General features: G+C 45.6%; 8 protein-coding genes, 2 long non-coding RNA genes and 1 pseudogene across 22 annotated transcripts in view; 3 read left to right on the forward strand and 8 right to left on the reverse strand.

The window, feature by feature from the left end:
• Window positions 1-10,458: 10,458 nt before the first annotated feature.
• On the reverse strand, window positions 10,459-14,207 carry LOC105182035 (uncharacterized). 2 transcript variants are annotated; one of them, XM_011139169.3, is made up of 5 exons: window positions 13,824-14,207; window positions 12,661-12,842; window positions 12,051-12,214; window positions 11,450-11,655; window positions 10,459-11,121 (listed from the first exon to the last, which is right to left on the reverse strand). In XM_011139169.3, exons 1-4 carry the CDS (start codon window positions 14,047-14,049, stop codon window positions 11,451-11,453), a joined length of 777 nt encoding a protein of 258 aa, XP_011137471.2. In that variant the 5' UTR covers window positions 14,050-14,207; the 3' UTR covers window positions 10,459-11,121; window position 11,450. The 2 variants fall into 2 exon arrangements, with proteins under 2 accessions (XP_011137471.2, XP_011137470.2); XM_011139168.3 differs by having other exon boundaries at window positions 10,459-11,655.
• Window positions 14,208-17,666: 3,459 nt separating this feature from the next.
• Ns1 (Nucleostemin 1) lies at window positions 17,667-20,494 on the reverse strand. 2 transcript variants are annotated; one of them, XM_025303373.1, is made up of 8 exons: window positions 20,305-20,494; window positions 20,066-20,170; window positions 19,615-19,982; window positions 19,152-19,539; window positions 18,573-18,924; window positions 18,232-18,457; window positions 17,979-18,144; window positions 17,667-17,900 (listed from the first exon to the last, which is right to left on the reverse strand). In XM_025303373.1, exons 1-8 carry the CDS (start codon window positions 20,321-20,323, stop codon window positions 17,833-17,835), a joined length of 1,692 nt encoding a protein of 563 aa, XP_025159158.1. In that variant the 5' UTR covers window positions 20,324-20,494; the 3' UTR covers window positions 17,667-17,832. The 2 variants fall into 2 exon arrangements, with proteins under 2 accessions (XP_025159158.1, XP_011137474.2); XM_011139172.3 differs by having other exon boundaries at window positions 17,669-17,882; window positions 20,305-20,323.
• Window positions 20,495-20,763: 269 nt separating this feature from the next.
• Window positions 20,764-21,398, forward strand: LOC112589551 (uncharacterized). The gene is made up of 2 exons (XR_003113626.1): window positions 20,764-20,842; window positions 21,256-21,398. It is a non-coding gene; the product is annotated as an uncharacterized LOC112589551 (long non-coding RNA).
• A 2,534-nt stretch (window positions 21,399-23,932) lies between these two features.
• On the reverse strand, window positions 23,933-28,336 carry LOC105182050 (RNA-binding protein 28-like; annotated as a pseudogene).
• A 5,920-nt stretch (window positions 28,337-34,256) lies between these two features.
• Window positions 34,257-37,449, forward strand: LOC112589568 (uncharacterized). 2 transcript variants are annotated; one of them, XR_003113643.1, is made up of 6 exons: window positions 34,257-34,326; window positions 36,192-36,404; window positions 36,521-36,663; window positions 36,738-36,871; window positions 36,985-37,222; window positions 37,321-37,449. It is a non-coding gene; the product is annotated as an uncharacterized LOC112589568 (long non-coding RNA). The 2 variants fall into 2 exon arrangements; XR_003113644.1 differs by lacking the exon at window positions 34,257-34,326 and adding an exon at window positions 34,940-35,013.
• Window positions 37,372-40,059, reverse strand: LOC105182051 (guanine nucleotide-binding protein-like 3 homolog). 3 transcript variants are annotated; one of them, XR_003113642.1, is made up of 7 exons: window positions 39,716-40,059; window positions 39,479-39,580; window positions 39,175-39,382; window positions 38,703-39,081; window positions 38,086-38,487; window positions 37,819-37,967; window positions 37,372-37,659 (listed from the first exon to the last, which is right to left on the reverse strand). XR_003113642.1 is itself a non-coding variant. In XM_025303408.1 (3 exons), the coding sequence occupies exons 1-3, from the start codon at window positions 39,732-39,734 to the stop codon at window positions 39,023-39,025; spliced, it is 180 nt and encodes a 59-aa protein (XP_025159193.1). In that variant the 5' UTR covers window positions 39,735-40,051; the 3' UTR covers window positions 38,702-39,022. The 3 variants fall into 3 exon arrangements, 1 of the variants encoding a protein (XP_025159193.1); XR_003113641.1 differs by lacking the exon at window positions 39,175-39,382 and having other exon boundaries at window positions 39,716-40,056; XM_025303408.1 differs by lacking the exons at window positions 37,372-37,659; window positions 37,819-37,967; window positions 38,086-38,487; window positions 39,175-39,382 and having other exon boundaries at window positions 38,702-39,081; window positions 39,716-40,051.
• A 2,602-nt stretch (window positions 40,060-42,661) lies between these two features.
• Window positions 42,662-90,998, forward strand: cdi (serine/threonine kinase). 2 transcript variants are annotated; one of them, XM_025303407.1, is made up of 7 exons: window positions 42,662-42,858; window positions 49,142-51,168; window positions 76,184-76,305; window positions 86,674-87,220; window positions 87,759-88,295; window positions 88,595-89,684; window positions 90,729-90,998. In XM_025303407.1, the coding sequence occupies exons 2-6, from the start codon at window positions 49,966-49,968 to the stop codon at window positions 89,099-89,101; spliced, it is 2,916 nt and encodes a 971-aa protein (XP_025159192.1). In that variant the 5' UTR covers window positions 42,662-42,858; window positions 49,142-49,965; the 3' UTR covers window positions 89,102-89,684; window positions 90,729-90,998. The 2 variants fall into 2 exon arrangements, with proteins under 2 accessions (XP_025159192.1, XP_011137477.2); XM_011139175.3 differs by lacking the exon at window positions 90,729-90,998 and adding an exon at window positions 88,401-88,506 and having other exon boundaries at window positions 88,595-89,033.
• Window positions 90,999-93,116: 2,118 nt separating this feature from the next.
• LOC105182041 (uncharacterized) lies at window positions 93,117-130,842 on the reverse strand. Of its 2 annotated transcripts, XM_025303344.1 has the most exons (9): window positions 130,389-130,842; window positions 129,746-130,264; window positions 104,769-105,009; window positions 101,317-101,516; window positions 100,845-101,048; window positions 97,625-97,852; window positions 96,628-96,944; window positions 96,414-96,548; window positions 93,117-95,851 (listed from the first exon to the last, which is right to left on the reverse strand). In XM_025303344.1, the coding sequence occupies exons 2-9, from the start codon at window positions 129,798-129,800 to the stop codon at window positions 93,941-93,943; spliced, it is 3,291 nt and encodes a 1,096-aa protein (XP_025159129.1). In that variant the 5' UTR covers window positions 129,801-130,264; window positions 130,389-130,842; the 3' UTR covers window positions 93,117-93,940. The 2 variants fall into 2 exon arrangements, with proteins under 2 accessions (XP_025159129.1, XP_025159128.1); XM_025303343.1 differs by having other exon boundaries at window positions 129,746-130,842.
• A 10,091-nt stretch (window positions 130,843-140,933) lies between these two features.
• Window positions 140,934-142,296, reverse strand: mRpL55 (mitochondrial ribosomal protein L55). The gene is made up of 2 exons (XM_025303349.1): window positions 142,137-142,296; window positions 140,934-141,680 (listed from the first exon to the last, which is right to left on the reverse strand). Exon 2 carries the CDS (start codon window positions 141,677-141,679, stop codon window positions 141,350-141,352), a length of 330 nt encoding a protein of 109 aa, XP_025159134.1. The 5' UTR covers window position 141,680; window positions 142,137-142,296; the 3' UTR covers window positions 140,934-141,349.
• A 316-nt stretch (window positions 142,297-142,612) lies between these two features.
• Window positions 142,613-161,587, reverse strand: Ctns (lysosomal cystine transporter cystinosin). Of its 4 annotated transcripts, none has more exons than XM_019840849.2 (11): window positions 161,422-161,587; window positions 160,319-160,657; window positions 159,475-159,570; window positions 148,610-148,662; window positions 148,424-148,514; window positions 147,686-147,871; window positions 146,710-146,950; window positions 146,374-146,493; window positions 145,980-146,268; window positions 145,769-145,871; window positions 142,613-142,794 (listed from the first exon to the last, which is right to left on the reverse strand). In XM_019840849.2, exons 4-11 carry the CDS (start codon window positions 148,647-148,649, stop codon window positions 142,755-142,757), a joined length of 1,110 nt encoding a protein of 369 aa, XP_019696408.1. In that variant the 5' UTR covers window positions 148,650-148,662; window positions 159,475-159,570; window positions 160,319-160,657; window positions 161,422-161,587; the 3' UTR covers window positions 142,613-142,754. The 4 variants fall into 4 exon arrangements, with proteins under 4 accessions (XP_019696408.1, XP_025159133.1, XP_019696407.1 ...); XM_019840848.2 differs by lacking the exon at window positions 142,613-142,794 and adding an exon at window positions 144,582-144,989; XM_019840850.2 differs by lacking the exon at window positions 142,613-142,794 and adding an exon at window positions 145,502-145,682.
• Window positions 161,588-187,841: 26,254 nt separating this feature from the next.
• The window catches only part of LOC105182044 (uncharacterized), a 361,561-nt gene continuing 261,044 nt past the window's right edge, over window positions 187,842-288,358 (reverse strand). For all 3 annotated transcript variants that reach the window (XM_025303340.1, XM_011139187.3, XM_025303341.1), the window contains 9 exons: window positions 281,013-281,151; window positions 278,877-278,941; window positions 272,535-272,786; window positions 265,241-265,558; window positions 254,067-254,364; window positions 253,534-253,679; window positions 193,302-194,360; window positions 191,689-191,937; window positions 187,842-190,469 (listed from right to left, as the gene is read on the reverse strand). In XM_025303340.1, the coding sequence (XP_025159125.1) occupies window positions 190,375-190,469; window positions 191,689-191,937; window positions 193,302-194,360; window positions 253,534-253,679; window positions 254,067-254,364; window positions 265,241-265,558; window positions 272,535-272,786; window positions 278,877-278,941; window positions 281,013-281,151 (2,621 nt within the window). In that variant the 3' untranslated portion in view covers window positions 187,842-190,374. The remainder of the gene's footprint in view (window positions 190,470-191,688; window positions 191,938-193,301; window positions 194,361-253,533; window positions 253,680-254,066; window positions 254,365-265,240; window positions 265,559-272,534; window positions 272,787-278,876; window positions 278,942-281,012; window positions 281,152-288,358) is intronic.

The raw sequence follows: 288,358 nt of genomic DNA on the forward strand, positions 1-288,358 counted from the left end.
TATTTACTGATAGCACTGAAAATCTGTAGTATATGTGACACAAGCTATGTATTTTCGGTAGTGGTAGTGAGTATTTTTTCAGTTCTTTTATATTTTGGATTCAGACCATAAATTAAATATTAAAATAGATAAAACTTTACAATAGGGCCTTTTCCGAATTTTGATATTTATTTGCTACTCTCATGGTAAAAATCTTTGTTGTGACTTCGACAGTGATAATCAATCGAGGGAGCCCGAAAAAAATGTTACCCACTTACCTTTTGGACAATTTTTTTTGGTAAATATTCAGATGTACTATTATACCAAAAACTACGTTTTCTTGTTCAGTAATTTACGAAAATAGCTGTAAAAAAACATGTATACAAAGTTTTATATATATATATATATATATATTAAGGGAGGAGGGAGGGGGACTAAGATCTTTATAGAAAAAAACACGAAAATTTTATTCCATATGTTTAAAATTTTAAATATCGATTTTATACTGATTAAATACCGTTCACAGTTGTTACTCGAATCTTTCGCCTTACTAAACAGTCTACGATATACTAAAACTGAATACTGATGAAAATGGATAAAAGATTAGCAAAACCCCTATGCAAGGTAGGATATATCATAAATTACAAGCAAAATAAAGCAGAGCATTATTCACAATCATGCTCTGCTTTAATCAAAAGCACACATTTATATTATAGAGTCTAAATTATAGCGGAGAATAGTTTATGCTTTATTAAAGTTTATTGAGTTTTTTATACTTTTACTCAATAGTTTAAATTTGGTGCATTTTTCCTTCAGAGTTTTGTAAGATCCGAAAAAACTTGAAAAAATTAGGTCGGTAACATTTTTTTCTCCCCCCATTGATTATTATTGTCGTAGTCACAACCAAGATTTTTATCCAGCAAGTAGCAAAAATATATCAAAATTCGGTAAAGGCCCTATTCTAAAGTTACCTTAAAATACCTTAAAATTTAAAAATACTTAAATTTAAAATATCTTACAATTTACCTTAAAATATTTTAAGATTTATATATACATGTTTATACTGTATATGGTTTTATTAATATAATAATATTTTCATTGACATCCTTTCTAGATCGTTAGCCGTGGATGACAAAAACATGTTGCTATTTCTCAGTACAAATGCAAATAGCTAGCCTAACATTGTATACCGCATGGAAAGCAGAAAAATCCGTCGTTCACACACTCTTCCTCTTCTCTGTCCTCCCAAGGCACCGAATTGCAATGATCAAACATTGTATGATATTAATTTTTAATTCTTCTTCTTTTATAAAATTTGACTTGCACATACATGTACAAAAACACGCACCATACGAGACTGGCCGACCCATCGACGCGATCGAATCCGCTTTCGCGACGAGCGACATCGACCGACGCGCGATTATCCACCCCGTCAACCTCGGCGATGAGGCCGGATCGCGGGGCCACTGTCCCGATGGTTCCTCCTGAAAATCCGCCAATTCCTCCCTTCTCTGTGATGTTTCGACGAGAGACCGGCCGCGTGTCTCATATTTTTATATCTCGCGTCTCGCTCGTCCCTTCGCCCTCGAATCATCTCATTTACGCCGCCGACGGACGCTACATGACACCGGAGCTGTAGAGATTACGGAATAATGCTCAGGTAACCGGTGAAAAGGGGAGGAAGAGAGCGGAAGAGAGTGCACAGCGCAGCAGAAGTATTCTACAGGTAGTGGATGCGAGTGAACATAGACACTCGTTTGTACGACGCTCGACTGAAAGCGCGTCCGATCCGCCTCGCGAAACAATCGCCCGGCACGATGCGAAGCGACATGACGCACAGTGGGGCCAGATGACATTCTTGGTTGAACATTCTCTAGAGGCCTGAATTTCCAACCGATCATCGACACCAATGGATGAGGTTGATCCTGAATAAATTCCGAAAAGATCGGTCTTGCCAAAATTAAAAAAAAAACATTTCTTTTCTCGAATTACTAGCTCGAAAGAAGGAAAAATTATCGTTAAACGCGAGAAACTTGTGAAATACTCATTATTCGACATTTATTTCTATCTAGTAGCGTATTCAGCGGATTGAAACTATGAAACCAATCAACAGACACCTCGAGATTTATCGATCTTGAACCAGAAATCCACTAACCCAAAACTCATATGCCCAAAATACAAAAACATCAAATATAGACCCGTTAAGCATGTTACGTCCTGGAGGAGGAACGCAACTTGACGCTTGCTTTCACAAGCTCCGACGTACTCGCAAGCCTGCAGTGCAGATCAAGGATCGGAACGACCCCTTTGTCTGGCGCGGACGTACATCGGTGGTCCTTTATTTAGGTCAAGGAACTGAATCCTTTTACCTGGGATAGGACCGTGAGCGACAGTTGAAGGAAGGGAGAATCTTTTGTTGAGAATAATTAGTTGGAAAACGTGATTGGCTTATAATTACAAATAATTTGTTTTATTGATGATTAAGCGGAAGTTCACAATGCAATAAAATTTGTAGGATTTTATAATGTGTACGTATATATATGTATAAACAATCGCGGTCTGAGCAAAATTCCGTGTTCATTATGTCCGACTGTGATCGGAAAGATTGGGCCACTGACACCGGATTTTACAATTAAGGAGGAATGCCAAGGGGGATAGGAAAAAGGAAGAAAAAGGAAAGGAAAAGAAAAGAGAGAGAAGAAAGGATGAAAAGTAAAAAGAAAGGGGTCACTCAGGTAAAAGGAAGTATAAATAACTTACTGCTGGTTCTATGATATTAGTCGACAATGAAAAGTGTAATTGCTGCGTGTCTGTGAGGATGGACCCAAGTTTTGCGCCAAGAATAGGAAGCTGGTTACGGCAGGATCGCTCGCAATGGCCCAAGAATGCACGAGATCGTTGCACAGAGTAATTAACGATTGAAGAAATACTGATCTGTCTAACCCACTAATAGGCTAGATGTTAGGAGATCCTGAAGGGGTGCTGGAGAGAAGCTTCTGTCCTAGCTGCGGGTCGGGTGAGTTGGCCTTTTGGCTTTTCTCGAAACGTTAGCTCAGTTGAGAGGATGGGGTTACAGAAATTGCGTCAGGGGTCTAAGGTCCATGTCCATCTGTTAGAACTTTGTTAACATTTTCGGAGATGGGGTTTTAGAGTTGCGTCAGGGGACTAAGGTTTATTGGAACTTTTGTTGATAACATTTCCAGAGGTGGGATTTTGGAGTTGTGTTGCAATATCTCTAAGATAATTGTCACCACGGGACGTCGTTGTGAAAGTTGTGAGTTCGTGAGGATTAACAAAATTAGATATCGACTGGTCAGTCTGGAAAATGACTCAGTGGGTTTTCCTGACAAACAACTAGAGGACTTTGGTCTAAGGGGAGATAAAAAAAAAGAGAGATCGGTATGTGGCGTCATCGTGCTCGAAGGGTCGCGGAACATGTTCGTTGAATATAACATTTGAACTATAGCGAGCAACATAAAATCAATTCGCTCTATTTATAAAAGAGTCTAGAAAACGTGGAGTCCGCAGGACGTAACAAGCACAAAACCGAAGGATTTTGAGTCTTAAGTAGAGCTGATGATACCCTCTCACTATTCGAAATTCACGGGAAATACTCGGGTACCCGGATACCCGGGTATTACCCGTTTTATCCATATTACTCGTATTATCCGTATTACTCGTATCATCTACGTATATTATTTGAATATCCATATTATCCGTATTACTCGAGTGTCTATGTAATTTATATATATATAATAATTTTTTTATTCACCTGTCATCGGTAGAAGTTGGTAAAGTTAATTTGTGTTTCAATTTTAAATGTTTATTAAGTGTTGATGTAGATCCTCCGTAATTTAGTGTGAGGCCACACACTTTACATTTCGCCTGCATTCTATCTTCTGACGGAACAGCACATTTTCATACCCAACTTTTTGGACGCGACATAATTAGTAGCAAACGCAGCAATTAAATGCAGGTTATATCTGATGACGATATTAAATTAACGTACATCATCGAGACCGTCGGAAGTTTGACATGAAGTAGGCAGATAATTTAAACAAACACGAGTAATAAAAGTACGGGTAATACGAGCGAGTACCCGGGTACCCGAATATTTTCAACATATTTCAGATAGTGAGCGGGTACTCGGGTACCCGGGTAATTCATTACCCGATCCAAATCATCAGCTCTAGTCTTAAGTTTATCCACCTAGGAATCTACCAATCCGAGAACTTTTTAAGCTGAGCTGGTGAGCTTTGAAGTTCTGAGTTTTCTAAAAGGTGATTATAAGTTCTGAGGTCTCGCATTTAGTATCCATAGGCTCGAACCCAAGACGCTGTACTTTAAACGATAAACTTTTAAGACAAACCCTAAACCCATGAAACCTGTGAACCGATAATTTTTTCAAAATTTCGGCTAGACAGATCTATTGGGAATTTATTCAGGATCGACCTCATTCATTGGTGTCGATGATCGGTTGGAAATTCAGGTCCCTAGAAAATTTTCAACCCAAAAATGTCATCTGGGCCGCACTCGCACGCGCCTACGTTCGCGTGCACGTGTCGAAAGACTCGCGAATTTTACCCTCGCCCTTCTCGCGCAGCGTAAAGCAGCTCGCGTTTGACGTACTACTGTGATCAAAGAATAAGGTGAATTTGTTAATAAAATGAAAAATCTTTATTTATTCTTCCAAATCAATTTCATCGCCTTCAAAGTACTCCCCGTTCGACACAATGCACTTATGCCAACGTTTTTTCCAATCCTCGAAACAGTCAGAGAGGTCCTTTTCCGGGATGGCCTTCAATACTTTCTTCGATTCGGCTTTTATCTCCTCAATCGAGCCGAAACGGTGTCCCCGGAGCGGTCTTTTGAGTTTGTTGAACAGTCAGAAGTCGCACGGTGCTAAATCAGGCGAATACGGTGGTTGTGGAACGATATGAGTCGAATTTTTGGCGAAATGTTCTCGAAGAACCAATGCAGTGTGGGACGGTGTCGAGATTTGACGCGTTTGAGGCACAAAACATCTTTTAAAATGATTTGGGTTGATCCAAATAAAATGCCCGTAGCATCAGCAAGGTCTCCAATTGTCAATCGACGATTTTCGAACAGCAAATCTTTGATTTCCTTGACGGGGCTTTCATCGGTAGATGTTGATGGTCGTCCGAGGCGCTGTTCGTCTTGAACTCTTTCTCGGCCTTTTTTGAAGTCTTTGTTTATGAACCACTTGTAAATATAAACTTGTAAACATTTTTCTGCGACATAGCCTTATCACCAAAGGCCTTCTGCAACATCCTCAACGTTTCCGCGGCAGAATATTCATTCCCCAAGCAAAATTTAATGCAAATTCTTTGCTCAACAAAATCAGACATAGTAAAAATCGAAAAACTCACTTTTGTACGTTTACAAAAACACGTATAGCTCTGCAGCAATTGAATATATTGACATGAAACTCTGCATAGATGTCAAAGATAGTGCTACCAACCCACCGAAAAATAATTTCATGATTTTATAGTACCCGCGGAGTTTAAATGAAAAATTCACTTTATTTTTTTATCACAGTAGTATGTACACTGATAGAAAAATATAATTGAATTAACTATAATCTCACTATATTTTATAGTTCATTTTGGCGTCAACCATATTTTTATAGTTCATGGAACCTGCAAAATATAGTAGAATAAACACAAATATATAGTCAATGATTGTCTTAAATGTTCAGTTACTTTTACCATATATATAGTAATTTCTCATTCACAAATATAGTGAGATTTAATATTCATATAGTTACATCTATCATCATTTAGCAAATATTTTGGTAATATTGACTATATAAAAGAGTTACTTTACCTACCATTTTATATTTGTATCCATATAATAATTTTAGTTTAACTAACTATAATTCTTAATAAAAATATTATATAGTTGGTTATACTATGCCTATATCGTAATTATTACCGATATTATGGTAATACTTACTATAAATATGATATTTCGGACTATAATTTAGTTACTATATCATTATAGTTCCAAATATCATATACTTTTCTCTCAGTGTACACATCGGTGCGTAGGCACGCGACCTGCGTTGCGTTACTTCTCTCGGCAAGGCGCGCTCGTTAGGCGCGCGACGACGACGAACGTCGGGTCGCTCGTTTTGCCGCAACGCATTCGCGAAGGAGTACGGACTCTAATGCCGGTGTAACAATGCCGCACAGCTGCTCCGGTATTTCGAAGGCAATTCTGCCGCTGGAGTTCGCATTGGCTTGATATTGAGTCGAGCAGGTTCAGCTCGGGCTGTAAGCGCAGTAACGAGCTCTCACATGTTTTCCTTCATACCGTTGTTGCGGAATCGCTGATAAATTGCTAATAAATTGACGTTTGCGGCACAAGCTGAGTGCACGAGCTTGTGCGCAACGTTGCATATCTTCTCGCATATACGGTATATGTATCGAGTGCTTCCTCTCTCTCTCTTCCGGCAAATACAAGGTAATGAACATTGTACACTTCCGAAATTCGGCTGGTGAATTGCCGGAGGAATTGATTCCCAGAACGGTTGGGACGCTTTTCTTCGGGGTGTAATTCGGGGCGCGGCAGATGTGCAACGAGCGAACTTGACTTCCGGGGACTTTTTAGGTAATAAGTTCGCTCATTGCGCCATCGACTGCGTTTCGTGCTGCATCCGGCAGAAAAGTGTTCAAGCCGTTTCGAAACCCGGTATACGAATGTCTCGTACTTTCTTCTTTTTAATATCGCGCACACACAACGTGTGTGTGTGTGTGTCGCGTTGAAAAATAATAAAGCACGTATCGCGCTGTTAACGTGTAATGTGCAGCCTTTTATTTGAGCCTTTAACGCCTACTGGTAACTATAGTTACCAGAAACGCATTTAAGAATCCATAACTTAGTGAAAAAAGGAGATATCTTCGTTTTCTTTGCATCATTAAAAAGATAAAGGTGAATTCTTCTTCTAAAAAATGGTATATAGATTGTATGTAGATTCGGTTTAGTCTGTTTTTAGCTCAGTTTTAATGATAACATGTTTTGTCAAATTCCAAGTAGGCATAGTTAGCATTGTTACTGACATCTAGAAGTGCACTATAAATTAATAGATTTGATAGCTGTTATATTAGGTGTACAAATGAATAATCCAAATTATTTTAAGCAGTTATGAAATCAATTTGAAATTGAATAGATTTTCCAGCTCTTTTGTGATTATGCAATGTTGACATATAGCTGTTAAAAAGAACATATAGTTTGGCGAAAGGCGCAACATAACCTTCAAAAGTATTCAGTTCAGTACAGTCGAAAATAGCAACAGATAAGGTGCATATCCGACACTGCATTCTTTACGAATTCCAACAAGGAAAAAATGCTGCAAAAGCGTGCGAATCGATTTGTTCCTTTCTCGGCGAAGGTATTGTATCGTACGATGTGTGCGCATTTTGGTTTAAGCGGTTTAAAAGCGGTAATTTCAGTCTAATCGACAAACAACGCCCTGGAGGCCCTCCGAAGTGCGATAATGATGATTTGGAACAACTGCTCGCTGAGAATTCGGCACAAACACAAAAAGAGCTTGCAGAACAGTTGGGAGTAACGCAGCAAACGATTTCCAAACGTCTACATGAGATGGGAAAGATCCAGAAAGAAGGAAAATGGGTTCCGCATGAACTCACTGAAACCAACAAAAATCAACGAGTGGCAGCGTGTCTTTCTCTTCTGAATAAGCAGCGTCGAAAGTCTTTCTTGTGGAAAATCGTTACGGGCGATGAGAAATGGATGCTCTATGACAATCCGAAACGCAGAAAGTCATGGGTAAATCCCGGCGAATCATCAAAATCGCTTCGGAAAGAAGGTTCTTCTCTGCATTTGGTGGGATATCAAGGGCGTGCTTTATTATTATGAGTTGTTGGAACCGGGTGAAACAGTTACTGCGGACTGCTACCAACGTCAATTAATCTGCTTGAGTCAAGAATTGGAACGAAAACGCCTGTATACTGGCAAACTGGGAGAACGTCCAGTGAAATTGTTGCATGACAACGCCAGGCCACACATTGCTTCCAATACAAAAGACACCATAATGAGTCTTGGCTGGGACGTCTTGCAGCACGGCCGGCGTATTCACCAGACATTGCTCCATCCGATTATCACTTGTTCCGGTCGATGCACACGCCTTGTCCGATATGCACTTCCAATCAGTGAATGAGATCCGAAAATGGCTTGACGACTTTATCGTGTCCAAAGACGTAACATTTTTCCGAGGTGGAATTCATCAGCTGTCTGAAAGATGGCTTAAAGTTATAGAAAGCAACGGCGAATACTTTGATCGAACAATTTAATTTACTTTCTTTTAAAATAAACCTTGAATGTAGCTGAAAAAATTGGATTATTCATTTGTACACCTAATAATTTTATACATTTGGAAGCTTTCTCAGATGCAAAATGTGAAATTAAAAGAATACAGAAATTCAAAATGGCGAATCCAATATGGTGGGCACGAAAATCAAGAAATCGACCTATTTTCGTGAAACCTGGTGACCTACAGCGCTTTTTATGCGGCGAAAAATGAAGGGACGATTGACCATCTAAATGGTGATCTAGAAAATACTCTTCTGAAATAGTAAGCTTGACGCTCTGAATGATAAACTCCACTCACAAATGTAGTCCCAGCTCAAAAATGTCAAACTGACTATCAGAGTTATGTCGTATAGATTACCTTTCATTTTTCTCTGTATAGGTTGCTCATTTCGTAAATGCTTTTTTTAGGATCCAAGTCATATTTACCAATAAACAAAAAACGAATGATAAAAAAGACCAATATAAAATTCTGATATTCTTTTTGGTTATCACTACTTATAGTCTCAGTTCAAAAAGCTCAAATTTTATTCTTAAAGCACTTATAAAAAAAGTCGGGCGTTAAAGGATTAAAACTCGATTTCGAATTTCGATCGATTGTCCAATGGCGGTGTCGAATTGGACGAGAACGAAATGAAGCTGAGATGAGAGAAAAATTGGAGAGGGACTGAAAAGGGCCTTGGAGAATAAAAATGCCGGGTATACATTTGTACATCTGTATATTATAAATTGTGTAAGCAATCGCGTAAAATTTTACATGAAACCAAAATTGCACTTGTCAAAATTGCACGGAATAAAAGTAACATTCGGCAAACATTCGCTCTCGGTGCAGACAGAAGTTCCGCGTCGGAAATCTTTAACAAACATCGCGAACGCGCTGTAATTGTATCGGCGTATTTGCCGATCCTGTATAAATATACTTGTTGCGCCAACAAGTGGTCAGGCTTTTATTGAGCTCGTTGTTACCTCGTTCAATTCCAATCGCTTCGTTTTAATCCCACTCAATTCCGATCAATTGCAATCCGTTTTAATCATTTAATTTCATTTGATATCCCGTTTGCTGTTAATTAACTCTCGCGAATCGTCGGAGAGATTATTCTTGCAATCTATTCGCGACGGCTTGCGACATCCTAGAAACCACTGTAATTGTTCACATACACGTGTAAAGTACACACATTTAAAGTATCATTTTCGCGATTAGATTTCGTCGACGCATGTCGGAAGACATTTCATGTCAGCGCGATGCGTTTAATAAATTACCTCCTTTGTGCAACAACTTCGCCTTCGCGATTAATTATCGCCGAGCAAACGATAAAATAATGTTAATATAAATGATATAAATAATAATAAAATAAAATAATAGCTTTGCATCGAAATATACGAACAAAGTATCGCGTTTTTATTTCAGGTTGAGACGCGAAGCGAAGCAGTTTTCGCCGAGTTCTCACGCAACGATAGTATTACTAAATTTTGCACAAAGCTCTCTCTCTCTCTCTCTCTCTCTCTCTCTCTCTCTCTCTCTCTCTCTCTCTCTCTCTCTCTTTCTCTCTCTCTCTTTCTCGATATAACTCCCATCGATTAACCATCGATCGGTTCAGTGTTCCGCTTTAGAAGCATTCCCATCTTCGGCGAAATACTCGTTCCAACTTTCGCGGAACTATATAGCGGTCCATGTAACGATTTTTGTTAAATGGATAAACGCAATGCAGTTAAGACGGTATTTTGCCATCGCTCGTGGTGCAAAGTGATTTATTTCTGCGCGCACGTACAGGCTGCTTGGAGACAATCTATACAAAATGGTAATACTTGAGCAGCCACATTTTTCCACCTGTTTTCCTTGCTGGCGCGTATCCGCAGGAGAACGAACGACTTGTTAATATTGATTATTTCGCCGACAGGGAGAGAGAGAGAGAGAGAGAGAGACCTGCGTACAAGTTTTTAAATTATATGTTACTTCAATATGAGAAATAATTATACTTCGACGCAGGAAATAAGTAGAATTCTAGCCATGTAAACGACGTAACGACATATCACGCAATGACGTAGCATTTTGTTAAATGCGCACGGAAATTTGTTATTAAAATATAGTCATATGTTGAATGCGTCTAAATGCCGTCGCATATGCTGATTATTTATAATGACGGAAGTGCACACGTCTAACCGCATTTCAATGCGCATCGCCGATGAACTTGTGCTTGACGCGCTCTCAAAACTCCGAAAAGCATCCTTTCCGTCGCGATCGCTAATGGCCGACAGTACGAGAGTACTTCAGTTCAATTTGACGGCTCTATTCTCTGCTTCGTGTAATCCAATCGCGTGGAGCACCTTCACGCTTAGCTAAGAGCACGAGCTAAATATCGGAAAATCACGCGGAGAGACTTCATCCGCGGATTCTTTGCCCGTGAGTTTCTTCCTTCTCGTAATCTTGTCGACCTCTTCAATTCGACTGTCTTGAAACTGCTTTCTTAATCTCTCTCTCTCTCTCTCTCTCTCTCTCTCTCTCTCTCTCTCTCTTCTCTTCCCCATGTTTTACATCTATATTGTACATATTTCTGGCTGAAAGCTTGAGATGGGCTTTCACTTCAGGAAGTTGATAAATATCACTATCCGTATTTGCGTAGGAAATAATACCTTTGCTTTTATGCTTTATTTAGAGGATTTCTTCTAGAACGTTCCGTATATTTTTTTGACGTAATTGCGTAAAACTCAGTTTGATAATACAGGTATAAGAGATATAATTCCCGCTATTGTACACGCGCTGGTTTCTCGTGAGAGCGGACGTGTGAATTTCTGCGAAAAGTCGATGTATAACATAAAAGGGTGACTTTCTCGGACCGCTTTTTACATATTAATTTTTCGATACTAAAAACGATACGATAAAATAAATCTGTATTACATAGCTGTGTAGTTTTTTTTATATAGTTTCTCATACAAAATTATCCAAGCACGAAATTCAATTTGAACAATACTGACTGAACAATTTGAAAGGTTTGGTAGCAAAATTTTATTAGGACCATATTTGCAATAAAAATTATACCGGATCAGGAAAACTCGGATAATTCATTTTTTTTTTCATCCTCTCTGCTATTGTCTCACGCGCGAGGAGTCGGGATCTCACCTTAGAGTCTTTTTGCCATGACCGCTACACTTTTGGAGAACTGTTGCACACCAGGGAAATACTCTTTTCCATTTTCGTCCACTACATCGATGAAATCTTTCTTCAATAGCATCTCGAATCCCGCGTGCTCCGCTGATTTAACCGAGAACGGCGAGGTGAATATGGTGGATGTCATCCCGATATCGTATTCACGGCCGACTTTATTCCTAGACATTTAAATCGCACGTATGACACGATTAGCCGCATGTAAAACTTCCTCCTGAGAAGGAAACTCTTCTCGCTCTGAGCAGCAGGCTAGTTTCATCTCGCTCAGTTTCCATACGGATCGACACGGAGGAAAAAAGATTGCTTGTATTAATGTGACAATGGATGAACCGAACGCGTTTTCGTCGAAGAAGAGAGAATTCCCGGTTCTTATGCATCAAGTTTCGGTGAGAGAAACTTCATCGGAATGAAAGAAATTCAACCAATCTTTTTGACTCTTTGCAGTTTTCTCTAGACCGAATTCTTATCGTACGGAAACTCTCCGCAGTATCGAGCTCTACCGCAGGAAAGCTCTTATGCATGAAATAAATTCTTAGCTGAAGTACACGTATCTTACCTGATTTTCAGAATATCCGTGCCCAATCCGTATCCTCGGAAAGGGGGCGCTACGCTGAGTCCAACGGCGGCCAAGTACTTGTCCACTCCGTAACGATCGTACAATTGAACTTCCTTATTTAGTTTCTTCATGACTTTGTACGTGATGCTGAACTTTGACATAAACTGGAAATCGCACCGTGAGGTGCATATCGATGCAATAGGTCCCGTTTACATTATATGAGTTATCGTTGACAAGTCAGATTGTGAATCATCGCGAAATTTTCAGCGATTATTTCTTGCAACAATTTGCGCAGATGCGCGCTATGCTGACGTATCGAGAAATCGAAATAATTTGGAGAAAAATTTACGTATGTGAAACTTTGATAATAGTAAATTTGAAATAAAGAAGCAAAAGCGGCTATAGCACAAAATATACGACTGCCAAAAACCTTTCTTTTCTTAACTCTGAATTCACATGTAAATTTGAATGTTTTTTCGAATGACGTTTTCACCTCGGAGACTCATACAACTATATCACAAGATCGAGTCTGTTTGGATAGGATAGGTGATATGATATATGACAATATATGACAATACTACCGATACACGTGCGTTAGATAATAACTCACCTGGATATCCTCGATATTCTTCTCGTATTCTTTAAACTCTACGTATAACATGTTTACACCGGCTATTATAGGTTTCCCTCCGTTGGGATTGTCAACGAAAGCGACTACGGCTATATTTTGTTCCAGCACGTAGTGCCATAATGCTCGGCACTCTTCAACGTATATAGGTGTATTTAAGGCATCTGTAAGACAAGACAAAAGTGTTTACGTCACGTCGCTCTTATGCAACAAATTTCCGATGCTTTGAAGCGTAGAGCTTAGTCGACGCGCTCGAAGCTAGAGAATACCTCGCCTTTCGGCGCGAAACTTTGATATAATAAATTTAAGATAAAGAAGCAAAAGCGGCTATAGCACAAAATATACGACTGCCGAAAAGCTTTCTTTTCTTAACTCTGAATTCACATGTAAATTTGAATGTATTTTCGAATGACGTCTTCACCTCGGGGACTCATACAACTACATCACAAGATCGAGTCTGTTTGGATAGGTAGTATGATATATAACAATACTACCGACACACGTGCGTTAGATAATAAATATCAAACATTAAGCGTACATAATATAATTCAACATAGGTGAAAACATGAAAATAGAACTTTCTTAAAGTGAGTAGTCGGTCTAAGCACAATATTTGAAGAAATAAATGACAGGAAATTAACACACTGCATATTAACGAAGCGGTCAAAAGTCAAACACTTTGTTTCTCTGACGATGTCAAGGTCTACGTTGTGTTGCATCTAATTACATTCCTCGTGAGTTGTAGATTAATCTAACGCTGCAAGTTTTAAGAACATGATATTGTATATTAGATCACATTTTTCTGTCTTTGAGGTAAGCGTCTATAAAACTTTCGACACTTCAGAGTTATTTATTCTCCCATCTTCCACGATTCGTAGCGTTAAATTATGAAATCCAATCATCAAAAGTAACGAATATTTTGTATTTATATTAATTTCAATTCAGTTGGGTCATCTCATTTAAATGTCGGTAAATAAATAGAAACGAGAGTGTGCAAGTGTCATTCACAGAAATATAATTAGCCCGATGAATTATCTGTCATTGCACTCGTCATCTTCCTCGCGCAAAGCGTGAAGCTTCATGCAAATGCGTTAATCAATTAAGTTAATTGCGTTATCGGTTCACAAGTAAAAAGAAAGACTTACTGAAACATGCGCAGGTCGGTTCGCCTTCCAAAAAGTATTTGCACATGTGTTCGACCACATCTTCCTTTCTGTCCTTCGGGATCTCCTGAATCGTGAATTTGAGCGGTCGTCCGTCTTTACTCTTTTTTTCGATCACTTCCCAAATCTTCGGCGGGCCCAGCGGCCTGATGACCCTCGTCATCTTCTTCATCGCCTCTATTAATTTCGCAATATTTTGTCCGCTCATTGTTTGGCTGCAACACCGTATCTAATGACAATCGAAGGATGATTTCACAATGTGCCAAACGCAGCGACTAATGGCTCTCGGCAAACTGTACGGTGAGACTACGTTCGTTCTTGCCTACTCCGCGACTGTCGAGCAAGTGAGACTGAACTTCTCGACAACTATTATCAACGCTTCGTAACATGCGAGTATAGACGGATTTAACCAACGCAACGTTGTCACAACAAAATGTGTTATCATCCTTTCTGGTTATCTTATTTGTCCATACACATCATTTTTCCTTTATACATGCTATTTGTAAATTTCTTATCTATTGAACAAGATATTTGACATTATCCAGAATGTCTATATATCATCAGAATAATCATTAGATTAGATAATTATATAACATATTGCGAATATGGTAAAAGAAAAAAAGGAAAACGAATGATTAAGATGCATTAAAAAGAAAAATTTTTTTTTAAATAACAATAATAATCACAAAATGTTTTTGGATTTGGTTGTATTGATTTCCAGATTTGATCAAATTAAAAAATTACAAATTAATCTGTTTGTAAATTATATAATACTGAATGCATTTATTAACTTTTTAAAGTCAAGAAATGTGATGAAATAATTTTAAAATAACATCTGTCAGTTATATGATGAGATTTTTTCTTTTCTTATATTGGAAAATGTAGCGAATAATTAACATTATTTTCAATAATGTTTATCTTTTCATCAACATTTCATCACAAATTCAATATTTGAGTATGTGAATGAAGAAGAGATTAAATATGCTTACATGTATACGTAAACGCTACTGAAACTATTCATGGAGCCAATAGCACAATACATATATATACCATATATACGTATATCTTTCTCATATAATGTTACGTTACTGTTCGTAGAACTTTATTATTTTCGCAGTACTTTGTTCGCTCATTATTTATACGCAACATCACGCTGTTATTTACTATATATATATATATATTGTAGAAGTTGATTATCGTAATCAATGTAGGTTAACTTTTTAAAAGATAATGGATGCATTTAGACAGACAGTTGCATTCGGAGAAACGCTATTTAGCTGTACGCTAAATTTAGCGCTTAACTATCAGTTTTAATATTTTAAAGATTTATTTAAAAGCAATTGTCCGTTACGTACGTTACATATAAATATATGCAAATGTGTGTATATATTTGACAATTATACGTAGCGACAGAAGTGCGGTCCACAGTGTTTTGAATATTTACCGAGTTTACAAACACTAATATTACTAGTATGCCAGCTTGGAAGGAATAGGATTGATAGCGCGCAATTATAGCATACTACCATTAGTGACGTCATAATGTTTGTTAATACTATCATTTAGCTTCAGGAACAGCTTCCAGCTAAATAGCGTTGCTCCGAATGCAACTATCTGTCTAAATGCATCCATTATCTTTTAAAAAGTTGACCTACATTGATAAACGAAGTCTACAATGATAAACTTTATTTCTTATCGTAATGTACCTATATGCTAATTAATGGGATTTCTCGGTACACGAATACTTTCTAACAGATTTGAAGCATACATAACCAATTACCGCATATCTAATATGTAAGCGCGCCCACATGAGCGTCTCTTAATATTTCTTTTGTATTTGCATTTTCCTAAAAAGTTTTATGATTTTTGGTATGCTATTAAAATATATCGGCGAATCTTTCATTTTTGAAATTTACCTGCATTATTATTATCTGCCGATATACAATCAATACATTACATAAGTGTAATTGTTGTAATTAATTGTAAATCGCAATGCTTCCACGAATGATTCTTATTTCTTTTCCTAATTTTACACTATATGATATATCATATTTATATAATATGAATAATTGCAATGCGACACGTACGAATGGAATAATAGAATAAGTTGCCATAATATACAGGGTGTCCCATTTTAATGCCCCACCCCAAATAACTTCAGTATTGAAGTTTCAAGAAAAATGATTTGAATAAAAGTTGTAGGGATTTGAGTGAGCTTATGATGACCTTGACCTCTATTTTCAAGGTCATTTGAAGGTTAACTTGCGTTTTTTAAACGGGAACCTTTATTGTTTATTATACTGTTTTTTTCTATTACTTAATTTGAACAACTTTTGTCTAAAACATTTTTTTATTTGTCTAACATTTTTTGAGATATTTGAGGAAAACTTGATAACTTTTTCAATATTTAACTTACGATAACTCGCTAACTATCTGTCGGAAGAAAAAGTGGTACTAGACTTTCTTGCTTTATTTAGTCTCAAGAATATATTGTTACAACAGCCTTGACTTTTGTTAACTTACTGATTTTTGGAAATTTCAAAATCATCAAATTAACAAAAATCAGGGCACTATTGTAACAATATATTCTTGAAACTAAATAAAGCAAGAAAGTCTGGTACCATCTTTTCTTCCAACAAATAGTTGGCGAGATATCGTAAGTTAAATATTGAGAAAGTTATCAAGTTTTCCTCAAATATCTCAAAAAATGTTAGACAAATAAAAAAATGTTTTAGACAAAAGTTGTTCAAATTAACTATAATAGGAAAAAACAGTATAATAAAAAATGAGGGTTCCCATTTAAAAAACGCAAGTTGACCTTTAAATGACCTTGAAAATGAAGGTCAAAATCAAAGACAAGGTCATCATAAGGTAGCTCACTTAAATCCCTACAACTTTTATTCAGATCATTTTCCTTCAAACTTCAATACTGAAGAGTTATTTGGGGTGGGACATTAAAATGGGACATTCTGCATATTTCAGGGTTTACTAGCATTTTCTAATCATATATAAATTTCCTTCTATACATTAACATAAAGCTACCGCTAAAAAATCGATCTCTGTGACTTTGAATAATTAATAAATAATGATATAGTATAACGACAGACTGACAACGGCAGAAATATAGCAGAGTCTGCCGTTCCAATCTATTTAAATGGGACATACTGCAAATCTTGCTTGCTTTCTGTCGCCAAACTACTATCGGATTCTGTCAAACACGAATTACATGCAAACACAGATGTCTATGAAACTTATTAGCAAATCTTAATCGAATCTATTGCTAATTGGTCGAAAGAATTGCTAACGTATCGATTATTGGGAACTTAATTATATAAAATGTCAAAGTTATCATTTTGTGTGATATTTCATCATTTTGTGTGATATTTCATCATTTGTTGCGGAATTTGTACACATACACACCTTTTTTATAACTTTTATCTGTTGTTAATTTAAGCTGATGAGTTTAACAAGCCAAAGAAGAAACAAAGATAATTTTGAGAAGACCTTTGCCGTTTTAATAGGGACTTTTAGTTAATCATTCTTAAAGGATTAAGCTAAGAGTAAGCTTTATCCAAACGTCTAAAGATAACTTATATCAACATAAGATATACCGGAACATTAATTATAGAAAGGTAAAAGTTACATGGAAGAATCAGTTGTATATTTTTCTCATTGTAAACAATGCATAATTATTGTAAACAATGCATAATTATTGTAAACAATGCATAATAATTAATAGATATCGTGTAGGTTGTGTAACGGAAAGTATAAAACAAAATAATATGCTAGATACTAATATTCTCTCTCTCTCTCTCTCTCTCTCTCTCTCTCTCTCTCTCTCCCGCTCATCAAAGCAACTTTTATTTATGTAGTTTTTTTTAATACTTCACATTTATATATACAATTTTCATATAAAGTTCATGTTAAATTCATACACATTTATGTTATATACATAATGTCTATGTAAAATCCGCAGTATAAAGTCATCTTCCTTCTATAAGCTAAATCCTTCAAGTTGTCCCGCTAATTTAGCAGCTGCTTTTTCTGAAAAGGCCATTTTCTCTGAGTAACGTAAGTATACATATATTATGTTAATCAATGGAATTGGAAAGTTAATTTCCTTCTTCGTTCTCTCCGTACCTGCCTTCGCTTTTTTCTTCTTCTCCTTCTTGAATTGAAGTTTACTTAGCTTATTCAGTTTTTGATTGCCTTCAATTTCAGAAAGGGGATCAACTTTTTTCTTCTTCTTCTCGGTATTCTTCCTTTCTGCCAACTTCTTCTTCAATTTTTTTTGGATCTTATATTCCTACGCCAAAACATCGAGAATCGTGTAAAATATACAAACATATAACACATTCATCATTATAAAGTCACCGATATATTCGCGTCTTACCGCATTTTTCTGCATCTCGACTTCCATCGCCGCTGTAACAGGACCTGAACTATCGACCAACAAAGGCTTCACAATAGTAGGGTTACAAGTAGATTCTGTTGTGAGGTTATCGAGCATCATTTTTTCTTCCGCGGCAAAACTCTCGATGTCGAATTCTTTAGCCATTTGACTAACTATCTCCGCGGATATATGACACACCGGTTGTTCAGGTGGTACTGTGTAATATCTAAAAAATTCCACGCAAAATATAAAATATAATATATAGAATCATGCATCGCTGAGAATTATAAAAAACGAATTTCCTCTTTGAGTATATAAGTATCCGAAATTCCATTACAAACCTAATTTTTCCGGAATTCCAATCGTCCAGAACACTGCGCGCTGCAGCTAATGCATCGGGTATTCCACCTTTCTTAAATTTACCCATTCTTGCGGCCTTCATTGGGAAAAAATCATCTGGCGTCGAAAAATTCTGTATATCGTATAATTCTGTTATTTGTTCTCGTGAAATTCTTTTTAGAATAGCTGTTGCTGGTGTAAATGGATCTTTCAATGCTTGGATTTTCACAGCATTTTTAAGAGCCACAGATGTTTCGTCGAAATTTCCGTCCGAATTAGCAAATACTATACCAGGAGAATCCAGCAGTTTTATCTTTGAATCTAACTGAACTGCTTGCATTGTTTTTGTTATTCCTGTAAGTAGAAACAAATTAAACGTAAACGTAAACGTAAAATAAACGGAGACAGTCAAGTAGAAGCTGCTTCAGTAAAAATGAAAATTAATAATGATTACAATGGTAAGGAGACATATAAACATAAAATAAACATAAAATATAAAGCTGTTGGATTCTCAATAAAATTGAAAAATTGTTGCAGAAAGGGATGAGGTCCTAAGAAATAATGAACTATCTAATAATCACCTGGCGTGTTTCCGACATTGCAAGCCTTACTGCGTTTTAAGGAATTAATAACACTAGATTTGCCTACATTTGGAAGCCCAACAACTCCTACTCTGATACTTGTCTTTACATTGCCACTGTTTCTGCAATAATTTCCAAGTAAAGACAACAATAATTCCGCGCCAAAACAGGTATTGCTTTGTATCATGGATTCTGTTTTTCGGCCTAGCATTCTTCGACCTAACCGTTTCGCTTGACTTTGTGTGGATGATTTAAATGCTACAGTTGGCAAACTGGCTCTCAAATATTTCAACCATTGATCTAGATTTTCTCTAGGAACCAGATCTGCTTTATTCAAAACTAATACTAATCTTTTGTTTCCTTTTGCAGATCTAACTGCTTCTTCCACCTATATAAACGTAAATATTTATTAATAAATTTATAAGTCCATATGTATTCATATTTCTGGTTGATTCAAGTATACCTGTTTACAGCGTGTTCCTAATGGATCACGAGCATCCACAACCTCAATAATAACATCTGCTGCATCCAAAACTTTCTTGAATTCCTTATAATAGGCTTTCAATGAATTTTCTTCCTTGGTTACAGCTTCTTTAATTTTATCTTCTACAGAATCGACTTCCATAGGTTTATATGCCAGTTGCTTATTCTCAGCCTGATGGACTAATCCTTGAAGACCACTTGTGGCAAGTTCTTCGCGTTTTTTCTCACGAGCAGCTTCCTTCCTCTTCCTCTTTTCTTCGTCATTTGCCTTTTTCATTGCTTCTATTTCTTTTAATATGTCTTCTTTAAAGGGACATTGATTTGGTATCTCCATTACTTTGGCTTTTTCTAAATCAAAATACAATGCCATATATCAACTACTTGTTAATATAATATATGTATATGCATAAAAATTCTAAGAGCCGATTTACTTTTAGGATGTTTCTTGGCTTCTTTCTTCATCTTACGATTGTGCTTACGGACTTTCTTCTCGATCTTGTATCTCTTTCGCGCCGATGTACGTTTACTTGGCTTGTCTACAAATATATATACACAGTAATATTTAAATAGAAAACAATTTTAATTAAATATACATAACCTTAATGGTATGATTCTTCTATAAAATGTAAGATTCATACACAGAATTGTTTTAATAATTCAATTAACTTACTCAGACAAAACTTTGCCATCCTTATTGGTTGCTAATTACACAACTTATATAATTAATTCTGTAATAATAATATGGTTTTGGAATAATCAGACACCAGTATCCGTACATATAGCACGTGCACGTAACATCAGAAAAATGGCCAAGTTCAGCCAGCAGAAAGCAGCTTACTAGCGTTTAATGATTGGCTGCGTTCAGCCCAACAAAATGATCAGTGAGCGCCACAGATGTCTATACTATACTAGATTGCTAACTTCGATCTTTGACCTATACAAGAGCTGTGTCCCGCCTATTTTCCGGTTCGGCCATGAAAACCGCCAAAACATGGCAGCGGTGTGTATGTAGTGCGTACGTGAGTATCCGATGCGTGTGTAGTAGTGTTATACTGTAAGTATGTGATACCTGATGTGTCTACACTGATGTGTCGTATCTACTGCTATTTATATTAGTAAAACTGCAAATATATAAACGAGATAATGCCAAGTACATGTTGCATTGTTAATTGCAATAATACGAATAAAAAAGGATATCACTTATTTAAGTAAGTAGAATACATTTATATATAATAAATGTTCGAGGTTTGTAATATGTGAGGGTTATCTTGCAATTAAACATTGTTAATATTATTAACATTATGTTAATATTATTAATATTAGAATGTATTCACTTACAAAAATAACAAAAGATAGAAATCCTGCAAGTAACAGACACAAATTTACAAAATTAATATTATTTAATAACACATAAGTTGCATTTTATTCTTTATATGTATGTAAAAAATATTAATACAAATACTTTGACATATTTTGAACTGTATATATTCAATTTAATTTTAACCTTTACCAAACACTTAGATTAGCAACATCTTATTAATACACACATCTTTAAATTATATTCTTTCTTGTTCGTATTTTTGAAATTTACAATACTTATTCGGCATTATCTCGTTTGTAGATTTGCAGTTTTACTAACATAAATAGTAGTAGACACATCAGGTGTCACATACGCACTACCACGCACTACCAATACGCATCGGGTATTCACATACACACTACAAACACACACCGCCGCCATGCTTGGCGGTCTTCATGGCCGAACCGGAAAATAGGCGGGACACAGCTCTTTTGAGAAGTTAGCAATCTAGTATAGTATAGACATCTGTGGTGAGCGCTTAGTGATTATTGGTTGCGTTGAGAAAACAAAGGGCTCACTGAGCGCTTAGTAACTATTGGTCCTTAAGGCCATCACACGTAGAAAAATTTTAACCGTAACCGTAAGGTTGTAAGAAAACTGACCAATCACAGTCGATTATTATAATGTCACAAGAGAAAGGATCGACTGTGATTGGTCAGTTTATTTACAACCTTACGGTTACGGTTAAAATTTTTCTACGTGTGATGGCCTTTAAAGGCTCGTCTACATTAGCTGTAAGAGTAAGGCTGTAAGGTTGCAAGGCACGAAATGAAATATTTTCATTCGCTGATAGCTTACGTTACAGCCTTACAGCCTTACTCTTACAGCTATTGTAGACGAGCCTTAAGGCCATTGCACGTACAAAAGTTTTAGTCGTAACCGTAAGTCCGTAAACAAATTGACCAATCACAATTCGTATATTTCGAGATGCTGGATTGTGATTGGTCAATTTGCTTACGGTCTTACGGTTACGACTAAAATTTTTTTACGTGCAATAGTCTTTACTGTTAGATCCTTACATTCAGACCAATAACGTTGACGAATTACTCAACCGTTGTGTAACCGTTGTGTTTTCTGAACGCAGCCACTGGGTGCATTCAGTACTACAACCGCTCACTGAGCGCTAAGTGAGCTCTTGCATCTGGTTGGTGTATATTTTTAAATCTAAAGGAATATACCAATCAAATGTAAAAGCTCATTGAGCGCTCAGTGAGTGGTATAGTACTGAACGCACCCATTGGCAAACTGATCACGTGACCAGGTCTCTGCTGATTCGATGGAGGCATAAATTCTTCTTGACAAATCAAAATATCGATATAGCAAGACGACAGGTTGGTTTTACAGTGAGTTTTAAAAGCAGTTTGACGTACATCTGTCAATCATTAGAGGAGGTTACGACGAGTCGCACAAGATATTCGCCTACGAATTAATAACAGCAATAAGAATCAGATATCTATAAGTAATAGTATCCCAGACAGCACACTGATGTCCGTTGGATGTCCGTTATATGTCCATTTTTTTTTACAAAAGACGTACGTTTGTCACAACTTCGGACATAGGACGTCCGATGGACGTACGGTCGCGGACATAAAGGTTGTCACTTGTTTTTTAATGACTTTCGGGACACATCCCGACTCGAGAAAGATGAGAGCTGCTGCTCCGCCTGCGAAGCAAGCCTGCGCAGTAACTCACAATGAAAGGCGAGAAATAAAATATACGTGGTGGTATGATATAAGTATGTCAACAATCATTGCGTTTAACGGAGAAAATCGCTCAATGAGCGATTAGTGACTATTGGTCCTTACTGTTAGATCCTTACATTCAGACCAATAACGTTGACAAATTATTCAACAGTTGCTCAATCGTTGAATGTCGTGAACGCACCCAATTCTTACATTTTGAAAAATCAGCAGTGGAGGGATAGATACATAGTGCAAGTCATTCAAATGGGAATGCGTTTTTTGCAAGGTATTGAACAGGTATGTATATTAAATTTTAAGTGAAATCGTATTTATTTAGTCACTAATCGCTCACTGAGCGGTTTTCTCCGCTGAACGCAATGATTGTTGGCACCACGTATATTTTATTTCTCGCCTTTCGTTGTGAGTTACTGCGCAGGCGTGCTTCGCAGGCGGAGCAGCAGCTCTAATCTTTCTCGAGTCGGGATGCGTCCCGAAAGTCATTAAAAAACAAGTGACAACCTTTATGTCCGTGACCGTACGTACATCGGACGTCCTACAGGTCCGATGTCCAATAAGGACATCCTTATTACGTCCAATTTATGTCCACGGACGTAAATCGGACATACGGACATAAATTGGACGTGAAACGTACATCTATTGGATGTCCGGTGCTGTCTGGGATGTAGAGAAAAATGTTGATTTTTTGTCAACTCAGAGAATTTACTTATTTTTTGTCTTTTGGTAAGGTAAAAATATTTAATCATCAAACAGCATTGTGTTTTTGTTTTTGAACATCTCTTGGTTTGCTTAAATTTCGAAAAAGAAAGTAGAGTCACTGATGCGCCCTGTGCGCCAGTTGCCAGTACGTTTACTTAGGCCTAGTTCCACAAAATCAAGTTTGAACCGTGATTATCTGAACTGACGTTACATTTAACGGCATGGTTAAACTTATATCGCGTTCCACATCATGTTTTTAACTGTAGTTTACTTAAACCTATAGTCTGTATGAAGAAACTGTCAAAGACTTCTCTTTCTTTTTCAAACGTAGAGTATGATTGGTTGTTGCTAATAGTGAAGAGGGAAAATTGAAATAAGTTGGATGCTATGACATCTAGTAGAGAACAATATATCTGTTTGCTTATGAAGTAAACACTAACCAACATTAACATTTGCTGTATTTGTATATAAGTATTAATTTATTAAAAGGTGGAAGTCCAGTGTTAATAATAATCAATTAGTTTATATTATTGATTTGATTGCATTTATCATATAATAATTGACTTTTGTATATAGTTTTATACTCTGTTTTAGAATATAATCTATCGAAGCAAAAAACCCAATATTTTAAATTAAATTTATATACTTACTGTTCTGTTTAATGAGAAATTTCATGCTCGATTTCTGCTAGAACTGCAATAACAGATTCTTTTGATAATCTAAATCGTGCATGAAAATCGACATTATCAAATTCTTCCAAATATGATGGTCGTCTTATTCTTATATTCTTGTCCGTCGATAAATTAGGTTTTCAAAATCTTCATCTTTAGATGAAGATAATATGTATTTTAAAGCCATATCTCTTTGGTGTTGAAACGTTCAAAATATTTGTCAACTGAACTCCAAAACCAGGATAGTCATAAATTTTTTTCTCAAATTAATGGTACTGCAGTGTTAAACTTCGTTTAAATCCATTAAACGCCCAAAGTTTTGGGTTTAACTTTAACTGTGAGAAATCAACGTTAACCATGGTTTAAGGCAGTTGTGGAACGCAATTTTTCGTCTAAACTAGGATTAACGAGTTAAACTTCGTTTACAGTAAGTTGTGGAACCGGGCCTTAGACCCAGTCCCACAACGTGCTTTAAACGGAGTTTAAAGCAAGTTATGGAACTGGGCCTTAAGGGTTAACAGTGACCGATGTCCTCTCCGATTTCGACCGAATGATTTCCCATTTTCGACGATGAAGATGCGCGCTCATGTGAATTCAACGACTTGGACGCAGGAAGACTCGCGATGCCGACGACGCACATTATCGCCGTGTGTTACCATTGTCCTTGTAATAAACGACGCATCCGTAGCTTGCTCGCACATCTCCCGTTATTCGTGTGACCATGAGTGCGAATCTGAGACATCCGAGGAAAGCCGGAGAAAACCTTGATGCTAATGGTCAACGACCGCGCGCGATGTTGCCCGCGTGTGAAAACGATTATCCGCCACACGAACGGAAAATCGTTTTCAGTTACTCGTGATTTATGATATTTCGAGGTAGCGCCAAATCATCTCAGTTTCTCGAGATACATCTCGAAACCGGTTGCTTGCCGCGCTCCAAAAAACAAAACGCCGCACAGTTTGTCTTTCGCGACGTAATATTTTTGCTTCTCTTTGTTTATTATTTTTCCACGTCGAACAAAATTACGATCGAATCGTGGAATATCAAGCCGGATCCGCATTGTTTGTACAGACGGCAATAAGCAGGCCTTTTTTTTAATAGGGTTGGTTAAGATGTGGCTGTGACGGATACTGCGAATATTCCAATGTAAAAGCATCTAAAGACATTTTGACGAAGAATTGACGTTCTGCTTGCCGCTGTCTAAACGGATGTTGTGAGCTCGGCTTTCCACGAACGTATCGCTTAAAGAGGAACTGGTACCAATGCAAAAGTACCAATGTCCGGAGACTATCTGAACTTTCTGTAATATCAAAAGCTTAAAATTCGAATTTATAAGCCAAAAAACAATGAGAATATTTAGAGAGGGGGCAGAGAAGTTCGCTACTTGTATTCCTTGGCATTGGTACCAGTCACGAGAGCAAAAATGACCCATGCTCTGCGTGGAACGTGCTTCTCTATCGGTATTTCGGCGCGCGAAACTCCCGACGAATCATCCATTATCTCTCGGATGTGACTTTATTTCAGGAATTAGCCGGCGAGTCGTCCCCTAGTGACAAGGAATGGATCATGCCAAGTTCCGATGCCGCGCTACGAACGTGATGATCCTGAAGCGCATTCCCAAGATAACGTTCGCTCGACTATAATTCCGACGCGCAACATCACTGCCAAAAAAAGAAGAGGAAACGAAGAAATACATCTATCTTTTTCTCCTCTTAACTTGATTTTTGAGTAGCTCTTTCTCCTTTATGTCTACAGCTACCCTCTTTCCTTTATATTTAGAGCATAGTGGATTATGCTCACGACTCTTTTCAATTCTTCTTCTCTTTGCGTTCACCATAATTCCACTTTCTATCGAGAATCCGACGATTGGTCTCTATATATAGAGTTTATGAAAGAGAAATTTGTTAATAAAGATCTCATAATGGATAAAGGATAAGAATATTGTCAATGACAGTAAAAACACGTGCGCACACACACACACACACACACACATATATATATATATAATTACCCTGTTTTTAGAAAATATATTTGGATTGTTTATACTTCTTAAAGCTTTGAGCGCATCTTCATGAGTAGTGAACGTAACAAAACCATACTCTTTAGATTTTCCTCTTCCGGCTGTGTCAACTTTTTTTGAATCATGCATAACACGCGCCTTGAAAAATATTTCGAGTAAATTATTGTTTAAATGGCTTCTAATTAGATATAACATGTTATTTTATAAAATGCAATCACCTCCTTAATTATAGCCTTAAAACCACTGAGATCCTTAAACAATTGTATTAGTTGTGCATCATCGAGATCGAGTGGTAGGTTGTGAACAACAAACCGTACTCTCGATACAAACATATTCAGGTTGCGCAATATTTGCGATTTCCATTGTTCTAATTTCATATGCATGTTTTGCCATATCGGAATTGATACATCTGTTGCAGCTGGGCTTCCGGCAATCGCACCTAAGAATATACACAACTTATATTTTTTCGTATAATATAACGATTTAATATAATGATAAAATCTTTCATAATAATTACCTTCATCTTTAATGAGGTATAAGTTTCTAGAGTCCTTAACTTTCTATTCTTTCAGGATCTTTTTATTTTCAATTTCATCTTTGCATAATGTTTTGTGTGTCTCGATTATTTGATCGTGCATATATAATTCGGTGGTGTTCGATAAACATTTATCTGCACTTGTAATATCCTATACAATGAATATAAGCGATTGACTTATAATATTGATAATCAATATAAATAAGGGAGAAATGTAGAATTTATGACTGAATTAATTTAATTAAGATAATAGCTTAAGATTAATAATTAGCTTATTTGTAAAAAGAAAATTTACCTTAAATTTAACAAATGCAGTGTCTTTTGAATGTTCAGTTAAACGATCAATGCATACAACAGCGTAATAAACTGGTCCAAATTGTTTCATGTTGTTTTCATGTATCCTTTAAGTTCATTATTCTTAACGGAGAATGGTACATTTTTCAGGAACACTGTTCTGCCTTCATTAACGTCGTTAAATACACGTTGCAGATGTTTTGAAGTAGAATGTTTTATTGCGTTGCTTTTTTGCTCCTGTTTAACAGAATCATTAATTGTATTACGAACATCATTTTCATCATCATCGCTTTCAACAGCACTTTCATCCTGACTATCAGTATCTTCGGATCTTCAAGTTTATTCTCATATAGAATCATTTTTTCATTATCAGGTTCATCTTCCATTATTATGCTGTTTATTGTGACTTTCTAACTATAATGTAAAAATAAAAAACTATATATTGCAAACATAGATACATATAAACTGAGGAAAATTTTGGAAATATACAAGTTGAATTTGTTCATAATTTATATATGCATTTAATTACCTGTCTATCTTGGCATTCCAATCATCAGCATCATCTTTATCAACAGATTCAATCTTTATTTGAGGTTTTACATTATTTTCTGTGATATTCTTCAAAAACTTGTTCTTAAGTACAGCCCAATCAACTACAATAGTCCTGTTCAAGAACAGTTGCATATTTGCATAATGTATAGCTTTTACTGCACTTTGTACATGATCAAATTGCACGAATGCACATCCGTTTACCATCTTGTTTTGTCAAAATCTCTACTTCCTTTACTCTATCATATTGAGAAAAATATTTCTTCAAGTCATCGTATGTAGCCGGAGAAAATACTATTATTTAGTAAAATTATCAGGTATTTGCAACATATAGACTTTTAATATAGACTCAATATTTTTAACACATTTGCATGTGTGACCAAAATTATTTTGTTTGGCACCGGTAGGTCTCATGTAGATCCTACTATCAGTCGCCGGTGCTTTTCGAGAGATCGTAAAATACGTCTTTTTTACTAATTTCAATAGTTTTTAATCCTGTCCCCCCATTTTCGCGAAATTTCAAGGATATATGTATATAAATGTAAGATTATGTGGCACCAACATGGTGTCACCAGATGGCATAGTGTTAACAATATATGTAAGGAATACCTCCAATGATAAATGTTTTATCATAATTGTGGCTTTTTTGTTTAGCTTCTTCATGTTCCGGGCAGTTACATCATCCATAGGTTTGTATGCCAATTGTTTACACTCGACTTACTTGTCCTTCAAGACCAATCTTGGCAAGTTCTACAAATCAAAATACAATGCCACATATCAATTACTTATTATTATAAATTATTATTATAAATATATGCATAAAAATTTTAAGGGTCAACTTACTTTTAAGAAGTTTCTTGGCTTCTTTCTTCATCTTATGATTGTGCTCATGAACTTTCTTCTCGGTCTTGTATTCTTTCCGCACTGGTGTACGTTTACCTAACTTATCTATATATATTGGGTTAGCAAATAAGTTCGTTCGATTTTTAGAGTAGAATAAAACACAATTTTTTTATATATAAAATAAATTTAATCAATTATATGTTGGCCATCTTTATTGATGACCTCTAGCCATCTTTCCACCAACTTCATTATGCCGCGTTCGTAAAATGTCTGGGGCTTATCGGCGAAAAACCAATCCAGATGGTTTTTAACGGCCTTTTCATTCTCGAAGGTTTTCCCATTCATAGAGTTCTGCAGCGACGGGAATAAATGATAATCAGAAGGGGTAAGATCCGGTGAATACAGAGGATGAGGCAAAACATCCCAGCCAAGCTGAAGCAATTTGTTCCGAGTGGTCAATGACGTATGAGGTTTGGCGTTGTTGTGATGGAAGACGAGACCCTTGCGATTTGCCAATTCTGGACGTTTTGTGCGGATTGCTTCGTTCAATTTCGTCAATTGCGAACAGTATACAGTTGAATCAATCGTTTTGCCTGACGGTAACAGTTCGTAATAGATGACACCCCTGAAATCCCACCATACGGAGAGCATTATTTTTTTCAGTTGCAATCCCGGCTTCGAGGTTGTTTGCGGTGGCTTGCTGCTGTACCCCCATGATCTTTTACGCGTTACGCTATCGTAGACGATCCATTTTTCGTCACCCGTCACCATTCGTTCCAAAAATGAGTCGTTTTCTTGGCGTTTCCGTAGCGAATCGCAGATAGATATGCGTCTGGTCAAGTTAGCCTCGGTTAATTGTTCCGGTACCCAAACATTAAGCCGAGAAACGTACCCCAACTGGCGCAAATGGTTTCCTACGCTTGTGTGGGATATATTCAATGTCCTAGCAATCTCTCGTACCGATTGGGATGGATTTACTTCGATTATAGCGTTAATGTCACTTGAATTAATCTCGGTCGGGCGACCGGAGCGGGGTGTATCATTGACGTTGAAATTTCCAGAACGGAAATTGGCATACCACTTTTGGCATACGCGTTCTGTTAAGGCATCATCTCCATACACACGGCATATCTTTTTATGAGCAGCCGTAGCTCGTTTGCCTTTTTTAAAATAATAAAGCAAAATGTGACGATAATGTACGTTATTTATTTCCATGCTCACAGCTACGCAGTACACACAATACTGATGTTAGTCAAACCAAACACAGCACAACATAAACAGTGAAACATAACCTTTCAAATGTGTATTCGATTTTAGTTCTTCTTCTTCTTCTTCTTCTTCAATAGATAGCTCTGTGCATACAATAGATGCTCCAACGCCACTCACACGTTCGATTTCAGTTCAGTTCAATATTTGGTCTGTTCTTTTTAGCTGCACTGCGGAACTAATGCAATAAGTTAAGCCAGCGGCACACGGTGCTTGTTTTCGTGCTGGATTGCTTGCTGGATGAAAATACTGCGTCCTGATTGGTGCATTTCCATCTATCTTCGGAAATGTACCAATCACAACGCAATATTTTCATCCAGCAAGCAATCCAGCACGAAAACAAGCACCGTGTACCGCTGGCTTTAGAATGAGACAACTATATTTTTTCTCACTTTAACTTATTGCACCAGTTCACCAGTGCAGCTAAAAAGAACAGACCAATTGGCTCCGGGGGAATAAAGTTTCCCCATACGCCATTTCTTATCCGTGTATTCGATTTGCATGATAGCACTGGAAAAAGGAAAGTGAATCCGCATGAAACTTACACTGAAACAAAAACCGAACGAACTTATTTGCCAACCCAATATATAAGTAGTAATATTTAGATAGAAAACAATTTTTGGTAATTGTGAAGAATACGGCCCTCCTCACCAAATTTGCTATAACTTCGCACAATTGTGTATTTTGGTGCGTAGAATGTGATTTTGCAAGAAAAAAATGTCGCTCTCAAATGGATCAAAAGTTATAAAAATTTGAAAAATACACGCATGGGATTAGGAAATCTGTCATGCCGATAATACAGACTAATGGAGGATTCACACTTCCAATGGAGAATTGAATTCTCCATTGAAAAGCTACTCTCCTATTGGATGTCAGACGTCGTACGTCGAACATCGGACGCAGTGTGAATCCTCCATAACTGAGAAGCATGCGTAATGCCTTAAGGCCTATCCAGACAATCTTGCATAAGCGCGTAACGCATATGCATAAGGAAATTGACCAATTATGATCCGTGTAGTAAAAAAATATTTTTTGTATTAAACATACGATTAGTCAATTTCCTTATGCATATGCGTTACGCGCTTATGCAAGTTTGTCTGGATAAGCCTTTAAAGTGTAAGGGCCAAACATAGACTTCTGCATAACGCATAATAATCAACCAATCAGGGTTCTTCATTTCTATCCTGAGGAGGGAAATGAAGAAAACTAATTGGTTTATTCTCTTATGCGTTATGTATTATGCGTTATGTATTATGCGTTATGCAGAAGTCTGTGCTCTGGCCCTAAAGGCCTATCCAGACAAACTTGCATAAGCGCGTAACGCATATGGATAAGGAAATTGACTAATCGTATGTTTAATACAAAAAATATTTTTTTACTACACGGATCATAATTGGTCAATTTCCTTATGCATATGCGTTACGCGCTTATGCAAGTTTGTCTGGATAGGCCTTAAGAGAATACATATAAGCGAGGCAGGGGCTCCACCTTTCCCCCCATACTTTCTCCACAAAGAAATCCTAATCTAACCAAACTTATCGCATCGTTATTAGATGTTGGGCGTGGGTTTTAAAAATTATAATCTTTTCAACAATGTCCGATAATATACAGGGTGTTTGATAGCTGATCATGCAGACGAAAGTTGGAGATAGATTGGGTGTAGCCGAGAAGAAAAGTCATATACCATAATGTCAAATTGGCAATAGTTACCGAGTTATTAATTAAAACATGTGAGCCAACGAGCGCGTAGAGAGCGGAGGGCGGCCGCAGTAAGCACGTAAACATTTAATACAGGCGGAGTCAGTGAGTAGCGGTAGACAGGCGCGCGCGGCGAGGGGCAACGTAAGCGACAAGAGGCGATCGCGCGCGACGAGGAGCGAGCGAGCTTTTTCTTTACAGCTTTTTCTTTATAGCTCGCTCGCCTCTTGTCGCTTGCGCTCGCTCGCTCCTCGTCGCCTCTTGTCGCTTATGTTGCCTCTCGCCGCGCGCGCTCGCCTACCACCACTCGCTGACTCCGCCTGTATCAAATGTCTACGTGCTTACTGCGGCCGCCCTCCGCTCTCTACGCGCTCGTTGGCTCACATGTTTTAATTAATAACTCGGTAACTATTGCCAATTTGACATTATGGTACATGACTTTTCTTCTCGGCTACACCCAATCTATCTCCAACTTTCGTCTGCATGATCAGCTATCAAACACCCTGTATAAAGATGCAATAAGTTGGGTTAGATTAGGTTTTCTTTGGGGAGAAAGTGTGGGGGAGGAGCCCATCCCCCGCTTAAAAGAACAAAAAGAACAATTTCCTAATTTCGCGTGTATCATTTTTTATCATTTCATAACTTTCGATCTATTTGTGAGCGACATTTTTCTTTCAAAATTATCACAATTATCCAATTCTTTTTAAATGTACGTAATCTTAATCCCGGTATGATTCTTCCATAAAATATAAGATTCACACACAGAGATATTTTAATAAATCAGTTAACTTGCTTATACAAATCTTTGCCATCCTCGTTGCTTGCTAATTATACAACTTATATAATTAAATTTGTAATAATATGTTTCTGGAACAATCAGACACCAGTACGCGTGCAACACGTCCAAGTAACATCAAAGAAGTGGCCGCGTTCAGCAGAGAAAGCAGTTTACCAAGCCACAGTATAAGAAAGAAAAGTAGATTCACTCAGCACAAAATAATGCGGACGATCGTTTGTCGCGCATGACCGAACTGCACAACCAACAATATGGCAGCCAATAGCTGTCAAAATGTATAAAACGGGAAACACACACTCTTACATACAGGCATAATGCACAACGCATAAGGAAATAAACCAATCAGAATCCTCATTTCTATTGCCACGCTTGAAATGAAAGACTCTGATTGGTTCATTTCCTTATGCGTTGTGCATTATGCCTTTATGTAAAAGTGTGTGTTTTCTACTTAAATGTAAGCAACGATTAACCATATGATCGAATTTTTAATATAATATTGTTGTTTTATTAAAATCAGTAAAATGAATGAAAGAGGTGGGTATAAATGTTGTATAATAAACTGCAAAAGTGCAAATTTAAATTTGCAAAGTGTTAAATTTTATTTTAATCAAAATGTGTCCCCTTCGAAATAATATAATGTAAAAAAAGCGAACCTCTATATCATTTATATCATTTTCGAGATTTTTATCTGTTACGATTGAAATTTAACATTCTATATATCTTTCTATATTATAACTAGTAATATGCTATATGTTATTAATTATAATATTATTAACATATATTAATAATAGTTCATATTTTTATATTATTTTATGTATATTATAGATTTGACAGTAAATATTGAAAAACAGCAATAAATCTGTTTTACGAGGGTAGTCCCAGAAGTACCCGACCTAACAAAGAAAATACAAAAAAATTTGGGAAAAAATATCTTTATTTCTCTACATAGTCTCCTTTTAGCTCAATACACTTTTCCCAGCGATGTTCAATAGCTTCGATACCCTGTTTATAGTGGGAATCGACGAGTTCCTCAAAATAGCCATCAACCGCAGACTTCACCTCTTTATTGTTGGCAAATCTTTTACCACCGAGCCATTTTTTCAAGTTTGGAAACAGAAAATAATTCGAGGGGGCTAAATCTGGCGAATAGGGTGCGTGAGGAAGCAATTCGAACTTTAACTCATTGATTTTGGCCATCGCGATAACGGATGTGTGAACTAGTGCATCGTCTTGATAAAACAAAACTTTCTTTTTCGCCAGATGCGGCCGTTTTTTTTTTATTTCATTACTCAAACGTTGCAATAAGTTCGCATAATACTCGCCGTTGATTGTTTTTCCTTTCTGAAGATAGTCAATGAAAATTATCCCACGCGCATCCCAAAAAACTGACGCCATGACCTTGCCTGCAGATGGAACTGTCTTCGCCTTCTTTGGAGGCGATTCTCCTCTTTCAGTCCATTGTTTTGACTGTTCCTTCGTCTCAGGTGTAAAGTGATGGACCCATGTTTCATCCATGGTTATGAATCGACGCAAAAACTCAGCTTTATTGCTGTGAAACTTCGCCAAACACTCCATTGAAACATCCTCACGACGCTGTTTTTGTTCCATTGTGAGTAATCGCGGCACCCATCTTACGCACAGCTTTCTCATGTCCAAATTTTCAGTCAATATGCAATGTACAGCACTTTTTGAAACGCCTACCATGTCTGCTAATTCGCGCACTTTCAGTCGACGGTCATCCAATAACATTTTGTGGATTTTCTTCACCACTTCTGGCGTGGCCACCTCATTTGGTCGACCACTGCGATGTTCGTCTTGGCAGCTCGTACGGCCTCGTTTAAACTCTGCCACCCAATATTTTACTGTTGTAAACGAAGGAGCAGACTCCCCCAGAGTAGAATCTAGCTCCGCTTTGATATTGGTTGGACTGAGGCCTTTCAAATGAAAGTATTGTATTACATAACGATGACTAATTTTGTCCATGTTTACAAATTCACTGAAAGCGTTCACTATTGATGGCTGCCAAACAAATACTAAACAACGTAGCGTTATCAAACTTCAAACTTAAGCTTTATAAGGTTGGTACTTTCTACCATAGTCAATCTTTTCAAACAACAGCCGCCATCTATACGTCAGCTCGGGTACTTCTGGGACTATCCTCGTAGCTACTATTCATTGTCATTCAAATTATAACTCGCGCACAACCAATAACACGGCGGTCTTGTAGCACCTGAGATCAAAAGCACCGCCACCGAGTGAGGGTAAGAGCACAGGCATTTGCATACACATATAAGAAATAGACCAACCACAATCGATTATTATAAGAATAATCGATTATGGTTGGTCCATTTCTTACTGCTTACGCTTAGAACCTTATTCTTGCAGCCATTGTAGATAGACCTTTAAAGCGTGGTCTACAATGGCCGTAAGCAGTAAGAAGAAAGCGTGAACAGTAAGAAATGAACTAACCACAGTTGATTATTTTTGTCATAATCAGCTGTGATTGATCTATTTCTTACCGCTTACGCTTACTTTTTACTGCTTACTGCCATTGTAGACCACGCTTAAAGTCATTCTACAATACGTGTCATAAGTTCTAAGCCGTAAAAATTGGCGAATCACAGTCGATTATTACAAAAATCTATAATTGGTCAGTTCTTACGGCTTACAACTTACGACACGTATTGTAGAATGACCTTTACGCGACCAGCGTGCACCGAACGGCAATTATCTTATAATTGTTCCCATAAATTATTTTGTGCGCGCCGCGACTCTCGGCTTGCGGCTTCATAAGCCGAGAGTAATACCGTTTCTCTAATCCCGTTCCCATATCGTATCCTTCGTAACATTGTCACTGTCGCGGATGAAACGCGAACGAGCGAGCGACCAGATTGGCAAAGTCTCGATCCACATCGCGAATAGTAGACTGTATACTCGCGGACATAATAGTAAGTGCCCGTTTTTTTGCATCTTTCGGAACGCATCCCGACCATAGATATAGGAATATAGAGATGGAGCGTGAACTCAGTACTTAGACAAGGAGGGTGAAGCCACTGAGGGAGGAGCGACGAGGTAAAGTGTGTGCATTTTTCATTGGATGAAATGATGCACAGACGCAATGACGCTGAATACAACACATTCTAATGTATATTCTTACAAGGCCCGATTAACATACATTATTTACATACCTTTAAATAATACAATTTTATTGAATATATGACTATAAACACATACATACATGCATTCAGTGTTAAAAAATTGCTTTTTAAAAATAATTCATTGCACCCAGATACCACAAATTATCCCTATATTGTTTTAGACACACTTAAGATATCTTAGGATACTCCTAGGATATTTTAGGATATTCTTTACTCTTTACTTATGTTCGTCATTGGATATATTATGGTAGACGATTTTTTAATATCTTATATTATCTAAGCTATTACCTATTAGGAAAGCTTACAATTATTTCTTGTAATAACAAATCTAATTTTATTTCTTATCTACACTGCTGTGTTTCACTTCCTATAACCTCTTCACAATGTTTCTCTGTTTATATATGCTACACGCATGCATACAATAACAACCAATGAAAAGTGCTCACACTTTACCTCGTCACCCTCCCCGCAATGGCTTCAATCCCCGAGCTTACGCTCCATCTCTATATTCCTATATCTATGATCCCGACTCGTAAAGAATGGGTGCGTTCAGCGGAGAAAACCGCTCAATGAGCGATTAGTGACTATTGGTCCTTACTGTTAGATCCTTACATTCAGACCAATAACGTTGACGAATTACTCAACAGTTGTGCAACTGTTGAGTGTCGTGAACGCACCCAATGGGTGCATTCAGTACTACAACCACTCACTGAGCGTTAAGTGAGCTCTTGCATCTGATTGGTGTATATTTTTAAGTCTAAAGGAATATACCAATCAAATATAAAAACTCATTGAGCGCTCAGTGAGTGGTTATAGTACTGAATGCACTCAATGGTTGCGTTCAGAAAATAAAACGCTCACTGAGCGCTCAGTAACTATTGGTCCTTACTGTTAGATTCTTACATTCAGACCAACAACGTTGGCGAATTACTCAACCGTTGTGTAACCGTTGTATTTTCTGAACGTAGCCAATGAGTCACTGCTCCGCCTGCGGAGCACGCTTACGCAGTGACTGATAACGAAAGGCGAGAAATGAAATATACGCGGTGAAACATATTATAATAATACAGACTCGGATGAAATGAATACTTCAGCATTAAATAGAAATGAAGGAACACAGAACAATCACAGACAAGAATCATCCGATGTAAGTCTTATACTCCGGGGGATATCCGAAAAAGGTAGAGATAAATAGACATGTTTGTTTTTAAAATAATACGAACTTAATTAAGAGAATTAAGCTGCATTACGATAGTTACGATTCTGTTATACATTTATATGTGATTTATTGTTTCAGCAACAGCCATCTTCTATAGCAGAAGCAATGATATTAGATACAGAAGCAGCTGTTATAGCGAATTTTGAATTTTTGGGACATGGACGAGGAAGGAGATGGAGAGGATAAAATTTGATGCAAATACAGATACCAAATCAAATAAAGTAACGTTTACTATCATCTTGCATTTTAATAATATTGTTCACGCTATTTGTTAACATAATTTCTTATTTTTTAGGCATCTATCCCCCTTCTAGCAGAAGATGTTGATATAGATGCAGAGGCAGAAGAAGTATTAAATGAATTAAATCTCACAGAAATTGAAGAATCGCCACCTGGTTCTATCCATCTGGAAATGAATTCTTCAAAGTGGTTAGTAAATCCCTTTTTACTCGTGTACTGTAAGATAAAATATAAACCTATTACAATAATAGATATTTTGTAATATTGTCACATATAATCACATAATCTAATGATGCCTGTAGATTTTTTACATAGAGCAAAGCTCGGTAAACTTTACAACTTTCGGCCGATTTTCGGAAGCTACGCCTTCTATCTCCCCTTACCGCGCGGCGGATCCAGCAACTGACGGTCGCGGCTCGCGACCTCAGGACCGTTGAAATCATAAGGCGCATCGATGTGGTTAAAAAAAAAAAATGCGTCGGCAATAGTACCTCATGGGTGACGAGAAAACCTATTATGTTACCTTCTAATTATAAAAATGTAAGAAAAAAAAATATATATACTTATACAAGTATATATTTGTACATATTTGTACGAAATATTACACATATAGTTGTATCGATACATTTATTTTTCAGCCTTTGAGGTGCGTTAATGGAGCGCGTTATCAACGTTAACACGTTATTTTATCTTTATCGCTCATTACATGTACAAGGATTGAATGACGCGTTAGCGCTGATCGATGTGCTCCCCGAACGCATCTTTCGTCAGCATCACATAGATGCGCTTTATGATCTCAACGGTCTTGAGGTCGCGAGCCGCGACCGTCAGTTGCTGGATCCGCCGCGCGGTAAGGGGAGATAGAAGGCGTATCTTCCGAAAATCGGCCGAAAGTTGTAAACTTTACCGAGGTCTGACATAGAGAATTACAACAAGATCCAAGACACCCAAATAATAAAGAAGGCGATGACTTCACGCTGGAATTAGGAGAATTAGAACAATTATGTATTAACAATGATGCAGAAAAAAAAATCTTCCGCTAAAAGGGGGTAGATGCTTGAAAAATAAGAAATTATGTTAACAAATAGCGTGAACAATATCATAAAAACGCAAGATGATAGTAAACGTTACTTTACTTGATTTGGTATCTGTATTTGTATCATAAATTTCATCCTCTCCATCTCCTTCTTTCTCTTCCATGTCCATGTCCCAAAAATTCAAAATTCGCTATAACAGCTGCTTCTGTATCTAATATCATTGCTTCTGCTATAGAAGATGGCTGTTGCTGAAACAATAAATCACATATAAATGTATAACAGAATCGTAACTATCGTAACGCAGCTTAATTCTCTTAATTAAGTTCGTATTGTTTTAAAAACATAAACATGTTTATTTATCTCTACCTTTTTCGGATGTCCCCCGGAGTATAAAACTTACATTGGATGATTCTTGTTTGTGATTGTTCTGTGTTCCCTCCATTTTCATTTCCATTTAATGCTGGAGTATTCATTTCATCTGAGTCTGTATTCATTTCCCCATTTTTGCAGCCTTTACTGAGAAAAAGTCATCAGATGTCCAGAAATCTTAAATATTATACAATTCTATTATTTGTTCTCGCAAAATTCTTTTTAGAATAGTGGTTGCTGGAGTAAAAGGATCTTTCAATGCTTAGATTTTCACAGTATTTTTTAAAGCCACAAATGTGTTGTCGCAATTTTCGTCCGAATTAGTAAATACTATACCAGGAGAGTCCAGCAGTTTTATTTTTGAATCTAATTGAACTGCTTGCATTGTTTTTGTTATTCCTGTAAGTAGAAACAAATTAAACGATTATTTAATTAAAAGATGGAGACAGTTAAGTCAAAGCTGCTTCAAGAAAAATGTAAGGTAATAATAATTACAACAGAAAAAGAGACATGTACACTTCAAATATAAAGCTGTTGAATTTTTGACAAAATTTAAAAATTATTTGCACAAAGGGAAAAAGGTGCTAAGAAATAATTAACTATCTAATAATTACCTAGCATGTTTCCGACATTGCAAGCTTTACTGCGTTTTAAGGAATTAATAACACTAGATTTGCCTATGTTCGGAAGTCCAACAATTCCTACTCTGATACTTGTCTTTACATTGCCACTGTTTCTGCAGTAATTTCCAAGTAAAAACAATGCGTCAAAACAGATATTGCTTTATATCATGGATTCTGTTCTTCAACCTAGCATTCTCCGACCCAACCATTTCGCTTGACTTTGTGTGGATGATTTAAACACTACGGTTGGCAAACTCACTCTCAAATACTTTAGGCATTGATCTAGATTTTCTCTAAGTACTAGATCTGCTTTATTCAAAACTAATATCAATCTTTTGTTTCCTTTTGCAGATCTGACTGCTTCTTCCACCTACATAAAAGTATATATAAAAGTAAACATTTATTAATAAATTTATCAGTCCGTATGTATTCATATTTCTGGTTGATTTAAGTATCTGTTTACAGCGTGTTCCTAATAGATCACGTGCATCCATAACCTCAATAACATCAGCAGCATCCAAAACTTTTCTGAATTCCTTGTAATAGGCTTTCAGTAAATTTTCTTCCTTGGATACAGTTTCTTTAATTTTATCTTGGATAGAATTTACAACTATGTGGTTGTATGGCAGTTGTTTACTCTCAGCCTGACTAACTAGTCTTTCAAGACCAATCTTGGCAAGTTTTTCAAATCAAAATACAATGCCACATATCAACTTGCTTGTTAATATAAATGTATATGCACAAAAATCTTAAAGGTGTTAACTTACTTTTATGTCTCTTGGCTTCTTTTTTCATGTTACAATTGTGCTCATGAACTTTCTTCTCGATCTTATATTCCTTCCGCGCTGATGTACGTTTACCTTGCTTGTCTAAATATATATAAGTAGTAATATTTAGATAGAAAACAATTTTTTTTAAATGTATGTAACCTTAATCCCGGTATGAATCTTTCACAAAATGTAAGATTCATACACAGAGATGTTTTAATAAATCAATTAACTTACTCAGACAAAACTTTGCCATCCTCGTTGCTTGTTAATTATACAACTTGTATAATTAATTTTGTAACAATAATGTGTTTCTAGAACAATCAGACACCAATACGCGTACAACGCGTGCAAGTAACATTAGAGAAATGGCCATCAGCAGAAATGGCATTCAGCAGCAAAAGCAGTTTCATCAAGCGTTGCTTCGATTGCATTCAGAGAACAAAGCGCTCATTGAACGACTAGTGACTATCGGTCTTTACTGTTAGATCCTTATATTCTGTCCAATAATGGTTGCGTTCAGAAAATAAAGCGTTCACTGAGCGGTTAGTAACTAATGGTCCTTACTGTTAGATCCTTACATTCAGACCAATAACGTTGACGAATTACTCAACCGTTGTGTGTAACCGGCGTGTTTTCTGAACGCAGCCAATGTTAACGAACTACTCAACCGTTGTGTTTTCTGAACGCAGCCAGTGATTATTATCTATGATTGAGTATTCCTTTAATGGGGCCAGGAGAACGAACCAATCAAAAACGATAGACATTAAGCTCTTAGGCCCAGTTCCACAACTTGCTTTAAACGGAGTTTAAAGCAAGTTGTGGAACTGGGCCTTAGCAAGCAGCTTTTTCTGCTGAATGCTGCCAACGTAAGTTCCATACATTAGCGACGACAGTTTTTCACGCTTATATTATATCAAAAGTGCTGAAAAAAGTATTTGCATCAAATAAAAATAGAATAGCATTTATTATTCTATTATGGCATTTATTGTTGTTCCTAAAAATATTTTTTACAAGTTAAAATTAAAATTTAACAAAAATTCTAATTTACGAACTCAGATATAAATTCAAACTTTATTGTAAAGTTGATAAGACGTACGAGATAAGAGGTGTATATAATAAACATAATTAAGTGATTTATATATACATAATAAACATAATTAAATGATTTATAAATTTGCATACACACACAAATATTATTATAAAAATGACTTAATCTGCTGCTGATTAATCTGCTTATGACTTTTGAAATTCTATAACTTGTTATTCATGTGCATATTTTTAACAACAGGTAACATATATAGATTTGAAAAAACATCGGACCTGAGAAGCTTACATTTTGCAGTCGGTTGTCGTGAGATTCGCGGAATTTTTATTTGTCGTACGTCGCGATTGAGAAAATTTAATTTCCTTCTAGGTAGGAGGCAACTGTCGCGCGAGTAGCTTGGACCGAACGGCAATTATCAGTTCGGACGGTGAAAGGCGACGTGCCTGTATGCACATAAGGATTCTCACACTTTCATCTCGTCTTGTAAGGGACGCGCGTTTGGCGGAATGAAGACAAGGCCCGTACGGGCGGCCGGGGCGGATTAGAAATTCCCATAAATTATTTTGCGCATGCCGTGAAACGACTCTCGTTCGCGGCTTCAGAAGCCGAGAGTAATACAGTTTCTCACCGTCCTCACATCGTATCCTTCGTAACATTGTCACCGTCGTGGATGAAATGCGAGCGAGCGAGCGACCAGGTCGGCAAAGTCTCTGTCGATCCACATCGCGAAGAATAGACTGCACATTCAAAGACGCCGTTCGAACAAGTCCTGGAAATCTTTACGAAGCGAGAGGAAAAGAGAAAGAGCCACTACAGTGTCCATCGAAGATCAACCTCGCAAATTACAGATCTCTCTTGACTCCTCTTCGCCCATTAACATTCGCCTTCGTGTTTCGTGCGAGAGAAACCTTGGCGCCGATAATTTAGTCCCCTTGTTCATTCCAGAGAGATTCGTCAAGATGATCAAATACATTCTCGCATTGTCCGATTACTCGAGGACCACAGCTGCGATTCGCAGGCATTCGCTAGCAGCTACGCGAGTGGGATTCGCGTAAGTACTTTCACGTTTCTAACGTTGATCGCGCGTATTCGAAATTGCCGCGTCCCCACCGCCGCGCCGCGCTGCGGTCGCGCCGCCGGCCGGCGGTGGGGCGGCGTGTTTCGGGCTATCGGCGTGCGGTGGCGCTGGCGCGTTCGCCGCGGCGACTCATTCCCGTAATGGCTGCCGTGTGGCGTTGTCAGTGAGTGCGGGTGCCCGTCGTGAGAAGTTGCTACGTCGGGAAGCTCCGAGAGTTGCGGTCGCGGGACCTCGAATGCGAGGACGGCTAATGCGTTAGCGAACGGTGGAGCCGCGGTTTAGTGCGGGGTTGCGTGCCCGATGTGTCACGTTGTCGTGAGTGATTGACTCGCGCCAGCGGCGATTTAAAAGCAGCGACTGCAGCTCTGCAGTTAGTGGTGTGCTACCCCTCTGCGTCTCTCTCCACTCTCTCTCTCTCTCTCTCTCTGTCTTTTATCATTCTCTCTCTCGCTCTATCTGTGTGTGTCACTTCCCTGTTAGCTTCCTCCGTCGCTCCGACGTCTATCTGTTTACTGGACGCATCGACCGTGAAGAAGAGTCGTCCGAAAATCGTGAAGCGCGTCCTCTCGCCGCCTCTCGCGGATGCATGCATCGCGTGGACGCGCCGCTACCGACGAGGCATCGGCGGGTTCTCGCGCGTCCCGCGATGATAAACACACCGAGTGACAGCGTGCGCGAGTGAGAGCAGCCGCACGTACGTTCGTTCGCTCGCTCTCTCGGTAGATCTTTTCGACTCGTCCGTTATCAGCCTGCGAGAGCGAGCGTTGCCGTTTGGCCGCCGGCCGCGGACTCGAATTCTCCCTCACGTGGTTCAAGGTCGTCTAAAAGCATCCGGACGTCACGATCTCCGCGGCGCCGACTGCGGCCGGTGCGAGAATTCTCGATTATTCGGGATATCGGAGCACGTCCGACAGCTTCCTCGGTCGACGACGAGGTCGACGCCGACGACGACGACGACGACGACGACGACGACGACGACGACGCCGACGACGACGACGACGACGACGACGACGACGACGACGACGACGACGACGACGACGACGACGACGACGGCGACGACGACGACGACGACGACGACGACGACGACGACGACGACGACGGCGACGACGACGACGACGACGACGACGACGACGACGAGGTGGACAACGCAGCGGCGAGACGCGGTCGCGCGACTCCGAGCGTGACAACGACGGCGACGACGGCGACGGCGACGACGACGTCAAGGACGAGGTTCGCCAGAATCCGATGCACCGTGTGAGTATCAAGTGTCAAGTTTTACTCGCTTTTAGAATCTCCGCGAATGTCATTCCCAGGGATGTAATTAAGACACGATCATAAAGGAGCGCCGTGTGTTTGTTTACACATATATTTCGCGATGTCACGCGCGTCGGTTCTTTATCAGTCTCGTTGCGATTGTGAATAAGACTTTACATCCGACGTCCTTGCGTATTTTACAATGCGCGCGTTTTCGTCTTTGCGTGCTCTTCGGCGTCACATGTGCGGTGAGACGTCGCGTTAGTTTCTCTATTCGTTTTTACCCTCTCCCCCCTCCTTCCCTCCCTTCCTCTTCAAGGACGTGGGTTCTTCAAAGCCGAAGGAAGCTGCCTTCTAATCTCGGGCAATTTTACGACGAATTTATTTATTCGCAGTAATGCTCGCGTCATATTTTGCCGAGATGTTCGAACGAAGGGAGAAAAAGTGGAAAAATTAAACACAGAAAAAGTTGAACTTTGGGAAGTATATTAAAATGTGTCGTTACCTTCGGAACAATTAAACACGATGACGAAATAAGGCGCAGCGCAGGTCGGACCACGCAAGGACGATACGTCTGACGCGACACACATACACACACACACACCAGGCAGGCGCAAATTTGCAACGACCGAATTTATAGAGCGTGAAAAATATTGGAAAACTTTTAATCGCGATGCACGTCGCAGCGCGCGGATATTTAAATTCTCAGCTACGACGGACGCATCGCTGTCGCGTGCGGCGATAACTGATAGCCGCGCGAAAATGCTCTCTCGGATGTCTCTCGAGCGAGCGAGCGAGTGAGCGAGCAAACGCCGAGGTGGTTAACGGTAATTAGCAAATAATTAGCGCCACAATTAACTTTCATCCGGGGCCCGCGGCTGTTCGTTTCCCGAGCGAGAGCTCTCGCACTCTTTTGTTCCGCGACGCTAATTAAAACCGACCGACCGACGCGGCCCGCGCCACGCACCGGCTTCGTCGCTCATCGAGACTTTGTTGTTTACTCGTGGCGAATAAGTCGACGAGAGATGCTTCCACCGGCTTCCATCGCTCGCGAATCGCTTCCTCTTGGCTGCGTCCTAAAGACTATGACGACGACGACGACGGATTGCTCATTTGCTCGACGAGCATCGACTAACGAGCCGCGGCACGTGAAAATGGCTCTTATCCGCGTGTATCTGGGTGTATCCGCGTGTGCGGATGCGATGAAAGCTCCGACGTCTGTTAAATGAGCTGCCGCTATCTGCGATTGTATTATCTGCGATCCGTGGCACGGGCAAGCTCTGGATGCATTCTTATCTGCGACATGTACCTAGGGGTTGCCAAATCCGAAAGTTAAAATTACCGGACATTTCTTCTTTAAGATAACAAACCTCCCAAACTGGACTAAACCGGACAGAAATAATAATCATAACGTTACATTAAATACAAAATATGACGCAATTTATTTGCAATATTAATTGCCAAACAATTTTATAAACAAGATTTGATTGAATAAAATAATAAATCATTACTTTTTTAATATATATAGAATGATGGATCGGCAGGTCATCTAGTAGATGGCTTTTCGTGTGCCGCCCGATCGTTTGTAGGCGCTTGAGACGGAGAAACGTTGCTAAAATCTGAACTCTCACTCCGTTGATTGGATATAACTTAAAAACCGGACACATGACGTCCGGTTTGACTTGTTAACCGGAACACTGGGCAAGACTTTCTGCAAACCTGACAGTCCGGGTCAAAACCGGACAGTTGGCAACCCTAGACATACCCCGCGCGAATTGAAGGCCAAGAGGTGTTCCGCGCGCGCGCGCACGCGCGCGAATTACTCGACTCGCCGAGTAATCTCCATTCGGCGTTTTCCCCTTTTTTTCCGACCTTCGCGGCGCGAGATACGACACGTGCCGACTATCGCGCGTTTTACGAGGCGTTCTTTCCGCGAAGAAGTGCCTCCAGCGGAGACATGCCTGGCGAATGTTGAACACATTCACGAGAGACTTTCAGCTCACGTGATCCGCGCTCCGACACACACGTGCACGCTGCGCCGTAATTGTGCATGTGACAATGCGGTAAAACGCGTCACGTGAATGCGGCACACTCGGCTTTATCGAACACTTGACGAGGCGAGCGCACCGCGAGCGGGCTTGACTTCGCTTGGCTCTCGGTTGACCTCGTTGGACGAGGAATCTTGTAATTCGGTGCTTATTGCTAACGATGAGTGCGATAATGCGCGGTGATACGAGGCCCGTCATCACGGGAGGGAGGGGGGGGAGGAGGCACTCGATGTGTGCTGAGAGATGATTGGACGTGGATCTTAAATTGCATACAAGCAACGCGGCGTTCGAGCAAGGTGCTCTGCACAGGCAGAACAGGAAATTATGATAATATCGAAATGACGCGAAAATGATTGAATCATGATGGAAGAAAAGAATTTTCCTCGTCTTTTTGACGTCATCATGATTTTCTGTCCCGCCTGGGAGCTTCTGCTCACGGCGGTGCAGTGCGCTTAATTTGACGCAGTGCTGTCGTACGCGTTGAGGATCCTCAACCCCCGCATGCGAGCGTCGTTGACGCAAAAGCGCGCAAAAACGAAAGCAATCGTCGTCGGTGTCGCCGACGACGCTGATGGGCTGAGAAAAAGACGCTTTCCCAGCTCTTCGGTCTAAATTTGAAACTTGATACTTTGCACGTTTTCAAGGCCGCCCGGCGCGAATGCGAGCGCGGATGCTTCGGGATCTCGTTCTGTCGGAGAGATCTCTGCGTTATGTTTCATAATAACAACAGCTCGAGTCTCGGGGAAACTTCCGGTCGCTCGACGAGCGATATCTCGATGGTAATTATTCTCGGTGATTAACGTTGAAGTTAAGGCGCGGGAGGTTCTTCAGCAGATTCTTCTCTTTTTAACTCAGAGAATTTACTTCTTTTTTGTCTCTTGTTGAAGTAAACAAAGAAACTTTAACCGTCAAGCTGCATTGTGTTTTTGTTTTTAAGCATCTGTTGGTTAGTTTAAATTTCAAAAAAGAAATCTTTGCACCCTCCCCCCTCCCCCCGTACGCTCACTTGTGCGATTTTGCCAGTGCGCTTACTTAAGGGAGGAATTACATGCGGAAGGATAGGTTATTTTCAAGGCTATTTTTACGAATTTTTTTTAACGAAAACGGAAAAATCAATGGATATGAAATTTTCACAGTGCATTCATTAATGTTCAAAGTGTAAGATAAATTTTATTGAATCACAAGAACCGATCTAATTTGTAATTACAGATAAAAATGCAGTCATTCGTTTGCGAGCTCTATGTTTGTTGTCGACATAATTCCGGGCCTCTCACTACTCTGAAACCAAAAAATGAGAAAGATTTTTAAAATATACGTTACGTTATAGCTATACTAAAATGAAGGGTGAAGCAAGTTGGAAAAATGACTGTAATGACTGACAAAAAAAAATACAAAATGAAACAAGTAATCATATAAAAAATAATAAAAAAAATATAATTGTGTTCGAGTAGGATGAAAACATGTTACTGATTTTTAATAATTTCAAGTTATTCGTTCAGTAATTTTGATAATGTTCGACAGTTTGCGAATGATGTTTAGATAAGCGTTTAATTTTATCTTACTTTCATATAGTATAACAATTTATTTTATACTTTGAACATTAATGAATAATGAACTGCGAAAATTTCAAGTCCATTGACTCTACCGTTTCCGTTAAAAAAAAAATTCGTAAAAATAGCCTTGAAAACGGCCTGCTCCGCATGTAATTCCCCCGTTAAGGATTGAGAGTAGAGTTTCCAATCCCGGATACAATTTAGGATCCCGGGATTTCGGGATTTTTTGGATTCCATCCCGGGATCTCGGGACTAGTCCCGGGATTATATATATGTAAGGAAAGAAACAAGGAATATTTACAAATAATAGAATTATTTTATTTATAGAACATTCACAGACTTTTATGAACATTATGACAAACAAAAAGTAAAATTTCAGTAAAAATAAAAGCAACTTACATTAATGATTGCACAAAAACCGTTACAATTAAAAATCAAAGTTTTTGTAATAAAAATAAAAATAATTATTTCTTCTTTTTCACATTGAAAAAGCGACTTTAAACATAATAAAACAAATTTTGTTAAAAAATATCTGATCGAGGATCCCGGATTCAAGTCTGTATTGCGCCAGTTTATCCGCGAAATTTACAATAGAAAACTCCCTTAATATTTAAAACAACTAAAAATAATACATGGAATTAAATTTAAAATATAAATACACACTTCTCTAGCGAATGCTCTAAAACATCAGTAATAAGTAATAATTATTAAAGTAAAATTTTTGTAAAACGTAAATATTATATAGACACTAAGCATCAAATTTTGAAATCCCGAAATCCCGGGATTTGTGATGTTGAATCCCGAGTATTTTCGGGAACAAAAATTTGGCCGGGATCCCGGGATCCAGGATCCCGGGATTGGGAACTCTAGTTGAGAGTGACGACGTGTTCTGTTTGACTTCGACCGGACGATTTCTCATTCCCGACGATGAGGATGCGCGGTCGTGCGAGTTCAACAACGACTTAGACTCGCGCGATGCCGACGGCGCGCGTTATCGCCCGCGAAATGCGCGTGTTGCCACTGTTCTTGTAATAAACGACGCATCCGTAGCTTACAGCTCGCTCACGCGTCTCCCGTTACTCGTGTGACCGCGAGCGCGAATCTGAGACATCCGAGGAAAGCCGGAGAAAACCTTGGCGCTAATGGTCAACGACTGCGCGCGATCAATCTGCGCGATGTTCCCCGCGCGTGTGAAAACGATTATCCGCCGCACCAACGGAAAATCGTCTCCAATTACTCGTGATTTATGACATTTCGGCAGCGCCGCATCATGTTTGTCAGTTTCTCGACGCACACCTCGGAACCGGTTGCTTGCCGCGCTCCAAAGGTCATAACGCCGCACACTTTGTCTACGCCGCGACGTAATATTTTTGCTCCTTTATTTGTTTATTTTTTTTCTCCTCACGTCGAGCGAAGTTACGATCGGCTGAAGCGTCAGGCCGGATTCGCGCTGTTTGTGTAGACGCCGGCAAACTTTTCTTTTTTAATAGGGATGGTTAAGATATGGCTGTGAGACGGATACCGCGAGTATTCCAATGCAAAAGCATCGAAGGACGAAGAACTGACGTTCTGTTTGCCGCTGTCTAAACGGATGTTGTGAGCTCAGCTTTCCACGAACGTGTCGCTTAACCCTTTAACGCCCGACTTTTTTATAAGTGTTTTAAAAATAAAATTTGAGTTTTTTTTTAACTGAGACCATAAGTAGTGATAACCAAAAAAAAATCAGAATTTTATATTGGTTTTTTTTTATCGTTCGTTTTTTGTTTATTGGTAAATATGACTTGGATTCTAAAAGCATATACGAAATGAGCAATACAGAGAAAAATGAAGGGTAATCTATACGACATAACTCTGATAGTCAGCTTGACATTTTTCAGCTGAAACGTTACTATATTTGTGAGTTTGAAGTGTGAGTGTGAAGTTTATCATTCAGAGCGTCAAGCTTACTATTTCAGAAGAGTATCTTCTAGATCACCATTCAGATAGTCAATCGTCCCTTCATTTTTCGCCGCATAAAAAGCGCTGTAGGTCACCAGGTTTCACGAAAATAGGTTGATTTCTTGAATTTCGTGTCTACCATATTGGATTCGCCATTTGGAATTTCTATATTCTTTTAATTTCACATTTTGCATCTGAGCAAACTTCCAAATGTATAAAATTATAACAGATATCAATCTATTCATTTATAGTGCACTTCTAGATGTCAGTAACAATGCTAACTACGCCTACTTGGAATTTGACAAAACATGTTATCATTAAAATTGAGCTAAAAACAGACTAACCCGAATTTACATACAATCTATATACCAGTCTTTAGTAACTACTATATAGTTACCAGTTAAAGGGTTAAAGGATTAAAGGCGTTAAAGGGTTAAAGAGAAACTGGTGAGGCAAAAGTACCGATATCAGGAGACCACCTAAATTTTCTGTAATGTCGAAAGTTAAAAATTGCAATTTATAGGCCAAAACAATGAGAATGTTTAGAGAGAAAGAAAGAGAGAGAGAGAGAGAGAGAGAGAGAGAGAGAGAGAAAGAGTTCGCTACTTGTACTCCTTGACATTGGTACTCCTACCAGTCGCGAGAGCAAAGATGGCCCGCGCGGAAGTTGCTTTCCGTCAGCATTTCGGCGCTCGAAACTCCCGACGAATCGTCCATCACCTCTCGGATGTGACTTTATTTCAGGAACGCCCGAATCAGCCGGTGAGTCGTCCACTGGCGACGAGGAGAGGATCGTGCCAAGTTCCGGTGCCGCGCCACGAACGTGACGGTCCTGGAGCGCATTGCGGTTCCCAGGATAACGTTCGCTTGACCGACTGTGATTCCGACGCGCGACGTCACTGCCAAAAATAGGGAAGAGAAGAAGAAGAGGTACGTGATACAAACGCGCCGATCGCGCTCCTGTGTCTTCGTTCTCTCTGCGGCTTCCGGTCTCTACTTCCTTCTTCGCCTTCCTTCGTCGACCTGCTCCTGCGAAAGTGGACAAGTGTCTTCCACACGTTGCGCCAGAAACATACGATTCGTTGTCTCACCCTGAGACCCCCACGTCTTCCGTGAGCTCAGCAAGCTTGGTCCTTTGAATCAAGAGGACGGGAATCCACTTCCTCCTTGGACTCGATCGGCGACACGAAGAAACCAAGACAGATTGATCCTTTATTGCCTTCCCGCCGGCCGAGACACTTCGCTCCGAGAGAATACTGCTTGACCAGGTCGCCAACTTGACCACGTGGCATCCTAGTCTACGGCTTCCTTCGTCCGGATCAACATCCGCAGAGTTCCCGAGCCTTCTTACTCGTCGCTGGACTATCCCGTGCTGTCGTTTCCGGGTTCGCTCGCGGTCCGAGCATCCCTTAGCGACTCTTCGCCTCAGGACACCGCGGGACGACGCCGTGACGACGACGACGACGACCGTCGAGAGGTGCGTGGAGCCGGCCGCGTGTGATGCGGCGCAGGCAGGGCCGCCGTTGCCTCGCGTCAGCTTGCGCGACCTCGCCGCAATAACGGCGAAGATGTTCGGGAAGGTGCCGCCGTCGAACACACCGGGCCCGCCTAATGGGATGACGCCCAAGTCGTGCGCGAGACCGGCTGGCACGGCCTCGTGCCTGCCGTGCTTCTCGGCGGAGGAGACCCCGAGCGTGGGCGTCGACGACAAGGCCAGACCTTGGCGGCCCAAAGACAACGTCGTCGGCGACTCGGTGGTCTCCGAGGTACCTTGCAACAACCTGCAACCACCAGCCGCCGCTCCGGCGGAATCGTCATCCGCGGTGGAGCTTCCTAGACCTTGTCGGACCGAGGCGACCGCCTGCCCGAAGACGACAAAGTGTACGACCAAAGAAGCGTCACAGATCGCCAAGAGCCACAATGCCAGCGCGAAGACGACCTCCGGGTCGTCGTCTCCGGCCGCTACCGCCACGCAGAAGTGCTCCTCTGGCCAGAGTAGCGCGAGTTTCCCCAAGACCACGACGTCCGGCGCCAGCAGGTCACGGAGGCTGCAATCTACCTCGATCACCGGTGTTGAATCATGCCCGAAGAAGACCGTCGGCCGAGAATCCGCGAGCGGCAAGGAGCATCAGACGGGAAACAGAACGGCGTGTAATGAACAGCAACTCAAGTTTACTCAGGGATACGCCGCTTCGACGATCATGAAGCTACCTTCCACGAGGTCTTCCGAGCTCATCCATCCGACGCTGAGCGGGAAAAGGCCTGACAATGAGGAGCCTCTCGCGGACGCGTCCGCGATTGACGCGTCCAACGTTCCGATCGTGAACGAGCTGTGCGCGTATCAGAAGTCGTCGGCGAAAACGACCGTCGATGTGAAGAACGACGCTTCCGGCGATTCCGTGGAGTTGGCCAACACCTGCGAGGACGACTCTTGCGCCGCTGACCTCGTTGCCTCGACACTATCCAAGGACTGGACGAGGCCCGACAACGACGCGCCACCGCAGGACCTGCCGACCGAGCTGCGGTCGTCCTCGCCGCGCAGCTACAAGGAACGAGAGAAATGTCGCGATCCTTGGCGACCCACGGAGATGGACGGCGGCGGCGTGCATGGCTTGAGTGTGTGCACCGGCGAGGCGCTTCAGGACTCAAGCTCCAAGAGGCGCACCGGCGCGTCCTGCCAGGCGCTCAGGCACGCCGTCGCGTCGCTCAATCGCCTGGACGACTTTTACATGGAGAAGATCGGCGCGGGATTCTTCTCGGAGGTGTACAAGGTAAGCCGAGTCCATTCAGAGAAAGTAGAGAAAGGTCGCGAGGAGAAGAGTATATCGTAATGGGTATGAACCGAGGAGAGCATCGTAATGAGAAGTTAGGAAATTCGAGGCCGAACGGAGCTGAAAAGAGAAAATCGCGAGCGCCTTAGCGCCTTACGCCTCTCGGTGCAAGGTGGGAAAGAATGTCTGATGGGGGGAATTTACATGGTGCGTCGGTTTCCCGTACATAATTGCATACTCGCAATTCGAGATCTCTGCGGAGACGAGAGACGCGTTCAAGTTCCGCTCAAAATATATTCATCATCTGAACGCACAGTGTTTCGCTGCCGGACAAAATGAGTTTTACGTGAAAACTGATGTCGTCTGTGTTGCTGTTGGATTTTGTTTCTCTTTTCTGATTCTTGAGACACTTTGAAGCCGACACTTTTCCAGCGCCGTTCTTTTAAAATTCGGCATTTCGAAATTTTGGCGAGTAGCCTAATGTTGTTTTTGGGATGACCGATATTGTAGCAAGAATTGTACTGTGCAGATATCGTGTTGGGAAAAATACTCTGATACGTTGAATTTCGTGCTGGACTGTAGAAATATTTTATCGGTTTGTCAAAAAGTGAAGCCACAGTTGCCTCTATTAAAGGTCACGCGCGCGACAATTGGTCCACGTGATATCCAAAACAGATAAATTCCAGAACAAGCGGAATCATCTGAATTTTAGAGAATTTTATTCTTATATGTGGCCTCAAGAGGATTAAGATTAAGATCTCTCTAAGATTAAGAAGAAAATATTATAAACACATTATTCTTAAAATTAATGGAATTATATGTTATATGTATAATGCAAATCTTATTGATTTTAATATAAATTTCCTCTTATACACAGGTTATTTAATCTTTTTTTTTAAAAGGATTATTATTTATTCTTACTGATTATATGTTCCTTTATAGGGGAAGGAGAAAAAATTATTATGTGACTCCGGAAAAAATTCTAGTTAAATTTTTTTTTACTTTCTGCTGAAAAAGTAGGAAAAACGTAAATTTGTCATTTTAAGTACTCTAAATAGCATTTAATGTGCAACGCGACACGATAAATGGATATACTACATGGGCTGAAAAGTCTTTGGCTTAACAATGAAAAAACGATTTTTTTAATGAAAAAAGTGTTTTATTCCTCGACATAATCTCCATTTAGAGTAATGCACTTAGTGTAACGGTCCGCTAATATTTCGATGCCGGTCTTATAGTGCTCGGTGTCAAGTCCCTCAAAATAGGCATTTGTTTCCAACTTGACCTCCTCATTCGAGTAAAATCTTTTACCAGCGAGCCACTGCTTCAGTCGAGGAAAAAAGAAATAGTCGCTGGGGGCCAGGTCTGGAGAATACGGGGGATGCGGGACCAATTCATAGCGCAATTTCTTTAATTTATCGGTCGTATCGCGAGCCGAGTGAGCTGGAGCATTGTCTTGGTGAAACAAAATTTTTTTCTTTGCCAAATGTGGCCGTTTGATCTTGACCTCGTCGTCCAATCGATCCAGTAATGTACAGTAATATTCTTTATTGATAGTTTTACCAAGTTCAAGATAATCAATGAATATTATGTTATGCGCATCCCAAAAAATACTGGCCAAAACCTTGCCGGCTGATTGTTGTGTCTTCGGGCGCTTCGGACGGCTTTCACCAGGCAATAACCACTCCGCTGACTGCCGATTGGACTCCGGTGTATAGTGATGGATCCATGTTTCATCCATTGTGACAAATCGACGCAAAAATTCCTTCTTATTGCGGTTAAACAGGGCCAGATTTTGCTTTGAAAGTCGAACACGTTCCGCTTTTTGCTCAATTGTCAAAAAACGCGGCACCCAACGCGCGCAAAGCTTTTTCATGTGTAAATATTCATGAATGATATGACCAACGCGTTCCTTTGAGATGCCTATGATGTTAGCTAGCTCACTCAATTTCATTTTGCGGTCATTCAACACGATTTCACTGATTTTCTGGATGTTTTCTGGAGTAACTGCCTCATTTGGCCTTCCTGAACGTGGTGCATCATTTGTGCTCGTACGGTTACGACGAAACTCAGCAAACCAATATTCGATGGTTGAATTCGGTGGGGCAGATGTGCCGTAACATTTATCAAGCCATGCCTTTGCTTCAACAGTGTTTTTTCCCATCAGGAAGCAATGTTTAATCAAAACACGAAATTCACTTTTTTCCATAGTAAAGATAAATTCAGAGGTAACGTCACTTCGAAAGCTATAACTTGTACACGAGTCAACGAAATATCATGAAATTTTTACAGCATCTAAGTTAAGGTTGGTACTCTATAGGAAATATAAGGATTTTTAGTTTGTGGCGCCATCTATATGTCAGGCCAAAGACTTTTCAGCCCATGTAGTATGTATGTACTTACGCTGAAATATGGGCCTGTATGTCTTTAAGTTGATTTTCTCCAGAAATTCTTGAACTTCGTTTATGACAAAACAATCGGGAAGAACAACACAAACTGAATAACTAAATAACGATCTCTCTTCTTTTTTTTTTGCTCCAGACGTTGTCCATAAAATAAATGTGGCGACGATCGTCATATGCACAGAGAGAGTGTCTCTGCGTGAGTAGATGGAAGAGGAGAAACGCCGACAAGCGTTCCTCTTGATATAAGAGGAATATTAATTGATATAAAAGAAAATCCTCTTGAAATAAGAGGAAAATAGAATAACATCTGATAAATTTTAGATGAATGGTTCACTTTAATCGCTTTATCGAAAGAGGAATCCTTTTCCTATCAAAGGCTCCGCTTAGAATATGAGACTAAAAGGAAAAATCACTTTACACATAGAATACTTTTTTTTGGGTGGATCAATGTCGCTGAGCCGTCGAAGATGCTGTCGGACGTGGAGGTGCTTAATTTCCGTGGAAACGCTAGAAAGTGTTCGCTCGTGGACGGCGCGTTTCCTACTCATTCTCGTTCGCGAACAGTATCGCACGATTCGGAAAGGTCATTCCCGATAGCGGCGGCCTGCGGAATGCGTTATCGCTGCAGATTAATATCTCGGAGATTAGATACGCCTGCTCGTAGCGGCAGCGAGCGCGCCGAGTCACGTGAAATGAATTCCGCTCGTAATCACACGGTTGCTCGTCGCTAACGAGCCATCGGAGATCTTTTTCGTCCCTCCCGAATGAATCCCTCGCTCCGGGACCTGCCCTTTCCTCGCTCTTTCACCCATTAAGTTCTATCGATTGCGGAACGGGGAAACCGCGCGCGGAGGATGTTTTTCCGCTCGCGATTCCGCATTGCACGAGCCGCCAGCTCTGAGCTGTGAAGAGAGCTGCCAATATTTCGCCGCGAGTAGAGTTAGAAGCAGATTAGAAAATTAGTATTAGATTTAAAATTAGTAGTCGAGTACTTCGTAAAATCGTAAGTGAGTGAGTGAGAGAGAGAGAGAGAGAGAGAGAGAGAGAGAGAGAGAGAGAGAGAGAGAGAGAGAGAGAGAGAGAGAGAGGCGGAGAGGAAGAGAAAATTGAGGATACCAGGCGGTCTCCGCCTTCTCTTCGTTCTTTGAGTCATTAAGTCCCATCGATTAATGCCGCGATAAGAGGTAGGAAGCTGCGGTGAATGTCTTTCTCCAGCGGGAAATCGCTGTTTCCAATTATACACCGCCGAGCTAACGCTGACGCTTTACGCTAACAAGATAAGGCGATAACGCTACGCGGCGGAGAGAACGTGTTTAAACGGCCGAAAATATTTCGATAAGGCGTAGATTATCGCCCGATGACGCCTCTCTCTCTCTCTCTCTCTCTCTCTCTCTCTCTTTCTCGCGCGTATTCTCTGCGTGTACGCGTGTTGTGTTGCGAATGTGCGAGACATCGCGACGAGACGACTTGGAGAACAGTGTCACGGCGGTTTACGTAAATCATAATGTTGATTCGCGACGAGCAGGAGCGCATAATTATCAAAGAGTTCCATCCTTGACCTCATTTTCCCCGACTGATCTCGGAACACCTTGGAATTTTATATAACGCGGTGCTCGGAGGAAGATCGATGCGTCGCGTTTTCTCCCGGTCCGGCGAGTGCCGGATCTCCGCGAGGAAGAGATATTGCGCTCGTCCGAATCGCTCAAGGAGCGCGCGGGAAGTGTGCTATCGCATGCGAGTACTTCGAGGATCCACTCGAGGCATCATAGAAATCCTGCGCGCTCGCGCGCGCGCGCGCGAGAGCATGGACTTTCACCGAGTCCGCAAAAATCCGCCGCGCGGGATCATTTTGCCGGGAAGCGGAGTAGCGACGTTGACGCAAGTCCCTCGGTTTTTCATCTTCATCTTCTGGACCGGGCGAACTTGGCAGTGACGAACGGACGACCGCTCGTGGAGATCCTATCGAGTAGACGAAAATTGCGCGGGCCTTCACGCGCGATCCTCGGTTCAGATTGCGACGCGGCTCCTCCCGCGATTTTTCACGGCGCTTTCCTCGACTTTGATCGGTCGCGAGGACAGGCGTCGCCAGGATCTTATCGAGCACGTGAAAACCACCCGCTCTCCCCTCTCCTCTCCGAGCGCTTCTCGAGCAGATAACAACGAGGCGATTGCAGACGCGTAGGCAGATTACGCCAATTAGACTCGCGGAGTCAACACGCGGACGTAAACAAATGGCACCGCTTAATCGGCGAGTCGATGGCTGCGTTCAGCAGAACTCAGCGCTATGTAAACGGTTTAGTGATACATTGCAACAGTTTGGATGTTCTGCTGAATGCTCTTTGTACTCGTCAGAGTGATACACATATATATATATTATATAGCTATATATATATATTATATATATATTATATATATAATATAGCTGAATATATAATATAGCTGAACAAGAAAAATGCATGTAGAAATATTTTACAGCAAGTAATGAAAGGTTAGTTCGATGTTTACGAATATATATATATATATATATTTGTAAACGTCGAACTAACCTTTCATTATTTGCTGTAAAATAGTTCTACATGCATTTTTCTTATTCAGCTATTGTATTTGATACATTTATTACATTGCATGGAGAAGAATATCAGAAATATCTGATTGTTAATTTTGCTATCCGATCAAATATCCGATTAAATACACCGGATATTTGATCAGATAACGAAATTTTTCTCATTGTGAAAAAGATCTATATAAAATTTGAAACGTTTCTTATTTTCGCTGTGTGGCTTTATTCTAACCTATGCATTATCTATAATACGCATTAATATCTAAATATACTTTGATGTAAGCATATAATTATATATTTCATTATTAAATTATTTATATATACCTTTTTCTAATTGCTCGTGCACTTCTGTAGAATCTACATTATATATTATAACGTCTTTATATGTGCATTGCACTTCACATAAATTGGAGGCATCCATCTTGCTCAACATGTGCTTAGATTCAGCTTACTTTTAGTTCGCTGAAAAACATGGCGACCGCTGAGTAAATATGTTGAACCGCTCCGAGTCCGTTTAGTACCGTTCAGAAGGAAATCATAAAACGGTTTTGCAACTGCTTTGTCCTGCTGAACGCAGCCAGCATTATCGCGGCAAGACCAGTCGAACAGTCATCGATCGTTGATAGAGCGCGCGGCAATCTCGCGAAATTGATCGTCCGCCGTTCGTCGAAGGGGCGCGTTTCGCGGAGATTCACGCACACGTCGACCATCGATCTGCCGGCGGCCAGCGCGTCGGCTGCAAAAGCAGCCGGAAAGCTGTCCTAGTTTGCGCGATGTATTCTTTCGCGCGGGCTGCAATTTTGCGATTGCAGCTCGGCCGAGAGAGACGCGCCGCTACGGACGACGACGACGACAGCGACGGCGGCGGCGGCGGCGGCGGCGACGGCTGGCTCGCTGCACGACGCCGAGTCAGCCGAGCAATCCGGGACCTTGAGAAGTATGCCGGCTTCTCCGCGGATAGCAGGCGCGTTATAAATAGGTCAACAGGAAATTGAGCACGCTCCGTAGTGACTGCGGTGATTCCACCGGCGCAGCGGTGCGCAAACCTCGGCCCGCGTCGCGACCCTCCGGTGAGTCGCGCCTTTCGGAGATGATTTTATTCGCTTCCGCATCGCGCGCGCGCGCGCGCGTGGAATGTCTCTGAAAGGAGCCGGGGCTCCTCTCCACGCGATCCTGTGGATTCATTTCCCAGTCGCTTTTCCCTCATCTCGGTGAAAAGGCGCCGAGAATGCTCGCGCGCGCGCTCGCGCATCGGAATTTCTCCTGGCTCCGAGATTTCCCTGAGAGAGGACGTCTTGCTATGCGGACGGAAGGATCGAGAGTGAGGAGATTCCTCATGAGAGACTGGCCATATGGGAATTTCGTCGTGGGGGTCTCGGCGGTGATCCGCCGAGATATGGATTCGCAAGGTTCGCTCGATCGCCGCGCCGGCCGCGGCGTGTCGCCGGGAAAAATTCGGAAGTTAATCGCAGCCGCGGTAGGGTCACTCACGAGCTCAGAGGTCATGCATTCTTGGCACGACGGGCCGATCGCCGTGCCAAGATTTTCGCGCAGGTACTTCCACCGCTTTTCTCAGCGGACATGCGGCCGCATACTTCGGTCGTCACAGCTACGAGCGGTCTCGCTTACAAAGTCCGTCTCGGCGAGCACGTTGAGTTACCTGCGAGTCTCGAGTCAGGTCGATTTGTCGATGCCCAAATTGGTGGCAAATTTTCGTCCCTCGTTCCGCTGACTTCCTTCCAAGCGAAGTCAGCGGAGATGCGCGTCGGTGCTTATGTAAGCGTGTTTTTTTTTTTTTTTTCTTCAAAAGCGTGCGAGGCATTCGCGAGGCTGTCGGTCTTCCGCTCTCGCGGGGATTCGTTCCATCTTATCTTTCTTCTCACGCGACTCTGCTATTACGAGGTCCTAACAATGCGAGAAGGACGAGCGGCGGCGAGTTGCTATGCACGCGTCGCGCGCATTTTAACGACCATTGCGATAGCTGAGGTTGCTGATAACTTGACGATGAGTCGCGGTAAAAGATATTGAACGTCGTCGGGCGAATTTCCGACACACATATTTCGCACACGTTCGTTCCATTCTCTGCGAGAGGTGTTGTCTGGCCTCTCCTCAGCGAAGAGAGAAAAGATGAAACGTCGATGAGCACTTATTGAAATTGCGTCGCTTGTAACGCGGTCTTGCGAAAAGAGGGAAATCACGAGGGGCGGCGAACGGAGACGGAGACGAAGACGGAGACGGCGGGAAAAGATCGAGCGAAAGATGCAGCGTGTCTATTTTTAAAGCGCGACTAGCTTCCATACGCGTGGTCGTGTCACTGTTTGCGTCGCGACGAATCGGAATGTGCGTATCGCGACGAATCGGAGATCCGAGCGCACCAAGAGATATCCTTCGCGCCGGCCTGTGGCAGCCAAGTTTACGCGGGCGCGTGTTATGGCAGACTTAAACAACAGTTACATGAACAATTGTGCGGATTAATTCGCGGATACGTTACGTTATTTCGAGCGCTGCCAAGTGTAATTTTGGCTCACGAGGAATTTTACGCGCATATGCACGGCAGGATCGTGCTATTTCTCTCACTCGCTCACTCTCTCTTTTTCTCCCTCCCTCCCTCCCTCTCTCTCTCTCTCTCTCTCTCTCTCTCTATCTCTCTCTCTCTCTCGTCGAGCATCGCGTATCGAGTGTCTCGAAACGCCCGTGCCTTCGCGGGATTTCCACCGATTGCGTAGTCGCTTTCCCGCCACGAATTTGTCGAGATTGCCGCAATCAACGATTCAGCAGCTCGATTGAAGTATATTATGCGATGAAAATGCACAAAGCGTGAAGCGCCGCGCTAACGCGATTTGATATGAATTTCTTAGCCCCAAATTCAGGACATTCGTCAGTGCTGAGGGATTTTGTCATGTCGATGTGCAGTGATTAATTCATTAAGAGTTGCTCTGAAATTCTTATACGACATTTTATTCGGCGTACTCTTTTTTGAGCAAGTCTCGCTGCTTTCACCCAAAAAAAAGTATTCTATGTGTAAAGTTGTGATTTTTCCCATAGTCTTATATTCTAAGTGAAACCTTTTACAGGGAAAGGATTCCTGTTTTAGTAAAGCGATTAAAGTGTGAACCATTCATCTAAGATTTATTAGATGTTATTCTAACTGTTTTCCTCTTATTTCAAAAGGATTTTCTTTTATATCAATTAATTTTCCTCTTATATTAAGAGGAATGCTTGTCGGCGTTTTCCTTCTTCCATCTATTCACACAGAGACATTCTCTCCGTGCATATAACGATCGTCGCCATGTTTATTTTATGGACAATGTCTATAGCAAAGGAACAAAGAAGAGAGATCGTCATACAGTTTGTGTTGCTTTTCCCGGTTGTTTCATCATGAACGAAGTTCAAGATTTTTGGAGAAAATCAACTTAAAGACATATTGACCGATGTTTCAGCGTAAATATATATATAGTTATCGTATCGTGTTATACGCTATATTAAATGTCATTTAGGATACTTAAAATTATAAATTTGTTATATCCTACTTTTTCAGCAGAAAGTACAAAAAAATTTAATTAGAATATTTTCCGGACAGTTCATAGTACTTTTCTTTCCTTTCCCTATAAGGGAACGTGTAATCAGTAAGAATAAAGTACAGTAAGAATAAATAATAATCCTCGTAAAAAAAAGGTTAAATAATCTGTGTATAAAAGGAAACTTATATTAAAATCAATAAGATTTGTATTATACATATAACATATAATTCCTCTAAGTTTAAGAATAATGTGTTTATAATATTTCTTGTAATTTTAAAGGAATCCTCTTGAGGCCATATGTAAGAGTAAATTTCTCTAATATTGAGACAATTCTGCTTATTTTACTTTTTTTTTTAATGTTTTCTTATTTCTTTCGTCTTCTATTTTCTATCTTCTGCGATAAATAATGACTGCCCCATTTCCCTTCCGTGTCTCTGCGGCGAACGAATTCAATCTATTATTATTATTATTATTATTATTATTATTATCATAAGAAATACGGAAATGGGGACAGTTATATGTGGCGGACAATGTTCGATCAGATAAACAGCGGCGACAAACATCTCGAGCGAGAAAAAGTGCCCGTCCTCTGCGACAGCCGATTGCCGGATTGAAGGCGAACTCGCGTACGCCTCGTCAGCGTGACGTATCTAATCAGCGTCCGTGATTTCCCGTGATTTATTCGGTCAGCGACGACGATACCGTCGCTGCGGTGACGAGCAGACAAGTTCGCGCACAATCGCGCTCGCGGCTCTGCGGCGCCAGCGTCGTGCGGAAAAGCGTCGTGCGGAAAAGCGCGCGGGAAATCGCGCCGGGAAGATGCGCCTTTGCGGTGCGGAAGTCGCGTCGTTGCAGATTACGGCCGAGGCAGCAGCCTCGATCGCAGTTTCACGTCGCGTCCGACACGGCCCAGGTGATCCTCGCCGAGGCTGGAGGACGCTTGCTTGTTGTAGCTAGCTTCTTATCTTTCCGCGTTAAACCGCGTCGCTCGCATGAATACTGCATAAGATGCGCCGCGCGCAAAACAGCGCGCGCGTGTTCCCTCCTCGTCGTCGTCGTCGTAGTAGTCTGTTATCGCGCTGGTGCGGGCGTCTCGACGTGGCCAGGATCGTCCCGTGAGCGATCGCGTTATGCAACTGCCCGTTGCGAAACTGTCGTGTCGCGAGGAAACGAGCTGCCTCGCTCGAGAGAGGCGAGAGAGAAGCGAGCGAAACGAGACGTTCTCAGAGCCGAGCGACTTCCTCCCGTTTATTCTCCGCCTTCCATTCCACCTACGCGCGTGGGCGTTCTCTCTCTCTCTCTCTCTCTCTCTCTCCCTCTCATCCTCGGGCCGATCCGGCTTTTAATCCTTTGATTGCTGGTCCCGCGAAGGTTCGATAGCGGAAACTCGCACCGGCCGATCTCCCCTCGAAGAATCGCCGCTTGTTTCGCTGCATGTTCGATTACGCCCCCCGTCTTCCGTCCGAGCTATTCAATGTAAAATGAAAAAAATGCGGCGGCGGTCCGCCGGCGCTCTTGTGAAATTCGAAGCCGCCGCTTGTTTCCGCGGATTAAAAAGTGCGTCGCCTCGCGCGCGAGTGTCGAAACGAGCGAGGCTCCTCCGTTGCAGCCCGGCTGATCGCGTGAATTTTCATGAGACGACGAGGTCTTGTCCTCGATGCTTCTACAAAACTGATATTTACTAAACATCGGTTTCTCCTCGCTTGTCGGTTCATCGGATGTCAGTTTTTCTCCTCTCTCGAGGGCATCCGCGGCGCGTCTTGCCGTGCACGCGCACCTGATTCCGATGAATATTTTCGAAGAGAAGCGCTTCGCCTCTGGACAAGGAGACTCGTTTACTGAATTGCCGAGCGGAGAAATTGACTCCGAACGTGTCCACGAATCGATGGCTGCGAGGAGAAACACGCGATACTTCCTTCTCCCGCGTGGCCCGCGTATAATACGACGTTTGTCAGCGCGATTTCCCGACCGACTGGCGGCATTAATCCGATCGAGCGAGCGAGCGAAAGTCGAGACGTGCGACGCGACGAGGAGATGGATGGAGAATCCCCGTTCGAATTCTCTTTAATCGCTTACCGGGACAAATCGCCGCACGCCGCGGAATGCAATTATTATCGGCGTCGATAATCCCGAGAGCTTTTACGAGCGGTATGCGCGAGCGACGACGACGACGACGACGACGACGACGACGACGACGACGACGACCGCGGCCGGTTCGTCCGCTCGCTCGCTCGCTCGCATGACGAGTCGTGCTCGCGGTGAAAACGCAGTAAATTATCGGTAATGACATGCATAATGGCTACAGCGCGCGATTATTGGCGATACTTATGAGAATCGCCGGTAGGACATGGACGGAGCCGGCACGTGACGATCGGATGCGATCGGCGATGAGAATGTCCGTCGTCGTCGAAAGTTTTGCAACTCGATCGTGCGAAGATCCGAACCGCGGAGATTCGAGTATCGCTCGAGAACGAGAGCTCTTGAATTCCCAGCCGAACCCTCGAAAAGTCTTGGATTATTGTCTCTATTGTTACTTTTTTACACCCCGTATGGTGGGAAGAAAGAAGAGCTTGAGAGTACCCGGGAAAGTATTCTGCTGCGGACAAAAGCGATTAGTCGGCTTACTTTCCTTCTTGTAGGTAGTGGTGATCTCCGATAAGGAATATTTTCTTGATAATAGTCTGACGGCATACGCTCGTAATAAATTTTAGAGAAGCTCGTTATCGTGCAGCCCAAGGAAGAATTTATTTTCTTCTCGGGAACATTAGAAAACTCTCTATGTAGAAAGTAAACTGAATTCTCGTCTTAATTTAATATTGTTGTAATTTAATATTCCCGATATTAGAGAGAATTAAATTTTCTAAAGGATCTGGAATATATCTCGAGTAAATTATGATAAAATTATGAAATACATTATGAAATAAATTTAGTAGTAAATTATGTAATTTACATTAATAATTTATAGTAAATTATGAAAGAAATTTGTGGCTTATGATAAACTTACGGTACATTTGCGGATATATAAACTCATGAAATACTCGAAACGAGTAACACTCACTGGAACGCTCAGTATATATATCTTTCTGCTCTATCAGTTACGTATTTTATCACATCCAAAGAAAAGTATTCTATTTATAAAGTGATTTTTCCTACAGTCTCATATTTTAAGCGAAGTCTTTTACAGAAGAAGGATTCCTTTTTTGATGAAGCGATTAAAAGTGAACTAGAACTATTCATCTAAAATTTATTAGATATTATTCTGACTGTTTTCCTCTTATTTCAAGAGGATTTTCTCTTATATCAATTAATTATATCTCTTATATGAAAAGGAATATGTTGATTTGAATGTCGGCTTGTTTTGTTGAATCATGCTTTACCTCCAGATATGAACGAAAAGAGATAACCATATGCTCATGGGTCAGAATATTTGGAACGCTTTTTAAAAAAGGTGTGTGTGTGTGTGTTGCTGTAACATATAACGAAGATAATTTACCTATATTTGGTCAAATACAGTTTATAATCTATTATAAGAAGTTGAATAATATATTCTTTCTTTTAAGTAGGTTTCATACAATTGGTAATATATATATATATATATATATTATTTTTCGTTATACATTATAATAACTTTTTCAAATTAACTAATATAACCAGTAAGAATAAAGTGCAGTAAGAATAAATAATAATCCTCTTAAAAAAAGATTAAATAATTTGTGTACAAGAGGAAATTTATATTAAAATCAGTAAAATTTGCATTATATATGTAACATATAATTCCTCTAACTTTAAGAATAATATGTTTATAATATTTTCCTCGTAATTTTAAACGAATTCTCTTGAGACTATATATAAGAATAAAACCTAAAATTGAGATGATTCCGTTTGTGTCCCGAAATTACTTTCTTTTGGGTGCAGCCACATTGAGAGGAAAAGAGAGGAGAAGATACAAAACGAGAAAGAATAACTCTTCTCGGACGTTTCCATCTGTCGATGGCATGCAGGTGTAAATGCATATTGCACGAATGTTGCGTCAATATTGCGCCAACGTGTTGACCTGAAGGCTCCCAAAAGGTTGAGGCGTCTCGTTGTATGCGAGAGCCTCGTGGTATTTGGGACTTTCGAGAATTCAGGTCTCGCGAGAGCGGTTTCGAAGCTTCGGCTGGGATCAGTCTCGCACTCGCGCTCGTTCGCCGGCATCGTCGTTGTCGTCGTCGGAAACGACGACCTTGCCATGTGACTCAAGAGTTCGCAGGCACCGGCATTTCCTTCCCCATGCGAATGGGAATGCTGGAAGTAGACGAGAAAGCCGGTCACGGCGCGCTGGCCATGGAGTACGAACACTCTCTAATGAGCCCCGCTCGGTCGTTCGCTCGTTTGCCTTCCCCGCGATTCGATTCGTTACCGCTCGCCAATCTGCGACACGTGCGTGCCGACTTCTTAGACTTCCGCGACAGGTAAAACTGTTAATTATATCGACGAGAGAGAGAGAGAGAGAGAGAGAGAGAGAGAGAGAGAGAGAGAGAGAGAGAGAGAGAGAGAGAGAGAGAGAGAGAGAGAGAGAGAGAGACGCGCGTCCGTCTGTGAAAACGTTCCCTTATGTTTTCCCGCGACGGAGGAAAAGGAAAGCCTCGCGCGAGAACCTACGCGATTGTGATCGCAGACAATTTACAAATTCGACGGAGTTTGACCTTTACGACATTTGCCTGAGAAAGAAGCGGTATCTAAAAAGCGAGATCTAAAGAATAATAAGAATAGGTCGCGCCAAGGCCGCTCCAAAAGCGACGGCACGCGGATTTGAACGATCGATTCTCCGGCACGTTTTTACGTAAGAGCGACTCGTAGCCGCTCGCCGCGAACGGAGAATTTCTCGCCGCGAACGTTGCCGCGGCGAAAACGTTATTAATAGCTCTCGAGCTGTTTTACTATTGCTCTTGAAATCAATGAAAGTCGTCGATTACCATCGCGAGCGTGATCCGTGTTTGCCTAAACACCACGTGTTCTTTTTTCCTTCCTTCTTCATCCCGAGCAATCGGCCGAACGAATGCGCAACGGGAGAACTCGGACGAAGCGCGCGGGATTCGTGTCAGCCGACTAATCCGACCGACCGATCGCGCGATCGAGCGCCCGGCGGGAAAAAAGGCCTCGAGAAATCGTCATTTATTATTATTTAGCGCTCGAGATATGCAAATGATGCTGGTGGCGGTAAGCGCGCGCGCGCAGCAAGTAAGTTTCTCCACGGCGCGAGTGCGCGTGCACGCGTGACAAGTTCTCGCCGAGCACCGCTTGGCCGGCATTACGTTTCCACGGGATCTTTTTCCTTCCTGGCTATCGCGATCGTAAGTTGATATACGCGATCGCCTGCTGAAATTATCGCTCCATTGCGAGCGATATTAATTACCTCATCGTTACGCGCACGCTGCGTCGTCTCTTTCAACCCTTCGCGCTCAGTCTACCTCGCTCACAGCTACCGTGTTCTCTTTTTTCCTTCTCTTTCTCCTCGTCGCACACGATCACGCACACGAGGAAGAAAGAGACCTCTCGGCTCGTGTGACTGAATGGGGGGAGGGGGGGGCGGGCCCGACGAAAATTCGATGACGAGAAGCGATTTCTCCGTTACACCGAAAAACATTCGGCCGAACATTCGAATGCTAAAACTCGATCGAGACAGCCGAGATGAGCGAGCGTTTGATCGAGTGGAAATCAATCTTTCTGGTTCCACACACGAGGGAAGAAAGTTTTTCTTTTTTCTTTCTTTTTCGGGAAAAATTACGTTTGCACATTAACCGGCATAGTATACCGAATGCGCATTGCTCGAAGAGAGAGAACGGAATTTCTAATTATTAGTACCAAATTCTTGCCTCTCGCAAGAGCCGAAGGAAATTTCCGTCTCGTTCAGTCAAAACGCGTTTGGTCCGTTCGTTCCTAAATTTACTCATCATTAATTCCTTCCTCCAATTAGTCGCTTGTCTCTTGCTCTTTACTTAGCAAGGTTTCCGTCTGCTTCTCAGACAACAGAAAATTCAGTTACATTAACGGATTTGTCGCCTCCCTGCGACTTGGGTTAAGATTTTTCAGGGATGAATTCCAATGTCGTCCCGGCTCGCAGAGCCGTGTTTTCGAGAATTTATAGGGAAGGTTGAAAGGGCCCCAACTTTAGGCGAAATCTCCCAAGAAGAAGAAAAAAAAAGAAAGAATTTGGAAACCATACCGGCAGCACGTGTGAGCTCCTCCGGTCTTCGAAGATGCGCTCGTCCGATGCTCGTTCCGCGCAGTGTGTAAAAAAGGAAAAACGCGCGTTTCCTGCTCTTACATTCGTACATTATAATTACACGAACACATCCGCGTGCCTCGCGGAATTACGTGCGCGATTTATCTGGATATCTTATCTATTCATTCTTATCCATTTATCGGACAGGAAACAGATTAGCGAAGTGATACGCATGTTTCTTGCGCGAGGCACACTTCCAGGCGGATTTCGTGCGCTGGAATAGAAAAGAAGTACTCTAATGTACAGCGCCGTGTCCTATCTTTCGTTTGCGATCTTTAGAAATAAGGAGAAAGTCCGTGAGAAAGAAATCGATCGATATATATTGTGCGTTCATTCGCTCGCTCGCTCGGTCGTTCGTCTGAGAAATTCCCATTCATTGTACCTCGCAGCGACCTTGACTATCACTTCCTCCCGACATTTGTTCCCCACGTTGCAGCAGGACAGGCCTGAGAGTACGAGAGGGATCATGTGTGTTCTCGTCCCGCGGAGAAACCGGAAATTCAGCGGCCGAGCGACGGTTTGATTCCTGCGGCTTTTATCCTTGCGGCTTTTTGCATTGTTTCTCCTTGTTTTGCGTAAAAAAAAAAAGAAAATATTTGCTCTCCTACGGAGGCGCACTTTAGCGCACTTTAGCGCATGTCTCCGGTCGGTAAAGGATCAGCTAACAGGACATTTCTGGCGAGTCCGAGGTCGCGGTGGCTACGCGGGTGAGAAAAATCGCAGTCGTCCTGTCGCTACAGCGTCTCATGTGCCAATCCTGTGCGGATTGCATTTGCATGCGAGTGCAGTTGACCTTTCGCGGGCGTTGGCAGGCGCGCGTGTAGGTTTTCACCTGGAAAAGTTTAAATTTAGAAAGTTCCCTCTCGTACCTCCGGCCTTTTTCTCCCCGCGACCGTGCCGCTTTTTAATCGGTCTTCGCCGGCTCGCGCAGAGCCATAAATATTTATGTTTTCGTGAATTCCACGAATCTCTTTATCTCCGTGCCGCGCGAACGTTTCGTATATTAATGTTCGCGCGCGGGTTACGCAAGATACTCGTTTCGACAGTTTAATCAGTTGGTGGGATCATGAGCGAAAAATCGGCCGAGAGGCGACGTGTGTATCTTGTTTTTTCGTGTATCTCCTGCCGACGGTGTACGAGATCTCCTCCTGCATCAGAGAAGATGCAGTGAAAAATATCGCAGCATCGCAGGACGTTTAAACATTCGAACCGTCGACCGCATCTCTCGTCGCATCATCCCTCTCTCTCTCTCTCTCTCTCTCTCTCGCTCTCGCTCTCGAGCGCATTTATAATTAGACGGTTGACTTTTACACGTGGCTGCGGGGACGCAGGAGGCAGACCTTTGCAGGCGGCTCTTGAGCTTACAAAGTCCAGTGCGCTTGCTAATTGCTTCGCCGCTCTTAATTGCGCCGTAGCTTTCCGGAACGATACTTGATAGATGGCGAGAGGGTGCAGCGCGTTCTCTCCTCCGTGTGAGGCGAACCCCTAGCTCGGCTGAATCACCCGAGTCGTCGGGAAATCGATAACGTACAACTCCATTTGTTTGCCTTTTCTTTTTTTCGTAAAATAAAAACCTCTCTCTCTCTCTCTCTCTCTCTCTCTCTCTGTCTCTGTCTCTCTCTCATGTCATTACGGTATCCGGCGAAGAGAAGCGTCGGTCACAATTTAATCGGTGGGTAATTTTAACTGCGCGGCCGACCACCGCCACGGAAGCGCCCCCCCCCCCTCCGTCTTCGCGCGTTTGCCGGTGTGTAATGGTCATCGATTATTCTTTCCATTTGTTCGGCTGGTCCGCTCGTCAGGCGCAGATCGTCCTTAACGCGGCACTTCCACGCGCGGGTGAAAAGACGACGCGAGATGTGTTTCGCATTATGCATGCGGCGCGGTGCGCGGCGGAGGAGGAGGCATTAATCACTCGCTGCTACAATGTAATTGCCGCGTGTGCTTTCTCCACGGTCGTAAACACAATGGCGCGTAGTGCGTAGAAAACACGCAAGGCCGGAGCTTTCCAGACAATGGGAATTATTCAAATGAATCGCCGCCGGTGACCGACACCGTCCGGCCGGTCCTCTTGTCAGTCCGTCTTTATTTACGAGCTGCTTGTATTACACCCGCGCGTTAGCGCTTTGCGGATTCCCGTCGCAAGGAGGCCGGCGACGATGCCGGATCGAAGGAATGGAGGAGGCTTGAAAACAGAGTCCAGAGGTATTTTTAACCCTCGAACACTGGAATGCTTTTATTACCTCCTATCACTAGGACAAGCGAATTTTCACCCATAATTCTTTTATTATTTTTTTTTTTTGAGCGTACACCCAAAAAGAGTATTCTATTTATAAAGTGATTTTTTTCCTGTAGTCTCATATTCTCTAAGCGAAGCTTTTTATAGGAAAAGGATTCCTCTTTCGATAAAGCGATTAAAGTGAAGCATTCGTCTAAAATTTACTAGATATTATTCCAATCGTTTTCCTCTTAAATCAATTAATTTTTCTTTTATATCAAGACGACCGCTTGTCAGCGTTTTTTCTCTTCCATCTACTCACACAGGTACACAGAGGCAAACTCTCTGTGGACACGACGATCGTCGCCGCATTTATTTTATACGACAACGCCTAGAGCAAAGGAAAAAAGAAGAGAAATCGTTATTCAGTTTGTGTTGTTTTTCCCGGTTATTTCGTCATGAACGAAGTTTAAGAATTTTTGGAGAAAATCAACTTAAAGACATATCGACCCATATTTCAGCGTAAATACCCATCCATTTATTGTATCGCGTTGCACACTACATTAAATACCATTTAGAGTACTTAAAATTACAAATTTATGTTTTTTCCTACTTTATCACCAGAAAGTCGATAAAAATTTAACTAGAACTTTTTCCGGGCGGTTTCATAGTAATTTTCTCTTCTTTCCTCATAAAGGAACGTATAAACAGTAAGAATAAATAATAATCTGTGTATAAGAGGAAATTTATATTAAAACTAATAAGATTTGCATTATACATACAACATATAATTCCTCTAACTTTAAGAATATGTTTATAATATTTTCCTCTTAATTTTAGAGGACTCTTCTCGAGGCCATGTATAAGGATAAAATTCTCTAAAATTTAGATGATTCCGCTTGTTACTTCTTCTAGGTGTACATAAACTATTGATATTGATGAACATTGTAATTCCTAGCAGGCTATTGTACCGCTATGTAATGCGCTGTGTTACCTAATGGCAACAGTTGAAAAATATCATCGGATGAATTTTCATCCATCCAACTTTTCACCTCGTCATTAGCATCGTTTAACTTTCTATCGAGTCTTGTGAAGCTCTTGTAGGAATTGAGATAAGCCGTGCGGATGTTCAGCGCCCTTTTCCTATTTGGCGGCTCTCTTCGTTTCAGTGCACATCTTCGAGACGGACATTTTCGAGCATGGGTGTGTGATTCACGTCGCGGCATTCAACTTTGCGAAGTTGGGCTGCGTGCAAAATGCTTACCTGCTGACGCGAAGTTAAGCGCGATATTTCATCGACGATCGATGTACAGGACCACCAAGCCGCGGCGGCGTTGGTGTTGGTTGACACGGGCGAGAAATTCACGTCCGGGCACTTCCCGCACGACAACACAACGCGTCGCTTCGTCGCGGAACGAGCGGCAGTCCATTACGCGTGCGAGTCCGTTACTCGGACGGGATCAATTGCGCGCTCGTAACTTTGACGCACTTTGCACCCGACAGGACCGACTGAAAGTCAGACATTCGCGTCGCGCATTAACGGCAATTTATATTCGACGATAAAATAGAGAACCTTTAGCCTCGCGGAGAAAACTGGCGGAGCGCGTTGCGAGCGAGAGATCGACCGACCGACCGACCGACCGACCGACCGACCGACCGACCGACTTGCTTGAACGTTTTTAACGGCGGAAGAACGTGCATTTCAGGGCACTTCCGCCTTAATTTCATCTCAACGCATTCGACGTTACCGGATCGCCTGTGGTGAGTAGCTGTTGAACATTGAATTTGAATGCAACGATTAACCTTTAGAGGACCGACACTTTTCCTTTAAAATTTACAACTTTTTTCACGGAAAATTTATATATATATATATATATATATATATATATGTAACCATCATGTCGCGTAGAGTTTTCGAGTTTGTTAGTAGCTCCTGTAGGAGCCACCCCGGTCTGGAATGGAACGGCCAAAATAAAAAATGTTCAAAATTTGGATCTTGGCATTTTTAGGGATTTTTTTATATCGCTGATCATCATTTTGATATCAGATTATCGAAATTTTACAAAGAAAGGCAATTATTTATCTAAAATAAGTCTATATTACTATAAGTAATCTCATACGGTAATAAAACTTTCCTTCAGCATAACCCAGAGCTAACGACGTGGACGTAGAAAGTTATGTAGCTTCTTTATTTTGTTTTATTTTTTGTTATTTAAAAATTAAAAAGATTTTTTTATTTTTCTATAATTTTTTAAATTTTGGTTTTAAAAAGTAATGAAAATTATTTTATTTCAAAAACTGTTTTTCTGTGTTTTTTATACTTATTTGTTACTTTTAGAGTGATTGTTATCACGCACTGTGCGCAATCGAAACTCTAATAGTGTTGTGTGCTGATTTTATATAATTCTGACAAGTAACACTACTCAACTAGATACTCACCGATTTGAATGAAACTTAACATACTTATTAAACACCGAAAAATATTAAATACGTGTTTGTTTGTTTCGGCTAAATACGCTTTTTAGGGGTAGGAAGTACCCTTCAACCCTTGGAGGTGGAAACAGTTATGGCTAATTATTTCTGAAACGATACATTTTCTGAAAAAAGTGCTTAGGACGAAAGTTGTAGAGTTCAAAGTGATGCATCGACCTTGAGATCGATTTTCAAGGTCAATTAAATTTAGAAATAATTAGCCGTTGCCGGACTTTGACCACAACCTGTATCTATAATCAGTAATTTTATGCGTTGACTAAATCTGTCTTCAGAATTGATTTGTTACGTTATTTTCCTAAAAAAAGAAAAAAACCTGACGTAATGGGAAAATAGGCCCAAATTTATAGAAAAAATAAGAAGGAGAAAAATGTTTTGTAAGTAACTTCAGAATAGAAGTAAATATAAGAAAACATAAAATGTCACTCTAATTGTAAATTAAACATTACTTTCATGCTATATTAGAAATTTTCAAATTTTTTAAAATTTTTATTGCTACTCTGGAGTTATCCACAATATCTTTTACTCTTTATTTTGTATTAGGATTTCATTCGGACATGATCAATTATTATTTTCCCGATTGTCGTTGAGCAAGCATTTTCCAAAATTACTTCTTGATTACTTATTTGCTATGAGCTATCTTGCTCGTGAATTTCGTTCGAATATACCATCAACCATCATTTTCACATCTGTACTTGAGCGAGTGTTCATTGTTTATAGTTTTACGTCAATTGTTCTTACGACTGCTGTTTCTTGTGAATGTTTTCAAAATTCTTTCGGAAAGTATTGGGTGAGTGCAAAAGTTCGTGCGGAGTTTCAATAGATGGAGTTATAAGCGTCGTAAAGTGTTGTCATTAATACTTCCATCTACTATATTATATAACGTTGGAAAGGTGACGTCTTCAGCTGTTATTAAAAAAAAATCATTTGTTTTCATACAAACTGCTTCGAGAAATATCACTTTAAAAATGAGTATCGATAAGGTGCATTTACGACATGTTATGCTTTACGAGTTTCGGAAGGGAATAAACGTTGCCGCAGCCGTAAAAAACATTCAGGATGTTTATCAGGATGAAGCACCAGCTAAACGAACTGTGGAAAAATGGTTTGCTAAATTTCGGCGCGGAGAATTTAACCTTGAAGACGAGCATATTTACTGCAAGTACTTTTCCATCATTTGTTCCTACGACTATTTTTTGTGTTAATTTCATTTAGGCTTGTACAATCATAAACTCTGCTTTCTATGAATTTACTTTGAATCTCTGTTATAATATTATGGAAGCATTGTTAATCTGTAAAATTTCATAATGTCATTAAACCCAAAAAATATTTTAAAGTTATTATGCCTCACTTTCGAGGACCCAGTGTACAATATAGAATCTAGAATAACAGATGAAGAAAGATCAATCGCTCCTCAACTTGCCGATTGCATAAAAGACGCTATCAATTTTGACATATTATATTTAAAGAGACTTATGATACTTTGAACTGTACTGATGCTAGTGTGATTCCTGATGCTATTTTAGTTGAAGACAATTCAGAAGATGTTTCGGAAGTTGTGCAAGACGATACAAAGGTCGATTTCAAGGTCGCCATCAAGTGCATCACTTTGAACTCTACAACTTTCGTCCTAAGTACTTTTTTCAGAAAATGTATCGTTTCAGAAATAATTAGCCATAACTGTTTCCACCTCCAGAAGTTGAGGGGTGCTTTCTACCCCTAAAAAGCGTATTTAGCCGAAACAAACAAACACGTATTTAATATTTTTCGGTGTTTAATAAGTATGTTAAGTTTCATTCAAATCGGTGAGTATCAGTTGGGTAGTGTTACTTGTGAGAGAAAGTGAGTCTGTTATAAATAAAAACGTACTGAGATGCAAATTGCTATGTAGCTAAAATGTGTACTTGTTAATAAATGTTTATTTACAAGTAAGGTAAAACTCACACGAACACATATGCAAATATATTTTTAGAGCACATAAACATCGACATAAATGCATAAATAACTGTAATATAACTATAAGAAAACGCTTTAACCCATTAATGCCCTCTGGGACAGAAATTTCGCTGCGAGAATCATAAAAAATGAGTATTGATTTATAACGGTTTTTTCCAAAAAATGCGATTTTTTCTCGTCAATTTTTTTTTAAATCATGGATTTCATCTTGATAAAAATGTTGAATATTACTGAAAAGTACTCCAATCGTGTCCTCAAGATTTGTACTTAAAATATATGTGGTTCTGAAATTTTTTGCAATTTAGTAATTTCAATATGGCGACCATATGTATGCATTACCATAGATATCGCTGGATTCTTGGAAACTCGGTCGAGTAACTCGTTATGAGTGCATTTTTATGAAAAATTATCTAAAATAAAAGTTGTCCTACCACGTGAAAGAACTCGATCAACAGAACAACTTCTGATTTCAGATCAACTGATTTCAGATCAACTGAAATCAACGCGAAATTTCTGTCCCAGCGGGCATTAATGGGTTAAGAAAACACTGAATGCCGATTTATATGTGGCTCTTATAAGAGCCTGCTCGGTTCTCTAAAGGTTAAGAGAGTTGTAACGTTTTCGCCGCGACTCGAGAGATCCAAGGATCGCGCGAGGAAGCAACACAGCTCTCCTCTCACAGAGATTGACGTTTCATTAGACTTTGTTTTTCATCGATACGGAGCTTGAGAATTATATATTCGTAGGGACAAACCCGACACACGAGAAATCGGAAACTCTCGCGCGGTTGACTTCTCTCGGCAATCTTGCCGCGGGCGGGCCGACCTCTCGAGTTTGCCCATTGGACCCCAAAATGAAAGATGATTCGCTGGAGTACACGCTGGAGTGCACGGAGAAAAGCCGTGAAACACGTTTTGCAGAACGACGTGAAAGGTTTTTCGGGAAGCAGCGTTTAGGGGAAGAACCTGCCGGCAAACGGACGGCACGACGGATTCGGGAATTTTTGGCCGAGTGCTTTTGAGCGAAAGCAAAGCCCGCCGACTCGAGGCGCCTCGTGTGAATCGATATTCCTCTCTTTCTCGCGTTCTCCGCCTTTTGCCGGCTGCCGCCGATTTGCTATAGCAGCCGTTCTGTTTACGGCGGACTCGGCTGCTGCTCGTATTCGTCATCGTTTGGCCGCGACCCAACTAAGCCAGCCACTGCCAAGGAATCCTGGGCCAGATTCTCCTTGGATATATTTTCGACTTTTTAACCCGCGAAATTTTCATCTCGCCGGCTGAGCGAGCGGAGATTCTCTCCCTCTTCCTGCACCCTCTCGCCGTCGCTCTTTCTCGAGCGCCGCGCGATTCGACGTCGCCGGAGATATCTCCTTCGGGTGTATTTTAGCTGCGAACGGCACGGCTCTATGGGCAAACGCTAATTAATTAAGTAGTTCGGCTAATGACTGTAACAAAGTGCTAATTCATTCGATACGTCGGTAATTCCAAGTGCGCTCCGTGCGCACCGCGTGCGCCGATGCACAAACACACTCTCTCACGCGTCTGATTCCCGTCACGATATATTTGCTTTGCGAAGTTGAACAGCGTGCAAAATGGCACTTACTAACGCGAACTTCATTACGGAGCGCGATATTTCATCGGCTCGATCGATGCGGGATTATCGACTAGTCAGTCGCCGCTGCGTCGGTTAACACAGGCGAGAAATTTACGTGCGGGAACTTTGCGCTCGAATTGCACAGGAAGCCTACCATTTCCTAACGGACAAAAGAAAAAAAGAAGTGAGAGAGGGAGGGGGAGGGGAGAGAGAGAGAAAAAAGAAAAGAAAAGGTCATTGCGAACGCGTCATTTTTCATCGCTTTTCCCGCGTCGGCTCGGGGGGAGGCTCGGGCAGCCCCTCCTCCTCCATAACCGAGGAGATGAGAAATTCGAGAAGAGCGGGGAAAACTTCCGCGAGCCGGAGTGGAATGTAAAAGAGCGCATTCACAGCAGTCTCGGCGAGGATCGGCCGAGTGAGCGAGTGAGTTGATGTTAATCCAATGGTCCTTACCCCTCCTCCCCCCGTCGGCGGCGCGCGTTCCTCGGATTCTCGGGACGTGTTCCCCCGCGCCGCCGACGGTGGAGAGCACCGTCGTTCCGTTGAGAAGGCGACGGAAAAACCGCGCACGGGGACCGTCGTCGTGCCTCTCCGCCTCCTCGGCCCGAAAGTTCATCAAGTAACGAGTCTCCCGCGGCGGCGAATGAAAGCTTCCCCCTCGCTCGTCGCGCGGCGGCTCAGCCGGCGCCGATTAAAGCGCGTTTGTTTCACAGCTTCGCGCTCACAGCCCCTCGGCTGTATTTCCAAGGGGAAGAAGACGCACACACACTGCGTGCGTCGAGAGAGAGAGAGAGAGAGAGAGGAGAGAGAGAGAGAGAGAGAGAGACGCGCATTGGAGATCGCGCGATTCGAGATCGCGAGCTCGCCGCGCGACGACGGCTCGTGTCTGTCGCGCGATAATCGAGCGGCGGAGGAAGCTGCGCGCCGATCGCGCTCATTAAGCGCCGCGGGTTTTCGAGGCTAATAAAGAAGTTACGCGGCGGCCGCGTGTCCGTTTTCGACTGATTGAACGATGCCGCCGCGGCGACGGCTTTTACGAGCGTGCTCCACGCCAACCAGCTGCCGCGGTTTCATTAATAAGTTTCTCTTTCGCGAGAATATCGCTTTAGCGTTCTCTGCTTCTCCTTGTCTCTCTCTCTCTCTCTCTCTCTCGCGCGCGCGTCCGCGCGCGAAAATGGGACGACAGCGCGAGCCTTCGCGTTTCGTGGCCGCGACAAACGACGTGGATACGCATCTGGCATCGTCACCATCGAGAGCGGTCGAAGCGGTGATTCGCTGCTGCTGGTGTGTCATACAGGGTGTTCCAAAATCATCGGTCGAGCTGATACCTCGGGACGAGACTCGGCCAGGGCGCCCTGAGGAGGATCGACCGTGCGCTTTTGCGTCACGCTACCCTGGACACCGGACTACCGAGATCTCGAAATTTTCCGATACTTAAACGCGGTTTTCAACGCGGGATATGTTCCAGGTTGAAAGTTTAAGGCGTCCTGGCATCACCTGGGGGATGCTCTTACCTCGATTGCCGGCGAGAGTCTATATAGAAATGGAGCCAAAGCGTGGTTTGCATACGTTGACACTCGGGCAATTGAGAGAGCAGATCCTCTCTCAAGTGCGCGACGTTGTGTGATAATCTCCCATTAGCTGAGCGATTATTTTTGTAGCGATTTATTTTGATCAGGCGTATCTTGTTTATATTACAGCGTGCGTGTAAACTTCTCCGGATGAAATATTTCGATCTCACGAGGTGGAAGAATGCTGTTCCAAGTTGTAGAGAGAAACGAGAATGGTGTCCCGCAGCCCGGGACCTCATCTCTCGGAAATACCCCCGAAGCACGCTGTTGCGTCCGCGACCTCGGGGAAGTTTACACCGCGCGCGCAGCGGTTACGTATATATGCACCTGTCGTATGATCTAACTCGTCGATAACTGGCCGACGTGACTGCGCATCGGCAAATGTCACCCAAGTGCCACCCTACAAGTGTATGTGTGCTCGTTCGTTTTCCAGGTTACGCACAAAGTGACGAGTCAGGTGATGGTGCTAAAGATGAATCAGCTGCCGGCGAACAGGCCGAACATGCTGAAGGAAGTTCAGCTGATGAACAAGCTCAGCCATCCGAACATACTCAGGTGAGTCCGGCGTGCCGGCGTATCGAGTCCGGTTCACTTTTGCCCGGAGAGAAACTACGCCGATCGAGGAAGAAAATCGCTCGGCCGTACGTGCCGAATTCGATGACGGCACGATGAAATTTCTACCCGCGCGCGCTCTCCTCTCCTCTCCTCTCAATCTCGCTCCGCCGTATCACGGGCAGCGGAGAGACATTAACCCTCTTTCGCGTGATTTATTTCGATACGATCGAATCTGATCGTTTCCTGTCGAAGATAAATGATACGTGGCATTATGCGCGTCGTGACCGCCACGGCAGAACTCCGGTTTATTAAAGCGCTGAGCTATGAGACGGCATGAGAAGGAGAGAGAGAGAGAGAGAGAGAGAGAGAGAGAGAGAGAGAGAGAGAGAGAGAGGGAGAGACGAATCGATACATTCTCGATGACAAGGTTTACCTCGTTGCGTTTTGAAAGACCGCGTCTCCCGGACGAGCCAGCGCGACGGGGAGGGTCGGGCTTCCCAAAACACTGTTTAGTTTGTCTGAGCAAAAAATTGCTAGGGCCATTTTCCTGAAGCGCAAGGCCCCGACAAGGCTGAAAGTAGAATGCCCTTAAAAGGGATGTCTCATTATTACCACCCTGAGATGGATCTTGTAGCGATACCTTGGATTTTAGAAGATAAGTCTTTGATAAGAAAAGCTGAGAAGGGTTTTAGAAGAATTTATTAGGGATTTTACGAAATAATGCTTTAACATGAAACACTGATGTGGGCCTTAGAAGGATCTTTTAAGAGGATGCTTTAGATATACAAAATCAAGTTTGTTATAGAAAATTGTTATAGATCTGTAATAAAATTGTCATAATTTAGTATTGTTTTAGTAGGTCCGCTCTACCTGGTTCTCTTAAAGATTTTTTAATTATACCGCAATTAGAAGCAAATTTTAGTTTTTTATTAGTTGTCATATTTATTAATCTCTTCCAAAGGATCTTTCTAGTATTGCCATTGTTTTGAAATGCAGTAAACTTTAATAAAAACAGTAGCAGGATTTTTATGTATAAAAGATACTATATTTTATTGTAAAATATGCAATACTTTTAAAATAAAAGATTCTTGTTGCATACTAACAAGATTATAAAGAAATAAAGAAATTACAGTCTAAATTATCGGAATGAAAAGAACGAATATTTTTACTCAAGCAATAATAAAAATATTGTCTTATAAAGCCCTCATTATATAATGTTGCCTTATAAGGATCCGTTAAACCATTTGTTACACATCTTGTAGGGTCCTTGTCTTTCTATCTTTATTAGGACCTGATTAATATTAGGGAAAAATAATCAGGCCCTTACTAGAGCCCTATTAATATTTCTCTCTTGGGTGGTTATCGACTTTTTTTAGCTACACCTGTGCGTTTCGTATCGTGCAATAATCGAGACTGTGAAATAGTCACACGCGTGAGATGCTGATGTGTCGGAGCAACCGCTCGATTTCTCAAGAGTTCTGAGATTTATCGCGACGCTTTGTTACGGAATTCGGCAGTTTGTGTAAATATGTGTGTGCGCTGCGCACACTTTATCCTGTGCCTTGTCGCAAATCAATTTAAAGACTTCTTTTCCTCGCGTGCCTCGGCATAATTCTGGCGCAAGGTCTTCGTATTAAGCGATCTCGCCGCGTGTTGACTGAACACGTGGCCAGCCGCGATGACGACGACGACAATCGGTAAATTATGTTATTCGGCTCGCGAACGTGAATGTGTGTGTGTGTGTGTGTGTGTGTGGGCACGTGTCGTGTACAACTTCATTGAAAAATCTTCGACTCGCGTTGGAGAATGTGTTCTGCTTTATATATATATATTCGACTCATCATCTCGCGCGAGATTATATCGTTGAAATTTCTCTCGCTTGGAGGATCGCTAAAATGACGGAAAGATTAGAAAAAAAAAAACGGTATTACACTTTAACCACGCTCGTTACGAATTACGACATAATACATCGCCTAGCGGTAACGGCGGTTAACTCGGCGCATTGCACCCGTTGCGAAAATTCCTGTTTGCTGCACAGTAGAGAGTAAAATCCGAGGCGCAGGATGCATAACGCGCGATGAGGCATCTTTCGGTCCACGGCTTCGGCCGCACGGAAATCCAATTTGCGGCTGAAGCTCGGCTCCCGTGCACGTGCATACAAATTCGTGCGCGTTATCCGATTTTTCTCTTATGCGTCAGGAATTGCGTTTTTTATATACTTTCTTTTCAAATTTCTTTTTCATCCATTTTATTTATTTATTTCATTTTTCAACTTTTTTTTCCACTTTTAGCTTCAGCCAAAAATTCCGCTAAATTCACCGAAGTTGAGATTGATACGACGAGTCAAGTTCGATTTTAATCAAATAACAAATGATATACCTCTGTCCCTCCTCTCTCTCTTTCTCTCTCTCTCTCTCTCTCTCTTTGTCTCTCTCTCTCTCTCTCTCTCTCTCTCTCTCGCTCCGCCTTTTTAGGGGAGAATTACATGCGAAAGGCCGTTTTCGAAGCTATTTTTACGAATTCTTTTAACAGAAACAGTAAGATCAATGAACTTGAAATTTTCACAGTATGTTCATTAATGTCCAAAGTATAAAATAAATTTTATTGAATTACAAGAACCGATTCAATTTGTAATTATAGATAAAAATGCAATTATCCGTTTGCGAATTCTATGTTTGCTATGTCGATATAATTCCGGGCTTCTCACTACTCTGAAACCGAAAAGTGAGAAAGATTTTTAAAATATACGTCATTATTAAAATATTGTCATTATAGCCCGTATTAAAATAAAGGCAGTGAAGCCAAGTTTGGAAAAATAATGACTGTACAAAAAAAAGTATCGGAAATGAAACTTTTTTCAACTTGTAATCATGTTAAAAAAAATGAATAAAATAAAATATAAATATGTTCGAGGTGGGGCCGCGAAAGCTACATGTCTACTGTATATTGTGTAAAAATTTCATGTTATTCGGTTCAGTAGTTTTTGCATAATCGTGTTAACCGTTTAAGAAAATGGTGTTTCCAGGTAAATGCGTTTAAAGTTTTACGTGTACTTTCCATATAGATAGTAACAAATTTATTTTACACTTTGAACATCAATGAATACATTATGAAAATTTCAAGTCCATTGATCCTACTGTTTCTGTTAAAAAAATTCGTGATAATAGCCTTGAGAACGGCTTGCTCCGCATGTAATTCTCCCCTTTAGAGAGCTTCGTCTCGCAGAAGCAGAAGAGTGCTCATTGGCCGGCTGTCGGGAAATTTTTAACATGCGTTTCCCTGGAGCGAGTTGAAACGAAATCTGGCAACGCGTCCGAGTCTCGCGTCTGCTTTCCGCCAAATCTGGAACACGCTTTATCTCCACGAATAGCTCGCGCGAGATCCGCGGCTCTCGCGATGCTCGCGAGCGGACTCGCGCGCTTTCGGCGCGGCGCACAGAATCGTTGCAGAAATCGCTAAACGTGATCAAAATAGGAAAAAATAAAAAGCCAAATTTTCGGCTGCCGTTTTCAGTATATTTTCTAAAAGGTCCAAATTAATAAGTTGTAGTAACATTTTGATGAAATCCAATTGTATCACGAAGATAAGTGAATTCAAATGTACACGTGATGCGAAGTACAGAATAGCTGGGTTATAACCCTCCAAATGATATAATTGATTTTGCGTTGAAACAATTTTTTATCATGAAAATGATGTTCCCTGTCTAATATCTCATCTGTGTAGTTTTATTTCCAATAAAGAGTATATTAGAAAGTTATAAGTATATACAATAAAAATTAGATTTACAGGACTCACTTTTAATATACAGTTAATCACTTATATCGTGATATATAAAAAATGCATCATTTCGCACCATGTTGTAACTTTGTGAAAATAAAGATAAAATATCTATTAATCCTTATGCAAAGGTAGAAAGAGCGATATCCAGCGCTTATAAAAATATGAGAAATTTTATGAGCAGAGTTTGTGACAGTCTACCGCGGGTAATATTGTTCAACACAAAAATCATATCCTCTATCAAAATTCTTTATTCTAGTTAATTTTGCTACTGTTAACTACAAATATAATAATTAACGATAATGTTTAAGCTCTAATTAAATAATGTAGTAAACAATAGTAAAAATAAAGACTGTAGAGATATGGGAGAGTATCATACAAGAAAAACTCAAGAATTGCGACGAACGAAGATTTATTTAAAAGACTTCTTCTTTCCTCAGATCCCATCAGTTTGTCTTTAGAAAAAGTTTCAGACAAAAAAACCGATCTCCTCCCTAAAGCAGTTATTGAATTGCTTGCAAATCCAGTTGTAGCAAATTAATAGTTTCGAACGATGAATAGTTACATTAAATATTTTGTCTAGTCAATAGTTGTATGAAGTAGAAAGCGAAAGATAAAGACTAAAGAAGAAAATAAAAAATAAAAAATAAAAAAAGGTAAAAAAAAGACAGAAAAGTAAAAAATAAAATTAGAAAACATGTTATTTTAGTGATAAAGTACTAGTATTTGCAATATAGTATGCCTTTCATTCAACTATAGTACGTTATAGCGACAATTGATTTATGGCCACTACTTGGAGGTTTCGCAACACTGTGCGTGCGCCCGGCGGAAAATTCACGCGCGACTTCCTACCCCCTCGGTTTTTCCCCAGGGTTGTCTTACTCTTTTCTTCGCTCATATACAACGCCTCTCTCTCTCTCACACAGTTATGACATAACGCGACGCGTTCGACGGGACGTTCGCCGTGGCGCGTCCCGTCGCGTCCGCTACGACAACGCATTCCGACGATATAAACGGCTTGGCCCAGATTCGGATACGGTGTTTACCCGTACCGTCGTGGACCTAGCGGATCTTATTTCTGGCATTTCCTTGCGCGAAAGCCTCCGCGAAAATCGCGGGTTCCCCCCCCTCTCTCTCTCTCTCTGTCTGCCTCTCTTTCTCGTCAGGATCCTCGCGCATCTGCTGACTCAGCCGTAAAAATAGTAGTTATCTCGGCTTTACTCGCCGCGCTCTCTCGCGTGTATCATTACATCCGTGCCGGCGGCTGCTGTGTCGTAACCGAGATCGCTGTAGCGAGACAATGTCTGTGTCGATACCTCGCGTCTCAGCGTATCAGCAGGAAGTCCGGATCGATACCGCGCGTCAATCTTTTCGGAGCGCGCTCGCGCCACATCAACATTCCATCCTCGGTTATGATTTTTCTCGTCTCGGCCCGACGAGGTGTCCGAATTTCGACGGGATGCCGGGCAATTAAGAGACCATTCGCCGCGACGATTCGTGGTACCGATATGTGGTTCGACGCCTGATGAAAGGAGAATTAATGATCGCGACGCGCGTCGCAATTGTCGACTTGCAATTGTTACTTGATCCGCCGATGAGATCCGCGGCTGACGAATGACAAAAATACGGCGCGTCCAAAGAATGTCACGTCGTCGATCCCGCGCTCGAGAGCCCGTCGAAATCGATACGCGCGATATTCGCGCGACAATATACGACGTCGTCGGCCACTACAATGCCCCCGAGGAGACTCGAGCGTCGAGACGACGCCGTCAATGGCGTCGTGATAGTGTCGCGTATCCGACGATGCTCCAGCGTCGTCCCCCCCGGCTCCGCCCGGGTGGCCGCGATCCTCGGGACGTCTCTCCTAGGCGGGACGATCAGTCGCGCGAGCTATCTCGCCTCTCTCGCGACGGCGACTGATGAACGAACGCAGCCGGGAGAGCCCGGCCGAAAATATCCGGCGTCTCCGGACGCGCAGTAAGCCCGAAAGCGCGCGTCCGATCGATCCGCGTTCGCCCCGCGGCGCGGATTCATCACGCGTCTCTTTTACGTAAGCGCTTCGCGCGAAACGCGCGAGCCGGAGATTACAGGGCGCGAAAGGGGAAGGAAGAAGAAGAAGACCGCGGCGGTCCGGTCGAGTGCGACGCGGCCGGACGTCGCCGTCGAACTGTATCGGCTTCTGTGCACTTGGCATCGCGACCCCGGCGAGCTGCGACGACGCCGTTCGAATCCCGATCGAGACGACCGCGCGACGGTGCATCGACATCGAGTCGCTGAGGATTCTCCCGCAGACGCAGACGAGATTCTGCTCGTGAAATTATCCGGCAGGATCGCCGAATCACTCCGTTCCACCCGCCCGAGTAGAAAAATTAATAGGGCTCTGGTAAGGGCCGGATTATTTTTCCCTAACATTAATCGGGCCCTCCTACGTAAGATGTATAACAAATGGTTTTAACGCGTATCCTTATAAGGCAATATTATAAGAATCCTCTAAGGCAATATCAACAGGATCTTATAAGGCAATATTATATAATGAGGACCTTACAAGACAATATTTTTGTTATCGCTTGAGTAAAAATATTCGTTCTTTTCATTACAAGAAATTTAGACTGTCATTTCTCTATTTCTTTATAACCTTGTTAGTATACAACAAGAATTTTTTTATTTTTTATTTTAAAAATATAGCATATTTTATATAGTAAAATATAGTATATAGTTCTTTACACGTAAAAATCCTGCTACTATTTTTATTAGTTTGCTGCATCTCAAAATGAAGGCAATACTAGAAAAATCCTTGGAGAAGACTGAATGAATACAGCAACTAATAAAGCTAATAAAATTTGTTTTTAATTGCAATATGATTAAAAAATCTTTAAAAGAACCAGATAGAGCGTACCTATTGACAACAATGTTAAACTATGACATTTTATTACACGCTTCAGATCTTATTAATTTTCTATAACAAAGCTTGATTTTGTATATCTAGAGCATTCTCTTAAAAGATCCTTCCAAGGCCCTTATCAATTTTACCTCTATTAAAGCCTTATTTATTAGATCTAAGGCATCCTTAAAAAATCCTTCTAAAGCCCTTCTCAGCTTTTCCTATCAAAGCTTTATTTCATAAAATCTAAGGCATTCCTAAAAGATCCATCTCGGGACCTGATGTGGTAACAATGAAGTATCCTTTTTTAGGGCATCCTACTTTCAGCCTTATCCGGGCCCTATGCTTTATAAAGATGCCCTAACAATTTTTTGCTCAGGTAGTAGAAGACACGATGGAAATTTAGGCAGCACAATTGAACGACTGCGGTCGTAAACATCGCGCAAACTCGCGCGGACAGCTTCGCGATATCAGCCCGGATATCTAATTCTAATTTCCTGAAGATTAGTTAGCCGAGCACGATACCGATATCAGTATCGGCAGTATCGACCGTCATCTCGTCCGAAAGGTGACTTCTCCACGTAGAATCGAGTCGGCGATGTCAACAAGTTCACAAATCGGTCACAATGCGTCGTGAATCTCGCGAACGGAGCGGACGGTGACGAGAACCGAAAGAAAGCGGACGCCTACGGATTCGTCGAGTGCATAATTATCTTCGAACGCAATTATCCGCGATGAATCGCCTCCGTTTTATTCGCCTCGCTCTCTTCTATCGATACACACTTTCGTTCGCATCGCCACGCATTTCGGCTTTCACTCCTCGCACAACCGTGCAAAGTCCCTTTCTCAGCCGCAGATGGAGAAAGAAACATCTTCTCTCACAGCGGCTGCGGCGGCGGCGGAGGGGGAGAAGGGGGAGGGTCTCGTTGCAGCGCGTTGCAACGAAGCGTCCAACCCGCGTGTGGAATTCCTCCTCGGCGACGTGTGCGACGCGCGCGCCGTGTAATTAGCGTGTCTGCCGCGTATCAATCGCACGAGCGACAGGAGCCCCGGGAAACGCGTGGAGAGCGACAATTTCTCCTCTTATCTGATCGGCAGAGGGAAGAGAGAAAGAGGGACAGAGAGAGGGGGCGAGAGAGAGAAAGAGAGAGAGAGAGAGAGAGAGAGAGAGACGAATCTGGAGCGCGTACGCATCGCGTCTGCGGTGTTTTTAGCCGGGAAAAATTCTCCTCCGGAAATTTCTCTTTCGCTCGCGCCGCCGTCCGTGCGTCGCCTTCCTTTTCTTCCTCCTCCGTCGCTCGCTCGCCCGCGAGAGAAACGCGCGTCGACGCGACGTCGTTGCACGGCGCGCGAAACGCCTCGAAATCGGGACGACGCGCGACCGCCTGGGCGATTTTCTTCTTTCTCTCCAGTCCCTTTCTCGGGACCGCATTTGCGCGGGATCCGTCCGTCCGTCTTAACCGGCGATAACGCAAAGTGCACTCGCCGATTAAGCCGTCCTCCCTTCCTCCTCCTCCCCCCCTCCTCCCTCCGCCGTTGCCGACGGAGAAAATGCGCGTAATTTTCGCGCGGTGTAATCGAGCCGTTTCGAAAGAGAGGAAAAAAGAATCGCGACCGACTTGCGATACCGCGTCGCGTCGCGTCGCGTCGCGTCGCGTCGCGTTAATTAATTACAATTCGCCGGAGGATTATTCATACTTTAGCGTGTGGATAACGGACTTTCGCGGTGTGCTTTCTAATTTCCCATTCGTCTGCGTATCGCGCGACCAGACGCCGACCGTGAAATTAACATGAGCGTTTTACCGTTATCACCCGCGCCTATAAGAACCGCGTCTGAGAGCCGGAGGACTCGCTCGCTATTGCTTATCGCGATATTTATCGCGTTGGACAATATCACTCGTCGGGTTATCCGAGCGAGATTAATTGTCTCTCGCGCGCGCGAACGAACCGATAGCGGGGCCGCTCGATGTTTTCCCGCGGCGAAATGGCCTTTAATTCTTCGGGGCTTAATCAGGCACTACAGCGGCGGTGGTCGTAAAGATAACGTTGATGATACCGTAATGACGAAAGTGTAATGTGCATACCGATCTTGCATCCTTTAGTCATCGTTAATGCCGACGTTATCGCGCGCGCGCGCGTTTTGATCGGCTCTTAATTCGATGACGAACGACGAAAACAACGCCCGACACGCCGTATTATTCTATTTACAAACGTCCGATCTTTCGGTCTATTAACAAAATTTGCCCTCGCTCTTCGATCCCCTTCCTCCGATCTCCCCCCAGCTTCGCATTGTCCCTTGCACGCTAATATACGTGCGTTGTTTTCTTAAGTGGGGAATTACACGCGGATAGCGTCCTCAAGGCTATTTTTACGAATTTTTTAACAGAAACGGTAAGGTCAATGGACTTGAAATTTTCACAATGTGTTCATTAATGTTCAAAGTATAAAATAAATTTTATTGAATCGCACACAAGAACCGATCCAATTTGTAATTATAGATAAAAATGCAGTCATCCGTTTGCGAGTTCTATGTTTGCTGTTGACATAATTCCGGGCTTCTCACTACTCTGAAACCGAGAAAATGAGAAAGATTTTGAAAATATACAGTTAAAATATACATTGTAGCTCAAAATGAAGGCAGTGGAGCCAAATTTGGAAAGATAATGAGTGTACAAAGGAAAGTATCGAAAAGTATCGAAACTCTTTTCAATTTGTAATCATGTTTAAAAAAATGAATAAAATAAAATATAACTGTGTTCAAGGTAGGGGCGCGAAAACTACATGTCTACTGTATATCGTGTAAAAATTTCAAGTTATTCGGTAGTTTTTGCGTAATCGTGTAGACAGTTTACAAAAATGGTATTTCCAGATAAACGCGTTTAAAGTTTCATGTGTACTTGCCATATAGACAGTAACAAATTTATTTTATACTTTGAATATTAATGAATACATTGTGAAATACATGTGAAAATTTCCAGTCCATTGATCCTGCCGTTTCTCTTAAAAAAATTCGTAAAAATGGCCCTGAAAATAGCCTGCTTCGCATGTAATTCATTCCCCCTTTAATCGGAAATAATTCATGTCTCAATCTTCCCTTGTTTTACCACGTTGATCGACAACGACCAGTTAGACGAGCTGACGAACATACGAGGTGAACGTCCCAATTAACGACCAGTAATCTTATCTGAGACTAATAAATTAATCATACACGCTGATCTTAAGCTGATCACACACACAAAGTCGATCTTGCAGCCGAACACGCGGGATTTTAATCGCGCTATATTCTTTTCCAGTTCACGAGAATATTTTTATTCACGGTGTCACATTTCCTCAGAGATGAGACTAAAGCAGTGACACGGCATTTGCTTCTGTTTCCTCACTGGGACATTCACACTTTACCTCGCAAATTCGCACTCGCACTCGTTCGCGGCGATCGAAGCTCCCGCTGCGCGTTGAGGCGGAATCAGCGGAAATCAGCGTGGCGCGTCAACGCCACGTTGTTGATCAAAGTACACGCAGTATCTCGTTGCGAGCAAATCTGCGCAGAGTCGGGCGCGCTTCGCGAGAATTTAGAGTCCTCCTCAGATGACGCGAACGGGGAGCAGCAGGACAAAGGGAGGGCAAAGGGAGGGGAGGGGGGAGGCAGGGCAGGAAGAGCCCCGTCGCATTCTCCAGCAGCAAATCAATCCTCCGCTCTTTACTTCCCGCAGGTTCATGGGGGTGTGCGTGCACGAGGGTCAGCTGCACGCGTTGACGGAGTACATCAACGGCGGCAGCCTGGAGCAACTGATCATGTCGCGGCACACGCCGCTACCGCACCTCGTCCGGATGAACCTCGCCAGGGACGTGGCCCGCGGCATGGCCTACCTGCACAGCCGCGGCCTCTTCCACCGCGACCTCACGTCGAAGAACGTCCTGATCAAGAAGGACGAGTGCAGCAACGAGATGACCGCGGTGGTGGGCGACTTCGGCCTGGCCGCGAAGATACCCGACCCCAGCTCGGGCTACCGGCTCAGCACGGTCGGTAGCCCTTACTGGATGTCGCCCGAGTGCCTGAAGGGACAGTGGTACGACCACCGCTCCGACGTCTTCTCATTCGGGATCGTGGTGTGCGAGCTGATCGGCCGGGTGCCGGCGGATCCGGACGTGTTGCCACGCTCAGATAACTTTGGCCTCGATTACCTGGCCGTGGCGGAGATCTGCGCGGCCGCCGATCCGCCGCCCGCCTTCCTGCAGCTCGCCTTCAACTGCTGCACGGTAAGCACGAGTCCCTGTAACTGTAAAGGCGCGCGCGTGAGCGCGCCGATCCGCCGCGAGTAATCGCGGAAGATTAGTGTAACCGCGCCGAGAGTGGCTGTTGTGTTGTATGCAGCTGCCGTCGCGCGCGAGTCCGCGCGCGACGGGGGAGCTTTAGCGCGCAATTACAGCAATTCTCCGACACCAAGCACGGTGTGGTAGCGCCGATGGTTGTCTTTTTCCTTTGCTTCTTTCGCCTTCTTAGCGACCACTTCTTAGCGTTCGCTGTCTCGATCTATTATCGAGAGTGGTGGGTGGCTGTGTGATCAAATTCGCGATCAAAGTCGCGGTGGGGGGAGGGGATCGACGGCAATTCCCCGGCAAGAGAAGCGAGTTGTCGAAACGCGCGAATTGTGTGAAACACCGCCGCGGAGCTGTTCGCGTCGGGGCTGATTGTTTCATCTCTGCCTCTGATCTCTGATTTCGCACCCAGCATTCGCCAGCTCGGGTCGGCGCCGATTGCGAGCCGATTAATGACGAGGAACGTTCTTGTTTCCAGTACGAACCAAAGTCCAGGCCGACCTTCCCCGAGATCACGAGCAGCCTGGAGACCATGATAACGGCCTGCGAGGAGGAGCTGAAGAGCAACATTGGCAAGAGACAGTCGGCGGTCGAGCCGACGCTGATGTCCAGCATGGACGAGATCGTGCGCGAGGGACGCACGACGAAGCGACGCACCGCGAGGCTCAGGAGTCAGTCGGCGGACGCGAGAGGTTGCGACAACGCGACGCCCTCCGACAAGGCGAGGTGTCACTCCGCCAGACGGGTGGCCGAGCTCGCCAGCAGGAGGGATCCGCACTACAGGCCGATGACGGCGAATCCGTTCCACGCGCTCGGCGGCGTGAAGAAGATCCTCGGCGACCTGTTCTCCAGCTGCCTGGAGTTGCCCTCTCTCGAGGACGTAAGGCCCAGCGTGACCGACGGCGCGTGCAAGTTCAAGCCGGCGCAGAACGACAGCATAGCCAAGATCCTGGACAGGAAGAAGCCGAGCTCCGAGCCGAGCAGTCCGACCGCCAGGAAGAAGTGGGAGAGGAAGGTAGGTGTGCGAAGTGGCCTCCTGGGTCGGATGGAGTGTGACCCGAGGCGATCGCGTAAGGCGCAGAATTGCTTTAACGCCTCGCAATTCTGCTTGCACCTGAAGGGCGGCACGTGTAACGCAGCGGGCTTGAGCGAAATTTCTTTCGACAACAACGCAGTACGCGCGCGCATACAAACGAGGAGTCGGGTGGCTTTGTTGCAACTTCAAGGTGGTTAAATGAGAATGTTTAAGCGTAGAGATTCCTTCGAGATAGTCGCATCACAGACAGACTCGAACGGTTGAACGTTTGCACTTAGGTCGCCACCAAAGCAGGTGCCGCGAGTCTCTTCACCCATCCGCTGTTTCGAGACGGCTGGGAGCCGCGAAGGCGCGGCAGCTGCGAGTCGGGCTTCTGGAGCTGCGTCGGCGAGGACCTCAGCCCAGAGCCGCCGAATCGCCGGCACACGTCGACCCTGAGCAGCTCAGCGGCGAGCAGCCTGTTCTTGCTGGACGACCATCGGACCAGCTCGATATACACCGACTCCTCCGAAGATATAGCTAGCTTGGGTGGCGGCGACTCGTCCTGTTGGGAAGACCGGCTCGGATCGTCCAGCAAGACCATCTCGAAGATCGTCGAGTACTTTGAGAGGAAGCAAGCGACGGCGGGGAGTCTGCGATTGGGCGACCACGGCGACGCCGGTCCCAGTCGCCTGACCTTGCTGAGGGCCAGTCTAGAGGGGCCCGTGCCCATCTCGGCCGCGCAACGCTTGGTGGTGTGCGAAGGTGCCGTGCGCAGTAAACTCGCGTTATTCGACAAGAAGTGATATTACTGATCCTACGGGTGAGCCGCGACGCTTAGCGCTTCGGCACCTCGTCGTTGTTGTTTCACGACGCGCGAGCGGCCCGCGCGAGGTCGCCGTGTTCACGCGGAGAAGCCTACTGCGCGGAACGAAACACGATACCTCGGTCTCGGGAGGGCCTGGCGGCGGGCGGAGGGCCTCGTTGCGGTGTCTCGCGATGGTATACGCCGAGGACGTTGCACGCGATGACGATAGGTGATATAACCCGCGCGCGTTCTCACCCACGCGGAAGAAGAGAAGAATTAGACGAGAGGAGGAGAGGTGGAATTGCTAGTAATCTCTCGGCGTCTCGGTCGGGGAGGATTACAGGAATCGCGTGCGCGATTCGTAGGCGGAGGGAGGTTAGTAGTCGATACACGCTCGTGGCGTGCTGACGGACGCTTCTCTAAAATCTAGTAACCTGACTGTGATGTTTTTTGATAATCTACATACACTATATTGAACTGTACGACTGAAATCTGGCGGAACCATCAGCACGGGATCTTTTGTACGCAGCACGAACCGTTTCACATGATGCTACACTTGGCTACAACGATGCGTCGTTCGGGTGAGAGATAGGAAGAGAGAGAGAGAGAGAGAGAGAGAGAGAGAGAGAGAGAGAGAGAGAGGGAGGGGAGGAGAGAATGTTAGCGAGAAGCAATAACAGATTTCGTCGGAAGGAAAGAGAAAAAAGAAAACTACGCTCGGGATTTACAGCGCTGACGTAGCGCCGGCCGCTCGCGATCGACACACGTATTGCAGTGCCTCGCAGTTCCTAGTTAGCCATCTCCGTCCTTATGCGCACGAACCGTGAATTTTACCGATCACTGCTACAAGGGATTCAGTTCGACGAGACGCGAGTTACGAGTAAGGGCGAATGATTCTTTCTACTTCAGTTGAACAGGCGGATTGCGCTAGGACAAGGCTCGCTTGTCTCACTTGTGTTTTTCATTTTCTTTTCCCCTTTTTTCCTTTTTTGTTTCCGCGTAACCGAAGGCGGCTAGTTTCGTCGGCCTGTTGCGCTCACGTTGCTTCTAAACGACATTGTCGATTTTTAATTTTTGAAATCATTTTTCTTTTAATTGTTTGCTTTTTTTATCTTTACTTTCTTTTAAGAGCTCTGGATCGTCATTGCAAGTCACGTTGCCGGCTATCCTTACGTTCTTCGTAGAAGGCAATTCGTTACACAGTATTGTCATCCACCTCTGCGTACGTTGCAAACTCCGACGCATCTGCAGTGACTCCGATGATCAGGAATACCTTAAGTATCATATTTTTACAGAGGCCTACGCCGCGCTTGCGTGACTCTTAATTCGTCTTTCGGCTCGGCAGACACTGACGTCGATGCCGCGCGTACAAGTTCACCGACTGCTGCTACGTGCTCTCGCAGCAACTCGCAATTTCGCGTGTCACCAGCGTTGTAACAATGCTCGGGACGCGCGGGTGTAAAGTGCCGGAGAGAGAGGGAAAGAGGAACGAGAGAGAGGGGGAGAGAGAGAGAGAGAGAGAGAGAGAGAGAGAGAGAGAGAGAGAGAGAGAGAGAGAGAGAGAGAGAGAAGTAATACGATAGTGTGTGTATATATATATATACATATATATTTTTTGTTGGCAGAGATACACCGTGTCCCCCGGATATTCTTGTTGATGCCGAGAGATGTTGTCCACTGCGGAAAGACAGAAAGAACATATGAAACTGATCTAGTCAGTGTATTAATGCGGCGGCCTTACCTTTTGTACGTTTCGTAGCGCTAAAACTTAGTGTCTAGGTGAATAGAGATGCGAGCGTGAATCCGCCGGATTGGAACCGGGCATCCTCTGGCACAGCGCAGCGGTTTTCTTTTCTTTTTTTCTTGTTTTTTCCGAACGTCGGTATATTTATACACACAGAAAAACGTGAGAATATGAGAGCGTGTGCAAGACGGTGTGATGAATGCGCGAGGTGCGTGCGTGGGGGTTGCATTTGTGTGTGTATATGTGAGTGGATGTCTGTGTGTGTGTATCTGTTGCGAGAAAAAAGTGTATACGTCCAAGGCAATATATATGTATGGGTGTGTATATATATATATATGTATGTGTGTGTGTGTGTGTGTGTGTGTGTGTGTGTGTGTGTGTGTGTGTGTGTGTGTGTGTGTGTGTGTGTGTGTGTATGTGTGTGTGTGTGTGTGTGTGTGTGTAGATACACACACACACACACACATACTTATATAGGTAGCTACAACTTTCGCATATGTAACGTCAATCGTTTCGTCGTACGTGCGACGAGTCGAACCAAATCTACGATTATAGAGTGATAGACTATAAACAATGATACCTTTTTACTTGTCGAAGTTCGCTCACGGGTTTACTCCATAAGACTGTGCGTTCTCGTTAATAGTAAACGTCGTATGTAAGTAGGCAAGCTCGAAATCGCGTCAACGACATTCGCAGTCTCTTCTTCCTCGTACAATAGGATGCGCGCCGTGTACGGACTCCTTCTTTTTCTCCTTTCTGTCTTCTCCTCTCGCCTTTCTCTCTCTCTCTCTCTCTCTCTCTCTCTCTCTCTCTCTCTCTCTCTCTCTCTCTCTCTCTCTCTCTCTCTCTCTCTCTCTCTTTCTCTCTCTCTCTTTTGTCTGTCTGTCTGTCTTTCTCTCTGTTTCTCCTTATTCGTTTCTGCTCGCCGAACCGGGGCCTTCTGTTCCCTCGATGCGTCAATCGGTGTACCTGAACAATCGCGAAAGAAGGACTGCGAACGAGTTAGTTTTTTAAGCGTGTGGACATATCAGGAGTGGGCATATCCCGAGGTTCAAATCCCGATTGCGAATAGGGACGAGAAATGCGTGAGATAACGCGAACGTGGTGTACATGTTGTGCGCGAATGTGAGAATGCGTGAGAATGGGGAGAAAGAGGACGGGGCGAGAAAGCAGCCGAGTCGGCGGATCGAGAGGCGCATTTTTAACAAGAAAAAGAATGGGTTATTTATTTTAAGTAAAAAAACACAGTTATATTAAAGATTATATATCTATATATAAATCTATGCAAATCGTCTCTTCCATACTTTTCGACTGTTGTCTAGTATCTACGATTGCTACCGTTGTAGTATACACGTAGTCCCATTTCTCTAGCTGTACATATTACTATTATTATTATTATTATTATGCTACGAGACGCGGGGCGTAAGATATCGGGCCCCTCGTGATTTTCCGAGTTTGTCGTCGAAATATGTACAACACAAAGGTTTAATATAATGTCGAGCGCTGTGTGGCACGCCCGATTCTCTTGTGGTCATCATTGATCCGATATAAATAAGCGCGAGGGAGAAAGAAAAACACAATGGCGATGACGGCGATGATAATAATAGTTATAACGATTAATATTTAGTGATGGAAGAGCGTAAAAAACGAAGCTATATATATGTGTGTTGTGTGTATATATATATATATATATGTGTGTATATATATATATGTGTATACATATATATAGCTATGTAAAAAATTCCTATATACAGAGGTAATAAAGTTAAGGGCTCCCAATTTTTACTTAAAAAAAAAAAAAGTGAGAATAACAAAGTATCGAAACTTTCTTCTCTAATGCCATCAAGTTTGTACGACCCTAATAATCGCAGAAAAAGAAACGTCATCTTCTTTGCAATTTTTCACACGGTGTTATTTGTAATCTTATTACGAGAACAGAACATTTTAGTTCGGTAAGCGTTATTGTGTTCGACAAGATGGTAGACACGGCAGGCAAGTCTTGGTTAAACGCGAGCTCGGTCTTCACCTTGCACGTGAGAAGTATCATCCTGAATTATTCTACATCTAATATAACGATATCATATCGTGATACGTCGGAAAACGTGTGTTTAATTTACATATATGAAATCTAGCACGAATTGTTTTTAACACGCTCGTTACACAGAGAAGATAGTATTCTACTGCTGAAGAAAGCGATTACTCAGTTTCTTTCTTTTAAGCAACGGTTATCTCCAACAAGCAATACTTTCTTGATAATAGCGCTCAAACGTGTATTCGCGCGAATTTTAGAAAAGCTTATTATCGTATAATTGGAAGAAGAATTTATTCTTTTTTCACAATATGTTGTAAAATCAATTTAGTATTCTTGATTGGGGTACTAAAACCTGCTAGGGGGATTATATTTTGAGCAAATTTTGTCCTCGTGACGAACTTGTGTCAGATTCGCGCGCACATAAACTTGTGAAACACTTGAAACAAGTAACATTCACTCGGATGCAGTATGCGTTTATTGTTCTGTGCTGAACCGCTCTGTACTCTCTCTCTCTCTCTATATTAAAACACTTAATTCGCTCATGATCGCTGTCGCACATACGTACGATGAGACGTTTGTTCCTCTCGAGAGATCGGTGCATCACACGTGCGCGAGCCTGATAGCGAACGTATTATTAGACTATCGTCTTGCGTGTCGAGATCGTAGACAGATATTTCACTCGTACCCGGAAATGTTCATTTCGTAAGAAACACCGCCGGAACTCGAATTATCGCTTCCGTCGGATGTTCAAGAGACAGCTGTGCTTGGCCGTATCCTTGAGCTTTAGAGAAAAAGATCCTCGGCCGGATACACAGGTCCTTATCGAAGTAATTTCGACGCACGACTAATTCCACGGCTCTCGACAGCGAGTTTCAGTTTCCCTGCGGAAATCTCCCACTATATCAGTCATCGTGGTAACGTCGAATAATGCGCGCGCGCCTTAGAAAGTTCCATCGCGTTAAAAAGAAGCACATGTACGTGTCGGGAAACTAGCTAGTCGTGAACAACGCGAATGTTTCGGCGACCGTTCGCGTCCTACTTTGTCTGCAACGCGCTCGACGTTAACGATCCCTCTCCATGAGCGAGTAAGGCTTGCCCATGTCCTCCTCCGGGATGAACGGTATGTACCTCGTCCTGGGATCTTTCCTTCGCTCGTAGGCGTACGGGAACATCATCGTGGACCTCACCAGCGCCCTGCTGCTCTTCTCCTTCGCGTCCTTGTACCGCGGGATCTTCTGGATGTGCGTGGCGACCGTGGTGGAGCTCGAGCGCGATTCAGGAATGTCATTGGAATCGGCCGACAAAGGCGACGCACCGGATGTTTCCTCCAGATCGACCAGAGGTATAAATTTCCTCTCGTACGTGTTGACCTTCTCGTCCGCCTCCACGAGGACCTGACCTTCGGCAGGTTTCTGCTCGATGACGTTGGTCTCTCTGCTCACCGACGTCTCCTCGCTCGACGTCGCGCTGCGTACGGTCGTAACGCCGCTCTTCATCGTGATCGGCACCCAATCGTTGGTCTTCGCCGGTCGCGCCTCCGAGTCGGCCGTCCTCGACGTCCAGTCTTGGCTGTAGTCCACCGACCAGTCGAGCGCTCGTGAGTTGTTCAAAGGTCTTCGCGACGGGACGTTCTCCGGAGACATCGTCGTCGGCTCATTGATCGGCCGCCATTGATCGTCTTGACTGCTGAGATTGCCGCTCGTTGTCTTCATCGGGTACACGGCTTCCACTACCACCGGCACCTCGGCTCTCGGCACAGTGTACTCGGAGGTGCTTTCACTGTTGTCCACTCTCACACTCGACGACGAGGACGAGTCCTCGGGACTGGAGGACTCGTTGGATCTGCGCCGGCTGCTGTTCAGTTGCGCTGCCTGATCGTCCTGATTCTTCTGCCGAGTGGTCTTGTTGACCTCGGTGGTTGCACTCCTCGAGCGCAGCATGTCGCTCAAAAGAGGGAAGTATTTGGGCTCCTCCTGCCTTATGCCGCTGACGAAGCTCGGCGTGTACTGCGAGATCAAGGGTAGCAGTGTTTGCCTGGCGTATCGCTCAGCCTGCGCCAGGATGATGGCCAGTCTCTCGGGCAAGAATTGCACGGTGAACGCCCTGGCGGAGGTGGACGACGTCTCCTGGATCTCGTCGCGCTGCCGCTCGTGCGACACCGCCTCGTTCTGCGCGTTCTGCCGGGTGGCGCGCGGCCGCAGGATCGGCTCCGTGATCTCGGGTAGCTTGAGCGACCTGCCGGACTCCTTCTTGCTCGGCCGCAGCACCGGTTCCCTGATCTCCGGCAAGTACTCCGTGGTGGTGAGGCCAGTGGTGGTCTCGACCACCGGCTCCAACGGCGTCGACGTGCGGTAGATGAGATTGCTGCCGCCGGAGAAACCCCGACCGCGCTCCAGTTCCGTGTTCTCCAAGGAGTTGGAGTCGCCGTCGTTTGATATGTCGAGAACGATCCACGGGTTCGTCGCGACCGAGCCGCGCCGGCTCGCCTCGACGTCGTCGGAGATGCGAAGGTTCTGTTCCTTCGTGAACGGACCGAGACCTCTCCTCTCCTCCGCGTTCCTATCAACTGGTAGCGCCTCCGTGAGATATCCTTCCTTCGTCTCATAGTTGTGCTCCTTCGTGAACGGCCCGATCCCGCCGTTCTGGTGCTGATAGTGGTGCTGGTAGAGGTGCTGCTGCTGCTGCTGCTGCTGCTGCTGCTGCTGCTGCTGCGGTTGCTGCGACTGCTTCTTCTCGTCGGTCACGTGCTCGAGCGACGGCACCGTCGACGAGGATGTAGAGTTGTCAGTGTCTAAGGGTATGTTGCACTCGCCGGGGTAAAGAGGTAGGTAAACCGACCGGCCGGACTCCAGGGTCAAACCTTTCCTGCAGACCGACATGGTCTTGCCGAAACTGTCGACGATGGTCACCTTGTCGATGGTCCAAGACACCAAGCCGGACGATATCCAGCCGCTGTACGCCGTGTACATGATCTGTCGGATTTAGAACACGATCTCGCTTGAAACTCACTCCTGAGTGTCGCATTACGCGCGACCCAGCTGCGCGAGGTCGTAGAGTCGCAGCTATCAGTTTAACTTAACGCTAGAACTAACCGACAATTGACCTGATTCTTGAGAAAAAGTACGTCAAGTGCAAGGGCAAACTTGTTTACTTCTTTCTCATTTCCATTCCTTTATTTTTGTTTATTAAAGATATAAGAAAAAAATTAATTAAAATGAAATAAAAGTTCAAATAAATTTAGATAACAATAAAAATTAATTAAAACAAAATAAAAATTAAATCAGTTAAAATTATTTAGAATTACATTAAAATTGTATTGAAATTAGACTAAACTCGAAATTAAATTATCCAACACTATATAGAATTAAACTAAAATTAAATTGAGATTATATATATATAATTAAACCCGAATAATTTTTCGAAAAATTTACACACACACACACACACACACACACACACATACCGGTTGTTTTCGAGCGCTCAGTATTTCTAGCGTTAAAACACCCGGAGTAAAAACGAGCATGTGCAGATTACCTCGATTCCCTCGAGACTGCTGATCGCTGGATGCGGCACGACGATCTTTTGAAGGATGGACCCTACGAGAAGCTCCTCGTCCTTGCGCGTCATAGCGAACGTGTCGTTGTAAGAGCCTTCTCCCACAAAGGTGATCTGGAAGAGGACGAAAGGAGAGTCGTAGAGAGGACACGGCGGATGAGACGCGAAACGGCCAAACGGTGCGTCAGCTCACCTGAAGCTTGCCGTAGCTCCTGACGGACCTCTCGCTGCGGCTGTTATACACCTTGATCTGATGCTGGTGCGCGCAGAAGGGCTCCTCGTCTCTCGTGACGAGGTAGAGTTGGCCTCGAGCGGACGACTCATTGCTGTAATAACCCATCTCGCCGCAGGGTCGATCCACGCTGCAAGAGAAGCAGTCACCCTTCAGCAGACCCTCGTAGCCCTGATCGCAGGGAAACGCCGGGAAGTGGCACTTGGGGTTGATGGAATCGGTGAAGAGCTTGTACGCCCGCCGATGGTTGCACAGCGACCTGCCCTCGACGGCGCTTGCTGCAACGATCATGACGAACGTGATATCTCATTGTAAAAAATAAAATGTCAGTTTCGTGTGCTGGAGAATCCGATCTGAATTCCAAGTAAAATTCACTCGCTCGTCTCGCGTTGATAACTCGCGAGAAAACGCCGTTCGACTGGCTCGCACATTCTCTTTCTGCGTTCGCGTGTGTTGTATCTTGAAATACGATGTAGAAACACGATGTAAAAAGTAATTAGAAAATCCGCGCAGTTGAAGAGAGCGGTTGAAGTAACTAAAAGGTAAGAAATGCTGACGAAACATTCTTGTTCGTACAACGGCGTGAACGTAACAATCGTAACCCAAAAGTATACCCTAAATTTGCGCTTAACGCCACAAAGCAACGAAGCACGAGTGAGAAGCAGCGTTCACCCTGGCAGAAATTTATTATTGGCTGTGATAAATAAATTGGCCAGTGATGATAAATTGTATTACTCGTACGAGTAGTAAAATTACTCGTAATTACGAGTAGTAAAATTACTGGTGCGAGTAATAAAATTAATTATTATTACCGGCCAATTAATTATAATATAAAATTATTTATTATCACTAGCCAATTAATTATATAGAATTACTTATTATTACTGGCCAATTTATTACAGTCGGTAATACATTTCTGTAAGGACACCGCACGAGGTGCACGCCGAGAGAAGCTTACACCAGATGATGTCGGTGACGGCGCCGAAGAAGAGGTTCGAGCATCCGCTCTGCACCTTGCCGCCGTTCGGGTAGTAGTCCACGTCGCCCATGGGCTCCCATGAGCCGAGTCCGCCCAGGATCAGCTGCTCGCCGTTGCTGTGGATCACGTCCACGAAATTCGCGTCCGTCGCGTCCAAGCGCGCCCTCGGGTCCTGCGACTCGAAAAGCGGCCCCGCCGGATCCAGTCCTGCTCGCATTAGCAAAACGCGTGACGGTCTTTGAGAGATACGCACGTATCCATCGTCTCTCCAGCAAGCACCGCCTCGACGTCTTCGTCGAGGAAGAACGTGCAACTTGTCCGCTTATCTATTTGTTTGGCAAACGTCTAGCAGGTACCTTTCGGTACCTTTGCAAAAATATTTCATCGCTTTTATCCTCATATTGCCCGTTTTTGGCCCGTTTTTGGCCCGTTTTCAGTCCGTTTTCTACCCGGCGTTCCTTCATTTTTACTTTAACTCCATTTCTTGCACTCTCAAGTCCGCGCAGCGTATGGAGCGAAAAATTATGACGAGTATACGCGACCTATGCATGAGTATTTTTAAGCAGATTGCCCGCGTCTTTAACACTCTTCTTCCAGCTGATGAGCGGCTGCACGTTAATATATGCCTCTTTTACTCAAGACATTGAAATAAATTGAGTAAAAATATACGTACTAACGTGCAGCTATTACTCGCAGCTGAAAAAAGAGTGTTAAAGACGGGTAATCTGCTTAAAAATACACTTTATGGTACGTTTTTACTATTCGACAATCCATTTTCATCACTCGCTGTTTAAGTAAAGCAAGTGCCCCTTTTCGACCTTCGAAACGGTGTCATGCTCGTTGAATTGAATGGACACTTTTTACAACTCAAGTTTACAACCAAAATCTATTTTTGACGGCTAAAAGCGGCGAAATATTTTTGCAAGGGTAAGCGCGCTCTCGTCTCGGAGGAAATCGTCCGTCCTTCAGTTTTCTCTCTCGTACGAGCCTCAGCAGCGAGCAGCGCGAGATTAGGATCGCATATTTTCGAACGCCGTGATTATGCATGCGATGAGGCAATATAGAGCGGCGAATGCCGCTTCTAGCTTGAAAATCTCGACCGATGCCATTATGGCAGCAGCGCGGGAAGAGAGGGTGAGGGAGGGAGAGGAAGAGAGAAAGGGATAACATATACGCTTTTATTTAACATAACTGGCATTGCTGCCGTTTTTCAGCAACTGGCACTCCCACGACGGGGTGAACGTACATTATTAATAAATCAAAGTTGCGAAAACGTTGCGATCGTTTCTCAATCCCGCGTGGAAATGAGAGCTGCTTGTTGGGAAAAAAAGGCAAGAGCCGCGCGCCGCGTCGCGCCGCTCTGATTGAGCCTCCCCGTTTCTCGAAAGGTTTGCACCGTTGCCGAAAGCCGCGGAGGAATTCGATTGCGAGGAGCTTGCGAGCGGGGCGAAGGAACGCACGCATCACCGGCGAAAAACGCAATTCGCCGTGGAAGCCGATCGCGCGCGCGCGCGCGCGGCTCGATCAGGAGGCATCGGCGCGTGTCGAAGTAAAAGGCGGAATGTGAGCGCGCAGTGAGCGCGCTTAAATGCAACGAACAGCTGTTGAGAGAGAGACCTTGTTACAGTTCTCTGTCGAACAGCCGATTACACGGCGGAGATGATGCTCGAGCAGCCGGGGCTTACGAGAGCGGCCGGCAGGTACTCGCGATCCGCGCATGAAAAATTCATACGGAATTCTTGATCGTTCGTCCCGACGGTCGACGGAGTTACAGCCGGCCGGAACAAAGTTCAAAGTAACAATGCGATAACACGGGTGATTACGCGGGTATCTCGTCCTCGGCACGAATCCTCCGGAGAATCTCGGATCTCCGGGGAATTTCTACGGCAGCAGCGACAAGACTGCGCGTTCGTACGCGGACGTGAAACAACTCGGCTCGTGCGACCGAACGAAAACGCAGCGACGAGGAATAATTGGCCTGTTCTTTTTCGGTGCACACTCACTTGGAACTTACAGGCGAAATTTGAGGCTTGGTAGAAGTAAGGAGCTGCTGCAAGGTAACGCAAAGAGCGCAGCGAGAAAGAACGAAACGAAATATCTCCATCGCCGCGACCGAAAATGTTCGCCTGTGAACAATCAGCCGCGAGGAAATTCCGGTTGAGACAGTGAGAAGCAAAACTTGAGCAACGAGTAAGAAAATCTTCTGCAGAAATCTTTCAGTCTCCACAACGAGTAATTCTCATTAAATTCAGCTCGTTAAATGCGCCGTTGCTATTCCCAGTTATTTGTAGCGGACGAAGAATTGACTGCTGTCTTGCATTTGCCTTCGAAGTTCAACGTTTCGTAGACTCTTGCTCGCGAATAAGCAGCATTTACGTGAAGAATCCAGCCTTCTAGCTCTCCTTAAGGGGACCGGAGGGTCAGATTACCGAAAAGTCGTGCTTGTTTTTGATCATATTTTGTGACGAACTGAATAAATGTGCAAGAATGAAAATTTTACATATGTTTATATAACCTAACGAAGCGTAGAAAAATTTTGTTTATTTATAACAAATACTCATATAAATACACCATCCACTTAAATTTTAAACGCGTTCTTCTCGAAATTTTATTGTTCAACTTTTTGCGATGATTTCTCCGAAATTGAGCTTCGTATCAATTTGAAATTTTAAAGCAATAATATTTGTTCATCTGGCTCTCAGATGGGAACCACGGACAATTACGTCAAATTATATTTCATCTCGAGATATTAATTTTTTTATTGTAAAGGAACTGAAAAATTTGGATTTTTTCCTAATAATAGCTACCATTTTGTTAATTTTATTCGATTCCTTTTTGTAGTGGTTCACCGGATAATGATAAGCCTCCTCAAGATTTCCAGCTAAAATTCGCTCCGATCGGACCATCGAGAGCCGAGATATTACTGCAGAAACGACAACTTGAAAAAAAAAACAGGAGAGTATATTTCAGCTAAAAAAATATCGTATATTTATGTGGTTATTTGTTAATAAACAAAATTTTTCTACTCTTCCTATGTTGTACAAATATATCTAAAATCTTCATTCTTGCACATTTATTCAGTTCGTCACACAAAATATTATGAGAAACAAGCGCGATTTCTCAGCAATCTGACTCTCCAGTCCCCTTAAGATTTCATTCAACTCGCGTGACAAGATCATGAGGACGACGAGAGACTTACCGGTGATCCTGGAAACGTTGCCTAATTCGGCTCCAGCGAATCCGGCCACATGCGCACCCAGACTGAATCCTATCAGGTGCACCTTCTCCAGCGGCACGTTCAAGCTGCGAATTAATTTCGCCAATTGCCGGCCCACCAGTCGTGTGTTAGCCGCCGCTCTCACGTAATTGGGCACGGCGCTGCCGGGGCCCCAGTCGACGCACACTGCGAGGACACGACAATGTCGGGTTGATCGGAAAAATCGTTCGTTTTCCTCCTGCGTCGGTAAAACGCGCGAGAAACCCGAGCCTGATATAATCGCGAGCCGCTATCCGCGATGAGAACGTTCAGTTGCTCAAAGCGAAATTAGTCACGAGAGTGTACCGCTACTGGAAAGCAGTAACGAAACGCAAACGGAATTCGAATCGCGCGGCGATAATAATCGTCGTACGAGTTGATCTCGGCTGAACGCGGCGGTGATTTCACCGTATACCTATGTTGCAATCGTGGATGCTCATCAGCGCGGATCTCATATCGTACACCCACAAGTAATTGCAATCGCTCCCGAATCCGTGGACGATCACTTTGGTCGGTAGGTCGGGATCTATGGCACGGTTTGCTTTGTCGTTTATGTCGTCTGCGGGCACCTCCATCGGAATCGATCTCGCCTTCCTGCTCCCGTATACGAGAAATCTACGCCGGAGAATAAGATATTTTCGCAGTGAAGCAGATAATGTACACCCAAAAAGAAAAGCATTTTATTTGTAAAGTGATTTTCCCCATAGTCTCATATTTTATGTAAGCGAGGCCTTTTACAGGAAGAGGATTCCTCTGTCGATAAAGCGATTAAACTAAGCCATTCATCTAAATCATTCATCTAATCTTTGTTATGTTTGTTATAATCTTCGTTGTCTATTGTTATGATCTTATTTCATTCGTACTTACTTATTGTAGAACTGGAGCCAGAAATACATTTACATATATATTACTTTTCGTTATATATTATAATAATTTTTTCAATTTAACCAGTATAACTAGTAAGAATAAATAATAATCTTCTGAAGAATGGATTAAATAATCTGTGTATAAGAGGAAGTTTATATTAAAATCAAAACAATTTGTATTATACATATAACAGATCATTCTCCTAACTTTAAGAATAATGTGTTTAATAATAATAATATTTTCCTCTTAATTTTAGAAGAAGCCTCCTGAGGCCACGTATAAGGGTAAAATCCTCTAAAATTTAGATGATTCCGCTTGTTCCGAAATTATTTTTTTCTCGGGTTATATTTTTTTCTCTTCGCCAAAGTTCGCCATCAAGTGATGCCATATTTTCGGTGCCCGAATCGAAATTCTGTTTCTGGATTAATTCTACGGATTTCATCGAACTTGAGAGAGACCGATGGAAAATGTTGATGCATAGAATCGTGCAGACCATTATAATTGTATTTACAAATTTGATTTTCTCCATGCTGAGGCTTCGAAAAAGACTTGTTTAAGGATTATTTATTTAATTTAACGGTTTATCTCAATATTTCACCTGCATGCATCTTTGATTAGTTTCAATAAGCGATGTATTAATTATGTAACTCGCTCGGCTGTGCAGATAAAATATTCACATCGAGCAGATATTAAATAATTAATATAAGCAAATAATAGGATTGACGAGTGTCCAAAATCAGAAACCTTTTCTTTCTCATAAAATATTTATTATCACTCGTCATTTATTATCTTAGCGTCAGGGAAATTCCGATTTGAAGGATCAGAGAGTAAAGATCACAATTGCGTGCGCATAGCAAGAATGTGCTGCGCACCGATAGAGATCGAAATTTGAATTCAGTACGATAATAACGACAGTCCTTTAAACATAGGCGAAAGGATAGCGCAGGAAAGTTCAGGAGGAGACTCACCGAAAACCTCGAAAATATTGTTCGTTTCGATTTCGTAACCTCCAACGGCAGCAACAATGCTTGATGCTGTTGTCGCAAGATGGCGTGCTTTTTTTGCTCGTTGTTTTGATATCCTCGCGTATCCTTACATTTCTTTACATTCGAGTGATTGCGTCTCGAATTGACGCAGCGAATATCGCAACGCGGAGCGCGTTATCGTTCGCTTTAGATATTTAATTGGACTTTTGTCGGCATCGTGTCCATAATACTCAATTCTCGGATCTAACTGCATCCATGCAAATGTCAGTGTCAGTGTCAATATCAGTGTTACGGAGTAGCCGGAAGCGGAATACTGGATTGAAAAGCCAGGATGGAGGCGGGACGAGTGCAGCGAGAGATACGTAACACATTTCCAAGTATGTGTTTAGTCATTTATTATACAGAATATTTCCGAGTTTAACTGGCATGTGTGTTTGACGAACTCACGGAGGACATGAAGATTAGATTGAAATTTAGGCCAGCTTTCTCATAGTCCGTCATCGTTTTACGAATACTTGTAGTGTCATAAAACTCCGATTATTTTGTTCATCACCGATATCGCACAGCGGATCGAAAATCAGGTTTCTCTTTCGATCGCACTTCGACCCTTTAACGCCCGACTTTTTTATAAGTGTTTTAAGAATAAAATTTGAGTTTTTCTGAACTGAGACTATAAGTAGTGATAACCAAAAGAAATATCAGAATTTTATATCTACGAAAAACTACCTTTCCAGGCAGAAACTATTCCCAGAAGCGAAAAATATGCCTGATTGGTTAAGTTTTTTTTTTATTTTAATAATTTTATATCATAAATGGTTGGCAAAAATTCCTCGAAACATAAAACTCATATTCAGAACCTGATATCTTTTACTCGAAATGGAATATAATAAATGAGTACGTGAAGTTTCCGCTTCTCGTTTGTTCGTTTCGTCAGTTTGATTTTTTTTATCGTTCGTTTTTTGTTTATTGGTAAATATGACTTGGATCCTAAGAGCATGTGCGAAATGAGCAACCTATACGGAGAAAAATGAAGGGTAATCTATACGACATAACTCTGACAGTCAGCTTGACATTTTTCAGCTGAAACTTTACTATATTTGTGAGTTATTGTGAAGTTTATCATTCAGAGCGTCAAGCTTACTATTTCAGAAGAATATCTTATGGATCGTCATTTAGATAGTCAATCGTCCCTTCATTTTTCGCCGCATAAAAAACTGCAGGTCACTAGGTTTCACGAAAATAGGTCGATTTCTTGATTTTCGTGTCTACCATATTGGATTCGCCATTTGGAATTTCTGTATTTTTTTAATCTCATATTTTGCATCCGAGAAAGCTTCCAAATGGATAAAATTATAACAGATACCAACCTATGCATTTATAGTGCATTTCTAGATGTCAATAACAACGCTAACTACGCCTACTTGGAATTTGACAAAACATGTTATCATTAAAACTGAGCTAAAAACAGACTAAACCGAATCTACATACAATTTATATACCATTTTTTAGAAGAAGAATTCATCTTTACAGTGGTGCGAAGAAAACGAAAACCCTCTCCTTTTTTCACTAAGTTATGGATTCTTAAATGCATTTCTGGTAACTATAGTTACCAGATGTAAGCGTTAAAGGGTTAAACCGTCATTGAATAATCATTATCTCTTTATAAAAGCAAGGGACTCCTTTCCGTTGCATCCTTTACAAATTCCCAAATCCTATTGAAATTTGCATTAGCTAATAGCGATAATTAATACACAGCCCACTAACTGACCAAGAGTGGATTAACGAAATATTAAGCAACTCCAAGACGAGTCTTGGAGTGTCAGCGTGAGAAATCCGACGATAAGCGATCGCTTGCAGCATTAAAGTAGGATAGCTTACGGTTGTATCTCGAGATTCTTGGAAGAAATTTGATGTAGAAGCAAAGCAAGCCGTGGAAATTAGTCGTGGAAGGTGCATTCGGAAGGTGCATTGTCGCATTGTACTATGGTAGGTAGACTCGTCTCGGTGTCTTTACCTGGTGCCGACGTCCTTAGGCGGCGACGGTAGCATCTCGAGGTAACTGAACGGCACGGTGTCCTCGAAGCAACCAATATCCTCGTAACAAACTTTGGACACTTCCCTCTTCCCCCTGTGGTGATACATCTTGCGCAGCGTCCACTGGCGCATCGACTCGACGACCGCGCGAAAGATCTCCATGTCGTTCACTTCGTCCTGACTCTCGTCCAAGGACGAGAACCCTTGACCCGCAGCGGGATCTGTCGGAAAACGTTATGTTTCATGAATCGATGCAGATCGACGCAGAGATCGTTCGAGTCATCTCGCCGTGCTTATCGCGTGCCGATCAATCACGCAATTCTGTGTGGTTTATCGCCGGCACAAAAGTGCGCATCAGCCGGCTCCGGTGCGTTCATGGCAATATCCATAACGGCTTCCTCGGTCCGTGACTCGCGGCCGTTATCGTTATTAGCATAACGCCTGAATAACAATTTCCTGGAACACCGACGCGATATTTTACACCTGATAGACCGGCGGGTATCTCCGTCGATTATTCCTTGCCGGTCGCGTCGGCGACCGCGATCACGCAATCTGGAGCGAGCGCGTCGTCATCGGACAGGACGTGGACGACGTGAGTACTGAGAAATGTCCGCCGTGAAATTGGATTCCCATTATCCTTCTGACAAAGAGCGTCCGCGAAGTGTGTGTCTCCGATTTCGACGAAACTTGGCACATTTATAGAGTAGCCAAAAATATGAGACCCATATTTTTTTTCAATCGGCATTGGCTCAAGTTTAAGGGGTGAAACTGCCCCTCAAAGTTTCATCCCATTTATCCCATCACGTTAACTGATGAAGATAGAAAAAAGCTTTTTAAACAAAAATTGTACGGCATAAAAAACTATACAATTTTTGTACACTTAAATCTGAGCCTTAAATCTTAAACCTGAATCACATTGCCGATAAAAAAAATGTGGGTCTCTTGTTTTTGGCTACTTTACGAAGTTTCGTCGAAATCGTAGACGTACATTTCGCTTTCTTGTGAGAGAAAAAATATATAAAAAATTTATATCGGTGGATGTGCCGATAACAAAATTGCTCGTACGATTATATGTACTTTTACAACGAGGAGAATCTGTCCTCAAATGAGAAAATTGTTCTCAATCTGTAGCTCTTCGTGAGAGCAATGATTTATTCGATTCGAGCCGACTAAGGATAAAATTCGATCACGCAAAAGAGTTCGAATTCAAGTAAACATGTCATTAGCACTCGCTGAGTAGACACTTAACATTTTTTCGCAATATTCAAATTCTCTCAATAAGAAATTATATTGAAGTAAAAAGTTTGAAACGGGGGATTGACAGAAAATCCCACTTCGTCTAAACGCGCAGTGAGAATACGCACGGCCTTGCTCGATCGACGGATTCCCCGGATGCAAATCGAGCCCCTCCCCGGCGAATGCTCGGAGAAATTAGTAGTCTTAGCTCAGCCGCGAATTTAAATGCCGGTCGTGTTTATCGTCTGTCATTAAGACCATTGTAAGATGTCCCGCGAGCCTACTTGGAGCGCGCTCGGGCGATGTCGAAAGCCCGTCAAAGTGGACATGAGAAACTGGCGCGCTCGTGACATAATTTGCATGGAAACTGCCAATTAGATATCGCGGCTTGATAACAAACGCTAAGCCTGATAACATCGTTAGATTCCACCGAAATCGCGGCGCTTTCCCATACCTTACGAGATATCCATACCGGCAGACCGGAGAAATATCAATGCGCAAACGCTGAATAATGGTAGCCGCAGCAATGAGTGGACGGCTTTTAATTGTGATACCTCGTGAGAGAGTCAGCGGGGTTGCACACGCAATCGTGAAAACGCATCAAGCGCGTTAGTGCGCAATGATGATATAATAATAGCCGTGCTTGTGCTTTTCCGCTTGCGAAACGACGCGGCCGTGCATTAATTGATATTACACAACGGCGATATTAATTTCAGAGACGAATGTCGAATTACGTATATATAATAATTGTCGCGTGCCGAAATACGAAATACGATTGTGGGGGATAAGAGCGCAATCGCTCCTCTGCTCGTCTCGGGAATACCGCAGGCCCTGAAATATGCATCGAGAACGAGTGAAATGTGTGTTGAACTCGCGGAGAAATTGCACACAGGAATTGCGACACAGCGTCGCTTTGCTCAACATCGCACACACGCACTCCCTGTCCTTCTTCGCGCGATAAAGACCGGCGTAATCATTCGGAATGACTTCGAGAATTCTTAATGCGCGTGTAATGTTACGCAAATTTCTGTGCAATCGTCGGGTAATTTTACGTTCGACGGCGACACCTTGCGACAAGTGAAAAGCGCCGTTCTTGCGCGCGCGCGCGCGCGCGCTGGCAGATTTCTTATCTGCGTGGAATTCCCCGAATGCAAAACTGCAGCGTTCATTCGCCTCGATTGAAACGGCGATTTCTCAGCGGCGGCGCTATCAAACGGTCGTTTCGCGCGGGTTTCGCGCGAGAAACGCAGCTGGTCGTCGCCGATAATCGGCCGGAAAATATCGGTGACGCTCAATCCGCTCGCGCTCGCGCGATGACTGCGCGCGCGGATTTCGCGTCGCGTCACGTACAGCGCGGGATGCGTGCCACTTCTGGCACATTAGTTTTTCATGACGGATTCTCCGACGTTGGCCGGCGTGGCCAACTTGGAGTCAGCCAGTCGGCCTTTTTCCCCGGCCGAGACGTCGAGGCACGCGCGCACGCGCGCTCCTCGAATAATTAACGGTCGGACAATCCGGGAACTCCCGAGAGCTGAGGGAAGGCGAAGCAACGACAACATCCCGAGCAGAAATCAAATACGGCAATTTTTTATGCCTATGTATGGCATGACTAGGCAAGGCCATAAGAAGGCATTTCGAGCGATCCTTATCCGGTCGGAATGTGCTTGCGATTGTCTCGCAACATTTTCCGGATTATACCCTGACTGCAGCGATGACGTCATTATTTGGATGCCTGATTTGGTTCTGATGGACATTTGATCAGGTTTCTCGATTTCAGGCAATTTTATCAGGGCATTACGCAGCAGTGCCGGCCGGATCCGATAGAGAGTTATCCGGGCCCTATTTGAAATTTGGAAGCCGGATAGGGTTTTAATACGCCATTATCTCGACAGAGTTACCGAAAGCAAGCCTTGAAGCGGCGTCTTCTTGGAGGAAGATACACGACACTTCTCGTGTCTCGCAAATCACAAGCTAGACTAGTTTCCACACCGCATTGTTCCCAGCCGTTTCCCCGGACACCGGCCGGGGTTAACGCCCGTCTTGGCCAGTCACAAAGTCGGCGATTGGGTCAACGGCGAGCGTGTCCTGAACTTGCGACCCAGATCTGACCGAGTGCTAGGCCGAGTGGCGAGAAAAAGTAACGGCGGAAGGTACCAAGGCAGAGTAGCGTCTCGAAAGTGGCAACGGCTGAAGGCGGCTGAAGGCGGAGAGGAAAGCGGGAAAGAGATCGGCCGGGGCGAAGACCGGGAGTCTGACGAATTCGCTCGCTCGCGGCATATGGATCGTTCAGGTCGCGGGAGAATCACGAAGATAAGCGAGACCGGTCCCCCCCCGATGCTCGCCGCTCGCCGTTTCATGGAGAACACGGCAGCGGCGTGGATCGTTTCCGCTGATCGCCGACGCCGTCAGACTGGTCTGCCGGATCTCCCGGCGCGGGAGAAATTGGCAAAAGGAAAATCGGAAAGGCCGGCCGGCCGGGGGATTCCGGTCGGGAGAGTAGCCGTCACCGAGCGACGATGGTCATCACTCGGGTGAATGCGTCGCTCGAGACTCCGCTCGTTCGAGCGGTTCCGGCAAAACGAGCGATAGGTCGCGGCAGCCGCCGCCGCCGCCAAGGCTAGGGAGAGCGGCGGCAAAAGGGAAATCGCCGGTACCGAAGGCAGGGGGAGGAGGATCGATCCGAGCGAATCGCGTTCTCGAGGAAATGTCGCGGCTTCTTCGCGATTTCGAGGCACCGCCTGATATATTAATATTTTGTTATAACACTATGAGGATATTCGCGGGGAGGAATTGGCTGCAGACAGCGGCAAATAGAGAGACATGGAAGGACATTTGGAAGAGGCCTATGACACCTTTGCTGCCTTTGCTCAAAATATCAAAATATCCTTGTCGACGTTTATCGAATGGGGGACTACGTTTAAGAGGATAAGAACGAGACATGTAAAATCGAGAGGAAAATAATCCATCCGGAAAATTCTGCAGCGTCTTGCCGCGATTTGGGTCTCGCCTCTAGCCGCCGTGTCGGCCGAGTGGGCGTTTTGTATCAGACTGTATCACACGCGACTGTAAACACGCGGTCGTATATTTCGAAGTTAAATTGCCCGTGCCTCCCTCTTGACCGAGTGCATTTCAGCCAGCCTTACTTTCGCAACAGATAGGCGATGCTTTAATTACGGTTAATCACATCGCTCGCGAGGAAGAGAGCAAGAAAAACACGCTGGAAACTGGTCTTGATTATATATATATCCATGAAGAAAAGCCGTCGGAATAGTTTCGCGGGGTACAGTTAGACTTTCGATCGCAACAAACTTCAATCGAACCCCTCCCCTCTGCCTCCGTCTCCCACAATCTAATGTGGTATCATTAAGTTTATTCGCTAAACGCCTGGACGTTTATGTGCGCGCGGCACCGCAATTACCCGGCAACGTTGCACTTCTCTACTTTCGTCATCATAGATTATCGTTGTCGTCCGTTCGAATTGAGCGTCGAAGATAGCGATAAAACTGACACGTACGAGCCGTCGACGTCGACAACGATCGTCCTCAGTGTTATCGCAATTACGCATCTCGCGTACTCAGCGACCCGGAATTCCCAGCGTCATTGTTTAATCTCACTTCGCTCACTACGAGACGAGCAGGCAACGTCTCGGCTCGGGTTTCATCATCGAGCGATCGAACTTCGCTAGCGATAGGGCTGCTCGCGTTCGCGATAGCAGACGGAATCAATCGCGTGATCGGCGCGATAGCGTTCCGACACCTGCCATTCGAGTTTCGACCCCGTCGCGTGAAATCTAATCGCAGCTGCGATTTCATAGCGAGATCTCGCCTACGAGGTGTCCCACATTCACAGGTGTCTTTCCATTCAGCAGGACTCACTCGAGACCGAAGTAATTGTAGACGCGGGACCGCCGGACTGAGAGCCGGACTCTCTTTCGAAATCCTTAACCCTTACGGTTCGTAAGCGCGTTCTTTTCGCGCGACCTTCACAGTCTTCTTCATATTCCTATTGGGTTGTTCAACAAGTCATTGCGTTTATTTCCGACAGATGGATTCAGTTGTATATTTAATGTACTGAACGCGTCTATAAATGCATGAGTCCATGCGCGTTTGACAGCTGACACTTATAGCTTCCATCCAAGGGAAAAGAATTCCGGCGAATCGATTATTCTTCCTACCTAACATTTTGGAAGTGGAGAGTCAACACGAGTATTTTCGCCAAGTTTTACTTTATCACTTCCGAAAAGGAAAGGATGCTGTGTAGGCTCGTGAAAAGTTGCGTAAAGTTTATGGTGACGAAACTCTAAAAGAACGCCAGGGTCAATATTGGTTTGCCTGTCTCCGTTCCGGTGACTACAGCGAAGATGCACTTCGCTCCATGCAGATCGGCCATCGGAGGTTGTTGGTAATGATGAAATATAGGCATTAGTTGAAGCTAATCGACGTTCCTTCGTGAGCTCGTTGAGGCACTAAAAATATCACTTGGAAGCGTTTACCTTCATTTGAAAGAACTTGGTTACGTCAGTAAGCTCGATATTTGGGTCCCGCATGAAACTGAAAGAAGTTCACCTCATGAAACGCATAAACATCTGCGATCAACTTCTTGTTTGAAATTGTTCGATGAACAATCCGACCCATTTCTGAAACGCACGATTATTGGTGATGAAAAATGGATTGCCTGCAACAATGTGAAGCGAAAGCGATCGTGGAGCAAGTGCGATGAGCCGAGCCAAAGCACATCAAAAGCAGACATCCACCAAAGAAGAGTGATACTCTCTCAATCTGGTGGGATTGGAAGGGTATGGTGTTCTTCGAGCTCTTACCAAGGAACGTTACGATCAATTCGGACGTGTGTTACCGTCAACAGCTCGACAAATTGAACGAAGCGATAAAAGCAGAAAAGCGGCCAGAATTGATAAATCGCGATAAAGGATTCCATCATCATGACAACGCTCGACCACGCACAAGTTTGATGACTCGCGCAAAATTGTTGGAGCTTGCTTGGGATGTGTTGCCTCGTCCAGCGTATTCGCCAGACCTTGCACCATTTGTTTCGGTCCTTGCCAAACTCCTTGAACTCCTGGAAAAACGTTCGCTTCAGATGACTCGCTATCGAAAGGCACTTGGTTCAGTTCTTCGCTAATACAGACGGGAAATTTCTCGAGAAGCTGGGAGCTCATGAAGAGCTTACCGAAAGATGGCAAAAGGTCACCGAACAAAAAGATATCATTGATTAATGTTCATTCTTTGTATCAAATAAACGGTCTTCGCCGGAAAATCACCGGAAACAACACAATGATTTTTTGAACAATTCTTTAAGAACCTTGCTCGTGCATGTCGGAGATTGGATTACACAGTCTGTCCCAGATCCAATGAGACTGGTCTAAAAAAGATACAAAGCGTTTATTATTTTGATTTTTTATTCTTGTTTATTCAAAATAGTCGACTCCTGAGTCAATACAGCGCTGGAAACGTTCAACAAATTTTTCGTAACATTTTTTATACTCATCGGCTGGAATGGCCTTTAGTATGGCGGTCGAAGTCTTTTGGATGACCGGGATGGTATCGAAACGATTTCCTTTCATCGGCAATTTCAGTTTGGGAAATAGCCAGAAGTCGCACGGAGCCAAATCAGGTGAATACGGTGGATGATCGATAACAAAGATGCCTTTTTTGGTCAAGAATTCACATACCATGATGGCTTTGTGCGATGGTGCATTATCGTGCAACAAAAACCAACCGCCTGGCTCTCGATATTCCGGTCGAACTCGTCGAATTCTGGCCCACAATCGTTGTAGAACTCCCAGATAATATCTGGGCAGACACACAGCGGTCGCTTCGAAGAATTTCTTTGACTTTCTCGATGTTTTCTTCATTGCGAATGGTTTCCTCACGACCGTCACGGAATCGGCCAAACCAACGGAAAACCTGTGCACGGGACATGCATTCATCCCCGTACACATGTTTTAGCGTTTCTGCACCACTTTTACCCAATTTAAAAGTTGGTTTTTCGACCGACGTACACAAAGTGACTTTACATAAAATGTCAAACCACAGTGAAATATCAACCGAATTCGCTCAAATTTTGAGGTTAAGTAGATGAAGGGTAGAAAACATTCACCTACCATCATTCCACTCATAGATATCGCTGCGCTAAGAACTTTGATGGAACCAGTCTCATCGTATCTGGGACAGACTGTGTAGTGGAAACCACCGTAGCGGCTCCGCAGATTGCAAGGGCCAGTCGGCGCGTTGCCTCTGAACGCACGTTGAAGCTTCTCATCTGTCCTCCGACGAATCTCTCCGAGGAATTTACTCTAACGGAAGCTCGCGGAGAACAGCGGCGGCGGGGGGGGGGAGGGGAGGCGATCGTTTCTCAGCCGAGCGGCTCCGCCGACGGCGGCTAATTCACGGCGTGATCGCTGCAAGCGCTCCTAATTGGGAGAAGCGGATTAGGCGAACGACGGCGACTGCATCGCGCCGAGATGAGAATTAACGGTACGTCACACAGAACGGGGCCCGGCTCTCAGCAACGGGACACATCGGAGTGTGTCTTTTGTGCCTTTACCGGGCGTAACGACAACGAGAAAATCCTCATCGAACGTCCTCGCGCGCCTGCGAACGACCGCCTGCGTGTCAGTAGGTCCTTCGCACATTTCCCCTCCTCCTGGCAGGGGACGAGTCGAGAATCGCGTCAGAAGGCTGCATCGCGCATACGGCCGCGTCATTAATGGGACTGGAGGGATCAGATTGCTGAACAATCGTGCTTGTTTTTGATAATATTTTGTGACGAACTGAATAAATGTGCAGAATGAAAATTTTAGGTATATTTATACAACATATGACGAGTAGAAACATTTTGTTTATTAACAAATACTCATATAAATATACGATATATGTAGCTGAAGTATACTCTCCTTTCTTTTTCTTTCAAGTTTTTCATCGTTTTTGCAGTAATATCTCGGCTCTCGGTGATCCGATCGGAGCGAATTTTAGCTACGAGGGCAGTCTGAAAAGTTCTCGGCCTGACACATAGATGGCATTAGAAACTGTCAAACTATAATTGTACTGGGAAAGTGGCTGATCCCTGATATAAACCCATGTAAAGTTTTATTTTGATCTGTCAAGTCATTCGAGCAGTAGCTTTTAATATTGCAGTTTAATATTGACGTGTCATTGTCTTTTTTAAAATGAAGAAAATTGAATATCGTGCAGTGATTAAATTCTTTGTTTTGGATGGTTTATCACCAACAGAAATTCATCCGAAATTGTTAAAAGTGTATAAGGATGCATCACCTTCACTTTCCACTGTGAAAAAATGGGCTGCTCTTTTTAAATCTGGTCGTACGAGCCTCGAAGATGATCCACGCGAAGGTTGTCGGCAAAAACTGCTACAACACCACAAAACATTCAACAAGTCCATGATATGGTGTTAGATGATCGGCGAGTGAAAATGCGCGAAATAGCTGAGGTCATAGGCATCTTAAAAGGACGAATTGGAAATATTTTGCATGAAGAATTACATATGAAAAAGCTTTGTGCAAGATGGGTGCCGCATTTGCTAACAATTGACCAAAAACGCATTCGAATGCGTATTTCTCAAGCGTGTTTGGATCGTTTTAAGCAAAATCAAATGGATTTCAAGCGTCGTTTCGTAACTGTTGATGAAACTTGGATCCACCACTATACTAGGTGCGCAACTAAGTTTCCGGGTTTCACACATGGATGGCGCTAACGACACATGTAGTCGACATACGTGTCTGAAGTTGTGTTTTTTTTTTATAGCTTGGACATCTGTCTTAACAATAACCAGTCGTAACACCAACACATATCGCAACGCAAAAATATTTTCTCTAACAACGAAGATGTCGAGTTTTGTGGCAAATAAACAGCATTTGCGGGAAGCTTTGCTTTTCTGCTTTAACTTGAAAAAAAGTGCAGCTGAAGCACGTCGTTTGCTTGAAGAGGCCTACGGCGAACATGCACCATCGAAAACTACCTGTGAAGATTGGTTTAAACGCTTCAGAAGTGGCGATTTCGACACTGAGGACAAGGAGCGCTCCGGAAGACCAAAAACAAGCCGGTGGACGCCGATCTGCAAACGTTATTGGATGAAGATGATGCGCAAACACAAGATCAACTTGCGGAGGCATTAAACATGACCCGCCAAGGTATTTCGCCAAGATATAAATATATCTGAAATTTTCATTCTCGCACATTTATTCAGTTCGTCACAAAATATTATCAGAAACAAGCGACGATTTTTCAGTAATCCGACCCTTCAGTCCTTAACCTTAAGAGAGCACGGCCTGACCGATCATCGTTTCGACACCCGGATCGTCACGTTCTTGAGAAGCGAAACGCGCACGGCTTTTGGGCGCGATACACATCGCGGGAGAGCCGGAGCGAGAGCGAGAGCGAGAGCGAGAGAGAGAGAGAGAGAGAGAGAGAGAAGGGGAAAAAAAGAATCTGTCGCAAGAAAAAAAGAAGAAGAAAAGAAGTGGGCCGCTGTCGCGGGTAATTGACGCTACGAGAGATTGCGAATACACCGAGGTGAGAACGTGGGATTGTCATCGGCCGAATAATGGGAGCGAATTCGAGCGCTCTCCGGCGCTCTCGGGGCTCTTAATTCGCGACGGGCGCAATTATGGCGGCCCCGGCGTTTCGCGTGTCGGCGCTCGTCCCGCGTCCCGCCGCGATCCAGGCCGCGATCGCGATCTCCCGCGCCGCGTGGTCTCGTTCTCAGAGCGCGCCGGGCGAAGTCTGTAGAATTTCCGCGAGCGCGGACTGTCATCGCGCGGGGGAGATTACTCGCGCAGGCGACATTTCCCCTCCGCAGCGTTCCCCTCCACGCGACGAGAACAATGATAGTCCCGGCGCGTCAGAAGCCGACGCGGCGCGTCGTCCCACGATGAGAGAACGCGACACGCTAGAGGAGGTCGGAGAAGGGTCGGGACTGGTAGTGATTTTAAAATTGACCGGTGACACAGTTTCCAGCGGCCTCGAGGTAACTGAACTCGGAGGTAAACGAGCCGCGCTCTGAACCGACGAGCGCGCACCTGGCGAGCGGTACCCCGTCGTGATACCGCGGTACCTCCCTGTGGCGGAGGACCGCGACGAGGTCCGCTACCGAGGGAGACATCGTCGAAGCTCGCGCTTCAGGGTTGCTGCGGGCTTGGCTTGCCTCATCGTGTTCGATCCGCCAAGCGCTCGCCGGCGCGGCGGATCTGACGACGCGCCGCTCGAACGAGCGCCATGCCTTTTTCTAAGGGCCGGTTTTCAATCGTGGTTTAAATTAAAGATTATTTGATCCTTCCTTGATCCTAGTTTTATACCTTGTATGTATTTCAAGCATACGCTGAAGATAGTTTAGATAAACCTTTGTTATTCTTAAGTTGGCAACGAAAAGTCATCGCTGGGCGGATCATTTTTAAACACGCGGAGATTTAATTCTCTTTCGTATGAAATTTAATATGAGTGCAGTCTCTTTCTAGGATACCCACACAACGTGGAAATCTTGCAGCATTGTGAAACTTTTTGTGATGTCTTGGAATATCTTCTTCTGTATTCGGAAATTTTACATATGCCAGTCTAAGTTGAGCGACCACCTTTGAAACTTTATCAATTACTTTACTCGCTGTACTTTTATAAACACCAACAAAATCACCTGCATTTATCAAAAAAGATTCACTAGTATAAAATCTTAATGTTAATAATATCGTTTCAGATACTCAGAAAGAGCCTGATTTCTGAAAAAACATAAAAAAAAATACAGTATAAATAAATTTTGTACTATTCGTACAACGTTCATTATTAGTAACCACTGTATTTTGCAACTAGTTAATTATTTAAAACTAATATTATAATTGAAAAATATTCCATATATGTCATTTGATTTATATGACGTATATTAATACCTTTCAGTTGGTAATCGAACAGCGTCTTGAATTCTTTCTATTAACATATGAACCGTAGCTTCGGATGAGCAAAATCTTGGAAGAGATTCTTTTTCGTCCTAAATTTCAAAATGACTTGGTCTTCGCCTTACAAGTCACGATTTTTCTCACGTTGACGTGTTTTATGTATCCTAAAAAATATCCTCATCTTCACTACTCTCTTCATAATATTCTTCATCACATATCGTAACAAATATTTTATATTTCTGCAAATATTTAACAATATGATCCTAAATATAATAATAGAGACACTGTGTATTGCGTGTAACGACGTTTAAACGGTCATCATTCGCAGTTTAGTGAAATCGAATACTTTAGAACTACGTTCTATTCTGATCTATTCATTGAAAAACAGTCTGATGCTTTTGACCAGAGTTTTTAAGTTACGATCTAAGTTTAAACCACTGTTGAAAAACCGGCCCTAAGACGCACTCCTTGCACTCGATTTTGCATTCTCTCGGGAGGTAATATACAGGTACTCCGACGTTTAATCGCCAGCGAGTCGCATTAGCGCTCACTTTGCCGAGCAGCGGCAAAGACTCGAGCCAAGGCAGCCAGCCGGCGGCTATCGCACTTTGCGATTGACAAAAAGCCATTTCACAAAGGCCGGGAATTAGCTTAATGTTTGCATTCGCAGTCGCAACGACGAGTGTCGTCATTGTTTAACACGAGTTGTCGCGTAAGTGCGCTGGTAAAGTGGAACGACGGTGCGAGCGCGCCGAGCGTTTCCAACTTTCATGGGCCGCGGTAGCCGCGTCGCAGTTACACGCCGCGCTTTGTTACACGGATACGTCGCGGTACCGTTATCTTAGTTTTGACGTGTTGCGCCTGATGGTCACAATGTAGACTGCACATGTGCACGCAAATATCCCGACTACGGGTTTGCCCATTAGTGGGCCGCTTTTTAACTCGCGAGATGGCAGATGAAGGCCGCGCTCGCACATCTACCTGCCAGCGACGACGAGTAGGATCTGATTTTTTCCTCTCTCTCTCTCTCTCCCCCTCTCCCCTACCTCTATCTTTTTCTTTCTCTTTTTCTAAGGTATAGAGGTACACCTGCATACCTGGATGACGTTGGACCTTGAAACCTCCGCGCGCCCGTGTCCGAGAAAATGGAAAAAATTACCTCGGCCAGCTAAAAATTGCTGATCTTGGCACACTTAAACATCATGCGCTACGACGCCGCGCGGAATGAAACAAATCGCGCAAAAGCTGTCTCGCGTTTTTATTCGCTCGCGATCGAATGGACACACAATATCCTCCCGCGTTCTCTCCTCGCTGCGATTCCTATCTCGATTATCCTCGTTTCAGCTACGGCGTTTCCAACCGCGTTTCAGGAACGCCGTAAAGTCGTTTCAAACCGCGTGAGCAGCCGAAGCGGGAAATTAAACGGCGGAGCCTCCGTAGGAACGAACTACGCGAGCGTTTCGATTGAACGTGGGAAGAACTAAAAGCAGCCGCGAATTAACCCGCAGACGGCAGGCAGACGGACGATTTTGCACATGCAACGAGAAGGATCGCGCGCGCGCGCGCGCGGAAAGTGCAGTCGCGATAATCGTCGATGAAAGTCACCGATCTTCGTGGCTGTGCCTTTCGCGTTTCACCATCAAGTGGGCGCGAGGGTGTCATAAATCTCTTTTCAAGGTCTTCATTGCGCACTGCCACCGCTGTAATCGCCGATCGTAACGCAGGGAGTGCACGACGATCGGGGAAATTACACGAAACTAGGACGTCGCGGAAATGGATGTTTAGCAGTTAAATAATAGCGCCGAGTCTCGTTCGCGCTCGTGAAACTTCGCTCACGATCGCTTTCTATGCGCTCCGATAAGCGCCGATTTGTCAGGATGTACTTACAGTTCCTGTAAACCCGAACGAGAATGTCAAGTGCCTTTTTATGCATGTTTTCACATCGCGTGACTTCTCCTTCTTCATCATATAATTATATTTTATGATTATACAGTTATATAAATATACATATTTTATAATTATATTATCATTATAATATTATTATACATTGTATGATAATATAATTATACAATTGTGTAATATGTAAATAATTATATTTCCATATGCAGAAATCATACAATATATTTGAAGGGAACGATGCGAAAACGATATGTCGCTAATTTGACTAAAAATATGAGATACGCCCAATGTATAATTTAATTGCTACTTTAGTTCACTGTACGAATTTTAGTTTCGGCATGTCTCGAGATCAGCGGCGACGTTTTAAATTTTAAGCGAGTTCTAAACGATTGAAGAAGAGCGAAGGCGATTTTGATCAAGCATCCGAAAAAAAGAGTAATTTCAGAACAAGCGGAATCATTTAAATTAATAAAGAGGATTTTATTCTTATATATGACCTCATGAGGATTCCTTTAAGATTAAGAGGAAAATATTACAAATATATTATTCTTAAAGTTAGAGGGATTATATGTTATATGTATAACGCAAATCTTATTGATTTCAATATAAATTTCTTCTTATACATAGATTGTTTAATCTTTTTTTTAGGATGGAAGAGAATTATTATTTATTCTTATTGTACCTTATTCTTACTTGTTATACTAGTTAATTTGAAAAAAATCACTATAATGTATAGCGAAAAGTAATATGATATGATATACAGGGTGTCCGGTAATTAGCTGCCAGCCCGAAATGTGAAGGTAGATTGGGATAAGACAAACATAAAAGTGCCATACTGTTTTGCGAAAATTTGCAATAATTATCGAGGCGGCGCTGTGGCCTAAGCAGCCGCAACGCTTCTCCAATCATCTGTATCGGCGCGCTCCCGCTCTTCAGATTTCTGTCATTAATAACTCGATAATTATTGCGAATCTCGCAAAACGGTATGGGACTTTTTTATGTTTATCTTAACCCAATCTACCTTCACACTTCGGCTTGGCAGCTAATTACCGGACACCCTGTATAGATGTACTTCTGGCTCCAGTTCTACAATAAGTAGACACGAATGAAATAAGATCATCGTAACAAATAAATTTCCAATCAATTTTGTTAGGGACTTCATAGTTACAAAGATGTTCATCATAATCAATTGTATGAAGCACAATTAAAAGAAAGAATATATTATTCAACTTCTTGCAATAGATTATAAACTGTATTTGATGACAAATATGAGTAAATTATCTTCGTTATATATTTTTCACAGCAACAAACAAACTTTTTCTTAAAAAGTGTTCCAAATATTCTGACCCATGAACATATGATTATTTTTTCGTTCGTGTCTGGAGCATGACTGAACAAAACTGAACCGAAATTCAAATCAACATATTCCTCTCCATATAAGAGGAAAATTAATTAATATAAGAGGAGATCCTCTTGAAATGAAAGGGAAACAGTTAAAATAATGTCTAATAAATTTTAGACGAATGGTTCATTTTAATCGCTTTGTCGAGAAGAGGAATCCTCTTTCTGCAAAAGGCTTCACTTCGAATACGAGACTATAGGAAAAATCACTTTACAAATAGAATACCTTTTTTTTTTGGGTATAATGTGATGAATAATCGAAAATGCCCGTTGTCGTATTATTCGGCTGTTCATTATTCAAGCGCGCTGTGCGTTACGTGAAACCGAAAGAAATCCGCCGTGTGCATTATCAAGGTTCGTTAACGGCTAATTCCACGCGGAAAGAATATAGTTTAGAGAGGAAGACGACGACGGCGCGGCGGAGGAGCAGCAAACCGAGAAGAGGCGGCGTTACTCGTTATTGTGTCGCTCTTTCGTAATCCGCGTGACTAATGCAAGTTCGCGCACCTGAAAAGTTTCCGACGGTCGCGCCTCCTCTTCTGTTTCCTTCTCTCTCTCTCTCTCTCTCTCTCTCTCTCTCTCTCTCTCTCTCTCTCTCTCTCTCTCTCTCGCCAAGTCGCGACGACGAACGCCCGTAAGCATCGGCGTCGGTTGCGTCGTAGGCCAGACATTTTCTCCCGGTAAGGCAAGTCGAAGCGAAGATGCAACGGTATCTCGCGGAATCGTTCTCGAAGCCGCAAATTGTCCGTTTTGTCAGCGGTCTTTTGTTACTCAACTCACTCCGTGTGCATGTAGCGGTTTCGTCTTTCTTAACTTTCAACTCGGCGCGACAACATTTGCGGCAACGTCCGTGCACAAGCTCGAGTTTCACCGCGTCGATCATTGTTTTATTATTTGGCGATTCTATTTTTCTCTTGACACACACACACACACACACACACACACCAACTCGAAAGGGGAGGGGCGACGACTCCAAGGAGAGCGGCCTTAGTATTCCGCTTATCATAAATCATAAATGACTGACCAATGACTGGTAGACCAATGATTAATGACGGATGTACTTTATAATTGACCTCAATGACGATCGCTCGATTAACGAGCATTTTATCAATCAAGTGTCATGCGAGCAATCATTCATTCATCGCGGGAATAGTTCCGTCAGGTGGACGGTCGAGCGCGCTAGCATTTTCCAATTATTTAGGAAGCCCCGAGAGAAGCAAGCTCGACCGCCGCCGCCGGCCGACGGAGAGGAGCAGGATTCACGACGAGAGTGGAAAAAGGAAACGAGCGTCGTTTGCCGGAGAAAGTATCCGACATCGGCTCTAGAAATTGCCGATCTCTTCCTACGTTGCGAGTGCACTTCGCGCGTTGCCGCGTGCGAATATCACGTGCTATTTAGAAAAGTTATCGGGCTGGCCCGAGCGCACGCCGATCGTCTCGCCTTGATACTCAATCACAAGTTAGAAATCGGAAACTCGAGTGTGTGCAGAGTGGAGTTGCGGGCAGCGAGATATCATGGCGGCCTGCATTCTCCGCGATCCGCTGGTTTTAGCTGGATTTATCGTGCCGTTATAACGCACGTGGCCGCGATACAAAACGAACGGCGCGATAAAATCGCGCATTGAGAGAGACGCGGAGATCCAGCCGGAGATTTCCGCCGGAGATTCTTGCTCCGCGAGAAGCAAACGCCGCGACGCCCCGCGACGCGTCGCGGCGCGACCGCGACGGAGGAGAAAAGAAAGCAAGCACGCGATAAATCGAGCATTTTATTTGAACATGCGAGTGAATTGAATGGAAGGTATGTTATTATCGGCTAAAATCGCAATACGCGTATACGAGCAAGCCGGTCGAATAGAAAGTGTGGGAGCGATGGGAAGTTCTCATCCGCTCGTGTCTCTAAACGCATTCGTTTTACGAGGCGCGCTTGGGATTTCTTTCCACGTGGCCGGAAAACGCGATTTTTTCCAGGAAGATACGCCGAGAATCGCGCGCGAGACTCGGCGCGAGTTCGGGTTTTTCGAGGCGGTTCTGAAGCGCGCGCGCGAGTTTCAATGTCGTATCTTCCGACGCGCGCAATTTCGGCGCTTCCGCGTCGTCCGGTGATCCTTGCCGGACTCCCAATCGCAGTCCCAATGTCACCGACTCGAAAGGAACAAAGAAATTACGGGATACCGTTTACCGGGCAGCTGCCGCCGCGCAGCTCGGCAAACCGTTTCGCCACGACGCGGACGATGCCGCGCGACTGGAAATAATTGGCCGCTTTTTCTTTCGTCGTCCGTTCCTCCGCGGCAGATTTCAGTGTCATCGCGGCCGGCGAACCGAAAACGTCATCGCGCTTCCTCGTAACCCGGAATCGGGGTTAGCGTAATTACGAAACGACGGGACGGAACGACGCCGTCGGTATAATGCGATCGCGGCGGCGCTAGGAAGCCGTGTGACCGGTAAAATTGCTATTACGCAGATGATTCGATAATCAGACGTTTCCAGCTCCGTTTCCGTCGACGACGTTTGTTTAGACGACGTAACGCGATTTCCTCGGACCGTCATTCGAAATGAGAATCTGCGCCGATGAAATCGCGCGGACGTTTCTCGTTCCGTCTCGCCCGTTTTGTTTCATTCGCGCTCTCCGCGATTTTCCTCCCTATCCGTGCGATTTCTCATCGTGTTGGATTAATTATTTTTCATCGAACTTTCTACTCGATTTTAACGACTCTTAACCTGGTTGTTTTTAATCGAATATACAACCGATTTTTTAATCGAACCTGACTCGCCCAAAGACGAGGCGACAAAAGTCTGATTCTTGGAACCAGTTTTTCAATAATGGTTTAAACTTAGATCGAATGGCTTAAACTCTGTTCAAAAGCGTTAGATTGTTTTTCAATGGATAGATCGGAATAGAACGTAGTTCTAAAGTATTCGGTTTAACTAAACTGCGAATGATGACCGTTTAAACGTCGTTTAATGGATTAATAAACGTCGTTACACGCAACAGTGTCTCTATTGCTATATTTAGGATCATATTGTGAAATATTTGCAGAAATATAAAATATTTGTTACGATGTTTGATGAAGAATATTATGAAGAGAGTAGTGAAGATGAAGATATTTTTTAGGATACATAAAACATATCAACGTGAGAAAAATCGTACCTTGTAAGGCAAAGACCAAATCATTTTGAAATTTGGGACGATAAAGAATTTCTTCCAAGATTTTGCTTATCCGAAGCTACGGTTCACACGTTAATAGAAAAAATTCAAAATGCTGTTCAATTACCAATTACTCGAAGGTATTGATCTATATATGTCATATAAATTAAATGACATATATAGGATATTTTCCAATTATAATATTAGTTTTAACTAATTAACTAGTTGCAAAATATGGTGGTTACTAATAATGAACATTGTACGAATAGTACAAAATTTATTTATATCGTATTCTTTTTATTTTTTCCAGAAGTCAGGCTCCTTCAGTAGCTGAAACGATATTATTAACATTAAGATTTTACGCTAGTGGATCTTTTGAGTGATAAGCACAGGTGATTTCGTTGGTGTTCATAAAAGTACAGCAAGTAAAGTAATTAATAAAGTTTCAAGGACAATTGCTCAACTTAGACTTGCACATGTAAAATTTCCGAATACAGAGGAAGATATTCAAAGACATCATAAAAAGTTTTACAATGTTGTAAGATTTCCAGTGTTGCAAGATTTTGTGTGGGTGTCCTAGACTGCGCTCATATTAGAATTAAATCTCCACGTGTCTAAAAGCGAGCCGCACAGCGATGACTTTTCGTCGTTCGCCGGCTTAAGAATAACAAAGGCTTATCCGAACTCTCTTCAGCGTGCGCTTAAAAAACGCACAGGATGTAAAAGTAGATTTATGGGTCAAGGAAGGATCAAATAATCTCTTTAGTTTGAAAAGCACGAGTGGAAAACCGGCCCGTGATGGTACACGCGCGAAACCACCGAGTTCTCGCGGGTAGTTTCGTGAAAAACCAACTGCCTTTGCCCGCATATGAGATTACGCAACAGCTTGCGCAGAGTGCAGTTGCATAAAATTTTTTCAGCGCGCATCGTTCAGCCACTGCCGTCAAAGTGCCGTTTGCGAGTTTGCGCAACGACCTTTGTTGCATGTGGGCCACCTTCGCTCCTTTCACTCTTAACCCGCGAAGATGACCGAAGGGTTAATGACCATCGCGGCGATGGTTCGCGGAGAATGCAGCCGTATCTCGGGACAAACGGACGACCGGAAGAGGCTGACGCGCCATTGTGCGACCGACGACTCGTCCCGCGCAAGCCGCCGCGCCGGGTGAAATAAAGTGGCACGATCGCCGAGAGAGGATCCGCTACTAAACTATCATCCGGACGTCCCGGCGAACGTGAACGTGAGCATTAATCCCCTCTCGCTCGATACCGTACACGCGCGCGGAATGCTATATCTCACGTCACGAGGGAGTCTCGGGATCCTCGGCAATGTACGTTCGCGCCCGCGCGAAGCCCGTCGACGAGAATAGTCGACGAGCGAGGGAGGACTTCGCTCAGTCACTCGAAAGTTACTCCGATTTGCTTCACCCGCCCGCGCCGCAACGCCGCGGACACAACGATCGTCGTGACCCACATCGCGGCCGCGCCGCGATCCTTTTGGACACCTTTCTCTCTCGATCCCCGTCGTATGTAAAATAGTCGCGTCGCGGATACGCTTCGACGTCCAGTCCCGCTGCGAGACGTCACGTCGTCGTCAGACGACGTGTAGGTATCGACGCGCGATCGTCTCTATCGAGTAGCAATGACACGACCTAATTGAAAAGACACGAGCGCTCCGCGTTCTCGCGCTGGATAACGATCTCTCAATCGATCGGCGCGCATCGACGATCTATCTCTCTCTCTCTCTCTCTCCTCTCTCTCTCTCTCTCTCTCTCTCTCTCTCTCTCTCTCCCCCTCCCTTTCTCTCTTTCTCTCTACCTTCTCCGCTCTACCTTCGCGCCACGAGGAGAAATTAATTGCCGGGAGAAAGGCGACTTTGAACCGCGCGGCCTGCGCCGCAGAAAAAAGCTAATCCGCCATGACACGCGGAACAAAGTGCTCCGGTGCGTGTTAACGCTACCGCATGCAGGCGTTCGATCTCTAAACTGCATTATGCAATTGGCGCGAGGTCCGGTTACGGTTGCGACGATCAACGGGCCGACCTGTTTTTGATTGTAATTTTCCTTTATCGCCGCTTTCACATAGGAAGCGTGAGCTACGGATAGCCGCGATAGCGGCAAAATTGAAATTAAAGCTCTCGGCGAGGTGACGGTGTGTTTAATCGACGGGAGGGAGGGAGGAGCAGCTAACATCGCGACGAATATCATCGATTATTTCCACGTCTCACGCTCATCTCGCCTCGTATGTTTTTCGGGATAATTGAGCTTGCAAGAAAAGCGTGACTTTTCCGCTTCTCGCGCGGTTCTTGCGACAACGCACCGGCGAGCGCGTAATCATCGCGATCGAAATTATTCTACGAGATAACCGACGACGAAAGTAATGGCGCGCTCGTAGTTTCACGGGCACGGTCACAACAAACGAACGCTTTCACGCGAGGACCGCGCGGAGTATCGCGCCTTGAATTTCTATCCGCTTCCTTACGCAGCCGGGGATGAGTACTCCCTCCGTGCAGAGTCCCGTAAGGTTCAAAATTATGACGGTCGACTCTTTTTCAGAGCGCACCCTCGCTTATGTCTTTGAAAGATCGGAACTCTACGACGCTCCACGTCCGATCGAAAAATAGACGCTTTCGAAAAATGATTATTTCGCAAATGTTGAATCTCGCAATTTGCGACGCACCGCTGAAAACTTGCTTCATCGCACTTCCAGCTTCGGCTGCGTAAGCAGCGGCGCGATTCGCTTTTATTAAGAATTACCCGAGTCATTTCGACGCTTCTCTCGCGGTTTACCGAGCTACGATGTCTGCGCGCGCGAGTCACGTGACTCGGCGATTTTATTAACCCTTTAACGCTTTTTTATAAGTGTTTTAAGAATAAAATTTGAGTTTTTTTCAACTGAGACTGTAGTGATAACCAAAAAGAATGTCAGAATTTTATATTGGTTTCTTTATCGTTCGTTTCTTGTTTATTGGTAAATATGACTTGGATCCTTGGAAAGCGTGTATGAAATGAGCAACCTATACGGAGAGAAATGAAGGGTAATCTATACGACATAACTCTGACGGTCAGCTTGACATTTTTCAGCTGAAACTTTACTATATTTGTGAGTGAAGTTTATCATTCAGAGCGTCAAGCTTATCACATCACTCAATAAGTTCGTAGGATCGTAGGATAGATGGCGCTACTGTTGACAAATCCATATGATTTTTAGGAAGTACTAACCTTCAAATGTTACGTGTCAAAGTTTCGTGACAATCGGACGTTTAGTTCACAAGTTACAGTGGTTTTAGTGACGCTACTGTTTTAATTTTGAAAACAATGGAAAAATCTGAGTTTCGTGTGTTAATAAAGCATTGCTTTTTAATGGGAAAAAATACCGTTCAAGCGAAGCAATGGCTTAACAAGTGTTATTCGGACTCTGCTCCATCGAGACAAATGGTGGAGAAGTGGTTTGCTGATTTTAAAGGCTACAAATACCGATGACGCTGAACGCTCTGGTCGCCCAAATTCGGCAGTTATTCCAGAAAGCATAAAAAAAGATCCACAAAATAGTTTCGGCCGATCGTAAATTGAAGTTACGTGAGATAGCTGACACCTTAAAGATATCAGAATGCAGTGTATTCACCATTTTGCATGAACATTTCTCCATGAGGAAGCTCTGTTCGAAGTGGGTACCGCGTTTGCTCACAGTCAATCAAAAACAGCAACGCGTCGACGATTCAGCGGGCTGTTTGAAGCTGTTTCGGCGCAATAAAAAGGATTTTTTGATGCGGTATGTGACAATGGATGAAACATGAATCGATCACTACACTCCAGAGTCGAATCAGCAGTTAGCTGAGTGGACAGCACAACCGGCGAAACCTGCCCAGAGCGACCAAAAACGCAAATGTCAGCTGATAAGGTTTCGGCCTCCGTATTTTGGGATGCGCAAGGTATTTTATTTATTGATTACCTTGAGAAAGGAAGAACCATCAATAGGGAATATTATATGGCGTTAGTGGTGCGTTTGAAGGAAGAAATTGCGAAGAAACGACCCCAAATGAAGAAGAAAAAAGTGCTCTTTCACCAGGATAATGCACCGTGTCACAAGTCGCTCGCAACAATGGCAAAATTGCACGAATTGCACTTTCAATTGCTTCCCCATCCACCGTATTCTCCGGATCTGGCTAGTCCAGCGACTACTACCTGTTTGCAGGCCTAAAAAGAATGCTCCAGGGAAAGAGATTTGGCTCCGATGAAGAAGTGATTGCCGAAACTGAAGCCTATTTTGAGGCCGAAGATAAATCGTTCTACAAAAAAGGCATCTAAATGTTAGAGAAGCGTTGGAATCAATGTATCACTCTTGAAGGAGACTATGTAGATGAATAAAGTCAAATTTTCCCTAAAAGTTGTTGTTTTATTAGTCATCCTACGAACTTGAGTGATGTGATACCACGTATTTCAGAAGAATATCTTATGGATCACCATTTAGATAGTCTATCGTTCCTTCATTTTTCGCCGCATAAAAAACTGCAGGTCACCAGGTTTCGCCAGGAAAATAGGTTGATTTCTTGATTTTTGTGTCCACCATATTGGATTGGTATTCTTTTAATTTCACATTTTGCATCTGAGAAAGCTTCCAAATATATGAAATTATAGCAGATACCAATCTATTCATTTATAGTGCACTACTAGATGACAATGCTGACTATGCCTACTTGGAATTTGACAAAACATGTTATCATTAAAACTGAGCTGAAAACAGACCAAACCGAATCTACATACAATCGACATACCATTTTTTAGAAGAGGAATTCACCTTTACAGTGATGCAAAGAAAACGAAAAAATTCCCTTCTTTGACTGAGTTATGGATTCTTAAATGCGTCTCTGGTAACTATAGTTACCAGTAGGCGTTAAAGGGTTAAATCGCGATTTTACAATTTTACAATTTCGGCGAAATACGCGGGGAAGTACTCGGTCGATGGATTCCTCGTGCGGATGATGTCGCGCATCATCGCGTTAGGCCTCCCGAGCATTAATCCCCGTTCGTCGTTGCATTAATCCTCGATGTCTTTCACGTGCGTGCATGTAATATTAGTACCCGAGAGTCGCTTTCACTGCTATCGGAGAGTAACCTTTGCGAACGCCTGCGGCGGCAACGTGCCCGTGAAATTTGCATTTACCTTATCACGCTTCAAGTCCCGCTCGTGCCAATTTTATTTTCGTCGACAACGATGAGCGTGAGTGATGTTGCATTGCGACATGAAGAAAGAAAACTTTCCACAGGCGGAAGAATGTTGCCACGACTGGTCTCTCGAGAATCGTCCGCTCGGGCTAGCGTGATGTTATTCTTCAGAAAATAACTTGCTGAGTGTACATCGCGATTTTCTTCATCTTTCGCAAATAATTTGCGAAGTTTCGCTTTATTCGCCTCGTTTCTTGCCGCCTCGTACTTCGCGAGCAGTAAGCTGATACGTATATCCGTCCGGTAGCGTGATCACGTGACATTCCATGTGACATTGACGTTTAGCATTAGAAAGAACCAAGTATTACTGTTCAGCTCTATAATTATTTCACGTTAATTTCTTTGGCCTCGAATTTTAAGTTCTCGTTAAAAGTTGACTTCGCTCTTTTTCAGTCGTCTATAGAACGCGCTTAAAATTTAAAACGTCGCCGGTCGACCTCGAGACATCCGGCTTACACGATTTAGGCCCGGTTCCACAATTTACTATAAACGAAGTTTAACTCGTTAACCCTAATTTAGACGGAAAATTGCGTTCCACAACTGCCTTAAACCATGATGATTGTTGATTTCTCACAGTTAAAGTTAAACACAAAACTTTGAGCGTTTAATGAATTTAAACGAAGTTTAACACTGCAGCATCATCAATTTGAGAAACAAATTTATGACTATCCCGGTTTTGGAGTTCAGTTGACAAATATTTTGAACGTTTGAACGCCAAAGAGATATGGCTTTAGAATACATATTGTCTTCATCTAAAGGTGAAGATTTTGAAAACTTAATTTATCGACGGACAAGAAATATAAGAATAAGACGACCATCATATTTGGAAGAATTTGATAATGTCGATTTTCATGCACGATTTAGATTATCAAAAGAATCTGTTATTGCAGTTCTAGCAGAAATCGAGCATGAAATTTCTGATAAAACAGAACAGTAAGTATATAAATTTAATTTAAAATATTGGGTTTTTTGCTCCGACAGATTATATTCTAAAATAGAGTAGCAACTATACATAAAAGTCAATTATTATATGATAAATGCAATCAAATCAATAATATAAACTAATTGATTATTATTAACACTGGACTTCCACCTTTTAACAAATTAATACTTATACACAAATACAGCAAATGTTAATGTTGGTTAGTGTTTACTTGATACGAAACAGATATATGTGTATTGTTCTTTACTAGATGTCATAGCATCCAGCTTATTTCAATTTTCTCTCTTTTCACTTTTAGCAACAACCAATCGTACTTTACGTTTGAAAAGAAAGAGAAGTCCTTGACAGTTTTTTCATACAGACTGTACAGGTTTAAGTAAACTACAGTTAAAAATACGATGTCGCGACGGAACGCGATATAAGTTTAACCATGCCGTTAAATGTAACATCAGTTCAGATACAGTCACGGTTTAAACTTGATTTTGAGTGGAACTGGGCCTTAATAATTGCCCCGGATTTGTTAACGGTAAGGCACACGACGGGCAACATATGGGCGGCACGAATCTATCACAGAAAGAACAATGGAGGGAAGCGATCGAAGTAGTTCAAGCGCTGAATATATGGCGGCAACTCCTTTGCTCTGAGGTTGCTCTGAGGCTGACCGAATTATGCGCCGCGCAAACGTTATATTACCCCTTTACACAAATCTTCCCCCTCCCGGGGAAAAAATCACCATTTTGCGATTTGTCGGTTCGCTCGACACGGAATGCACAGGGAAGGCGATCTTTTGTGCTTAATTATCGATCGAATGTATGTATTCGCTGATTTCTTTTCCTTCTCGTGCATGGCAATGATGCGTCCTAGATATTTTTCGTGAAATGCTGACAGCCAATGAGCGCCGAACGATGACTCAATAATTCGCTCGTCTCTCTCTCTCTCTCTCTCTCTCTCTCTCTCTCTCTCTCTCCTTCTACGTCTAGCGAGCTCGAATTTTTAATGAAGCGTGAGCGTGTATACTTTGTGCCACTTGCGTGACACACATAATACAAAAATCAACGCCATTGTTTCCGTCGTTCGCATGAAAGAAAAAAGAAAAAAAAATCCGGGACGTGAGAAACAGACGCGGGGAGGGGGAGGGGGAGGGGGAGGGGGGTGCTCCCGCGTGTTGAAAAGACGTGGATGATCCGCTTACCGAAAAAACTGGTCCATCGTATTATCCAAAATGTCAGCAAAAGTTTGCCGATCATCTCACGTCTCTGGACTATCCCGGAAGCCTCTTTAAAAGTCCACCATCATTGCGAGCGGTTAGAAATCCATCGTCAGCCACGGCAGGCGTCTCGGCAGGTAGGTGCGGGGAAGACGTCAACGAGCTTGCATCCTCTCGCGTTTTACACGGCTCGGCGATAAGAGCGAGGCGAGGAACGAGGAGACAACTCTGCCGCGTTGTGTCGGCGGGAGAAAGATACACCGACGGTCTCCGGCGAATTTTCTCTTTCCCTTACAAGGCCGATCTCTCACTCGCGAATTATTCGCCTCTCTCGATGCCTAGGCTGCACCGGAGAATCGCCATTTACGCGAAGGTTTGTCGGCTGGCTTACGCGCGCAAATCGGCCCGATTGCGATCAATCCGCGGCGCGATAAGGACAGCTCGCAAGCGCCAGTGCTTTCGTCATTCTGGACACGTCCTCGACTATCCCGCGGCCAGGAGACACTGAAATATAGAGACGACTTGGGACGAGAGTGCGCGACGTCGTCACGGTGCAAACTCGTCGGCTCGACCGGCCGTCTGCTTTCTCCCCGTCGAGAGAGCCTCTCCTCCGAGCCTTCAAATTCACCTCTTGCGCAAGTGCGCTCTTACAAGTGACGTCTTGGCGCGCTTCTGACGAAGATGCGGCCACTCATGTGCGCAACCTCATGAGGCACCACAGGATTCACCTTCCCCCGCGGTCGGTCAGCGTCGACGACCCGGCGATGTCGAAACGCGTCGATTTCGCGTCGAAGAAACTCGCGGCGACTCGACATCGATCGCGATCCCGCGCGAGCCCGAGAGAGCCTGCTCCTCTCGCCTCTCGCCTGCTCGCTCGTATCTTCTCCGCTCCTTTGCGAAATTGTAGACCCGACGAAATGCGAACACGATTCCGCGACGCGGTTTTCACGACGCTCGATACGCGTTTCGGCGCGCCGTAACAGAAACGAGGAGAAAGAGAGAGAGAGAGAGAGAGAGAGCGAGCCGATGTACGCGCTACGCCTGTGGAAGCACGAGAGCTGCTGCCTCGTGGCCTACTATAACAGAACTGACTCCCACCGTGGTATTACACCGTCTCTTTACCTGCCATGAGCGGCAATGTACGGTGTTTAAACATCGTGCCTCGCGACGGCGATCGGCCGTCCCTCCACCACTCGGAGCTCTCCACCACCGCCAAGAAGGCGACGCGGCGACGTCACCGAGAGAAGTCTCGTCCGGCAGCTGTCAGGAAGGCTATTTTGCAGAATTTCTCAAAACGAACAATATATCGGAAACTATATCGGACCGCTGATTATGAGCGCTGTAGCAGGAAACTGCGTAGCGGAATATATATAAATAATACGCGCGCTCACGCTACTCGCAAATTGAAAAAAGAAATTCGTTCGTCAGAGCCGTTTTGTTTGTTAAGTACTCCGCGTAAAACGCGCGGCTTTCTAAAACGTGCATTCTCGTCAGCCTTTATAGCCCATCGTCGAAATCCAGATTGCAAAACCGAAGCGATCGCTCGCGATTCGGCGAGCCCGATATTTGATCCGCGCGACCGCGCGATGGAAGTAGTTAATCACTGTGCGAACACACGAGCGGTTAAACTGGAAGGAAGAAAAACTTAGTGTAGTCGGCCAGGCGTGTGCATTCTTCACTCCCGATTCTGTTCGCGTAACCGATCGGGAAGTCGGAGTCTACCTTGTTACTTTCGTAGATTACCGGGCATTACGTGCGTAAAATCTGCCTATAAATGTATAAAGACAGCCTCAACACGTAACGAGAATGACGTTTCCGCGACTAACCACGCGAGACTTCGACGTCGATAACCGTCGTGCGTGATTACTGTGTGATTACAACGCGCGAAAATGATTTTGTCGAGTGAGACGCGTTGTCGCGTGATTGAGGAAGATTGAGCGCAAAACTTTAACACAGAACGTATTTGTGTTCACTTTCTAACAATCCGATGTGCAGTCTGCGTGCAGTATCACCTCGGCTTAAAATTTCACCCAAAATAAAGTATTCTGTTTGTAAAGTGATTTCTCTCATAGTCTCATATTCTAAGCGAAGCCTCTTATCGGAAAAGGATTTCTCTTTTGATGAAACGATCAAAATGGACCATTCATCTGCAATTTATTAGGTATTATTCTAACTGTTTTCTTCTTATTTCAAGAGAATTTCCTCTTATATCAATTAACTTTCCTCTTATATCAAGAGGCAAGCTTGTCGGTGATATTCCTCTTCCATCTACTTACACAGAGACCACTCTCTGTGCGTGTGACGTCTAGAGCAAAGAAAAAAGAAGAAAGATCGTTATTCAGTTTGTGTTGTTTTTCCCGGTTGTTTCGTCATGAACGAAGTTCAAGAATTTTTGGAGAAAATCAACTTAAAGACATACTGGCCCATATATTTCAGCGCAAGTACGAGGGTAGTCCCAGAAGTACCTGACCTGACGTATAGATAGCGGTTGTTGTTTGAAAAGAATGACTACGGCAGAAAGTACCAACCTTATAAAGCTTAAGTTTGAAGTTTGACGACGTTACGTTGTTTAGTATTTGTTTGGCAGCCATCAATAAATAGTGAACGCTCTCAGTGAATTTGTAAACATGGAAAAAATTGGTCATCGTTATGTGATACAATACTTTCATTTGAAAGGCCTCAGTCCAACCAATATCAAAGCGGAGCTAGATTCTACTTCTGGGGGAGTCTGCTCCGCTCGTTTACAACAGTAAAATATTGGGTGGCAGAGTTTAAACGAGGCCGTACGAGCTACCAAGACGAACATCGCAGTGGTCGACCGAATGAGGTGACCACGCCAGAAATGGTGAAGAAAATCCACAAAATGGTATTGGATGACCGTCGACTGAAAGTGCGCGAGTTAGCAGACATGGTAGGCACTTCAAAAAGTGCTGTATATCGCATATTGACTGAAAATTTGGACATGAGAAAGCTGTGCGCAAGATGGGTGCCGCGATTGGAGCAAAAGCAGCGTCGTGTGGATGTTTCAATCGAGTGTTTGGCGAAGTTTCGCAGCAATAAAGCCGAGTTTTTGCGTCGATTCATAATCATGGATGAAACATGGGTCCATCACTTCACACCTGAGACGAAGGAACAGTCAAAACTGTGGACCAAGGTGGCTTGATGGCTATTTTGAGGAGCTCGACGATTCCCACTATAAACAGGGTATCGAAACTATTGAACATCGCTGGGAAAAGTGTATTGAGCTAAAAGGAGACTATGTAGAGAAATAAAGATATTTTTTCCCAAATTTTTTGTGTTTTCTTTGTTAGGTCAGGTACTTCTGGGACTACCCTCGTACATACATACACCCATTTATCGTAGCGTGTTGCACGCTACATTAAATTGGTCATTTGGAGTACCTAAAATTATAAATTTATGTTTTCTCCTACTTTTTCAGCAGAAAGTCAACAAAAATTTAACTAGAATTTTTTCCCGACAGTTTCATAATAATTTCCTCTTCTCTCCCTATAAAGGAACGTGTAATCAGTAAGAATAAAGTACAGTAAAAATAAATAATAAAAAAAGATTAAATAATCTGTGTATAAGAGGAAATTTATATTAAAACCAATAAGATTTGCATTATACATATAACATATAATTCCTCTTTAAGAATAATATATTTATAATAATTTCCTCTTAATCCTTTAAAATTTAGATGATTCCACTTGTTCTGAAATTACTTTTTTTGGGTGTTGAGAATGTTTACCAAACGATAATATGCGCCCTATCCGATTTTCCATGACCGTCACCGGTTGATACTTGATTCCATTATACCGGCGAGCGATTAATAACATTCATTACGATAGAATACCCGGTGTGTATATTATTGCTCCAGTTGAAACTTGTTAAATTCTTATCAACTAAACGGTAATATGCCCTGCTCGATTTTCCCTGACATCTCTCAACGTCAACGACATCTCTAAACGTATCCGATTCTGCTGCATCGGCCAGCGATTAATGACGTTCATTAAAATAGAATATATCCTGCGTGCGAATCGCTTCGGTGCTACCACATGCCAAACGCGTCCCAACGCTTTGGAGACGGCTAGTGTGTTCCATTGTTGCCTAACAAAACCTAGCACGGTTTTCTCGCTTCTCTGTCGCAATGACGTGATTTCACCGTGATCGAAAGTGCTCGCAATTATGTTCCATCGACGTGCCAACATATTATATCACGCTTCTCTAGTTCATCGGGACGGTTCGATATGCTAGTAACGAATCGGGTTTTTTTTCTGGGGGAGGGAGAAAAGGTAATTGGGCCGCGCTACGCGATATGAAGCTCAATGAAGATGAAACATGCGAATAGCCGGAGAAACTTTGGAGAAACAAATTTTGTCGAACAGTACAAGTTCCTCGAACAATGAAAATATACGAGCTCACGCGGTCGGCCGTCCTGAATTTGTCGGCGAAAGCAAGGAAAATCAGAGGAGGCTTAAAATATTTTAATGTGGCTAATTTGGTGTTATTATTACTTTAATGCTATCGCGTTTATTATTATTGTGGTGCCTGTAATAACAGGGACTCATTATATAGAGGCATCGTGGAAATAATACAGGAGAGAATTGTACACGGAAACGTGGAAAGTCAAATAACGTGTATGTTTCTACGTAAATCACCTATTCGCTAAGAGTCAGCAAATTGCCGAGAACCGAAAAGTGAGGTCAACTGACCGGATGAAATTTGCAGAAACTTTTTGATCCCATAATACATCACTTCGAGACTTCTTGCATCGTGTTTTCCCAGAAGCAATTAGGGCGCAATTAAATCGCGTAATTATTGGAATTATACCATAAATCATATACTGAAATTATAATTTTGAAATAGGAAACTATTCGACATGTCAAAGGCTTTCCTGCAGATTAGATTTCTTTTGTTTGGAGCGTTTGAATATCTCTTTTACGGCTCCCTTTTATCGTATGTATATACGCGCGTACATACACTACAATTTTTTTCCTAATATTCGAATCACCCTTTACTTCCTTCTTACTCCGTTATTTCATTGATCGTTTGAGTGAACACAGCTCGCGATATTATTTACGCTATCGCGCTTCTATACAACGTTATTTAGTATTCTCGTGAAAATCGCGAGAAATTACGGCGAACTGGCTGCGCCCATCTCTTGCGAATCGGCTGAACATGCCGATCATTTACTTTACTCTTTTAATCAATCATATTGCGATATTCGCACCTGTTCCATCACTTTCGCTTGCCGCTCGCGACGCGGCTGAGACTTTCAGTCATAGCACGTCGTCGAAAGTTCATCCGTCGTTTCGTCCGGTAATTATTTACGGTTAGCGCGAGGACGAAAAGTGCGTGCCGCAGCGCGGAGGCGAGAATCGGAGAAAGTCGCCGCCGAGGAAATCGTTCTAAAACAAATGTGACGAGCGTACCCTCCACGTACGAGCCGCGGTCGAGCCTCTCTTATCACGCGACATGCCGCAAAAATGGCGGAGCACGTGTGCTACTTGTGGAAAGGTACTTCTGGAAAAATACGTTGCCGCCTAATTACGTATATCGTACGTTGCAGTATTCGCCGAGTTCTGTGTAACGTACGTATCACGCGTGAACGCAAACCAACTGGCTTGGAGGATATGAGCGACGAGACGCCATGAAAAATCTGTCAACTTTAGGAGAGTTCGCGTGACCGTCAATATTTTGACTCAATAGCGATCCATAATCTATTGGGTTGGCAACTAAGTGATTGCGGATTTTAAATAAGAATGAAAATTCAAAATTTTAAATTTGCTTTTTTAAATTTTTTTCAATGCATGTATGCGATACATTGAGCTTCTCTGCGATATCACGTGTTGTGCTATGACGATCTGAATCGATAATGGCCTTGATATGGGTCTCATCGACTTCAACTGGACGGCCAGATCGTTGAGCATTTTTCAATGAAAAATCACCAGAACGAAATCTGGCAAACCAATTTTGACACTGGCTTTCTTTCAAGGCTTCATTCCCATATACGGCACATAACTTCTTGTGTGCTTGCGATGCGTTCTTGCCTTTTCGGAAATAATACAATAAAATATGTCTCAAGTGCACGTCTTGCTCTTCCATTTTTAAATTGGGGTAAAAACAAAACTAAATAACTAATCGATATAATTTTTGTACTAAATGAAAGGTAGAAGTCCAAACAATAAGAAAAAAATATAGGTTAGGTACTTTGAACACGTTAACGAAACAAAAGAAAGTGTAAAATCCATCTGTCGACAAAATCCGCAATCACTTAGTTGCCAACCCAATAGTATCAATTTCATGTAAACTCTCTCTCTCTCTCTCTCTCTCTCTCTCTCTTTCTCTCTCTCTCTCCCTTCCCCCCCTCTTACAAGTAAACCTCGGGGAACGTCAGACGCCGATTTGTTTTCAATTTTTTATAATTATTTTTAATGTCAAAATATAAAGAAATCTGTTATCATTTTTAGCTCAATTAATTTTTTCAATTTTTTCGAAATTTCTCAAGTTTTTTGTTCATTCTTTTTTTGTTCATTTCTTGTTCATTTTTCACCAGCTTTTGACGTTAAAATTAGAGCTGATGATTTGGGTAATGAATTATCCGGGTACCCACTCACTATCTGAAATATGTTAAAAATACCCGGGTACTTGGCTACCCGCTCGTATTACCCGTACTTTTATTATTCGTGTTTGTTTAAATTATCTGCCTACTTCATGTCAAACTTCTGACGGTCTCGATGACATACGTTAATTTAATATCGTAATCAGATATAACCTGCATTTAATAACTGCGTTTGCTATTAACACGTTCATTGCCAAACTGAAAATTTGAATTTCGTGTGGTGGCCAAAATTATTTTTTCTTTTCTTTTTCAACAGACGATGGCTGGAAGCCATCCCCCCTCCACGAGAGTTCGATCCCCAGTGACGTATGTAAACATAATGCGCCGTTTCGCTATTCTATCCTGCGTAGAAACTCGTTAGCGACTCATCACGCGATATCGCGTGAACGGCAATGAACGTGTTAATTATGTCGCATCCAAAAAGTTGATAAAATGATAACGCAAGTTATTAAAGCTGCTAAATGCGACTACTGACTGATGTTGAGCATAGTGTCAATTGCACCGCACATACATTGCAGTTATGCGTAAAAGATGTATTAAATAGTATTCCGGAATGTCACACCGTATGCAACAAAGCAAGTAAAATTGTCAGTCACTTTAAACATTCTAATATTGCAAGCAATGCTCTGGAAAAGAAGCAGGTTCAATTTGATATGAAACAAGAACGGCTAATTCAAAGTTGCCCTACGCGATGGGATTCATATTTATATGATGTGCGACTCATTATATCGAAACCGCAGTGCTGTGTGTGCAGTATTGGCAGACAGTGCTTGCACTACTTCTACTACTGCGATTAATTTAGAAATCTTCGAAAATATCTGGACACTGATGGAAGAAATGATCATTTTATTAAAACCCCTGCAAACTGCAACTAAAATCTTTTGTAGCGAAACTAAAGTTACATTATCAGCTGTTCGACCAATCATAGAAGTCTTATGAATAATTACTTCCGCAAAGTGGTTAATGATAGTAATTTTATTGCTGAATTTAAAGAAAATATTACGATGTCGTTTTAATATGGCAGCTAAAGATGACTTTAGTCCAGAATAATTAGCTTCTTTTCTCGATCCAAGATATCCAAAGATCTTCGATCAGAAATAGATACGGAAGCAAACAAAATTAAAATCTATGTACAAAAGAAAATTATTAATGTCTCTTCTAACATTACGCAAACTGAAACATTATGAAACCGAAACAGAAACAGATTTAGACTTTATTTTTGCAGTTCCAAAAAGATCTACAGATAACCTCTCTCAATATCAAATGTACTTAGCTGAACCACAAATTTCTTATAATTTAGATCCATTAAAATGGTGGAGAGCACATGAAAATTTGTACCCTACGATTGCCGCATTAGCAAAAATTTATTTGGCAATACCAGCATCCTCAGCCAGTTCGGAAAGGGTTTTCTCAACCGCAGAGAACATAGTTACTGCAAAACGAAATTGTTTATCTACCGAAAATGTAAGTCTGTTAATATTTCTAAACAAGAATAAATCATTATTTTAATTCTTATTCTGCATAAAATCTTTCATTCTATATAAAGTTTAAATATAAAAATCAAATGTATACACACATACGCGCGTACTACATACATAAATATACATACATACATATGTTTATTATTATTACGCTTCCAAAGCTGTCAACACAATTATATATAATATCTTATAGATCATTAATTACGCGAAAGAAAAAGAAACGTTTATTTCGCAACGACTTCGTTTTATAAATGTGATTATTCATTCTCTGAGTCCGATTGCATCCTTTCTTCTGACAATCTTTTATTACATAGACACTCGAGTAATACGGATAATATGGATATTCAAATAATACAGATGATACGAATAATATGGATAATATGGATAATACGGGTAATACGAGTAATACCCGGGTACCCGGGTATCATCAGCTCTAATTAAAATGAGCTTGTTTGCTGGATAGTGAGCCGAAAGATTACCCAACGTCGAATGTAGCGTAAAACTGAACACTTTTTCAACAATGACGTCATATTAGATGCCGCCATTTTGAATTTTATAAAATAGTTCTGATTCGTAATCGGCGACATGTGTGTGCAAGTTTCAACAAATCAGATATATATATATTTTTAAGAAATATCGTTTTAAATATGTATAAAATAGTGTACTCGTGCAAAACTTGAAAAATTTCGAAAAAATTGAAAGAATTAATTTAAGCTAAAAATGATAACAGATTTCTTCATATTTTGACATAAAAAATAACTATAAAAAATTGGAAACAAATCGGCATCTGACGTACCCCGAGTTTTACTTGTTAGGTATTCTCTAAAGTAGTTCTTAAAAAAAATTGTTTCTTTTTGAGTCTCGGCACATGATATTTTTTAACAGACTTTTCGCAAGTGTTTCTCTTGACGAATATATGTGTGTTCTGATATTTGTGGATATTCAAATACTCGCAAATATTTCGCAGACGTGTTCACACATACTTGCAGCGCAATGACAACGCATCTTTCCGCAAAATAATGTATTTTTCATACAATGATAGGTCATTTCGAAAGGACGGTGCGATATTATTCGAGCGTACAATAATGCGATTAAAAAGTATGCTTACCGGAGCACAGAAGCATGACAGGAACGCTGAATCCCGAGTTTTCGTATTCGTTTCGTCAAACAGCGACACAGATGCATTTGTGTCGAAGTGTATAGAAAGACGTTGCGTTCGGTTTTGCTAGCGATGGATGCGCCGAAACGATCGCCCGTCGCTAAATTCAGCACTCTCGACATGTCATCGTTCATTCGTTCACGCATAAAGTTCGCTATGAACGAATATAAATATACACGACGTACAAGACAATAGCGATTCGAGTTCACACAGAAGCAACGTAATTTACTGCGAGCCGGAGTGACTGCGCGATGTCGACGCTACTACGTGAATCTTTAAAAAATCATTTATCAACAGTCCCGATATTATAAAAATCGAAGATTTTCGTCGGCTTTCTAACAGCGTCGTTTGTTTCGCTGTCTAAAATATTAGTAGTCGGATTTAGCGTCCTTTATATCGCACGTTGCTTAATAAATAAATGAATAATAACCGCTGCGTTGATTATGTCGGTGATACTTCCGAGATTCGCGACATGTTCAAGTGACTGATGGGAAAGATTTAGCTGCGCGCTAAATCATGATCGATGTGTCGTTCCGCGATGTTCCTCGCGAAATCTCGGCTCGCTGAAAGCGAGTCTCGTGTACAAATTGTAGTCGCCGGGAGTGCCGAAGATGTAAGTGTCGATGTGAGTTCGTCGTGAAAAGTATCGTAAAAGAATTTTACCGCGAAACGGCCATACCGAACGGAGTACCGAGATAAGCGTTGTGTGTTCGTAAGGTTATAGCCGGAGATTGCATCACTGTTTTTTGTGTCTTCGATTCACGGAAGAAGCATGAGATACCGTCGCCGGGATTGCCGAAAGTAAATGCCGTATATGGCGATGCACGCTTGAGAAGTCGTGAGAGCGAGTCTCACGAACCGACCGTTGAGAGTGACGCGAGTGAAGTAAGCCGCATACCGATACTTCGAGAATCGCAATCGGCGTCATCTCTAACCGACAGTCCACGGGATAGATCGCGACATGACTGTTCGTGTCCACAGTCGTCTCGTGCTTCTTTGATTTCGGCTCACCGAAGATGATGAGTCTCGCGACTCGCGAGTGAATTATCGTCATCGAGAATGCTGAGATCGTGCTGAGCATCGTGCGAAGTATCGTAGCGAAGTATCAGCCACTAAGAGAGCGAACCGAGCTCTCACGGAACCGAGCGGTGCCGAGCAATGTCGCATTTTCGTCGCGCATGGAAAGTTCCAGATTTCAGTTGCCGCATACTGCGCTACTACGAGCATACTGAAGAAACAAAACCGGTAAGAATCCGCGGAAATATGAAGATACATAGTGCGCCTGTGTGTTTACGTATTAATTTTACGTATCGAATTGTGCCAAACGGGGCACAATTTTGCCTCGACACTTGGCGACTGTAATTTTCAACCGTATGTATTACTATGCATACGGTCGAAAATTGTAATCGCAATGTGTCGAGGCAATTATGTCGGTCTTTATGCATGTAGTCCTAGTCGCGAACTTTTTGATCAAACACGACGATGATCGTTTTCTCCAGAAGAGAGAGATCGCGTCGTTTGACATCGGCCGTCAAATCGATTCGTTCACATATCGCGAGTTACGTAGAAATTTCACCCGGCCAGCTATGCAGCCCCCTCATCCGGATGTGAAAACGAGTTTGTCCGAACGCGCGATTATTGCCCATTGAGAAAGGAATATTATTCGAAAGCTGTTCGAACCTGTAATCGATTCGATCTTCGTCGCGATGTAGTCTACTTTCTTTCTCAGACAAGTTCAAGGTCGTTTTTCAAGGAGAATTGACGAAATGTCTAACACGATATTTAGATAAAAGATATTTTTATACATGTCATATTTATAAGACTCAATTTGCACAGTATCAATTTGATCGGATTTGCGCAATATCGTAATTGCGATGAGAAGGCTGAAAGGAATAGAATTAATGACACAACTGCGATCTCATTGTGGTATCTATTTGTGGTGCTGTCATATATATGTTTACATGAGCGTGAATATTATCTGTTCATAGAATAATGATGCTTATATCATTATACGGTATTAGTGTCATGCATATAATGCTATCCTATTTCACTACAAACATAATTCATTCTATTTTACGATTATCATATAAGATTAGATTCACCACCATTATATTTCATGGTATATATATATATATATATCACAAATGGTTTTAAAAATAATATTTACATCTGTTGTTCCACATGATAGTAGAACCGTATATAAAACAATTATGATAATATGGAAAACCGCAGATACAAACAGGATCTCTTCTTGTAAATACAAAAAGGATATTGTTTTGTACTTCTGCATAATATGTATAATACAAATTTCAGAAACACTACGGAGTTCACTTCTTAAAATTAAAATATCTATTTTCATCAAAAGTGTCCTCTATTTCTTCAGCTATTATTATTTTACTTTTTGATTTACGCATTTCAATTCTGGCTTTTTGTTGCTCCTGTGTTAGTTCAGCGAGATTCAGCGGGAGAATTATTATCTTTCTTGGCTCATGATAATCAATATCTATACTGCTTCCATCTGAGAAAACAAGCTTCGTAGGATACATTCGTTCATATATCTTTCTATGCTTCTTTGTGATTGCCGCTGTCCAGCAATTTAGGTTTCTGCTGAGACCTACTGCAGAGTTGCCAATTCGCGCAAAGAAAGCGATACTCATTCTGCAAAAAATATTTACACAATTCATTTTATTAATATTACTATATATATATTGACATGTTTATTTATATATATATACATATATATATATATAAATATATTTCATATATTTGTAACATATCAAGTAATAATATTAAGAATCCAAATATAATGTAAAGAATGACTCTTTGTAATTATACAGTTTTAAGATGCAACTGCAATTTTACAACACTGCTAGATAATCATGTTAAATTCTCTTTCCTTGACATACAAAACAATATCAGTAGAGAAGCAAGTGATACTTCATATCACACAAATATCACATAGGTTATCTTGACCTCTTTAAACAATAGTAACACAGTTTACATAACTCGTCAGCTTTTAATCAATTCAAAATTGCTGCAAAACTAACTAAATCGTCTATTTTTTTTTGTTTGCAGGATATCAACGAGCAGAATAAAGTTGCAAAAGGTCCTTACCTGACTGTGCGACCGACGAGATCAACGACTTAACGCGACAACAAACTCTATGCAGGCTGAGCAGAGATATCACGTGGTGTTCTCGTACGACTCTCGCGACGAATCGGCGGTCACGTGCGCTGCCGACAATCGAGTTGCGATTATCGATATGTCTCGTTTTTTAAACTTGCGCGGAGAAGACATTTTGTTAATTACGCGCATAGTGCCGACAAACATGATGTTTAAATGCTTTTTCGTGTGTGAATCGAGCACGATGGTGGACTTAATTCCGTGTGTTTTCACGAGAAGAAAAGGTCGTTGTCAACAGCATTATGGTGGTATTTTTTCGACGAGGTTACGTTTACGGGGAAGCGACAAGCGGTTCGTGGTAAGTCAAACCAATAATTTGATTCGCAAACAGGTTCGACGGTAGATCTCTCGGCCGTTTCGGCAAGTCGGTCTCCTTCCTGTCTTTCTTTTCGTCTTGTGCGAAACGAGCGATCGAGCGTGTCGTTGATCGACAAGGAGAAAAGAGTGCTTCCACTGTGACGAATATCATTTCTAAGCGTTCTGATTTGATGGGACGGTGATAAGCGACAGCTAGGTATTTTATGCGTTGCACGAGCCTTCGGGTTCCTCCTAACAATGGCCAGGCACTTCGATATAATCTGTACGATCCCTGTGGAAAGGAATTACGACAGATTTTAGGCACATTAACGAGTGATTTTAGGCACATTAACGAGTGACGGCAAAGAGTTAGAGATCCATTCCGATCTCTCTTGACCGCGCTCAGAAAAGATATGTTGCGTGTCCCATGTGAAGAGTTCAAATAAGATATTAGATTAATTAGTAGAGTTAGTAGAGTTAAAGGTTTAAAATTAACTCGGGAACTAAGCATGATTCTTTCAATAAATAGCGAAGGGAAAAGCTCCGGTAAATATTAATACTTTAACTTTTAGAGACTTACCGTCACGTTCTTCGTCTCATTTAAAAATTATCCGGGAGTACTTGTATATTTATTGTTCATCGGAGGATTAAAAGTTTAAAACTTGATGTCGCGTTTTCGTACTTCGTATCTTTTCAAATCATTTATTTATTGCAAAGTAATAAATGTTACATAAAGAGCGACGAGAATTGCAATTATCACAACGGAACTTTTAAACAACTATATATATAACATTTATATGCGTTCTTTTGTAATTAAAAACAGAAGAATATCGGCATCCGTTCCCGGGTTAATAATAAAAAAATACGTACATTCATTCAAACCGCATATGAGACACATACAAAATCCTGTCTATTGAACACCCAAATTCTTATTCAATAGACCAAACCTTCCCAAATTATAATTTATACCTTTAAAAAAGAAAATAAATAAATTATATCTAAAATCGCTGCATAATTTATCGTGCAATTCGAAAAGGCTCGCAGCGATCCATTTCAATGTATGCAAGTATCGCGCACTGCAATATAAATAAACGCAAAACATGCTTCATGCGTATAGTTTAACATGATCCTCGTATCAAGTAGTTTCCTTTTTATATAGAGTAACATATATCTTTTGAATTACATATTTTAAATAGATAAAATATATAAAGAGTTGCATTAATATATACAATGCGTAATATTTAAAATCTCATTTAAATTGAGAAGAAAAATCATACAAGATAAAGAAAATCCAATCTCGTAATTAGCTTCGTAAAGCATGCAAATCACTTTTATTACAATAATATAAATCAAATCGATTTTGTAAATCCCTGATAAAGATTTTTATATACAGAAAAACTTATTTCTGTATATGTACATATATCTTTCACTATATCGAATTTTTTTAGTAAAAGTGGCATCTTTTTATTTTATATTCAATGCCACTGCATACCAAATGTGTTTCTTTGGGATTTATAACTTTTTTCAGTTATTACCAAATATGTAACTCAATCATATTCGATTCGCGTCACATTGTATCGTTTATTTCAACTTTTTCACGTATGAGATTATCTTAATTGCGATAAAATTATCTATTATGATCATATGATGCCATTTTGTACTGTCCTTTCAAACTTTATGATATCTATTGAGACTATAAATTTTTAAATTAACATTTGGAAAAAATAGAAAGAATATATCATTGTTATAATATTAAATGTACACACACACACACACACACACACACACACACACATACATTTAAATATATAGTTTGAAACTTTGTCATAAAAAAATATAACAGAAGTAAAATATTTCTAAAAAAAAAGTATATATAGATTTCCTATTGCACACACACTTACTTATATATAAAAAGTACATATAAAACATTTCTTGTATATATAAAATAATTTTATACATATATATAAAATATGCTTATAAGTGAATGAGATTTTTGCAATTAAAACAATATAAAAATAATAATTCGTACATATCTCGTAGAATTATAAATTTCAATTATCAGTTTCGATAAATAGATATGGCTCGTTTGCTTTATCTTTTCTTTATAATACTATAAATATATATGATATGCAGACATTTATGGCCCGCGTAAGAGCATAATTTGCGGAATGTATTTGATATAAATATCGACATAAAAAAGAATAAGATATGTACAAAAAACCTATTTTTCGAGATATATCACATGTGCTTGCATAAACCTATTGCACGCGCTTTATCTTTTACCATACATTTTGTTCGATTATATCTTTTAATTATATGCATGATACTGATGAGTGACAAAACAGTCATGCTAGGTTTTATCAAGTAATATAGAAACACAAGTGAGAAATACACGGATCATAGGAGGGTTTCAAAGAAAAGGAATTAAACCGTTGGCGAAGTTGCTATACTCTGCCCTTCAGGTCAATCATCTTCTCATCGACATATCTGTAAAATCAAATATCGGGCTTGCTCTACCTCACATCTACGGTTGTGTTCATTAAATAGGCGAGATGGAACACACATGTATGCATATGATCATAGGAGGATATTCTGACTTTGTATAAAAACTTTAATGCACTCTTGTTGCGCGTAATATTATTGACGCTCAATTAAATAACGCGCAAATTATGAAAACAGCAAAGTAGCACATTGAGTTAACTATTGAATTAATAAGTGAAGAAATCAATGTGCAACCAACATACAGAGCAACATACAGAGCATAAATGTGTCAAGTAAAACATCTACGTTTCCCGCATGCGTGGAATATTAATGACGATCGATATATAACATCAATCATATCAATCATATCTTGCGTAAGAATTTACATGTGAAACATTTCGTAACATGCTATCATTATTAGAGGCTTGCAAAAATTTCTCGGCTTTTCATTTATATCTTGTTTATTAATAATGAAATATAAATAAAGAAACAATACATATTAAAATATTCAGTTTCATTGCGCAATCAGTCTTCACTTTTCAGTCTAAGTATTCGCAATTATCATCTACTACTTCCTATCACCTTTTAGATAGTAGTCTAATTCCATGCTGCGAAATGACTCATCTTTCGAGCACGAATGAAAGACGATGTGCGTTTGCAAGCCCTTAATAATTTTACGGTTAAATCAGACCAAAAGCTCTAAAAAAGTTATTCGATGAAGCGTTAAATGCCATGAACAAACAAGCACAGAGCGCGTGCAATGTCAAAATATAATGCATACATACCTGTACAGGACATAGTGCTGTATTATGAAAAATATATCGAACGCCACAGAAAAGAACCCAAGACCGAATTTAGTTGGATCTCCAAAAATACTTTCCCAATCGTCTAAAATAAATATTATGCCGAATTAGCACGTTTCTCGTGACGGAATTAACTTATGAATTTTAGATACGGATATAAGATCAAAATATAAATTTAGTAATAGGTCTCTACCGTAATTGTAAGCATTGAGTATCATTTGCAGCATCGATAAGATACCACCAGTAAAATCTAAGAATATATTTCCGATGCTCCAGCCAACGGTGGATTTTCTTCTATAATTGTAAAACGCCTGTGGCACGTATTTGATAAGCGTTATGCTGAGCTTAACGTAGCTGCAGTAATAGAGGAAATCTAGCCACTGTATTATCCTGGCAAAGGATAATATCAAAGATATCAGTATAAATGTCGTGAATATTCCATGGATAATGCGCGCAGTCGTCGATACTCTTTGATTGCCACTCTGGAGTGAAGAAAATAGCATAATTAGACTTCGATTGTTGCGATTGAAGTGTTATTTCGCAAAAACGACTCTGTCAATTACATAATTAAAACTTCATTTAGTTACCTCATAAATAAAACATTGCGTGACTGTTACTGCGGTGGCAAATACTGCGTGTAGAGAGAAAAATATATCATTGACTTGGACAGGATTCAAGCCTTTTGGATACCGACTGAAATACTCAAGCTGAAAATGTTATTTCATGATGAAAATAAATTAAATTACATGTGTGTGAGTAAATTAGCATATATAACGTAGCAAATAATGTTACATCTTCTCTTTGTTGGATTATATACTAGATGCGATAATATTTGATTCTGGTTTGATGTTTTCTTGTCAGGGAATTTTTACATGTGGTAGTTTGTACGTTTAATGCGAACAACGAGTATAAGAATATCTTACCTCAATCTCAGGTATCCAGTAGAGACCACAATTGAATAACGCGTACATGAGAAAACCGACGAGATTTAGTGATAGATAGTCAAAGCTGAGACCCACGACACTTTTACGTTTGTAATTACTGTAGATCTGCGGATAAAAGCTTATACTCCATGCCAGAAAGTATATCCATCCAACCACAGCACTAATGTGATAAAGTGTGTCCGATTTCTCTATAGTCACTCTGACAAATGCTTGAGAGAAGCTACAAAAAAAAAAAGAGAATTTTATGCAAAACTGATTATTGTCACGCACGTAGAACACTGTTTAAAGATATACTATTTCGAATACAACAAAAGTGGCAGAAACAGCACTTTGCATTTGCTTACTTCAAATCAACACTATTCAATTGATCTCGCGGTATAATGATTATCTTATATATGGGCATTTTTTAGCAATTCTTGTGATTATCGCAAATCTTGAAATTCTTCTAACGCAATTTTACGGCAGCAATTTTTTTTTCAAGCACTATCGAGTACATTGCACCAGTGTAAGTTTTGGAGTTTGTAAATTTACAAAATTCACAGAGATAATAAAGAACACTTATTAGGCACAAACGCGTTAACGATGGGAACTAGAGCTACACTAGGAAGTAGTCCATTGCAAATCCAGGCATAGACTGGCGAAACCTCAAGTTTCAGCCTGGTTGACAAGTTGGGGTCAAGAGGCTATCAATGCATACACGGCTGGCAGAGAGCAATGTGAATGTAACGTACTGATTTGAATCTTTTCGGAATTAGTCGTGGAGATAATATAGGCCTCAGTGCCATAGGTCTCTGTGCTCTCTGCTGTTTGTGTAAGTGGGGCTCAATTAAGAGTACAAATGTTACTGAGACGAAGGTGCATGTGTTTGCGCAGCAAGCAGCTGATTACAGTTTACAAACAAGTTGAGACATACGAAACCTTATCCGAAAAAAGTCGATTATAGATATAAACTTACTCTGTAATATTACTAGGTGTTACGTTAGCAGTGAGAGTCGAATGGCCCGCAGCCAGGCTTTTTACATGAATGATCCATTCTGTCTGATTCGTTGTGATGTTAAAGCTAGATGGGCTGGTGGATAACAAATCAGGATGTTGTACATCTATTTTTACCATTACACTCCCATCATGAGGCAATGGTTTCCTGGAAACAAAAGATACATTATTATGGAACAACAAATATTAACTTTTTAATATGCATCTAAAATGTAATATATAAATCTAATAGTATATGTAAAAAAATGAAAACATGCATCTGTCACTGGCTGATAAAGTACAAAGTCTAATACTGTTACATTTTACTAGTCTTTAGTTAACGCTGTTATCAATGTTTCTGGAGCGAATGATAAAGTGCCATGTCTGACATGTCTTGCACTTAAGTGATACTAGTGACACATGGGTGAAGGTAATAAAATATGCTACTTGTATCCAACATAAATTCCGTCGACTGTACTTGATTTATTTTGTAATTTATTTTGTAGATAATTTTTAGACATTAAGAGCATCTGTGCATGTTAACATATTGCAATCACAGAGTGGATATATACATGCTCTTAAAAGCAATATGACTGTTCATATTGTGATCGTGCAATAGCCAATAAAATCTACATGTGCTCCATGGTCATTTGTGATACAGCCCATTATAGTGACTTAGTCTGGTAACATGCAATGACATTATCAATCAATCAGTACTCACGTTAAGGATAAGTTAAATGATACAGGATGATTGAGTTGGATTTTTAAATCCTGCGTAGACACTTTGAAGTCTGCCTGAACACACTTTAAAGCTGCAAGTACAAAAGGGCAAAGCATAATTATATATAATCAGTATGCACATAAATATTATTATATAGGACTTGTGTTTTTGTTTATAATGCCTTACCTAGTAGTGTTAGGAGCCACGTATAACGTAACAAAGCCATGCTTGCGTACCAACTGAAACAAAATTAGAAGCTACATTTAGACCACATTATTGTCTTTTGCAACGTTAGTTAGTTGTAAAGGTGTTATTATCACTTCATTCGTCTGCGTCATGCGTAGATACAATGAGTGTCATTAGCGTACGAAACACGTGGCTTGTTCGTGTAAGTAATTGAAGTCATCCTTGAGTTCTTGCTCGTCGGATATACAAACAAGCGGCGTGTTTAACCTCAAAATGCAACAGGATGAATTACAAACTCGTACGATGAGATGATGTTTAGCACGCAATTGAATCATCTTGCTGACTGTCAGTCAAATAGTCAGTGAAACTCGTCGATGATCTCGTGTGGACAAAGCGTGAAATCAAACACATTTCGCGATATTGTTTATCGGCTTGATCAGATTCTCCTAGCTGTCAACGTTGCGTAGGGACGACGACAACGCCAATGTCCGTCAGTGTTGTCGTCGTCACTATCGTCATCATCATCATCATCATCATCAGCAACAGCAGCTGCATTATCGTCATTATGTCGTTATCGTTTTACGGGCGAGCAAAACAGTAGAGTCAATAAAAAGAGGGAAGAAAGAAAGAAGCGGCCGCGAAAGATGATAACACGCGCGCTGAAATTCGAAAACGTGACGACCTCATTACTATATTTTGCGGCAGATTAAAACTGATAAGAAATGATATTAAGACATCGTCGGCGAGAACATGACACCACTGGCGGCTGGTACGTTTCTCGGCGGCGAGAAATTGAAAGGATGACAAAATCAATATCGACGATCATTCGACAGAGAGCGCGAATAATCGGAGCTTGTCCGAAATGCAGTGATATTGATTTTCTCCTCCGTCGTTTAACAAATAGAACCATGTGGCGAGAATGCGACAAGGATGATGTAACATGTGTCAACACGCGTGGTTGATACGGATTACGCTCGTAAGATAATGCAATATCAAGCATTTTTCAATAATCCAACCTAATGATACAACACGTTGCATCACGAAAAGTAATTTTTTTTTTTATTTGCATTGTGTGGCAATGTGTTTCTGTTATTGTACCATAGACAGATTAATGTCCATCAGTTAAGGATACGAGTTCTCATTTCGCCGGCGGGTTTGATCAGTTGCAATTCTGGTTAACGATATACCATCTCTCTTTCGTTATTGCTCTGTTTATTAACTGGACTCTAAATAATCCATCGCACGTTCGCGATGTCCGTGCAGTCCGCATTATACACGCTCGATCGCTCTTCTTCTTTCATATTGTATGTTTTTGCATTTAGCGCTTAGTCGACGATAAACTTAATACGCTTTAGTAGGTCAAGTCTCGGTAAAGTTCCATCGAGATTGTGAAAAGGCCGGCAAATATCCTAAAGAACGTAAAAAAGATAGGGGTGTGTGGATAAAGGGGAGGAGGCGGTGTGGGTGATAACGATTGAACTAGAGTACGGAGAAAAGGAGAGAAGAGAGAGAGAGAGAGAGAGAGAGAGAGAGAGAGAGAGAGAGAAAGGGGAAGGAGAAGAAGAGAGAGCGATACGTCGAACGGAGTGACGAAGACAAATGAGACACATTTACTTTTGCGTGCTGGAGAAAATCGCGTGATAAAAATGATAAAGGGATTCGCGCGGCAGGGAAAACGTGCGGCTTTAACGCGGATACAGTAAGATAAGCCAGATTACACATAAATTAATAAATTGAGATTTCACAGATGACTGGCCCACATTTCACGGATGAAGTTTAGTGGAAAAAGATTTTAATTTTTACTAGGATATTTAAAATTGATGTAGCACGTGGTATAAACAATTTGTCTGTATTTTCTTCCTCTTGAATAGGCATTCTGCGAGAGACCTTCCATAAAATTAATTACGTCCAAGGACTGTTTTTCAAATTGTGTGTCGCAACTGTTGTTAATAGACCGTGAAATCAATTTAACGCGTCACGACCAGCATTGAATTATCTATCGCGTTTATTCGAGAGATTCTTCCGTTTATCCAAATATTAAAATGTTAATATCATCATTGTCGTATATTTGTTCTTATATGTTTGTTTAAACACACGGGTCTAGGCAAAATTATAAATTGTCGCATACTTATTAATATATCGTTTGTGGATGTATTTTTGTAAAATTCTCGTTACGTAAATATTTACGTACATTGTGACGTGATACACGTTTCTTTCTGCGGCTTGCGGTCGAAAAAGTCTGAAAAACACCCTCCGAGGGTATGACGAGAGGGAAAAGAGGAATTTTTATTTTTGATATCCGGCCATTGCAAATTTATTCAAGTCGGGAGATACGCGCGCGTAATGCGCTGAGAGAAATACAAAAAGATCGTAACATTCCCATCGTAATAAGGATTCTAATTAGAATCGGATTAAAAGAGCGAATATTTCCGCGAAAATAAGGCCGCGAAAACGTAGCGGATAAAAATAACCGCCGGCTCGTTTCGCGTTTAGCGAAATTCGCTCTGTCATGGTTATGCCTGCGATTTCAATTAAGCGCGACAGTAACGTACGACTGTTAGCCGCGATTTTAGAAGCGAACCCTTCTGCTTTGTCACTAACAATGTTACGTCCGCACGCAATCGCGTATTATTCCTTAATTTGTGTGTATGATACCGCGCCGAGCGGTCTGCGCGCAGGCAGAATTAAAATCTGGGCGAACGGGCAATAACGATTATCATAAATTAGAGATTAACGTCCAACGGACCTGCCGGATTGGTCGACTTAATGCTCGTCTCATGCTAATTTCTTATCACGGCCAATTACTTAATCGCTCGCTGGGTTAAACGTTCGTCGCCAATCGGCGAGTATAATCGTGCACGGCGAGTCGTCAATATTATTTCTCGTAAAGATGCAAGATCATATTCTCAACTCCTCGTTTTCTCTTCTTTTCCTTTTCTCCGACGTTTCGTGGACCCACCATTATACCTCACTTTCCTACAATTTCTACAAATTTTGAAAACCATATGGAAAGAAGAATGGTGAAAAATTTGTTACTCAAACGTCTCTTTTGTACGGGCCAAAGATAAAAAAAAAAAAACGCAGACACCCAATTTCGACAGTTGGTTCTCGCTTAAGCTTGCTCAAATGCGCATTTCACGCGAGACACTTCGCTTTATTAAGGACTCGCGTAGAATTGAATTAACAAAGAGCGCAAAGATTCGCGTCGGCGGCGTAATAAAGCGTCGTAAAGCGCACGCGCACCCGGCGCACAGCCGCGTTATCGTAATTTCGTCCGTGGCGTAATTATTTTCTTATCTCTTTCTTTTTTTTTTAATATCCGTGTAGAAGCCTCAGCGAGTGCGCGAGTGCGAGCACGCGCGTCATTGTAGTAGAGGAGGAGCCCTTCTCGTATATTTGAGGATATTTCAAGGGTGCTGAGGCGCGCTTTCCCTTTCTCACTCCTGCCTCCCTCGCCGGGCTGGCCGTGATACATTAAGGCAAAATGTCGACATTACGGCCACGCGTCGCTCAATATATCATTACGGCGTGCGTAGCCGGGACGATTCTCGGGGAGAGGCGGTCGGCGGCGACCCGTTTGAATCTCCGGGATTTATTGGGCCGCGCGCGCCGCTCGACACGGCCCCGGCATTATTATTCCATCGGCGGAATTACCGGCGCAATTAACTGCCGGCTAAACAGTTTTAAATACTCCGAATGCGCGCGCGCGCGCTCCTTCGCTCGCTCCCGCGGTGTCGCCGCTTTTGTCGGGGCCCTCTCGAGGCGATCGATGAAGCGCGCGAAATATACGACCGACCGCATTCCGCCATCGTTGACCGCCGTTGAGAAATTTTTTACGGCTTTATTTCCAATTTTATCCGGGCTTTCTTTCTGTTTCTTCCTCTTTCTCTCTCTCTCTCTCTCTCTCTCTCTCTCTCTCTCTCTCTCTCTCTCTCTCTCTCTCTCTCTCTCTCTCTTTCCTCTTCCGCGATCTCGTCCGGTTGACTGCGACGCACGGCTGGCCGAGCACGTGAGCGCTCGTCGTCGCCGGCCCCCCACATACGTACGCCTTTTTCGCCGAACACGAGATGCGTCTCGCGAACGGTCGCGAAGCAAAAATCGCGCACACTTCTTGTATTTTTACGTGGCGCGCTTATCGCGCACTCGAAATGACGCACTTTGAATGTTTAGATGCGCGAGAACTCAAGCGTTTGTCCGTCGTGTGGATATACGTCGCGTCGATTTCACCCCGCAATAACACGCGCCAGAAGAATAATAATACGCGAGCGTTGGTGATACAATTTTCCGTCGTTTAGTAGCTGTATTTGCGCAATTACGATTTTCGTTTGAAGAGAGAGAGAGAGAGAGAGAGAGAGAGGGAGGGGGATTTAGTTTCGTGTATCGCGTGCCCGCGCGCATTTATTCGGCGATTTCGCGTTGCCGCGAACACGATGAATAACAATATATTCATTGTAACGCAATTTTTCTCCGTTCAGTGGCTGCAGTCGCGGGATTCCGGCCGAAAAGAGAGAATTTAGCTTCGTTAATTTCCGTTTGATCCCATTATTTATTACGTATACATTCGAAAACAAACCAACGCGCAATAGTCGCACGAGCGGCGCGCAATCGTGTATTATGAATTATTAGGACTCCGGCTCCCACCTCCCCCTCTCCCGGGAGTGTGTATAACTCCGCGTTTCATCGCCAACCCTCCTCCTCCTCCTCCTCCCCGCACCCCTTGTCGTTCTCGCAGAAAATAGCCGCCACGTACGATTGCCAGGATTCGTTTACATACGGGGGGAGTTCGAAAACAGCTTGTAATAGCGACGTCGAAATTTGAACACTGATGCTTTTATCGTATGAATATTGATGGGCATTGTTCGTCGAAGCGCGAATTTCATGGCTGCCGACGCGAGCCGTCGTCGGCGAGCGCGCCGCGTCGGCACGAAATTATTTTCGCAACGCGACACAGCAGACAGCGACAGCTCATTTTTGGGACATGTCGCCGACCGATATCGCGGCTCAGCTCGGATATCTCTCGGATTCTCCCGGATTTCTTCCGCAGTCTATCTCTTTCTTATCGTTCGCCGGACGGCCAATGATCAATTTTATCTCGAGGATATCACGAACGAGCGCTGCCAGAAATTGGTGATTCGATATCGCGGCGAATAAAGAATGAGACGAGGAAATGAGGCATTTCGTTAGAGTAATTTACTTTACGGTGCTATGGAAAATCCTCTTCTCTCATTCTCCCTCTATATTTTGTCGCTCCGCTTCCCTTTTTACTCATTTGCCGTGTTGTTCCGCTCTCAGGAGAATTTAATCGCGCGTACACGTACGTGTGACTTATGTTTTGCAGCGGTTGTCGGACATGCGCGGAGCTGCAAATTCGTTCGCGTACACGTTCGCTGCTCCGATATTTTCGCGATCGAATGGCTCTCAGTGCCAACGATGCGACGTCTCGCGCTTCAATTAGATCTCTCGAATTTTGCAAATTAAGAAAACTAATCCGTCTCGTGCGGTGCTTTTCCCCGTCGCATATTTTGCAGCGTTTCTGGTCGCGGCACAATATTCGTATTCCGCGATCACATCTCGTGCGCTTCTTGCACGCTCTAGTCGGCTATTGACGTAAATTTACGAGTTCCTTGCTGGTCTATCCTGTATCGCGGATCCGGTTTCCAATATTAATATCACCGTCCAGCGCGTTTGATCTTATCGCAATATCGGATTTCGTGAGGTGTTTGAGCAAACAGGGCTTAAACAGCGAAAGAGGAAAAAAAATAACGACAATATATCGCCAATAGGATAAGAATACCAATAAAATACGGAGACCGTGTCAGCATTATCGCGTGTCAGTTATCGCTGTCGGACGATTTTGCATTTCCGCCATTTTTTAATTTAATTTTCTTTCCATTAAGCGCGTATGTAGGTTTTTCCTCTAAATTTAATTCGATACTTTCGATACTTTCGATAATTCGATATTTTCAGATATCTTTTTATGCACAAACGGGATAATAATGTATTACCGGTAATTAATACCCCGCAAACTGAATGTGTATCTCGTTTTTAATAATGTCACTGTTAGAGATTTTAGTCGTTCGTGTGAAAAACGGATATTATTACAGTCGTGCGTTTTACCGTTAGATCGCGGCAAGTTCCCTTGGTTTATTCCCACTGAGAAACTGTGCAATATAAATTCGTATATGCGCGATGCTTTCGTGCCGTTACTCGTTTGGTTTATTTTACTTTAGCGGCGTTAGTTATATACTTCTTCCTTTAGTTTATTTTCTCTATGCGGCACGCCGGTTATTTATATTTTGCTTTAATTTCGCGAGATGTATTCTTCATCGTTGCCACTCCGCGGGCCTTTTGAATGTCTTATGAGATTTATCCGTCAAAAACGATAACTCGCTTATAAAACATCTCTCCTCGAGATGTGATTTATTTTCGGCTGTCCGTGCATAATTCAAGGACCGTCGACGTTCTCATTAAGGAGAGGACTCGGGTTTGAATTTGGTCAAGGAACACAACTTCTTTTTATATAGCGCAAAGCCTGACGACCTATTTTAGAATCGCTCTGTGCACACACGTCGCTCGCGCGCGGACGTCGTCGCGGACAGCACACGCTTTGCCAAGTGAAATTATCTCTTTAGCTGGCAAAACTGCAAGTGTAAAGTAGGAATTCCTGGCGTACAAATTATGACAGTTAATAACCAAAGCGCGCAACACATACATAACGCGCAAGTATAGATAATCGAATTAATTGCGGCGCGCGCGTTCAAATAAATACGTCCACGTGCGCGGCGCGGTGTGGGACCGCGCTTGTAAAATTTAATGTAACGCGAGATATAATGTACGTGCCGCGCGTGAGATATAGGCAATACGCAATTTCCGCTCACGGCTGTAACGTGTCATCGCGTAAATAAATAAAAATGGTGTCGTCGTATGTTGGCGGGACGAAATCCGATCGAATTTATAAACCGGCGGGACGAGAGTGAATATTTAATTACGCCATTTGTTTATCACATTCCGCTGAATTACTAATTCGAGCGCAGCCGAGTGGCCGATATTCTCGATTGCCGTGAGCGGCGGTGAGCGTGCATTAAGCCCTATTTATATCTCTCATTATAACGGTCAAATTATCGTCGCTCTGTGCTCTTATAACTTCGCGACGTTTCGATTGCAATTTTATTCAAACGAACTACCGCGTTAATAGGAATGGAACAAAATCCGCCCGGCCGCATCGACCAGCATCGACGACAGCACGGACAATTCGGGAAAGTTAAATTGTTAGATCTCATAATAACAGGTATTTCGGCGGCGGCAGATTCGGCGGTGAAGTATATTTCAGAGAAGTATCCAAGTGCCGAAAAGTTATGTAGGATATTCTCTCTGAAGGGTGCACAGCGCGCTCTCATAGCCGTTCATTCTAAAGATATTTTTCCAGATATTTTAGAGATCTCTTTTTCGCTGGAAAAGAAAGCGTTATCGGACGCGCGCGATATCTTGTTCCCTCAAAACAAAATTCCCCGGCACCGAGTATTTATTTATTTATTATCGGGAGCTTTCAAAACGGGAGCTCGCAAGAATCAAGTCCATCTGAAAGTCCGTGATTCTCGAATATATCGAGAGTCTCACTTCTCTCGGAGTGAAATGAAATTTGCAAAATTTGCAAATTTCATTCATCGACGTTCCTTCGTATGCAAGCGCTTCTAAATTGTCATTAATCCAAGATGATTAATGTCTAATGTCGAAACGGACTGTAAATCTTCTTAATATGATTTCCCGTTTGTCTTTGGAGATAAAATGTGCGCGCGCGCGCGATTTTCGTAACGTCTTATACATCGTTCCGTTCATCTCGTCGTCTCGAGGCGCTTTAACTCTATATCGATGAAGCGCTCCGACATCAACGCCCTTAATTAATTAATGTCACTAGTCGCTGTCGCGGTCGATTTTTGCGCCGGGACGTGACGCGTACGAATGATTAACGTATTAAACGTATTAATCAACTTACGGGATATTAATCGTTAACGTGTCTGGCCGCGTCGAGCTCGTGGATCGGGCTAACAAACCTGCCGCGGCTCTGTTGTCTTATTTACAACGAAGAGCGCTGCTTTGTGAGTCACGTGTACACCGATAACGAGATCACGCTTTGTCTCGTGATGGACACCGCGCGATGGATGCGCACGTGAGATACGCAACGCGCCGTGATGGATGTGTCTCGCGATATCGAAAATTAGATATGTCCTCGGAAAAGTAGTCGAAATTGTAGTTATCGAAATTGTATTAATTGTATGTCGCAATCTCCGATTCCTCTCGACCGCACAATTCGGACTGCGAAATTCTCCTCCCGACGCGACTTGGCAGTTTCGAGTATCACACAATCATGTATCCCGATCGTCGACACTTTCTCGGTAAAATTATTCCGACGCCCGACGTCGCGCGAACGGCTGGCGATCCGCGCGCAATGCAACGATAGCGTCGCGTTACGCTAACGCAAGAGCGAACGCTGCGCGCGCTAATAACATTTTTTCACTATCGCCGCCGCGGTTATGTCGTCCGTTCGCCTTGACCGACCGAGGATTTCAGTCACTTTCGATTCGCTCGGTTGCGGCCCGGCTCGCTCGGCAATCTCTGCGCGCCACTCGATAATAAGGACGGAAACAAGGTGCCTGGCCTGGCCTGGCCTGGCAGCGAACTCGAGTTCCTCAGTAACGTGTTGTTGTACTTTGCGTCCGTTGCAAAATTTCCGCTCGTTGCGGAGCGCTGGGCTTTTGTTTACGACGCGCCGCGGAATACGCTTTTCGCAAAATTTCGACCGAATCGACCGAAAAACTTGCATCGTTAACGGCGTATTTGCGTGATGCGCCGTGTGTGTATGCTCTTTTTCCTCCCCTCTCCCTTCTCTTCTCCCCTCGCTCTCGCTTTCTCTCACACTCTCTCTCTCTCTCTCTCTCTCTCTCTCTCTCTCTCTCTCTCTCTCTCTCTGTCGCTTATTCCGCGGCGTCGATAAAAGCGCCGTTATCTAGTACGAAGAAGTTAAAAAGCTCGCGCGCGAGCCGAGCCCGATCCGGCGCTTCATGAATAATTCACAATTTATTGAATTTTAATATCAATATCGACGCGATCGCGGATTAATCGACTAGCATGACCGGCGAATATTTATGTACCTTCCTTCCTTGGTGACGCTCGAGCTGCTGTGATACTCGGACAATTGCCCCTCCTCCCCCCTCCCCCACCTCTCCTCCCTTCCTCTTTCACCCCTCCTCGCGATTCGGTATTATTTATTTTTCCGCGGGGCGCTGGAATTTCCGCGGAACAGGAGGACAACCCTTGTCGGGATTTCATCATTATTCCATTTTCGAAAACGGAGAGTCGCCGGCGGGATGACCGATCGCGTCGTTTGAAACGTAACGACCGTTTTTAGGCGAAAATGAAGCTGCCGACGTCGCTGGCTTCGACGGATGCAGCCTTCGTGTTAATATTACTGAAACTGCAATGTTTTCGTAGTAAGATAAGATGTTTTATCGCGGAATATTGCGCATTCTATCCCACGAAGAGCCTCTACGCTGGAATGTTATCGGCGATAACGAGATTTATGCGAGGCGATCGTTGCGATTAAACGACCGGCGACGGTGTTCACGTGGCAGATACGCTACGAGGAAGACTCGCGATAACAACCGACTTTGTTTTCCTCCTATATTACATCGCAAAATCCCGCTGAGTAATTCGCATGATGCGATATTTCGTCTAGATAAAAATGGCCGCGAGTCTCTGCTCGGTTCCACGAGGACATTCCAGAACCTGGTAGAATGATCAAATGTTTCTCTTTCTTTTTCTCAGCGCGACACACAGTTTATACGAGACAGTAATTAATTATGTAACACGTGAACGCTTCGATCGCGCGTTTGAAGCTTGCGCCGCGTAAGGAAGTCGTCAATTAAGCGCTCGCGCTCCCGACGACGATTCCTCGGTAAAGTATTGCCGGCGCGACCGCACGTTGCACTTACGATGCGCGCCGAGGAAATCTCGCTGAACCCGCGAGAAATTCGCCCGAGTCGCCGACGTGCGTTTCGTTACACGCCCGTGCGCGCTTTGTGTCAATGACTTACGGCCTGTTTGCATTCAACGCCCTCGTTTTCCCCGGTTTCGAATAACGACGAGCGCTGTGCTCGCCGATGGCCGGTCGTGCGGCGCGGCGCGGCGCGGCCCCGATCGATTTTGATTTCACGGCCAGTTTCACGGAAATTAAATCATTGCACGATTGGCGAAAATGACGGATCGCTTTGTCGTAAATTCATGCGGTGCAAAATCCTCACCGCTGCCTCGCCATAGAGATCGTTTAACGGCACTTTATCGTGATCGATGTCCCCCTTTCGGTGTTCCTTCAATGAGCGCGCGCGCACGCGGGGGAGATTTCACACGATCGCCGGTATGTGTATAAAAGACGACGACTCGTAAATAATGTATTTTATGCGAACACCGCGCCCGGCGATGCCGGGCGAATGTGGGATTTCGGCCTCTCTTTCGGCAGTCAGCCGCGGTATCTCACGTCAATGTCACGTCAAAAACACGGGGAAGGGGGAGAGTATATTGCGGGAGAAATAATTTCGTTTGGTTTTTTTTCGCTTTTTGAAATGTGCGGCGAGGTATCGCCGGTACTCGGGGCGAGATTACGCATTTGGCGTGCCCGGTGAGATATATTTCGTTAGTCGGTTTGACTTATTATCTTTCCGCCGCTATCTCGTCGCTCATTGTCTACCGCGACGTTATTTCAGTCGGTTTAAACGATTACAGTGATTATTATGATGCGCTCCGCCGTGCCGCGACTTTCATGCCGCGCTCGTGATTTGCCGATAAAAATTTGCGCCGCAGCGCTCACTCACCTGTCAAATTTCGCTCAGCCGCGACAGTTAAAATCTACCGCCGAGGATACAGAGATGTCCAATCTCTGCGCGTTACAACTGACTTCACGAGATTGTCTGTAATGAGAAGCTTTCCATTAGAAACTGCTGAAATATGCATGCCTGTAATCAGGAATCGAGAGAGCGAAAGAGAGTTTACGCCGAAAATTTTCATTCGCTGCTGACAGAATTTTTTGTCCGTCTTTCATGAAGGTGATCCAATTTTAGTCTGTTTTATTATATCAACTTTTTTTTTTTCGGAAATTAATATGATTTCAAGAGCATGATTTTCAGTTCGGGAGATTTCATTTAGAACAATAGGATTAATGCGGTTGTGAAACACAGAGAAGAATTGTGTAGCTCGACAATAAAAGTGAAAAATAGTAATAATCAGCAAGTGGTAAGAATTTCGTAGACACGCATGCAGTCGAAAGACTGATTTTTTTTACAGATCACACACAGCTGTCGAACATTGATTTGAGAGTTATTCTTGCTTACATAGTTTCTCACATAGTGTGAGAAACATTTGTAGTACTCGTTTTTTTCGTAGCTCGTCGAAGTCTGCGTTATGTAAACTGTCCAAATGAGCAAAATCAAGTGTTGAATCACACGTGGAAAAAAAATGGAATCTTCATTATCGAGATAATCGAAACGCGAGAATTCGACGAATGAAATTCTAATTTGAGATATTTTATGCGATAATCAGGTCGCAGGGATTTATTGTTTTCTCTATCGCGCAATCACGTTTAAAGCATGTTCGCACGAGGAAGGAGGAAAAAAGTCGAAATCGCCGCTCTCAGCTGCAAAATGAAACGGAGAAACATACCAGCGAGTGTTGCTACCGATCGATCGGTCGAATTGCATTTGAAAAAATACGCTCGATTCGAAGGATTTCGGATCCTATCACATCCAGAACCGTGCGGCTATCATCCCGGTGAGCAAACACTTCCGGCCACAAACTCGGCGCCGTTCAAGGACTCCAGCTTGCTGACGAATGCGGCCACCGAGCGATGATTTCGACTTTAACGCCCAGTCGAGGCTCCACCGTGTTTGATTTTCACTGATCCACGCTCCTGACCTTACGGTCCTTAGTATTCGAGCAGGATTTTCAGCTCGGACTTGCTAGTCTTCTCGTTGCGGACGATCGTATCGCAAGAATCTGCAGCTGAAATAAATATAGTCTCCTTTGAAAATACGTTCTCTCGTTATACTCGATTATACTTCGTTATATGTCGGGCAAAAATGGAGTGATCTTTATTCTCTTGATTCCAAGCGTTTTACGTTCCTCCGCTCGCGGTATTATCGGTACTTTTCCGCTGCACGTGCAAAAATTCAAGGCATGCCGGGAAAGTTATCGCGGCACGTGGATGAAGACTGAGTCGTTAAAACGGAAAACGTCGATACATTCGGAGACATGATAATTTCGTTACAAATTGACAGCGGAACGCGCACGACGACGACGACGACGACGACGACGACGACGACGACGACGACGACGACGACGACGACGACGACGACGACGCGGCCGGCTCCCGAGCGGAAGCGATTGTTTCGAGTTGCGCGATCGAAAATGACCGCAACGCGCGAGCAACGAAATTATTCGCCGCGCACAATTGTGAAGTACAGCTCGCTGACGTTCTTACGCATCTTGACGCCGACGTCGACGGGTTATTCGACACGTGCGAGACAGCGCGAGCTCGCGCCACGAATGAAAAGCGTCACGATCGAGAGGCATTTTTTTCACAGCGCGGAGGAACGCAATGAGAGAAAAATGAAGCTGGAATTATAGATTTCCGTTTAGTTTCGACGCGTCGCGTCGCGTCGCGTCGGTCGGAAGGAACTTGTAGTTTGTCACAGTCAGCTGTCGCGGCGAGAGACAACTCCGGCCGCGAGAACTGTCTCGCGTTACGCGCGGAAAATCGAGCTCACCGTTATACATACGAAGCACCGGCTTCAACACGACGACGTTGCGTGAGAACAATCGGCGACCGATCTCTTCCCTTCCGACGAGGACTGTTACGTTGCTGCGTTGCGCGATAACGCGACGAAAACGCTCACCACGTGAACAAGCGATCTCGGTTACGTCGAGCGAAGAACGCGATTCACGACGCTCGCATGAGCTCCTTCGTATATATAAATCCCGCAAGAGAGTCTTCCCCCTCTTGCTAAAATCTCGCCTTCCTCCTCCCGCCCTCCTCGCCGCTCCGCGCTTACCCCTCCTATTTTCAATCGCTCCTGTTCGCTCGCTTCCTGCACGAATGATCATTTGATGTCGCATGATCGACATTTCTCGCTCCCGAATGACACTGCGAATATTTTCCGACGCGAGCGCGCACCTATTTCGGCTTTTTCCCTTGACGAGACACATCGACGAGCGCATTTTTCGCCGGCCCTTCCCGCCGCTGCAGAGAGAGAGAGAGAGAGAGAGAGAGAGAGAGAGAGAGAGAGAGAGCCCCGCGCAACACGCGCCGCTGTGCGCAGCATATTGCGCTAACGGTGCAATTTTCTCGCCCGAGAGACACGTGGCACTTAATTAAATTTAATACGAGTTGTCTGCTACACTTTCGATCGCCTCGTCTACGCGCGCGCCGCCGTGTCTTGCGGAATTATTAAGAGAGACGTTCGCGGTGTTCTCGCGGAGCAATGTGGGGGATAATTAAAATTCGGCCGGAAGCTGAATGTGCGTGCATGTATATGTGTGTGTGTGTGTGTGTGTGTGTGTGTGTGAAAATCTCGACTATCACGTACCTGAGTATTTCTCCAGGCGCCTTTGTGCAGGAAGAACAGGAGTATCGATTTTGAGCGGTTTTTGAATTGAAAACGCTTTTCAGTCAAGAAAGAAAAAGAATTATGTAAACAAGTTTCTCTCTCTCTCTCTCTCACACACACACACACACACACACACACATTGTGCGATTTTAATATGATGTGAGTTTATCTTTTCGTCGCCGATAGATGCGCATATAACGAGCGAGTATCGCGGGGAGCAAAATGTCGTGTTGTTTGTTTAGAGCCGGGTCTAAATTTCGTGATTCGATTAATTCGGAACAATGACGCAACGCGAAAGTGACAAGTTCATCATTTCGATTTACCCACGTGATTTACCAACATGACTAGGGGACTTCTCGCTTAGACGAAGGCCGTTTATTTCGTATCTCGGCAAGATTATTTCGGCTTACTTTTATCGGCGATCAGATAACGTTAATGTTAATCCATGATTAACATGAAGTGTTTTGTTTCCTAGCGTATATCTTTCTGCCAGGCGCATCATCCGATTAATTAATGATAATTATCGTTTACTCGGTATTGTCCTAGTCATGTCGTGCTTCGGAACACTTGTGATTTTTCTGAGTCATTTTATGACCGGATTATCCGCCGGCACTGTCCGCCGTCGTTGTGCGTTTAACGTTAAAAACGACAGTACGGTTTCGCGCGCGTTTCTCGCGAAAAATATTTTACGTAATATCTCTGAACACACAGGACGTTCCTCCAGGCAGCGGCGAGATAAGCCATCCGAGCCAAATGAAAACTAGTTGTTCCTGCTTCTGCGTTGCGTCCCGCCGTCCCGCCGTTCATAGACGGCAATTTGTTAATTCACAGACGAGAGAGAGAGAGAGAGAGAGAGAGAGAGTCTCGGGTTATTAATACGCATTGAACTATTCGCGTGGCACGTGCAACGACAAGATGACAAAGCAACAAGACGGGGGATTAATCGATGTTTATTGAATTCAATTGAGTCCATTGCACGCGTTCGTCAAGTCGCGACCAATGAAAGTCATTAAAAATTGGTCCCGTTACCAATGAAAGTCGTTAAAAATTGGTTCGCCAGAGCGCCGATGCCGAATAAGCGGCCGCTTATCGTCCGTAGTGCTTGCGAGCAGTGGGAGATATTAATATCAAGAAAGGGAGGACGAGGTAGAGAGAGCCGATATTAGAACGACGACCGCGAGACATCCTGCTCTTATTTATCAGTCACTTCCATTTCTGTCGCGGGGAAATGTGTTATAATCACGATCGACCGAAATTCTCACCATATTGTTCACTTTTCCAAGCCAAGTGCAATCTTATCCGACTTACTTCCGGGCTGAAGCGCATCGCAAAACTGACGTTCGGAGTCTCTAATTCGAGATATGTATTTGCGATACCAAGAACGTCAAGATATACTTCTGCCTCGAATGAACGACTTATCGGGAGTCCCGGAGAGTTTTTATATTCTTATTGTATGCGTTCTTTACTTACTATGTGATATCTAATATTAATCTTATACGATACTCACGGGTATACCGTACCTGCTGTAACGAAAACAAGCCGCTCAACAAGCTGGATACGCCGTTCATTCACCGCGATGGAGAAGATGATGAGGCCGCGATCGACAGTGAGGTTTGCTCATGCGAGAAAACGGCAGTCTTAATTAACGAAATCTTCATCATCAGGCTTCCCACTCTCTTCCGACGTTGATCCAGAAGCGCGATCTTATCGTACATTGTTGTGCATTGCGGACACCGTTCAATTCAGTCGCGAAGCGAGACAGACATCGAAGTGCACTTTCCTCGCGAATCCCTACGACTGAGCAGAAGCCCTGAAACCCGCGGAGTATCACCTCTTTCGCACTCACCTTTGTGCTACACCTTTGCTATCGCGAGAAAAGCGAGCCTACGAGGTGAGCACGTGTCGCACGTGCTTGCCGTGGTGCAAAGATGATCAATGTGGTGACCGACGGTGGAGCCCGAACGACCGACACCTTGACATTGCCACGATTACGAGGGGTCTAATTCCGACGGGGGCAGAATAGGGGGCACCCAAGCGCGCCGCGTCTATTCTCATGTAATATCAGTAATTCGTGAGCGATACGTGAGCGAACGACGGCCAGTCATTCGTGGGGCGCACGGTGCCATGACGTCATCAAATGACGAGGCGAATGCGCGATGTGACGTAACTCACGGCACATTGTGCGAATTCTTCACCCGCGCCTGCGGCCTACTAACACGAGATCGCCCGGATTACGCGCGACTGGCACGAATTCCAGAAGCACGATGAGTGGCTAAAGGCAATTTGTTGCCGGCCTTGCCTTCGATGACACTCTCTTCGCCTTCGCGAAGTCACAACGCGCGACGGTCTCGCGGAGAAGGACGGTCGGTGAATAGGAGTCTTAGTAAAAAGATCTGATTACGTGGAAAATGCAACCTTGAAGCGCGCCACCAGCGCAATTGGAGCGAATATTCTGCCGACGTAATATATATTTTTTCTTCTTGTTTTCTTTTGTTTCCCTCTTTGATCTTTTTGACGTTGAGAAGATAATACTTTTGGTTGCCTATTTATATATTTAAGGGGACTGGAGGGGGTCAGATCACTGAAAAATCGTGCTTGTTTCTGACAATGATTTTGTGACGAACTGAATAAATGTGCAAGAATGAAAATTTTACATATATTTATATAACATATGAAGAGTAGAAAAATTTTGTTTATTAACAAGTACTCGTGTTTCTTTTCTCGCTCAAGTTGTTCTTTACTGTTGAGGCCTGAAAATGACTTATTTAAGAATGATTTAATACTCGATTATCTCAGCGAGCCATCTGCATTTAATTTTTTCGTTGACTTTTGCAATATATTGATTGGACAATTTACTCGACTGCAGATAGAATATGCGCGATAAGCGAATATTCAACAATCTAAAGATTGATGGGTAATTGGACAAATGAAACAACGAACACACTGTTCTTTCGTAATCTCTTTATTATTATTTTCCGCTGATTTTGTCATCAGAAATTCCGTCAGAAATTTAAAGATCCAAAAGATGTGAAAGAAAAAGTTGCAGGTCTCGTCGTCGGCTGCCACTGCATCCTGCGTCCTGCATCCCGTTCTGGAGTCATCGTCGTTGTCAGATGCTCAAGCGTTCTACATAAAACAGTACGAATTTGTCGGAGCGCAGCTCCGACTAATTAACTAATGCTATTCGGTCGCACGTTAACCAACGATGTTACGGTCTACATTCGAAACGTTTCGACGTCAGGCCTGATAATTTCATAATTTGATTATCTCTGATTCTTCGCACTCGGAATGCCAGCACAGCTGGCACGAACATTTATTCCAGCAACTCGGAATGCCAGTTGTGCTGACATAAAAAAGATCTAAAGACTGAGGGCGATAAAACGACAAAATGTATCACACTTAAGAAAACTGCAAGAAAGTAAAATTTCATAAATTTTGTCAGTAAATTTATATATGAGGGATAAATTTTTAGCTTGCTGGAAATATTCCTCGAGCGCAAAAGGCTAAGAATTCGTATATTTCGCGAACGGTCGATTATTGTGTTTTCCCGACCACCGGATACGCTCGTCATTGATTGGCGGGAAGTTGCGGTTCGCGATTGGCTATAGATGACTTTGTCCCTTTCGAAGGTGTACATTGTTTTGGTACTCGCGTATACGTATATAATATACCGTCCATGATCGCGTCGTTACATCTCCCGAGCCGACGGGCGACTCGCATACCGCGACACGGAGTGCGCGTATAGTCGGCGCGTTGTTTACATTTCTCGTCGGGCGGAATCAAAACATTTCGCGGGCTATTGAAATATTTAATTGAGCTCCCGTCGGCATCGCGTTAGTTAGCACGTTCGAATGTTAATCGAATAGTTAATCGCGAGTCGCGTCTACGCGATGTGTGTTAGTGTGTGTGCGTGTGTTGAGTGCGTGATGAAGCAGCAGCCAAGAACGCTGGATCGGAGGACCTGGACGGAGGACGCAGGACGCAGGGATGCATCATGTGTTGCCGGGTATGTGAATTTATTTTTTATACGGGAGCGTATGTGCAATAACGTTGGACAAACTCGGCGAGAACAAGGAGCGAGTCGAAATTTAGAATTTGTTGACGTTTTCTTCGCCCCGTATTTCCGTATTCAGCTTCTTTATTATGCCGAGCCGAAGGTTCAGTGAGCCTTATTGACGCACATCGCGTATCTTAGATGTATCTCTTTTTCTCATCTCTTTTGACTCGCCAAGTCCTATCGAGACTTTCGACACCGATAAGAATCGCACGAGTGAAGGAAACTTTCCGTGATGCTATTACTGACCTCGTTATTTACCCTCATTAATTATTTAATGTTTGCTCACCTCGCTTACTCTCTATCTGTAATTACGCAAATTACATAATAAATAACAGCGCTCATTGAAATCAGGAACAGAGATCAAATGGAAGTAGAACAATAGCCAGATTAAATCGAGGTACCGCACAATAGCCCGTTACTACGGTATTATATCTCGAGAGATTTTCAATTGATTCTTCACGTTCGACGGTGCTTGCAATGTTATTGTAGAACAGCAAAATTTCGACTTGGTTCCGCGTTTTACCACGTGGTGTAGCCGTGGACGGGCAGACGCCATTTTTGAAAATGCGCAAATTAAAATGAGCAAATATTCATGCTATGCTTGACACATAGCTGGCGCGCGCTTAACACATTTCTCTTACCTAGTTCTTCGCTCGTTCCTAAAATCGCAAAGCAAAGAACACACCCAGGTAAACGGAAAACATTTCTGCGACGCTCTCACCGTCGAACAGATATTTGTACAAATAAAACTGTACGCATAAAACGAGCGACGGGACGTTTTCTACATAATTGTACGTTTGCTAAGGAATGTATTAATTACGATGTGTCCCGAAATAAAATACACACAGCGGCGAATAGCTTTCATTCGAGAATTTGAGATAAATGAATGTTGCAACGGTTGTCCAGATAAAAGCATTTGCAATTTAATGGACGATATATTGTTAATACAACCGAACACGAAAATATAAGTTGAATTGGGTTACACGCGAAATGTTCCAGCTGAACGAGAGCTTTATTGCACTCGCAATATTTTATATTATTTTTTTCCTTTTTTTTTTAGGTTACTTTAATGTGTTTTATCCTTTACACTCGGCGCGCGATTTGCAGTTCGCGGTATTTACAATATTTCATTTACTTCTTAATCGCGAACTACATCCTAGTCGCGAATTCAAGCTATGTTTATTTGAATTTTTCGACTGTAAATGAGATGTCATGCGGTCGAGCTGAGCGCGCATCGCCGTGCGCGATGTCTCGCGCGTTTAAAAATACGCGAATTCGAAATTATAACGCGCGTCATAAATAAACGTACAAAGTGGCAACGCCACGTGTCAGTCAAGCAGATATAATTCCCGAACAATGTTGGAAAATCCTCGATCAAACGTTAAGCGCTTTCGGCCGGGGATGTGTCAGCGTTCGTTATAAATAATGCTCCGGCAGTTCATTCTGCGTCGAGTTAACGTATAAGCTTCATTAGCGGATTATATCGCGCCATAATTACCTACTGCAAATTTGATTTGATAACTCGCACGCTCGCTCTCTCTCTCTCTCTCTCTCTCTCTCTCTCTCTCTCTCTCTCGCTCTCTCTTTCTCTCTCTCTCTCCCCCTCTCTCCCCCTCTCTCCCCCTCTCTCTCCCCACTCTCTTCATTTTTCTTTCTCTTTCTCTCTCATTGTTTCGGTCGGTGAAATGTTATCGCCGTTATTGGTAAAACAGCGAATCATGTCGAGCGGTGAGCCGCGTTTCGCGATCGCGTATTATCGATATCATGTGAACACACGGTCCGTTATCAGGACGTGAAAGATATCGCAGCGCAACTCACTTAGCTCACCCATACATCCCTCAAAGATCGTGCCGTCTAGATCTGAGCCGTCTAGATCTGACATCATCGGTAAACGCGTCTGTGGTGGCCGAAGGCCAAGCGAAACGCGATCGCCGAGAGATCGCGGCGTGCACAAAAGTTTGGCCGCCGATATATAGCTTAGATAGTGAGCGGCGATCCACTCCACAGGCACGTTTCGCTCACGTAATGGACACGTAAACACGTCGCGTTGATTCTTCAAGTGACGATTCTCTCGAAATTCATCTAGATTGTACTCGATGCTCGCTTCGAGGATAAACGGCGCGTATTGCACAGGCGCAGGTTCCGCGCCGCGCCGCGCCGCGCGCGCGTCGAGATAATTATAAAACTGCAATAAAAGTCGCGCGCGCACACACACGAGCCGGGCGATGCGTTTCCCTCGCTCGTTCTTCGTCGAGCACTCTGTTTAATTTCCCTTCCTTTCTTTTTTTCTCCTTTTGAACGCGATGTAAAAGCGAATACCGGTTTTGTTTAGCGAGATGTTTAGCGAACCGGCCTTCTCCTCCTTTTGCCGCACACCGCCCGCGCGGCCGGTCGGCTCCTATTTTTCTGCATCGCGCGCTCTCTTCGCCTTTGTGTCTCTATGACACAACTTGTGCGTTTCATAGTATCCCCGCACCTCGTAAGTTCCCCGCCGAGAGATGTTACGCACAAAGGAGGGAGGGAGGGAGGGAGGGAGGGGTCGTTTAACGGGTTAACATTTGATCGAATAATTCACGATTGCGTAATGCGTAATTAACGTATACGAGATAAAGGTGAATTATAGACGCGCGCGCCCGCTCGTTCGCTCAATACGCGTAATATTTATGGCGATAAAATGATGGTTATTAATAATATATCGCATAACGCGTAACGTTCATTTTAAGGCTGAAAGTCGGGAATAATGGGCTCGTTTGTGTGATTCATGTTTAATCCGCGGTTTCGTCGCCAGTTACGTCGCTCAGAACGCTGCTGGCCAGCTGCTGGCGGTAAAGATACCAATTCCTCGCTCGAGTCGATATTATACTTCCAAGATTGAGATGAATTATGATATCATGGATGGCTGCAGGGTGGCATCGAGCGCTGCAGCTGCTTCGCCGATACGAAAGAAAAATAGTTCCTGCCGCGGTGGAGTTCTCGAGTGATTAAACGGCAGCGAGTTCGCCTAAATTACGCGAGGACGCACGTGAGCGCGATGGCTAGCGCGCGACCATTAATATCGTCGCTCGGAGCTATCACTTTCGACTAGAGATGTGCGAACTACTCGAATTCGAATATCCGTATAATTCGAATAGGAATCAAATTACACATTATCGCTTGCGTGCGTCAGCTACTGCAAAACTGGGCCTGTGTATATTGGAACCTCTAACTTATGTAATTAACTTAACTTGTAATTAATAACTTAATTATAAATTACTTTAAATATTCAAACATATAATTTACTTTAAGATGATATTATAATATCAAAATATGACCTTTCATATTAAAATTTTCCATCCATTATTTGCATGTTTAATAGTCATGTTAAATTTTCTAATGATTCGATTCGATTCGACCCGATAAAAATTCTTGATTCGCGCATCTCCACTTTGGACGTTTGTAGTTTGCGGGATTATAACTATCCGTTGGCGCGCGTACGCACACGAAACAAAAGAGTCGGCTTTTTCTGTTCTGAGAGAACATTCAGCGGGTTTAAATTTGGGACAGGCAGTGCGTTGCGTTCCGATATTCTCACTGCCAGTACTGCGAGAAAATCTATAGCATACGTGACACAAACGATGTATTTTCAGTACTGGCAGTGAATATGTCGGAACGCAGCCATTGAGCGACGCGAGAAGCGTCTTTAGGCGGTCTGTCTCAGCGGTCGATTTAATTAAATTGACCGGTTGTCGAGTGACACAGCAAATTCTTCAAGTTTCTCCGAGTTATTGTCGAACCTGTTATGCATAAGCGGCAGGTGCTCACCTCCCATTTCTTCTTTCGGTGAAGAGTTCGCGTCCCGGCTGCGCACGAATGCCGAAATTCGTCACGAATAACAGCGGCTCGCCGTAAATTGCATTATTATATGGCTCGTTGTAACACGCCTTTTCGATGCACCGGTCGGAGAGAGAGAAAAAGGAGGAGCGAGGGAGAACGCGCCCGGTTCCTTGTAGCCCGTAAATGGTCAGATTGCAGTACTCGGAAACAAAAAGAGAGAGAGAGAGAGAGAGAGAGAGAGAGAGAGAGAGAGAGAGAGAGAGAGAGAGAGAGAGAGAGATAAAGAGAACGGTAGTCAGTCGGAGGAAGGTAAAAAAGAGGAGAGGGCTGCTTGACGTTGCACCGTTCGTTACCGGAAACTTGGAATCGAGTCTTGAAACGGGTTCGGCTCTCGTCTCGTCTGCCGAGGTGAAGTGCTTCTTGTTTACGCGTATAATTTGCCTCTCTCTCTCTCTCTCTCTCTCTCTCTCTCCACCGCCTCTCGAGGAAAGATGTCCTCCGCACAATGATTATAATTATTAACGAGCCTGCTTTCGCGGCGAAGTGTCTCGCGGCATCGGCCTTATGAAAATGACGAGACGGAAAATTAGCTTCGCCGTTCGCGTTCGCTGCGATATTTTCGGAAAGAAAAAAAAAGGCAGGCGGGAACAACGAGAGCTGAGCCATTTTCTTCATCGCGTTTTTTCCTTCTCGAGTCTTCGCGAGCTTGCTTCGGTCGGAAAACAGATTACGTTGAAGGATGACAAACGTATTTGTCCAAGGTGGAGGAGGATAACATAAGTTTACTGAAACGTTTAAACGAACCTCCTGCGATGAGGCAAAGGACGAGGAAGCAGAGGTTTGTATCAATATATACATATTGTGTATGTGTGTGTTCGCGTATAATCTTAAAAGATATTTTTCTTTGCTGTCGTGCAAAAACAGGCGGGCAACTCTAAAGTTTGTCCAAGTGTCCTCGCGAAAGCCCGTGTGCTATTTTAACGACGAAATGATGTCCGCAGAGGATGTTGACTCACCGCAAAAAAATCTCGAGACCTTTTAATTAATCCCTCGAATTAACATCGAGCGTCTTGGAGAGGCTCGGAAGTAATAACGAGTCGATTACGGTGAGTTTCCGAACGTCGCTACGACAATTTTCAATAATTGCTTTGATCGAATAAACTTTTCCCCCTTCTCCCCCCCCCCTCTCTCTCTCTCTCTCTCTCCCCGCTTCGTTCCGCGCGGCGCCCAGCCACTTCGGCTTACTTCTATAATCGTTCTTGAAGATCCTTTAAACAAGCTTCGCAGTGAGCTTATGGCGCAAAGTGTTGAAACTAGATTTCGCCGGCGATACTTCGTTAGGGAGAGACTTCAGCCTGATGCCACCCGCAACAATATACACTTTCGGCCGCATTAAAGTCTGCGTTAAATCAACGTCGGCGCGCAGTTAACTGCAACTTCGGCCGTTTATAATCATTTTACGGCTTCTTCGGGAATTTATGGCGTCTCCTTAATAGTGAACCGTGCCGCGCTCGCGCACGCACATTAGCCTTATAGATGTTATGGCGAGATTAAGGAAGCATTCCGAGTTCGATTCCGAGCGTCCGTGATGGCCGATCGTGCGAGTGAAAACGGAGGAAACGCCTCCGTTCTCGTACTTGTATCGAGACGTTGTTGAGTCTCAAATCCGATGCAGCTCCGCCGATCCTTCGCCACTCGATACCTCCGACTCGACGCGATTCCGCGAGTTCGGCATTTTGCGAGAACAATTTCCGTGCGAAGAGTCAAAGTCGCGCAAACGAGCGCAAAGACAAGTCTCATGATTCGCCGGTGACGCGGAAAATTCGGTGAACGGCGGGCGGACGGTAAGCGCTGATGAGCGGATTATTGCGCTGATTAGATCGCAAGTCGAGCAGCAATTATCAGAACCTCTGCGGAATCGGTCGGAAGGCTGAATCGCGGTCGCCGCGCGCGCCGGCTGAGACAAGTGTAACATCGGGACAAATAAAAGAATGAACAAACGAGGTCGAGTTGCAAAATCGCGTCACATGAATCGTCACGTGAGTTAAGTAAATGTCCCAGTAACCGGACGTTTAATTATATAGGTCGTCACAAAAAATACAATATATAATATCAGGAATAATTTTGATATAAATATTTGCGTATATTCGCAAACTTAAGATTTCCTTAAGTAGAGAAAAATGATTTAAACCATATGTATATATCTATTATTAATGAAATATTTACACAAGCAATGAAGCGCATTAATGTACCACTGATAGGACAGTTGAAATAGAAAATTATGGCCAATATGTTGGGACAAAATGTTTGGCCCTGACCGCGTTAGAAAATTAGTACGTGCTAACGGGAAATAATACAAATATAGATGTTATCTCTTAATGAATTTATTAACGATTGACCATTTATTTCGCCAAACCATAGGTGCTTATACTTATTTAAGTAATTTTTATTTTACAATTTTACAAAAGTACCCGAATCGGGTGTATTTCTTTTTTCCAACTAGTCGTTGAGTATTGGAGATTTTTTTACAATAATTATTACTTTCATTCGTTATCGTTAAGATCGTTATCGTTAAATAGTAAATATTTTTTTTCAAAGTGGTCGGATACTGGGAAGTTTACCTTACGGGTATCGGCAAGGCGCGTCTCCCTCGCTCTCTTTCACGCGGAAGAACATAATACCGTATTATGCAACGCATTATGCGTCTTACGCAATGAAATATGCTCCTTGGGTAGCGCGTCCAGGCACGATAACGGAGGCCAGAGAGATTTATGGTGGCCGTAATGCGTGATTAAAAAGTGCCCGGTCGTGTACCGATCTCCGTCTCGTCTCGTCTCGTCTCGCTCGACCGGATAGAGACGGCCGTCTGTCACGCGATCTCAATTGCTCTACGCAGGATGCTAGAGAGTGTGTGTGTGTGTGTTAGGTAATAGGATATATTCGAAACACACGGTGGCGCACGTGGGCAGATAGCGCGCGCGTGGGACACAGGTTATTTTCCAATCTGGCCGACGCCGCGCTATCGATCTTCCTCGCGCCCGGAACGAGATTGCAGGCCGGGCTGCGACGACCAGATAGCTACCTGTCCGCCTTTTTTCAATGAACCAGGAGAGTCAACAACCTTTTTCAACAAATTTTTCACCATTTTAACGCACGCTGAATAGCAGCCCGGCGGGGCCTGCAACGGTCGTGCAGTGCAAAAGAACCGGACATGTCTGGATAACACGTACGGTGATGAAAGTAAAATGCAGTTACCGCTTCCAGTTTTTATTGCAGTCGACCAGACAGCTCCTGGGTTCCGCGCTTTGTCCCCGCGACAATAGAAAACATATTGTGGACATTGTCGCAAAAGTGCAGTATCCGTATTATTTACCGGCACGGTCATATTTGATTGAAAATTTCCAAGCGTCTTTCTCCCCTGCGCGCGCGCGTGCGTTCGACTCTTTGAAGCGCAGATTTTTATATTTGAAAGAAAAGCAAAATTGATGACCAACATTGCATAGAGGATACCCTTCTCTCTTTTTCGCTCTCTCTCTCTCTCTCTCTCTCTCTCTCTCTCTCTCTCTCTCTCTCTCTCTCTCTCTCTCTCTCTCTCAAAAAGACGCGGAAAATGTATATTTCTGACTGATGCGTTTCGCACGAAATGATATTAATTAATCATTTCATGTAGTGTGCGATCGTCCAATCGAACGGTCGTGCAATCGCCAGAAAGGCGGCCAGAAAAGTGAATTTTGAAAGGGACGATTCTTTTGAATGTTATTCTTGAACACATGAATCTCCCCCCGTATGTCATCTCGAAAAGATTAAATTCAGAAAACAGTCTCCGTGTCAACGGATCAATTTAATCAAGGATAGAAACGATAATCGCGCTAAATTACGCAAGAGGGCGGATTATATATTTACGCGTAAATATTGCGTGCCAATAAGTAAATGTATTCACGTCATTCGCGATAATAATAGCCGCGAGCGCGGTTTTCGAGAAATATTCGCGGCACGTCAGTTAACAGAAAACTCGATAAACGCTCGTTAATGAACGAGTAATACAATGCCACGCAGCATTTTATAAATGAATATTATCGAGCGCCATAAAAATCTCCTTGTACCGCAACCTAATTATTGTCCCGCGGAAGATTCGTAATTAAATGCCGGCGGGATGAAAAGAGCGCATCGCGCGCTATTACGGGGGATTAAATTTCCAGAAACTGTATTGTCTTTCGTCCGCGCATTGTGTCTCGTTCATTTATTATCGTTGCCGATCGATAACGCGGAGGTGCTCCATAAAACGTGTTATACGCGAGAGCTTCATAATAAAAGGCGCAGCAAATTTTAATCAATAACGCCGCGATGATGATATCATCCTTGCTTATCATCCGTGGCGCGCGCCACAGTGGATCGAAACGGTGAAAAAGGTGGACATCGAGCCAAAAATAAAAGTTCGAATTTCACAACTTCATCTACTAGAATGTATTGTAAAATAGTTGTAATATATGATCCGAATGCAGAAAATATAAAATAACTAATGAGTAATATAGATACTGTAAACGTCTAAAGTCTCGAGTTTCTGTGATAAGTAAAATGTGTTAGGCATAAGTCGTCCATTTGTGTTCGCTGTATTTTATATAAATAATTAAATCGATCCTTGTCTATCTTATGGTACACAATTCTATGGTTCTACAAGAATATTTTTATCATATCCGTTGCTAGATTTTGTTATATTTTACGCATTTTTCTCTATGATGAATTAGAACGAAATCGTAACTCAACATATACATGTTTATTGAATAACTTAAAAGAATGTTCATATTTGTTCAAGATCTACTAAATAGGATTTAAAAAAAATCATTCATATACTAAAAACCGTATAGGTTTCAGCTGCGATCTCGTGCGATTTTTTCTCCTATACATCGTATAGTGGATAGAATACATCTAACTTATTATGTACTTATTATGTACAATTGTACATGAGTGAAAATTCGGTTCGGAGACAGAATTTCGCCCAGAAATCATTTGTAATGAGAATTTCAGTAAAATTTCTGTTTATATTTCCATAATATTCTTATAACCATATTTCTTTTTTATTGAATTTTAAATATTCCTGTTTGGTTTCAAGTCAACGTCACATAGATAAGAAACAAGACATAAATTTTTTACAATCTGTTGCAACGGATTGAAAAAGAATCGCAAAATTTCGAATAGTCCTTTCGTTTAATCCAGTTCTATTCATACACACGTAATCAACGGATTTGCAAAGAACCTCTATGCTGTATTGTTATCCTTGGCTGTTTTCACGAATTTTGTTTTACAAAATCCACTAAATCTTGCAATTTTCTCTTGTATTTTCATACAGATTGTTTAATCTTAAAATTTTCAAAAATATGTAACAAAAATTTTATTAATTGAACTTATGCAAGAAGATTTGATATAACTTGCCCAAGGCTAGCTTGTTCCTTACCTTCACGTGGTGCTAGCTGTTGAAACCGAATAGGAACACTATACGTATATTTATATATATTCGTTACAATACTATTATTATCAAAATGGTATACAAAAATATTATAAATAAAATATTTTATGAAAATTAATTTCATTAAAACTTATTCCTACACAGAATTTTGTTTCCGAACAGAATTTTAGTCGTAATCCATAGAATTTGAAGTTTCGATCCACTGTGTGCGACGGTAGAAGACAACCCATTGAAACATTTTTTATTTTATTAATAAATAGAGTTGAGAAAAAATTGTCCAGCACGTGGATTCTACGTAGTTTTTCCCGTAGAATCGGGACTGACGCTATCAGTTTCCCTGTATCTCGCATTTTTCAACGAATTGTTTGAACAATAATTGTTTAAACATTTGGAAAGTTAATTTTTTGTTTATGAGTAATCGCCTTTTGACCAAATGTTTTCATCCCAATATTCAGCTTTCCGCTAATTGCTATATTTTGCCTGCAAAGTACGATGCCCGCACATCCCTATGTTTCGTTCCACTGCGCGCGCGCGCGCGTGCGCGATACGAAACGAGCATTTCACGAAAATTATGTATACCCGGGCTGCGCGATGTGCAGATCGTTATATACTCGCAATTGATTCCTCCGCCGATCGTCGAGCCGAATGCATCCCGAATTAATTGGAAGAAAAACTAATGAGGCATGAAAAGAAAACACGAGGTCGCGCGGCGCTCGGTCGCTCTCAACATTCGTATCGACGCCGATTCGTTCGCGCGAAATTCTATTCAATCTTCAGACGGTTTCGTCGCGCAAAAGGGAGGGAAGGAGGGAGAATCCGGCGTTTTAACACGAGCTGCACGGAGTTTCCTTGCGCATTAACGGGATCGATGGCGGTCGCGGGATAAGATACGACAGATTGTCATGTACGGAATTATGTACGTCCGCGTGTATGTGGTAATCGATCTTTGCGCGCGCGATGCGGTTGAAACGCCGCCCGCGTGGAAAGGGAGTTCGTGTCGCGCGCGCTGTGAAAGGGAGCGATGTCGATCGCGCGGGTGATAAAATGCTGATACGAGCGCGGGCAGTTTCGTTTCTTTTGTGTAACACGCTGAGCAAGCGATCCGCGCGCGGCTTCCTCGCAGAGAGAGAGAGAGAGAGAGAGAGAGAGAGAGTCGCTGCCATTTACTCCTACGGAAATTACGGAATACGCGCGCGAACATACCGCGTGCGCGCAAGTACATGTGCAGTCGAGCGTGTGGAATTAATAGCTGTTTTTTCGTCGTTTCAACGAGCAACAAATATATGGAACATGGGAGTGCGTTGCTCGATACGCGCCCCGACCGCGGCCGGCGCGGCGGTACCTCTCTCGTCGCGGGCGTCGTAAATTTTAGGGGGTGGGAGAAAGAAACGCGGGTGCTACCTTTCGCGCGACTCGATATTCGCGCGAGGCTACACGATTTATTTTGAACTCGCGGGCCGCACCGATGATATACATCAGCCGCCGCGGCTGAGTTTTCTTGCCGAAGCATCTCGCGAGATGCAATTCGCGACGATGTGTGGGAGAAAGAGACCCGTTGCTCCTTGTCTCTCTCTCTCTCTCTCTCTCTCTCTGTTTCTTCTGTTTTCATTAAATTACAAAACGGTCTCGAAGACAAAGTACTTATCTCGCGGCATCCATCAAAAGCAACCTCCCCCTCCTCCTCCTCCTCCTCCTCCTCCTCCTTCGCCTCTTCCTTTTCCTCCTTCGGTCCGTGCGAATGGCAGTAAATAACGGCGGAAACCCGCACGCCGAATCTCGATCTTGCCACGTGCCAGCCAGCCGGCAGAAAGAATTTATGTCCGTGCATCGCACATAGCCGTGCGAGACAGTCGACTGCGATCGTAAAGAAAGAGAGACCTTAAATCAAAAAGGGGCATCGCTCTTCGCCAATTGGTTGCTCGCAACGCAACAACGGCGGCCGGCGATAAATCCGCCCGTAGGAGGGAGCGAGAAAAAGAGTCGATCGCGGGTTATCGTTTCTCCCCAGCTCGAAGAGTCGAAGAAACGCCAATTCCGACCACGTGATATCGTTATTCCTCTCTCGGTGTCACCGCCCGCGACAAGCCGCCGTGGCGCTTTGATTCACTGTGAATCACCGCTGTTATAACGTAATCGCTGTTAATAATCGCGACTCCTGTCCGTGCTCAGCTGCAGCTGCGCGTCCTTTCGCTCGCGTGTCGTCAACCTGTTGTGTAGGTAGGTGTACGTATACGTGAGCGATTCTCAAGATTCTCTCGACGAAAATTCGAGAGAGAGGAGACGGGGCCTAGGGTGGTGTGTCTCCGTCTGGGGTGTCGCCAGCTGCAAAAATAAGTCCCCCTGGTATCGAGCTTCGAGATTTTATTTTAATCTCTCCAGTTGTAGCAAGACACTGTAACAGTATTTATAATAATTAACACGCTCGCGCGTCGCCGCCGCGACAACAAAGACTTGCGGTATAATATTCAATCATAATTCAGTCTGAAATTCGATTATTGCTATTTTATTCAACAACATATGTATCTTTTTTTTTCCATTTCTCTTTTCTTCTCTCGTCATTTGCTCCGTCTCTCTCTCTCTCTCTCTCTCTCTCTCTCTCTCTCTCTCTCTCTCTCTCTCTCTCTCTCTCTCTCTCTCTCCCTCTCTCTCTCTCTCTCTCCCTCTCTCTCTCTCTCACACACGCGCGCACACACGCACACACGCGCGCACACACACACACACACACACACACACACACACACACACACACACACACACACACACACACACACACACACGCACGCACGCACGCACGCACGCACACGCACACACACGCGCGCGCACACACACACACACACACACACACTCTCTCTCTCTCTCTCTCTCTCTCTCTCTCTCTCTCTCTCTCTCTCTCTCTCTCTCTCTCTCTCTCTCTCTCTCTCTCTCTCTCTCTGCGGGCGCTGTAATTAAATTCTGAGAGGGGGTTTTGTTTCAGAAGAGACGGCAACGATTGTTTAAATAGATTATCATAAGAGTATGTCTCTCGTCGCGTGTTTTACATGCTTTTGTGCGCGTGGTTGCTTTTGTGTGTGTGTGTGTGTGTGTATGAGTGTGGGTGTGGGTGTGTGTGTGTGGGTGTGGGTGTGGGTGTGTGTGTATGGGTGTGAGTGTGTATGTATGTGTATCGTATGTATTCATATATTTATATATAATGTATATTTATGGTTTTTTCCCTCGTGTGTTGCGTATATACATACATATATAGTTTGTTACAAGGCACAGGTAGTTTACACACTTATCTTTCCTTTTCTCACGGTTTACACGCTATCGTAATATCATGCACGCGTCCACGTACTCTCAGTATTGCTTTTGCCATTCATACGACAAACTACTAGATCGTATTATTTTTCTCCGCCAATCTCATTGCCAAACTTCGTTCCATGCCGCGCTCACGCTCGATATTATTTTTCGCGTCGCGTCGCCGTAACGGTGACGCGCGTCGAGGATAATTGGATCATGATGGCTCACGCAAAAGTTTGGTCGTTTAATTAATATGAAAGTTTCTCGCTCGCGTGGAGAGAGAGAGACGGGCGCCTCGAAAATAGCGCGCGCGCGCGTTCGTAATTAGACGTTCGTCAAAGATTCCACAGTTAAAAGTGGAAAATGGGACAAGTAGGAGACGGGGCGCGCGCATCGAAGCAGAACCGGCGCGGAGGGTTTCCTCTCTTGCGCAAGAGAGGGCATAATAAATTATTACTGCTCCTCATTCCGCAGACTGTGTTCGCGTCAGTAACGGATTTCCATATTCCTCGCGATTGTTCGCGAGCCGCTCGACCCGAAGCGTCAGATTCGCGATACGTAACGCGCGATCTTAATGGACTCCGTTGACTCGAGTATTCGGCACGCGACGCGAACGGATCGATTTTACGTTCGATCATCAATTCGTATTGTCGGGACGACGTCGTGCAAAGCGATTAAAGCCGAGGAGAAACGGCAGACACGAGGTGGCGGAAAATTGTGCGACCGTAAATGTCGCCGACGTGCTCGTTTCGCGTTGGCGTGTGTGAAGAGTTCGACTCGGCATTCGGTGCTCGATAGAAATCGATACGCGACGTCTATCCCGAGAGAGAAAGAGAGAGAGAGAGAGAGAGAGAGAGAGAGAGAGAGAGAGAGAGAGAGAGAGAGAGAGAGAGAGAGAGAGAGAGGAGAGAGAGAGAGGAGAGAGGAGAGAGAGAGAGAGAGAGAGAGAGAGAGAGAGAGAGAGAGAGAGAGAGAGAGAGAGAGAGCGTAAGCCGAGCTCGAAATGATAATTCGCGTTTAATCTCTCCGAGATTACAGATTAATATGTTTCCGAAAAGGAAACTCTTTCTATTCCGCGACGAAAAGCCATCGATATGAAACGCGCAACGGCAACGGGAGAGGCGACACACACACACGCACTCTCGCTGTCGCATCGATCGTCCGTAATGCGCTCGCGTCTTGAAGTTTTTACCGTCGTGAAAAATGAATAGGCTCTCGCGTCTCACTCGCGTTATTATCGTATAACGGATATCTTTGAGCGGATATTCTTATTACGTGTCTGTTATGCGTCGCGCGTCGCGCGACGCAAAGTCGCGCGCGTTCCATTATTAATGCTGCTTCAACATTTCCATGAATATATACGTATCGGACTGTATTCAGCAAACAGAGAGAGAGACCTTTCGGTTGCTCATCTGTGACCTGAATCTGCTTCGGAAGAGAGAGGCAAATCACTTGGGAAACTGCTTGCGCTGCGAGACGACTGCCGATCGTCGCCGCTTTACTTCGACAATTGGCGTAAGCAAATGAGATCTAGACTATGAGAGAGTATGCAAATTCGGAGCGATCATGTATCCAGTTTCCTCCTCGCCCACCTTCCCTCCCCCCCCCCCACTCCCTCCGTCCCCCATGCGCGCCAATGGCGAAACTTCTTGACGAGGCCGCAACGGATTATCCAGCGCGAAAATTATGGCCGACCTGATTTTCCATTCATCTCCTCGCTACGTTCACTACGTCCTTCGTCCTCGAACGCGACGATTGTCGCGGAAAGAATTGATAAAGATAAAATGACGCGAGTGCGCAAGACTCAGCTGCGATGTTACCCGGCAGTATATTCTATATCCGGATAGTATTTTACACATTTTCCCTCTTCTGTGATCTCCTCCGAGCTTACAGTGCCGTTGGAAAATTAATGTTACGTTCCGCCATTCGTGCGTTATTTCAGCGAAACCGGAGATCGGCCGCTCTCTCTCTCTCTCTCTCTCTCTCTCTCTCTCTCACATTCTCTCTCTCTCTTTCTCTCTCTCTCTCTCTCCCTCTCTCGGCACGCTTTGCGCGCGATGATGTTTCTCGCGTTACTCGCGCGCGTTGTCGAAATTTCTCCCTAATATCGGAATAGCAGATTTTCGAATCCGCTGCAACTATTCGCGCTGAATAATCCATTTCGATCCACATCGTCGGATTTCAAGCGCCGCACGGGAACGGAATACCGAGCGACAGTGGTGGGTGGTGCTGCGCGTCGCGCTTTCTTTCACAGATTTGCCCCGCGGTTCTCGCGCGCTCGCGCGTGCTCGTGGACGCATCCGCATTAATGTGCACACAAAGTATTACATCTATATACATATGCCGAAATCTTAATACACGCGCACGACGCGCTCCAATGACCCGTTGTGATCGCGCGTCACCCTGCCGGCGGGATTCTCCATGTTGATCGCTGATCTCTGATCGAATCGCTCCGCCTGCGGCTGATCTCAGAAAGCGCGCTCCCCAGCCGCCCCGATCCTCCCTCTTATCACTCACTAGCACTTTCTCACATTTTCAGGGAGTTTCTTTCCGTCAGTTGCGCGTCACGCAACGCGCGTAAATCGAGAGAAACGCGTCTCCGCTTTGCGTCACTCGTCTGCCATTTGAATCTGAGACCGAAGTGTGAAGTTGCGTTTGCCTGACTTGCGCGGAAAAACAAGAATAACAAAAAGCCCGGAAAACGGGACAGCAACGTAACGATAAAGCAACGATAACTATAAACTACGGTAAATTTCAACAACGGCGGGAGGATCCCTCTCTCTCCCTCATTAACAAAAACCCGAAGCGCGACGGGGTGGCGCGGCGGCGGGAGTCATTGTTGAGATCAGCGTGAGGGCGAACCAATATCGGAACCAATTACTTACGCGAGGGCATTAGTCAATCTTGCTCGGGGTGCAGGGTGGCGGCGTTATTGTTATTACACCTCTCCCGCGGGACCTCTCTTGTCTTGTGGGACGCTTGTCCGCGTCGTCGTCGTCGTATGTGCATACTCGGCGGCGATGGCCGCCGCCGAGAGGCTGGCGGAAGTTATTCCTGTCGTTGTTCGGGCAAGGACATGTGCGGTGGGTGAGAAGGGCGGGAAGAGGGGGCAGGGGCGAGGTGGTGAGAGGGGAGGACGAATCTAGCCGCGTGTCTCGTCGTGGGACGAAACGGCGGGGTGATCCGATAGAACTTCGATTGCTCGTCGAGGGATGATTGTCCCTTGATTGAAAACGTCCTCGAGGACGACGGAGGGTGCGACTATCCAGGAAGGAGGCGGCCGCGGCCGACGGCGTGTTCCGAGCTTTGCGAATGTCTCGTGCCGCGGCAACTCCTATATCCCGCATGTTCGGCAGCGGAGAGACCGTATTTTTTACGTTGACTCCCCCCGTGGGGCGACGTTGCGCTCCTTCGGAGGGTGACGGCGCGTTTGGAAAGTGGCGCGGTAACGGGAACTAATCAATTTCTGTCTCGCCTCGGTGGCTTTCGCGTTTGTCAGGTAGAGACGTAGATACAGAGAGAGAGAGAGAGAGAGAGAGAGAGAGAGAGGGGGAAGGAAAGAAAAAAGAAACGTCGCTCTCGCGGCTGTGCGATTTTTTAGCAAAGAAAGTTGATAGGATAGTTGATAGGCCCTCAAGCGCGCGCGTGTTACATAATAAACGAACAAGTTGCAAGAGGTACGGCAGAAAGAGAAAGAGAGAGAGACAGAGAGAGAGAGAGAGAGAGATTTTTTCTGCCCGTCTCTGTCGCGCGTCTCCAATTCGTCGGCTAACGCCAGCACCCACACGTGGCCACAGGACGAGTTAATAAAGTACGCGGCGAATGCGGGGATCAGAATTTCTCGTCGCGCGATATTGGAAAGAGTTCGTCCGTCGCCGCCCTCGTCGCGACGGAGGGTTAAATCCGCGGCACAATGACGCTTAAGAACTTTCCGTGCTGTGAAAAACGCGAGCTATCAGCGAGTCGCATTTTTCTTTCCCCCCTTGTACTCGTAATCGAGACGCATCGCGGCTCTCATCCGCACACACGCGGGAGTCGTTACCTTCTACAGATTGGGGGAAGTTTCGCCGTTTCCCCATATGGCACCGGAGGCACTCTAATCTCCGGACGGCGACGGCTTTCAAGTCGCGCGGACGGGGCGCGCGTGCCCTCGTGGACAGGGCCGATATATCAGGGACGAGAGAACGCTCGTTTTTCGGGCTCTAATCATCTTCGAGCGTCTAATCATTCTCCGAACGGGAACGTAATCGAGCAGTCGGAACGCTCAACAGGGCTTTCACCCCCCTTTTTCTCACGCGATGTACTTTGTGATGTAGTTAAAGCGAATGCTACGGTAACGGAAATTTGTACACGTTGAACAAAATGAACATTTTTCTTCGCATAGAGGGACGGTAAATATTAATAAATAATAATAACAATAAATATTAATAATAATAATAAATATTCCAAATTGAATTGAATTTATTTGCAGTTGGCCGCGCTCGATGGCTAAATTTTATCAGCTTCCATGTAGATTCTCTCTCTCTCTCTCTCAATCTTTTTTTTTCCTTCTCTCTCTTTCTCCCTTGCGGCGACCTTCTGACGGCGGGTCGTTTCTGATCGTGAAAAATTGACGGGTCGCGCGCGAGCGGCGGACCTGATGTCCCCGATACTCTTCCCGTCTTTCCGCGGACCGGATATGCGCGCGATCCTGACGAGAATAAAAGGGGAAATAAGCGCGGATTGTTTTCGAACGCGCAGGGGCGGGATTTTATCGGGGTATCGACTCGGGCGCGCGGAAAGTCGGCGGATCCATTTCTTCCGGAAGCTATGAAACAAAACGTCGTCGCGCGTTTAGCGCGATATCGCGAGATATACCGGCGGAGTGATAATCGTAAATGTATTTACTGCGATGTATAAATCGCGCGAATGCGAATCGCGATGCTCCTGCCGGCGCTTCACCACCGCGCGTGTCACCTCGCCCTTTATCCAAAGGCGGGGGGGGGGGGAAAGGAGGAAGAAGGGAGAAAGAACGGAGAATTCATGCTGAGGATTCACGTCGTCCTCCTCAAAGAGGCGGAAACGACTCGACGTCGACCAGGCGCGATCGCGCCGTGCGAGATCCGTCAACGAGGTCGACCTCGCCGTCCGGGATCCCGAGGGCTGCGCGCCCAGTCAGCGCGATCTCAAGAATGAGAATGTATAATCCGCGTAGGGAGTGATAAACCGCGCGCGAACACTCGTACCGGTACGAGGGAGTAATCCGATAATCCCATTAGACGAGCTTCCATAAAATCATTAATCGCCAGCCCGCCGCGCCGCCGCGCCGGCGGCCCGAACGGTTAAACGTGGCCCTAATCCCGGCTCGGTATTCACATCGGTTTCGAAGCCACATCCGCACTGCGGTGAAATCAACCGCGCCCGCGTTCGCGGAGCGCGTCTTATCGGTCGGGCTTTGCCGGGCGTCGTTTGCATTTGAACGAACGCGAGCTGTTGGGAACAAGCCCTGAATTTGTCTTGCCGAGCGGGGCGGGGCGGTGCGGCGGTGAGAGCGGCACTTCTTCTGAAAGCTCGATCCCTTTTTTCCCTTTTCCTCCGGCCGAGACGCGAGATTGATCCTTTCTCGCCGAAAACGAACGCGTAATCTGGCGCGAATACATAAACTTCGTGATATGACGAGAGAAAACTTTTCCTCTTTCTCTCATTAATTCGATCTTTTGAGTAGATTCTCCGTGTCCGCGACGCAAGAATACCGTCGACCGTACTTTGCGGTCGAATCGGATGATCGACAAGACACCGATAGAGATTCGAATAACGCGGCCTGGAAGCGCCGCGATTGTCGCGCGGAAGGACGAAAATCAAACAATCGCGCAACACGGACTAGGCGCGAATTTCCTCAGGGCAACGGAGGGGCGAAAGGGAGGGAGTGGGGTGAGCGAGGCAGGGTGGCAATTTTCTGCTGACGATTGTCTAATCTATCGAAAACAACACGCGAGGAGAATGTTTCTGTTTCTCATTAGCGACTCCATTAGCGGAATGCTCGCGCACGATATTAGGGCGCAATGTAAATTGGCAGGATTAAATGCATCGGACGATTGCATCAATCTCATTAAGCGACGCGCATAATGTTTGGCGAGAGAGATAGGTAGATAGACAGATAGATAGATAGATAGAGAGGGAGAGAGAGAGAGAGAGAGAAGGGGGGCGAAGCGGAGTGAGAGGGTAGAAGCGGCAGGCGCAAGCGGAGGTGGTTGGGGTTGGTAACGATGTTTGGGGATGCTCCGATAATTATCGAATCTCTCGGCGTTGTTTGCGCCGGGCAAATCGAAAATAATAGAATATTCGAGCGCTCTCGTCCGCACGAGGTTACGATGCCGCGTCTTGCATTCTTGGATTGCTTAACGCGACATTACTCTTTCACAAGCGGGAACTCGATGCGCGCGCGACTTGTCAAATACCGACCTTGAAAAGTTCTTCTCCCGTCAGTTCTCCCCGAGACGGACTGTGCTCCTCGCCATCGATGTCTGAAATATTTCAGCACGCTTTCGTGCACGCGCGACATTTCGTCCAGTTAAAGCGGAATCTTCGAGAATAACAAAGCGCAGTTTGCGAGCGATTATCCTACTCAATTTCGAGCGCAGAAGCAACAGGAACCGAGATGAGTGACGAAGCGAAACGCGCGCAACGTACTTTATCGCGCAGCTCGATCGAATTGTCATCTTCGATCTTCCTACTCGCGCGTCAGCGCCTGTTAATCCAATTATCGCGTGCAGTTCAGCGCGCCTTTGCTTAGCGGAAGTCACGGGAAGCAGACGGAAATCTATGGAAACGAGATATACAGGGTGTGTCAGATCACCCCGTCCACGTCCCTCGAGCTTTTTGTAACATTCGCGACATTCAAGAAGAAAATGCTTCAGACGAAAGTTGTACGATTTCAAGGGGGATATAAAACAACAATATCAGTTTGTTTGCAGGTGGCGCCACTTTCGAGATATTCATCGATCATTACTTTTCTTTCAAATAGAAACATCAATTTTTTATTACATCATCTTTTTCTACCAATCGATCTGAACAACCCTTGTCCGAAACATTTTCTTGTTATTTACCTAATATTTTTTGAGATACTTAAGGAAAACTCGGTGACTTTTTCAATATTTAACTCACGGAACGAGGGAAGGAAAAGCGGTATTGGACTCTTTTTTACTGAAAATCTCTCTCTTCTCCTCTATCCAGCTCAACGTAGGTGGGATAATGAAAAGGACTTGTCGCAGCGCGACAATATGAGCGATTTCAGGGGGAAACTAAAAAAAACTGCTGTTCGCGTTTCGACGAGACACCCTGCGAAATCCGAAATAAACGTTTATTCTTTCGCCGAGCAGGTCGCTAACAAGCGAGTCATTCGGGATCTATTCTGCAGTCGATTGCCTACATAATCGCGGGCATTAGCCGGCGCATAAATCCACCTCGGCGCGCTCGTTCGCGCACAACAGATGTACCATTAGAGAGAGAGTCTAAACTTTTCAATGAACAGCCGCCTCGCTCGTTCGTCATTTGGAACGACGCTCGGGACACGCCGCGATTTTCCGCCAGATCGCGTCCGCTGATTCTCGCTCCGTCGAGCGCTCGAAGCGGATTCGTCTCCGCGCGGAGGAGGACGTTAAGTCGCGGCCGATCGTTGTCGAGAGCGCGCGAGTCAGACGACCGCGAAAGATTCTCGATCGCGCACGCTCCGTCGCTCCGTCGAGGCCTCGAGGTTTGCACCGCGTCGTCGGACGCGAGATTGAACGACCGTAGGGAACGGTCGGGGGGAGGGGGGTGGGGATGATGATTGTAGCGTAAGGGATTGTACCGTGTCGTATGATGCGACCGCGGGGCATCGTCGTCTGATTGCTGTCACAATGAGCTTATTATCCCTAAGAAGCTAGAGAAGTCTTAACGGCTAGACTCGACGGCTTAACTACGTCGTCGATAATACGCTAATATACATTGCGCTCGTAGGTACAGTATAGCTTCCTAAGTGTGCTAACCGCTAAGTGTCCTAAGTAGCCTAAGTAGTCCTACCTATCGGTGAAAAAATGAGAACGCGCCGCTACTCGCGAACGGCGCGCGCTAATCACGGTTGATGCTGTGCGTTACTGACGTCCCCGATGTGTGTCCGCGGTGCGTCGCGGGCGTCTGCCCGTTGCAAAAAGGAGGACACACTGAGAATCGATCGATCCTTCTCTTCTGAGAACTCTGAAACGGAGACGTTGTTTGTGCGCCCGACGAGAGGCGCGCCGTCCGAGAGGGATCCTTGAGCGCGCGTCGAAAAGCCTGGAGAACGGCGCGCGGCGGACAATGTCCTGAAAACCGACGCTAGATCGGCGGCAGCAGCGGGCGCGGGCGGAGGGGGAGGTAGGGGGGATAGTCCCTGGAAGAGTATCACTGCATTATGCATAATCGAGGTGGAAATAATTTGAAGCGAATGACGACGATGATCTCGCTTTCTCTCTCTCTCTCTCTCTCTCTCTCTCTCTCTCTCTCTCCTCTCTCTCTCTCTCTCTCTCTCTCTCTCTCTCTCTCTCTCTCTCTCTCTCTCTCTCTCTCTCTCTCTCTCTCTCTCCTCTCTCTCTCTCTCTCTCTCTCTCTCTCTCTCTCTCTCTCTCTCTCTCTCTCTCTCTCTCTCTCTCTCTCTCTCTCTCTCTCTCTCGGCGAGATCCTTCCTCCTCCTTCCTCGCGCCCGTTGAACTTCGCTCTGCCCTCAAGGATCGATCTCGTCGACGTCGCTGGCTGATTAAATGAAATCCGACGGAAATCGTAATGGCGTAGAAACTACGTACAACGCGATTGAAAAAGTGCTAAAATAGCGATTGGTTTCTTCTGTGGTTCGCTCGTTTTCTCTTGCCCCCTCTCTTATTTTCTCTCTCTCTCTCTCTCTCTCTCTCTCTCTCTCTCTCACTCTCTCTCTCACTCTCTCTCTCTCTCTCTCTCTCTCTCTCTCTCTCTCTCTCTCTCTCTCTCTCTCTCTTTCATTCTCATTCTCACATTATCTTCAGCTCTCGCACACACGCACGCATCCTCTGGCACACACTTGCTCTCCCGCTCTCACCGTTCTCACACTGTCGTCGTCCCTCTAACTTTTTCTTTGGTTTGTCTTTCGCTCTGCCCCCCACCCCAGCCCCGCGCTTCTACACTTCTCTCTCGTCACTCGATTACGACTTAATTATTACAAAGATGGTTGTACAATAATATAATATATAGACTCTGTATTAGTTACAATAATATCATAGCGTCTCCTACGTCACGTTCGGCCTTCCTCATCGTCACTATAATCGCGAGAATCGGAACTGATTAATGGAGTTCCTTCGGATTAACGTCTCCACACTCCATACACCTCCGTGTACAAGCGCAACATCCTCCTCGTTATCACCGTTCTCTCGAGCGTGCCAACGCCGCGTACCTATGTGTGTGTGTGTGTGTGTGTGTGTGTGTGTGTGTGTGTTATGTGTGTATGCATGTATGCGTGTTTCTGTCTTGTATGCATGTGTCTCTTTCTTTCCATCCCTCTCTCTCTCTCTCTCTGTATATGCGCGTCTTGTATCTTTATTGCTTATTGCTTACGTTAACGTTCGCGCCGAAGAGGATCGTCGGAGAAACGTCGTCCGTGCGCATCCCGTCGCGATTCACCGGCCGGTCGCTCTCCTACGAGACGAAGGCGCCGCTCGGATCTTCGGGATGACGTTCGCGCGCGACGAATCCTTCGGGATATTCGATCGTTCTTGAGCGATGGGAACTTTTGGGTAATCGGCCGGCAACTCCGCGTTCGCCAACAGGCGAAAGTCTTCTCGCCGTCTTCTCCGCGGCGCGACGTGCGCTTGCTCGCGGCGAAATCTTGACGCGCGGATAAAGAAAAATGCTCAGGCGGTGAGCCGTGAGCCTCGAGGAAGCGCGCAGCCAGCTGCAGGTGCCGGGAATTCACGGAGAGATCACGGACAGGAAAAGAAAAAGCGGCAACTCCAAAGAGGAGATCGCCGCAATGAGACTCTCCGCAAGTACGCTCGCCTCGCTCCCGTGGCTCCGATACTGTTATTGCCCTTTTTGCGTGTTCCTCGTCGCGTCTAACGACCTCCCGATCTCCCCGAGCCTCGGCTGCGCCCGCGCGCTGAAAAGTAACGCGCGACATATTTAACGTGTTATACCGTCCAAGATCTCACCGGCTCAATTGGGGCTCGTTAAGCCTCCGCTTGTGCGCGACGCGCACGTCACTCGTTGCTCCTGCGAACGCGCGGCTCACCGGCAATCACACTTCCCTTTATCCCTCGTGGCGTGTCGCTTAGTCAGGACGAGGCGAGAGGTGGCTCTCTCTCTCTCTCTCTTTCTCTCTCTCTCCTCCCCTCCCTCCCTCCCTCTTTCTCTTCCGCTCGATCCGATCGAAGAGCGACGGCACGGTGTTCGCCGCGGGTAATTACATGTAATTATCGATATAATTATTACGTGTCGTCGATTACTCGGTATTTATCGAGAGGGTACGTGCCCGAGAATGAGCAAAGAAATGAGCGTTCTCGCCCGGCGAAGAAAATATTTACCGAGTAAATGCTCTCTCGCTTTTTTGCACTTATCGAGGGGATATAGTCTCTTCGTGTAGTATTCTCTTCCCTCTCTCTCTCTCTCTCTCTCTCTCTCTCTCTGCTCCTTTATCCGTCTTAAAAAGTAACGATCGCACTTCTTACTGGTTAGAACGAGAGAGAGAGAGAGAGAGAGAGAGAGAGAGAGAGAGAGAGAGAGGACTCCGACGATCGGTCCCTGCACGGCGAGTCGCGTCTTTCGCGCTCTGACCGAGGCTCGCGCCGATCGTCGCGACACCGCGATATCCTTCGTGATGTGATATGGTCTAACCATAAAAATCGCTCGATAACTTCTCGTCAGCTCCGCCCGACAGACTTCAATTAGCTAGTGCCTAACGCGCCTATGTCCGGTAAAAAAAGCTACTGGCCGGGGGAAACCCACGCTCGATCTCCTCTCGTCGCTTCGGCTCGCGTCGCGCACTACCGTCGCCGATTGTCCTTCCATTCACAAGCGCGCCTCTGCCCGAGGTCGTCCTTCTCGGGGTCAAGCAGGATCTCGACGCGATCACTCCGATTTCCGCCGTTTTCCCTCTTGCCACTCTTATCCGTTCGATTCTCCACGACGACGGGGTGGGCGGCTGGCCGCCTGCTCGTTCGCGAAACGCGACGCGATCGCACGAGCGCGAATTTCTCCCGACAGCTTTGAAGAAACTAACAGAAGCCGCGAACACGTCCGAACCCGCCGACGACGACGGCTTCCTCTCTCTCTCTCTCTCTCTCTCTCGTCCCTCGCGTCTCTCCTTCATCCGCGGCCGAAAATGTCGCACTCTCTTGATCCTTCCTCAGCCTCCGCCCGTTAGCGCGTCATCAGTGTCCTTCGTCACCACGACCACACTGAGTGTCCGGCGACGCTGTCGACTAATCGCCTAAGGACGTGTCCTCGGGTGATTTTGAGTAGGTCGCGCTTTCGATTAGAATCACCTGAATATCGCGGCGACCGCTGTCAGCAGGACGATCGTCAGCAGGTACGTCGGTCGGCCGATCCGCCCGCCGTTCGCTTCCATGCATTGACCTGGAACGACAGGAGTGACGGATACTTAAGACCTCGCGGGGAGAGAGAAATGTCGTCGCAGGAGCGCGCGTCAGCAGGAAGGGGGGAATGGAGAACCATCGCGTTATCTCGGCTGCGAGCCGGCGGAGAGCACGGCGCCGTGATAAATCACGGTTATTATACACAATATATACGCGTGCACACACGTCCGAGTGAAAATCAAGGCCGCCGGGGTAAAACGGACAACGTAATTAATGCGAGGATAATATATCCTGCATATTTAACGGTTACTTCGCGCCTGCGAGATAGCCTTAGGTCTAGCGACGCATAATTCAGCAGCGTTTATCAACGCGCTGTCGCAGTCTATTTGTCACAGAGAGCTGTCGCGCGCGCGCGCGCGTGCGAATGTCGCGGCAGATTATGCGTGGCTGTCACGCACTCCCCGCGACGAGATTTCAAGCGACGCAATGGATGACAATCGCTGACTCTGCGCTTTCGATTGGATGGCGCAGCCTGATGTCACGGGCGAAGTTATTGGACTATGTTGAACCGTTATGCGGCAAAACGGGGGAGGATTTCTCGTCGCTTCCCGTCGCCGCTCGCGTGAATTCGCCTGCCAGTTGAGCCTGCCTCCGATCGAGCGGGGTGAAACCAGGACTGTCCGGTATAGCCTGACACTTTCGGGCTACACCCGGATTTCATCAAATATCGACATATATATATATATATATGTATGTATACGCGGTGAAGGGGAAATCGAGTAAAGAATCGAGTAACAATTGATAAATACCCCCCGTGCGCGTCTCGAAATCCGCGCGAGAGAGAGAAGGGCCGAAAATCTGGCAGAGAGTGCCGGTCGTTGCACCCCAGCGAAGTACCATAGCGAGTTAGAAGGTTAGCCCCCTCCTCGTTTCCCACTCGCGCCAAGGCAGGGCGCGAGGAATGAAGCGAGGAATGAAGCGCCGGACGACGCGAAAGTTTCGCCGAAAAATCCGCCGTAAAACCGCGAGGGAGGGACTCGATCGAATAATCTCGGCCGGCCCTTTAAACGCCGCGCGCGCGCGCGCTCGCGGCGCGCACACCGCGATTGTACTCCCGCTGTTGTTCTCAGTGTTCTTTCTCTGTTCGTTGGCCGCGCCGCCGGTTTCACCAGCGCGCGCGCGCGCGCGTGCAGTCGGTGATAAAACGACGCTAAGCGTCGACTACGGGCAGGAAGGGGTTAATGAAGGTTGCCACTTACCGGTGCTGGTTGCGTTGAAGGCCAACAGCGGCGGGGGCGGCGGGATGCCCCTCTGACAAGCCACGGGGCTGGCAGTCAAACTGACAACTCCGCCGCTCTCTTTGTACATGAAGCACAGTCTACGGCTGTTCCTGTAGGGCTGCGGCCTGTTGTTCTCGCTCGAACGCCAGGCCGTCCTGCGCGCCAACGGGGTGGCGATTACGAACTGCGTGCCCTCGGCGTCGAACCATCTACCGTGGCAGGAGTAGGCTGGAAGGCAGAGAGAAAACACGAGGCTGCCAAAGGTCTTCGCGAAACGCGACGGAGCTCGGAGAGAAAGTTTCGGGATAATAACGGGCCGGGGGGAGGAGTGCCGGGCGGGTCTCGAGGCCGTTACCCTTCGAGTGCCATTATTCGCCGAAATAAACTTGGACGATGTCGAGGGTCGAGAATATCTACGGGGACGAGAAGGAGAGAGAGAAGAGAGAGAGAGAGAGGGAGGAAGAGAGGCCGTGGGGCGGCAGACGTGCCTCGCGGTTCTTTCAGACATTCAGGCATCTCGATCTTAATGTGGAATCGCGCGCGCGCGCTCGAGTATCACTTCGACTTTCGTAATGAAGTTACGACATTACCGGGATTGATAAACGGGCGCAGACACGGGCGAGTTTGACTGCGATAAGGCGCTCGCGCTCGCGCTCGCGCTAATATAGTCGCTTTTAACGCTGAAAGACTCGAATTCGTCATACTGTCTCCGGCTGATGTTTCCGCGAGAGCGCGATAAATGTCGCGTCTTCGGTGGACTTTCAACTAACGTTGACTCGATTAATATTAGCTACGCAAATTTCGCGTGCGCGCGAGGAGGAGGAGAGAGAGAGAGAGAGAGAGAGGGAGAGAGAGAGAGAGAGAGGGAGAGGGAGAGAGATGGACTCCTTCGTCGAGTTCTTATCTCTTCGCAGAAGCGGAACGGGAGTTCCTCGGGTCTTGAAAAATTTAAACTGATCATACGTATGCATCTCTCTGAGCGGTTATCAGTTATATTTCCTTTTGCGAACGTTTCGCTGCTATTTGCGATGAAAACTTTGTCAGAAGGACAGTTTTGCAATATTTCGTAAAATAGACATTCCCTCCGCTTCTCTCTTTATATCGGTACATCCCGAGTTGGCCGCCTGCGTCGTGTCTACGGATCCGTATAAAAATCTTGATCCTCTTGGCCCACTTGTACTTTTCATCTTTCTCCCAATAATAGCAACAAGATGCAGCAATCTCACGTAAAGTAGAAAAAAGTTGAAATAATAATAAAGCACGAACGATTTTCTCAAGCTAAACTGGAAGGAAGCGGGCGAGTAGTAAAGTTTGAAACTCTTCTCTCCGATTTGTCGTAGTATACAAAATATCCATCAAACCACCCGTGTCTCTCTCTCTCTCTCTCTCCCTCTACGCCCATCTCTAACCATCTACTCCCAACCGCTCAGCCAGCGTTCGGTCAAAAAAACAACACCCCTTCGCCGCGCGTCGGACCTTCCGCGCGGCCGAGAGATACCTCGAAAAAAATAATTCTCGCCGTCGCACCAGGCGTCGCGTGCTTAAACGGGGCTGTGATCGCAAGCGAAGAGGAAGAAAAGGCAGATAATTACCGGTGATACCCGCGTCGTCGTCGACGCAGTCACTTTGAAACTCCATCCTGTCTGCCGTGGAGCAGCCGACGGTTAAGGTCGTCACCTCGGAGCTGCACCTCGAGTCATCCTCGTCCCTCTTCTCCCGCCTTTCCACGGCGTCGTCGTCCTTTTCATGCTCCTCGAGCTCCCTCTTCATCCTCACGAGGTCCTTATAGGTCATACCTTTGTCGGCCGTGTTTCTCGGCGATCTCTTGCGCGGCAGGCTCTCGCCCGGCTCCGCGTAGTAATCCCCGAAATAATCGTCCTGCACCTGCAGCGCGCTGCTGGTCCACGAGCCGTCGAGGTCGACGGGCCAGAACGACCGGCCGACGTCATCCGTGTCCGGTCGACTTTCGAAGTCCTCGACTTTCGGATATCTCCTCGATCTGTTGGCCGTCCCACTGTAATCCGCGCCGGCGGCGGCGTCCTTCAGCGTCGCTGCACCTCGCCGCGTCGTTTCCTCCGTCGCTCTCGTCAGCCTCCCCTCGGCCCCCGCCGGCGCGAGTCCTTTGATGTCCTCCCCGGCGGAGCCGTACTTCGCGTACCTCGTGTTGCGTTTCCTCGACAGGTGCTCGACGTCGCGGCGCGCTCTCCTCGTCTTGGACCGCGAGCTCTCCTGCACGGCGCGTTGCTCCGGCTCGCCGCCTGACCTCCTGACTTTCGATCGCAAGGAGCGTTCCCTCAGCAGCTCCTCCAGCTCCGAAGAGCGCCAGGGTGACGCCTCGTCCGCCGGCAGGATGTAGTCCTTGCGGCCGCGGTTGCCGCCATGATTCGAGCGCGCTCGCCGGCCCATCCTCTCGTGCACCAGGTACTCGTTGTTGGCTCGTCGTTTCTCCACCTCGTAGTCCAGCTTCCGCCCGCGCCGGTCCTCGTTCCTCTCCTGAGCGTGGCGCACCTTCTCGCCGTCGCGACGCGCCCCCAACGATTCCTGATGCTGCTGACCTCTGCGGCTCTCGCGCGTGTTCCGCTGATTCTGATTCACCTCGGTCACCGTGAATTTGCCCAGGTACGGGCAGTTGCGCGGCTCCGGGGAACTCGCTGCGACAGAGGAAAGCAAGCGAACACGAACGTTACTCATTAGAAGACTCGAGAAATTAAGAGGGCTCTGGTAAGGGCCTGATTATTTTTCCCTAACATTAATCGGGCCCTCTACTAGGGACAGAAAGACAAGATGTGTGAGAAATGGTTTAACGGATCCTTACAAGGCAATATTAATAGGACGTTATAAGGAAATATTTTTATTACTGCTTAAGTAAAAATATTCCTTTTTTTTTTCTTAATCAGAAATTTAGACTGCAATTTCTTTATTTCCTTATATAACCTTGTTGGTATACATGAGATTTTTATTCCAAAAATATAGCATATTTTATGATAAAATATAGCCATTTTTAAATACATATAAAAATCCTGCTACCGTTTTCATTAAAGTTTACTGCATTTCAAAACGGAGGTGATACTAGAAAAATCCTTGGAAGAGACTGATGAATATAGCAACTAATGAAACTAATAGAATTTGTTTTTAATTGCGGTATAATTAAAAATATCTTTAAAAGCATCAGACAGAGCGTGCCTGTTAGAACGATACTGAACTATAACAATTTTATTACACGCTTCAAATCTTATTAATTTTCTACAACAAAACTTGATTTTGCATATCTAAAGCATCCTTAAGATCCTTCTAAGGCCCATATCAGTTTTCCATGTTAAAGCATTATTTCGTAAAATCTAAGACATCCCAAAAAAATTCTTCTAAAGCCCTTATCAGTTTTCTCTATCAAAGCTTTATTTCGTAAAATCTAAGCCCTAGAAGATCCATCTCGGGGCTTGACGTGGTGTAATAATGAGGCATCCCTTTTTAGAGGCGGGCGCCTCTTCAGGGGCGGAGCCCCTCTCCCGCTTAAATGTACCGTTTCTTATATTTAAAGTGAATGAAAACTGCTTGTTCAACATCAAATACTTCAACGTACCATTTATAAAACTTTAAAGTCAAATATCTCAGAAACTATAAGCGACGAATAAAATATAAGCATGTAATTGTATTAGGAAAAGTCACTCAGAATTTCATCCTTTATAACATATTTCAAAATGAATAAAATCGGCGACGTGTACCCTTTTCTATATATTTACCCAATTTTTTGCACGAGATGTCTGTGTATTCATGTGGCGTCGACCGCGCGAGCATGTCGCGAGTCTCTTTTCAAGAACGTCGCGCTCAAGTAGGTGTGCGAACGGCGAACGCGAATATTGCGGACGTTTGCATCCGGCGTTCGTTCAGTCCTCTTTGCAACTCGCAAAGTCGAAGGGAAAGGTGCAGATGTGAATGCGGCTGCGCGAACGTGCGCATCCCTCTTTTTCTTCCTTGGTCGGCTTATATTTGATACACCGCATCGACCCGCGAGATCCTCGCGCAAAATCGTGAATAATCGCGCGAGTGACGCGAAAACGCGCACAGTCGCCGCCGCCGCGCCCATCGTCTCGTCGCTTTTCAAGCGGCGCTGCGAGGTCGCTCGCGCAGTCGCCGTAATTGGAGGCGACGACGCGACGCTCATGTGAAGATAAATAAGATCGAAAGGAGTTTACAGCGAGAGGCAGGTTAATTTGGTAATGTGACGAGAATAAATTTGCCGTGTCATTAGCGACGCGACGACGGGTCGCACACACGCCGTGCGTTCAACGGGTGCGTAAACGTTGTAACATGCAAAACTCTTGTGTAATTTGCGATTTACGATTATATATTTTGTATTTATGATAAAAAGCGAACTGATTCATGACGCGTGATGCGCGCGCGCGCGTGTGCGAAATGAAAAATGACGGGGGAGGGGGGGGCGGGCGATAAATATTTATCGCTCTGGAGCCCGACGCACGGAATTACGCAACGGAGTTGTTACAACTATTATTATTATTAACGTCCGGCACGCATAAATACTAATCAACGCGGGTGGAGCCTAACGCTCGGACAAAAAGGGAGTCGCTCTAAATTAATGATACTATCTGCGAGAGTAAAGCACCGACCGATATGCTCGTAATTTCTGCGGCCTAAGAAGAAACTTTGAAGTTGAGTCTTAAACGGAATTTTAAATGCCGTAACTTTAGAAGTTGGGACAAGAAGCTCGACGAAGGTTATCGATCCCTGCTAATGATACTTTCTTGTTAGTGAGAAAGTACGGTATATTTTAACCCGGGGAAAAGGAAAGTTTTGTTTGAAGGAAAGAAAAAGACCATATCGATGTGTGCGAGTCTGCTCGCCGGGCCTGCGTGAAATCATATTACGTTTTGTCGCGTTTTAATACACTTGAAAATATTCTACGCGTACGTCTCTCGGAATTATTTTGCCCAGCACCTATCCGAGCAGAGAAATTAATAGGGCTCTGGTATAGGCCTGATTATTTTTCTCTAACATTAATCGGGCCCTCTACTAGGGATAGAAAGAGAAGGGACTTACAAGATGTATAAAAAAAATGGTTTAACGGGGCCTTATAAGGAAATATTTTTATTATCGCTTGAGATTAAGATATTCGTCGTTCTTTTCATTCCGAGAAATTTAGATTTCATTTCCTTTATAACCTTGTTAATATACAACAAGGATTTATTTAAAAAAGATATTTTAGCTTTATTCGGGCCTTATGCTTCACGAGGATGGTGGCCCTGACAACTTTTTGCTCGGGTACGCATCGATCTCGTCGATCTTCTCCACGATCTTTTCCCGCTGGATTTCGAAGCGCGTCGAGTCCCTCCGCCGCGCAAATCTCATTTACTCGTGTCGTTATTCTGATATTTTTTCCACAAGCGCGCGCGCATTTAGCGCGATAGCGCACTCCGCACTCTCTCGCTCTTGCTTCTTCATCTTTTTTCTGCCCCTCTGTCCCCTCCGCGCATACATAATACAGGCTACGGTAAATACCGCCAATCACGTACAAACAAGGGAAACGCATTGTGGTCTTAATGGAAGCTCGTTAGATCGTAGGAGAGGAAAAAGGCCGGCTAGGAGCCCGAGAGGAAGGCCCGGGGAAGCTACGAAAGACGACGAACGGCTATAACGAGAGAGAGAGAGAGAGAGAGAGAGAGAGAGAGAGAGAGAGAGAGAGAGAGAGAGAGAGAAAGAGAGAGAGAGAGCGTAAATCGACCGTAGGCAGGCACAATGCGAGCTCTAACGAGACAAATCTGACGACGCACCGACTCGAGCCAAGGGTGCCACCCTCTCTCCTCACCGAGCGAGCTGCATTATCGTTTTATCTCGATACCCCGTGGCTTCGAAGCTTGTAGGCTAACGACCAAGTTTTGTCCGTCGCCGCCTCTCTCTTTCGCTCGCTCGCTCGCTCGCTCGTTGCAAGTTTCGTCGCGAGAGAACGCGCTTCCGATCGCGAAGCGAAGGTGCGAACGACGGCGCGGCGCACTCGGCGCAAGAGAGAGAGAGAGAGAGAGAGAGAGAGAGAGAGAGAGAGAGAGAGAGAGAGAGAGACAAATGAAAGAGGAGACGTACTGATTGTCCCGTAAGGATAATACGGCGAAAGGTCTAATCGCTATTTAACATCGAAAGGGTTGAAAAAGTTCGGGGCGGAGAGTGAGCCGACGAAATTTACATTTACTCACTTCTTAATTAGAAAGTAAGATTCTCCGTCGCGAAAGTAACGGGGATCTCACTTTCTAATTGAGTCCCTCGCGAGAGAGGCGCTTTTTAGCAACAATGCCGCCTCATCTCGTTGCCTCGAAACTTAATTGTGAAAACACTTGGAAGACTGAAAGAAGACGGCGACATGTAGCGACCGGCGCGGGCGGGAGTCGGATTAATTGATCTTTCACCGCGGTTGACGTCTTAGATTCTTCCTCGTGAGAAATTTATACCGCGACGATAATTCGCTCACGCGACGTCTTTGCGACTCCCATTCGATTTCGACGACATCGCGACGGCGCACAGTGGGGCCAGATGACATCTTTTGGTTCAAGATTCTCTAGAGACCTGAATTTCCAACTCGATCATCGACACCAATAGATTGATCCTGAACAAATCCCAAAGAGATCTGTCTAGCCAAAATTTGGAAAAAATTATCGGTTCACGGTTCACGGATTTAGGATTTATCTTAAAAGTTTCGAGGCTTGAACTTAATGTTTTATAGCTGAATATTCAACGTCGAGTATTATTAGGTTCTCGAGCTATGGCTAAATTGGGTTCTTGGACTATTCGGGGCTCTTAATATATACAGTTTCATGCATCCACGAGCTAAAAAGTTGTCAGATTGATAGATTCTTAAGTTGATGGGTTTGAGATTCAAAATCCCTCAGTTTTGTGCTTAACGGGTCTATATTTGATGTTTTTGTATTTTGGGCATATGAGTTTTGGGGTTAATAGGTTTCTGGTTCAAGATCAAGATAAGTCTCGAGGTGTCTGTTGATTGGTTTCATAGTTTCAATACCGCTGAATACGCTATTAGATAGAAATGAGTGTCGAATAATGAGTATTTCACAAGTTTCTCGCGTTTAACGATAATTTTTCCTCTTTTGGGGCTACACTGTAAGAAATGATGTATTAAATCTAACATATTTCATGTGTCTCCTCAAATCATCCACTCTCATTTATGTGTTAATTTAACATACAGCAAATATATTAAAAAATAACGCACATAATATGTAAGAAATTAACACAAAAATTTAACATTTGAATGCCGTCAAGAATCACAATTTGTGTTAAATTGACATACAATGAAGTTATTTCAACATTTAGGAAAAGTAATGATCTATGATTTAATGAAATGAAAATGTTAGATTGATATAATCTATGTGTTAAAAATCCAATCTTCACATATCAGAAATGTTAACACTATACATTTAACACATGAATGATAACTATTATAATGAGGAAAGTAACACATTTTACGTGTTGCCTTCAATATAAAATGTGTCATGGCAAGAATTTATGCAGTTACATATAAATTGTGTTATTTTAATATTTGGAAATATCATTTTAGTACTTGAAAATAGATAATCTTAATTTAACAGAAGAAAGTCCAGGTAACACAACAACGATATGTTAAATTAACACACGTGTAACGACTGTGTAAAAAATTTGACACGAAACTTTCTACACACAAATAATTTTAACAAAAGTACGAAATGTTTTTAACTGTGTAGTGAATAATTCGGGAAAAAAATTTTTTCTTTAATCTTGGCAAGACGAATCTCTTCGGAATTTATTCAGGATCAACCTCATCTATTGGTGTCGATGATCGGTTGAAAATTCGGGTCTCTAGAGAATTTTCAACCAAAGAATGTCATCTGACCCCACTGTGCGGCGAGCCGCTCGATTTCGACGACGTCGTGGGCGCGGCTGTCTCGTTATTTTTATGCTTAATTAGACTCCACGGCGACTCCACGGCGATGCGCCAGCGAGAGGAGACTCGATTTTTCCGATTCGTTAGGCGATCGTCGGCCGTCAGGCGGGACGACACGCCAAGAGAGCGAGTTCACGGGGTCGCCGGCAGTCCCTTTGGTTCGTCTCGAGTCCTTTGTACTCGATCGGAAGGGCGAGTCACGGACTATGCTGATCGTTACCGCCGTATCGCCGCGAGACGAAACTTTAGCAGAGCAGCTCGTGAATTTCTGGATAATAAAGCACGCTTCTTAGCCGCGCGACTCGCTTCATTCCGACAAATTTTCCCGGCGGAAAATCTTTCTCGGACACGCCGACGGTCTTTTCGCCGCGCCCCGCTGCTGTAGACGCGTCGCTTCAGATCGCTCCGCTTTAACGCCACGCTATCGTTATCGCTGCAGTATGCCGTAAATTGCAAATTAGGTCTGTGTACGGGCGAAGGTATCACCCCCTTATCTCAATTCGCTAGTCTATCAGACGACAATGAAGTTTCCCAGCGTCCGGACGTCCCGAAGGATACACTTTTAAACGTCCGTCGCGCGTGCCCGCGTAAGAACGCGGGAATAACCCCACATTCCTGCGCTCTTACCGCAATATCGTACGGTATTTTTGAATACTCTGTACAGGCAGGTGGGAAATCGCATGATACGGTAACACGGGCGGCAGCAAGCGTCGACCTTGAGCGCGCGGCGTTCTCGACTTCGGCTTGCCGTTGAATCATAACGGTGCTCGGCACGGTGAATACGCGTGACCAATCCGAGTAGAAAAATTAATTAAGGACTCTGGTAAGGGCCTGATTATTTTTCCTTAACATTAATCGGGCCCTAGTAGGGATAGGAAGACAAGGACCCTACAAGATCGTTTATGTAACAAACGTTTATGTAATCGACGGGTCCTTATAAGGCAATATCAACAGAGCCTTGTAAGGCAATATTAATAGGCCCTTATAAAGAAATATTTTTAATATTGCTATTATTGCTGAGTAAAAATATTTCTTCTTTTCATTCCGAGAAATTTGGACTATAGTTTCTTTATTTCTTTATAACCTTGTTAGTATACAACAAGATTTCTTTATTTTAAAAGTATAGCATATTTTACAATAAAATATAGCATTCTTTGCACATAAAAATCCTGCTGCTGTTTTGATTAAAGTTTGCTGCATTTCAAAACGAAGGCAATATTTGAAAGATCCTTGGAAGAAACTAATGAATACGGCAATTAATAAAACTAATAAAATTTGTTTCTAATTGCGGTATAATTAAAAAATCTATTTAAAAAGACTAGATAGAGCATACCTGCTAGAACAATACTAAACTATGGCAATTTTATTATACGCTTCAGATTTTATTAATTTTCTATAACAAAACTTGAAACTTTACCTATATATATCTAAAGCATCCTTAAAAATCCTTCCAAGGCCCTAACATCAGTTTTCCATGCTAAAGCGTTATTTCGTAAAATCTGAGGTATCCTAAAATGATTCTTCTAAAGCCCTCATCAGTTTTCTCCATCAAAGCCTTATTTCGCAAAATCTAAGGTATCCCTAAAAGATCCATCTCGGGGCCTGATGTAATAATGAGACGTCCCTTTTAGGGCATTCTATTTTCAGTCTTATCGGGGCCTTATGAGAGGATGGCTCTGGGTATCCTTTGCTCGGGAAGTCGCTCGTTATTCTCGGGCTCTTTATTGTATGTCGATCAGCGTGATCGCGACGGCGGAATTTTCGGTATTCGTGTTGCAGTGACGCGGTAAGATGGCTGCCGCCGCACTTTCGCTGTCGGTGAGTGATTTTCTGAAAAAGCGTAGTCGAGATTCGCGTAAATTATAATATATGTATCGTCGATCCATCGATCGCCCGGCTGATCGTTAATGAAGCGAACCGTTTTCTTGTTTCAGAGCCGAGCCGGGAGCGAAGCTTGCGGCCGTACACAGACACGGATGTTTGCTCGTCGATCCGGTCGATGTCGCACCGGAGGATCCGGTTCGGGCCGAGCAGAGTCGGCTTGAAGGTAAGCCTCGCACAAATTCGCTGCGCTTTTCTATTCTAAACCCTTCGGCCAGCATGCCGACCGAGGCATGACGTATCATCGGAGCGATTCGGATTACGATCGCGAAGAATCGATCGGTTATCAATCCGCGCACTTGTTGTTGTTGTCCGAGTCGGATTCTCTAAATCTCTGATCGGGGAAATTGCAGTTTTTTGTCTGTTTTCTTCCAGATCTGGATGGCGGAGCGTGGCCGACTCTGAGCTGCGGATATTCGGTGAGTGAGCTGAAAATGGCTGATGTAAACTTTTAGTGGTGGCGGGTTCTTGATCTCGGCGAATTAAGCAGTTACCTGCGTGCTCCTTTGTTGCCTTTGGTGCATCCGAAATCTAGGCGATATCGCCGATACCGGTTCGATCCGGTGGTTGATCACGGAGGAGATGGAAAACTATCCTAGCGATTTCGGGATTTTCCTGCTGAGATTTTCGGCCCCGGCCGGGCCGGGAAATGCGGTGGACAAAGTATCGCCGCCTCGGAACCATCCTGCGCTTATGTATCCCGGGGCGGCGCGGATACTTACCGGTAACGAATCGCGCTTCCAATAATCGATAACAACCGTACAAGCACTAAATTACCCGCAGCGCAGCTTTCCAACTTCCACCAACTTGGGGCGAACTAGCTATCCGATCCGCTTTGGGAACGAAGAAAATCACGGAATTAACCGCGACAATTACCTGTACTGTCCCGAGATAGCGGCGATCGGGTTCACGACCTCTCGCTTCTCGTCGTTCCTTAACAAGCGCTCTGCTAAATTTACGCGATACCGCGACAGCCCGGCGAATCGCGGCGCGCCGCGCCGCGCCGCGGTGCCGCGCCGCGGTTTCGCGTATTTCCGTCGCACAATCGACCCGACGCGTTATCGCACGAGAGCCCGCCGCTGCGTAAGGATATCGACACGCGCACAGGGCGATCCTGGATTACATCAAGCGCAGAGTCGGCGAGTTTGCTCAGATCTGGATAATGAAGCGAGTTTCAGTCCCTTCTTTTTCTCCACGCTCGCCGTCTGATGAGACACAAGGCAGGGTCGGTCAATCGCGTGCCCGTCGTGACATCCGCCCTTCCTGTCTTATTAGGGCGCCACTTTTGAGCCGAAAGCCCCGTAGGCGAAGCGGGGAATCACCGCGGTATTATCCCGTCACATCGAACGAGTCCGCGTCGTTTCCTGACCGAGCGTGCTCCTTGACACACGGCAGTTCCAAGTTTTTAATTAATCGGTCGAGTGCTGCCTCCCTCGATTTTACTCCCGGCAGCTCCTCCACCTCCTCCTCTTTGCTCTTCACTGCATAGACCCTTTTCAGGAAACGAAACGGCCCCCCATCCCCTCGGGGCGGTCGATCTCGAGGCCGAGGGGAACAGATCGGAAATTTCGCCCCGTTATCGCGAGCCTAGTTCGCCTCGTCGCTCCTTCAGGCGCCTCCTTGTTGTTCGCCGCGGGAGACCGTTCGTTTCGAACGATCACGCGGCGATGATAACGACGTAATCGCGCGACGGGTTGCAAGCAGCTCTCGCGCTCGCTGCTTGCGGTCGTCCTTAGCGTCCTCGAGTCGAAATTCGAGTTGTACTTCGAGTCGATTCCGCACGTCCCGTCGAACGGCTCGACGTCGAGAGGCCGATCGGGAACATTGGAATGTGACATTATTAACGCCAGATGGAGATTGACATTTTCAAGCGGCGCGATAAGGATGATCGAAGCGACCGAGGGAGATTCCGCTTCTTATCGAAGAGCGGATGACGCGCTGCTAAGGACAAACAAAGCGCGCTATATCTCGTTACGGGCGCGCACTCGAAGAAGCTGCAGTCGCGCGTGCTTCGCTTATCGTCGTCGAAAGTTCAATCGGATGTAACGGCCGCGCGGAAGTTTGTAAATAAAAGAACGCGACCGCGCGCTTGTCTCCCGTTGGCTCTCGCGCCCCCTCCCCCTCCCCCCACCCCCCTCGCTCGGAGCAAGATGGATACACGTCGATACGTCACGCGTACTTTTACCTGACACGATTTACATTCGCGCGCGCGCGCGCGCGCGAGTTTCGCGATACTTTTATCCGGGCGGTAGGTTAAAGAGGCCGTGGCGATAAAACACGAGGAGAAGGCGGGCAGGACGGAGGCGCCAATTATTCTTCCAACGAGCGAGATCGGCCGCGGCGCGTTCTCTCTCTCTCTCTCTCTCTCTCTCTCTCTCTCTCTCTCTCTCTCTTTGTTTCGTTCGCCCGGAAATGACGCCTCGATTCTCGCCAAAGCGATAAATTTCCAGCGGAAATAACTTTTGGCAGGGTAGATGGCGGCGCGAGGGAGGCTACACGGCAAAGAAGGAGAAGACAGGGTGAGGGCGGAAGGGTAAGTGCGACCCTCCTCCTCGAAACAATCGCTCGCTCGCCCGCACGAGCGTCCGTCTTCGCTTGAGAAAAAAGACAGAGAGACGAAAAACTCGGAATCGGAAGATTCGAGGGATCCGTTCGCGTCATTCGATAAATTACGGCTGTATATTCGCAAAATAAATCTTCCGGTCGCCCGCCGTTGCAGGGGTGGGCGGCGGTGGAGCGACAGAAAGAGACTCTTCTCTCTCTCTCTCTCTCTCCCTCTCCCTCTCCCTTTCCCTTTCCTTCTCTCAATCAAACGTCGAGCGAATTGTCTCGTGTTCCGAAATAATAACAGCTAATATTCGATACTTCACGCTCGCCGCTAATATTCCAGGATTGCACACGAGCACGGAGCTAACTCCCGCGCGGTGCAATTTTAACTGTTCTCCTGCGGAAGGCACGAGAAGACGTTCAATTGAGCGTCAAGATGGAGCGAGATTGAGCCGCGCGCGCGCGGCGTCGATGAACTCCGCGCAACGGAATAAAGGATCTCACAGGAGAGAGTTTTATATTCGCGCGCGCGCGCGCAGAAGTCGAAAATCGATGGGACTTAACTCCGTCGTTTAGGGCTCAGGATCTTCCGCATCGCTTCCTCATTTATTATTTCAGCCGCCGCGTTAATTATAGAGCTTCGCTCCGCCGCGGTTACGTCTGCGTCCAATTAAGCGGTTAAACGGCCGAATGGAGCGGCCATTGTTCGCGCGCCGCGTTGACTTAATTAATTGATAAGTCATTCATAAATATTCATCCTTAATTCGTGCGTTCACACATTAGCGCGGCCTCCGGAAAACGCCCGTCCGCCCGCGTGCATTGCGTATTGTTTTAAGTTGGCGCCGTGCAGTCGCGGCGACCCCTCCCCGCGCCGCGCAGCGCCTGTGCAAATTTAACTCCGCTCGTCCGCTGACGCCTACACGTCGAGATTAAACGCGCTAAGCCGCGCGAGAATCGCCGATAATAAGATCGCACGGCGTTTGGCGATATTTACTCAGCGCGGCGGATCGCTCGTTTGCGAAACACCAGCCGCGTGATTTTCCCGCGCTTGATTGACGCGCGCGTTCGCTGCTGCTGCTGCTGCCTCGCACCCTCCGCGGAAATCGGCGGGCTTCGATTTCGTTACTTCCGCGCGGGAGGGAAGCGGACGCGAGTCAGCGCGCTCAGTGCGAGCGAGAATATTCCGATACGACACGGTAAGCGCGCTCGGTCGCAGCACGTGGAAGCAGAAGGTATTCCCGCAGACGAGCTTCCCGCTCCCGAGCAGTCTGCGGTCTCGCGCACGCTGGCTGCGGCGAAAGCTGCTTTGCAAGCGTTGCAAATCAGATTCAGCCGAGATTAAGAGCGCACGCCAATCTCGGCATCGGGAATTTTGCAACAGTCGCACAGTCGCGGCTTTCTCCGCCGAACGGCCGCAGTCAATTGCTCCGCCAATCTGATCTCAGCCGGGCTCCAATACGGCCGGCGGGACCTTCGGTTCCCGAGTGTGCCTTCGCTCGCGATAACGGGCGTGTCATCTCTCCCTTCGAGATCTTTCTTTCCGCGAACAGAATTCCTTCCTGCATGTCGCGCACGATCTATCGCCGTAAAAGCGCGCCCGGGTCTGATTTCCTCTCCTTCATCATCAGGTCGGACGGTTAACGCGGGAATCGGGAAGCCCTTCCTCTCCGGTCCCGCCGCTCCCGCGGCGTCGATCTAATTAATTAATCAATCATCCGTAGAGATATACACTCTCTCGATTCGGCGTCTAAACGAGCACTTAAACCGAAGAACAATCGCCGACCCGTTCATTATCGCCCGCACTTCCGGCCCGCGTAATGTAACGATCGCTCGACGCGAGGCTCTCTCTCGTTCTCTCCCTCTCTCCCTCTCTCTCTCTCTCTCTCTCTCTCTCTCGAAACACACGGCGGGAATCTCCTGGAGCGGCTATGAAAAACGGTTCATCAATTCCGTAGTACGGAGCACGCGCGCGCAGTGCCGTCGCGCACATTCTCCAAATTAACGTCGAGCAGCACGGAAATATTCGCCGGCGTCGCCGTCAGCGGATGGCGTTTTATCGGGGCGGAACGCGCCCCGTATTCTCCGCGAGTAAACACGGATGACAACCGGTGTAATTAAAGCTGAGTGCCCAGCAGGACGTCGATCGTTATAGCGGCTTGATTATTATTGGCCGGGCAACATTTCGGCCGTGCGTGCACGGCGCGCTGCGCCGGCATAATTTCGCATCGCGAATATTAAACCGCTAAGTATAAAGCGCGCGGCCGGCTCCCACCCATCCCGCCCCCCCCCTCTCCCCCGTCGGCTCGCGAAAACACCGCAAAAATTCATCGGGCAATCCGGCGCGAAGGGGCAGACAGGAGGAGGGCTGGCGTTGTGACGTCGAATTTAAGCGTCCTCGTCGACGATTGATCGTTCGGCCGTTCGGCGAGTTGCAGGAAATTCTCCAGAGTCTCATACGAGTAGAAAAATTAATAGGGCTCTGGTAAGGGCCCGAGTATTTTTCCATAACATTAATCGGGCCCTAGGAGGGATAGAAAGACAAGGGCCCTACAAGATGTGTAATAAATGGTTTAACGAGTCCGTATAAAGCAATATTATGAGAGCATTATAAGGCAATATTACGAGGGCCTTGTAAGGAAATATTTTTATCATTGCTTGAATAAAAATATTCATTCTTTTCATACCAAGAAATTTAGAGTGCAATTCCTTAATTTTTTTTACAACCTTGTTAGTATACAACAAGAAACTTTTATTTTAAAAATACAGCACACTTTGCACAATAAAATATATAGCATTCTTTACACATAAAAATCCTGCTACTGTTTTGTTTAAAGTTTGCTGCATTTCAAGACGAAGGCAATACTTGAAAAATCCTTGGAAGAAATTAATAAATATGGCAACTAATAAAACTAATAAAATTTGTTTTTAATTGCGGTATAATTAAAAAAATCTTTACAAGAACCAGATAGAGAACGTATTTACTAAAACGACGCTAAACCATGACAATTTTATTACATGCTTCAGATCTTATTAATTTTCTATAACAAAACTTGATATTGTATATCCAAGGCATCCTCTTAAAAATCCTCTTAAGGCCCACATTAGTTAAATTTTGTAAAATTTAAGGCATCCTTAAAAAATTCTTCTACGGCCTTTATCAGTTTTCCCTGCGTCAAAGCTTTATTTATTAGATCTAAGGCATACTTAAAAGATCGATCTCGGGGCCGGACGTGGTAATAATGAGGCATCCGCTTTTAAGGCATCCTACTTTCAGTCTTATCGGGGTTTTATGCTTCATGAGGATGGCGCTAACAATTTTTTGCTCGGGCATCCCATTCGCAGAAATCGCTTGGCCAAAGAAACCGAGGTTCTCGCGATTACGATGAAGGGAAGGAGGTTCGGTTTGGCGATTCGATTTTAGCGGATTTTAGCAATTTCGTGGCCGAATTGGGCATCCGCTCGGATCTGAGAGAGAGAGAGAGAGAGAGAGAGAGAGAGAGTCGGCCGGCCATCGTGTGCGAAGGCTTACCGCAGGACGAGTTGTTACAAGAGCGCGCGTGCCGTTTTTCATTAATCTGACTTTTATTAAATTTTCCCGAGTGCGCGGCCATACTCCCTTTCTCTCTCTCCCCATCTCACTCTTTCTCTTTCTCTCACATTGAACGCGCGCCGGCGTTGTGTCGGCTCGCAAGATAAAATTATTTCCATAATGCGATGCATATTTCGCGAACGCGATGCAATAATAAGCCGACTTGGCCGACTCATGTGTTTTTCATAATGTGCTTTTATTAATTGCGGCGGGCGGAGTGTCCTTTCATTAATTAATACGATCCGATGCAATATTGTGATTTAATTCCCTTTAGCCGGATTCCGCCGTACGGCGGCCGCAACAGTTGCCGATTTCTCATTTATTATTCCAATTGCAGTGTATGCGTGTGTGTGTGTGTGTGTGTGTGTGTGTGTGTGTGTGTGTGTGTGTGTGTGTGTGTGTGTGTGTGTGCGCGTGTGTATCTATATATGCATGTTTATACATATATATGTATATATGTGTGTGCGTATGTATATATTCGCGCGACTTAATTAATTCGCGATGGTACGACCACTCGTTGCATGCGGCACAAAGTAGACATCAATTAGCAGACAGGCATAGCGCAATCAACGGGACACTCGGCGAAATCGATTCTTCCCTTTTGTCGCGGCGCGTCGCGCGCTCCGTTGTCCCGTTCGCTCTCCCTGGCTTCCATTCCTTTTGCCGGCCCTTTCTCTTTTTCCGTAGGAGGATAAACTCGCGCGCGGCTTCCTTCGTTTAATCTGGCGCACTTGTACTACAATTTAAAATGATCAAAGTGCCGCTGTGGAAGAAACAACGTTGCCTCTCGTAATAAAAGTTTCATGAAGCCGAACGAGCCGGGAGAGGGGAAATCTGAAGTGCCGGCGAGGAAAAACAAGCGAGCGCTGGGGCATGGTGGGAGGGAAGGGGAGGGGGTCAGAACGGACATAATAGAGAAATAAAGAGAACCCGTCCAGTGCGGATCGGGGCATGCTCTATTATAAAACACGGAGGAGGTGCGGGAAGCCGAACGTGCGGAATTACGAACAGCTGAACGCGAAGAGAATCCTATCGCAGGTACGACAGAGGAGGGCGAGGGAGGGTCGGGCTGCGAAGGATGAAGGAGAGACTCCGAAGTGTGTCTCCGTTTCTCGAGGCCTCGAACGACACGTGGCGGATTTATCACCCGAGTTGTCCGCCGAAGCCGCTAGTCGTTTTTCCGTTTCGCTCGCCCGGTTAATTATCGTCGCCCCTCCGTGGCAGTTTCTGAATTAGCTTCCGATTATTCCGGCTGCTCCTCGCGCTAATTGTGAGCGCAGCTCCCGCTCAGCGGACCGAGAAGAAAATCGTTCTCGAGCGGAACAGTCGCGCTTCAGATCATGAACTTGCCGAAACTTTCGGCGAAGAGAGACAGAGAGACAGAGAGACAGTGAGACAGTGAGGGGGAGAGGGGGTGGGGGAGAAGAGGAGTGTATCGGAGAACTCGAAGGGCGCGGCAAGTTGCGGTCATAGTTTGGAGCGGAACGGGCTTCATTAAAAGTGGACGAAAGAAGGGCGAGGCGGGGGTAAAATAAACAGCGGGCGGAATCCGCGCGATCTATTCATCTGTGGCAGCTTCACCGGCTCGAAGCGTTTTCTGCGCGTGCTCTTGATGTCAAATAATCGAGTCGGCAAGTTGTTCCTACGTGTTACGCGCAATGTGTCGTAATGCGTCTGCGACCGGAGCGAGAGAGCGACCGTCTTTCGCCCACAGATTTGTCAATTAATCGTGCGAGAGTGACCCTCCTCATCCGAGAACGTCGTCGCGACTACTCGATCATACACCGCCGTTCTCGCGAGTTTCCCGAGCAAAAAATTGTCAGGGCCATCCTCATGAAGCATAAGGCCTCGATAAAGCTGAAAACAGGATGTCCTAAAAAGGGATGCCTCGTTACCACATCAGGCCCCGAGATGGATCTTTTAGGGATACCTTAGATTTTACGAAATAACACTTTGATAGGAAAAGCTGAGAAGGGCCTGAGAAGGATCTTTTAGGGATGCCTTAAATTTTACGAAATAACGCTTTAACATGAAAAACCAATGTGGGCCTTAGGAGGATTTTTTAAGAGGATGCTTCACATATACAAAATCAAGTTTTGTTATAGTGAAAATTAATAAGATCTGAAGCGGGTGATAATATTGTCATAGTTTAGTATTATGTTTTAGTAGGCACGCTCTATCTGGTTTTTTAAAAGATTTTTTAATCATACCGCAATTAAAGACAAATTTTATTTGTTTTATTATATATAGTTGCCATATTCATCAGTCTCTTTCAAGGATTTTTCTAGTACTACCTCCGTTTTGAAATGCAGCAAACTTTAATCAAAACAGTAGCAGGATCTTTATGTGTAAAGAGTGTTACATTTTATTGCAAAGTGTGCTATATTTTAAAAATAAAAAAATCCCTGTTGTATACTAACGAGGTTATAAAAAAATAGAGAAATACAATAAATAAATAAATAAAGAAACAATGAAATTACAGTCTAAATTTCTTGGAATGAAGAGAATAAATATTTGTACTCAAGCAGTGATGAAAATATTTCCTTATAAGGCCCTGCTGATATTGCCTTATAAGGCCCTCATAATATTGTCTTGTAAAGACTTGTTCAACCATTTGTCACACATCTTGCGGGGCCCTTGTCTTTCTATCCTCACTAGGACCCGATTAATGTTAGAGAAAAATAATCAGGCCCTTACCAGAGCCCCGTGAATTTTTCTACTCGGCTTGAGACAATTCGTCAAATCTGAAAGTTTTCGTTTCGCGAGGGAGAATTCCTCCGAAATAACGGCCCATCCCGTCGTCGTCGTCGGCGCTCCGGTTGCCACGTTGGCTCGCTTCGAACGATGCGTTAAAACTATCAATGAACACGCGCTGCAACGACGATAATACGCCGAAAAAGGGAGCTCGCACATAGAGGGGGAGATTCCACGACTCGCACCGTTAGCTCTCGGGGCCGAGTAAAGTTCACCAAGGAGCGGCGGCTTGGCCGGGTCGTGCAGGTAACAGGGGAAGGACGCCGGCGGGGCTGGCAACGGAGTCAGGTGACCCGTGTCAAGTTCAAAGACGCGAATCCCAAGCTCACCGGCGTTTATTCCGCGCTCGTGAAAGGCCGGCGTTCTCGCAGAGGCAGCCGTGGAACGACGACGACGACGACGACGAGGTCTCCCTGATCGAACCACCGTGAAAACGTCGGGCTCCTTCGACGCAGAAATTATTTCTTCGCGACTTTAATCCCGCTTTCCGGCTGTTAGCCGCGACGACCTTGCTCGTGCGCGCTCTTATGCTCGCCGGAGTGCCGAAAGTCTCTCGACGGGGATGAGCGAGGGAAATTTTCGTCGGGTCGAGAGGCACGACGCTCGACGTCGAACAATGTCGACGTCGACGTCGACGTCGACGTCGACGACGATGGCGACTGCGACACCGCGAGAACGAAGAATCGGAGCATTCTGTGCAAATCCATGACGAGTCGGCGGCGGCCGTCAATGTCGGCGCGCTTTTCCATAATCGCGTTTCCCATTATCCGGATAGCTTTTTATAGCCTGACGCGCCTCCTCCCCCGAAGCCCCCCGCGAAATGCACCGACTTTTGCATTAACGAGTGCATTAAGGATTATCGGCACGACACAATAATCGCGTTAGCCCGCGTCCGTATTTATACGCGCGGCGCGGCGCGGCGCGGCTCGCTCGCTCGCTCGCCGCCTCCGCGCGCGTGCGTATATTTTCGCAGATTTGATTTTCTACTTCTATAACGGGGAATACCCTCGGGGCTAACGGCGAAGCCCGGGTGGACTTTAATGAGATTAAGCGTGAAAAACGAGCGTCCATTGTATAATGCATATCGCGGCGCCGGTATTCGCCGTTCCCTCAATTCGCAATTTAATAACTCACGAAAGTGAGAGACGACCGTCACCCTTCGCTCCCTCGCCCTCCCTCTCCTTCCCTATCCTTCCTCTCCCCCCGTCGTCGGTGCCTCCCCTCCCCCTCTTCCTCTTTCGCCGCCTTTTTTCGCCGTTTCTCTCTCTCTCTCTCTCTCTCTCTCTCTCTCTCTCTCTCTCTCTCTCTCTCTCTCTCTCTGTCTCTCTGCGCGAAAAGCAAACCAACGTCCTCGGGGGACGTCTACGGGCATTCGAGCTTCTTTTCTCGCGACTCCCTCTCAATGTCGACAATGTCGAGCGAGAAGTTTTCCATTCTGACGAACTCTCGCGCAGCCCGTCTGGTCTCGCTCGGAATGTCGATGAATGAGTACGATGCGCGTTATACTGTATTATACATATAGCATGCACGTGAACTTGAGGGCTGTCAGGGTAGAGACTGATATTGTCAAGATTCGCATTGTATTCCGAGTCGAAATTTAGAATTTGGAATGTCTTCGGAGCAAATTCTTTTCCTCTCTCGTTTGCGTCTCTAATCATAGCCTGTAATAATCTTGGTTCACGAGTCTGATTTTGAATTTCATCCGTTTTGCGCGTCCTGCGATAATCCAGGATAATAGGTCGTAAAGAATGGCTGTTATAACGCTGGAGCCTGAGATTATTATCGTGAAGTCCGCGTGATTAACCCTTTGCTGCATAGCGATTGTCTCTCGGATTGTCACTTATCGTCCAAGCTTGTTTTTCCAATAATTAAAATTTTTCACCTTTTCATCAACTTTCATGTCAAATAAATAATTTGTTATTAATAAGCATATGCTGAACAAAACTGTCGTTTTTAGAGAATAAATTCGTTTACATGAAATATTCAGTAATAACGTATATTTCAAAATTATTATCTGCGGGTTCTTGGGGTCGCTGAATACAAATCCAGTGTGAACGATACAAAATTCAAAATAGCGGACCCAATATGGCGGACGGAATTTTCAAAATCAGTCGAATTCGCTTGAAACTTGTTACTCGGGGGTTTTTGAAGTCGCTGAATATGAATCCGGTGTGAAAAGTACAAACTTCCAAATGACGGATCTCATATGGCGAACATAATTATAGAAATAAAATAAACTAACTGCGCTTGAGAACCGGGCAACCGGGGACCAGTATCAACCGAACTTTGCCGTATATATCCGTCATAGCTCTGGCATTTTCGATAACGAATTTTCGATAACGAATTTGTAACTAGCAACCTGAAAAACCCTTAAATAACATATTTCAAGCGAATTCGGCTGATTTTGAACATTTCCTCCGCCCTGTTGGATCTGCCATTTTGAATTTCGTATTTTTCATACCGAATTTGTATTCAGCGATCCCAAAAACCCCCGAGTAACAATTTTCACAAATTTATATTTAATAGAAAAAAACGTGCAACAAAGGGTTAATGCAGAATCTACGGCTCGCGGTATTGGGATAACAAAACTAGTCCTTCGGAGGATAACATTGAATTTTAATTTATCGGAATAGGTATATCGGAAAATCTGGCTTGTTAAAACAATAGTTGACGTGACGTCGTAATGTTTGGCGCCACTTTCGGAGATCGCGCCGAAGCAAGACGGAATTTGTTGTCTGGCAAATACCATTGTCGTTTCGGGCAGATTTCATTGTACCGCTGTCCGCTTCCTGCTTCCCGTCGCTTCCTTTGGATTCGGGAGTCTCAGCACTTTAAATTACCGACGGAAAATCTCAGAATGAGTTGCGTCCTTAATATATATCCCTCCCGAATCGCAATCCCGTCTTTTGCGCGGCTAACGAATCTGTTTCGCATAACTTTGCCGCCACTGTTACCGCGTTATCGGCTCGCTCGCAAACTTCATACGGAGAAACAATAGGCTCCGAAACAACTATGACACGAGCTCGCCCGCCTACCCTCAAAAAGAGAAAGTGAGGGAGGGAGAGAGAGAGAGAGAGAGAGAGAGAGAGAGAGAGAGAGAGAGAGAGGGAGAGGGAGAGAGAGAGAGAGAGGGAGAGAGAGAGAGAGAAAGAGGGAGGGAGGGAGGGAGGGAAGGAGGGAAAAAAGAAAATCGAGAAAAAGGGCGAAAAAAAGCGAAACGAAAAAGAAAAACGGATGTCGCCGTGTCGACGAAAGTCAGAACGACAAATAATTCGTCAGAACGATCAAGCGCGGCGCCCGATAGAAATTCAATTCCCCAAGGGCGGCAACGCGTAAAAATGGCGCGTCCAACGAGATGGAATTTTTGGCACGCGTTTTTTTTCATACTTCATTGTGCCCGGCGTTCTTTCTCTCTTTCTGCGTTTCCTCTCTCTCTCTCTCTCTCTCTCTCTCTCTCTCTCTCTCTCTCTTTCTCGCTCACGCTCTTTCTCACTCATTCTCCCTTTGTCCGACTTCGCGTGCGTTTTCTCTCCGGTTCGTAGATCGGTTCGTTATGCGGCTACAGAGTTTTCCATCCCCATTGAGTTTTCAGCCCGTGGACCGCGGTGTCTTTCCAATAGCGGCGTGCGGAGGAAAGGGGGGGGGAGGGGCGTCACGGGCAAATTAATTCGCGTGTTTGCGTCGTCGAGGATCGACTCTAAAGGCCCCGGCCTTTGTTCCAATAATTCCATCAATTTTTCCCTTTTCGGCAATCTTCCGCCGTTCCATTCGCACCGGCATTTTCATATTTGACTCGATTATTTCGCGTTCCGCATATGCCGGCACGCATTGCCGCCGCTATTAAATTTCGATTGGGACTCAGCTTAATAGTTTTATCGCGTTCCTCCTGCGCCTAATTCCAACTTTCTTTTACCTTTTGCGATCCGCCCCGCCCGGCCATCCGCGCTACCACCGCGCCATTCGGCACCGACGCAAATTGCGAATTTTCACCGCGCGTCTTTTTGCGCCCGGAAACGAAGATGGACGTTTAATGATAAATTCTTTTTCCGACCGCGATATACCCTTCCGCGCGCGAAAATCATTAGCGGGTCGTAACAGAGAAGGATGACCTTTTTATGGGACAATGGATAACTTTTTAAAGGGGCCGACGCTGTAAACATTACCGCAAATTCTCCTCCTCCATGAGTGGACGGACGGCAATCGCAGCTTATCGCAGTGCGAAAATTTGATACATATTGTTTGTATGTCCTTCTGACGAATAAAACCGTCCAATCCGCGCCCGTTCGTCGCGAACGAAACTCGCAGAGTCAGAAGCCAGTGTCTTTCCGAACGTGACGCGTGGATTGTGTCCCGTGGATTAATAATTTCGGGTGCAGATGCAGAAAGTATACGCGTTTCTTTTTCTTCATAAATAAAATGATTTCGGTGGTCAAAGCTTGCGTGCTTTTTTTAACGACCGCGCTAGCAGAAACGTTACAGGCGTGCAAGGTTCGCACGGCTAGCGCGGGGCTTGAAAAGGCGAAACGCGGTCTATTCACCGCGAACGAGGGGATGCGCGATCCTGAAAAGTTTTAATGGACGCTTTACTGTTCGCCGAAAGTACTTTAATTTTATCGGCAATACCAATTATGCATTCCGAGCATATGAATTACGCGCACTCGCGCAGCGTGGCCGTAATATATATATATATATATATATATATATATTACTTGAACTTTCCGCCGTAATAACGGCGCTTTATGCGCACCGCTTTTCGAATCGTATTCGTTACACAAGACACTCCGCCGAGGGCTCGCATTAATGGCGGAGGTAAGGTCAAGTAGAGAGAAAGAAAAGAAGGGGAGGAGGCGCGCGTGAGAAAGAAGACGAAGAAGAAGAAGAAGAGAAACGTAAAATTCCACTGTGGATTAATCGCGAGTGCCCCGGAAACTTGCCCTCCGCGTTGCTACTCCTCTCTCCGAGGGAGTTCACCCGTCGCTCCGGCACGATCATTCGTAAGCTCCAGGCGCTACGCGCTACTTAATGGAACATCGGCCCGGGCTTGACGCGGGATTTTGGGTCAGCATTACGTATGCACTCTACGCGAGGGTACGTGCGACGGGTATGTGCAATCGATGACCTTTATCGCGCCAGTCGTGCCGAGGGTCCGTAAAACGTCATTAATGCACCGCGAGTTCCTGTCCGCGTTCTACCGTCATTTCACCGTGACGATGCGCGCCGGAGGGGGAGGGGGAGGAGGAGGAGGAGAAGGAAGGGGAGGCCGGTATAAACGCCGTTTCGGGCGTGAGGGAAAGGAGAAGAGGGATGGCACGGTGTCGGAGGACGTTTTTAGCTGAGTTAGTATATTCGGTCGCTTATGTAATCAATATACGAGGGTGAGAATGAAGAAGAGGTGGAGGAGGAGAGGAATAAGAAGAGAGATGTGGGCGGGGGTGGGGAGGGGAGCGAGGGCGAGCGAGTGCGTCGGCGGAAGCGCGAGCACGACGATAGGGAGGGTGCGAAAGAAATAGAGGGGAGTTTATTCCGGCAGAAATACGAGGGAATGAGGGAAGGCCAAGGTGGAAAAGATGGAAGAGTCGTGTGCTTTGTGCCATTTAAGGGGATGAAGAGAGTATCGGGGTATTTTGGAGGATAATCGATATCGCATCAGTGAGACGGGAGGCGGTGAGAGATGCGCGTTTACAGAGCGGCGGTAGTCGTTAATTGGCGGTCGGTTATCGGAAATAGATTCCTAATGCGATAACGGAAGAACGGCCTGTCGATATCGTTATCGTCGCTCGAAAATATTAATAGTCCTGATAGACTTGTTCGACTTGTGTCGGCGACGACGCGAAAACTTTGCGCGAAAACGTTCTCACGATCCGCTCAAAGCGAAACAGTCGAGACAAAAAATAAAAGAGAAAAGAAAAAGAACCAAACATACTCGCGAAAAATCAGCGAGAAGACAGAAGTGTCGTTATCACGAATAATCTCGCATCGAGTTTATACTGTTAGCGTCAGCTGGATGGGCGCTGGACCGCCGATGATATCGCGACGTTCCGCGCCGAGGGGAACTTTTCCCGCCGCCTTAATTTCCCGTGCGCACTAAACTATAACGCACCTAAATTTCTACGTCTCTCGCCGGATCGCGTTCCGCACGCGGGAACGTCCGATAATTCAAAGTTTCGTTATTTAAACTGCGCGCGCGCGCGCGCGCGTTCGAGCGAGCGGGCGGGCGGCCGGGCGAACTTTGCGACGATGTATAACCCGGCGCGAACTTTCGAAAGTCGTAAACATCGTCGCCGCTCTATTATAGGAGGGTGGCTTCCAAAAATTATATATACTTCCCCGCGACGAGTTCTTCCGAATTATCGGTTCGCCAGCGGTTCGCGGTATGAACTTCCAAACGAGTCGGTATGAAAATCCCGTCGCCGTCGAGACACGCCGAGGATAGGCATTTCCTCGGTTTCTCTTTCCTCGTTTCGTTCGCTCAAAAGGACACTGCGTGCTCCGGAGCTAGCAGACGAGGAGAGACGAGCTCGTTCCCTCTTTCTCTCTCTCTCTCTCTCTCTCTCTCTCTCTCTCTCTCTCTCTCTCTCTCTCTCTCTCGCTCCCTCTTCCTCTCTAAGCCCTTTCGAGCGGTTGGAAGAGATCCACGGAAGGAAAAAGGGTAAGGGACCGGCTTGGGCCTTCCGCTGACGTCGCCAGCAATCCCTGCGTTCGTCCACCCGAGGAGAGCTTGCAGTAGCACATCTTGCAGTTTCGGTTTTTGCAGCGCCTCGTCTCGCTCACACACCGAGACGCGGCATTCGGTTTCGTTGCCGCAACCCTCTTGCTTTTTCCTTCGTCCCTCTTTTCTTTTTCGTCTCCCCTCCCCCTCCCACCCCATCGCCAGAACGCTCTTTGTAGCTCTATCTCTCTTTCGCTTTCTCTCTCTCTCTCTCTCTCTCTCTCTCTCTCTCTCACACGCTCTCGCTCTCGCTCTCTCCCTCGCCGTCGTGGTTTCTTTCTCTTCTGCTTCTTCCTCGTTCCTCTCCGTCCTTTATTTCTTTGCCTACGCCCTCCGTTTTCCTTTCGTTTCCTCATACTTCGCCCCTTCCCACTTGGCCTTTCGCCTTCGTTGCTTTTTTTCGTTCAGCGGACCATAGCTTCCCTATCCCCCTCCGCCGCCCCTCCCGCAGTCGTTCCTGGTCTGCGTCTGTTTTCTTGTGTATCGCTTCCCGTTCTTCGTTAGGGCTTCCGACACTTTAATACGTCGCGTCGTTTTGCTCGCCTTGTTGCGGCCGCTTCGCTCGTTCGCGATGTAACTATCGTTGTAATCGTCGCTCCTCCGGCCGCGCGACGATGTCATAACGCGGCTTCCTCGCGCTCAGCCGACGGATGTTATGAGAGACGCGACGCACCGCGGCCTTGATGATTTTTACATATCTCTCTTGCCGCCACCCACCCCCCTCCCACCCTGAATAATTACGTAATTGACAGCAGAAGATGCGTCGAGGAGGAGACACAGCGCGTTTTCTTTTTCTTCTTTTTCTCCTGCTCCTCCTCCTTTTCTTTTCTACCTTCTCTTCTTCCTCGACTCTTTTTTGCTTTCTGAGGAAACAAAGCCGTACGATTTCTTTCATTTCCTCGCGGAGCTTCGCCGGCGCGCGGCGCCTCGAAAGGCCTCATGGCGTTCGGGGTCCTGCCAATCCTCAGACATTTACGGTCTTTTAGAGGGGGTGGATGGGGGGCACGGAATGAAAGAGGATCTCACTTCGAGTTAATGGGGAATCCCTCGACGTGTACAAAGACGGTATACTGATGCGCGACGGCCTTTAGAAAGTGCTTAAGTATTCGCTAATTGAAAGGAGCTTTTGTCGTGCTTTTGCAGCGCGATGCTTGCCCGGCGATTCAGACGTCCAAAAGTCGATGAAATAATCTCCAACTTAGACGTCTGCTGCGCCCGGACTGCGCTCCTTGCACGCGCCATTGCAAAATATATTGTTGATTCCTCTCCTCCCCCCTCCTTCGACAAGTAAATTCCGTAAATCTGCATCTGTGTGTATCCGTCGATGCGTCATTGCCGTGCCGAAGATGAGAAGTAGTCGGCAACTCCGAGCCGATCGATTTCGGTGCGATCGTACCGTCAGAGTAGGGGGGAGGGGGATAAGCTTACACAAGTATCAAGATAAAGAGGCAATCGCATTTACGGGGATGAGGCACAAGTGTCGCAGCAAGAGAACGTTGGACGTTTGGAACATTGATTCCCCGAGGAAGTTTGCGCGCGTTTCGCTTTAATCTCGCCGCGCTTCCGACGGAATAACCTGAGTAGAAAAATGTATAGGTGAGGGCCTGATTATTTGTCCCTAATATTAATCGGGCTCTAGTAAGGATAAAAAGACAAGGGCCCTACAAGATGCGTAACAAATGGTTTAACGGGTCCTCATAAGGCAATATTAATAGGATCTTATAAGGAAATATTTTTGTTATTGCTTGAGTAAACATATTCGTTCTTTTCATTCCAAGAAATATAGACTGTAATTTCTTTATTTCTTCATAATCGGTCTTCTTTCTTTTATCGTTAGCATACAAGAATTTTTTATTTTAAAAATATAGCATATTTTACAATAAAATATAGCATTCTTTACACATAAAAATCCTACTGCTGTTTTGATTAAAGTTTGCTGCATTTCAAAACGTAGGCAATACTAGAAAAATTCTTGGAAGGGACTATTGAATATGGCAACTAATAAAACTGATAAAATTTGTTTTTAATTGCGGAATAATTAAAAAATCTTTAAAAGGGCCAGGTAGAGCGTACCTACTAAAACAATAACCTACTAAACTATGATAACTTTATTACACGCTTCAGATCTTATTAATTTTCTATAACAGATGCTTAAAACAGCCCTTAAAAGATCCTTCTAAGGCCCGCATCAGTTTTCCACATCATGCGTTATTAAAGCGCTGTTTCGTAAAATCTAAAACATCCCTAAAAGATCTTTCTAAGGCCCTCATCAGTTTTCCTTATCAAAGCTTTATTTCGTGAAATCTAAGGTATCCTTAAAAGATCCATCTCGGGGTCCGATGTGGTAATAATGAGGCATCCTTTTTCGGACATCCTATATACTTTTAGTCTTATCGGGGTCTTATGTTTCATCAGGGCGGCTCTAACACTTTTTTGCCCGGGAAATCGATATCGCGCGTGCGACGTTCGCGCGGCTGGTTGCAAGATTCGAGCAGCGAATATATCGGCGGCGAGCGATTTCGCGACTTGGAAACGGATTATCGGTCGCGTTTCGACGATCGACGAGCTTGTTAATTCTTCAAGCCAGCGGCTCTTTGAGCCGCGCGCGAGCGGACTCGCGCGAGCGGACTCGCAAGCGCGAGCTGCACGCTGCGAGCTAGGCTAGCCTCTCTCGGCCATCAGGTCGCAGGTGGCCGCGTCGTACCTGCTGCGTCTCGTAGACGAGCGGCTGAGCCCGTATCCATGAGCCGTCTGAGAATTGGCAATTTGCTTGCAAATTTCGTGCGACGAACCGCCGCCGCCGCCGCTGTTGTCGTCGTCGTCGTCGTCGTCGTCGTCGTCGTCGTCGTCGTCGTCGTCGTCGTCGTCGTCGTCGTCGTCGTCGTTGTCGCCCGCGGGCGTCCGTTCGTCCACTCGCTGTATCCGAGATTCTTCGGATTTTCCGAGCGAAGGCGAAGTAGCCCCTGGACGACGCCTTTATGGTCGCACGAGTGAATCTCCGTTGGGCGAAGAGACGCCTTCACGTCCGATTTACATTTTCGCGCGCCCAGCCGCGCACGGAGGGGGGATTATTTGTACACAAATTTATATGGAGAAGAAATTGCATTAAAATGTCGCGCGCGGTGAGAGATGAACGCGAGAGAGAGAAAGAGAGAGAGAGAGAGAGAGAGTCCGCGAGCCGACGTGTTTTTCTCCGAGAAGCGCGCAAAACTCGCTTACGCGCGTCGCTTCGGCGCGAATGTAACAAACTTAGGTTTTTCATTCCCACTCTCGGCGCATGCCAATGAAATCTGCCTTGCAAATTACGCGGCGTCGTTAGCCGCGCTCGCGGACATATCGTTATTTTCCTTGAGAAATCCTTGTTACGCGAGCGCGGCCGCTTACCGGGGGATCCTTCGGCAACAAAATTATGTTTCTCATTTCTACTTCCTGCATTTGATTCGAGTTTCACTTGCAAATATCGCGATGCCGCGTCCTTCCCCCGGCGACGCTATTTTTCTCCCTAACTCTGGCAAGTTTCCCCGGAGCGCGGGCGTGCTCGAGGTGGCCGCCGGGCGGAGCGGCTGGCGGGCGTAGGGGGGGAGGGGCGCGGGGAAGAGAGCGAGTAACAAGGATTTTCCGCGTCGAAATTACATCTCGCTCGACGTTGTGTCTCTCGGATGCTACAAGCCATTCCGCGGCAGTCATTTAAACGTCTCTCACGATGCCAGGAAAACCCCACCCTGTCCCCGCCCCCCTCTCTCTCTCTCTTTCATCACACATAATGCATTATCCCCCTAAGCACGAGAAAACTTTAGCCCGATGGAGATTCTCCGAGTCTCCGATTCGCAGACTTTCGAACGACTCTCCCGAACGAGCGATCCCGCCGCCCTTCCTCGCTGTTCGTCCTTCGACTCGCGCAGGAAGGCGCGGAGGTCTCACGAATTTTTCGCTCGCTCGGCGGAGAATCGATCGGCTTGAAATTTTCAGGCAGTCAGGTCGTTCTCGCGGCGCCGTGCGTAAGCGTAAGGGATTTAAGCAAACGGTAACGGACGCCGCTAACGGTAACAGGATTATCCGGCCTGCGTTTCCTAACCGCGAGCGGCGCGCTGCGGCGCCCGAGGCGCGAGTGTATACGGTTTCGATTATCTCCCTACGTGCTCTTATCACGAGGCAATTTGCCGGAATTTCCTAAAGACACGAGACACGCGCGCCTAGAATTGAATATACGTCAACCGGCCGGCCGTGGCGCGGCGCGGCGCGGCGTCTCGTTATTCCATCGCGAGTCGGAGCTCGTCGCTCCGCGGACGGAGACGGTTTTTCCGTCCCGGCCCGACTGTTTTCCTTCGTCTCTACTTATCGTACTTCGCGCGTCGCGTGAGATTACGCGTGCGTCTGCGTGCGTATGTGCGCGCACGCACGCGGCCGTGTCAACGCGGCCGCGGCGGTCGGCGAAATTAACAGAAAACACGCGCGACGGTTCCTCAGCCTCGACTCGCGTGCTCGACGGTCAAGGCAATTGTTTTCCTTTAATTTAGCCGGAAATAGCGGCCACGGACGGGATTGACCGGCTATGTCGGTCACGTTCCTCACGCCCGACCGACAAGTCAGACACGAGGAAGCGGCCTCGTCCTCGTCCTCGTCACCGCCGCCGCCGCCGCCGCCGCCGCCACTACTCCCGGTCTCCCGTTGGGCTTCTCCTCGCTCGCTTCCCTCCTCCGAGAGGGATCTTCCTCCTTCGCCCGCCAGTTCCCTCGAATTAACTCTCGCCTCACCTTCGTCGCGCTCGAGAGCTTCGCCGGGCGAGCGCCAAGGGTCGTAATCCGAGGAGACGATTATCAATCGAGGGACATGGCTGAACGAGGGGAGTTTATCTTGCCCCCTTCCCAGCCCCCCTCGTGGCCGCTCGTAATTGATTGGAAACCCGTGATACATCCACCGTCGCGATAAGGCGGATGATGCCATTGTCGGACGGCGAGTGGCCGCTTCCTTTTCCTCCCTCCAGGTCTCGGTCGCTCGTGTCTCCGGACGATACTTTCCTCCTGCGCGACTTCTCGAGGATGAGGATACGCGCATAATTCGGGCCGCGACCGGAACGCGAACACGCCGCAAACAGTCTTCAATCCGCTCCTCCTTCGTCCTCGGTCGCTCATCTGCCGTCGCGAGCGATGTTTCAGCGAATATCAGAGTAACGTCGGCTCCGTTCGCCTCGGCACGTCTCTCTCGTCATTTCCACCGACCGATCGCCAAAGGCGCTCGCCTCACGCTGCCTGTCCGTTTCTACTTGGATACGCGTAATCAGCAGCGCGGCAGTAGTTCCCGCGGCGCGCAACGCCGCGGCGTTCGAATTGCGACGCGCCGTCTCCGCGGCCTCGAACCTCGAGAAGCCAGAAAGGCGAGGGTCGGAGAGGAAGACGACGTTCCCGAGTAGAAATTTTGATCAAGTTCACCTAACATTGATAAGGACTTAATAGGGTGAATGAAAGCAAGGGTAATTCTAAGCAAGTCAGTCCTTATAATGTCCTAACGACGAATGACCAAGGAAGACCTTTATAAGGTTATGATTGGGTCCACATTAGGACCTTAATGTATGATATATTAGGTAAATCGGAAAGTTCCGTCCGTTTAGCGACAAGTAGCTATAGCTAGAACTGTCGTTAACCTGTAATGTCTAAACGAAGCTTAATAGTTTGTTTTGACATCTGTCAATAACATTCAGTACATAAAGGTATACGTTTGCATCAATAACATTGTTTTTCACTGCATCGAAAATGTCGAAATTTGAGCCAAATAAGCGTCATTTGCGCCAAGTGTTAATCTTTTGCTTCAATTGGGAGAAAACTGCAGCTGAAGCTCTCATCGAATGCTTGTAGAAGTTTAGTTTATAGTGATAATGCTCCTTCCGATAAAACATGCAGAGAATGGTTTCGACGCTTTAAAATTGGTGATTTTGATGTAGAGGACAAAGAGCGTTCTGGACGGCCAAGAGTATTCGAAGACGAAGAATTGCAGGCATTGGTGGACGAAGACCCATGTCAAACGCAAAAGTAACTTGCAGAAACATTAAATTTTGCTCAATCTGTCATTTCCGATCGTTTGAGAGCCTTAGGAAAGGTTTACAAGGAAGGAAAATGGGTCCCATATGAACTGAAGCCAAGAGACATTGAAAGGCGAAAAACCACCTGCGAAATTCTGCTCGCTAAACAACAAAGAAAGGGGTTTTCGCATTGTATCATCACTGGGGATGTAAAATGGATTTATTTTGACAATCCCAAACGTCGAAAAACTATTTGCGATCCCGGCCAACCCTCAACATCGACGCCAAAGCGGAATATCCACGGAAAGAAGGCAACGCTCTGTATTTGGTGGGATCAGAAGGGTGTGCTGTACCATGAACTGTTGAAAAGTGGTCAAATAGTCACAGGAGATCTCTACAGAGAACAAATGATCCGTTTGAGCCGAGCATCGCACGAAAAACGACGAGAATATGAAACGAGACAGCATAAAGTGATTTTGCTCCATGACAACGCTCGGCCTCACGTCACAAAATCTGTCAAGGAAACGGTAGAAGCACTTCGCTGGGAAGTGTTACCCCCATGCGGCTTATTCACCAGACTGTGTCTCTTCCTTTCCTACCACTTGTTTCACGGTCGATGGCACACGTACTTGCTGAGGAATGCTTCAATTCTTATGAAAACGTCGAAAAATGGGTCTTTGACTGGATAGCCTCCAAAGATCAGTCATTCTTTCGCCGCGGAATTTGCTTGCTGACCGAAAGATGGGAAAAAGTCATCGCTAACGACGGACAATACTTTGATTGATGTACTTTTTCATTTTGTTTCTTAAATAAAGCCATACGTTTTGCAAGTAAACGGACGGAACTTTCCGATTGACCTAATAATATGGTTCAGTTAATCAGGTCCTTGTCGGGATCTTATTCATTGTACCTAATATGATTTGCATTATCAAGCTTTAACAAAACAATTTTTGGATGTCATTTCCAAATATAAAGATGTTTGCATTGAAAAAACACTTCAGATCACTTGAATATATTTGTAAAATGCTATAGAAATTATCCTTTTTTAGCAGTCAATAGTATTATCTTATTGGGACCTGATGGGTCCAAATGAGGTTAACCTGATCAGGACCATGGGATAAATTTCTTTAGTCGAGTTGAAATGGCCGTACGGAAAGAACCTGCGCAAAAAGTGTCCGTTTTTCAGTCCCCGATTTTTAAATTAAATTTTATGCGAAACGATAGCTCATGACATAAGACATTAATCACAAAAACGTTTTACATTGAGCATACGATTGGAGATACAGAGATATAGAGGGTCAAAGTGGTCACTACCTACTAAGGAAGTTTGACACTAATAACGTTTTATCGCACAAATTTTTGCGAAATTCAGTATCTATGGGTCCTTTGAGTTGCTTATTACGAATTCGATGTCAGATTTAAAAAATTCAAAATGGCGGATGTAATATAGCGAACGCAAATAGCGAAGCAATTATTTACTTTTATTAGAACTGTTATTATGTGATTTTTTCGGTTAGCTGATTGCAAATTTTCAATCAGATTTACATTTACCTTTACTGCATTTACTGCAATGAAAAAGCTTCTAAATATAACAAATAAAACTATCACGTTATCCTTTATGCGTCATGTAACGTATCAATTTGAATTTGATATTATTTTTATGAAAAAACAATAAAAAAAAAATACTTTTTCTACTCAAAAATTGTCGTTGAAAAAATTACTTTCGAAAGCTGATTGCGAATAGAAAATTCGCAATCAGCTAGCCAAAAAAAAAACCGCAACATAACAGTTCCAATAAAAGTAAATGATTGCTTCACTATGTGTGTCCGCCATGTTGCACCTGCCATCTTGAATATTTAAAATCTGACATCAGATTCATAATCAGCAACTTAAAGAACCCATTATATGATATTACACCGAATTTTATAAAAGTTCGTGCGATAAAGCGTTATTAAAGTGTCATACTTTCTTAGTAGGTAGTGACCATTTTGACTCTCTACATCTTTGAAATCAATCGTATGCTCAACGTAAAATTTTTCTGTAATTAATGTCCCATCATGAACTATCTTTTGGCATAAAATTCGATTCCAAAATCGAGGACCGAAAAACGGGCAAAAAGTCGACCCTTTTTGCGGAGGTTCTTTGGCGACTGGCGAGCGCGACGGCCCGGTCGCGACACCGAGACGGGCGCGAGTTTCTAATTTTAAACGGGGACCGCGCGAGGACGAGACCGGTGTCGCCGTGAAAATACCGCGCGAAGAGTAACGGGCGCGCGTGTTCGCTCCGCAGGATTCGAGGCCTGCTCCGAGATCGGCTTCGGAAATTTTGGCTTTAGTTGCAAGATTGGTAGGTCTTGGACAGAGTTGAGAAGTAACTCGTTACTTGTAACGAAGTTACAGTTACAGTTATTTTCTTTTTTGCTAACTACAACTTAACTTCGTTCCATTCTTTCCACCTATAACTGCAACTTAACTTAGTTACATTTGTTTGACAACTAGTAACTAATTTAATAGTTACTTTAATAGCTACTTTATATATTTCAAACTTAAATTTCTGGCAGACCAGCGCGATAACGCGACGTGCGATGCTTGATATCCAATAAGCTTACAATTATTCGGGTTATGCATTTGGAAAATGCACTATTGCGTCACCTTTATCGTTCATTAGATGTAAAACAAGGATAAAATGACGCAATAACGCTGATGAATATCTTCTTCGAACGCAACTTGTATTTCTTTCAAAAAATTATTATACTCCTATTGGATATTTTCGTCGCGCGTCGTCAGTCCTTAATTGTTAACGTAATCTGCGTTCAGTATGAAATGTGCTGCGTGGTTTCAGTTATATAAAAAATTCAAGCAATGGATAAAACCTCAATCTTTAGAGAGGGATTTTAAAATGCCATGGCCAGCATATGTAGAAATATTCGAGTTACAGCAAAAATTTGGAAACGAGAACAACTGGGCATTTCTCCGCAAAATTTGCGCTGGCAAAAAAATTATTCATGCAAATGGAATTTCAACTGCAAATTTAAGAAAACATATGAGTGTAAATCTTTATTTATAAAATATCAATATATTTCTTAGTGAAAAAATCTAATTTCTGATATTAAGATTATTTTTAGAGTTTTTAGTATTTATTATCCTCGTCAAATTCATTCGCTTTCTTATAATAGTTATTAATAGTCTTAAAGAATAAATATGAATTGCTTATTTAAATTAATGAATCTAAATTTTAAAAATATATTATATACAATATGAGGGATATATAATAATCAACAAACTACTTTTATGTAAAATTGAAGTAATTTGCACAATTACGAAATTTAAAATAATAGCACAATTATTATAAAAAAGTAGCTGAAAAATAACGACTCGTTAATTTCTAAATAACTATAACTGTAACATGTTACTTTTGAAGGTCAGTAACTTGTAATTAGTTACTTTTTCTTTGAAAAAAATTGTAACCGTAACTAGATACCTTTACAAAGTAACTTCCCTGTGGTGGGATTCTTTAACTCGTTATTGGAGTTGACGACACTTTCGTTATCGTTGCGCAGCTTTTCTACGGTATACAAAAGCTGCGCAACGATAACGAAAGTGTCGTTAACTCCAATAACGAGTTAAAGAATCCCACCCCTGGGAAGTCTTAAACTATCACGATCGATTTTACGATCGGGAGATTCGGTAACCGAGGTAATAATAAATAATAAATCTGTTCAGTTCTCTATTTAATATCACAAAATTGGCAGTCAGAACCAAGTTTGCAGACCGAAATAGTACGCGGTACTATTATTATAGTTATATTATAATAGTATAATATATTATAATAGTAGATAGTACGCGGCTGCGAAGGTCCGAGCGCGAACGTCAGCCGATCAATTACGGAACGTGTCTGGATTTAAGGCCTGCCAGTCTTACAACTAAAACTAAAGTTTCCAAAACCGCGATTTCGCAAACGTGCCTTCGATAATTTTCGATTCACCGACCGACTCGTTACTCGCGAGCGGCCGGGCGCACGCTGGGATTAAATGAGTGTGGACAAATTAACGAAGCTCGGCGCGACGCGCCGGCACAATACCGCCGCGATAAAACGCGGGATCCACGGCCGATTGTTTTCGAGGGCCGCTCAATCGGAATCGTCTCTTGTCGCGTACACGAATGCACGCTGTCGCGCGCTCTTACGTAGCAGGCAACGCTGAGCGGATTAACGGTGAAATATTAATCGGCCGAAAACTGCGACAGAGGGACGCAAGGTAAATTAATGCTTTCGCGCGCGCGTTTTGACGAGGTTCCGGCTGATAATCGATATTGTTCCGGGGCTCGCATGCGGTGCATTATAACGAGGGGGAGGGGTAATTTTCTGTTACAACACGAATTATTTTTGTATATATATATATATACAATACGCGCTTTCGCTCCTCTCCTCTTTCTTGCTCTGTCTCTCTCTCTCTCTCTCTCTCTCTCTCTTTTCGATGCTTGACTCCGGCTGATTCGCACTGAACCCTCTGCAACGTCTTATTCTACATACACACATACACACGTACGCACGCACGCGCGTGCGCGCGCGCGATAATAGAGCGCGCGATAAAATTTACGATGAAAATTCGCCGCTGGAATTTATAGCAGCCGTTAGATTAAAGGCCGAGCGCGAGCACATCGAGGCACGCGGCGCGGCGCGCTTTGAGAGCTCGCGTGCGATCCGATAGACACGGCAAACGAGTACGCTAATTGCGCACACATTGTATCCCATTACGGCACATTTCGTGTTTTATACAGCGGCGGGCGATGCGCGCCGGCTCGCGCGCGTACACACACGCGTTCTCTGTCTTGCCGCGTTAGCGCGCGACGGCGGGGGCGAGGGAAGGAGGCGGAAGGGGCAGAGGATGAAAGTAAAGCGACCGGAAGATAATTCAATGAATATATTAAGGCCGCGAGGTAAAATCGCATTTAAAAACCGGCCGGCCGCGCGGATCGTTTCTGGAATGGAAGTTGCCGCATTAAGCCGAAAAAATGAGCTCGTTGCACGTGACGTTTATATCTTCGTACGCGCGCGTGTGTATCTCGGAATTAAATCGAGCTACGGGCAGTTCGATAAGTGCTTTAAACGTTTATTTCGCGATCGCGTAGCGGCGGCAGGAGGGCCGGGGGCCCCGGGGGGTTCGATCGAAACGCGTAACAAAATAAAGTCATTATGCGACGGCCGAGGAACTGCCATTGCGCAATCTTCCGCGAACTCGTTGACAGACACAATATGCGCGCGAGTCGGGTAGGATTGTCGAAGGGGCCGGCGGAGGGGGATGATTTAACAGCGGCATTAAATTTGCGCCGCCGCATTGTGCGATGGAAGTCACAATTAAATTCGAAGCGGGCTCGCCGTAAGCGCGCTCGCAGCGCCACGGCGGGCGATGACGAGAAGGACAATTTCCGCGATGATGATTTTGTATTAAAATGATCACGTCGCTGTACCGCATTATTTAATTATTTAACCGCCAATTTGCTAATGCACCGATCTCGCGGCGGCGGCGGTGGCGGTGGCGGTGCCGAGCGAGCGAGCGCGCAAGCGCCGGCGCGAAAATTCCGGGGCGGGTATAATTTTAGATATTACGTGATTACGATTCGCTATAATCACTGGACGCACGAGTGGTCGTGCGCGCGAGTTATCGCGGAATTGTTCCTAATTATCGACTATTAGTATTTATAATTAACGAACCCCGTAGCGACTATCAAATTCTCTCGTACCTCCTGTTATTACTTGCTGAGAACTGCGCGTTGATCATTAATAATCGAGCCTGGGCGCTTATCGAACGACGCTTCGATATTATTTCACGAGCTTTTAGCCCGAACGCGAGCGAGCGTTCAAAACGATCAGGAGCCGTAACGAGGAAAATTGCACGTCGAAATCGTCGAAAGGGAAATCGGCGACTCTCGGCGGTCGGAATTCGCGTCTGTTCTCGCGGTGGAAAACCGCTCGATATTCTTAGCTCGGCTCTATTTAGAGAGCGAGTGTACGCGGAACCTCTGTTGAAATAAAGCTCGCCGCGTGCCTCTTGGTCTCTTGGCCGACAGGTGAGAGAGAGAGAGAGAGAGAGAGAGAGAGAGAGAGAGAGAGAGAGAGACCGCTTAACGAGACGTTTTTCGTGCCACATTGTGGACGACCACAGACCCGAGCAAAAAATGGTTAGGGCCATCTTCATGAAGCATAAGGTCCCGATAAGACTGAAAGCAGGATGCTCTAAAAAGGGATGCATCATTATTAAGGGATGCATCACATCAGGCCCCGAGATGGATCTTTTAAGGATACCTTAGATTTTACGAAATAAAACTTTGATAAGGAAAACTGATGAAGATCCTTAGAAGGATCTTTTAAGGGTGCCTTAAATTTTACGAAATAAGGCTTTGATAAGGAAAACTGATGACGATCCTTAGAAGGATCTTTTAGGGATGCCTTAGATTTTACGAAAAAAAAACGCTTTAACACGGAAAACTGTGGGCCTTAGAAGGATCTTTTAAGGATGCTTTAAATATACGTAGGCAGTCTGAAAAGTTCTCGACCTGACACATACATGGCATTCGAAACTGTCAAACTATAATTGTATTGGAAAGTGGCTGATCCCTGATATAAACCCATGTAAAATTTTATTCGATGTGTCAAGTCATTCGAGTAGTAGCACCAGTTGAGAAAGCTTTGTGCAAGATGGGTGCCGCATTTGTTAACAATTGACCAAAAGCGCATTCGAATGCGTATGTCTCAAGCGTGTTTGGCAACATTTTAATCGTTTTAAGCAAAATAAAATGGATTTTCAGGCGTCGTTTCATAACTGTTGATGAAACTTGAATCCATCACTATACACATAGAGCGAAAAGAACCTTCCGGAATCACACTTTAATGATGGTATTGAATTATTGGAAAGACGTTGGTATAAATGTATTGAAGTTTCAGGAGATTACATTGAAAAGTAAAATATATTTCACGGCAAAAAGAATTTTCTTTCATTGTTAGGCCGAGAACTTTTCAGACTGCCCTCGTAACAAAATCAAGTTTTGTTATAGAAAATTAATAAGATCTGAAGCGTATAATAAAATAAGCGTAATAAAATTGTCACAGTTTAATATTGTTCTAGTAGGTACGCCCCATCTTTGCTCTGGTTCCCTTAAAGATTTTTTAATTATACCGCAATTAAAGCAAACTTTAGTAAAAACTGGCAGAATTTTTATGTGTAAAGAATGTATGCTATATTTTATTACTGTAAAGTATGCTATATTTTTGAAGTAAGAAATTCTTGTTGTATATTAACAAGGTTATAAAGAAATAAAAAAATTACAGTCTATAAATTTCGTGGAATGGAAAAAAGTAAGTATTTTTACTCAAGCGATAATAAAAATATTTCCGTATAAGGCCCTCATAAAATGTTACCTAAATAATGCTACTACTCGGGGACTCGCATGCATCGACTGAGCGCTCCGCGAGAGGCTGCGTCTGAAGAGGACAGCTCGTAGGCATTCGACGTCGACTTCGTCTGGCTCCGCTCGGAGCGAGCCAGACGAAGACGACGCGCTCGTGGAGGGTGCAGCTGTCTTTAATATCTCATCTCCGAAAGTCAGTCTCTCTCTCTCTCTCTCTCTCTCTGTCTCTGAGGAGGCGCAGTCTGCGCGTGCGACGCGCTTTTCACTTCTCACCTTGATCCGTAAAGTTCGACGGTACTGAGGTGGGATTAACGACGTAATTAAGCTCGCTACCGAACGCTGGCAAGGTAGGCGCTAGTTTGGCCGAGATGAGTCCCGTGGCTGAACTCGCGTGCAGCCTCTTGCAGCTCGGAGGTCACGCTCGACCTTGGCAAAAGTGAGTGCCTTCGCGGGGGTCCGAAGTTTTACAAAGATCGAAGGTTAACTCGTCCTTCCCGGCGGTCCTTTTTCGTCGTCCTCTTCGTCGCCGTCGTCTCCGTCGTCGTCGCCGACGTTGTCGCCGTCGCCGCCGCTGCCGACGACGACGACGAATTTCTCGAATGAAATGCCGGGCCGGATGAAAGGAGCCGTCGTCTGCCGTACGAATGAAAGGGTTGCTTGGCAAAAGTTGAGTGTCGAGCTTGTGGGGCGGCACGCGTGGCAAGGGGCGGCGCGGGGCGGCGCGGGGAGCGACGGAGAGCGGGAACGACCGGCGTTACAAACGGGACGTAAGTGACAAGTTGAGGGATTGCCGCGCCTACGTGGGCGCATTGTGTGCAATCGCCATTCGCGAACGTGCCCCGTACTTATTCTTCGAGGATTTCCAGCGCCCCGTGAATGCTCGCGGAAATATTGCCGATCGCATTATTCCTCGAGCGTTACCTCGCGCCACCCCCTCTTCCTCCTCCCCCCTCCCCCCACCGCACGCTCTCCCTATTGAAAACGTCGCGCGCGCGCGCGGGACTCGCGGCGACTTGGCTTGAAGAACGAGGTCGACGAGAGCGGAAAAAAGTGGTCCCCCGGCTTAGCCGCCATCAACGTACATAGGGCACGCGAGAGCCTCTCGGGCGGCGGAGGGGGGGGGAAGGGGTGAGAGGCTGGGAGGCGAAACGAGAATAATTGGACGGCTAGCGCTAACGATCGCAGGTCGGAAAGTTGGCATCTTTCTTGCCGCTTCTCCTCGCCTTCGACTCGCCGCGGACTCGCGCGAACGAGTGAGACACGCCTTCCGCGTTAACTTCCGCTGAGATGGATTAGCCCCAATTAGCAGACCGAGAAACTCTCGTCGTGTGAGAGGGCAAATTGATAAATTGGTGATTGGCAATATGCGCGTTAAGAGCTGCGGTTGAGCTTTGCGGGAGAGCTCGCTCGGGGTCTTAATTGAGTTACACATTCTTCTGATGCTTCTGATTATCGGAGGATTTCGATGTGCTGAAATTTTCTCAGAAACTGTCGGAGTACCATTTGGCGAGACATGACGTTTGCGGTTTGTCGTTGACGCTTTTAGTCCCGCGGAAGTTGGAGAGTCATTGGACCCAGATCCAACGGACAGACACCTGACAGTGATCAAACTTCTAAAATGGTCGAGATCGTGTATTTTTAATGATTTCCTTTCAAGCATGCAGCGGTCGATCTTGTGTAAAATTTAGAGTAGAGAGGTAAATTGGGACACTGTCGCTAATTGGGCCACTCGCCTTACCGCGCTCCAGCCGTGCGTTTTTTCACGCCGCTGCGGAGTGTGAAGCGGAGAGAAAGAGAGAGAGAGAGAGAGAGAGAGAGGCGGGGAGGGGGAGCGAGTGAACATGCCGAAGCGCAGCGCGCGACACGGAGATCCATTACAAAGTCCGAACGGTTTACAACGTATATCAAAACTCGGAAACAAAGTTTGCGCTGCCAACGGCCGTAAATTCGGCGCGCACCGGCGAGCTTCCAAATCCACCGTTTCCACCGGTTGACCGTCGTTCGATGTCTTTCGCGGAATCCGCGCTTGTTCGATCACTCCCTCGCGCGCACTTTCCCGAATTGCAATGCGCGGCTCGTCGGGAGAAGAATTTTCATCGACGCGGTCGGCGGATTTCGCCTCGTAAAATATGCAACGGCGGGACTATAATAACGAGCGTGTTCTGTTCCGCAAAATCCTGCAGCGAAATTTTGCTCGCCAAAGCAAAATTTCGTCGACGCTCTCGTCTGTTGGTCGGCACGCGTGTCTGTCTGTCTGTCCGTGTGTGTGTGTGTGCGTGTGTGTGTAATGAGAAAAATGTCAATTCGCGCGCGATGCGGGCGACGAATAAATAAGTCAGCGAGCAAATAAACCGATGAGCAAATAAATCGGATCATTTTACTTTTTTATTCTCGCAGCGCGCGCGCGAAACTTTCTCAGCGCGCGAATGCCGACAGAATCTTTCGGGGGAATTCCCCGCGTGCGAAAACACCGCTCGCCCAGCTACTCGCTCGCGCAGATATCCTTCCCGACTGCCGTAAAAAAAAAAAAAAAAAAAAAAAAAGAAAAAAAAAAGAACGTCAGTCCAAATTCGACAAGCAGCGTTCGAGAGGCGCGCTTCCCTCCCCCGCACTCTTCTTTTATACAATTACTTCATTGACGTTCGTCATGGCGTACACACCGCGCTGTTATCGTTGCATTCTCGCGTCGCGCGCGCATTTTTTTTCCCAAATCGGCAGCCGAGCGGCGCACGCTCGCTCGCTGATTGGCGTGGCTTTTACGAGCGCGGCATAAAGCGCGGCGCACGGGGTGCGTCGCTGCGCGGCGCGAGTGTGTGTGTGTGTGTGTGTGTGTAGAGTGTGTGCGCGGGTAGAATCAGAGAAATGCAGCCCTCGTTGGAAACGGTCCAAAATCGCAAATTACGAGGCAAATCGGCATGTATTTGTAATGCGAGCGTACACGAGCGGCCACGAGGCATCGGCGACGAAGGCACGCCAAAATTCGATGTAACACGCGCACTCGCGCGCGGCAACGCTCGAGATGTCACTGCGGTATTATCGAACCACGTTCTCTCCCCCTTCCCTCCCTCCCCTCGTGCGCGCGCGTTGTACCCGCGGACTAGTCAGATTCTATGACGCGACTGCGATGAGGCGGCGAAATTCGCGTGGCGGCGAGGGGGCGGAGGAGCGATCGAAATGGTACGTCTGCCAACAAGGACCCGGCCATTAGTGGTCTTCCGTTCTCGCTGGAAGACGCTGACGGAAAGTCCGGCTTGTAACAATGAATGAGGGGGCCCGGCTGGCGCGGCGGCTATTCCATCTAATTAGTACTTTGGACCACTGCCTGTAGACAGACACACACACACACACACACACACACATACACACTGTCGAAGTCGCGACCGTCGCAGGCCGGAGGGATGAAAGAGCACCTCGCGTCTTCGCGGTGGAGGATTATCGCCGGGCAAGACGCGCTAACTCGCTCCAGCGATCAATTAGACACATAACGAGATCCTAAATCTCCTTTAATCTTCTTATTCCCCTAGAAAGAGAAATATGTAATAACACGGACTTACGCTTCGCCCGCGACGAAGGGAAGTTTTAACCTTCGGCCTTTCCCGGGCGCGACTCGCGGCCTCCGTCACTTCCGCCGCGGCGTGTAAAGGACAATCGACCGGTGTAATTGTACAGCGGGTGGAGAACGGCGTGAGGGAGAGGTGCAACCACGTGGCGACTCGCGGCTCTCGTTCCGAAGGAGAATGGTCGCGGTCGCTTCCGCCGCGCGGCGCGGGAAGAAGAGAAACGGCGGCGGTCGGAGACAAAAAGAGTCCCTCGAAATTCCGCGCCATATGCTCGATGGCACTTCCAGACAGACACCACTACTCGGCCGCCCTCGACGAACAGCCGCCAAAGCAGCTCTCCCCGTCTCGCACTCTCTCGCTCTCTCTCCGTCTTACCGAAGTCGTCGTAACGCCGCTGCAGCCGCGGGGAAATTCAAATTTACGCACCGACTGCCCCGGGTATGTTTTTCGAACTTATGAAAAATGAGTCTGGCCGGGCGATCTCACCTTCCCCGCCCCCTCCCCCAACCCCACCCTCCTCCTCTCCGCCCTCAGCGCGACTCTCTCTCTCTCTCTTTCTCTCGCCCGAAGCTAGGCTTCCCAAACCCCTCTTCTCGCCGACCGAGAGAGTTTATCGCCGGTCGTGCCGAAGAGTTAGAATGTCTTTGGACGCACGAAGGGAGATATTAAAGTTAGCGCGCGCTTTTATGTACGTCGTATTTAATTCTTGACCCTCCCGCTGGCGCGGCCAATTGGAACGGTAAGGCCGGCTCGGACGGCGATAGTTGTTGTCCCGCTAAACTGCCACTAAAAGCTACACGCTTGTCTTATTACGAAATCTTTATTGCGACGAGGAAGCAAGGCGGGAGTGCGAGCGCGCGTGGGGGGGGGGGTGGGGGGTGTGTGTCTGTAAATATATTGAAGATTTCAATCCGTGTCTGCGCACACGCGGGAGACGACCGCGCTCGCGCGCCTCGTCGTTCTTAATTTCGTCGTTTGCTCGTGTCTCGTTAAGCCGCTTGAGGCTCGAGAATTAGATCGGGGTAATTGTTGCGAGATGCATTTAGGGGAGTGCTGAGCGTGCCGTTGCGCCGAGCGCGAAATCGACGTGGAATAAAGGGGAGCTTGCGATTGATTAACAAGGCGTATTCGGGTCCGACCGCGGCGAAGCCGGAGACGGCAGATTGTGAGGGAACATGTTTCTCCCCGTGACTCTCCGGGAAACGTTTTAGAGGCACAACAGCCTTCAAAAGGAAATCGATATAACTTCTTTTTTTATCTCCCCAGCTGGGCTGCTCTTTTCTCCATCTTAAAAGTTCCGCGATCGGCGAGCGGAAGCAAACAGCATTGTTGGCCGGCTGGCGAGCTTCCGGCTTTAATATAAATGTACGTGGAATTACTGACTCAAAACGAGAATAACTTGGACATAAAGGGTAGGGTCCGAGGAAGTTTCTTCGGGGCAAATATCGTTCCGGTGTTGCGCGAGAAAAATCAATATTAATCCCTCATCCGACCCGGGTAATCAAAGGCGACTTGGTGCCGCGCGATCGATCAATCGTCGAGCACGAAACCAACCGACCGGGATCTTTTGGAGACGAAAAATTGTGAAGATTAATCAAATCAAACTAAAGAAGAAGAAGAAGAACTGAAGAAGGAAAGTCACGTACTATTTTACGAAAATCGCAATAGTTATTAAGTTACTAATGATTGAAAATGACCACATCTATAATAGAGGCTCTTTTAATCGATAACTTGGAAATTTGCGCACTTATTTGTAAAACGGTAAAGAACTTTTTTGCTCAGAATGACTTGATATGACAATTATATGACGGCTACTGTGTCTAACGACAGGTTCAAGATTCAGGTTTCGATATACTTATATTTATCGCTAGACACAGTAGCCGTCATATAATTGTAGAATAGGTCATTCTGAACAAAAAAGTCCTTTATTATTCTGCAAATAAGTTTTCAACTGAAAGAGCCTCTAGATATGGTCGTTTTCAATCATTAATAACTTGGTAACTATTGCGATTTTTGCAAAATGATACATGACCTTTCTTCCCAGTTTGATCTGATTAATCTTCACAATTTTTCGTTTCCAAAAGATTCCAGATACTCTGTATATCCCTCTGTATATAATAAAAGTTCACAAAGGTTCCAATTATCGTGTACCCTCGGTAGGGTTGCCAGATGGCCTTGATTTCCGGGATTATCCCGGAAAATGTTGTGAGTTTGTCCCGTGTCTCGGAAAATCAGAATTTGAGCAAAATTATAATTACAATATTCATATTTTTAATTGGTATTGGAGAGAAATGTGAGAACAATCATCGGGATTTATAAGGTCAATTTGACGTGCCATCTGAGAAAATTGATGTCAAATAAGCCATTTGTGTAGTAAAAAAAAAAAGAAAAACAGAAAAAGAAGGTCACTTGTACAATTTATGCCTAAACTTCTCTTTGGCAGTGCCTAATTCATACACTTATTTATTACCGGTACGCAACGACATCTCTTAATCGTCTTACCCCCTCTACCTCTCAAATTCAAGTTCAATTTTCTAACAAGCCATTTTTCAACCGTCGCCTAAAAAATATCGCGGAAACAGTCATTTTGCATCTGGCAACCCTAACCGTCGGAAATATAATTAACGAGCGCACGAGACGATGGAGTCTGACGAAATATGCGAAGAAAAAATATTCAGCAGCTCCTGGTGTACTATTTCGCGCATTGCTCGTCCGCGTCGCGTCGCGTCACCTCGCCGTGCGGATCCTCGCAGACGTTCAGTTGGCTCTTTAAAAACATGAAAAAGAAAAGAGAGAAGGACACGGCGATGAGGGTAAACGATGAGTGCGTTACCGCGGCAGGATATTTAGTATCCCTATTTTCTCGCGTGATGTTGCCTCGGGTTAGGTCGGGTTAGATCAGCCCGCTACGCCGCGCACGTTTCGTAGTAAGAACGTGAAATATAGGTCGTATGCATCGTGCCTCCGTGTCTCCCGAGGTTATGCGTCATAATTCATCGCGGCGCGCTCCCGCACGAACGTGCAAAAAACACGGCCGTGCGGAAACGCGCGGTCTCGAAACGAGAGAGCCTCGAATTTCGCCTGTAAATCGCGAAATCGCCTTCGCCTGCCCTCCAAGAGGTTTCAGGTGTCCGCCTTTTCCCACCCTCTCACCTCTTCTCGCGCACCTCCTCTTTCTCCTCCCCCTCTATCCCTCTTGCGTCTATGCGATATTGGCGAATTCGTTCGGTACACCGGTCGATGAGAATCGCCTTCGCTGCGAATTCATATTCAATCCATACGTGACGATCCACTTTGCGCGAGAGGGTAAGAGACGAAGAGAGAGAGAGAGAGAGAGAGAGAGAGAGAGAGAGAGAAGAGAGAGAGAGAGAGAGAGAGAGAGAGAGAGAGACGAAGAGAGAGAGAGAGAGAGAGAGAGAGAGAGAGAGAGAGAGAGAGAGAGAGAGAGAGAGAGAGAGAGAGAGAGAGAGAGAGAGAGAGAGAGAGAGAGAGAGAGAGAGACGAAGAGAGAGAGAGAGAGAGAGAGAGCGAGGGAGAGGGGGAGACGGAGAATCGTAACTCTGTCGGTTAGCGAGGCGCAATCCCGGCCGCGTTGCAACGCATCGCGCGCGTTATATTGCCCATCGCTTGCAAACGCTCTCGCGGCGCATTCTGCCCTGCTTGTTTGCTCGGGATGCACAAACGCGCGCGCGCGCGCGCGAAAATCCAAGTGTCAAGGAATCCAATAAAAAAGAGGACCCGGCGAATTACAAGGTCCTTACAGCCCTCGCGTCCTGTTGGTCGTCGCTAGCGCGCGTCGCCGCTTCTCTTCGTCCGCTCTCCGCGTTTACCGGAAGGGCGGAAGGACGAAGGGAGAAGCGAGAAATTCCGACGAGACTAACCCCCCGATGCTGTTATCCGCCGCTCGCTCTCTTACCCGCTTTCGCGCTTTTCGTCGCCCGCGCTACGAGGAGGAGGAGGGGGGGGGGGAAGGATCCCGTGGTTGAGTCGCGAAGGGCGAACGGAGATAACTCGCGCTGCTCCGGACGTTTACGATCGTTTGCAGCCTTAACGAGGTTAATCGCGGCCAGCCTCGGAAGCGAGTCGCTCGGAGTTGTCGCGCGGCCGGAGCCGGTTTGCACTTTGAACCCGCGGGAGCGCGGAGTCACGCTTAGCCACTCGGCGTGCTTAGCCAGGTGGACGCGAGCGTCTGGCGTTTGTCAACGCTCAAGCAGCCGAGGAGGTCGCGCGCGGCCAAGTGCGAACGAGCGACTCCGCGCTCGCTCACCCGGCCAACTCGCGGCCGAACCTTTCGCTCCGTTTCGCTTCGCTCGTGCCTCCTTTCTCGCGCTTTTCGCGCTTGTCTCGAGAGTCTGCGGCCCGGCCGCCGCCGCCGCCGCCGCCGCCGCCGCCACACCCCGTCGGTACTTTGCTCGCGCTGCAGCCGCTTTGCAAGTTGCGACCGACGCGACGAGGCCGACGAGGCGCGCACAATCGCCGTTTGATTGTAACGCGGGCGATTCGTTTAATCGCATGGTCGCAAATGCAATTTGCAGCCGAGTCCGTTTCTCCATGAAATCGCTCGCTCTCTCTCTCTCTCTCGTTCTCTCTCTCTCTCTCTCTCTCTCTCTCTCTCTCTCTTTCTCCAGGTCTGTGACGACGGAAACGGCGTGTCGTGAAAAATTGAAACTTCTCCCCCGACATAATCCGCCGGTTTAGGCTGTTTGCTCCTCGCGTGAATTGTGCCGGCATAAATTGTGAATAATACCGTGCGTATTCAGCGCGCATTTTATGGCCGCCTAATAAACGAAGCGCAAAGTGCAGCAATAATAAATCCCCATAATCGTAACTCGTAATTAAAATCTTATTACTCAAGGATACACGAGAAGAGTGCGCGCGGGCCGGGGAAATATTTGCGCGAACTTTGGGCGTCGGACGGAGGCGGAAGGGGTAGGGGAGGGGGGAAGACGAGTGAAATTCGCGCGAGCGAGGAGAGGCGAAAATTAAACGCCGCGCAACGCGCATCGACGTTGCATCTAGCATTGAGAGAAGGGAGCGAGAAAGAGAACGGGAGAGCGCGCGAGCGTCGCTTCCGCGATACGTGATCCGCAAAAAGTCGCTCTCTTGAAAATTCGCCTCGGAGCTGCTCGCAGCAAAGACTCGCGCGCGAGCCTCTTCCGCAAATTTACGATTTCCCGTTATTAAACCGAAGGTCGCCTCGACGATGGCGGCGACGGCGTCGGCTCTCTCAAGCGGCAGCTTTGGACGTAGCGTGCGACGTTTAGCCCTTTCTCTCCCCCCTCCCCTCCCCGCCGTCTCGCGCATTTTCCGTCGCGTCGAGTCGGAAGAATTAGCGCGCGAATCGCCCCCGTTTCCCTTTATCTCGAATTTTTGTAGAGGATAATCAGCAGCCCGATTCCATCAAGTTCCACGCTGCCCCTTAATCAATTCGATCCGGGCGACGAGCACGTTCCTCTACGTGGCTCGTACATCAGCTGTGTACCAGGGCGTTTCAATCGGTTGCCCCTGCCGATTCTCAAAGGGCTAGCCGACTTCGCACGGTTTCGTCCCATTTCGGGAGGAAAGCGAGCCTGCACGCGCGCGTTGTGTGCGCATAATTCTCGAATTATATTTGGACTCGTCTCGCGACGCGTTTCCGCTACGCTTTATCCTTTTTTCTCCTTCTCTTCTTCTCGCGGGCTACGATTCCTTTCTCTCTCGCCGGAAGGCATTAATAAACGCACACCGCGCGTTTACCACCGCGTTTGCGCGAGTGTACGCGAGTGCTAGCATTTTATACTTCGCTCTATATTTTGCCGTTCCCTTTTGTTCGGGTCGCGTAAAAATTCGGTGTTTCGACAAAACTTGCCTAAGTTGAAAGCAATTGCTCGCGCAGAGACGCCGCGTCGGAGCGCCGGACCGAATTACGAGGCGCGGCGAAATATAATTCCCGGATTGTATCTGCGCTCTTCGCGCGACGCGCCATTCTTTCTTGTGTGTACCGTCGCTTTGTATTTTCTCCCCTTCGAGACACAACCTCGTTATTCACCGGCGGATGTTAATAAACGTCGGTACCTTCATCACAGAAATGTAGCCGCCATTAATATTTTTATTCTATTCTATGTGCTCTCTTATCTCTCTCTCTTTCTCTCTCCCTCTCTCTCTCGCTCACATACAAAGATTGAGCGTTTCGATGAAACTTTGAACGAAAAGCGCCAGCCCCAAAGAGGATCGCGCTGAGGAATAGCCGAGAAGCCCTCCGCGACATTCGGAATCCTCCGAGATACGCGCGCGCAAATCACTTTTATCCGCTCCAAATTATGCCGTGTACGCGTCCTCGGCGCGATGGAAATTGAACGATGCGCCTGCGATATGAGAGAGGGAGAGAGAGAGAGAGAGAGAGAGAGAGAGAGAGAGAGAGAGAGAGAGAGAGAGAGAGAGAGAGAGGGAGAGGGAGAGAGAGAGAGAGAGGGGGAGCGAGGGGAAGGGGGAGAGGAAGGGAGAATTAACCCCGTCTACAAGAATTCAAATTACTTCATCAAACGCCAAGAGATGGCGCGGCGGCGGCGGCGGCGGCAGCCGCGGCAGTTATACCGGAGCTACCTGTACGTACACCGAGCGATCGTGTTGTAATCCGGCACTTGCATGCGGTGCATGTACGAGCGCCCGCTCACGCGCGCGCTCGCGTACACGCGCGTGTTTACGCTCACACGCGTGTATATCACGATGGGTGTATACGCGAGAGAGCCGGGGGAGGGAGGAAGTGGAGCGAGGGAGCGCGCGCGTCCCCCCGTGCGCCGGGGATGCGTGCCGTTGTTGTACGCTTCGCAATGTACGACACGTTCTAATGTGACTGTGTACACGCGCACGCGCACGCGCATGCACACGCACACACGCGCGCGCGCGCGCGCGGGCGGGCAACGTACGGCGGCGGAGAACGGACGCGCGAGCAGACGCGCGCGCATTCTATGAGCACGTGTGGGTAATCCACCGACGTATCCGTGATTTAAAAATATAATATATTCAACGGCTGACCGCCGTTGTGCACCGTTTAGCTATCCGACCATAGTTGTCTCCCGTAAAGCTCTCCACTCTTTCGCTCCGCAACCCCTTTCTTCTCTCCCGCCGCTCTCTGTCTCTCCGCCGCTCTGTGCTCTCTCTCTCTCCTCTCCGCCCTCCTGCTCCGCTCCGCTCTCGCGCCTTGCTTCGCCCTGCCTCATATTTCTCTCCGTTGCCACCGTCCACCGGTTCCTCCCGCGCGCGCCTGTATTTTCTGGACGTTTCCCCTTTCTTTTATCTCCCTTTTTTTTTTCGGTCGCTGTATCTTTCCCTTCTCTCGCTTTTAAACCACGTCAAAGGGAGTTTTTAGCTGCGGCACTTTTGCGGCCGGACCGCGCGTAATACACGTAAATATACTTAATTTGTCGTCCCTTTCCTCGCGGCCTGACAAAAGTCGTGATCCGCGCCCCCCCCCCTCCTCTCTTTCCTGCGCACGCGCGCGCGTCGACGCAAATTTATCTCTCATCGTATACGCTACATCGTTGGTAAATTAAGCGGTGATACCGTCTTGTCGCGAATGGACGGGACGGGAGGGTGAGAGAGCGCACGACCAACATCGGCCTTCATAAAACGCGAAATCAACTGCGAGTCTCTTTGTGGAACGCTGTTCTTCTCTCTGACGCTGTGTGTTCAGGGGTTTTGCTTTAATAAAGATTAAACTTGAGGTTAAATCACGCGCGAGCTTTTAATTATCACGCGCTCGTGCGCGGGGAAAATGAATGGCGAATTTGTCGAGGAATTTCTTAATAAAACACAACGCGACGTATATTTCCGGCATTCCGCGAAAAATCAAATTGCGAAATTTTTACTCCGCGCCGCAAGTATTGTTTTTTCGTGAATTTAATTTGCGCGGAGAGGTCCCCTCCGGCGATATCATCCGGGGATAAAATTGTCCGCTGATTGCTTATGCAAATTATGTTTCTTTTCCCGGCATGCACGCGGCGCATCTCTCGGTTTTTCTGATACTCAGCCGCGGAGACACGAATTAATCCCCCAAAGTTCGCCGTTGGCGGCCTCCTCGCGACGAGGGTTAATTAACCCACGGGGTCAGAAACGGGTTCGTTTCTTCGCATAAATAAGCAACGGACAAGCTTTTGAAGTCCCCGCGACTGACACGCGAAATCTCGATCGCGTTTCGTGACGTAGCTCGTCGAGAGCCCTAAATCGGACTCCGATGGCGCGATATTGTTGGAACTTGGCCGCTCGTACCTTGTACTCGTGTAACTTTCACCGGCGAGCGGAATTTTTTACAACGCCAAGAATACAGTCGATCGTTATCTTGCACTCTGCACGTGCGGCGGCCCGGCGCGCCGCGCGCGCGACGTCGATCGTCGATGACGAAGAGAGAACAACACGGGCTGTTGAAGCGAAAAGGAGGGAGGAAAAGCTGTCCGCGATAGCGCGGCTGTGAATTGCACTCCGCGAGATTGATTTTCGAATTCGCGTTAATTTAATCTTTTTATCCTGCGGGGAAAAAAAACTTGCCGGGTTGAAACCGAAACCGTCGCACTCTCTTCGTCCACTTTCTCTCTTCTATAATATCCGGCGCAAGCGGAGAACTTGCAGAATCACGAACGCGCGACAAATCCGAGCGTGCTCGCGACGCGCTCCGAGCGGGATCGATTTGCATCCGCTTATTAACGTCGCGCTTCGCGCTTATTATTGCATCGCGGTTCGGTTATTTATTTTTACCGGGCAGCCGGGAGAGCTCATTGGTAACCCCGCGGCATCCGCGGTGTTGCGGCTGAAGAAGACGAGCCGGGGCAGCGCCTGGCGCGTTGGCTGGCTGGTGGCTTAATTGCTCGGGGATTCCAGCTCGTTATGGTCGGTGTCTCAGGTACGCTTACATAGTCCGTTATAGCGGTCTCGCTAACCCAGTTCGCGACTTCGTTCGTCGGCCATTTACCGCACGGAATCGAAATTTCTACTCGCCGTCGGAATCTTAAGGCGATCACGGCTTTTCTCCTCGTTGCCGCCGCAATTTACTCGACCCTTCCCGCCGAGCGCCGAGCGGGATCGACGCGGGCTCGTCGGCCGCGCTGCGGCCGCCTTCGCGCGCGTCATCGCGGATGTTTTTATAGTTTGTGCGGATCAATGACTGTGGTTTTAAGGGCTGTAAAGAAGGAACTGACGAAAACAGTTTTCCACCACCGAGTATTTTTCCCCTCTTTTTTTAGTTTTGGATTTTTCTGCCTCGAGCTGTTGATAACGGCGATAACTCCGAATTGTTGCTTGATAGTTATTTGAAATCGTGACCTTGCTTCGGTGCGACTGCGGGCGATATTCTTCGGGCGATAATTCGTGATAAAATATCCGAAACAAAGTAATTTCAGAACAAGTGAAATCATCTAAATTTTCGAGGATTTTATTCTTATAAACCGCCTCAAGAGGGTTCCTCTGAGATTAAGAGGAAAATATTGTAAAAACATTATTCTTAAAGTTAGAGGGATTATATGTTATATGTATAATGCAAATCTTATTGATTTTAGTATATAAATTTTCTCTTATACATAGATTATTTAATCTTTTTGTAAGATAATTATTATTTATTCTTATTGTACTTTATTTTTACTGGTTAGACTAGTTAACTTGAAAAAAATTATTATAATGTATACCGAAAAGTAATATATACATAGATGTACTTCAGTTCTGCAATAAGTAGGCACGAATAAAATAAGATCAACATAACGAATAAATTTCCAATCAGTTTTGTCATGGATTTCATAGCTACAAAGATGTTCATCATAACAAATTGTATATATAACTATAGTTAAAGGAAAGAATATATTATTCAACTTCTTGCAACAGATTATAAACTATATTTCAGCAAATATGGGTAAATTATTTTCGTTATATGTTGCAGCAACACATACACCTTTTTTCAAAAAGCGTTCCAAATATTCTGACTCGTGGAGCATATGGTTATTTTTTCGTTCATGTCTGGAGGTATAAAGCATGGCTGAACAAATGAAGCCGACATTCCAATCAACATACTCCCTTCATATAGTTAACTGATATAAGAGAAAATCCTCTTGAAATAAGAGGAAAACAGTTAGAATAATATCTGATATATTTTAGACGAATGCGTCACTTTAATCGCTTTGATCGAAAGAGATGGATTTTTTTTCTGTAAAAAGCTTCGCTCAGGATATGAGACTATTGGAAAAATCACTTTAGAAATAGAATACTTTCTTCTTTTCAATAAATTATCCGCACTCGCGACTACCTCGGGGCGAGGGCTGTTTCGCTTCATTCTTACACCCCCGAACGACGTCTTTTCTATTTCGGTCGTACGCCTTCCTCGTCGCTTAGCGCTTTGTATCGCTAGCATTTATCCCGGGGATTCGCGATCAATCCGTGGCTCTTCGCCGGCGTCTCTCGTAAGTTCGTACCGTCCCGTGGAAATTTCCCGACGTGCACCAACGGCGAGTCTATCTTCGGGGTGTAATTCGCGAACGTCAACGGAATACCAATGTCGCCGGCGTTCTCTATCGCGCGTCGTCGTTGTCGTCGTCCTCGTCGTTCTCCATTCTCTCCGTGAGTGGTCATAAAAGTTTAGAGAGAAGCTCCCGTTGTCGGGGGGGGAGGGGGGAGGAGTGAGTAAGTGAGGAGAAAGAGAGAGAGAGAGAGAGAGAGAGAGAGAGAGAGAGAGGGAGGAGATGGGTAGAAGGAGATGGGAGTAGGAATCTTGGGAGGTAAGAAAAAAGATGGATAGCTCGTAGATGGTCTACTTTATTGCGGCATCGGACATTATATAGCTTATGAAGGCGCGATGGTAGGGCGGCAGTTGATCCTGAATTCGAGAGCGTCTGCGAAGTGGGGAGGAGGGTGACGCGGGAGGAGATGGAGATGGAGAACTTCTGCCGGTGAATGAATGATCAATCGTTCCGCATATTGACTGGAATGGCGAGAGCGTCGAAATGAATTTTTATATACTGATCGCCCGTTGTTCGTTCGCTAATAAAACAAGGCGAAATGCACACAAAATTCGCCGGGAACATACATACACGGGGAGTTAATTGGGCGTAGCTATGCGAGAGGACGGAGAGGACGGAGGGGGGAGGGCGAAGGCGGGGAGCCGTCCGCTATTGTTGGAATTTTAGGCATCGTGGCATCGCGCGAAATTCATCCGGTCGAATTTCAGGACGAGAATTTTATTAACCCGCGGACACACATACTTAAGATGCATTCGAGCTCGGCGATGAGGCCATCGATATTGCGCGCCTCGCAAATGCCCGGACTTTGCAAATGCTCGATTTTGCATGACGTTCGCATTACTCGCTCGTACTGATAACGTTCTTGTATCGGGACGCAGCAACGGGATTATCTCAGTAACCAGTTAAAGAGAGAGAGAGAGAGAGAGAGAGAGAGAGAGAGAGAGAGAGAGAGAGAGAGAGAGAGAGGAGAGAGAGAGAGAGAGAGAGAGAGAGAGAGAGAGAGAGAGAGAGAGAGAGAGAGAGAGAGAGAGAGAGAGAGAGAGAGAGAGAGAGAGAGAGAGAGAGAGATAGTTTATTGACATCCTGGGGAAACAACCCCTTAGGTTTACATTAGAAAAACAGATACGCGCCGACGGACCTGTGATCGTGCAAAACATTAAAGAATGCATCAACATAATATAAAGTGAAATAACGCAAAGCAGCTATGGAGAGTGTGTCCGATCTCTCTTAATAATAATGATAGATATACTAATGAGTCGCGAGGACGCAAAAAGGAAAAAAGAAAAAAACGCGAAGCGCAAGGTTTTTTTGAAAAAGACAAAAAGTAACGCAAGATATGTACAACACAGGAGCATATAAGTGTAGCATATGCAGGAGGCTGCATACGCCGTTGTCTCTGCCTCAAGAAGGTAGTCGTATAGTCTGCGTCTGAATGCGGACAACGACATTAGAGAGACTATTTTGTCTGGCAGAGAATTCCAAAAACGGGCCGCCTGAACCACAAAGGATCGACACGTAAGTATCTCCGTGCGACATTTCGGTACGAGGAGCCTGCGGCCCGCAGCCCTCGTCTCCCTGGCCCTCGAAGGAGGTGCGGAGAAATAATCGTGATAGATATGATGGACCGCACGATAGAAAAATAGAAAACAACAAACAATCGATGTAGTACAGTCTCCGATTCTCCACAGAGAGCCAGTTGAGCCGCAACCGGGACAGAGTTAGTACGTGGTCGCGGCGTCGCAGATTTATCATAAAGCGTATACACGAATTCAAAGAACGCTGCAATCTGGTATTCAATACGCCCGGAAGATCGCAGAAAACGGCTGAATAACAATCGAAGTGTGGTAGAACAAGCACAGAAACCAATCGTTGCCGCATTTGTACATTGAAGAGCTCTCGATGCAATTTAAGTTGATAGAGACAAGTGCTAACCTTAGCACAGATTTTGTTGATATGTTCGATCCATGATAGATTTTCTGTGAGGATCAGACCTAGTGATTTAACGGACCGCTCGAAAGGAATGACGGAAGCACCCCAGTGGATGTCACCAACACTATCCAGGTCCAGGTGCCTGATGTACTGTCCACTCGCAATGCAAATTACCTTCGTCTTGCTCAAATTTAGCTGTAACTTGTTACGTGTTGCCCATGCACCAACCTCCCTCACATCGCGCGAGACTTCAGCGATAGGTAAATCCTCCGGATAACAGTGCAGGTAGATCTGCAGATCATCCGCATACAAAATGTGCTTAGTGTGCCTGAGTATAGTAGGTAGGTCATTAGTAAACAACGTAAATAATAATGGACCAAGCACACTTCCCTGAGGTACACCTGCCGCAACCGGCAACTAGACTGACATCTCACCATTAGGCCCCACGACAGCCTGCGACCTACCACCGAGATAAGACCCGAACCAGCGAACCACTTGGTTCGAGAGCCTGAAGGACTCTAACTTATTCATGAGAAGAGAATGGTCAACTGTGTCGAATACTCGGCTGAAATCAAAGAGTACGAGCAGCGTAACCATACGCCGATCACAGGCGAGTCGCGCGTCATCTACAACTAGGAAAGTAGTTTGAGTGCTATTACCCCCCTGAAAGCCAGCCTGATGTACGTCGAGAAGGTTGGAGGAGAGCAGAAGGTCGCGAAGCTGTGCATATACCAGCTTCTCCAACACCTTAGACACAGCATTCAGGATAGAGATTGGACGATAGTCGCCAGGCACAGTGGGATTGCGCACCTTCCCGATGGGAGTTATCAAGGAATTCTTCTATTCCGCAGGAAAGACCGAATTCATCAGAGAGTAAGAAAGGAATACATCTACGATGAACGGAATGTAACAGAAAGGCATAGTTTCAAATGCTTAATTGAGAGACGGTCACGACCACGTGCATTTGAGGAAAAGTAAGCAACACACTGTAGTATTTCCTCAGGATAGACGTGATGGAAGAAAAAGGCTCCGCATCAGTAAAAGAACGACGGCCAGGAGAGACGACACCAGCGGCAGTGGAGGAAGTGAAGGAAGCCTCGGTCAGGACAGAAGAAGATACAGTCGTAGACGCGATAAAATGGAAGTTGAATTCACTTAGATCGATTGACACCATGCTCTGCGTGCGAGATCGCAGCTGGCCGAGGCGACACAACTCGCGTCAAATCTGCGACGGTTGATGCAGGTGGTCGAAGCAGTTCACGTAATAGCGAGCGCGAGCCGCCCTCAGCCGGGACTGTACCATACACAGTCTGTCCCAGATACGATGAGACTGGTTCCATCAAAGTTCTTAGCGCAGCGATATCTATGAGTGAATGATGGTAGGTGAATGTTCTACCCTTCATCTACTTAACCTCAAAATTTGAGCGAATTCGGATTGATATTTCACTGTGGTTTGACATTTTATGTAAAGTCACTTTGTGTACGTCGGTCGAAAAACCAACTTTTAAATTGGGTAAAAGTGGTGCAGAAACGTACGAAACGCTAAAAAATGTGTACGGGGATGAATGCATGTCCCGTGCACAGGTTTTCCGTTGGTTTGGCCGATTCCGTGACGGTCGCGAGGACCTTGCAGACGATGACCGAGCACCGCCGCCAAAAACCACTCGCAATGAAGAAAACATCGAGAAAGTCAAAGAAATTCTTCGAAGCGACCGCTGTGTGTCTGCCCAGATAGTATCTGGGAGTTCTACAACGATTGTGGGCTAGAATTCGACGAGTTCAACCGGAATATCGAGAGCCAGGCAGTTGGTTTTTGTTGCACGATAATGCACCATCGCACAAAGCCATCATGGTACGTGAATTCTTGACCAAAAAAGGCATCATTGTTATCGATCATCCACTGTATTCACCTGATTTGGCTCCGTGCGACTTCTGGCTATTTCCCAAACTCAAATTGCCGATGAAAGGAAATCGTCTCGATACCATCCCGGTCATCCAAAAGACTTCGACCGCCATACTAAAGGCCATTCCAGCCGATGAGTATAAAAAATGTTTCGACAAATTTATTGAACGTTTCCAGCGCTGTATTGACTCAGAAGGAGACTATTTTGAATAAACAAGAATAAAAAATCAAAATAATAAACGCTTTGTATTTTTTTAGACCAGTCTCATTGGATCTGGGACAGACTGTGTATTCCTCATCGTTCTAAACTCAGCGTACACCGACAGCAGGTGTATGCAGAGAAAAAGCTTACGCAGCCTGTTTCTTCTCCTCATCAGGTTTTTGATATCCGAGGTAATCCATGACGCCGGGGATCGAGACGGGAACACACACGGCGCAGCGGTGCACGACGTTGTATCGCATTTAGAATATTAACACTATAACTATATACAAGGCCATCCAGGATAGTACCTGGAGCAGTCGCAAGCCCCGACTCAGCACCAACACAATCGCGAAAGCGAGTCCAGTCAGCATTGACGAGATCGCCATGGAGAGCCCCTCCATGTTAATATACGCAATATCTCGAAACTCAAAACATCTCGCTTCATATTTCGCTTTCGTATTCCGACATTGTACTCGATACAAATGAGATAATGTCCCGATAGAAAAAAGGAACCCCGAGATTTGCCCCGATGCCGCAATACTATCTCAATGGAGTCGACTGCAAAAACGTCAAGTCAGGTGTGAGATGTGGCGGTATGACAGGTTGCCTCGTAGGGCACGATATTACAACCAAGACGCATAATCAGGTTCTTAATAAGAATCAAAGTTATCAGCTGATCAATTAAAGTCTCCAACGATGGCAGCATGCCGGACACAGCGTCCGGCACAAGACGAGAGAGAGAGAGAGAGAGGGAGAGAGGGAGAGAGAGAGAGAGAGAGAGGGGGAGAGAGAGAGAGAGAGAGGGAGAGAGAGAGAGGGAGAGAGAGAGAGAGAGAGAGAGAGAGAGAGAGGGAGAGAGAGAGAGAGAGAGAGAGAGGGAGGGAGAGAGAGAGAGAGAGAGAAGAAACACCCAGTTTGTTGCCTTATGCATTATCGTGATATTACCGCGTCGTTGTTTATTCGATCGCGATTGCAATTTCTAATACGGAGCTCGGGAGGCCGCTCTTCTCTTTTTGCATCAGAATTGTAAATTTGGTGCCTCGTGCGTGGAATGATAAATACTGGCGTTCGTTCGTAGCCGGTTCCCCGGAGATTCGTACGTGACTCAGTCCGGAGAATGGCTTTTTGCTCCTCGCGGAGCGGTGGATTGAGCTTTTCGATGCTTCTTCCCGTCGCGAGGAGGATAACCACGAGAGATAACTGCGAACGAGTGGTGAATTAAATCGAAGTCAATATTTCCCTTGAATTATAAAAGGACCGTGAAAGAGAGATACCGCGAGCATAGACTGGTCCGGTCGAACCGAACATTTCTTCGTCTTCTTCATCTCCTCCTCCTCGACTCGAGAAATAATTCATTGTAAATTTGGCTGATTCGCGCACTGCCGATAGATTCCAATCGGTTCAAGCTGGAGGAGGGGGGGGGGTGAGGGAGGGGAGAGAGAGGAAATCCTGCACTTTCGTCGGGGAAATCCGAGGGTAATCGCGTTCGGTGCTTGACGAGTCGCGCAAGCGCTCACGAGCTCGCCTATAATGAGCGCGGGTGGCTTAATTAATCCCTAAAACAAAAAAAAAAAGGAAAAAACGAAACAGGACACGACAGGACGAAATACTCCCGGGAGCGGGAACGGAGACCTCCTCCAGCGCGCGTGATGAAAATCCAATCAGCGTATTATTAATCTCGCGAATGACAGCTTTATTATATCCGTTAATGTTCGCCGGCCGATTAAAACGAGTCGATTCGCTTTTTACACACGCGCGTCCGCGTCGTCGTGCCCACGCATGTGTGATATCGCGCGTATGGCCGAGTATCGCGCAGCCGGGCGTTAATTACCGCCAATGATCTCGCGCGATATCCAGTAAGCCTGATGCGCGGTTATTAACTTGGCGGCGGTAATTTATATTCGATTACATCCGCGCCGTTTATATCGCGTCCGAAATCGCAAGTAAGCACCCTCTCCCCGCCCTCCCGACCGGCCGTCGTCCCCCTCACTCCTGCACTCCTGCGCACCCGGTCGACATCCTGATAGCACGATTTGTCTCGCGACAAATGTCATCAACGCGATCGCCAGCCCTGGCCAGGCCGTCTCGCTGGCGAAATTCGCCGGCGATTCATCGCCGAACGTCGCGGAATTTTCGACTTCATTGCTCCCCGAATGAGAGGATTGCAGCTCTCCGTTCCGTTCCGCGCGAGTCCGCGCTTTTTCCGATACGGAATCCGGGAGCGGTGGATAAAGGGGTAAAAGGAGGATTCAAGGAGACGGGCACAGAGAGGCGAGAGGGAAAGCACCAGCGGCAGGGGGGAGGGAGTAAGAGTAAGAGGAGGCGGACGGACGCGACCAGTGGATCAAACCGAATCCAATAACTCCCGTGGGATTACAACTCTGGCCCACGGGAACCAACCGTATCCCGAAGGAATGGCGCGAGTGTGAGGCGAGGGAGGCCGGTTGGTTGGTCGGTCGGTCGGTCGGTCGCTCGGTCGCTCGGTCGGTCGGACGAACGGAAGTTTCGAGAGGTGGCTCGTTCGGGGGAAAGAGGCAGCGGTTGGCAGCCTTCTTCTTCTTCTTCTTCTTCTTCTTCTTCGAGACGACGATATTTCGTGGAGCTCGAGCCGAATGTACGACGAGACGGCGCGGACTGCATTTGTATCAGCCGGTATATCGAGCGGGATCCGGAAGAAACCGCTCGGCTTTCTTACAGAGTGTAGAAAACAGAGAGAGAGAGAGAGAGAGAGAGAGAGAGAGAGAGAGGGAGAGAGTGTTATCCGCGAGTTATCGGACACGTAACCCAATATTACTCCGTCCGGTGATCGCAATAATTGCGGCCGCTTTTTATATATCGGAAACGCTCGGACCCTCGGGCGCAATCGAGCAATCGAGTGACGCGAGACAAACGGCAAACGGCCGTGCCGCCACCGCCGCCGCTATCACCACCGCCGCCGCCGCCGCCGCCGCCGCCGCCGCCGCCGCTAAATGATAAGAAAATACCGTCGTTCAATCACGAGCTTGTCAGGTTCAACGGTTTCCGTGACGCGCCTCGCAAGTTCCCGGCAAATTGAATTTCTCGAGGCGCCGCCGCCGTCGCCGCCGCGTTTCCCGCTCGCGGGGGCGGCGGCGGCGGCGGCGGTGAATCGCGACGTTATACGTACGCGGATATATACGATCGTGTGTGTCGACGCGTTCTCGCACGAGCTCGCCCGCTCGCTCGCGAGAAGGAACTGCGAAGAAGCGGGACGCGAGAGAGACGAGAGACAAGAGAGAGAGAGAGAGACAGAGAGAGAGAGAGAGAGAGAGAGAGAGAGACAGAGAGAGAGAGAGAGAGAGAGAGAGAGAGAGAGAGAGAGAGAGAGAGAGAGAGAGAGAGAGAGAGAGAGTGGCCGGTGGTTCGCAGCCGCCGCTAGGCGCGCGCGATAGTCGCCTCGCGAGGAGGAGGCTGTAACTTATAAGTCGTTCGCGGGATTTTGACAAATCGTCCAACCCCGACCAGTTCTCCCCGAGTCTCTCTTTGCCTTTTTTCTTCCGCCGTCTCTCTTGCCTTTTTTTCTGCCTCCTGCCCGCGCCGCCGCCGCCACCGCCGCCGCCGCCTCGCTCCTCCTTTTCCAGCCGGCTCTCCCGGTGCCGGCGCTGCCGGGGCACTAAATCCTCGTGCCATGCCGCGCGAAAACTTTTTCCCACGAAGTTGGAGTTTTCCCGGGTTTATCGGCGGTGCGGGTAGTTTTTACTTGGCAACTCTTTTTTCTCCTGCCGCGCGCGCGCGCGCCCGGCCGGTCTTCTCTCCCTCCCCTTCCGCTCTCTCCCCTCGTCAGTGTTTCCTTCCCTTCCTCCCTCCCTCCCTCCCTCGCGATCGTCTTTACGTGGGTCAGATAAAACCCCACGGCCACGCAAATCAAGCGGAACGAGCGCCTCCGTCGCCGATCAGCCGAGCGAGAGCGAGAGCGAGCGAGCGAGAGAGAGAGCGAGAGAGAGAGAGAGAGAGAGAGAGAGAGAGAGAGAGAGAGAGAGAGAGAGCCGAGCGATCGATACGATATCGCGAAAGGGACACCACGCGCGATCAAGTTTATCGAGGTATATTCTAGATTAGCTTAGCAACTGCTTCATTAATATCTCGTTTCGGCGCGATAACATAGACCCTGCTCGCGTTTCATACCGAAAACGTGGTCGTCGTCGGTCGCACCATAGCGAGATAGGGCTCGCAATATCATTCGGCGAACGTCTCGTGGAATTTTCTCCCCATACCGATTACATCCCCGAGACGGCGCGACTCGTCGCCGCGCGTTGTCTCGGCGTGTTCGAAGGGGCCGAGTATGCACGAGTATGCCGCGGAACCGCGTCCGGTCCTGATGAATTTTTCAAATCGCGCGCGGAGAGTGCTGAAGTCTCGCGAGCCACAGCTTTCGCTCGGCTCCCCGCGAAATTCCTGCTCGTGTCTCTCGTGTCTCTTCGGGGTCCACTTGCATCTTCCGTGCTTTACTCGACGTCGCTGACGGTACGCTCGCGTCGCATCCGGTCTTGCCCGCGCATACTCAGCGTGCGCACACTTTACAAATTGCGAAAATAGCCGCGGTCTAGTTTCCGCGACCAGGAGGAAGGACGGAAAGAAAGAGAAAAAGAGAGAGAGAGAGAGAGAGAGAGAGAGAGAGGAAAAGGGCAGAGAGGGGGAGAGAGCGGGAGAGAGAGAGGGAGGGAGGGAGAAAGAGGGAAAATGCAGTACTTCCCGGTGAAGCTTCGCGTCGGCGACGCTATTCCGCGAGGCGAGATCGCAAAGAGCCGGCGATACTACCTCCTGGCTGGAAACGTAAAAAGATGCCTCGCGCATTTCAATAACATGAGGCGAGCAACAGCGAACTTTGTCGACGAGACACTTGGCGAAAATAGAAAAGCGCAAGCTGCGGAGAATGAGAGAGAGGATTGTACTCACTGACTAGGGTGAGGAAGGGTATACTGTGCTGCTGAAAATAGGGCGGGCTGCATGCTTCTTCCGGTCTAGATACCGCATTTCCCGTTTGCACCTCGATCACGTGGCCGTCTCTTCGGTAGAATGTCATGCACATAAAACCGCTCCGACTGGAAAAAGAAGGACGAGAGAGAATCCATGAGAGCGATGTCTCGCCGGGCTGATATTTCGCCGCTTGAATCGCGCTCGCCGCGCGTGCGCGTGTCTCGGCGACAAATAGCGCGCGAGCGATAAAGCTGAAGCGCGAGTCCGAGGTAATTCCGTTATCCGCGCCGCGTCTTCTCTCACTGAAATGTCGGCGCGCGTTCTCTCTCTCTCTCTCTCTCTCCCTCTCTCGCGAAAGAGAGAGAGAGAGAGAGAGAGAGAGAGAGAGAGAGAGAGAGCGCGCGACTTGCGCCCGTCGCCGTTCATTTCCGCGGCAAGCGACGCGTCGCTTCGAGAGCATCTCCGAGAGAGGCGAACGAGAGATCGCGCGAGCGGAACGGACGAGCTCTCACCAGCCGACGGTGAAGTGCGCCACCAGCATTGTCATCGTCATGGTCTGCGCGCCGTTGGACTGCTTGATGCTGTTGCACAGGATCTTCATGTCCTGATCCTCTTGGCCGGGCACGTATTGCGCGTCCGCCGAGCCGCTCTCGAGCCTCGGCGAAGTCGCGTTCGATCTCGTGACGTGCAGCGACGCGTTGCGCGGATGAAACGTGTAGGACCTGGCCAAGTCCAGGGTGTGCCAGGTAAGCCCGCCGTTGGAGTGTCCAGTCAGCCAATTGGGGAATCGGCACTCGCCCGGTGATGAGACTGAAATCAGCCAAGCCCGAGCAAAAGATTATTAGGATCACGAAGCAAAAGCCCCAATAAGGCTGAAAGTAGCATGTCTTAAAAAGGGATGCCTCGTTACCACGTCAGGCCCCGAGATGGATCTTTTAGGGATACCTTAGATCTTGCGAAATAAGGCTTTGATAAGGAAAACTGATGAGGGCCTTGGAAAGATTTTTTAGGGATGCCTAAAGATTTAATAAATTAAGGCTTTGATAGGGAAAGCTGAGAAGGGCCTTGGAAGGATCTTTTAGGGATGCCTTAGATTTTACGAAATTACACTTTAACTTGGTAAACTGATGTGGGCCTTAGAAGGATCTTTTAAGAGAGGATGCTTTAGATATACGAAGTCAAGTTTTGTTATAGAAAATTAATAAGATCTGAAACGAGTAACAAAATTTTCATAGTTTAGTATTGTTTTAGTAGGTACGCTTTATCTGGTTCTTTTAAAGATTTCTTAATTGCGGCGCAATTAAAAACAAATTTTATTAATTTTATTAGGACGGCGATTTTATTAGGTGCCATATTCATTAGTCTCTTCCAAGGATTTTTCTAATATCGCCTTCGTTTAAAAATGTAGCAAACTTTAATAAAAACAGTAGCAGGATTTTTATGCGTAAAGAATGCTGTATTTTATTGTAAAGTTATATTTTTATGTGTTATATTTTAAAAATAAAAAATTCTTGTATGCCAACAAGTTTATAAAGAAATTACAGTTTACATTTCTTGGAATGAAAGGAACGAATATTTTCGAATTCAAACAATAATATAAATATTTCTTTAGAAGGCTCTATTAGTATTGTCTTATAAGTCTCTGTTGATATATTGCCTCAGAAGGCCTTTATAATATTGCTTTATAAGGACCCGTTAAACCATTTGTTACACATCTCAGAGCCCTGTATCCCTCTACGGCCCGATTAATGTTACGGAAAAATAATCAGGCCCTTACCAGAGAACCCTATTAATTTTTCCACTCGGGAGGAAGGATGCGCGTTTCCGATGAAAAATACGTCGCTCTCGAGATCGGCAGGATGCGCGGGGTACGCTTCTAGACGCTCGGCAAACGCCCGCTCGGCGCGAATTGGGGATCTCGGATTAAAAAGCGGCCCAGTCGCGCGCGCGTTGGACGGGCGGGAAAATAAACAAATAAAAAAAATAGACCGAAGCGAGCGATTTTCTCCGCGGGCTTATATCGGGCCATGGCCGCGAAATTCATGGAAATTCGTTCGCCGCCTGGCGACCCGGGTCTCGCGTTTCCTCGTTAACCCGGCCAATCGCGCCGGTCGCGCGCGTCACGTGAAAAACGTCCGGTCGCGCTTGCCTCTTCAGCGCCGTAAAGCGGCCGATCCTCCGGAGCGGAGCGGAGCGGAGCGGCCGCGTCGCGCCGCGCCGCTGACAGAGGCGGGTTCTGTCCGCCGCCGAAAATTCCGCAGCCCCCATGAGCGCCGTCAGCGAGCGTCAGGATCGTAAAGTCCTCGTCCGTGTGTCGCGCGCGGGGGGGGGGGGGGGGCGAGGGATGTGTGACGGTCGATAAAACCGTCGACGTGCGCTACTTGCGACGGCGGAGCGGAATCGACGCGCGATATCTCGCGGTCCATCAGGTCTCCCTCTTTTCCATCCCTTTCCGCCCCCCTCCAACCCCGCCCTTTTTCACATCGCGTCCACCTCGCCTGGTCGCATCTCGCGGTAGCACGGCCGCATCGACCGACGCTCGCAACAGAGTCGCGGTGGCAGCTTCGCTTCCGGTCGCGGGGTGTAAAATCGGAGCGCCGGCAGGGAGGAGGGGGAGGAGAGCACTTTGGTTCGCGTCGAGTGGACGTCCGCACAGAGCGCGGAGGGTAGCTCGAGGTAGCCGGGGCGGAAGGTCGCTCGGTCGCTCGGTCGTCCGCTCGAGAAGAGGAGGGAGAGTTAACGGAGCGCGCGCGTTGGGCGCGCACCGGTTTTATGGCACATAAAGGCATTGTTACCCGCCGCGCCGCGAAGAATGGAAATAATTCAGCGCGGCCGGCCGACCGGCCGGCCGGCGATAAGTTCGCGACCGAGATACAAATTCCGCGATCGTAAAAATCAAATGGAGGCGTCGGTGTCATCCTCGCGCGAGCGGCTGCTCGCGGCGATTTATCGCGGATAGAGCGCGCAGGTTACGACGACGAGGATCGGAGTCGGCTTCTCCCGTTCTCGGTCAGCCTGTGTTTCTCTCGGATCGGACGTTGCAACGCGCGGCTCTATCGCCCGCGTCATCCGTTTGCCCGGCGTATGCGTGTGCCGCCGTGAAACAAAAAGAAAAAAGAAAAACAACGACGAGCGAGATGTCGCGCGGCGGGAGCGCGCGTGCCGGTAAAATTCACCGTTCGGTAAAACTCCGCGTCGGGGATGATTCGTGTTACCGATTACGAATTACGTGTCCGCGCGATTTCGCCTTTAATCGATTCGGTGTAGTCAGCACGCGCGTTCACTCGGCGATGCATTAAACAAGAGTCGCGATAACAGCGCGCTTCTGTCTCTTGGCTCGCGACTCTTCGTCGGGCTACTCGTCGCTTTTGAACCTCGACTCTCTCTCTTTCTCTCTCTCTCTCTCTCTCTCTCTCTCTCTCTCATCCTGCTCCCCCTCTCTCTTTCTCGCTCGACATCGCTAAAATCACGGAAGCGCGCGACCTGGAGACTCGCGCCGAGAGCGTATCGTCGTTCTAGCCGCGCGACGGTCGCGTTTGTGCGAGAAAGTCGGCCAACGACGGCCGCCGCGATTGACATTTAATCATGTTTTTCCAGAAATTAAGTTTCCAAAATTGCCGTTGAAATGTGTTGTTAGCGCGACGGCCGGCTTTGCGCGACGTCGAACGAGTTTAACTGCTTCGGATCGAGCCTCGTGCAATTTTGAGCGAATTACAAGTAATTGTAATGCAGATAAAGCGACGGTAATTCGGCGGAATATGCGTTATGTCGTGATTATGAATTTATATAGGAATTAATAATTGGATGGATGTGCGCGTACACGCGCGCGCGCGCGCGCGCGCATGCTGGGAATTATGTCGATTTCGACATATGTGCGTATTACGCTTGTGCCGGTTATATGGCGGCAATCGTATTTGACAAACGTTCGACATTCGTATTATCCGCGAGTATTCTTTTGTGGGCGCGACTGAATTGGGTTAAAGCAATTCGGTTGGCCCTGATAATCCGAGATAGAACAGAGGGCGAAATATATAAATTGCATAATCGTAAAACCGAACGGATAACACGCCTCTTTCGCGATTCCCGCCCGCGCCCTCACCTCTTCCGGCGCGCGTTCTCCGCTCTTTTCTTCCTTCCTTTTCTTTTCTCTTTTAAACATATCCACTCCAGATCCAGATGTGCTTCGTTTTCGTTTCGGTTTAACGATTTTCTGCTTTGCGCGATGCTCCTTTTCTTTTCTACACTTTGTCCTTATTTCTTCCCTTTTTTTTTTTACATTTTATCCTTTTTTCTCCCTTTTTTTTTTTACATTTTTCTCACAGTCTATCTACGTTCCAATTTATCTAGAAAGAGAAGGGGAGGTAACGGAAAGAAAAAAGGAAGAAAACAAAAGGAACGGGGCGCGAAAGCCACGAATATTTCTGCGTTGGCGATTTTAATTTCTCCTCCGCGCGTACACTCCTGTTTCTCCCCCTCCGTGCCGGCTAATCCTCCGCCAATTAACAACAACGACGGCCAAATCGCGCACGGTCGTTTCGAAGTTTTCGCCTAAAGACCGTCCGATTCAACTAATGTAAATTCTCCGGAAACTGCGCGCAACACACGGCGGCGCGGTGGTGCAGGTCTTACACGCTACATCGCCTTGTTAATCGCTAACGACTGCTAACAATAGCGCGAGGCAATATTTACGCTTCCTCTTAACCTGTTATGGAACTTCGATTCGCGCCTCGCGCGCGCGCGAGCGCGAACGTGCGCTTTGAAAAATTTCACAGAGAAATCCCTCTCTCCAGCCCGCCCACCGTTGTCTGGTAAAACGATCCGAGATTACGTTGTTCTTGGAATTTCACGAGCGAGTAATTGGCGCAGTTTGTATATTCTCGCGTTGTGCCGACGACGACGACGACGACGACGACGACGACGATCGCTCGGTCGGTCGTTCGACTGCTTGACTCTGCCCGAAACGCGCGCCGCGCGCCCGTGCCCGTGAGAGAGCGAGTTGCGAATAACGCTGTCTCGCAATTTTCCCCAGATATATTTACTCTGAGCAAAGTAGATGCCGCAGCTAATTGAACAAACTTGGAATCTCGACCGAAGCGGCGCGGATGCGCGGTTAATAAGGGCTCGCGCGCTCCCTACGTACAATACACGCAAGTATATACGATACGTACAGTACATACGGTATATACGGTACATACAGGTATATACGGTACTTACAGGTATATACGGTATGTACGGTACACATACGATAGATACGGTACACGCAAGTATATACGGTGCGTACCGTACGTACAGTACACACGGTAGATACACAGTATACACTGTACAATACGTACACGTACACACTACACGTACTGTACACGTACAATACGTACGGTACATACGGTATGTATAATATACGTACAGTACACACGGTAAATACGGTACATACAAGTATACATGGTACGTACGTATGTACGGTACATACACATATATGCGGTACGTATGTGTGTGTACGTGTTGTACGGTACCGTGTGTACCGTACGGTATATACGTACGATACCCACGGTAGATACGGTATATACACACAAGTATATACGGTACGTATGGTACATACAGGTATGTACGATATGTATGAGTATGTACAATATGTACGGTACGGTACAGTAGATACGGTATATATACGTCAGGCACGTATGATACATACAAGGACGTACAGTACATACCGTATATATATATATATATACGGTATACGATATATATGTACGGTATATATATATTTGCGGTACACACAGTAGATACGATACCGTACATATGGTACATACGATACATGCAGGTATATACGGTACGTACGGTACGTGCGGTACACACGGTATATACGATATATACATACGGTATGTACGGTACACGGGTGGATAGCAGAGGATGAGGGCGCGATATGTGGAAGCGACGACAGCAACGACTCCGTGCACAGGCCAAAGTAGGACAAAAGAAAGTCGCGGATCGAAGCATGGGGAGGGGCAGAGCGGGTGAGGCGGGAAGGTTCAATGTTAATCCATTTTTCCGCATCCCTTCGCCCGGCCGTCCTTCCGCCTTTGCCTCGCGCTTTTTCTCCTAAGCGCGGATCGTAATATTAACGACGGCGAAGCTTGCATCCCCCAAGGCTTGTCTCTGCCTCCGCGTTCTTAAGCCTCCCTTACCGACCCTCTCCAGCCCTTTCCCCCTGCTTCTCGCCGCTGCTTGCCTACGCTCGTTTTCTCTTCTTCTTCTTCTTCTTCTTCTTTCTTCTCGTCCTCCTCCTTCTCCTCGTCTTCCGCATCTGCCTCTTTTGCTTCTTCCTCCTCTTCTTCCTCTTCTTTTCTTCGGCTTAAGTTTTATGCGCGTGTCGGTGACTCCCACTCGACTTAAAACGATTTGCCGAAGAAAGTGGCAATTGGAGAGGCGCGCGAAGAGAACGCTGCAGAGAGGCGGCGGAAGAAGGTTGCTTGGTTGCCGCCGGGGGGTAAATGCGCGGAGTGGCGGTGGGGCCGGAGGAGGGCAGGCAGGGAGGATCGTGAAAATCCACCGGAGTGAAATCCGTTAACGAAGTTTGTCGTGAGACTGTGCGGAGCAAGATACGGGTTTGCAAACTCGGGAGACGGAGGTACGGCAATGAGAGACAAGGACCAAGTCGGAAGGGCGAGCGAGGGGCGGATGGCTGGGTGAAGGTGAGGAGCGTGGATTGAGCGAACGGGAGGGAGGGCGATAAAAAGAGCACGAATGCGGAAAAGTCGTGCAAATATTACATTCTCTTCCCACCCCCCCCCCCTCCCCTTCCGACGCTGAGGACGCGCGTGTTGACGCGTTCGATTAGCGCGCGTCCTGCGAGCGCGCAATTTCCGGGTCTCGCGGGGAACGGCAGCGACGGGGGAGGTCGCATGGGGTTGCTTGGATTCTATCGCTGCTCTTTTGGCGCGCGATACACCGCACTATCGCGTCGTTTCGCACCGGCATAGCGTTTTGATAAAGTTCATTCGTCTCATCGCCGATTAGCGTTCGCTCAGAGCCGTCCAGTCGCGGCTTTATTTTCTTGCCAACGAATGTCGTCCGCGAAACTTTCTCATCCAACACGAACGCCCCGAGCAAAAAATTGTTAAGGCCGTTCTCATGAAGCATAAGGCCCCGATAGGGCTGAAAGTAAAATGCCCTAAAAATGGATGCTTCATTATTACCACATCGGGCTCCGGGATGGATCTTTCAGGGATACTTTAGATTTTAGGAAATAAGGCTTTGATAAGGAAAACTGATGAGAGTCATAGAAGGATTTTTTAGAGAATGCCTTGGATTTAATAAATAAGATTTTGATAGGGAAAGTTGAGAAGGGCCTTAGAAGGATTTTTTAGGGATGCGTCAGATTTTATAATATTTTATAAAATTTGTTTACTTTATGTATTAGAAATAACGCTTTAACATGGGAAACTGATATGGGCCTTAGAAGGATCTTTTAAGAGAGGGTGCTTTAGATATATAAAATCAAGTTTTGTTATGGAAAATGAGATCCGAAGCGTGTAATAAAACTTCATAGTTTAATATTGTTTAGTACGCTCTATATCTGGTTCTTTTAAAGATTTCTTAATTACAGCGCAATTGAAAACAAATTTTATTAATTTTATTAGTTGCCATATTCATTAGTCTCTTCCAAGGATTTTTCTAATATTGCCTTTGTTTTGAAATGCAGCAAGCTTTCATAAAAACAGTGGCAGAATTTTTATGCGTAAAGAATGCCATATTTTATTGTGAGGTATGCTATATTTTTAAAATAAAAATTTCTTGTTCTATACTAACAAGGTTATAAAGAAATCAAGAAATTACAGTCCAAATTTCTTGGAATGAAAAGAAGGAATATTTTTACTCAAGCAATAATAAAAATATTTTCTTGTGAGGCCCTATCAATATTGCCTTATAAGGCCCTTATAATATTGCCTTATAAGGACCTGTTTGTTACACATCCCGAGCAGAACATCGTCCCGTATTAAAACCCAGTCCGGTTTCCAAATTTCAAATGGGGCCTGGATAACTTTATCGGATCCGGCACGTAATAAGGAGTGAAACGCACTGCTGCATAATGCCCTGATAAAATTGCCTGAAATCGAGAAACCTGATCAAATGTCCATCAGGACCGAATCAGGCATCCAAATAATGACGTCATTGCTGGTCAGGGTATAATCCGGAAAATATTGTAAGACAATTGCCACATTCCGATCGGATAAAGACCACTCATAATACCTTCTTATGGATTGCCCAGTCATGCTATATCAGGCATAAAAAATTGCCGTATTTGATTTCTGTTCGGGTATACATCTTGTAGGGTCTTTGTCTTTTTATCCCTATTAGGGCCCGATTGATGTTAGGGAAAAAAAAAGTAATCCGGCCCTTACCAGAGCCCTATTAATTCTTTTACTCAGGGCGCTGCTTCGAGTCGGCTCTTCATCGGCGATGCCGCGCAACAACAATCAGGCGGCTGGACATCGGTCACTTTTCACGGTGGATCTTATGTTGCGTCGGACGGGGACGGGGTTGGTGTGCAGCGACGCGTATCCGATTTCACAATCGCGCCTCTCAGATACAGGCGAGGCGGCGCCTGGTGCCCGAATCCTGTTTATCACCCCTTTGCCCGCCTCATTCTCCTGCACTCCGGTCGCTTTTGTCCTCGTCCGATAATTTCTATGGATATCGCGATAACATCGCGGTCGCAATTCATTACGCGGAGTATCGCCATCGACCCCGCGGGCGGCAGGCCGGGGGGTTGAAACACCGAGCGAAATTAAGGAAACATGAGATATTTACGAGCGTGAAATATCTGTGTACATTTCGGATCAAAAGACTTCGGTGGGGCCGACGCGACGGGGAGAGAGAGTGGGGCTGCGGAATAGAAGAGCCGCGGGTATTACGATGTTGTTTAATCCAACGTTATTTATTCCGTCGGCACGAGCACGGCGGAAATTTCGCGCTCCGTGGAAATCGCGAGGCGGAAAAACGTACGTACATACGTCTGTCGGTCGGTCGGTCGGTCGACTTCCGAGCTGATGGCGCCGCTCGTGGTGATGATGGCGGAGCAGGTAGATGGTGGAGGCTGAGGGCGTGCGATCGGCGAGCAGAGCGAGAGCGGTTTCGCGGCGCGTGTTGTTGAAGCCTAGCAGCCCGGCGCGGCGGTCGGTTCCATTGGCCGAGAATTTTCATATCCTCCCCCTTTGCGATGATATTTATCAAGCGTAATGCGCGAGCGTGAAGCCCGGTAATTATATATGAATCCATTAACGAAGCGAGATGGGATTGCGAGCTCGAGATGAAAAGCGAGTAAGACGGAAACGCGCGCACGCCAAAGAGAGAGAGAGAGAGAGAGAGAGAGAGAGAGAGTGAGAGAGAGAGAGAGAGAGAGGGGAAGGGAAATGAGAGGATGAGAGGAGAGAGGGGGGGCCAGGGGACGAGAAAGAGAGAGATAGTAGTGCCGTTGGCGTAGACGTCGCGCAAACACGCTCTTCTTATTCATGGAACGAAAAACCCGTACAGCACGTTGATTAGCAATTCTTTCAAGTGTACATTTACATTAACCGCGCGCGCGTGGCCGCGGCGCGTCCATTCCCGGCGCTGGCATTTTGCAAGTTATAATTTAATATTGTCGAGTGCTGCGGGCGCGTCCCGCTTAAGATGTTACGCGACCTCGTTGGCGATCGTTATGCAAGTGCTGTCGGAGACGCAAACGGTGTCTTAGAAGCGTCGCCGTCGCCGCCGCCGCCGCCGCCGTCGTCGTCGTCGTCGTCGTCGTCGTCGTCGTCGTCGTCGCCGTCGTCGGCGGCGGCGGCAGCGGCTGCGACCTGCGATCTGCGCTGGGCGCGGCGTCGGCCGTGTAAAAAAAGGAGAGATTTCGAAAATCCGTGCCGGCCGGAAAATAACGATAAATTGAAACGCCCGGCCGCGTGTCCCGATGGGAATCCTCGTCAAGCACGTATTTACACTGTAATAATTAAAATCTACGAGTGAGCGGCGCAAATGGAAAAATTTTAACGATGATAAATCGCGGTGGACTAGGTGGAAGGCACGATCCCCGCTGATGCGATTTATTACCGCGCGATATCTCATGACAATTAACAGTTTCCCCGCCCGCGCCCCGCGCGGTTCTGTCGGCTCGACCAACGTCCACCTTGCCGCGCGACGGGGCTCTTCATGATCGCGCCTAGCCGCGCGATCGTTCAACGACGACCAAAGGACCACCTGTGTCGCGATAATAATCAAACAATAACATCCTCCGAAATCTGTCTTTTTAGTGGGTCATGGTTATCCCGTCATTTCGTTCTTGCTGAGACGACGTTATTTTTGTAGGTTAGGTTAGGTTAACGCGTCGCTGTAAATAATCGCGCGAATGTCGAGTTCGCGGCGACGACGCACAACGGGGCAAAACTGACATTTTTTGTTCAAAATGGTTTAGAGACCTCAAAATTTAACGAAGTGAAACAAATTTTCTTTTTAAATTACTCGTTGAAAGATAACGAAGAAGATTATCTGAGCCGATTTTTGAAAAAAATCAACCCTAAGGACCTACAACCCTATAATCCCATTAGAAAAATATACCACCCAATAACGAAAAACCACAACACATAAATCGGTAACTTTAACTCTAAAAGCCCTTCACTCAATAGCTCAGTCACACCAAAACTACTAAAACACACAACATAATAATTCCATAACCCCATAATCTAATAACCCCATAACTCCATAACCATAAAAGATTTATAACGGAATCAATTACTACAAGTGATAATAAAATCATAACTCAGTAACACCATAAACAATGACTCCATGACTCCATATAATTAAAATGAAAACTATAATAACTAACTATAGTAACTTTGCTCATAGTCTAGTACAACTCGAATTAACTACACCTTTCAGATAAAAAAGTGTATTCAGGATGTGCCACGAGGGGGCTTCAAGTTCGATTTTACTGAATCTTAAGTTATTGCAACAATAAATTCATATGTAGTATGAATATATTGTTGCACATTCTAAATACAGTATATAACACTTGATTATTAAGTTATTGGATTATTGGGTAACAAAATAACTACTCTATATGGTTATTTTGCAACTTAATAAAACATGATATTACGAGGTTGTTGGATTATAGGGATATTGAATTATGGGTTATTGCGATATACAGTTATCAAATTTGAGGTTTGAGTTCTGAGGTTATTGAAGTGTAAGGTTGTTGGGTTATGGGGATATTGTTTACGGTGTTATTGAGTTATAATTTCACTTGTAGTAATTGATTTGTAGTTATTCCGTTATAAGTCTTTGGGTTGTGGAGTTATTAGATTATGGAGTTATTATGTTGTGTGTATTTCAGTAGTTTTGGTGTGACTGAGTTATGGGGTGAAGGAGTTTTAAAGTTACCAATTTATGTATTGTGGTTTTTCGTTATTGGGTTGTGTATTTTTCTAATGGGATTATGTGTTTGTAGATTAGGGTTGAATTTTCTCAAAAATCGGCTCAGACAGTCTTTTCCGTTATCTTTCGACGAGTAATTAAAAAAGAATTTGTTTCATTTCGTTAAGTTTTGAACAAAAAAATGTCAGTTTTGCGACAGGCCACTGTGCGACGGCCTGGGTTAGAGTGAAACGTCGAAAAACCTCCCGGGGGAGGGGGGAGAAAAGATAAAACGGTGGACACTCACTCTTCTTCAGCGTCATCGTGCGCGAGCCCTCCATCGGGCTGAACAGGCCGTTGCACGTCGCGTCGCCGCTCTGCGCCACCCGGTATATCTCGGCGGAGCCTTCGGGCACCGGTCCGCCCGGCAGGGCGACCTCGTGCTCCATAGCGCCCATGCCCATGGTGGCTCTGTTCAGGCTACTCTGCACCGTCTGGCTGGCCTTCTCGTAGACGAAGCATCGGTATCGATCCTCGTTGCTGGACGCGTGGCCGTGATGCAGACGGCCGACCAAGTAACGGCTGCTGCCCTCCTTCCAGGTGGCCAGACATTCCAGCTCCTCCACTGAAACGCGCAAGAACACACGTCCGCCTTGAAATTCGCCGCGTCTGATGGTCGCTTTCGTGGACTTTCGCGTCGTGTTCGCCGTCGCGCCTCGATTCCGACCCGAGGAGGATCCTCCCCCCGCTGATTTTCCGCGTCGCCATCGCTGCGCGCCGTCGCTGCGATTTCCCGTAGGCTTACGCTACTTTGACGAGTTTCATGGCGGAAGCGAGCGAGCGAGAGAGCGCGGGCTTCAGGGGATTCTTACAAAATAGCTTGCCGCTTCTGTTAATGCTCCGCGATCTACTTTGCCTGAGCGTGACGCGATCGCGGCGGAGCCTCTCGCGCTCGCGAAAGCGGCAAATTGTCAACGGCACTCGCGACGCCGTTAAGCGCGTCTAAATCTGTACACCGTGTGCTCTTAGAGACAGACAGAGAGAGAGAGAGAGAGAGAGAGAGAGAGTGAGTCTAGCGTGTAAAGCATTCGGAACTTCGAAAGCGCATTTAGCGTTTGGAAACGCGTTACAAGATAATGGTGAAGCACGGTCGCGGCCTGACACCGCGCTCGCTCTTGCTCGCTCGCTTCAATATTTAAACTGTCTAGAGCAACAAAATTAAACGAATTTGAGTTTGACGCTCGGAGCGCCGGGCGTGCTTTCGAAGTTTCAGGCGTTTTACACGCCAGACTCGCTTCTCCTCCTCCCCCTCCCCCTCCCCCCTCCCCCTCCTTCCTACCCTCTCTTTCTCCACGCGACTGCGGCTTTAAGCCTGATACATGCGCCTCCCCCCTCCTCCAAAGTTTTATTCGGCGGGTGGCACGCGCGACACGGGTCTGGCAGAACCGTTCGCGGGACAAAGAATTGAAAGCGAAACTCTTAATGATGTCCGCTCGACGGTTCTGTAATCTGGCTGACTGCCGCCGACGGTGAAATCTCTCAGCCTTCAAACGTGCATTTAGCTCCGCGGCAGCTTTGTGATCGTCGAGCATCTCCCGAGCGCTCATGGAGAATCGAGTGAGATACCATCTTTGACACGTCGCGTCGCGGTTGTTCCCGCTGCTTTCGCTTATTTCCGCTTTTCGCTCTCCCGGGAGAGCGAGTGACGTTCGCCGCTAGTACGAAATTATGACGGCCGAAAATAAGGGAGGGAGGAACGGCGGAGGACTAGGGTTGCCGCCAACTGTCCGGTTTTGGGCCGAACTGTCAGGTTTTCAGAAGTCTTGTATCAGTATCCGGTTAACAAGTCAAACCGGACGTCATATGTCCGGTTTTTAAGTTATATCCAATCAATGGAATGAGAGTTTAGATTTTAGCAACGTTTCTCCGTTTCAAGCGCCTACGAACGCCATCGAGCGCCACGAAAAGCCATCTAGTAGATGATCTGCCGATCCATCATTTCATATATATTAAAAACAGTAATAGTTAATTATTTTATTCAATCAAATCTTGTTTATAAAATTGTTTGGCGATTAATATTGTAAATAGATTCTTGTCATATTTTGTATTTAATGTAACGTTATGATTATTATTTCCGTCCGGTTTGCGTTTGTTACCAAGGAAGAAATGTCCGGTAATTTCAACTTTTGGATCTGGCAACCCTACGGAGGGGACGCGGTGGCTCCTCGAGCCGCCTCGTGCGCGCGATTTTCTTATCCTTGTCTCCGGTTCATTCGCGCGGCGCGACGACGGAATCACATGGAGCGCTTCAGTTTGGAGATATCGATATAATACTCGACGGAGCCCGGAGCTTAATGCTTCGTATTCGCGCGGCGAGTCGCCGAGGCGACACTTTCGGCATACCCCATTATCTGCCATTCGGGGCTCGGGTTAGAAAGGCCGTCGCGTAAAGAGGATTTCGATAGCCTCTCCTGAAAACGCCATTGAAGGAACGAGCCAATGCAAACGGACGAGAAAAAGCAGCGTTAGCGGGAGGTGTGTGTGTGTGTGTGTGTGTGTGTGTGTGGGGAGGGGAGGAAAGAGAGGAAGAAGAGGCGGAGGGGGGGGGAGAAAGAGAGAGAGAGAGAGAATCGTCCGCGTGGCAGCCGGTCGCCCGGCGGTCAGAAACGGACGACCGCCATGATTTCCACGCGAGGGAAAAAAAACTGCCCGCGTTCACCGATCGCTGCCCGCCAGTCATACTTCGATATCCATTTTCACTTCGGCGCCGGATTTTTATTCGTCGCGTGCAATTTTAATGAAAACGTACCTAGCCGTTCGCGATAATTGACGGCGGGGGCGGAGGGGAGGGGGAGTGCCGAGAGAGAGAGAGAGCGGGACTTGCAGCGGGGGTGGGGGGTGTAAACAGTTCTCGCGGAGAAATTTTGTCACTTTCATTGCGACGCTGCTTGATGCCACGCACTCTTTCCGTCGCTCCCCCTCCCCCCCTCTCTCTTTCTGCACTGTCATATCAGATAATAGTGCAACTTATTGCATTACGGAAAGCGTCTTCTGAAATATTGGATCACGCTGTTACGACGAGCTTCCGAATTGACTTTCAAAATCTATCAATTTCAAGCGCTGCAAATGCGCGTTACATACACACACACACACACAGATTGCTTCGTCCAATTCGCTCGTTCCTCTGGCCGTCTTTGGATAACACCGAGTTCATTGGCATAGTTTTGACAGACACTCGACCTCAGCCGCGTCTTAGCTGTCACGTCATATCAACGCGGATAAAATGAATCGCATAATTGCGAATTCCATGCCGCCATTATCCCTTACACGCGTTCAGCGGTGAAGCCGTCGTCGCGCGTCCAGGTAAAATCATGGTTAACGGATCATATCGATCGCAACGGCAATAAGTTTCCGAGGTACGTTTAACATTGAAGAGGCGGCGGTTGGGGGCGGGGCGGGGAGGGGTGGGGAATCGAGAAGTGTCGAGAGCCGCGGAACTTTAAGTACACGAGATAACAAGCAGGTTTTTCGTGCGTGAGCACACCGCTGCGAGAGTCGAGATTTAATTTCCGGCCTGATCGTAAAGGTATTTAATGTCGGGGCAGGCTTTTGCCCCCCGTTCGAAAGCAGGGCCGGCGGCGGGGAGGGGCGAGGGGGAGGGGGTGCGCTCGCGTCGGCGGCGCATTGTGTTCGGCCGCAAAAATGTATATTCGCTGGCGTCGTAAAGGCGCGCTTCCCGGGGCGCTCCTTAAAGCGCCATTGGGAGGGGATCCCCAGCTATTCACGAGGGTGAGAAGGGACGACCAGAGGAAGACGAATGAACGGGGAAACGAGGAAAGCGACCTGACGACGCGGCGCGGCGCGGCAAGGCGAGGCGAAGCGAGGTGAGGTGAGACGAACGGGGCGAGCTTGCGATCGACTCGGGCTCGCCCGGAGATTTCCGCGTGAAAAACGATACCGGGATTCTACGGGCTGTCGCCGTTGCCGGAGATCTCTCCTCTTTGGCGACGCGACCTACGAGACCGACAATTATCGGTCGTTTCGGGACCGGAGCCCGGGCTCGAAAGAGCGCGCAAAGAGCGAGAGACGTTATCGCCGTCCTGGCCGCCGCCTAGCATCCTCCGCCACTTCGGCTTCAACCGGTTCACCCTTTCTCTCTCCCTCTCCTCCCGCCCTCCCCCTTCTCGTCGGTCTGCTCGGCTCTTTAGGAACGAGGAGAAAGAGAGGACTATGAGGAGAGAAAGAGAGAGAGAGAGAGAGAGAGAGAGAGAGAGGCCGGTGGGATCCCGGCGCGTATCTAAATCACATCTCGCGCGAGAGTCGACTGCCTTCCTCTTTTTCCGGTCGACTCTTTCTCGCGGCTCGTTCTTTCACCGCCACGACCGGCGACGGCGACGACGACGACGACGACGACGACGCCTGCTCTCTCGCCCTTTTATCCTCTCGCTCGACCGGTGAGAGGAGTCGGTTTTTTGATCTCCGAGTAATTTGAGAGGTGCCGCACGCGAAAAAGAAAGCCCCATTCCTGAAGTGTAACGCGGCTCGCCGCTCCTTCGTCCTTTGCTCTCCTCCGCCCCCTCGTTCTCTCGCTCGTTTACTAACCTGCTTCGCTTGAGCCGCGTTCGCGCCGGTCTCTCCGTCAAAGCGTACGAGAGGACTCGGATTTTTCGTTCAATCTTGGCCGCGAGGATAGCTCGCGGTATACTGCGGATGAGCAACGCCTAGAGAGGAGAGGAGAGGAGAGAAGCACCGACCGGCAGACCACGCGCGCGCGTCTGAAGGATCGCCGGGAGACGCGGGTCGCGCGTAATCAATTTCCGCGAGAACCGCGGGCGTGATCGATCGAGTTTTGAGAGCCTCGAGTCTCCCGAAACGGCGAAATAATTGCTATTGATAACAGCGTTCCAGCTGCGCGTTACAAGCCCGGAATAGTTTCCCGGACGCGCGCGCGCGCGCGCGTGTGTGTGCGTGCGTGTGCTTTATTTCATTTTATATTTTTATTTTTTGTTTTTTGTTTTATTTATTTTTTTTAATCAATCCGATTCGATGACGAGCAGCGAGACGCGTGTTGGAGTGTCAGTTAAAATATTACGTGTCACGAGATTCGGAAACACCAGTTGAGCGATAAAACCGATTTTTCTCTGCGCCGAACGTTTAAATTACTACATTGAATTACGGAAATTTTCAAACGCGAGTCGAAATTTATCGATTCCGCGGCCGGCGGATCTCGCCGGTAGCGACGCGTCGCGTGCGCGCGCTACCGATAAATCGGTTTCTCAACAGGTTGCCGAAATAGGGAAAACGGAAGGCGCTGACGATGTCCCATCTCGCGCGCGAACGGCGGCTTCCCGAATGAGAGGGGGAGGCCGTAATATCCGTGCGTCGATTTAATTCTGAAAAATCTGCCGCACGACCGGATCCGTAACGGCCACTCGCCGCAAAGTGCTCGTTAAGTCCGACGATTCGTCGGACTGATTCTGTTCCGAAATTGTTTCCATTTTCGTTGGAAAACGGCGGGACCAAAGCGCACCGAAAGTAAATCCGATCGAACGCCAGCGGGAAAATGGAAGAAAATGCGGGCACGGAAGCGGCGACACGCCGATTCTCGCAGCGTTCGCCGTATCAGCCCTTGGCCCTCCCCCTCCCCCAACCGCTCTTTAAAATCCATCGCGAAGTCATCGGGATTACGCAGAGAGATGCGACAAACTTGTAACTTGATGGAGTCTAACGTCGCGTCTCTCTCGCCTGCGTCTCGCGCCATCGCGAAAACGCAGGTAGAAACAAGATATATTTTAACCTATGCAATGAGCGTACATAATAAAAAATGAAAAAAAAAACGCGCACACGTCGCTCGGCAAATATATCATCGCGCGCAGGGATTTTACGGATTTTTAAATTTTGACTCTCGGACGCGCGCGTCAAATCCCGGGACAATTTAAATACATTTGGACAGCGAGAACGCGCGCGCGCTCGCAAGTATGCCGTTTCGCTTGTTTTCGGCGCAAATGATTAAACTGCCGTGGGTGGAGGGAGGGTGGGAGAGGGAGGGAGGGACACACATTCGCGCGCGTATGAAATGAATATTCTATTCTATTACCGACCGTCGCGCTCGCACACACAGTTTGGACGGTCTTAAACAGCGACGGCCCGGCGGAATCGATGTCGTGCGGTTGATGAATATTTAGACGCCGTCCGCACATTTTGCAATGTAACTTGGTATAATTGATAACGCTACGGCAGCTCCGATACGGATTATCGGCGGCATCGATTATACCGCAATATTAAATTGAACACACGTCCGCCGAAAGTAGACACATAAACTCGCTCACGCCCGCTTCCCCAACTCTCCCCCGGCAGCCCTCTCCTCCCCTCACCAACGTATTCGCTACAAATTTAATCTCGCTGCGCCGCGCTATTAAATGCGAATCCATCGTAACGAGCGTTTAATTGAAGCGCGCAAGATATACAAACTGACGGCAGCCGGTTATCGGAGTCACTGGCTTGACTGACTGACTGACCGACCGTTCGCATGAAATACCAATCACGTTAATAAGCCACTCTATCACGCTATTAGGCAGCGACAATTGATAACCGGCCGGGGCTGTTCCTCCCCCGCGGAAGGACTTCCGGATCCTCTCTGGATCGAAAATCTCGCTCGGACATTTTTCCCTTTGATAAATTCGCGATGTATCGCGAACAAATAAACAGCGCGCGCACTAGAGAGAGAGAGAGAGAGAGAGAGAGAGAGAGAGAGAGAGAGAGAGAGAGAGAGAGAGAGAGAGAGAGAGAGAGAGAGAGAGAGAGAGAGGGATATACCGATACAGGCGGCGAGAGGTTGGGGTATTGGGGAGGGCGAGCGCGTAAAGAGAGGGTGCATAAAATACGGCGGGTGGAATTCCGCGCACGTCCTAACGTTTATCGCGCGAATTATTGCGAATTATGCGGAACGCGATGCGCGACACGCGTCAGCGAAGAACGCGCCCGGCTCACGGAAGAATCGTATTTGCATAATTCGCGAGATACAATCTATATAATTGTGCATTGTGTCTGCGTAATTTGCGATATCGCGGCAAACGTTTCACAGCGCGCGCGCGCGCGCGCTTGAAAAAGAAAAACACACGCCCGTGAATTCCCGCGGGAGTTGACTCGCGCACGTCCGTGGAGCGCGTGAACTCTTTATCCCCGGGAAATCTCTAGATCTTCGATCGTCAGCGCGACATCGGGAGCGCACACGAACGGGAAAACTTCTGCTTCGCTTCTCTCTTTTTTCCCCTTCTCTCTCTCCCTCTCGTTTTTATGCGCGCGCGCGCCCGCGCTCTTTGATAAATGCGGCGTAAATTTTACCGAATTTGTCAAAGCCCGTTAGAGAGGCAGAAAGAGCGAGAGTGGGGGAGCGGGGCGGGGAGGGGGGGGGATAAAATCGCGAAAAGGGAGCACTGGAATAAAATGGCCGGAAATCCCGTGTTCAAAATACTCCCCTGGCGTTTCTGTCGCGCGAGCGCGAGCACGATACCGACGTGTGTCGGTCCTCCTTCCTTTCTGTTTCGCTTTTGACCGAACGAGAGAATCGTCTTCGCAAACGCGAAGTACCTGCGTCTTACCTGCGCTCTCCGAGGCCGGTACGTCTGGGCAGGCCTGGTACTTGAAGAGGAGCCTGCTGTCGTCCGTGCAGGTGTCGATGTTGCTCGGCGGGTTCGAACACGTGCCGTGGCCCCGATTGTACGAGAAGGTCATGGGCCCGCGAAAGGGACACGCCACGGGCGGCGCCTCCTCGCGGAACATGGAATACAGCAGCGCATCGCCCGTGATGAACGAGCAGAGAGCCGTCAGGATGTTTCTGCCGTGGCAAAAAGCTGCAACACAGGAGAGGTCGAGCGGAATTAATCGCGGAGCTGAACACGATTACTCGCACTTACGAGATTACAGGTGCGCGCTTAATGGTAATGGACGAGCGGAGCGGACGGATACTATTGTCCATCAAGATTTGCAAGACGTATGCGGCGAGCCTTGCGGCGACGGCAAGGCGCTAACGTCGTTCGGCGAATTTCCTTCGGGTCAATTTTTCTCGCGAGCCGCGCTGCGAAGAAAGAGTCAGCGAGTCTCCGCCGAATTGCCGCTCGTCGCAAAATTTTATCTTTTCTCGAGCAGAACATTGTTAGGACCATCTTCATAAGCAGCCCCCGCGCCCCCCTCCCGCTCCCTCCGAAGCATAAGCCCCCCCGATAAGGCTGAAAGTAGGATGCCCTAAAAAGGGATGCCTCATTATTACCACATCAGGCCCCGAGATGAATCTTTTAATTATAGCTTAGATTTTACGAAATGAGGCTTTGATACGAAAAGCTGAGAAGGGCCTTAGAAGGACATTTTAAGAGGATGTTTTGAATGTGCAGAATCAGGTTTCGTTATAGAAAATTAGTAAGATCTGGAGCGTGTAATAAAATTATATATCATAGTTTAGTATTGTTTTAGTAGGCACGCTCTATCTGGTTCTTTGAAAGATTTTTTAATTATATCGCAATTAAAGACAAATTTTATTAACTTTATTGGTTGCTACATTCATTAATCTCATCCAAGGATTTTTCTAGTACCGCCTTCGTTTTGAATCGCAGCAAACTTCAATGAAAGCAGTAGCAGGATTTTTATCTGTAAAGAATGCTATATTTTATTGTAAAGTATGCTATATTTTTGAAATTTGAAAAAAATTCTTGTGTTCTAACAAGATTATAAAGAAATAAAGAAATTGCAGTCTAAATTTCTTGGAATGAAAAGAATGAATATTTTTACTCCAGCAATAGTAAAAATATTTCCTTATAAGGCCCTCATAATACTGCCTTGTAAGGACTTGTTAAACATTTGTTACACATATCTTGCAAGGCAGCTCTTGTCTTTCTATCTTTACTCTAGGGCCTGATTAATGTTAGGGAAAAATAATCAGGCCCTTTTCCACTCGGATTCTTATTCGCGTGGCATGGCGTGACGTGCGACGGCGATCTCTCTCCACGGGAGATTCAGCGAAGATGGAATAAACAAAGATGAAGTTATTATCACTCGAGGGACAGGCGCGATTAGAAATCCCTCGGCGTCGTAAAAAGTCCAATTTTCCGGAGGGCGATATCACCGTTATCGGATTTCGTTTCCGTGACGCGTATCCGCCGACGATAACGCGTCGCTCGCGTTGCGACGTAAAGCGAGCGGACCGACGCGAGCCTCCGCAGCGAATCTTCCGCCAGTGGCGCGCGTCATTTCCCGGGTGAGCCGACGATAATCGCAGTTACATTTCCTTTTACGAGACTACCCCCGGAGGGGGAGGGGAGGATCTCGCGACGTTAATAAAAATTTCGCCGGCTAACGGAAAGTTCTTATATACCGTCGGCCGACGAGTCGACTCGTTGTGCACGTCGGCGGGGTAAAGACGAAAAGAGAGAGAGAGAGAGAGAGAGAGAGAGAGAGAGAAGGAGAGAGAGTTAGTGAGAGGAGAAGTGGAGTAGAGAGGTAGGTCGAGTTGGACGATGACGAATCTTCCTGAGTAGCAAGTTCATAGTCGCGGTGGAAGTTTAACCTTAGGATATTTCCCTCGATTTCTTTCTCGCCCGCCGCGGGGGAAGCTGCCGCGGAAGACTCCGCCTCGTAAAGAGACTTAACTTTTCTGCACGCAGGTGTTCGCCACGAGCGGCGAAAAATCGAGCAAAAGACTTTTGTCTTCGGTCTACCTCTCTCTTTATTGGCGGCAGCCGAGTGCACGCGCGCGCGTACGCTTGAAACTCCCTTGCCGCCTCTAATTCAAATATTTCCAGCGCATATATAAATTACCTCTTCCTCTCTCTCTCTCTCTCTCTCTCGCACGGGCGCTAGAAACGCGCTCGGGCGCTCGTGGACGGTGATGAAAAAAGTTCACATAAACGCGTGTTAACTCCAGTCTCGAGGCGGAAACGCCCGGCCGAGGGTCCAGTTTCGCCGTCAAACGTGGAGAAGCAACTTGGGCGAAAGAAAGAGGCACGTCGGCCATTAAACGATATTGCACAAAGCGATGGCGCGATTCATCCGATATTTACTCAACATTTGTTCAACGTCGACAGTCTGATCGTCGTCGCGACGCGCGAACGGCGTTGCTCGTCTATCTCTCTCAATCACGCGTTCTCTCTCAATCAAGCAACACGTCGTCTTCGGGAATATCGTATTCACTTGGACGTTGCGCCGAACATCGGACGTTTCTTTGAGCGCTCGCAGCCGAGAGTCCTGCCTGGATTTTGACGCCTGGAGGATAACAGGAGAGAGAGAGGAGAGAGAGAGAGAGAGAGAGAGAGAGAGAGAGAGAGAGAGAGAAGAGAGAGAGGAGAGAGAGAGAGAGAGAGAGAGAGAGAGAGAGAGAGAGAGAGGAGAGAGAGAGAGAGAGAGAGAGAGGAGAGAGAAGGAGAGAGAAGGAGAGAGAGAGAAGGAGAGAGAGAGGAGAGAGAGAAGGAGAGAGAGGGAGGGGGAGAGGAGGGAGAGGAAAGGGATGGGGATGGGGGAAGGGGGAGGGGGAGGGGGAGGAAGGAGAGAGAGAGAGAGAGAGAGAGAGAGAGAGAGAGAGAGAGAGAGAGAGAGAGAGAGAGAGAGAGAGAGAGAGAGAGAGAGAGAGAGAGAGAGAGAGAAGGAGAGCGCGCGCGCTCTCACGCTGGCTACGCTCCCTCATTTTTCCCGGCGACAAACTGTGCTCAACGAAGGCAGCCTGCGAGCGACGGTGCCCGCGGCGTGACACTATGCAGATTAAAGCCCGATAAAACGAAGAGGAGAGAAGAAAAACGGGGGACTTTGACAAATCGTCGAAAAATGCCGACGCGAGAGACGTAGGAGGCGGATCCAGCGCACGCCCGCGCGCGGACGCTGTCGCGCGCTTTTTCCGTTCGTACATGTTGACCTACGGCTTTTTTCTCTCCTCCGTCGAGCTGCGAGTCGGCGGACGTAGCGGTCTCTCCGCTCGTTTTCTCTCTCTCTCTCTCTCTCTCTCTCTCTCTTTCTCTCTCTCTCTCTTTCCACCCGGGGTGGGCGAGACTCCGAGCGGGCCGCTACTTCTTCTCTCCGGTGCTCTCGTATCGTCGCGCTCGATACTCGATAAAACTGCGCGAACCGGGCTCCAAGTGGTCGCTCTCCCGGAGTTATTCAGCTGCTTCCCCGCAATCCCCGCGATACGGATAATTATAACTCGCGACAGGCTCGCGCGGCGAATCGGCCCCTCGGTAACGAGCCCGGTCTTTTCGCCAATGCTGACGTGTCGTACGTGAATTTCTCGGCGTTCTCACCGGAGCTTTCCATCACGCGTAAAAATATGAAATCACGTATGAAACAGGCGGCAATGTGGGGCGTCGTCGTTATTATTCACACTCGAACAGTCATGATGCGCAAATATAGGAATCTATCCGGGATAGATGGGCATAGTTCTTTAATTGGAAATAACACACCTGTTATTGCAATAAATTTATATATAAATTATTGCGATAAAATAATCAACAGCATATTAACACGCTCAGTAGAGGATAATGTTTAAGGTACGGAAGAATTTTTGTACCTTATTTATTATTTGAAAAAGAAATTCATGGAACGCCAACAATAACGAAATGTTAAAAATATTCTGTGAGGAATAGATGTGAAGGGATAGTTGGGCATGCCTATAGCATGCAGAAATTTGTTTATCTTTATTTATTTTTTTAATATTTTACATCCTTTTACTAATTATTAACGTTCTTATTAATCCTTTTATTAATTATTAACAAAATAAAATATATTTCCGCAAGTTTCCTATAGAAACCAAGGACAAAATTGGAGAGAAGGTTGAAAAGCGGCAACGCGGAAAAAGGCCCTAAGGGAAAGCGTTTATTAAAAAGAGAAAAGAGAAAGAAATCTATTCGGCATTTTTAAACGCGACAAGAAGCTATTTAAAATATTGAAGTACTGAAGTTTTTAATGTTAGGTATCCAGAGAAAAATGATAGTCGAATAGATATCGGATCGCGACGTCTTTTATTCGTCTAAAGCATCTAGAAAACGTCGATATCCGATGTCCATTGCTTGCTATTTCTCGCTGAGTAGGCTGCCCACCTAATCCTGAACGCTGAACCCTAACTCTGATAACAATGAACCATCTATCCCGTTTGGAGAGTTCGCGTAAAGATGCGTATACCGCGTGAAACGTAGTCTCGGTAGTCGGTGGCGAACTTTGAAGTTAAGTACGCAAATACGATGTTTTCTTAGTCGTTTAAAGCCCATCTAAAGTCTAATGTTGTAACTCAAAATAAACCGTATTCGCAAGGTATTTTTTTGACGTGTGAAACATTTCGGAGGTTAATAGTAGAGATGTGCGAACTATTCGAGTTCGAATCCCTATGATTCGACTAGGAATCAAATACATTATCGCTTGCGTGCATCAGTCACAAAACGAGCCATTTGGGCCTGTATGTTTGAACCCTTAACTTGTAATTAACTTAACTTATTATAATTAATAACTTAATTATAAATTACTTTAAACATTTAAACATATATTTTACTTTAAGATGATATTACAACATCAATATTCTCTCTCATATTAAAATCTTCCATCATTATTTGCATGTTTAATAGTCATGTTAAATTTTTTAATGATTCGATTCGATGTCATTCGATTCGATTCGAATTCGAGTGAAATTTCATAGATTCGACTCGATTCGAATTCGAATTAAAAATTCTCGATTCGCACATCTCTAGTTAATAGAAACATAAAACATTCATTTACTCGCAATAACAGTGTTTTCGTGCATCAGAAAGAGACACACCTACTCGCGGTACATCGAATTCGCAATTGACGATCAGCGCTGACGCCTAGCATATATGAACAAAATATAGCAATTGACCATAATTCCCTATGCTCATCTATCCGGATTTATCCTATATCGGGACGCGCGTGAGTGAATTTCCGGCGAGTGATCAAAGCGAAGAGATCAATGCCGCTCGGTGTAGACACGCGTGCGAGCTCCGCCGCGCTGATAAATATGGCGAATTGTCGAAAAGTGTCGAAAGGGGCCGTGGACACTGTCGCGATACCTTCCGCGCGCGCTGAATACGCTGAAACAATTGCCGGACTACTTCGCCGAACACACACACACACACATACACACACACACACACAGGCGGCGGGAGATCCGCGTTGGGATTTGCGCCGGCATCGGGAGTTGCTAGCCGGAAGCGAACGTGGCCAGTGCGCACTTAATCCGCGGATATGCAGAGTGCGAAATACGGTAGCATTTTGTTAGGAATTATTATCCTGTTTCGACGAGTTCGCTCGCTTGTTCTCTCGCTCGCGTTCTCCGCGCTCGGATGAGCGCATTAACGAGGCAGATAGGAAACGAGTATCCGCAGAACGCTGCGAGGTATTCGCGATCTCCTTTACAGCGTAAACGAGATTGGCAGTCCGCGGGGCGGAATTAGCGAGACCGTTTTCGTAACACCGCTTCGCCGACACGTCGCCGCGCGCCTTCGCCCGGCGTTCAGTGCGCCGCGAGAGAGACGCGCTCTCGCCTCTCTCGCGACGAGGGAAAATCGTTAAGTTCACCGTCCAAGAATAATTTCAACCGCGCTACGACTCACTCGCTGCATTCTCTCTTGTCTCTCTCTCTCTCTCTCTCTCTCTTTCTCTTTCTCCCCCTCTCTCTTTTCTTCATCATTATCGTCGCCTTCCTCCTCCTCCTCCTCCTCCTCCTCCTCCTCCTCCTCCTCCTCCTCCCCCTCCTCCTCCTCCTCCTTCTCCTCCTCTTGCCGTCATCGTCGAGCTTTTAATTAACGATCGGCATCCTAATGAACGAATGGGTCTCCGAGGGCTAACGGCAAATCGTTATCGACCCGGCGCGGCGCGGCGCGGAGCGACGTCAGTCGACGTCGTCGTCGTCGACGGCGTCGAGCGCGCTCCACGTTGGCGTACTTATTTTTCCTACTTACTCTCTTTGTACTGGAGAACGTTGGAGTGCTTCTCGTGGATGACGACGCAGCGGTAGCATGACTTCCTGAAACAAAAAAACGTAGGCATTGCAATGCGGAGAGAGAGGCTAAGAGGCGCGCTCCTCCAACCGCGCTCTCTCCCTCGTCGGAGAGCATTACTTTCGCCCGTTACGGAGCGTGTCGTCGTCGTCATCGTCGAAGTTGCGTAATTCAAACGACCGAGCTGCTCGAGCGTCACTCACATTGATGCACGCGGGAATGATTGGTCAATAAGAGCGCGTGGCAGGCGAAGACTCTCTCTCTCTCTCTCTCTCACGTTGTTTCTCATTCGCGTTGTTGGTGCGGAGAAAGCGGCGAGGAAACTGAAGCCTCGAACCGAAAAACTACCCCCTCGACTGTCGTCCTCCGGCGAACGATTAAACAGTCCGTATCAGCTCGCTTCTCGGCGCACAATAATTTCGCAGCGCCATAACGAGGCGGAGAAAGGTGCACGGTGACGTTTAAATTTTCGCTGCCGTGCCTCTCTCGCGAGACTCGTTTTTGCCCCGACTTCTTTATCCGGCCCGACGGCATATCGACCCGACACTTTGCACACAGGCGAGTCCGATAGAAATCTTGACGAAAACTTGGACGACGACGACGACGACGACGACGACGACGACGACGATGATGGCCGGCGTGTGACACGAGCATTACGCGGCGAGACAGAGCAGCTCGTTCTCGCGCAACATGTAATTTTACACGACGGATATCTCCAGTATCTCGCGTTTTCGGCGGGAAGGGCTCGCGGCAGCGCGACTCCATCTCGCGAGAGATATCACGAAGAGAGAGAGAGAGAGAGAGAGAGAGAGAAAGAGAGAGAGAGAGCGTTGTCAGGGAGAGATATCCCGCGCGATCGCGCTTCGCGGGGCAAAGCTAATTTATCGTGAACGTTCGGGCTTCGCGGCGCGAGGATAATCGCTTTAAGAATTTATTTCTTTCAGCTGGACGAGCACAGAAAAGCGCGGAGCACGCTCGTAAATTAGATGTGATCAATTGAAAAATCGCGATACTGCGCGAGAGAATGAGAGAGAGAGAAAGAGAGAGAGAGAGAGAGAGAGAGAGAGAGAGAGAGAGAGAGAGAGAGAGAGAGAGCGCTCCGACGGATTTATTTATCCTGCTCGCATCCGCTTCGGCGCGGGTAAATCCCTCGCGAGAAGTGCCCGAGGAGCTCGCCGAAGTTCGCGCTCCTTTTTCCCCCTCCCCGCCCGGTTTTGTTAACGATATCAGCAATTCTGCGAAATTGAATAAACCAGCTGGCCGGGATAGAAAGGGGATACGGGTTATTCGGTCGACCGATTTCGCCATATTAGCTTTAGTAACTAAGGCTTTGATCGGTTGGTTACATGGATACGGTACATGTTATCTGAATCCTCCGTGCAGCGCTCTGTAGGAATTTTCAGAGTAAAAATTGTCTCGCCGCGCAATTGTTTGCCGCGCGCAAAGAGGCCAAAATAAATATGGCAGCAATAAATACCACTACACCGCGGATATAGCGCGCCCTTTTCTCTCTTTCTCTCTCTCTCTCTCTCTCTCTCTCTCTCTCTCTCTCTCTCTCTCTATTTCTTTTTTTTCCTGCGTTTTCATTTTCCCCGTTTTCCCAGTTGCTGCGTTGCGATATCTGAAGAAACCAATATGTGCGATCGGAAACGTATTAATTCTCTCTCTATATTGCCTGATTATTATTTATTACGACGCGACTCGCGCTCGGAAGTAAAAACGAGCACACGCGAGTGCCCGTGAATTTTCCCGTTCGCAGACGAAAGACCCGTTGGACCAAGCGTCGGTTTCTTCGTTTTCCCTCCCCTCCCCTCCCCCCTCCCCGCGACGAAACACGTTCGCGGAATTCGCTATCTCGATCGTCTGTACGGAGTTGAATTTGCCACTTGCTAAGTTCGAATGGCCAAAGCCGAACTCGATATTTTATGGCCATTAATCCCCCGTCGGGCGGGGGAGGGAAAAAATAAAAAAATGTAGCGCAGCGAAAATGAGAGAAGGTCTATCCGCGATGTCCTCTCGTAGACGCGCGGTCGCGTGAGTGCTGAAGTCGCTCGTGAAACGCTCCGGCAAGAAGCGCGTGACCGTCGAATCACTTACTGATCCACCAGAAGAAACTTGTCGCCTTCGTTGTGCAAGCATCTGCCCTTGCTGGATAGTTCGTTCCTGGATATCACTATCGGCTGCCTCACGCCACTTTGGAACCACGTGCCTTCCCACTTGGCCGGAAATGAGCATTCTGAAACGGCAAGAAATAGACGTGTATAAGAACACGCGTAAATGCAACGTTCCGAGTAGAAAAATTAATAAGGTTCTGATAAGGGCCTGATTATTTTTCCCTAACATTAATCGGGCCCTACAAGATTTGTAACAACCCGAGCAGAAATTAAATATGGCAATTTTTTATGCCCGATATGGCATGACTAGGCAAGCCATAAGAAGGCATTTCGAGTGGTCCTTATCCGGTCGGAACGTGGCAATTGTCTTGCAATATTTTCCGGATTATACCCTGACTGCAGCGAGGACGTCATTATTTGGATGCCTGATTTGGTCCTGATGAACATTTGATCAGGCTTCTCGATTTCAGGCAATTTTATCAGGGCATTATGCAGCAGTGCGTTTCACTCCTTATTACGTGCCGGATCCGATAAAGTTATTCGGGCCCTATTGGAAATTTCGACTGGGTTTTAATACGGCCGTGGGACGATCTTCTGCTCGGGAAACGGCTTAACGGTTTCTTATAAAGTAATATTATGAGGGTACCTTATAAGGTAATATCAACTAGGCCTTATAAGGCAATATTGATAGGGCCCCGTAAGAAAATATTTCTATTATTGCTTGAGTAAAAATATTCCTTCTTTACATTCCAAGAAATTTGTAGACTGTAATTTCTTTATTTCTTTATAATCTTGTTAGTATAGAGCAAGAATTTTTTATTTTAAAAATATAGCATACTTTATACAACATTCTTTATAACATTCTTTACACATAAAAATCTTGCTACTGTTTTTATCAAAGTTGGCTTTCCTGCGTTTCAAAACGAAGGCAATATTAGAAAAATCCTTGGAAGAGACTGATGAATATGGCAACTAATAAAATTTGTTTTTAATTGCGGTATAATTAAAAAATCTTTGAAAAAACGAGATAGAGGGTACCTACTAAAACAACATTAAACTATGACAATTTTATTACACGCTTCAGACCTTACTAATTCTCTATAATAAAACTTGATTTTGTATATCTAAAGGATCGTTAAATGGTCCTTCTAAGGCCCACATCCAGTGTTCCATGTTAAAGCGTTATTTTGTAAAATCTAATTGGTATCTCTAAAAGATCCACCACGGGGCCCGAAGTGGTAATAATGAGACATCCCTTTTCAGGACATCCTACTTTCAGCCTTAACGGGGCCTTATGTTTCCTAAGGATGATCCTAACAATTTTTTGCTCGGGGCACCTTTTTAAGTGTGTCTCCGCCGCGCACTTCTCGCGTCGGCGTGCGTTTGCGTCATTTGCGTTCGGAGTTTTCTTCCCGCGCGAGGAATGATGCTCGACGTCATCTACGCTTGGATCATCTCGGCAACGATAACGTCCGCCTTTGACGTCTCGTAAACAGGCGTCGCGTAAAGACATACGTCTTTGCCGAGACTCGGCCGTTCGCGCGTTTTACGCCGCGAGGGAAGAGCGGGGCTGCGTAACACACCCAATGAAGTAATTCGGGACAAATCGAACGCGGATCCGAAGACAGGGGGAAAGAGTGAAAACAGAGAGGGAGAGGGGCAGAGAGAGAGAGAGAGAGAGAGAGAGAGAGAGAGAGAGAGAGAGAGAGAGGGAGAGAGAGAGGCGGCATATTCGGCATTGGGGTGCGACAGAAACGGAAACAGAGGAAGAGAGCGAGAAAGGCGACGAGGCAGGCAGGCGGGCGGGAGGGAGGGAGAGAGAGATACAGGAATCGGAGGGAACGCAACGTCGGTGGCGAGATAGGAATTCCCGGGGCGGGATAATCCCGAGGGTGAGGCGAATTTCCGGAAACTACTGCTAGTATGGAAGGGATACATCCAGCCGAGTTATCGACGATAATCGAAATCCGGAGGAGTCCCTCGTGCCTCGTTCGTTTCCCCGTGCGTGGGTCCACCGACTGAAAACGAGAGGAGCAAAAGGGAACGGCGGGGTGTATTTTTGAGCTCGGAGCGGAGGGGGATTGCAGGATAGGAATCCATTTTCGAGGAACGAGCGCGAGCGAGCGCGATACGGAACGACGTTTGATCCAAACATGATGGTGAAAATTTCGCGATAAAAATGACGGCTAGCGCTTTCGCCCTCCTTCTCTCCTTTCCCCCTCTCTCCCTCCCTCTCCTCCTTGCCGTGCGTGCAGCGAGGATTTTCGCATAGTTCGCTCGCCAGCCGCCGAAATGGGAGCTCTCGCTCCCGGCATTCGTATTAGCGTATTAGCGGGGGCGTGCGCGGGCGAGCGCGTTATATCGCGCCCTTAATAACTTATATCCTATTACGGCGATTATGTAAACTTAAATGAGCAAACTGATTGAATAATTAGTATTTATAGCGATTTTATATACCTTACGGACACGTTCCTCGCGCAGAGCGCGCGCGCGAGAGAAAGAGAGAGAGAGAGAGAGAGAAGGAGAGAGAAAGTCCGTTGAAAGTCCGGGTCGAGTTAATTCCCGCGGAAATTCCGCAATGAAATTTCCACGCGCGGCCGCCGGATCGCCGTTCAACCCAATCAGCTTTCCGTTTTTCGTCGGCCGACGTCGTCGCCGGGACGATATCTTCGTCTCCCGCTCGGCGAGTCGAGCGATTGCCCGACGTGCAATTCACGTCGGGGATTAATTCCGCGCTTTATTACAGCGCGGCGCGGCCGCGGAAGTATTCTTCGTTAATATATCCCGTCCGATGTGTAACTGCTCGAATTTTCCTTACATGCGCGCGCCGGGTAGTAACCAGAAACCGCTTAAACTAATAGTCTCGTAATTCTGATTTACGCCGCGTATTAATTAGCGGCGTAAATTCTGTCGATAATTCATTCGCATCCGCCGTTGTGCGATATAACGCGCGCGAGTCGTGCGTGCGTGCGTGCGTGCGTGTGTGCGTCGCAACAATTTTCCCGGCCTCGTCGCGACGCCGCCGATCAAATGCAAGAATGCCGCGCGCGCGCGCGCAGAGGCGGGATATTAAATATCGCGTTTCGGCGGGCCTCGCGCGAATAATCGCCGCCTCGATTTAACGCACTTAATTAGGCGGTTAGCGAGACGTAACTAAGAGGAGGATAAGCGCCGGGATCTTGACGCGCGGTGTGAAAGTAATTTAACACGGAGAAATATTTTCGTTGGGATTTGCCGGGATGATAACAAAGGGAATTTTAGCGGCAGTCTTGTAATGGGGCAAGACTGTTATCGTTTCCCGAAGTTGACTCACGGATGTTGATTCGTCTAATTGGAGAGAGTTTTTTTAGCCCCTCGGAGAGAAAGAGAGCGAGCGAGAGAGAGAGAGAGAGAGAGAGAGAGAGAAAGGGAGCGCGAGACGGTTAAATGTTGAGTTACCGACCGTGGGGTAAATAGCGACCCCTTCGAGAACGAAGCTCCGCGGCTAACGCAAATTTTGTCTGGGTGTTTGCAATAACAAAAGGCGCGAATGAATTCCCGTCCGCGAGCGAGCCTGCCGAGGCTGCCTCCTTTTCTTTCCCCGTCCGAAGACGCTCTCGCCGCGCGCGCGCGCGCGCGAGTGCACTCGTTGACACACGTTGAGTTTGCGACCTTCCCGTCGCGGGCAATTTCGACGAGCACTTTCGCTCGTTGCTTCTCCGTCGCGGTAAAAGCGGAGATCGCATTTCACGCTAAATGTCCCGTCAATCGCGTCGCGTAGAATCACCGTTGAATCGGCGGTCGTCCGCTCCGCCGCGCCGCGCCGCGTCGCGTCGTCTCACCCCCGACGAACGGGATATAATTGTGTGAGATTAAAGAAGAGCCCGCTCTGTGCGCGTTTGTGTGCGTAAAGAAAAACGGGCGCGGGGAGGAGGCGGGTTGCGTAGAGGGAAAAGACACAAATCATCGAGCACTCGGGGACGATCGGTGCAGGTGCGTTCGGCGAGGACGGGATCGATACGAGACGCGGGCTTCGCAGCTACGGCCCTGAAATTCGTCAGCCACCCTCTCTCGCATTCATCCCCTCTATCGCTGCTCCACCGTCGGCGGCCACCCCGGGCATTTATTTATTTCCACGCGGTTCGTATGCCGCACGTTGCCTCCGCTCCTCCCGACTTTCGGGCTCGGGCGCGGGCGGCGGGTCGGGAACGGGGGTGTGTGTGAGACAGAGAGAGAGAGAGAGAGAGAGAAGGGGGGGAGAAGGACGAGGAGGGCTCCGGAAAGTCGGGAACGCGGCGCGGGGCCCCGCGAGGCCCGCGAGGGGTGTGACTCGCGACGGGGTCGTAAAATCCGCGGGCGAGACTCGAAAGCCGTAATCACGGTTCGCACCATGATGGAGGATCTTCCAGAGAGAGAGAGAGAGAGAGAGAGAGAGAGAGAGAGAGAGAGAGAGAGAGAGAGAGAGAGAGAAAGAGGGAGAGGAGAATAGCTGCGAGGGTGGGTCGTGGTTGGAAAAAATGAGGGGATAACACGGCTCGCGTCTGGAGTCTCGAGCGTGTTACGCGAATCACTCCTGTCGATTCTCCCTCTTTGTCCGTCCGATAACGTCTTATCCGAACGCTCATGATAACAATGATAATAGCAATAATTGTCAAGGGTCCTGTCGAGTCTCGGGCGATATGAAATGTTTATTACGCAGTCGAGGGAGAGAGAGAGAGAGAGAGAGAGAGGGAGGGAGGGAGAGAGCGCGAGAGAGAGAGAGAGAGAGAGAGAGAGAGAGAAAGAGCGGGGGAGAAGCCGAAGTTGATGAGCGAGAATAAAATACCCGGCGAGAAGGCGAACTGTCGACTCGAAGCGGGCTTTTGCGAGCGCTTGCTCCGCCCGAAGGCGAGCTCCGGGACTTTTATTCGAGACGTTTTCCTCCGTCCGTCGCGCAGTCAGCGTAAGAGTTACGCGCGAAAAAGTGGGAATCCGCCGGCTCTGCGGTTCGGCGTTATAGCTGGAGGGAGCAATTAAAAAGTGTTTACGTCGCGTTAACAAAGCTTCTTCCGGTTGCGGCGGGAGGATAAATCGAGATACGCGCGAGCGTGAATTCTCCTTTTCTCTCTCCCCTGCCCCCACTGTCCCCCGCGCCCTGGCCCCTTTCGCGGTCAATTCAGCGACGATGGAAGATTTTCCATGGCGGAGAATGGCGGTGGAATGGAGAAGGCAGAAAACGGAAGAGGCGAGGCTGGCAGCGGGAGCTTTTCGACCACCGGCGAATGGAACGCCCTGAAATTTTATATTTATGCCTCATGCCCGGTTATTGCTGGTTTCGGTAGGAACCGACCGAGTGGACAGAATCGATGTCGCGAGCGTCGTCGACGGCTACGCGTGTCGATCTAGCCTGGCCTGGTAAATTGAAATCTATAACCGGCGGTACGTAGCTCGGCGCGAATCACCGCGACGGAATATTTCGTGTCTTTGCGCCGGCGGCGGCGAAAGGGCCGCGCGCGAAACGAGCGCGATGCGATTCGAGTAGAAAAATTAATAGGGCTCTGATAAGGGTCTGCTTATTTTTCTCTAACATTAATCGGGCCCTAGTAGGGATAGAAAATAGAGATGTGCGAACTATTCGATTCGAATCCGAATCCCTATAATTCGAATCCGAATAATTCGACTAGGAATCAAATACATTATTGTTTGCGTGTATCAGCTACAAAACGGGCCGTCTGGGCCTGTATGTTTGAACCCTTAACCTGTAATTAACTTAACTTATAATTAATAACTTAATTACAAATTACTTTAAATATTTAAATATATATTTTACTTTCAGATGATATTACAATATCAATATTTCCCTTTGTATTAAAATCTTCCATCGTTATTTGCATGTTCAATAGTCATGTTAAATTTTCTTATGATTCGATTCGACTTCATTCGATTCGATTCGAATTCGAGTGAAATTTCATAGATTCGACTCGGTTGGAATTCGAATTAAAAGAGATTCGTTTCGATTCGATTCGACATAAAAATTCTCGATTCGCACATCTCTAATAGAAAGACAAGGGCCCTACAAGATGTGTAACCAAGAATTTTTTATTTTAAAAATGTAGCATATTTTACAGTAAAATATAATATTTTTACACATAAAAATCCTGCTACTCTTTTTATTAAAGTTTGCTGCGTTTCAAAACGAAGGCAATACTAGAAAAATCTTTGGAAGAGACTAATGAATATGGCAACTAATAAAACTAATAAAATTTGTTTCTAATTGCGATACAATTAAAAAATCTTCACAAGAACCAGATAGAACGTACGTACAAGAACAATACTAAACTATAGCAATTTTATTATACGCTTCATATTTTATTAATTTTTTGTAACAAAACTTGATTTTACATCTAAAGCATCCTTAAAAGATCCTTTCAAGGCCCTCATTAGTTTTTCATGTTAAAGCATTATTATTTCGTAAAATCTAAAGCAACTCTAAAAAATCCTTCTAAGGTCCTCATCGGTTTCCCTTATCAAAGCCTTATTTCGTAAAATCCCAGGTATCCTTAATAGATCCATCTCGGGGCCTGATGTGGTAATAACGAGGCATCCCTTTTTAGGCATCTACTTTCAGCTTTATCGGGGTCTTATGCTTCACGAGGATAGTCCTAACAATATTTTGCTCGAGGCGTTGCATCGCCGGCGCTTCGATGATTCGCGATCTTCCCTTCCTCCTCTCATCCTCACACTCTTCCTTTTCTTCGCCGCTTGCGCGCGAATAAACGACTGCTCACGAGAGCGTAGCTCTCGTTTCGCGGATAATTTCCGCGAAATGTATTATTCCACGAATTGACGAGTGTGCAGTCGCGAGGGATAATAATCGTCGTTGCGGGCGCGCTCTCGCTCTCGCGTGCCGCGTGTCGCGGCGAATCTCGGCTCGCATCTCGCGCGCGTTCGGCTCTCGATGCAAATTTGATCGTTTCAATTGTTGCGTGTTATCACCGGCGACTTGTGTGCGCTCGAATAAATCCGCGGGGATTACCGGCTGAAGAAAACATGTCCTCCCTCCCTCTCTCTCTCTCTCTCTCTCTCTCTCTCTCTCTCTCTCTCTCTCTCTCGCTCTGCGGTGGCTGTCTAATACATCGCGGCGCTCGCGCGAGTGATATAAATGCAAATCCCCGACCGAGACAAGCGGACGGCGAAATGCAAGGCGAAAGATACGCGGTCTCCGTGGTGGCGAGTCGCCCCGCGGCGATAATATAATAGACACCGACTTCTTTTTCATGCTGAGAAGTCAGCGGTTCCTCGCATGCGCGAGCACCTCTCCCGTTCCCTTCTCCGCTCCCCCCCCCCTCACCGGTCATTCGCGGTCCTCCT

Source organism: Harpegnathos saltator, unplaced genomic scaffold, assembly GCF_003227715.2.
Source record: "Harpegnathos saltator strain DR-91 unplaced genomic scaffold, Hsal_v8.6 scaffold54, whole genome shotgun sequence".
Lineage (NCBI taxonomy): Eukaryota > Metazoa > Arthropoda > Insecta > Hymenoptera > Formicidae > Harpegnathos > Harpegnathos saltator.

What these genes read in the sequence shown, in the direction of transcription:
- mRpL55 (XM_025303349.1), bottom strand. Translation starts at nt 141,679, where the DNA reads ATGAGTATCGCTTTCTTTGCGCGAATTGGCAACTCTGCAGTAGGTCTC.
- LOC105182051 (XM_025303408.1), bottom strand. An exon ending in AGAAGCCAAGAGACATAAAA is followed by an intron (nt 39,082 to 39,478) that starts GTAAGTTAACAC and finishes ACTTTTATGTAG; the next exon opens with GTGGAAGAAGCAGTCAGATC.
- Ns1 (XM_025303373.1), bottom strand. An exon ending in AGCCAAGAAACATCCTAAAA is followed by an intron (nt 19,983 to 20,065) that starts GTAAATCGGCTC and finishes ATTTTGATTTAG; the next exon opens with AAAAAGCCAAAGTAATGGAG. An exon ending in TCGAGATGCAGAAAAATGCG is followed by an intron (nt 18,145 to 18,231) that starts GTAAGACGCGAA and finishes GTTTTGGCGTAG; the next exon opens with GAATATAAGATCCAAAAAAA.
- LOC105182041 (XM_025303344.1), bottom strand. Translation starts at nt 129,800, where the DNA reads ATGATCGGCAAACTTTTGCTGACATTTTGGATAATACGATGGACCAGT. An exon ending in CATCCACGATTGCAACATAG is followed by an intron (nt 101,049 to 101,316) that starts GTATACGGTGAA and finishes GTGTCCTCGCAG; the next exon opens with TGTGCGTCGACTGGGGCCCC. An exon ending in CGTCACCGACATCATCTGGT is followed by an intron (nt 96,945 to 97,624) that starts GTAAGCTTCTCT and finishes TGATCGTTGCAG; the next exon opens with CAAGCGCCGTCGAGGGCAGG.
- LOC105182035 (XM_011139169.3), bottom strand. Translation starts at nt 14,049, where the DNA reads ATGAGCGGACAAAATATTGCGAAATTAATAGAGGCGATGAAGAAGATG. An exon ending in ACCGACCTGCGCATGTTTCA is followed by an intron (nt 12,843 to 13,823) that starts GTAAGTCTTTCT and finishes CTTGTCTTACAG; the next exon opens with ATGCCTTAAATACACCTATA. An exon ending in ACGGATATTCTGAAAATCAG is followed by an intron (nt 11,656 to 12,050) that starts GTAAGATACGTG and finishes TTAAATGTCTAG; the next exon opens with GAATAAAGTCGGCCGTGAAT.
- cdi (XM_025303407.1), top strand. Translation starts at nt 49,966, where the DNA reads ATGTTCGGGAAGGTGCCGCCGTCGAACACACCGGGCCCGCCTAATGGG. An exon ending in TCTTCTCGGAGGTGTACAAG is followed by an intron (nt 51,169 to 76,183) that starts GTAAGCCGAGTC and finishes TTCGTTTTCCAG; the next exon opens with GTTACGCACAAAGTGACGAG. An exon ending in GGAAGAAGTGGGAGAGGAAG is followed by an intron (nt 88,296 to 88,594) that starts GTAGGTGTGCGA and finishes GTTTGCACTTAG; the next exon opens with GTCGCCACCAAAGCAGGTGC.
- Ctns (XM_019840848.2), bottom strand. Translation starts at nt 148,649, where the DNA reads ATGGCTTTGTTACGTTATACGTGGCTCCTAACACTACTAG. An exon ending in CGCAATGTTTTATTTATGAG is followed by an intron (nt 146,269 to 146,373) that starts GTAACTAAATGA and finishes TCTTCACTCCAG; the next exon opens with AGTGGCAATCAAAGAGTATC. An exon ending in CAGCACTATGTCCTGTACAG is followed by an intron (nt 144,990 to 145,768) that starts GTATGTATGCAT and finishes TTGATTTTACAG; the next exon opens with ATATGTCGATGAGAAGATGA.